Source organism: Oreochromis niloticus, linkage group LG4 (genome assembly GCF_001858045.2).
Source record: "Oreochromis niloticus isolate F11D_XX linkage group LG4, O_niloticus_UMD_NMBU, whole genome shotgun sequence".
Taxonomy (NCBI): Eukaryota; Metazoa; Chordata; class Actinopteri; order Cichliformes; family Cichlidae; genus Oreochromis; species Oreochromis niloticus.
The window spans coordinates 20,688,577-20,976,934 of record NC_031969.2 but is presented as its reverse complement, the minus strand read 5'-3'; the positions used below and the strand labels follow the sequence as shown (position 1 = coordinate 20,976,934).

The window sequence follows — 288,358 nt, the reverse complement described above, 5'->3', positions numbered from 1 at the left end:
AGGGAGAGGATGAGCGCAGGAGGAGAAGCAGGTGATAACCTGGGATGCCCTCCAGCCCCCGCAGATATCACATAGCAGTTTCCTAACTGCAAGATAACCAAGGTCAGTCCAGTTTGTGGAAGACAAATTGTTCAAGTGTTTGTTGAAGCAAAATGAGTAACTTCAAATAAGCATTAAATAGGGACAAATTTTAAAAACTATAGCTTGTATATAGAAGATGAACTCAATGTCATGCTTTGATTTTGGACTTTTTAAAGCCTGAAAGTGAACATATTTGGTGATAATACGGCTAAAATGTCTCCAAAAACCATAACAAGCATATTCAGAGGTACAGTTCAGTATCTCCACTCAGCATGGTTGCAACTCCCTATGCCATAAATTAGCTTCAAAACCTCAAGTGTGTCATAAAAGCACTCACTGTAAGCACTCACTGTAAACATATTTGTTTCTACTTTAAAATCACACCCTAACCTTCAGTTCAAAGAAGACGGGCTTGCAAATCTCAAGTAGTCATTTAGTCTTAACTGGATGTTACCTGCTCTTCCTCCTGATCCACAGCTGCCCCTGTTTAGCCGTTTTGTTAAAACAAGTTGGATTCACAGTCAAGAACTGAACAGTTTCTCATTTTAAGAACATTTAGACACATCGGTAAAGTTTTTTCAAATCTTTTGGGTCAAACTGAGGTCTCTAAGTCAGGCTTACTTTGTCAGACCTTGACACCAGAGCAAAGTCTGGCCAACCGTATAAATCTCTGACATACATTATGCAGATGATGTCTAGAATAACATTAATAAATCTGGTAATGGGCAGGATGGAAGGGAAGGAGGAGGCTTGGGGGGGTTAAAAGTGAAACAAAACTCAAATAAGTATTTCATTTCCTTTTGAACTTGTGGAGAAGCCTCAGCTTGGCCCTGCTTTACATCACTGTGTGATGACTTTACCACACAGCCTTCATCCCCCTTTAGAATCATCCATCTCTAAGTTTTTAGTGCAGATAAGCAGCCAATGAGGTATCAGAGTTCACGCCAGAGCGGTGTTTAGCATACCGGCTGTATGTATATTAATCTATAATAGAGAGAGAAGGGCAGAGATGGATGCAGCGTCTTCATGTGTGCGTATGTCAGCCATAACATTCTTTGCTGATATTCTGTTGACCTATTTCAAATAAATATGTCATTTGTCTTCTTGGTTCAGAGGAGCTCTTAGAGATTTACGCTTCTCCTTACTTATACCCCTTAATCTATGATAACAATTTATCTCTAGATTTCTTATCGCCGACATGACTCATTCCTCCCAGCAGATTACATAAACCAACTAATATGAAAACAAACAAGTGGTTCTTATATATCTGTTTGATGGAGTAGCGATCTGGCCAGAGTGCACCCTGGCTCTCAAATAGATGGATGGTTGTGGGATCCTGATGTGATCAAGAAAAAAATGATGTGGCTGTTTAATTAATATCTTCTTTCAAGGCTCATTTCTAGCCTTAAACAATTAGGACACATGTTCCAAATAGGAACAATATTTTCAAATATTATTTACACCTACAGTAAATGACTGAGCTGATGTAGTAGAGCCAAATGTATGCCTCATTTAAATGTTCAAGCCCGCATATCGAGCAATAATAATACACTGGCTCCTCTACAGTGTAACTTGCGCTCAAGCATCCTGGACAGCACTGCTTTGTGCCCAGCATTGTAAACACAGTGTTATTCCAAACTGATGGCTCACAGTCTAATAAACATGCTTCTAGTAACAATCAGAGCTTTTTGCCGAGTAATCACCGGAGAAGTGGAAAGCTTGTTGATACTAATGGTGTACGGCAGGGCCCTCCAAGCCGCTGCTGATAGACTGTTTGCTTGAACAGCGCTCCTGCGATTGAGAGGCGATGATGGCCAAAAGGAAGTTGTCAGTCAGAGTCGGCCATTGCTGCCGGTGCCAACAGGTGTGAGTCCATGTCTTTTACTGCATCGTGGAAATGCACAACTTTAACAGCTGCATGGAGACGATGTGTGTTTGTATTTATACCGATGCTTGGATGGTGGATTAATCGCAAAGGGAGGAAGCCTTGTATCCAATACTCCCTCCTTTCAAAGCTGTGACCCTTGCGGGTTTCAGTGCACCCATAGATTGAACCAGGTCAGATAAATTTTACCCCTGAAGGTGAAAACATGCAATCAGAGATTTGCGAGAGGAAACGGTTTGTGTTTGCACATCAGAATATGTTGAGGAAGTATTTGTACCCTACGTTTTGCATATTTTTCACATTTAAATTTTATTGTTAGAGTAAGATAAAACAAGAAAACACAAAATGCCATTTTTAAATGATGAGTTAATTAAGTTAATAAAGTAACTGGTTGTGCCACACTTGGCAGTAAGCAGTGCAAACATTTACGATATCTGGCAACAAGTCTTTCACATTGCTGCGGAGGAATTTTGGTACCCTCTTCTTTGCAGAATTGTTTTAATTCAGCCACATTGGAAGGTTTTCAAGCCTTAGCGACCTGTTTAAAGTCATACCGAAGCATCTCACTTTGATATAAGTCCAGACTTTGACTAGACCACATTTTGTTTTTTTGACCCTGTTTTGGATTCTTGTCCTGCTACAAAACCCAAGTGCACTTGAGATTCTTGAGCAGCAAAGCAGTTCCAGAACATCACCCTACCACCACCATGTTTGAATGCTGGTATGATGTTCTTTTTGTGAAATGCTTATTTATGCAGGCACAAAGTGGTTTGCTTGAGGGGTTTTTCAGTTAATACATTAACTAATCTTTTAAAAACTAAATTTAGTATTTACTGGGGTTATCTTTGTCTAACACTCAAATTCTAACATCCAAATTTTTCTGATGATTTAAACATGTAAGTGTGAAAAATATGCAAAAAACAAAAACCCCCACCAAAAACAAAATGAAGATATAAAAAATAAAAAATACAACTCTGTATGTGAAAAATCTGCCTCTAAAAGTCCATTTGTGTTGCTGCTGTTAGGCAAGCCAACTCCACTTCCTACATGCCTGCCATAACATCTTGGTTTACAGCAGACTGTTGTATTATGGCTGAAGCTTGTGGTTTTGGAGTGGGCAGCTTTAATATGTCCTGGCAAAACTCATAGACATTAACTTGAGCCTAGGTAGCACATTGTGTCCACTGTTGTATCAAAGTAAAGCGGTATGTATGACTGTGTTCAGTGACTAAAACTCTGAATTTAAAGGTCAACCAATAAGTAAATGTTATTTATACGATGTCTTAGTGTAGTTCAGAATGAAGAAAACTCTGAGACTAATGTACACAAGAAACAAAGGTGCTACCTCAACATTAAGCCTAGTTTGAGCAGCCATACAATATTTCCCACATTGCACATCATTGTATCACTGGATCTAGTGTGGACGACACAGTAAAACTTACTTTCCTGTTATAGCAGTTCAACCCTATTTGGCATGGAAGTTTCCACTTTTTTTTAATTCACCCATTGGTCTCCGGTGTGATTTTGGATGCCTGTCTGATCCTGGAGACGTCAACCTTTATATAACCTTTATATTTAAAAAAAAAGGGCTATGAGATGATGGCATACCTACTAACCCTGTATGTGACAACATGAGCTAATCTGTACTTTGGGAGCCTCCCTGCGCTCTGTCCTTTATGGTTTGGCAAGAACTAGTTGTAGGCAGTGTCACAGAATGACCTTGGGCCTTTGAAAAAAAAGTTCTGTAACCACTAAGCCAAGCTCTACCGCTTTGTCGACAAATTTTGGTTTTCTCTTTATGTAGATTGCTCATTTGTTTTTTGCCAGGTTTGTTCAAATTGAAGCATTACACACATTCACAGCCAAGTTTAAGCAACGAAAGCTATATACTTTTATTTGCTCAAAATAAGTATGTTTGACAGATGAAGACATTTGTCTTGTTTCATAACATATCGACTTGCCAAAAGCTTGATCACTAAATTGCATGGTGGATAGATTTACGCTCTAAGCTCCCTAAAGACAAGATCCAATCCTTTCCCCACAGCATTACCCGTTGTTTTCTGTCTATTGAATAAGACGCAGGTAGTCACACAGGAAAGCCCTATCTCATGTTTTGATCTTAATTTGCTATGGTCCTTGAAATTCCAAAGACTTTCAGAAAGTCTTCCATTCCTTTGCTCACACATCTGTTAAGATTTACCTTGTAAAAGTATTGGCTGCAAATTTAGCCATTGTTATTCCACTTTACTAAGGTTGACATAATGATCTTGACAAGCAAACACCGCATGGCTAGAAAAAAACTGTATTGTGAAAGTACCACTCCAGCACAACTTTTTCTTATATGGGATATTATTTTGTATTGTTCATTTTAGAGGAATATATGAAACGGAGAAAGGAAAACAGGAGAAGTCAAACACTCATTTCTTTCTTAATTTCAAAGTTTCTTTGTAACACAAAAAGTGCTTTACTGAAGGTACAAGAAGAGGTAAGGGGAAAAAAAGTTGAGCGTTCTCTCTTGCAGTACCTTTGCTGATCTAGTGGTGGCAATCTGGCTCCATTCACATAGATGGACTCGAGTTACTTGACAGGTTTTTTTAAAATGAGCTTCTGTCCCAGTATGTTCAGACCATGAAAATGATTGTTACAAAAAGTTACTGAGATGGATTGATGAGCTCTGCCTCTATTCTACAGACAGGGCAAATTATAATAAACATGTGAATGCATTAATACGCACGTGTGAGCATATATTTTTATGTCAAGCTTGCTTGCAAGCTTTACTCATGCATACTTAACTGAGCCACCAAAATGACATGGAGACAATTGCAAATATCTGATTTATGATAAAACTTTGGTACTGAATTGTTGCACATTGTGATGAGTAACAAACTTAGCGTCTAGTTTAAGTGAAATGGTTTTCCTAGGGAATGCTGGGAACATTTAATAATGAATAACAGAGCTAAACATAGATAAACACACAATACCTCATTCCTGCTCAGGGAATACCATTATTATTACAATACAAACAAAAATATAAACATTTTTAATAAAATGTAACCAAAAGAAATGTCAGTAACATGCAATTCAACATAAAGAAACTGTATACTGTAGCCTTAAAAAATACAGTAACTAAGTTTCTAATTTCCATTGCTAGATATTGAAATAAATGTTCATAATTTAGTTTTTCTCAGATAACTATCATCCCCCCCCCCACCACCACCACCACCACACATGGTCAACTTTAAACCCTGACATAGTGTGTGACTGACAGCAGTGTGAGAGTAAAGGTTATCTGCAGGTGCCCTCTCTCTAAGATGATGTCACTGATAGACTAAGAAATAGAGTGAAATCCCTTCAAAAATAAACACAAGCTGAATGCAAATATCTCTGCTATTTCACACATTTCATTTTTTCTCACGCTGGTTATCCACAGCTTCTTGGGTTATGTTCACTGCGCATGATGCCCACTAAATGTTTGTTCTCAGATAACCTATACCGTCTCAGTTTGGGTGAAATCCCAATAAAGACATGTAATCCTGTCATAAATGTGGCAGAAAATTGGAAACACACAGACTGTCAGTGGATTTCTGCACATTGTTAAGTGAACACAGACTGTGTGTGCAGCTGTATACAGCTGTCTATAGTAAATAAAACTAGACTTTAAATGCATTACTGCCTAACAGTTTTGAATGTGAAACACCACCAGAAAATCCTACAGCCATTGCAGTCATGTGTTGAATTGACTGTGTGACTGGCCGGTATTTTAAGAGTAACAAAGTAGCCTGATATTATTTAATATAATTCAATACAAGTTATTTCTCCTGTCAAAGGAACACATTAACGCCAATTCACAAATTTTTATTAATGACTTCCTTTGGATTACTCAACATCTTTGTGGACTTACTTAAATCTAGAGAGGGAACAAAAAACAGCTACTGTAAACATATTATAAGATCTATTCATGTGCGTGAACACAATGTTCAGGACACTCAGCAGGGCGCCTTTTTATTGCTCATAATATGGACTAAAATCATTTGTTCAAGTAGTTGAAAACCTCCTTAGTTTCTAGCAGGCAGGAGGGGGCTGCGACTTGGCCAGTGTTAAAACAGCAATGTGGGCCCAAGGTGCCATTAGTGGCTGTGGAGCAGCTGGAAGTGATTCCAAAAACATGGTGAGGGGAGGCAGTTTAAAACCGCATGGTTTCAACTGGGTTTTAACACTGTTCTTGAGTTTACAACTAATGGCTTCGCCCAGCCTCGGTGTGACTTTGTTTGTATTTAATAAGAAAGGCAACAATGGTCACTGCATCAAAGATGTTCAACGGTGGTTTGACGAACACTGTGCAACCATGGCTACTGTACCGTAGGTGTTAATGGGCTTATAGAGAGTATATGATCCCACATGGAGGGTGAAGGAAGGCCATCTGCTTCCTGTCTCTGACCCAGAGAGTTTGTTTTGGGTGTCCAGTGCGCTGCCTTGATTTTGTTGCAGTTTAAGTTCAAACCAGATGTTTGTTGTTCTTCTTTTTAATTTTTTTTTTATTTGAGTGCTATGTTTATGTGTAATACTCACATAAAATTAATGAAAGCTTGCAAAGCACTAATTTTTTTGCTAGTAGAGTTTATTCAGAGTTCTGGGAGAGCCAATATTTCCTAAAAGGATTCTTGTGCATAATCTTGTAGTCTTGTATCAGTGGAAAACACCTAAACCATCTCTCACTTTGCGGCTTTTGTGCTTGGCTGTCTGTCATACAGTAGAGACGGTAGACAGTCATGTTTAAAAAGGCCACCTGAATAAACTTCCTGTGCTATCTGCTCTAATTATGGGATCATCCCTCAGGAATTCCTTTGAATGCTCAAACACGTGGGAATACACACGCAGTCACCAAAGAACAGGCGAATGCAGTATAGATACACACTTTTGTCAGTCTTGTACAGGATTTCAATAAAGCAACAGTAATACACAGTCTAAAGTTTAAGACCACTTGAAAAATGGCAGAAAATCATATTTTGCATGGTTGGATCTTAACAAGGTTCCAAGTAGAGCGTCAACATGCAACAAGGAGGAAGGAACGGAGGTGAGACAAAAACATTTTTTGAACATGCAATTTATTGAAAACAATGCTTAAACTGAAACAGGCTGTTTTATAGCTGATCAAAAGTTTAGGGCCACATGCTTTTAAAAGGCCAAATCTGTGCAAAAATGTGGATTCATTGTCATTTTCTGTCAGGTAGTCACACTGTCATGGCGTTCTGATGGCAAAGGCCAAAAAAACTTTCCCCTTTTGAACTTGGTCGGGTTGTTGAACTGCATAAGCAGGGGGGGCTTGCAGCATGCCATCGCTGCTGAGTTGGGATGCAGTAAGACAGTATTTTGGAATTTTTTAAATGATCCTGAGGGTTTTAGAACAAAGAGGTCAAGTGGAAAACCCCCCAAAATTTAACCAACACTGAGCTGGAGGATCAAATTGGCTGTCTGTAAAGACACTAGATGATCCTCGACCCAAATTAAGGCAGTTACTGGTGCCGAGTGAAGCCCCTTAACGACCACATGGTATCTGATGGACTTTGCAAGAGAGCACCAAACATGGGACATTGAAAGGTGGAAGAAAGTTTTATTCTTTGATGAGAACAAATGTAACCTTAATGGTTTCCAACGTTACTGGCATGAGAAGCAGATCCCACCTGAGATGTTTTCTATGCACCACAGTGGAGGGGGAACCATAATGGTCTGGGGTGCTTTTTCCTTCAGTGGAACAATGGAGCTTCAGGAGGCGCAGAGGCGTCAAATGGCCGCTGGCCGTCCAGCTGTCCAGATGTTGCAGAGAGCATCCTTCATGACTGAGGGCCCTTGTCTGTGTGCTAACGACTGGGTTTTTTAACAGGACAACACTACAGTACACAATACCTGCAGGACAAGGGACTTCTTCCTGGAGAGTAACATCACTCTTTTGGACCATCCTGGGTGTTCCCCTGATCTAAATCCAATTGAAAACCTTTGGGGATGGATGGCAAGTGAAGTTCACAAAAATGGACAACAGTTCCAGACAGTAGATGCCCTTCGTGCAGATGTCTTCACCACTTGGAGAAATGTTCCTACTCACCTCACGGAAACGCTTGCATCAAGCACGCCGCAGCGAATTTTTGAAGTGATCAACAATAACAGCGAAGCTACTCATTACTGAGTTCATGTTTGGAACTTTGATTTCTGGGAAGGTTTACAGGTTTTTTGGGAGGTGTGGTCTTAAACTTTTGATCAGCTATAAAACAGCCTGTTTCAGTTTAAGCATTGTTTTCAATAAATTGCATGTTCAAAAAATGTTTTTGTCTCACCTCCATTCCTTCCTCCTTGTTGCATGTTGAAGCTCTATTTGGAACCTTCTTAAGATCCAAACATGCAAAATATGATTTTTAGCCATTTTTCAATTGGTCTTAAACTTTTGATCGGGACTGTACTATCAGTGGTTCTAAAATAGCATATAGGTGCATGGGAATTTGTTTTGGCATACATATTCAGACAGCATATTTTTTAAAACAATGGAAAATCTGTGAAATACTCAGTGTATGCAATGCAAAAATGCTTTGATTTTTTCCTTTTAAAACACTATGCACAGCCTTTGAATGCACCCTAAACAGCTGGTCAAAATAAATGACCATTATTCAGTGTTAAATTCACCAGATCTAATAAGCAGTGAGTGAGATTGAATTTATCAGATTTGCAATGTTATTATCCAATCTAAAGCAAGAATATTTTCCTCTCAGCTTGGCTTAACACACTGCCTCTTACTGTAGATTGAAATGGGGCAGTGTGATGTCAACCTAATCAGCATGTTGTTTCCATCTCTCTGAACATAAATGGCCTTAATAACACATAAACGTAGCCTGTTTTGTTAATAGCTGAACTGGCTATTTCATCCACTGATCTGCAAATTTGTTCAGTATCTCTGTGATGTGTATCTTGAATGTTTGCAGTCCATTTGCACAGAGTTACAGTGGTTGGCGATTCGGAGCTGTTAAACTTTGTTCTGTGTAACTGGAGCTCAAAGCTTGCCAGCAATTGTGTCATGAACTGTTTCTATCAAATCTTAGATTCCAAATACTTCAGTGATTTCAACTCAGGCCATTAGGCCTTTAAATCCACAATGGAATCAAGTCAACATATGCAAACATATATACAATATTGTTCTGTGGGCTGCACGAATAATAGCGTTTCTATAGACTTCTGAAAAGAGGCAATAAAGAAAGTATATTTATTTACTCGGTGTATGAATGGATACCTGAGTGCACAGACACATCCACAGAAGTGTATGTGCACACACACACAAGCACGCATAAGATTTCTGGTTCATTTCATTCGGTCACAGGTCCACTGTGAACAGTTTTGTTTCTCCTCTGAGTATTTTGAGCATTAAAGATGATTGTGGTACAGTGCTTCATGGGTGTCTCACATGAGAGTTAGGAACCAATGAGCTTCTGTAAGAAAGCACTTTAAAAGTCATTTACCGTAGGGACCCAAAAAGCTGAAAAGTTCCAGTTGAAATGATTTAAAACCAGATTTCGCTCGAATTATATCAGGGCCTCGTCTCTCGTGGATTAGTGGACTGCCCGCAACACATGACTACTTCGCTCTTGCATCATCTTGCAGGGTGCTTCTACAGTAAAGCTGATCCTCAGAGGCCCGCGCTACAACTGGACCATATATTTCTTTCTCAGAAAAACCATGTTGATTTACATTTATGGACCATGGCAGCCTCACTGCATAGAGTCCCACTGCATCAGTAAAAAAAAGACTTGTGCAAATGTAAATGTTTGTATCTCTGGCTTCAGTCTTTTTATTGTCCTCCTTTCAGCACATGGGGAAAAAAATGTGGGAATATACCTCAGAAGCAATTGTTCTGTTTTAAAGGTTTGTGTTTAGTGGTTTTCTTTTCATTGCACTAAAAAGGCTAAATCATCAGATAGCTGATGAGCTACCAGATTAAGGTTATTATAGTACATTTATAAACTTCATACCATCAGACAGGAAATAAACAGTCCAATTTCATATGTCCAATTCAGTTATTTATTTATTTTTTGTTAACAACGTCTCCTAATTCAATCTATCTCTTGATTAAATGAATTCATCGAAAGCAACCGCCCAGTCCAGATTTCTTATTCAAGAAATCTGTCATGTCTGAATGACTGATGAGGCATCTGTTGTATTAGTTATACTAGGGTGAAGGAAGGGTTATAGTTTATAGACTCTGAGTTGCATCTCTGTAACATGAGGATCATAGAGTATTTACAGAACCTATAAGGATGATGGGGTGAAATTTGAGGGCTGGGCAAAGAAGCCTTACTCCTTTTTCTGACATGCATGTGCAGAACTGGCTGAAATTTTAAAACATGATGTGTTTGAAGGGATGTATAAACATCCAAATATTTTTCTAACAAATTTGCTGTCAGTAGCTTTCTCCAAATTAAGCATCTGGATGAAGAGGTCGTGGATGAATAGGCCCATTTAGTGTACGGTAGTCCTGACCAGCATGAACTTCACACACACGCACTTAAGAAACTAAAGCTTTAATAGAAAAAAGTCATATCTGACTAACAGTACAGACTTTCAGAAACTTAGGGAAAAAAAAAAACTTTTCACTGATTTATTCAGTCACATATTTTGTTTACAGCAATACACGTGGGTTGTAAAGATGACAATCACTTAAAATTGTTTTATGAGCATGTGAAGAGAAAGAGCCAGAGAGGGAGGTATATTTCATTTTAATTTCCTCCATAGACAGCGGTGGCCAGCAGAGCAAGTTATACTCAAGATAAGGAAAATAGTGAGAGTCTCTTGGCAGAGAGGGGTTGGTTTATGAAATTTATAAGCTGCTGAAAGTGACACTTTAACAGATATTTAAGTTTGTAACATCATATCCCAGAAATTGCTGATTTTTATCATGTACTGTAAAAATTGAACTCCTAGTGCAGTATTTTTTCTGTGATTCTCCCCCAAAATACTAAAAAAACCCACTTATAGACTTTTTAACTCACACTGTTAGTTTAACAAAACTGTAAATGTGTCTCATTCTTGCTGACATTTTCAGAGGATGGCTTTGAAAGTTGCTGATATTTTGGGTCTTTCTGTATTTAAAACTATTAATGAAACTTTGTGCAACCATGTCTTGGTTTCAGGAGGGATAAATCCAAGAAGAATATTCAGCCTCCTTAGATGACTAGACCAAATTTTATTTGTCATTATTTGCCTGTGAAATCATGAAATCAAACTATGATACACAAAATCTCTGTTTGTCTGCAAACTCTTCCTACACAATCAGGAGCTGAGCAACCAAAACTTGATACTCAGATACATTTGAACCCTCTGATGGTTCTTATCTATATCAGACATTATAACATTGTCATGCTGCTTAGCAACCACCTACCAACAGACTAAAAAGACCCATTTTCAGTATTTATGCACCTATAAAAGTATAATACATACAATTTATTTCATGCAAACAAAAATTCAATATTATCATATAGACCATATAACACATTTATTAGACCATCACCTAATAACAGGTTTATGCCAAAGCTGCTGTACATTCACAGTATTGATAACTGTCAAAATCATTTTTCGTATGTGTTTCTGTAATGATTAATTTACCAGTATTTTTATTGCTAAAATACAATTGTTATTATTGTTAACCTTGAATTTTGAAAACAAAACAAAAAATTTCTTTTGATTTTTTGATGCTAAATTACTTCCTGAACGGAAACTATATATTTTCAGTGGTTAAATATTATGCATGAATAATTTCTGACTGCTCAGGGAAGTCCAGTGTGCTTTGGTAGAAAAACATGAACTCTGTTATTTACCTTCTTTATTTATAGTCCACAGTGTAAGTTTTAGTATAAAACAAGATTTTAAGAGACGTCTATAATTGTTTATTTTGATGTTTTTGTGGCAACTAAATTTGTTCAACACTGTATATATTACATTATGATGCGATCATGTTGCCTCCCAACCATCTAACAACTGACTAAAATTACATTTATTTGGTAGTGCAGGATCTGAGCAATGCAGGGAACATAAAAAGTGGACAAAACGTTATAATTTGCCTCACATATGCTAGGCAGGTCACACTACAATGCTTAGAAAAAGGAAAGTTTATGCAACAGCATTCAACATGCCATGTTGGATAAAAAAAAAAATAGGAACAGTAAATCAAAAAACAAAAGAAAATCTTATTTACTGTCTCTATATTTTTTACGTTTCCCAGTGTCACCAAACCATACTGTAGCATGGGCATGTACTGGTATATTTTCCAAATTACGGTAATTAGCATTTAGCTTTTTTGCTCTCATGCATTAAAAACAAACAAGCCATTGTATTTTCCCTTGGGAGGTGAAAAAAAAACAGCATTACTAATTGATTCTGTTTAGCTAAAATAGCTGCATTTTCCTTTTTTTTTTTATATAGGTGTTGCTGCACTGGAAAAACAAAAACACATCTCTTGTTGTTAACTTTCACAAAGTGCTATACTCCTAGTTTAAACCAGGGTCACTCATGTTGCTAGAGGATTATTAGCCAGGCCACTGTGTAGTAAATGTAGCAATTAACACCCACTGGAATGGTGTTGTCAACGTTATAAGGTGAGTGACACGAGGCAGACCATGACTATAACAGGTGGAAGCAAAGGTCAGGAGGGAGCAGGTTTCTGGAAAAGGCTATTATCAAAAAATGTAAAGCAGGAAAGGAAGTTTAATTTCCCCCTCGGCCGCTGTTAAACTCAGATAGCTACTTACACGGTAGCTGAGTACTATTACCAGGCTACCACAGTATATTAGTGTGACGGACCTCCACTAACACATATTATGATATTTTTCAAAGTTTTTTGAAGTAAACTGCTGCTTTACTTAAAAACCCTTCGACCACTTTACTCCCTCATCAGCGGCAAAACCAGAGAACAGCAAAGAAGTCTAAAATGTTGGATTTGTCCTTGCAGTTCTCCAGAGACTTGTATGACTCTTTTGTCCACTATGTGAGCTGTGGTCCAGCCCTGCATGTCTAGACAGAGGAAAAGGGAGAAATATCTGCCAGCGTATTCGGTAAAAGGACTCATTTTCAGGGGAGGGAGTTTAATTACTTTTTCCTTTCAGATAACCTGTTATTAACAGCGACATTTACTCTTACCAAACAAACATTTAAACAGAAGACACACGTTAAAAATGGAAAAAATTGGGTGAACAAGTATTGTGTAAGGCCGGTCTTGTGACTTAGGCATATGTCGACAAGCTGGAAATTCCCATTTGAAAAATACGTTGTATTACTGTTAGATTTCATCCATTTTTGGCTGATTGAAAGTCAATTTCTTCAAGAACGGCACCTCTGCTTTCCTTTTCATTTGGAAACACAATAAAAACATTTCACTACTCATGCAGTGAATCAAAAAGTATTTAATGGTGATACTTTGTGGCACCCGCAACGATTTATCCAACTGTGTGGTCTGAAAATAGTGAAGGGCCACAAAATGAAGCTGTAATTTAGAAACACTAATAATAGCTGATACAGTAAATCAGAACTAATGTGATCTGAATGTGTCAGTGTTTTCTTCATCCCTGTGCAGCAAGCTCAGCCAACCCAGACAGATTAACTTTCAGTCATTACAGCATTTTAGATGACTGACAGATTGAGCGGACCTTGTCCTGTGTCCTCTCTCCATCTCTCTGGCTACTGAGCATCTACTGTCACCAGGCGTTGCGGGTGTTAAACCACCGGCTCAGGCGATATGTCATGACTGGCAGTGGAGAAAAAATAAACAGCTCTGGATTATGATAATTGGTTGGTTAGCTTCGGCCCGAGTGGGGCGGTAAGACATGCTCAATTAATCAACTGTTCTACTGAAACCTTTTATAAGAAGCAAAACAATAACCTTTTAACAGATGGGAATCATTTTCCTTAATTAAAAGCAGAAATAAATACTGCCCTATCACAACAAAACCACTCGGGTTTTTACACACACTTCAGCCATCTATAGTCAAGAATTTTCTGGCTAAGCCAGAAGCAATCAAGTCAATTGCAAAGTGTCTGTTTTCTATATATACATATAGAAATTGGGTTATCTGAATTCCACCTCAAAACTGAAAAATCTGACAAATTACAACAATGTGACGGTGCATTTTGGTATAAATGTGTACTGTAGTCCATATTTGATTAATAAAAAGTGTCAATGTGCGATAACAGATTTCAATAAACTATTTACAGTAATATTTTCAAGTCTTATCTAAAATTATATATACAGTCGCATTTGTTAATGTAGTCTCTTAGCATAGCTATGTTAACAGAAACTATTAAATCCATGACTTTATATTAAATTAAGTTGTCACTGTGCACAGTAACAGTAAAAACAAATACAGTTTAACATCTGACAGATGAAACAGCAATATTAAATGACATATTTATTGTAAAGTTATAGTTGTAGCCAAATACGTAAACGAAAAGGTTGTGGTTAATTCATATTTAAACTATGAAATCAGAGTGCAGAGTTGCAAAAGTCAAAAAAAAGAAAAAAAAAAGGATCTTTAATCCGACTCTTTGGGTGGAGCTTTCTGTGCACATTCCTGCACATCAAAACAATGATCTGACCGTGTCTAAAAGCTGCATCAAGCTTTGAGTGGGATTAGTAGTGGAAACTACCTTTCACCTGCATAGCTGAGCAAATCCACACTTGACAAAAGCCAATGAGCCGTGATAAATGAAAGACACCCCAAAGATGTACCAGTCGATCACGTTGCAAGGGCTGTGCTAAAGGCAAGTAAAGTCAGGCGTGTTAACCAGGGCAGGGCCTTACACCACCTCACAGCTCACCATTGTACTGTAGGTTACATTCCTACCTCTGTATGATGTAGCTCATCCTTTGCCTTTACTGGTATGCAACAGCACCATCAGGTCAAAACTTTGCATTCTTTTGTGAAACCGGTGTTTCCAAATTCCTACTAAACTATCAAAAAATTGCATTCTGCAAGCAGAATGAAAGATTAAAAGAAAGATAACAAGACAAATGAAAGACAATAACCAAACCATAAAAGGCAACATCACATATATGTCATGAAATAATAGCAATTATTAGCAATAAAAGGAATAAAAATGTATTGTAAGGTGTTTAAATGAGGTTACTGATTACTGGTCATAGCTTTATAAGTCATCTATAAAATCTTAAAATCAACTCTAATAATACTGGCAGGAGAGAGAGGCCAAGGATGGGGCCATGTAATGCCAGGCTGTTAGCACTACAGTCAGTGTGGTAATTAAAATGCTAATGATGGTGCTAACAGACTGTATAGATATATGGTAGTGCTAACAGAATATAACTCAAATCTGCCAGTGACAGATCTGACAGATCCGTCAAATATTCATTGAGATCTGGTGCTGGTTTTGCTCTGGTTTTTGAGGTGGTGTTGCCTGGCACATTGTCCTGCCTTTGCCAAAGGAGGATATGCTTGGTCTGCAACAATGCTTAGGTTGGTGGTTCATTTCTAACTAACATCCACAGGACTCAAGTTTGTAAAATGACAATCACTGTGGTTCACTGTTGTGGTTTGGACTATGGCCACTCAGAGCTGTCAGTGTTGGGATAAATGGGAAGGATATATCTACGGGCAATGTCTCCTTGTAACACCCAGAACATAAAGCTATACCACATACCAGACTACAACAAAGCGATGGGAGGATGTCGATGGTAAGCAGGGGAATTCTGCCAGTCTTCTTCATCTTCTTCATCTTATATGGTGAACATGAGGATCATAAAGGCACAAAAACTCGCAGTGTCATAGTCAACAATGAATAAAACAGTCTTCAAGATCTGTGAGGTCAGGTTAATAACAGTCCACTAATACTCTGCCCTATATAGGACTGATTAGATCTTGTACACATTCTGATAGCTTGTTTTTTATGTCACATTTCCTTTTTCTACTTTTCTGCCTCATATGCATTTACCCTGTATCTCCTCCCTTTCCCCCTTCTCCTCTCTCAATCAACCAAACTCCGTACTGCGGTACAATAAAAAAGAAAAAAGCCACTGTGTTGCTCAAACCACACTCAGACAGACTGGGGAGCTCGTTTGAAAGAGCCTCTCTCAGTGACTCTATTTCTCTTCAGAGTGACCTGAACTGCTGGCGCTGGGCTAGTTTAGAGCGGACTTTGGGAGGAGACAGACTGTAATCTCGGCCATAATCCATTTTAATCAACAATAACACACTACATCCAGTCCCAGGGCGAGGCCGCAGATTTACATCTCTGTGAGGCAATGCTGAAATATGGCTTTGATTTATTCAGGTTTTATTTGGCACAAATTGTCCAAGGTACAGATCGCATAGCTCAGCCCTTTCCCCTCCGGCATTAATAGAAAGCGCTCTGAGTTGTGCTTAATTGCAAAAGAAGTCTGATGTCACGTGGACGTTTTAGCTGTTATAAACTTCCTCGCTGACTGCTCTCTTTTTCTAAAATCACCAATAAATTACTTCAAGAATTTTGTACAATCACAACATTTTCATCAGCTTTTACGACTGCTATATACTAAAATACTGTGACATACTGGCATTAAAAAAACAACAACAACACAAAAGCTAAAGTGAAAAAATATTTGATAGGCTCAAAACTGATTTTTTACCCTTTTAACTATGATGCCCAACACAGCGTGACTCTCTCAACAGTACATGGAGTTAATTACACTTGCTGAAGTTGTATCCTTCTACATTGCACCCCTATTACACCTTTGGACCTCTGACAAGTGGCCTCTTTGTTCAGTGGGTCTCCTTCGAGTGACAGGATGTGTTAATATCACTTGGTTGATTGGATGCGATAAATCTTGCGCGCTGCTGATTTTTTTCCCTGAGGTATTCCAGCCTAGTGTCCTGCAGAAAGCTCTGCCTGCATCTAAACCTTGTGGCCGACTTTGAATTGGCTTCTTTGTCTTCCCCCGCGGATCCAAATCATCAAGGCCAGAGCCATGCGCCTGTCGCCATGGGAACGAGGACCGTGGCTGCCAGTAGTTTGCTGTTTGCTTTGGCAAGGAATCAAAGCATGAGTGGAGGTGGGGATGGACAGGGTAGAGTAGGAGGTGATGTGGCTTCGTGGGATGGCAAGAGGTGATACAGCATCTTAAGGTACACTGCAGCTTTGTCCCCAACCTGGGAGCCAGAGTGCACCGGTCCACCCAGAGGGAAATGATCCGTTTTCCTGACCACCTCTGCCTTGTCGTCAACCCAAACGTTTCTCCTGATTCTGACAAGATCTGCATGTGTCACAGTCTCCAACGTGATCCCACCCCCTGCAAAAACCCAGCACGCTCCCCTGAGTCATTTTGTTTACTCTGGCGCACATGGGTGGACTTGAAAACAGATATGGTGAGGTATTCTAAATGTGACAATATCAACAACTTTTCAAAAATCAATAAAGCTGCTGTTCACAGCCTCTGAGTGCAACAGATCATGTGACATAGCTGTAGCTGATTCTGCTGAGAGTGACAGGCAGTCTTTTGTTGTCATGGTGAAGGCGAATCGCATGCAAAGTAACTAAAAGCAGTACCTGAAAGTACACTGTTGCTCTTTATTTCCCTAAAGGAATACATTTTTTTACACAGATCACCTAAGTGTCAGTTCATAAGTTATCACATTTGAATTTTTATTCGTCATCAGTTATGTTGTACAAATAAAGCTGTCTTGGGTTGTAATTTTTGTGGGTGTAAATTCATATTCGATGGACGAGGCCATTTATCACTGTCAGAGTCGCAACTGACTTGAAGCCCCTTCACCAAAAGAAATCCCTGTTTTGACAGGCGATGCAGAAGCAGGCACTGGGACAGTCACTGTAGGGGGTCTTCTGGTTTGCAAGGCTTATATCCCCAGGTCCTCTCACATTCAGGTGTAAAACCCCTCAGCCAGCACACCAAGGCTAACATTGCTCTGGACTTGCAGCGCCACAGTGTCTGCTGCAGCCCCCGAGCCTCCCCGCCTGTTACTAAAATAGAGGCAACCTCACACCAAGACATGGCTTCACAGTTAGCTTAGAAAAATCTAAACGTTCAAAGCACTCAAAACAAATCCATCTTTTATCATAATGAAATATACCTGAACTGACTTCTTGAGTTGTGTGATGAATCGACTCTACTGGGTAGTCAAACTCATTAATGTTATACATAATTTATATTTAAAAGGTCCGTGACCTTGATGGTGAGACCTCTCTGCAGCTGCAAGAATGAACCATTTAGCTGCTTGCCTGCTTTCACAGTTGAAATCTTGAAATCTTCTGTGGCAAAAAACAAGGAAAACACCCAAAAAAACACACACAAAAATGTTTTGGTGTTTTTTCCACACGTTGTAAAAATGATTTTCTATGGAGTGCAGGTGTTGCCCTTTCTGGCACGGTATCCCAGATGATCAGCAGATGACTCCCTGTGCCACTCACCTCTGCTTCCTGTTTAGCAGCACAGCGGATATCAAAACCACACATGTTCCTCCAGCTCTCTAGATCACTGCCTGGGAATGGCCCCCTAAGGGTCAAACTTTAGCTTCTTCCTGCATTTTTGCAGGTCAAAGGTGACACCCTGTTACTGAGGTGTTTCCCACCGCTGCTATTCTGGATTCACACTGAAACCTGCGTTAGGGAAGAAGAGACTTTGTGCATCAGAAAACCACACGGATACAATCTTTTGAGCTTGTTAAAATAAGTTGGGCAAAAAAATTATAGTTGTCAGGTGACTCCATAAGCAAGTGTGCAGATGAAAGATGGCAAATGATGAGATCGTGAGGACTGATTCATTGAGCATTATGAGATTTCCCAGCATGTGACAGGAAAGATATGGCAGATTATTTTGAATTAATAATATACAGTACTGTGCTTTGAATAGAACTTGTTCTCTCAATAGATTACTTGACAGATGAAATCAATCTGAAATAAAAGCCCCTTTGAGTATTATGAATTAGGAGAACTTGACTGGATCTCACAGCATTTTTCTTCGGCCTCATTAGTGTCATGACTGATTTCCCCTCCAATACTGAGCTTGGGTCTCCTTGAGAGATCTCGGTACCATGGTAGCGGATCTGTCGAGTTGAGTGATGATGATGGGAGCCTCTTGACACATGTGTACTTTTACAGTGAGAGGGCATGCATAATGCATGCAGCCTTAACCAAACATCCACGGCCTGACTCTACTGGGGTGTTATCTGGTGTGTGACTCGACTCTCTTCCTGAGTGGGATGTGTATCGCTTTCCTGGAGGCCTCACTTCCTCCTGTGTATGCATGTAAATATTCACAGACTGCAAATATCAAATAGGTGCATGCCAATACACACACATTGGTAAAACCTTCAAACCAAAAAAAGAAAAAAAAAAGCATTTATTTTAACTAGTAGGACACAATCTCGGATTTACAATAGAACAAGTGGAACAACTAGTGCAACTAGTTATTCATTAACAATTAGGTAGTTGCTCTGAAATATACCAGCTGATATGAAGTATATATATTGTCGTTTATCTATAGATGAAAGGAAGAGGAGCAGCTGTTACACAGGCATGTCTGGGTTCTCCCCAGAGCCCCAGTGGAGGCTGCGTGGGCTAACTCCAAGACATCTGGCATGATAGAGAATATCTTGACTGCCAGGTTAGCTTATAAATGAGACAAATACACATATATAAGCTCAGTGAAAAACAAACGTTTCCAATAAAATTCACTGTTCATTTAAAGTATGAGATTCCATTTAAAAACAAACCTGATAAGCAGATAAAATCTATAGATTATGTACTGTATGGATTAGTGATAAGTAGTGCTTGGATTTTCATAATTACACAACATAACAGCTAATATTTGAATGTCTGTGGAGGTCTTCTTTGTCTGTAGAAGTGAGAAAAGAATTCAGAGTTTAATTCCAGCACATTAAAATTTAATCATTATAAAATTGTCAAACAATGAAGAACAACATCCCAGTCATCCCAGACTATAAAGTTTAGTTTTGAATTTGAAATCAACACTTTTAGCTGCTGGCAGATATTTAGTTAAAATAGATACATTTAAAAAATGGCATAAAAAAGACAGAGGTTTTATTTTTTTATTATATTTTTATTGAAAAAGGACTTGTTACAATAAAGTGCATTGATATTATTTAGTAAAAAAAAGACTTTTTCTTAGTCCTTTTGTTTTACATTCAGATAACAAAAAGTGAACTCGGTGGCTTGACAGTGTATACATAATGCAGCGTGTTTAACTTATTTACATAAAGTACATTCAGTACATATTATGAAGTAGAGGGTCGACCTGATATTATACAATACATGGGAGATACACCAATTCAGGGCTGATGTTACCTAAATTCAGGGCGGAGGGGGGACATAAAGTTAATCCATTTATTCCATATTTTGTAGGATTTATCTTTTCAAATTTTTAAGGAGAATGACAATTTTTCCATTTTAAATATTTCAAAAACCACATTAAACCAATCCTCAGATGGAGGTTTTAAATAGTGGAAACATGCTTGACATTTAGACCGATAAAAGACTATTAAGTGTCTTAGAGATAAGTAAAATGATGTGATAATGAGACTGATGGGCAATCACTGTAAGAATGTTGAACTAAATTTCATATATTTTATTCTTGAGTTGTTTTTAAAGTATACCAGATGGGAGAGCACTGCAGTAGTCTGGTACAACCAGTCGTTCTGTGTGTGAGAGAAACGGCGATTGCAGTATTTTTTAATTAGTAACATACCTCTCAGGTATAAGACATTACTGTGATTTTGGCTTGCTGTGTTGGGGTAAGTCCTAGTGAACTTTGTGGCCATTTGCTCTGTCTGAGCCTTTGGACATATAACTGAAATTTCAGTTGCACTGCGGGCATTTATCACGGAGCAATCGACTTGAAGTGTTGATTACACAGCTTTTAAGAGTGCGGTCACACAAACTCACCGTGAGTAGCTAAAGGTCTGTCATCAGGACCTCTTATAAAACCCGCAGCCAGTCTGATTACCAGAGAGTGAAAGAGTTTTTTAAGCTTCAGCTGAAAGGGAATCATACCCAGGGTGCCTTCTAGGGCTGATTTGTCTGGCTTTTATGCTCTTTGTGCATTATATGACCGATTTGTGGTTTCGGCCAACTACGGGCCTTGCCTGAAAGTGAACTCCTGACTGCAAGGAGCTGAGTTATATCTGTGTGTTTATGTCTGTCAAAAAAATGGTTAGTCTCAGCAGTGTAACCGAGGCTCCTTTGGTGATGTTAAAATTTAGATACTTCCCTGAAATTTGCCAGCAGCTTCCCCTGTTAAATATCAGGGGTCTATTGATCTCAAGGTTTGTGGAGCTTAATAATCACTACATTACAATAATGCTTTGGTTCCTGGTTTGTAGGAACTCTGGCTTTAGGTAAACTACATAAGAAATGATGTAATTGATTTTTGGTTTATTTTAATATGTTTTTATTTACAGTTTAGTTAAAGTTGTCTAGCACTCATCTTTTTTTAATATGGGCAGTGTTTTTGACACATTTTGGTGAAATTATGCTTAAAATTCTGCAAAACTGCATTGCTTTGATACTAATGCAATACCAACCTAATAATAATAAAGGAAAACCTGACTATATCAAGCATTTAGCTTTTTGCCTTTCTGACTATTAATTTGTAATATTTAATAATTGAACAAATGCATTCAAGGATGTGAAACCCCTTGAAAAGAGCCATTAGTAGCATTTGATTTACATATACAGAGAGACTTTACCTGGCTTTGTGTAACACAGTAAGTGTGTCCGGCTGTTTGTATGTGAAGTGCTGAGGTTGGAGCAGCTTCCCCTCTCAATTACAGTAGATTGTGTGAGAATATGCAGAGCACAGGTCCAGGCCTACAGTTGCTTATTTATTATGGAGCAGCCACAGCAAGCAGACAGAAGTGAGAGCAGCAGCAGCCAGGGGGTGTCCTCCAGGGGCCTACCCCGGAGGCCAACACAGTGTCTGTCTAAAGCATAAACATCGGGGACCTCCAAGCCCACAGGGCCGCACCGCTGCCAAACACCACCTACCGTACTCACCACCACCATCACACACATGACATTCACTACTGTTCAGAAACCTCACTTTCCCACCAACAGTTTGTTTTCAAAACACACATTTTGGGCTGCCACAACCTGACATAGTGTGTGTTATGATTTTGTAGTCATGTACTAATTAAGCATAACAGGAAGTGTTGGCCCTGAAATGCTGAGGATGATGCTCAGATGAGGGCAAGGGTTAGTGCGTCCATGCGTTTTTGGGGTGTTATTTTTTTTATTGTTTTTTATCTATGCAGGAAACACACTTTTATACATTCTGCATAAATACTAATGTATACTAGCGAGTTCGGAGATTCACTGCTGTACTCCTGCTTTTCATGTTTTTTACTTTATACACTGAATTCTGCACATTTGAATAACATCTGACCTCAAGTCACTGAAAATGAATGACTGCAGCAATCTGAAGTGTTCCCGAGAACTGTTTATTCAGATACGTTAACAGTCTTACTGAGGAAGGCAGGGGGACAAGAGGCGTCTTATCGCTTATTGACTGTCATTGGTGCAGCCTGTACCACCATGTGTGGGTGGACAACCAGAAACCTGCAACTTATCTTTATTTAGTACATTTGGTGTTATCCAGAATTGAGCCCTGCACTAGCTCAGACTGCATTTCAACGCCAGTGACTCTGTCTCTGCTCCAGGCCAGCAACCTCCACCCACTTCTTCCTCAGTGACTTCCAGAAAAAGAAAGAGAGATGTCTCAGCTGGATGGAGATCAAAATAAGGGGAAAAAAGAAGCGGAAGAAGCTTAGTCAGAATTAGTCACTGAATTACTCCAGTGGAGTCACTTCAAAGGAACACCAACAAAGATAACTGCAAAAGGCATTGGTAAAGTCTCAAAAGGCATCGGCAGTTTTCTACTTCAGAGTGTTTTTTAAAGTGTTTTCATGACAGAGCATCTTCAGACATTTCACCTTTTTATTGACAAATGCTTACCTCTGTAGCTACTAAAGCTTTGCGACTCACACTACATTTCTTCTCCGTTCCTCTGGCGTCAGCTCACTCTCCAAGTTTGTGTTAAACAACGTGAGCCCACAGCCCTCTCTTCTAGACATCTTTATACCTCCACATATATGTCTTCTCTCTCTTCATGCATGCCCTCATGCCCTCCACTAACTTTCCTCCACTTGTCCCTCCTTGGCTTTCATTTTCTAAATTTACCAGCTCCTCAAAGTGCTCCACTATTAACTTGTTAGTTCAGTTCTCTATCTTTAATCACCCTGAGCTGCTCTACATACTTTCCAGCTTGATCTTCTATTATATTGATCGCCAATCGATACAACACATGGTACATTTACTGTCTTTTAATGAATTCCAGTCTTTTCCCTTTCCTTAATGTCCAGCTTCACGTGCAACTCACTAAAAACCTTTTCTTTGACCTTTGCCACCTCAATCTTTGTTGTAGCACTAACCACCCAGTACTCATCTCCCTAACTATCCCACTTTTTCTTCTTCCTCTTCCTCACTGAATATTTCTTATATAATCCAACCAATGTTTGTAAATCAAAGAATGGCACAGTTATTATCGTTATAATTTTATCCATATCAACCAACTAGAAATCTACCCATGCCAATCAATACAAACTGACAAAAAGATCTTGCCAATGTCCTCTGTCAAAATTGCCACGCCCCCTCAGTTCTCCCTGGTTGACCTCACCAGGGTTTGTTTCCTGTTTTTTGCTGTTGGTGTTCATGGGCGGGAACCATTTAGTGTGTGTGCCTCTGAAGCTACACACCTGTGGTGATCAATACACCTGCCTGCATTGATCTCATCTGTGGCCATTACTCGAGGTAGTGGCTGGCATTCTTGACTAGAATGTTGAACTATGAAGTTAGTAAAGGCCCAAATATTAACCTCGTTTCTTTTCCCTGCGGCAAGTCTCATTGTGTTTCTTCCTTTGTACATACCATCCCTGGATTCCACACCTTGGAGTGTTTGGTGAGCCTGCCTAAGCCGAGCGAGTATGGAGTGTTTTGGGATATTTGGTCCCCCTTTTCCCTGGATCCCTGGAGCCCTGTCCCCCCGCTACTGTATATATCACATTTGTGTTTTCAGTGTAAATAAACACACTTAACGTGTCCTCCCAGAATCTTCCTCAAAAGTATAGCTTTTGAGAGATTCCCTCTTGTCACTTGTATTCTGATGTTTGCATTATACCTTTCCTACTGCGGTAGCTTCGTCATGCTTTAACAAAGACTGAGGGCTGATTTCAAGACACACAAACGTATGTGGTGGAATGTGTCTCATATTGTCCAGGGTTTCCTAACAAACTGGAGGTGTGACATTATTTAATTACTTACAGCTTACAGCTCATGCCTGCCTTCGCATTCATCTGGTTTAATCTGGTTAGTTTTGCAGAGCAAATATGAATATGAGCTTTTGTTTGCATAACTTTAATTGGGCCTTAATGAATATTGTCATTTCAAGACCAGGCCTCAAATCAAACTGGCAAATTAAGACGACAGTGTATGTGAAATACGGCTCAGTTTCAACGTAAACTTAAGTGAGACACCATGGACAGAGAGGGAGAAATACCCTCATTAAGTAAACAAAATGAAATGGATCCTAACCTTGTGCTCGGTATTGCTTACATGACAAGACAACATCTGTTTTTGCAGGGCCTCCAGGTTCAGGCTGCAAATTATGTTTTATTAAGGAGCTAATATTTCCTCTTTAGTGGTGTTCAAGACGAAAAAAGGTTTTGTATCTCACAAATTAAAAGTCTTGCTTCTTGAATTTCAGAGTTACCTGGGTGATGGCCTTGTCTTTGGCACGATAGGATTTAGTGAAAACTAAAACCGTTTCCCACCCGGGTGGGGTGGCGGGGGGCATTATTTGCTTATTGGAGAACTCACACACTACTTTTGTTTCTTTACAATTAGCCACTCTCCAACTAAAAAGACAGGATATGTACACATGTATTGTGTACTGGGGTGGGAAAGAAAGACTCCAGTAAATGTCAAGTGTGTAAAGAACTCGTGCGCTCAGCTTTTGACCCACGGCGTCTCACTGCCACCTCCCATTCTCATTTCCAGACACACAAAACCAGAAGTACTCTCCAGGGCTGAGTGAACACCACATGAAGGCTGTCTTTGTCCTCTGTGACTGTGGTACCGTAGCTTGCTAACGGTGCAGTCCTGGCCTACAAACAGCACTATGTCACCCAGGAGGTGTTGGTCCAAGTGTACTGGTAACTCTGATATAAGAGAGTTTTTTTTTCTGACAATGTGTTTATTTCCATGCTTTTTAGGTTGTGTAGCTTATTCTTGGGCTTCTTATAGCAGCTGGTTCTACCTCTCTGCTCAGTGTAGCATGGGAGTCACATACTGGCTCAAAGTCAGCTCCCATCAGAAAGGTGTGGAAGTGTATTATTAGAGATGTCCGCATGTACTCCAAGTCGTAGAAGCAAAGAATCTGCTTTCTCTAATCTAAGCAGCTGCATTTATATGGACTTGTGCATCTCCATGCAAACTCTAACACAGTGAGATATATTCCCTAACACATACAAACAAACTAGCCATACTTGTTCTGATCATTAATTTCCTTTTTTTGTGTGTAGTTTTTGCATTTTTATGGTTTCAGTTCTGCTCATGTCATGGTTCAATAAAGCTGTCAGGTTACTGTATCAGATCAGGCTAACTGCCACATTGCAGGGTCATAAAAGAGTTATGTTTGTGCTGTGTTTCTTTTTAGTCTCACAATCTACTGTTTGTTAACTATTAACCAAATATGGTGGATATGCTCCAGCCCCTCCACGACCTTAAACTGGATAAGCAAATGAGGATGGATGGATGGATGGATGGATGGATGGATGGATGGTGTCAAATCATGGCTGGATTATAGTTGTTAAGAAGGAAGTTCATGGTTCTGTGCAGCAGAATAACTATTTATATAGTTACACAATGCTTAACTGAAAGTAATGAGAATGAATTATTAGGTTTTGCAGAAATTTATGGAGTTCAAAGCAGCTTGAGCACATGCTGTCAGTAAAGCCAAAGGTAACTTTTCACTACTTTTTAAGCTGATTTTTTTGGGATTAAAGATTTTGTGTTTAACTTTAGTGCAGAATAGAAGTTTTGGTGTCAGATTTTTGACTCTCCTACATAACAGCATACCCGTCTACTGTCTATTGTCTGCAAAGGTCTAAAATTACCGATGTTTTGTAGGAAGAGCTTGTAATAGACACAGACTGCACCACATACTATCGCTCATGTTTGGCATGTCGACACAAAGCTGGTGGGAACCACTTTTCCCAGAAGTCACATGACATGTTTCCAGTCTGCTGGCAATGCCAAACCAAACGGCCAACCTGCAAAGAGTCCACTCAGTACATGCAGCTGGGGTTGCTCCAAAACATTTTGGGAATGGATCCACCAGAGGTGGTGTGTGTGTGTGTGTGTGTGTCTGCCTGTGTGTGGTTTTGCCTCCGTGGATGTGTGCGTGCTCACCATAATGAATATGTATGTAGCATGCCAGCTTCCAATACCTACACCCACATATTCAGCAAGCTGTAGTACAGTGCAAGTCTCGTCTAAGCCAAATAGCCTCTTGCCTCTTACCATGGTTGCAGTAGACAGCAGACAGGCACGCTCCAAAAACAGAGGCAAGGCACCACAGTACACCTTGCTCACAGTGTATGCCTTTGTGCCACAATTTACCACAGTGTTTTGGACGCTTTATCAGAGGGCTTTAGCCATTTGGTGGAAGGTTTTATTTAAAAAGCAAGAATAACAGATGTTATTTTTTTTCAGTACATTTTTTTCACCAGGGGCAGACCAGATGAAAACTGAACCTCTCTCTGTATGAGTGTGTCTTTGTAATACTGATTATTTTATATACCAAAGTCACATTTTTATCTTTGTTCTTCAAATTTCAATGTTGTCGTAACTGAAGGGTGAAAATATGCTACAGAGCATGTAGTGCTGCTCTTCAACAGTACTGCACATCCAAAAGCCTATAGCTGCAGGAGAACTGGAGAAAAGAAATGATGCATTCATTGCATTTTGTCTTCCATTGGCACGTTTTCTGGGCATGTTCAGGAAACTACTTCAAGTGTCACTAAACCAGTAGCATGCAGTCAAAGTGGGAACTGGTATTTCCCAATTAATAGAGGTGCACAGGCCACTGCTGACCTTTACAATGAGGTCACCATACACCTGACCTTCTCACAGCATTCAGTGAGAGTTCAGATTGTAAGGATTTATGAGCGAAGGTGAGAGGCTCTGGCAGCAGCTCTGGCCCACGATTGACCCTCAAGGGTCCCGCGTTCCCTTGTGTGCTGACAGTGTTACTGCACACGAGAACCCCTGAAACATTAGGTGCGCCTTTCTCCCAATTGTTCTGACCCCTGTAAAGTGTGGCCTGGCTACCAATAGCCTTTTCCACTTGGAATATCTCACCCTTAAATAGAGCTCTCAGGTATTGGGGCCTCTCAACGTGTCACTCCAATGGGCTACAGGAGCCCCAAGACTGGGTTCATTAACTCTGCATTGATTGCTTAGGCTTTGAAAGCGTGCAGCAATGCTAGGGATAATATGACTCTATTAAAAAGCATTGCAAGTCCCTGAAGACTAATTATAGCACAGACAAGTAGGTTTGTAAAGGTTTAATGTGCTTTGTATAGAAAGCACATTTCTCCAATATGAGTTATGAGAAATCCTGTTTGAGTAACGATTGCTATTAACCTCCATATCACGATAATGGGAAGGTCTTTATTTTGTAACAGTAACTTTCCTTCATTGTACAAAGAAATAAAAAAGTTCCATTGATTTTGCAGGAAATGAAGAACTTTACTTATCTGTAATTTTCACTTAACAAAGAAAGTGTCAAATATTACAGTTAAATGCTTGCTTTTCTCTTTACTAGTGTACTGTATGCAATAGCTATTTACTGCTTTTACATTTGGATTATCCATGCCTGAATACATTTGATTTAAGGTTGTTATACTTTGAGAGCGATTCTCTGTCTAAGGTTGTGGCAGGCCTGCCCAAACTATATAGCTTGTGGAAACTGGCCTAGATGTGATTGATGAAGGCCCCGGTGTGGTGGGCCCTCCCAGCAGAGGAGGCCTTCAGAAGTGCAGTGTGTCAGGGTGCTGTGAGATAACATTGAAGCTGTCCTCCCTGCCACCATCCTGCTAGGAGCCTCATTCATCATGAAAATAGGATACTGCTCACTTCACCGCATGGCTCAAGTATAAATCGACCTCTTTCCAAAGGCTCTATAAAGGAAACACAAAAATAGCACAACATGATGCATTTATCGGAGGAGCATTCATGGTTTTTTGGGGTTTTTTTTTTTTTCGCGTAACAAGGATTCAGGAACATCTACTTCTTAAAAAAAGAATGACATATATAATACATATATAATACATATAATCTCATTAAAAAATGTACACACAGACAAGTGGAGACTTGTCTGCAGGGAGTGTATCACAGGCTAACAAAGTTAAGCTGAGGTGAGCAAAGTGCTGCCAAGGTCCAACTTGCCATCCCACTTTTCATTCCCCAAAGCTTTTTTAGAGGGAGAAAGACGTCCAGTTTCCAGGTACTGATGGGCTTGCTGGCAGACTGGACCAAAACTCCTACTGAACACCGCTGTTCCAAACAGCTCGTGTCGAGGCAAAACTTTTCTCCTTCCACCTGATTAGTGTGGTAAATGCTGACCAGGGAAGGCATTTCCAGAAAAAACAGTTTTCACCATACCTCAAATATGGTTACTGTATATTATCAGTTCAGTATGTATCCATACACATACAGCTCATACACAACTGTTAAAATATTTCAAAAACAAATTAGTGCAAAAACATATTAAAGATATAGCATCAAACAGTTGCTGCAGATTTGTTGGTTGCACATCCATGATGTAACTCCCTTTCCATCACATCCTCTATTAGACTGAGATCTGGTGAGGGTGGAGGTCATTCGAGTACAAGTTTGAGATTAAATGAGCTTTGTGACACAATGAGAAGATGGTACACTGTGATGATGAAGGGATGAACATGGGCAGCAACAATTCTGGTGCTTAAAAAAACCTAATTTTATAATAAGGGGGGGAAAGTGTATGAAGAATACTCGGTGTGATCTTCTGTTGTGTAACCAGTCTGCTTCAAGGGTCCATGTGGTGTGAATTCAGAGATGCTCTTCTGTGTATTGTGGTTGTTAGTTCTGGTTTTGTGAGATACTGTTATCCTGTTATCAGCCCACAGCAGTCTCCTTTGACATCTGACCTCTGGCTTCAACATGTAAGTAAATAAGTAAGTGAAACTTTGTTTATATAGAACCTTTCAAGATATAAAATCACAAAGTGCTTCACAAGAGCTAACAATGCATTAAAAATATAACAAAACAAGAGGAAGTAATAAAAAGCAGATTTAAAGAGATATGTTTTGAACCGGCTTTTAAAAGAGACCATCGATCTAAAGTCCAAAGAACGAGAGTTCCAGAGTCTGGGGACCACTGGACAGAAGGTTCTGTCTCCTTTTGTTTTCAGCTCCACCATCACCACCTGGTCCAGAACCTCAGGGACCTACCAGGGACATATAGGTCCAGAAGCCCTCTGATATAACCTGGTGCCTGTCTATGAAGAGCTCTCCAAGTCAGTAAAAGAGTCTTAAAATACACTCTGAAATAAGCCAGTGTAGCTGCATCAAGATTGGAGTCGCGTGTGATAAGGATTTTGTCAGAAGCCTGGCAGCAGCATTTTGAACAACTTGCAACCGTTTTAGGGTTGTTGTTTTTTTTGCTGAGACGTGTATATGGTAAATTGCAGTAATCCAATTGTGATAAAACAAAAGCATTTTCTCTCAGAGAACTGACACCCACTGAATGCCTTGTATTTTCAGACCTTTCTCTGTAAACCCTACACATGGTTGTGTGGGAAAATCTCAGCAGATCAGCAGTTTCTAAAATACTTAGACCATGACCATCAACTTGACAAAATCTGCACATTTAAATTGAGCTGCTGACTGCTGATTAAATATTTGCCTTATTGAGAAGTAATATCTCATTCATATTTCTGGTTAATAACATCTAAAGGTCTGTTGTGTGCACAAAATTAACCTTTCTTCATATCGTTATTGCTTGTTGAAATCCATGCTGATTTTGATGATGCATTTGGTTTAGACCTTCGTAAGCACAGGAGAAAGGTTTCATATTCATCCCCTTTAATTGGGACAACCTGGAAAAACTGACCACACTGCATGTTTTTTTGGTGAGGGCCTGTGGAAAGGTGTGTGGTTTGCCTGAAGAATTAATGCATGCATGGCATCGCTCTACCTTCAAGATTTATAACCAAGTATGTTGGAGACACCGCAGTGGTTACAATTTTGAAAGTCATGTAAAGCAAGTCTAAATTTCTGGCAGTTGGTTAGTGAACCACCAGTTACCACCAGTGAACAAACATGCTCCTTTACTTTAACTATGCGAAGTTCTTCAAAATGCACAAAAATACTCTCTGTTATAAATGAGGCAGTGATATCTCCAGATGTGTGCTTCTTTCATTAGAAGGGATTTATTCATATGATCCAAGTAAGTGGATTCCTCTGTTACCAGTTTAGTATCGCTGTAGATAAAATAAGTAACTGAGTATCAGATTATATTTGCAAACATTTGCTCAGAAAGATACAAAACTTGAGCACACCCCTGGTTCATGGTGATGAGCAATCTTTTGTCAGTTTTACACTTTTTCCAAACTATGAAATGTTTTCAGCTGGTTTCAGCTAAAATGTATAGAAAATGGTGCTCATACTTGGCCTTTGTCTCTTCAGCATGAGGCAGAATGTTAACTTTTAACCTCTTGTCTGTGCTAACCCTTCTTTTTTATCCTTCAAGAATTGTTTTCAAAATAATCACAATTGCTTCCAGAAAAAACTTCAATAGCCAAACGCTGTCTGCAACCTTTATTAGAAGCATGTCCGGCTTGCTGAATAGATGTGCACCTACATGACTCCAGAAGGAAGAAGATATTGGTTAAAACCCCCCAAAAACAGTTTGGTAAATTGTTTTTGACTCTCAGTAGAAACCACTAAGTTCATAGTTCATCATTTCTTATCATATGATAACGGGATGTCACATAGCCAGCTCTATAAGCCATGAAAATATGAAGCGACATATGGATTTTCTTAAAAAGAGACAGTGTAAGAGAGCATTTGGCTAAGCGCAAATGTTTATTTTAAAAGTGATGTTTGAACATTGCTTTATTTCCATATACTTGTAGACTTAGCTCAGCGGGTCAGCCTGTCTCATAGACATGTTTAAATCCAGGAGCCTGGATTCAATTCGTGTACTGTAGGAATCTATACCAGGGAAATGTGATTAAAAGGAGAACCACGATAAGAGAATCTGTGTCACAGTATCCAAGTAAAATAAGCGAAAGGCTGGCATACTTTATTTGTGAACATGAGCATAGAATATGAGGCCTGCAAAGTGGAAAAATACCACAGGTAAAAAGAAACACTAATTCAGTACTTTTCGAGGCTTTGGAAAATTTCAGTTAAGTACTTTTTATTATTTTTAAACTTTTCATGTGCAATAAAACACATTTGAAAATGTAAAGATGGAAAATTGGACAAAAAAAAACTGCTAATGCTCATCATTTGTGGGACAGAGTGATGCTGTCTTATAATAAAATGTCTTTAAATATCCCCATTAAGTTTGTCTTTTTAAGAAAAAAAGCATTGCCATATCACATTAATAGAGATGAATGGAGAATCGTGGCAATTATAGTTGACACATATTAAAATAATACAGCTCTACAACAGCTGAATCAGTCAGGTAAAGCCTACAAGTGTGACTAAGGTAAGTTATAAGAGGAGTCTTGTCTCTGTGTCCTGTGAGAGGGATTTTTTTTTAATTCCACCTTAAGTAAATACTACATATGCAGTGGGAATTAGGCTCCATCACAATCCCTGGTTATTTGGCAGGCTGTAGCTAATGGAAGCATGGAGTTGAGTGGACGTCACAAGCACATGGTTGAACAAAGAGCTCCTTTCTGTGGACCAGAAGGTGCTGAAAGGCAGGGTGAGGGTGGCAGGCCTGTATATTGAGCAGCACTATCATGCTGGGCGTCATATACCAAATCTTATAGACAAAGGTGAGGCAAACCACTGCTTTAGACCTCTCCTGTGGGGTCACATCGGTTAATAACTATTGAGTATGTTGTTCAAAGATGAGGAGGTGAAGTACTTTTCAAGCACTCACACAAAGGAAAACAATAATTAGCAGCGATTATGTGCATCATCATCACATATGAACTATTTCACAACACATCTGCAGTCAAAAGCAGGAAGTAGTGTGTGCCGAAGAAGGAAGTGGCGGTGCTGGATTGAATGATGAGGCCCAAAAGAAGATATGACAGAGCTTCATACCTCGGTGATTCTCTGTGCCACAATGTTTTTGCATCGTATAACATAATTCACACCAGGTGTTGCCCACATGCCCTCGATAATATGACATGAATGTTTGCGACAGTTAATAAGGAACATAAAACATAATCCTTAGTAGGACAAAAGTAACTAAATGTGTGTTTGTGTGTTACTGCTTTGCATATAAAACACATCTACAATAAATGGAGTGCAACTTCCAAATAATTGTCATTACTTTTACATTACCTGGTTATCTTCTTTCGAATTACTGTTTATAGCTGTTCCAAATAAATCAATAAGTAGATTAGAAGTGGGGAATTATAGAACATAGGATGGATCTGAAGCTGTAAACAGGCACTGCTGAGCGTGCTAACCAAAAGAAAGCTTCAGGGCCACGCGTCAGGACCGGTGGAGCCACACAAGTGATCTCCTTACTACCACATATGCTCTCTGCTTCTTACCTCCTTGTGTGTGCACAAAGGGGAACTTATCTGAGTGCCCTACCCTCTCTATTTCAACCCTCTATTCCCTACTCCCTCCGTAGCCCTTCATAATGAGGAGTCAGGTCCTGCCACTGCATAATAAAAACCTGCTCCCATTGCCAAACAACCACAGCAGGGCGGGAAGGAGAAATCACCTAAAATCAATCCAGCGGAGGATGCGAGATTTGATATTGTTGGCTGAAAGAAAGCAAAGTTTAGTACAAAGAAGGAGACTTTCTAGACCTCTCATATAGTGTTGGAGAAGCCTGAGCTGCACATGGATCTGCTCATTATTAAAAGGAATGTTAAACTTCTGGTTGGGCAGAAGTTTTGCATTATACAGTGCACGTTTGTATTGCATATATGAATAATACAATGTGACATTTTAAAATAATAATCAGATATCAGTTACGCTCAATTTTTTAGCAGAATTTAGTCGTTAACAGGCATGTTTTGCCATGTAAACATGTTACACACTGCGGTTAACAGAGAGTTCATCAATAGGTTCCCCTACAGCCAAGACATCTGGTTGGCTCTGTAGTCCCAAACATGCAGCCGCATAAAGTCTGAAATCCATCTTTCTCATTGTGTCTGTGTCTGACGTTTGCATGATCTGTCACCAGAAGAGAGTACTGTAAAATGTTACGTTTCCTCTGGCACGGCTTTTACAACATAGAAGCTCGGAGGCCACACACAGCTTATGAGATCCAGCGATGAGAGTAAATAAACCATGCTTGAGCCATCCCTTACACCATGTGTGGATATGTACAGTGTAGACTGTTAGGAAAACAAAGTTGGGTCAAGCATGATTACCATCTCACCTTTTCTTAGGTTGTGTGTGGAGGGCTCAAGATCAGATTACTTCTGTGTGACTGAACCGAACTTAAGAATATACATTATTGAGAATTTTCTGTTATATTCTAAATATTCAGGTACATGGAAATTAGCCCTGGATTTTGACATTTTTGGCTATCTCAAGCCCTGATTGGGTATTTGGAGCATGAAGTCACCATAGTTAGGGGGCAGGGTGGGTCTGGAGAAAAGGAGGTAGATCTGAGGTCTCAGTCAAACTAACCTAGAGACTGGTCCATGTTTTTCACAGCCCCATATGCTTCTTTGCAACCAATTTCATCTACCGACAGAAAGCACCTTCCAGCAACCACTGACCCACCGGTTAGCAAAAAGATATTTTTTCTTAAATAGTAATTTTATTAACACCTGCAATTAGAAATAACCAAGATTTGTATCAGTCACTTTAGATTAGCTTTCCTTTTTCAGACCCTTTGTCACTGCTGAGTTGAAGATCAATCAAACAGGAAGTTAAACATTATACAGCTGTTTACAGTAGATGATGTCTTACTATAGGTTTGGAGGTTCTCATAGGGTTAAGACCCCTATTTAAAACATTTCTCTGTTGGGACAGTTATTACAGTTTAATAAGTAGATTTCCATTGCTGAGATGAATGTACAGGACTTTTTCAGTGATGTCTGGCCTGTTATCTGTTTGTTTAGGAGCAACAACTGTCAAGCCCTGAGACTTAGGGCATGTGCTACATATTCCTCAAACTTCAAAATGACTTATGGTATTCAGTATGTATGTGAATTTGAGAGACAGTCGATAATGCATTTCCACAACCAATGCCAAACTGGCAATGTGGAGACTACTTTTTGCTCTTGTTTGAGCTGGATCTGCTTAAGTGTAGATCTACCAAAACGTAGCTGATTGGAGCTTAAGATCACTCTTTTCCTGATACATATATGACTTGGTTAATGTTTTCTATATCACAACTATTTCAAATATCTAAATTAATTAAGTCTGTAATAGGACAGAAGACACAACAAGTGTGAAATATTGCTAGATTTATGTTGGAAATTAGGAAAAGGATTTAATGTACTGTATTTAGAAAGCTTTGGACTAGCTAGAATGAACCATTTTACAGTTAATTCTAGCTAATTTGCTGACTGTGCAGCTTTAAACACTCTTCTCCATCACCTCTAAGTCACATGTTTAGGAAGCACTCATGTAAGTGCCAATCAAGACAGATTGTTTATATCCATGAATGGCCTGCAAACCCGCAGCCAGGTTCATTGCATCTGCAGGTTCTCCGTATATGTCAAAAAGTGCCCCAGAGCATTTGCCTTACAGTAATCCAGAGCAAAACAAGCTATCATCACTAGGATTGAGAGTGACAATACTGACATTTCAACAGTTATACAATCCCTAATCTATATTCCTAAACAGGATTTGCCACCAAATTGCTTCATTGCCTGTGGTCCTTCTGTTTGTTGTCGCCCGTTGCCGTGCATAGACTTAAATAAACACAGCTTTGATAAGCTAGGGGCCAGAGAGTAACCTCTGACCCAAAGCAGTTCCGATCAGAGTCCCGGGGCATGAAGTTCACCAGATGACATAAGCACAGCTCTAAATTAGCTGCCCTTTTCGACACAGGGAGGTTTATAAACTCTGCGAGTGGATGAGGGAGTGTAAGTAGGAAAATGACTTTGTCCAAAATTTGTTGACCAGGAAGAGAGCAGAGGTTAAGAGGCAAGATTGATTTTCCGCAAGTTAGTATACATTATGCTAGTCTCTAAACAGTCAGTCCTGACAGATATTTGGTGCAAGTTCCATGTCTTATACATAATATAGTGAACTTGTGATTCATAGCAGTGATTTTTCTTCTGTTAAATTATTATTTTAACAAAGTCATTTGTCTGGTTTAGAGGCTTAAATCCAAGCATAAACTAAGAGGGAAAAAAATTATGTAAATATTTCCTTCTACAGAATAAGGGTCCTTGGCTTATTTGTAGTGGATCTGGCCATAGGTGGAGCCAGCCAGTAGTAGTCTGAACCCTCTTTGTAGGCAGTCGAACATACACCAAACCACAAATTATCATTGGAGCAGGACAGGCCTCCTGCACCATAACCAGGACTACCCCTGCCTCCCCAAAACCTCCGGATTTATGGCACACGTCCAGATAAACATGTTTGAATGTTGTTGAGAAGGATTGCGAGTGAGTGTGAATTTGAAAAGGTCACATCTCACACCTGCATGTGTGCTGTTGCTAAGACAACATACTTTCCCCAGTAAATCTAAAAATCTAAAATAAATAAATATCTTATCTATTTGGGACACCTCTGTCTCTCTGTTTGTGTTTTTACAGCCACCTCAATTTCCTTTGTTTTTTCCCCCCAACCTCCAGTTTGCTATCTTTTCTTAATTTTGTCAAACGTATTAATGGTAAATGAGGTGTGCCTTAGAATAAACATTGCTTAACTATATTTACTTTTGTCCTTGTGTAATTTCGGGTCTGTACAGTAGTCACTTATACAGGTAGAGTAGAGAGTGGAAAACTTTCCTGTGGTTCTCTGACGTTTGTAACCATCTACCAGGGTGGGATGGCTTATTTTAATATTTCCTTACCCAAACTTTGGGCCATTTCTGCTCCTACTGGTGCGTTTGCATGCTTTTACTGACTATTAACAACAGGATGCCAGAGGGCCTCCCTGCATTAATTTGCGCAGTTAATGAAACAGACCAGCAGTTTTGGATGTTATTATTTTGCTAAAGAGTTGTCTTTGAGGATACATAAAAAAAATAAACCAAAAAAATATTTGCCTGTTGTAAACCAAAGCATAAAAGCCAAGACGTCCATCTGCCGTCCAAGTCTCGAAAGCTGTTTTCATATATGGGTTACGGTCCTTAAATTTTATAGACATAACTCAACTGAGGTGCATATAAGGATGCAAATGTCTCATTTGTTCCGAGTGGACAGTAAATGGTCTTTACCCTGTTAGCTCTCAGGTGGAGTCACAACAGGCTAGTGGGTATCGTGTGATCTGCTTCTCTATCAAGGCAGCACCACGCCTAAACCGAACTGAGTAACCTTTTTGTAATTCCTGTATGAAAACAGCTATATTGTCTTCTCTGTTGTGATTTATCCTTTTTCATGAAACTATTGTTCCCATAACACGCTTTTAAACCCTGTCTGCAGGGTTGCTGGCACCAAGCAAGGCCAAATTGCTTGAATCTGATTTATTGGAAAAGGTAACATATTCCAGTTACCGAATATGTGCTTGTTTAGCTAGTGGCTAAAGTGCAACCAAGTCCTGGTACTGTGTACTGTTCTACACGAATAGATTTAATAGTTGGTAAGCATACCTTTGGTCCTATATCTTTCAATGGTTTTAAGCGTTAAGTTGGTTAACCTTGTAAAGCATCTACTAGACTTTGAGAGTTGTTTCTCAAATGTGCTGCCATGTTTGCACTTTTTTCTTTACCACACTGGTAGATGAAGGTTTAGTTTTACTGGTGTGCTGTAGGCACGTATGTTAGCCTATAAGTCAGTGTGCACCGGCCAACACTAAGATTCTGCTTTTGGCCTGCTGTGTTGATGACATCAGTAATTTGTCACTCTGCAGACACACCGTGATTTATGGGTTTTCCCATGCAGTGAAACATGCCATTGGTGTTTCTTTATTACACTTAAAACCTATTACTGTAAAAAGGAGAGATTACAGCATAATACATGCTTGGAAAAACGCCGCGGGTTGAGCAAATGTGGTGTGTTTTGTACTTATAAAGTAGCTGAATTCAGAGTAAATGTTTATATTATTTTACAGCTCGCCTTGAGGAGGGGAAAGATTTCCATTAATAACCAGAGTGATGAATGTGAGTAATTACCTTGTGTTGTAGATACTTCACCCCCTAAAGCTTCACATTCCTGTTCTTTTGGATGTCTCCGTCGCAATTATAAAAATGTGTGTTTTTTAATGACGTTTTTTACCTCAGTGGTTTAACTGTTTTCTCGATAGATTTTTTTTAATAGGTATATTGATTTGAAATTTGACGTATAACAGGTGTGTGTAAGCCATTTTTATATACCTGACTATTAGGGATTAACATGCCTCTCCCTTCCTTTTGATTAATGCTGCTTTCTGATGGGAGACGAACATAAAAAAAAGGGCATCGTTTTGGAGTGAAATACAGCTTTTAGTCTCAGTAATTACTTCCACTGGCACCTAGGGATCTAAAGCAATGATGGACAACCTGCTTGCCAGGCAGTAAGGCAGTTTTTGTATATTTGCCCGGTGAGTGATCTGCAGAAAGACATTCTTGTAAAGGCCACCGGCATTGCTCTCTCAGGGCACCCTGGGTGCTGACATGCGGTGTCTATCAACTCCTGCATAGAGCATTTTTGCTAATCAGTTCATTCCTACCACTTGTTCATATTGTACAGTATCAGCAGAGAGGACCAAGAGACAGGGACCAAGGGAAAAGATTTATTTTAGGCATTTAGACATTTTAGCTTTGTCTATTTTATTGTAGACAAAGATTTATTTTTGCTGATGCTGGCACACGTGCAGTGTGACTGCATTTAAGGAAAGTGGTGAAGGATCGTCATCATCAGGTGTGCAAATCAAATAAACACGGGCGCATGTGCATCCTGCTTTAGGATGTTTTTTGTGTGGATACCAAGTATTTATATGTTAACATGTTCCCATATTGAGATAAGGATGCCCTGTTAGTTTATAATAAAAGGGAAATGGTCTGTAAGGGTCAGGTCATACAAATAACATTCAGCAAACAGGCCAATAAATGGCTGATAGTGAAAATGACTGTACAGTTGTCAGCACTGGAGTGATGAGAGACTAGGGACCTGCAGTGTTGTTGGTAAAGGGGTTAACGTCAGCTCTGAGAGCAGGAGGCTGTCTTCACTGGGAGTCCCATCACAATGGTCAGTCTGGCAACTGTTAAAGGTGTTCATTAATCATAGTTCTAATTTGTTTTCACACTGTTGTGCTGACATAAAATAGACTGAATATTATGACAGTGGGAAAAAGGAGGGAATCTCAGTGGCTGCGACTTTCATTGCTGCACATACTAAAGGATCCACTGAGACTGCCCCACTGTTAGACATAAAGGAGTTGCTTTAGCTCACTTATGATAATATTTAAAATTCAATTTAGCTGAATATTTTTGGTGCATTTTTAAAGTGGAACTAATATGCTCTCTACTCTCTGTTCCAGCTCAGTATTTTCACATTTGGGCTCTCCTAGCTAGCTTTGCATGAGTCATTTTCCTAATGGATCTCGGTACGGTGCCTCAGTTCACCCACTGTCTTAAACTGTCTGTTTTATTGTGTCTCCCTTTAAGGACACCCACATGTTAAGCCAGGTTTTCTTTAATTGCCTGGCCCAAGCGAACCATATCAAGAACCATATTAAGGACAGCCACTCTCACTGACATTTCCAGATTCATAGGTAGAAATTTTAGCAATATCTAATATGAGTAACTATGGTAACAGTGTAAGAGAAAATAACTAAAACAATATAATGTTCCATTTAAGTTTCACATATTTACAGTCTACATCCATAATAAAATGTTTACCTTACATCATGTAACAAAAAGTCATTCCCTCAAATCATCTCACTAAAGACTGTCAACTCCTATTTTATTGTTTTGTTTTAAAAAGTAAATAAATATAGTAGCTGGACTATACGCTTTAAGATCTAATTAGTTCCCAAAACTTAAGAAAAAACATGCAAACTTGTTCCCTTAGAAAAACTAAGTAAAGCTTACTCAAGATGACTTACTCCCGCTGGAGTTTTTAAGCAAAGAAATTGAAGATGATTTCTCAAACACGCTGAACTCTAATTCTGTTGGATTTCATGTGTAATAATTTTTTTAGATGCACAAGAGAACAACTAAAAAATAAGCATGTTGTAAATTTTTTATGTGCCCCTATTGATCAGATCCTTAAACCAGCAGTAAACCTACATAATGGGCACAAGAGTTATCAGTTATCATAGACTACATATAATATATGTTTATGTTTGGATAAAGTCTTGCAAACGAAATATGCATAAATCTTAACAGATGCCAATGTGGATGTTTGTCAATATATTAATACAAAATCACTATAAAACACTAAATCATTCATGAACCACAGGAGTAAATGTATCCACACATATAAAAAAATTGTCTGATTTTTATACTCAAACAGTATTTTCATCTTTTCAGGTATATGCAACCATCTAACTGTGTCAAATGGTCTCATGAATAGGCTTTCCATTTAAAGTTGTTCTTTCTGAAAAGTTGAAAAAGTGAAAGACTTCATTGTTACTCCTTCAGCAGTAGCAGATAAGGCTAAAGGTTGCTATGGAAACTCAGCCACCTGGAGCCAGAGTCCAATTTAAGAAAACCACAAAGTCAACATGAGCGCGTGCTACGGTTGGGAGGGAATTTAAAAACATTGTGATTGTGTAGGCCATAATCAGAAGTCAAAATATATAAACTAAAAGGCCCTTGGATACAGTGACACATCACCATTAATTTCCATCAGTTCAGGTAAACTATCATGATGACACATTTAAAGTATACATAATGTGAGACTGTCACTTCTGCAGAAACCGTATCCTTTTATTTAACTAAGGCAAGGCCAAATGTTGCAGTGGTCATGAGCTTCCTCTAAATGTTTTAAATCAACCACATCTTTTTTGAGTGGAGACATTATTCTAATATCATCCCACCAATGTCTGACATGAAAACCAAGAGGCAGTGTAAGTCTGGCAGGATATAAGACTGTGGAAACAGAAAAGAAAAACATGGTTTTTAGACTTGTGTCTGAGAAACCGTTGCCAAAATATGACCTCATGCAATATCCACAATGAACTTTCATTCATTCATATATTAATGTAGCTAACACTGAGAAGAGAAGATGCATTAGCTTAAAAGGTAGGCGTTTTAACAACGGATCTATTATACTAAATTCTAACTCAAATATATTCTCATCTAAGCGATAATAAACATGTTTTTGTAAGTTAGACACCTTTAAAGGTGTGTTTCTTTTAACTTGAAATAATTTTTCTAAATCTGGTGACTGTGGTCAGGTTAGCGCGCCCAAACCAGCCAAGCTACAGTGGCTCCTTTTGAGTGATCTATAACTGCACCACACAGAAAAATAGTCTATCAGAACTATTAGCAAAGTCTCTCATGTATGCTCAATCAACCAGGTAAGGAAAAGTTGATTCTGTTAATCTGGACAAAATGAATCAACTTTTTGATATTAGCAAAGTCACAAACACTAACATCTTTTTTAAAAAAGCATTACAGTTTACTGATGCTGGAAAGCCTTTAAAATGAATCTTCAGTGCTCATAAATACTTCTTGACGTGTAACTTAACACAGATTTTGTCAAAATAATGCTGATATCTAAATTTACAAACTGAGAGATTAATGTGAAGCTTGATACCAAAAAAGTAGAAGACCAAAAAAGTAATTGGAACATAATATTCTTTACAAATTGAGATTTATCTTCAGCCTCTAGCACATCTGGAGAAGAGACTGAGGTTGGATAAGCAACCATTCAAAGAGAGAAACAACTGAAAGGCTACAAATGCTGAGTGGTTCCAGGGACCATTCATTTATCTTCACTGATTTTGGCACTTTGATTACTTATAAATGGGTTACTTGCACAACCAAAACACAATATCAACTAAGGTGGCCCTGCATTATTAGCTAATTATTTGGCCCTGTCTTCTGGAGGGGCCCTGGGTCAAGACCAAGGAGCACATTCAATTCAATCAAATTCAATTTTATTAAATTACTCCAAGTGGAGACAAATGAAGTATTAATTCAGCATAGCGCTGGTTGAAGAACTGAACAGAAACTTGAAGGTGGCAAGAAAAAGGGGGCTGAGCACAAGGGCTCTTTAACAAGAATCTGGTCACGGAGGAGCATGGAGGCATGGAGGGAACAGGGTGGAGATGTTCAGCTCTGTTAAAGGCAGGCCTGCATTGTGGTAGAGTGGGTTGTCTACTAAGTGGAAGGCTGGTGGATTGATTCCTGACTCTTACACTCCTCATGCATGAATGTGAGTGTGATGCAGCAGTGTACTTTGGTTTATCAACTGTGAAGAAAGCACACAGTGAACATGAAGAAATATCATTGCAGTTCACTCTTCAATGAGAAAACCCCCCCAACCTATTTATAGTATGTCTGACAATACAAAATATTTCATGCATATTGCTCTTCTCTACATCCACCCTAGAGAGCAAGTTCAAGCAAACAAAGTCATGGAGCATACCACAATCAGGATGGGAATGTCATTATCAGCACACATGTACCGGGAAGGGAGGAGGAGAAAAATAGCTCTATAAACTATAAGGGCAATGCACTAGGAAAAAAAATAGAAACAAGGTAATGTTCTTCGATGCAGTGCTCATTTATTAAGTGACCTGATCCAAACCTTTGTCAGTCTTACCCACAGGTCGTCTGTGGATGGACTGCAACTTCCTCAATATAGCTGTAAAGCAAATCACAGAATACAACAGTGATTCACTTCAGTTATTCCAGAGCTTCATCAAACAACATGTGGCAAAAGCTATGATTTGTAGTTGCGTATAAATCTGGAAACTTGATAAATGAACTCAAGCACATTGATAGCAAAGTGGTCTTTTTCCCCCACATCAGTCTGGAGAAAAGTACTTTAGTCTGCCAGGTTTAGCACGGGTGACTCTAGCCACTGGTGTGGTACCTGTCCAAGAACAACTTGTCTGAGGTCGCTGCAGAGCCGGAGTCTGACACAGTGATTATAGGTGGTGCTCATGGGTGAGGAAAGCTGTGGTTTCGAGCTGAATATCTGAGAAATCCATTGTGAGCTTCACCTCTTCTGAGGTAGCACTTGACTGAATTATTTGCTATCGGGAGGAAGCGAGTGAGTCCCCAGTCTATTACTAGGAGCAATATCTCAGCTACACTGCAGCGTGGATGGACCTGGCTGTTATATAGTCACATATGTGTTATTCATTTTCAAAGTGTCTTAATTTGTTTGAATAGAGAAAATTGGAATAACTGTGGAACAAACACATTAGGTTTGTTTAAACTGATCATTTTCCATAAAGACTTACATAAAGGAGAGAATGGGACGTTTGAGGTGAATGACACTTTCCATTTTGTGATCTTGAAAGGGGAAAAAAATCCATTGGAGCCATTGTGAGTGGCAGCCCTTACCTCATGTATACCAGAAGAGGCCTTTCATGCAAATCTTCATGACTGAGGGATTGAGATGTGGGGAGCTCCTTTGGGTTTGGAAAAACTAGATCTTTCTATTTGACGAGCTGTGATGTCAGGCATGTTACAGTCCATCAGTTGGATGCCTGCCACAAATAACTTCTACCAAGTGGACCCCAGGGAGTCTCTTTTTAGACAGAACTGTCTAGAAGCTGGCTCACACTTTTCGGTGCATATGTGGCGGGTGAGAGGGTGGACCGTGATACGTGCAGAATGCCTAGATACGCGGGGAGAAAACAGTAATCATGATGCATGCATGGTTTGTCGTGACGTGCTTCATGCTGCTCTAGACACATTGTAAATTCTATCAGTCATCCAATAAATCCTGCTGGAGGGAAAACACAACACAAGATATATGACTGTGTTAATGAACATGAGCCAAAGGTGTAGTAGTCTGGACTGAACCTGAATGGGGTGCATGGATTCAGTGCGAGCGGGGTGTAATCCACGGGGACTTGGAGGTTGGAACGTACCTAGCAACATGGGGGCAGACACAAGGCCTTAGTCACAAGGGGTTAATTGTAGGTGTTTAAAGAGCACATGTTGTTAAAGAGCTGGTGGGTGGAAAGAGTTCTATTTATACATGGCAGAGGTAATGAGGTGAAATTATTCTGTCCGACAGAGATGGGATGTGACCACAGCGGGCTTGCGGAGACTCCCCTGCCCCTGGCTTAGACTCCTGAGACTGTTTTCAGTCCAAATACGGGTGCTGAAACGTAAGCTTGTTAATTAATTCCCATTTACATATGGCCAGCTGTGGTTTCCATTGCGCCCTAAAGCCCAGGCGCCCTGTCACTGCAACAGGCGATTGATTGACTAATTAATGATTCCCCAGATGGAACGGTTAAATTGAAATTAGCTCAACAGGCCTCAGACGGTATTAGCTACAGTAATGTTTTCATTACTCGTGTTTACATGACAAAACATATAAACATTTGGCTTGCACATGGGAAATCGGAAGAATAATTTGAAGGCTCTGAGAGGATTAAGCCTCCGATTCTGGAGCCCTTCTCAGTTTAAAGTGCTCTTCTCTTTTATAATAAAGAAAGCTCACTTCTTTTCTGTGCTATCCTTAACCCAAAAGTGTGTTTTTATGATACTTTATGATATAAGAAAAAAAACATCTTTAGTTACTGAAAAAATGTTCCTTGCTCCACTAGAGGGAGCAACTTGATAGGGATCTTACAGGAAAGAATCACTTGATTTTGTCAGATACTGCAGTAGAGATTCACTCCCACTCTGAGAATGCAAAGAATGATGTCGTTTAATCCGTCTTACTTTGTTTTCATTTTTAATCCCGAGAACTCGTTACTCAGCATCGCAAGCATAATGCGTGTGAAAAAGCACAGAACAAATTTTGAAATCCGTAAAGAAAGAGAAAAAAATATTTTTTCCGGCTCCTGCCGTATTTAGTCTGCGTATGTATTTATTTTTCTCGCTAAAATTACAATTAGTGTTATTTTGTAGATTTTATTGGTCTGTGAGGTGTTTTTCCCTGAACAGATAGATGTCTGACTCTCTGCCGTAGGATGGAATATAGCCTGAGGATGTTCAGAGGGAAGAGTTTGTGGTTGCCAGATTCTGATCACAGGAAAGACCCATGTAATTGAAGTAAAGAAGAAAACAGCAACCTGAACAACCTGCCAAGATCATCATGCAATTTCTGGACCCCTCTAAAATGCTAAGGAGGGAATTTGAATCTGCTACTCAGCTGCCTTTAAATCCCCTGAAATGATCATTTCTTCCAATAAATGTTTGTACATTTCGATAGATGAAAAAAGAAAACATGTATTTAAAAAAAGTGATACCTTTCAAAGTTTATTATTAATAGCTGGAGTAATGAAAATAACACAATTAAATGTTTATAATTGATGGTGCTTTTCCCTCTGGCGCTCAGGTTACATGGACTGAAACAGCGTTTATCCGCGTTAGTGAAAGCCCAGGTTTTACCCTTCCTGTCTGCCTGCTGGTAAAGGAGGGAGGCCAGAGCGCTATGGCATGACGGTCAGTGGCACCCACCCTGCATTTCCATCGGCGCCTGCTGTCCGAGCCAAGGCTGAAAAAGGTGAAATGGCTGATATATAAACTCTCTCACACAAGGCCATCAAAAGTAAGTGAAAGGCCACTTCAGTCTGGGTTGCTATACTTTTGAAAAGCAAACTGCATCCATTCTTATGAGCGGCAACCATAGATCCATACTGGCTTCAAGAGGAGCCTAGACTGGAAGTATGTTTTGGTCAATAGCTCTTGTTTGTTTTGCTTCAGTGGGACTGAGTAGGAGTGATTCACAGTAATCATACGGCCTGCTTTACTCACTTAATTCATTCATTTCATTGGAAAATCGTAGAGTGGTAAAATGACTCTTACTTACATACCTTTCATGTTAAAACTTCTCAGTGAAAGGTTACGTTCTTGGCACACACGTGAGGCTGACTAAAGTCAGCAGATATTATGTGATTGTGTGAGCTTGTCTAAAAGCTGTGTAGTCTTAGCTAAATTATTGTGTCACTCTCTTGAAATACCTTTACCCGAAACATTAAATTCTTACAGCAGACTCAGTCTCTGTTCAGGATGTTCATTTACTTTGAAGTGAAGGCCAGCACAAACATTTAGGCATTAAACACGATTAGGAGACTGAAACACAAGTTGTTTGATAAGGTAAAGAAAATACAGCAGAGATTTGGCACACTTTAATAACAGTATACAGACTTTTACTGTGGGTTGTATCCTGATTGCTGTGAAGATTTTTGAGTGTCTTGATTTCTTTTCTTCTTCAAAGAAAATCAAAAGAACAAACAAACAAAGAAAAAAGAGAAACAGGGAAGAGCATCATGTAAGATTTTTTTAAAATCAAATGACAGCATTTGAATATGTCACAAGTTTTGATATAGCAAATTTTTATCTTAAAATTAAATTTACCCAGGTGAGAGTTAAGTTATCAACATGTGCTAAATTGTAGTGTGAGTACTTCCTGCTGTATTATTAGTGCAAATTAGCTGTAGCTTGAATTCTGCATTTTTAACTTGATATTTTGTCCAAAAGCATCACACTCAGCATTAAATCCAAGGTGTCTAATATGCAGAGCTAGCCCCTTTAAGCACAAAAACTCATCAGTTTATCCTCAATTAAGTCACATTAACACAGTTTCCAGAAGGAGTGACTGAACTCTGTTTGCTCTTTTTTTTTTTTTTGGAAACCCAACAGTGGCCTTTTGATGGGAATCCCAGGTCTGTCCTCGTTAGGCATCTGCTGGAGGGATCATCATCTATGTTTGCATGGCACCCGCTGAGAGGCCTGCACTCCATGGGCTAAGCTCTTTTAGATAATTTCCATAAATATGAATAATGTGCACCTTTTCCACTTTAGCGAATGTCTCAGGGGGAGGACGTGGGGATGAATGTGTATGCTATAACATCCACAGACTAATAAGTTATCTGCAAATGTGTTTCTGGGTTTACACTGATTTGTTTATTGCTGTTTAGCAGAAAAGACGAATATTTTGCGAAGGCATAACTTGACTTTCTTGTTGAAAAAAAACCCCATGCTTGATAATGTTGGCGATTATAAGGCAGGAGCAGGCGTTTGGAGTTTTGCTGGTGAGTATCTGGGGACTTTTTGCATGACGTTCATTTTCAAAGGGTCTCAAAAATCAAACAAACCATGAAACGCATGAAGCGTGCAGCATTAAATGATGCATTCTAATGTCTTTTAAACATATTTTCTTCTTAGGCTTAAATTTCACATGATCTGCCATTTATTTCTACTGTTACCTGTGAGTTTTATAAGAACCCATAAAACCCAAGGCTGCGGCCAGTGTTGTCATAAGCAAGTGAAGGAGAAGAATGATGAACTTTTTTATCATTTTATGGACAGACAGGCAGGAAAAGAGCACAAAATAGTGAAAACAGACTTATTCTCTCTGTGATTAAATTATGTTTTTGGCTTACTGTTTTACATGCAACGTGTTTCTTATAGAGCCGTAACTTATACAATAAGGTGAGCGTTGTGTGGAAGAAAATACCTCCTTCTTCTCTCTTTTATTTAACCGAAACCTAAATAGCAGTTTCTTCTCAAGTTTTAGACTCCAAGTACTCCGGGTTCTTGTCTGGTTTGTTTGAAAAACAAGGTTTTTGGTCTCTGTGAGCTCTTATTTTCTGCCTTCTATTTCTCTTCATCCCAAGTGGGTCATACCATGGCTGCACCTCTCTGAGCATGGTATCTTTCTGTTAAAAAGGAATTTTTCCCTCCACACTTTTGCTAAATACTTGCTTATAAGGTTGTTGGGTCACAGGGGTTCTCTTTCTTTATATTGTAGGGTTTTACATACAATACAAAGGAACTTCAGATGACAGTGGTTGTGAACTGGCAACTGCCTGTATTAGGTGTGGTAGATAGAAAGCATGCAAACACACATGATGATGATAGTATGATGCTATATTACATTATATTCTGACACATCATTCCTATCTATATCTCTCAGTTCTGTGTTATGATGTATTATAAAATTCCATTTTGTGCTCAACTGAACTGTCACATATATAAATATATACAATTGTGGGGTTTGTATGAATTACTTGTATACGCCATATAAGTCCTGGCACTCACAGTGCACCAGGCAGTGTTTATACAAAGTTTCATCTGTATTGGTTCTCTCATCTTCACCCATCCTACAAACATATAAATATATGATGACAACCAATATAAGAAGGAGGAGTATTTATTGATAATATTAAGGTAATTTAACTTAAACTAAATGGTAATTTTGTAGTTATTGAGTTTAAGAAATATATATAAACTATGCAGCTTTATATGTTTCAATAGGTCAGTCAGCTCCATTGTGGTCACATTCTGCCTCCTGTGGGGTAACACGGTCAAAGGGCGCGACCTCCATTTTTTAATTCAACTTGACTCGACCGATAATAATAATATTTGAATTTATTTCTGCTGTTGTTCTTTTAAATATAATTTGTAGTTTTGGGCTCAACCCCTCTTCAGACATTCCCTATACCTCCCCTCTATTGCCTACACACACACACACACACACTGTAGGTTAAACTGTGCTCGAGACAGTAAATCAAACTCCTCTGAGGAAACCATTTTTAAAAGCCTGACATCCAGCTTCCTTTTTCTGATTGCTGATTACACCTCAGAGTTTTTGAATGCAGCTTTGCTAGTCACCTCAGGACCAGCACAGGACAAGGTTAAGAAACCTCCAAGCTGTAAATTAAGCACATACATTATCTACGGCCCCAAATTTGATCCGCTGATCACCGTCTCCTCTTTGCAGCAGGCGACCTGAGGCCTCCCATCCTGGAAATGATGAAAGAGAAGAGAAAGCTCTAATGGCTTTACCATCGCTCTGAATCCCTGCTTTGTCTAATATTAAATCACCGCTCATATTTCTTAAAGCTTGCCTTGAATGGCAACTTTGAAAGCATTTGCAAACCTGTGCTTAACATATTTACAGATTGTATATAAAATACTAAGAGGATAAAGTTTGGACCCATTAATAAAAAGTAATATTTTTACACAAACTTGGCACAATTGACAGGAATCCCCAAAACGTAACCATATATCTGGGGTAAACTTTTATTTGTAGCATGAAAAAAACAAAACACAACAGTTCACAAGCTTTTTAAAAAATTGCATTAGGAGATGAAAAGTATGGATGGCAGCATAAATCATACTGACTGAATTTTAAAAAATCCATCTCCCCCCTCAAGTTGTCCTTGTGTAAGCAGCTGCTGAACATTCCTGAGACTGAAGAAAATACTATAAGAATTATGAGCACTCGGCTGTTTAATATTTGTTTTATAACGTGTTATTTAGCAGTCAGAGTTGTGCTCATGTGGTCTATCCACAAATATCTCTGTTTTTTAATATCTGCACAATTAAAATGCTGTGATTATACCACTTGTTTGAATTGCAGTGACTGAGTTTCTATTATTTCAATAGTTTGGTTGAGTGATTTTTAAATCAGTCGCGTATGTTTAAATTCTAAGAATTTGTTATAAAACGTAACAATTTTTTTGTCATTGTGGAATTTTCTGCTTCTATTTTTTTCATTTTTGAGCTAATAATTTCGCTACATCAACTCATAAATTCCCTATGTAAAATCCTTTTGTGCTGGCCGTTATTTCTTGAAGCACAGTTTAATTGTTATTTTACTAACTTTTTTTTCCAACAGCTTCAGCAGACGAGTGACGCCAGTCATGGTCTGCTGTCTTATGACTTCTTAGGAGCTAGCTCTGTTTTCAAGCACACTTCCCAAACAGATGTCCTAACTCTGAAGGTGTTGTTAGAAAAAAAAAAAGGTAAAAGGCTCCTTTCATCAGTAATTGATAGGTGCTTGTTTTGGTTCATTGGCCTTGTGGTCACTCTTGCCACTATACGTTATGAATATATCAGAGCTAGAGTAGTGTGTAAAGCTTGGGAGAAGCTGGAAACAAGTGTGTCATGACCAGAGAGGGTGGCACATATGCCATGCTTGTCAGGATGACTAATTGCCTGGGGCAACAGGTCTCACTGTGGGGTGTTAACAATCAGCCAGGCCTCAAGTTGTAGCCTGACAGCCAGCCACATGACTTGGATATGAGCTGGTCACCTGCATTTTGTGTTGCTTAACAGAGGTTTTGTCTCAGTGAGCTTTATTCGAACAGCTTCGCCGTTTCGCACTATTAAAGAACATTGACCCCTTTGTTAGAAATGATTTACACGACACCCAAGCTTCTTTAATATTACTACTTATAACTTGGGGGTAAATTTAGATTCTTGGTGACTAAAAATAACTTTGAATTACTTGTGACACAAAACAAAAGACATTTCCAGACATCAGATCATATTACTTAGGTCATTTAGTCCCTTCGCTCTAACTGAGAGTCTTTATTTGACAAGTCAGCTCAGAAAGCTGTTCATCAGTTCAAAGTGACATTTACACTCCCACTCACCCATAAGCAACCTGCCTGCTCAGCAACGAGCACAACAGTATTCCTTTTACATTTTCATTCTCTGCAAATAGTGGACAGAACGTTCTGATCCATGATTTTATTTACGTATTTATTAAGAAGCTATGCATTCAGACGTGTATGCCAACATATTATTGTTACACTAAGATTTAATGAAAAATACAATTTTTAAATCATCTGAAAAAAGTGCATGAAGTTTGTGAGAGTTAGATCCTGTTTATAATGCTCAAAAAATGTACTTATGAGTCATAATTTTGTAATATTTGAGATTGTGAAACAATAAACTGCAGACACCGAGTGGTCGGACCACTTCGTTTGACGCCTTGGTGAAAACAAAGAAGGCAGTCTGTTGGACAGCTTCCTACAAGGGTTTCAGTAAATGTGACATAACCTTTCCTCCTAGAACTTGTTCTGTCACAATTTATAAGAAGACAGACATTCTGAGAGCAAAACACCGTCACTACTACCTTGTATGCGTCATTGTCCAAAAATTAATCATGGAAAAGAAATTGTATTTAGCTGTGTTTCGCTTCGTTTCTTTTCTTAAGCTCACAGCATTCAAATATTTGGAGGAAAGCCCACAGGTAGACTAGATGCACGTACACTGGAAGAAAACACCTCAGCGCTGTGCTTGGCAGCACTCAGGAGACCTGTTTTCATGCATGTTTAGCAGTACGCGCTGCTATTTACACAGTACATGTGATATTATACACAGCTCCATCTGATACAGCTCTTGCTGTTCCCAGTTTACACTGGGAGTCGTGTCTTTGTTGACACAAAAAATGTATTTTTTAAATCTCCAGCAAATTTGTGTTATAGCTAAAAAATAGTCCAAATTTAAGCACTTTCTCTGTTTATTTTTGATCTCACTGGGAAATCATTTATAACATGTGACTGTAAAGTGTTTTAACTGTATGCGAACGTGCTGTAAAGTGAACAATCCATAAACAGATATTTGTTGTTTTTAGGACAGAGCAATGCTGATCATAGTGAGGTCATACATAATATCAGTTTAGCACTGCTCCATATTCAAACACTAATAACGTCTCTTTCCATTGTGCCTTTTCATTTGCACATCAATGAACACTTGAGCTTAAGTTTATTAAAACAGTGTTAACAGCCAATTAGCTGTGAGCAGAGGTGACAGATTTTTTTTCCCCCTTGCCTTGGAAGACAAATCCTTGCCAAGAGCATTTTATTTTCCAGGTGTGTTAAGCTATTTTTATATGGTGTGGGCACACAGCCTTGCCCACCCTGTAAACAGCAATGGAGAACATGTCAGAACAATAAAAGAAAGACCACCCGAAATTTGTTTGTTGCTTTAATTGGCTCATTAGAAAATCAGCTTGGTGAGTGCTGATCAGCCACTTAATGTAGCCTGTCCTTGTGTTTTTATTGTAAAAATTTAATCTGAACACAGCATAAAATGTTGCAGTTTTTGTGCTTCTATGTAGCACAAGTAAATTTGCTTTTTTAGCTGAGACAGCATCATCTTATATGTATATAAGACTAGCCTAAAACATAACACGCTGAGGCTTGTTTTACCTGTTCATCAAGGACGAGAGCCTTCAGATAACCACCTAAAATAAATATTTTTTCTAACATTATCGTACGACAGAAAAAGCGAGTGAAGGAAAAGCCACACACTTGAAATATTGCTGAATTCTTATGTTGGCTGAGGAGGTAAAGATGCCAGATTAAAACTTTGGCAGGTAAAAAGCTCTTATCCATGTGAAATAATTGAAAAAAACCAAAAAAACCCACATTAAATATAAATGTGATTTCCTTACTTTCACATTGTTTCTGTTCTTTTAAGCATTCTATCATCTTTTACCGTCTTCTTCTGCTCAGTTCAACAGTTCAGGGTCAATCAGCTGGAGCACTGGCATCATCAACTCTTTATCCAAATCTTCCCAACACCTACTAATTATTCTGACCACGTGTGTGTGGATTTAAACATACACAGATTCTGTTGTGATGGATGAAAGAATAACAGAAATGTACAGCAACAAAAAAGTGTAATCCAAATCTACCAAAATACCAAACACATGCTTTATTGGAGCCCCTTCTCACTTTCGGTGAAGAACTCAAACAACAATATTTATACATTAGAGGCTTGTTCACTTCAGTGTCATTTTTTTTTCCACAGTTTTGACTCTTAATTGTGTACAGGTATTTTACATGGAAGTAATATCCCTGATTGTGTTGTTTTTAACACTTGTCATAAGGCGACTTATGTTTGACTAAAAATTGGCATACGGGTAGTGTTATGTTAAAATCTAAATGATATGTGTATCGTATTTCTCTCAAGGTAGTTGTTCTTGTGAGTCATGCAGTAATCTGAGGGGGATATTTTTCCTCCAATGCAGAGATGTGGCTGCCTGAGGTCTTGGCAAAGTCCTGTACAGTCCGGGAAAAACTCCACTGAGCACTTGTGATTAAGTGTCTCTGTTTAAGCCCATGAACTCAAATGAGCAATCAGAGCCAAACCAAGGCTCCAAAGTTCCTAAAAATTGTGTTGCTGGAAGCACTGACTGGATATCATACTTCCCTTCATGTCAGCTGGTCCTGAACGTTATAGTTTGGCTGCTAGATTGACAAAAACTCTGCTACTAAACAAGATATTGGCCATAATATATTTTTTTTTCTGGAAATTACGTAATACTAAAACATAAAATATATGACCCTTACATACAGGACTACGTGATATTATGTTATTGTTAATGCTGACAAAGGGATTATTCATAATCATGGCATGATCTTGTTCTAGTATATTGTCCTTTAAACTGACAGATCTAGGACGTTATGTCTCTAGGCCTTGACCCAGACATCTTCCGTGCCCTCATTTCTTTGTTCTTCTGTGCAATCGTAGCTGTGAGTCTGCGTATACATAATATTTTATGCATGCATACAGCTTAAAATGATTCCACCGTGCTATAAATTCTTTGCAAGCCCTTTTTTAAACTTGATGTTTAGAAATGAAACAACTGTCAAGTTCAAAAAGTAATTAGAACAGGTGAGACGACTCGACATGTCTGCAAGATAAAGCATGTTTTGTTTTCTGTGGTTTTTTTGTTTTTTTTTATGAATGAGTTTGTGTCGCAGACTGTGTGCAGGCAGGCCTGTCCTGTCTCCACCTGTCTGATGGTGAAATTCCCACATTTTCCCTGTCTTGTTCTCATTACTCGCCTGATGGGCAGATAATCTGAATGATATGCCAGTGTTTTGGGGTTTTTTGCAGTTTTTATTACATTGCTGTGACATATCATGTGATAAAAAATAAATAATTACAATGTGCATACCATGTTCATTCATTTTATATGTTCACATTATTTAAACAACTTAAATGTGCCTCAAGCTGTAAATTATGTTTTTTATACCATTTGAGAACGTTTGACAACATCTTCTTGGATGTGTGTTGAAGCGCGCTCTATTTTTTGGTCCATTTAAAGGATGGATTAGAAATTGGTGGGTTTAACAACACCCACATCGGGCTTATTCAGTGGCATAGACTTGTGAGAACCAGAATTTTCATGATGTGTGGGCCCGCACAGGTTTGTGTAGACTGTTCAGCAGAATTAAGTAATAATGCAAATGTAATAATAACAATAGTCATAAGAATAAAACACCCCCACCCCATCCCCACAAAGTAAAAATCCATAGAATAATACAAAGTTAAAAATGCTGAAATTTTCTGGAAAAAAATATTACAACTTTATTTTTTTTGGATTTTATTGATATTTCACATATTTAAAAATAAATGGAAAATTGTGTTAAATTAGTAGAAAAATTGGTTTAATTCGATTTTTTTTTTTTTACAGTACCATGATAGATCAACAGTAAAAAGGAACAGCATTAAAACGTATTTCAAATACTGGAGAAAACACATTAGATACAAAATATTCTAGACAGTGAAAACAAGTACAAATATAATAACATTTCTTGCATTTCTGGGTTTTAAAATCATGTTTCAAAGACATAAAAATTAGTAAATTAATCAATCTATTAATATTTTATGCATAATGATACGCAGTCTTCAGTACACAAAACTTTCTTTTGCATACAGAGTTGCTCATGTTTGTCAAAGCACGAGTTATTGCCCCAGAAGTTTAATTTATAACTAATGAATATATGTCTTTGGCAATGCCTTTTTCTGCATTTAACCAAATGACTGATCTTGTTGAAGACAAAATGGTATATTTGTCAAATCAAAATCAAAAAATAAGATGGGTAAGCTAATACAGGCGTGAGATGTAGAACAAATGAAAAGATGCTGCTCGACTGTTTGCCAGGCTGAACCGCCACGTAAAGCTGCGTGCACGTATGTGTGCGTCTGCGTCCCACCTGCCTTCGATTTCTGTGAAAGAGAGTGTGTCACGGCAGGTTCAGATGGCCACACACTAACGCGTTTAACTCACTTGGCGCCTATGCCACTGATGGGGGCCCTGTACTGATCCCGGTTGGTCCAGCCCCTAAATTAAGCTCCTGTGCCACAGCAGCGGTTGGGACCCAAACCAAGCCTCCATTCAACTCATCGGCCTCGCTGTTTATTTTCAGAGGCATTAGAGGAAACACTCGACGGGGCTTATCAGATCCAAACAGTCGCACGTCTTTGTTATTTTACACACAGGCCTCCTCTCAACTCAGCCTCATTTTCAGTAATTGTTTTCTTTCTTGCTTGGTAGAATAACACAGGGGGCTGCATTTAACACAAGTGGTAAGTGAATCCGTCAGTGTAAACAAGGGAGATACAATACACACAGGGATTTTATCTGAGCCTTTTCTGTTATTCTGTGTTTCTTGAGGGCAGGGCCGGAGCAAATATTGGAGAGTAAGTTAAAGTGAAATTGGTGAAATGAAGCACAGGCCATGCGACACGAAGACTTAAACCTCCCATAGAGACCTGTTTTTCTCCAAGTCAGCTTCAGGTATCAGATCTCTGGAAATACTGGATTTACAAGTTACAGCTCTTTCCTTAAATCTTAACATTAAAATTACATGATTTTCTTTTTAAACAGCCAACTGTGTGTGTTTTTTACTTTGCATGTAATGCTGTGGTGAAACATGTATTATGATGCATGTTATGACACTGTAGTACATGTGGTCAACATGGTGGCAGTGTTGCACTGTCTTCGGGACAACTAAAGCCCTCTGTGCTACAAACTGCCAAGATGTTAGAGACAACACTGTGGATTATGCAGCAGCTATGTGCCTCGACAAGCCGATTTCACCATGTTGCCATGTATAGTGTACATGTTAGCTCAAAATCAGCAGTAGTGAAACTGTTAAAGCATGTGAGATCTAAGAGCTGTTTTCCTTATCAGAAGAGACAGCTTAGTTATAGAAATCAGACTTTTAGGCAAGAAGGAAATAATTGCAATCACTCATGACTGACAACACAACCTCTGTTCAGCCATGAGGCCTTCAGACAAGCCAGCATTACGAGCTGAATATCAAGGCAAACATCGTCCAAATCCCCCCGTCCACCTCCCCGTGCTTTCAGCAGGAGCGCTCATAGATGGGCCAAGCTTGACTCTGCCAACAGCGCCATAAAATAAACACACAGTAAATCCAGCATGATTAGCATTAATCATGATCACGTCACTGCTAATGCACTGACTGAGAGCCACACAGTGAAATCACACTGTGCTAGACGCTCCTGAGGAGGAGGTGGGTCAGCACAGACAGAGTGACCTTCACGAGCTGCGCTATGATAAAATTCATTAAGAGTGCTCTGGCGAGGCGTAGCGATTTTCGGACTTGCGGATGACGTGACCCCCAAAGGCGCAAATCAACATAGGTGTTGGACACGGTAAACTTGACTTTATTTGTGCGACCCCTGTATCTGGAATGAGAGGCGCTTTGAAAATATGCAACTTTTGGGAAAGACATTTATTTAAAAGGCTCTTTTCAACTGTGCCAGTGCCAGACACAGTTTGACTAAAAGGTCCCACAAGGCTTGTAAGTTATTGTCAGGGATTGGATTTCAGCTAAAATTAACCATCAGACCCAATTTATTACTCTGATTGAGGACTGAAAATGCCAGCAATGGGCTCCCATTATAAAAGCTAAGCCTTGAGTTGAAGATATAATGTTGCAATTTAATTCAACCCACAACACTTGCGAGGCAAAATGTGTAAAAGTGGTGGTAATAGTGGCTTAGGTTTCCCCAATGTATTGAACGGGCCAGAGTCTTGGAAAAACAGGCCAAAATCCCCCACCAATTTTATGGAGGTGGCAAAACCTGTGTCTTTCCCTAGGTGACTTGACTTATTAAACACACCAGAGGCGGAGAGTTGTGAAACAGACCAAACTCGAACTGGCACATTGTAGCTCGGATTGGTTTTACAACAAAACGCACCACAGTTTCAGAGCTGCAAAAAGGATCTGCTAACAATTAAAGAAGTTTAATGCTTCTGTCACATTATATACGATCCTAATTCAAAATAATCCCATCCTAATATAGTGAATTTATCTGTAATATGTTTAAGCTGGACAGAAGTATATTACGCCGTAGCACAACCTTTCAAAACTAAATGCTTCTGTTTATGATACCTGTCACATCAGTTTGCCACTGTAAATCATTTGAATAACTGCTAAATAGAGTTTGCAGTTCCCTGTTCTGCAAGCTGAGCCTCTTTTACATATATGATCTACCGTGGGCTTTTTTATGTCTTATTGTACTCATCTGCTTTTGAGTGGCGACAACACGGGTTTGCGTACAACCTCATTTGAACACAAATGTTCTTTTGATTGAGAGAGCATGTTCTCCTCACTGTTCAAACACAGGTGTTGTGTCTGGTAAGGAATATACTGGTGCTGCCACCCAGTCTGCATGTGCTATTTTAAATTTAAAGAGTTCTAAGTACACAAGTCAGACTTACAGGAACTCCAGGAGTTAATAGGGATTATTTGAGCACCACATCCTCCTGCACCCAACACCATTGCAGTTAGTTTTGGGGTGGGGTGTGTGTACCGTTTGCAGTCTCTACACGCAAACAAGCAGCTGAAGATTTCAGCAGGTTTACAGCTTGAAAGGGCCCGCTATTGCCGTTGCCAGGTAACGTGGTGCCCCGCCCTCATGCAGCAGTAGACATGCAGAAAGCACAGCCCTGGCTCTGGACACAAACAAAGAACCTTGGCCAGAAACTCCCTTCTCTTAATGTGATGTACCTCTGCAAAGTTGGATGTGCGTCACTTTTAAGTCAGTACGTTTAAGAGAAATCCTGCTGTTTTAGCCTCCCATATCCTTGCACATGATGACAAGAAGCAATTTAAAAGCTTTCTGTGCTGCTTTCTACATGATTAGATGGTGTGAATAAGATTTCACTACCTAGGGTGCAATATTGTCTCTGGTCACAGATTCTGGCCGGTGACACTGGCATCCAACCAGTACCACGCTGCGCACTCTTCACCACTGGCATCCTCCACTCAAACCAGAGACTGTAAACACAAGCCGACCGGACCACACACACTTCAAATTTCTAAGAGAGCTGCTTAGTGAACAACAAAGGAATACTTAAAAGGACAGATTAGTAATTTTTCAGTTTTCTGACCAGTTCAAGTATTTTAGTGAAAGCAGGGAAACCAAGCGTATGATGTAATTTTAAAATAAAGTTTATCAACCAGAAAAAACTAATTACATTTAAAAAAAATCATAATAAATCATAGAAACTGCGTGTACAAACGAACAAACAGACAAATAAAACCAAACAGATAAACAGAGACTTGCATGTGTCTAGATTTAGTTACATAACATCCTAAACAGCACCGGGCGAGGTGAGCTGTAGGAAGAGGTTTGTTTGTACTGCACAACAATGTGTACTTTGTGAGTCTCTGCGGGTTGGAGTTTGTATGTATATTTTGGCCACGTTGTAGAGTTGCTGACCACTCGATGATAGATGCCAGTTGACAGACAGGGCCACTACACCTTTTACATTTGGACACCCGGCGGTTACAGCCTGATTTTTCATGAACTCTTATACAAACTGAAACAAACGTTTCAGTTCAGTTTTAACTTTCAGTGAGATTACAGTAAAAAAAAAAAAAGGTGTTTGGCAGTTTCTGTCAAACTATGAAAACAAATCTTTTCAGTGTACTGCTCTTTTTTTAGTCACCTCATCAAGTGTTTGAAGCACCTAGTTAGCTGAAGGTTGAAGGCACCAATATGCCACTGAAACAGTCTCGCTTTGCAACTTAAAAGTCATGTAGCTGTTCACTGAAGCAGATGCTGTAACCTTGAGAGATCTGTAACTTCAGGCAATGCTGGCAGATACGAGTTTCCACTGTTTGAAACAACCAACTGAAGATTTCCTTGCATGACCATCTACTTTAAAGGAAGAAAATAGTTCAAATTAAGGGGGAACTCTGGTAGTTTCATAAAGACAACTTTTGACCAGTAGGCTTCACTTTCACCCACTACCTGTTCTTTATTCTCCCTTTGCTTGGTTGAGGTTAATGACTTCAATAACTTAGACATTTCAGTTTTCTCGAATAACCAGAGCAGCAACAATGCACATTTTATATGCAGCAGCATAAAGTCAAATAAAATTAAGACAGAAGTAATTGTAAAATGTAGTGGGTGAAGATAGCCTCTGGAGAGGCGACACCATTCTACACAGGAGATCTTGAAAATAAATTATTTAATAAAAAACATTCTTTCATTTTTTTACTGTCAGTAGTGGATACTACTGAAAAAAATCCCCTGTAGTTTCCTCCCTGTTCTTAATTTGAGGGGCGAGGATAACGAATCTGAGAAACAGAACTCTGCTTAAGTAATCTTGTCAGCTGACATTCAGTGGGCCAACAGCTGTCATCGTGACCTCCAGATGACTCTACTCATTTATTCTGCATTGTCAGTGATTGGACTGGTTTTACTCTTGTGGCTGCTGCAGTGCCCTTGGCACAAAAGTCATACATGGAGCATACAGTAAAAAGATTCATCAGCCCTTCTCGAGACTGGAGAAGAAACGAGAAAGTAGCAGTCTCCAATACAACAAGGTTGTGGCTCCAAAAAGGCCTATCACATGGGCTAAGCCTCTGTTTGCATCCATGGCTCAGAGGGATTTGCCAGGCTGTGTGTGTTCACCTAAATAAAAAAGCCCAGTTCGAAATTTGGTGAACAGGAAAAGTAGGCTGATGAAGGAAATTAAAAGCTAATGCCACATTATAAACACTCTACTGAGGATAACATAAGACATTTACAATAGAACTAAAAACACTGTTACTTAAGTAGAAGTACAGATACTTGTACTGTGTTAGAAAAATACTCAATTAGGAGTTGAAGTACTGATTCAACTTTTTAACTCAAGCAAAAGTGAAAAGTACAGGCTCTGAAATGTAGTCAAAGTAAACATTTAAAAAGTATTTATTTCAAGGACATGCCTAGCACTTTACGCTATGTTCATGTAATAGTAAAATAATGTTGGTACATAGAAGGAAAATTGTTTTTCAACACAAATTCCAATTTTAATGAATGTGCTCAGTTTGAACACAGACTGTATGTAGAACCAAGCAAAGAAAAAGGAAGAGAATTAAAAAATTAGCTCTATTTCCCGTCGACTACATTGTAGGTGGGTGACTTTGGCTCCACACCTAAACAGAAAAATGAATGTAGTCGGGGCTTAAAGTGAGATTTGGCAGGTGGGAGAACCCTAAGATTTTTTGCAGTAGCTACTCACAATAATTTCTATTGTGAACTGCAGTAGATTTTCTTTGTGGCTGTGATCAGCTGACCTGCTGCTGATGCTTTGAGGTTTACTGCTCTGTATGGATTTACATAACTGAATCCAACAAATTATAAGCAGATGCTTCATAAGCTGTCGTGGCTGATTCCTGTACCCTTCACTGGCTACACAGTTTATACTGTCTTTATACCAGACAGTAAATGCTCGGTAAAAAGGTGGAATTCAGGTTAAATTCAGATTCTGTTATCCTTGATGTAACATAACACTGACCACAAACACAGCTGGTCTCCAACAGTTCATCGTAGTGCTTTACTGTAAATTCTGTTAATCTGTTTATCCTTAAACTTAATACACTTTGGTTTGTTTTTTACGACGTTCATAATATGAAAACAAACAAACAAATTTCACATCGTATACAGATCCCATATCTGATTTTAAAAAATAAAAGTATTACATGTAAGCTTTAAATTTCTAGTTTATCAAATGTCACTGAGCAGTCCTTTTGCTTCAGTTATCACCTCTTTTCTTCCTCTCTCCTTCTCCTGTCCTTCTAACATCTTTCTCTCCCTGCAAAATACAGTAGATTTAACCTTAGATAGCAGACACACTGTGTGACAAACCCAACAGAAAGCGAGCTGTTAGAAACTTTGCATTTGAAATTACCTGTCATTTAAAAAACTGTTCCCTTTATGCACCCTTTCTCCTTGTCTGTAACACTTTGGCCCAAAAACACCATTCTGGCTCACTTTAGCGCCTCATAAATGATGCATAAATTATATGGTTTTGGCACATTCATCTCCTTGTATGTGATAAAAAGTGGTGACTCATAGACTAATAGGACTGTGTTTTTTTGTTGCCTTGTTTTCACCATGTAGGCTCAAATTTGTTGGTTGCTTGAAGGCATTAAAACTAAAGTAACAAGCCTGTTTTGAATATGTAAGTAAAGCCGTCAAGTATAGTACAGATACCTGAAAATTATACTTAAATACAGTAATGAAGTCTTTTTTCCGTTTAAGGTCTTGTTGTTGAACCAGACTGATTTTCCCCTCATCTGTCAAAGCAGCATTTACTTAATTAACCACAGAGCGACATTTAGATCAACATTAATACAAAACCACTCCGATGAGATCAAAGCAGCAAGTTAACCGTTATCTTCATGATCTGTTGACACTGGAAACAAGTGAGATGAGTGCATGCTAAAAGTATACACATAAGAATAAAGTGGTTATATTGCAGATATCATCATGGCATAACAGCTGTGATCATGTTAATAATTTTACATGTGCAGAAAAATAGCCCTTTCTGTAAAAGATGAAACACGTGAAATGCTGGATGAAGCGACGGCATTCCTGATTCCTTGAAGCTTACCTGGGCTCAGGTGGGAGGTGGTGCAAACCTACGTCTTCGTGACATTAAGGTCAAAAGATGAATTCCAGCATGAGGTTTAAATCTTTTTATCTCATTATTTTCATCTTTAATTTTTTTTTTCTTATTTTGGTTTTAAATTTTTTATTATTATATTATCACAGTTCCTTCTGCTGACTAACTGACATGTCTAATCATCTCTAGTGATCTTGGTGATAACATTTGGTTATTTAAATGTTTTTTTAAATGTTAATTTTTTATGAGAATAAGAGATCATTTTTGAGGAAATCTGAGACACAAATTGTCAGACAATTAATATAATTGATAAATATAATTATGAAAAAGAAAATAAGAAAAATGTGGCTACATTCGAGGGGTATTGATCTTAAAAAAAATTATTTAAACTCCATATAACCTGAGGAACAAACTTTTTATGCCATTTTGATTATTATTTTACATTAAAAGCATTTTTCTAATTTATATATTTTAACTTTCGACTTTTTATTTGAATTGAATGACTCAGTCTCTGAGACTTGTGCTTAAGTGCTTAAGCACCATAGAAAGCAAAGAGAAATCAAGTCTAATCAATCATACTGTGATGAAGGTGAAAAACAAAAAAAAACAAGACAATATTACAAAAGAAATGCATATTTAAAAAATCCACAATGATGTCAGAGACCAGAGGTTGCAAAACCTTGAGGCTTTCATTGTCCCAGGGGAAGGTTGCATGGTTCTAAGGATGAATGAGGAGGTGTACTCCCCTTCAGTGCCAGATAGGTATCAGGTTTCTTTTCCTGGAACTGTTTTTAATGTTGACTTCCCCCTCAGAGCCTGTTTCCTGCTCTCTTGGGCCTACTTATCATGTACAAGAAAAATGACTGATCTCAAAATCGGCTTTGAGAGCTAATGCAGCAGCCAGGTCGGTGCAGATAATACGTTAAAGTGTGAACAAATGCAAGCGTCAAAACTTGTTTTCCCTGATCTCTTCAGTGTGTCAGCGAGACTATATGGTGAAAACAGGTGCATAACTTGCTTATCACCCATGTTTATTTATGTAAATAAAGGTCTGCTTGGCGCTCCATGTACGTTTTCTCCTCTTTTTCCATCAACAAGGAAAATCATGGAGACTGTTAATCTTTAAACCTTTACGTCTAATCATTCATTGGTGTTTATCAAAGAATTAATTATTTTCTTTCTTCTTTAAATTTGAAATGAACAAACCTCATTTTTGTATGACTTACTTTACATTAATATTCATTTACAATTGTCACAAATGACTTTTTTTTTTTCAGAGATAGCTTTTCAGTGTTTGAAACAAGGAAACACATGATGTGAAAAGAGCCAGTGTAAACACAGATAACATCCCTATTTAATTTATAGCTAAGCAAATATGTTACAGTGGTTAACTCTGACTTTCAGTTCAGGAGATGAATATGTTGATTTAGAGTTTATAGTTTAACAAAACAGACACTGACAGACACCGTGGACGGTCAATAGGCAAGTCTTTGCACATGTGGTTTGATTACTGTGGTGTTTAAATTGAACATTTTTTTGGTGTGATTAGCACAGGAAGTCAACATATGGAGCACACTTTATATATATATACATATGTATATATATATATATATATATATATATATATATATATATATATATATACATATGTATATATATATATTTGTTTCATTGTTTAATTTTTACCCCTTTTATTTCTGTAACTCTAAAAATATTGAAAGACACAAATAAAATCCAGCAAATACTCCAAGTCGCCAAAATAAGTGAGCAGATAAGCACAAGAAGGATACACACAGTGGTTAAATAGGCTCCACTTATTTTTTTAAAAAGCATCACATTACCATCAAGGTCTGAGAAGGAAATTCATGAGCACAAGTTCACAACAACAAAAAACATTCACTCGAAAACAACCTCAACACAAACGCACATGAACAACCACAGTAATTAAAGCAGATCACAAGTCTCTCCGTGTCTTTTACTTGAAACTATGCTGCAGCTAATTTCAGTGGTGTCATAAAACACCTTTGTTATGGCCCAGACTTCGTATCAGGGACTTTTAAAGTGCGACTTTGTTATAAGTGGTTCTAAATTCAGCTAAAGAAGGTAGATATCTCTAAAGATCAGACAGAAAGGTCTTTTAAATACACACACAAGCCTAGTTGCTGTGGATCATAGTGTGGATAGTGGCTGTAGCATGAAGATACCAGAAACCCTGGTAAAAAATATAAGTATGAACTTTTTGTTTTCCCCAATCTGCCAACTTTTTATTGATGTATTAGAGAGACTTTTATCAGATATTGAGTGGTTTATCTGGTTATTTTTCTTTAGTTCTTTGAACATTTTTCTTATGTGACATATACATGGAAATTTCTTCCTTTTTTGCCAGTTTTCTGGAAATTATGTAAAGTTTATTTTAACTTTATTTTGTTTATTCTTGAACATAATTAAAAGCTGGGAATATCTGGGAGAAGCAGGTGGATGAACTCCAGAGGCAGGTGAGTGGTCAGAGAGCGTGTCTGTAGACAAGTCTGGTTAAACAGGAATGTGTCTCTTTGATCCCTAGATTTTGGTTTGATCTGTTGGGTTGGGCTGATCCGCTCTTCTCTCATCCAAGGGGCCTCTCAGATCTTATTGATATATAGGTCTAACCTGGCTGTCAAGATGATCAAATAATATAATCTGCATGGATCCCCAAACAAACCCAAATTCATAATCCTATACTAACTCTGAATGATATTTACCCTAAATCCTTTGCAAACAGCTTTCCAAACTGAAAACAAACAACATTTGGTCTTTGTCCTTTCATAGGGGGGTTTATGTTTTACTTCTTTACTGAATTGGTGAAGAACTAATTTTACGATGTATCTTGAGTTTGATTGACTAATTCTTTAGCTTTGAATAGCTGAAATAAGTACAAAACTAATTTCGGCTAAAGGTTATAATTTTTAATAGAATATAACTTAAAATCGGGCACATATTTCATCTCTAAAAAATAACCTTATAATCCTACCATAAGCCTACCACTATTTTACTGAACAATCGCTGCTGTAAAGTGCTGCATCTTGTGGCAAAATCAGAATGCTTTATTAATCTCTAAGGAAATTATGTGGCAAAACTAAGCAATCTTTGATGCTTTTCATGAGCCTTGTTTCTTTTTTTCAGTCTGTCGACGTCAAAAAGACAGACCCTGCTGTGAACTCTGCACTGAAGATACCCATCAGGGGTGAATCTACAGGGGGGCAAGAAGGGGCAACTGCCCCCCCTGCTGTAGACCCTTGCTGCTCCCCCCAAGTTTTATGTTCTTAAAAAACGTTTTTGCCAGTGCACGATTGCTTTTGTTTAGCTATCGAGTACTGCAGGGTGTGAGCAAAGTTCTTCTGCCTTAAACCTTGAAAAAAATCACCTTGTCTTTTTTTTTCTCAGAAGGGATGATGATACAACAAATAGTTTTAAAGTGTTTTTGTGTAAATTATTTGACTCCATTTACATATAGGGGATTTTCACATTCTTCACTGAAAAGGTATGTGCCACCCCACATAGACATCTTACCCCTGCTTTGCCACCCTGTGTAAAATTTATTAGATCTGCCACTGATACCCATCATTAATAGATTGCCGACTCTGATCTTCCATTAGTTCCACTTTACAGAAACCTCATGTAAGATCATGCTATCATGCATTTTAGTTACAACATGTGATACAAGAGTGATGATCCCTCTTAGCAAGAAGAAAGAGGGTTGCACTCTCAGTGTGGTCAAGCTTCTGTTATGCTGTTATCTATATTAGATTAGAAAAACATGGACTCCTAACTTAGATAGAATGCAGTTATTGCTGAATCATATTTGAGTTATTTGCATATAAATATTTGCATCTTGATGCAAGTTAAGCCAATGTTATACTATGCATCAAGGAAACTGCTGGTAAAAATTGTCATGAAAGCAGACGACTAACAACTGTGTACATTGTTTTGTCATTCATGTCATACATATTCCTGCATGTGGGAAAATGTTAGGTTGCATCAGACATCCTTTGGTGCACCGATTCTGATAAACCACGTCTTTGCAGGAACTTCAAACACTGTTCAGTCTCAGCTGTCACAGATGAAATGGCTCTTGCATTCCTGGATTAGGTGTGTCAGATAAAAAAAACACCAAAAACAGGAAGGAAAGATATATAGATTCTTCAATCTTAAAATCATGTACACACGCTGCACGGCTACAGTGGCTGCTTATAGGGAGACATACCAATCTAAGTCTGGGAATTTCTAATCTGTTTTATTTGATCGAGAATCTTTTTCAATGAGCTATGCAGTGATATATGCTTTCTTGTGTGTTATGTACTATTTAATAAAAACATACGATAGATTTTAATCTATTTCAGGTCAAACTGCACATTTCCTAGAAACAGTGCTGTCAGCTGATCAGCTACACATTTTTCTTTTTGGCACTTTACATTAGTCTTCTAAACATTTTTTACTTTGGTGCTTTATTTTTTTGCAGAGCTGGGCATTTGTGTGAAATTGCATTTAATCTCCGTGTTACTTCTTTTTGTTATATAAACTTTTTAAAAGCCCTGTCATTCATAGATCTTCAATAACATGGAGATCTGTTGTCAAGCTGAAGGTACTATAAATGCAGCACTAAACATTATTCATAGTACATTATCAAATTACCTAAAAATACGACCTTTTACCATTCAATAAGTAAAAAAAATGTGCAGATTTATTCATTTTACTGCTGCCTCATGTCTCTTAGTAGAAATAAATGTTGACTTGGAAGTCTGTGAATCGACTTTCCTGCTGAGCGTCACTCAGGCTCTCTCCACATTTGGTGCCAACACAAGTTTTGTTTTCCTTTCAGTATAATTAACATGTCAGCACAAGAGCTAAGCAATAAATCTACTCTCTTAGGGCAGTAACTTTACGAAAATAATTTACAATGTGATGTATATAAATATATATTAATTAAATGGAAAATCTGTGATTGTAAATGTAAATGTATATGGAACAGATAACTAGGTTCCAGAAAAAAGGGGAATTATACAAATTATAAATTATCTTTTAGATTAAAAACTAACATTTTTTAAGCTACTTACTTGTGTTATTACCTATAATATATATATAGTAAAACACTAAATCTGTTAAATATTCAGTTCAGTATAAACTGTAAATTGTAGAGTACTCCCAACACAAAGTATACCTTCTTTGACCCCACCACAGCTTAAAGACAATAATTACAGGCTTTTCGTCTTCATGTGTTTTACATTTCCCCTTTTAAATGACAGTGCAATGAAGCATTCCTCCACAAGTCCCGCAAAGTTTATCCAAGTGTGGACTCTAAGCTTATTATATGAGTATGTATTCTTTAGGAAATAGAAAAAACAAGGAGATGGGTCTCAAGATTAAAAACTTTAAGCCCAGCCAGTTCATGTCACTGAAACATCTCACAAAAAATAAACAAAAATGCTGATAATTTAAGTATTTGACATTTTCAGCTGATAGATAGGTAATACACCATGACTCTCATAACTCAGTCAGCTTTGTCTGCAGAAATATAACATTGCTTATAACATGGGTGTGCTGAGGATATACTGTGGCTTCCTCTGTGGCAACACGTCTGATTTGGACCCATGTTTGAGGGAAAAATAAAATTCACCTTATTAGTGCACTGACAGTTTCCTGCCACAAATTCTTCCTGCCACACATCAGACTTCATGTCAAAAACACTGTTAATTTTCCCGTAGACCAGTCTGAATAGTGATACTGTTACGCAGACGCTATAATTAAACTTGGTTTCATCTTGAAAGTAAGTGTGTGAGATTAGATCCCTGGCCAGTCACGTATGATTAGTTTGTAAAAACAACATCTTTCATTTGGGAAAGCAGCATCTGTAATACACATTTAGCTTTTTCATTCTTCTCCATTTTTCATAAATATTTGGAAATCAAGCTGTATCATGAAAATAACTAGGCTGGAGATCTGTTTTTTCTTTTTATGGAAATTAAAATGTAAATTTAAAAAAATAAAGGTTTTGAAGATTACGTATGGATACAGAGTCATCAAATATTGATCTTTTATTGTTTCCTGATGCATTTTCTTGATGCTTCTAGTTCAGTGGGAACAGGGCCAACAATCTCAGACAGACAGTAGGATGCTGTCTCAGCTAATACTCAGATGATACAGTTTCCAGACGGCCATGAGTGATTCATTATGGCGCTGCACCCTTTAGTCTATGCATCAGATTCATGCATACTCAATGCACAAAACTACAGTGAACCAGGCCTTAAAAACAAGTATCATGTATAAAATCATTTCCAAAGATAATGAGATTTTTTAAAATCGTACAACTTGACAGGAAGGTTACACTATTTGCCACAAAGCATGGCAAACAGTGTAACGCTGAAAGACACCTGACCAGACAAACAAACTGGTTACATAGTATCTGAAGGAACTTGCTGCACAATCTAATCAGTGTAGGGAGGCCAAAACAACTGATAACATTAATAAAAAATTCAGTTCTTATATATTTGTATCCATTAGTATGTACTATATTGATACTCTAATGGGTAAAAAATGACACAGCAGATTAAGTAGAATTATGCTCTGCATTGCAATCCAGTTAGTGCAGAACCACACATTATTTTTTTGTGTGTTTTTGCCTTTGTGCAGCAGCTGATGGAATCAGGTCACCAGTGTTTATTAATGGTGTGGCTGCTGCTAGAAGTGCGGGATGAATTCTGAAGTGTACAGGACTATAGTCTATTCAGATATAACCAAATGCTGCAAAACTGACAGTGCTTCAAAGTGCAAATAGACCCAAAGCAAAAAGCAAATACAACCCAAGGGTTTCTTTTTCAGTAGCTAAGTCAGTCACCTGATCAAAACCCAGTTGAGCATGTTTTCAGTTATTAAATACAAAACTGGATGCAGAGAGACCCATAAACGTGCAGTTAATAAAGGGGCTGCAAGGCCTAACAGAGTAAAAAGAGCAAAAGAGGAATCACAGTATGTGGTGGTGGTCTGTTGGTTCAGGCAGTCGCTTACAAAAAATGCACATTCACTTATTAAAAACACTTATCTTAGCCTGTCCAGTGTCATTTAACCACCTGAAACTTGGGCATTCTGTATAAAAATGTCTGTAAATTTTTTAACTTAAACCTCTTGAACTATATCTGAAAGTCTATATTTCATTCACATATTGTCTGCTTGATGAAAATGCACTTTGACACTGTACAGAGCCAAACTTCTCAATGTCCATATACTTACAATCTAATTGTATTACCAAAGCATAACATATTAAGAAAATAAGCTACTAATTCATTTCTCTGTTAACTAATGATTGCAACAACTGTGGTACCAACATTATGACTTATAACAACCTTATTTTATTGCTTTTCTCAGAGGGAGGGCATTTTTTCCATCTAACCTTGAAACGCATCTACTTCCCTTTTGGCCTCACACACACAAAGTACCCTCCTACTCATTTGACCTCTGACAACTGGGGCCCCCTGTACCACAGACTATTGATTCCATGGCATTGAACTTGAATCTTGGGGCTACAATCAAAGAGGCATTGTCTCTCTCAAAGACAGATTGCAGACCAAACAATACTTGTTAACTTTCCCTCATTTTTCCATTCAGAGAAAGAACCACTTATCCTCAGCTGTCCTGGGCTTTTTAACCATTCAGTTCATGCAGAATGTATGCATTTCCTGTGCATAGAAGACGTCGTATTTACCCTGATTGATCACCGGATGATAACAATCTTCATACACCCTTTGGTGTAACCCAACCAGTGTTGGTGGCAGGAAGTCTGAGAGGTCCCATTGAACCAGCTTAGAAAGATAGAACAAGTAATCACACTAGTTAACATCTACATCCTAGCACAATATGAAAAACATTCAATATCCACTCTTATTTCACCAGTTTAATTTCGACTTAGTATTAATCTGTATATTTCCTCTGACTGCATTAGGTTGCACTAATTTCTTCATCAGTAGCACGGTGACAGTAAGAGTAAATGGCATAAATGGGCATTTTTTTCCCACTATAATTACAGGAAAAAGTAATAATGACCCAGTGAAACCAATGGCTGGAAAAATATTGTTTACTTTATAGTGAGCGCTGTTGAAACAAATTAAAAAGCCATTTTCTGGCTTTGGCTGATGTAAACATCACAGTGACAAATAAGATCAACGGCAGTCTGAAGAAGACTGGTGGATGCATGCTTCATTAAAAAGCCATGTTGTTGTAAGTGGCTAATTAACATGGGGCACCTTAATGGTTTGCCTAATGTAAATATACAAATGAATTAACATGTGTCCTGATTAATGTGGAGTTGTCCCAGAAACCACTTTCGGTGCAGATACTGTGCAAAGACTTGGGGAAAAAAACTTTACGAAACATGAAAAATTAAATACTGATAACAGACATTTTGAACAGTAATTATGAACAAGCATTCTTGAAATGAGTCAAATTGATGGAAACATTTGCAGTATTCAGGCTTTTCTCTATTTCGTTTTTTTGACATCATGGAAATATTGTTTCACTTTCCTGGTGATTCTGTGTCACTTCCTTGACCTTCCAAATGGTAACAGCAAGGGTGCTACTTTCAATTTCAAAAAAGCTGCTCAAGTTCAAGAACCCTGCTTATGACCAGAGATGGGCAGTAACGCGTTACTGGTAACGCGTTACTGTAATCTGATTACTTTTTTCAAGTAACGAGTAATGTAAGGGATTACTATTGCAAAAACGGCAATTAGCTTACCGTTACTTTCAAGTAGGAACGCTGTTACTGCGTTACTAAAACCGTGATTTTTTGCGAGAATGTCTAATGACAGTGACGTAAGCGAGTGCGACGTTCGTGACAACAGCTGTGTGCAGATCAACAATGGATAATATATGAGTGCGGGAGAGAGTATGAGCGTGCAGCGTTTAAAGCGTGGAAGTACTGACCTTATTTTGAGTTTGATTCCATAAAAAGTGACAAAAACATTAGCGTCTGTTGTGCGCGGGAAGAAAACTTCTTTTTACAGCGAAAAAACCCCCTAAACTTCCAAGCAAGCACCGAGTGCGCTATGACATAATGTGAAATTCACAGAGAAACTCGCGGAGTCTTCAACTGACCGCTGCGGCACACCTGCACCAGGGTAAACCTCCGCCTAACCCGCTTCTGCTTTACAGGTGAAAATAGAGCAACATGACCGCTAGTCTTTGATTTTATTTATTTTCTGCTGTGTTTTACTTGCATCTATTTGAAAGACTGAGTGTAAACACAAAAAAATATTTTATTTTATGTGCTGGAATGTGCAGAAAATAGGTTTAAATGTTAAACAAATTTCTTCCAGTTAGAGAATGTTGCATATAATTAAATTTTTGCTCGATGCATAAAGATAAAAGATTTAAAGTTTAAAGTTTTAAAAAGAGACGTTTCCATTTGATTACATTTTGTATGATGGATTATGCAGAAAAAGTAGAATTGGGCTGAAAGATCTATTGCTTTATCTATTCAGGTTGTAAATCGTGTTTTTAAAAAGTAACTAAGTAATTAATTACTTTTGAAAATAAGTAATCGGTAAAGTAACGGGATTACTTTTTGGGGGAAGTAATCAGTAATTAGTTACTGATTACTTTTTTCAAGTAACTTGACCAACACTGCTTATGACAGTTTAAAATAGAAAGAGCAGAAAAACTTGCTACTGATTTAAAGGTTTGCAAAAGAACAGAGCTCCATGGAGTAAATTTTGTTGATAAAAAAGACTGTGCAATCCACAAAACAAAAGTTAATAGTGTTGAACTGGTTCTTCCTTGTGATTGGCAAACTGAGCTCTGACATTTTCCCTAACAACTGAGTCACGTCCACTGTAGGTGGCATACCATCTGCCCTGGTGCTGGTGTCTAGTTAAACAGAAAGAAAATACTGAGAATGACATCCACTTTGGAGAAATTGATTATCTTTCTTACATTATTTTACACTTTATACTCAGAACACTTTATCATCCAACCTAACTCTGCCATTTATTGTCACTTGAAACCATATCAATAGTATTCCAACGCAAATTGAGGTAATCTGTCTCTTTGTCCCAGATTATATACGTTTAATTTGACTGGTGTCAGTTTTGTTATTCTATTTCCTCCTTTTATCAATTAAGGGACCTCACAGAGTGGTTGTCAGTCCCTTTATAGTGTTGTTTCACATGTGTCTCTCCAACAATGACGCTAAATGAGTGAATATAGCACTCTTCATTTGTCCTTTCTCCACCTTACTACTTTATGTTCGGTGCCTTGAGATGATGTTTTATGAGTTGGTGCTTTAGGAACAAAACTGAAGTGACCCTGGGAAATCTTAATTCAATATATCCTGGTAACAAGATCACATTCATAAGCTCCAAAGATTTCTACATTCCATCCCCTGCAACAAGAAAAACTAGCCTTTCAGGTAGAGATTTTGCAGCACTATTGTCTTCCATGTGGTTCACGAAAACATGACCAAGCACACAACCTAAGTATGTGGATGAACTTGAACAATGGCAAGCATTCCTAACACAGAAAAATCTCAGGAGGGACTGCAACTGCGTAATTGTTTCCATCATACAGATTAGACAGTGCTTACTCAGCAGGCTCATAGTTACGTTGTCTAATTCTGCAAAATCAAACATAATGCTCTCTGCAAAAAACAAGGGCTCTCAGGGTGTGGACATTTTTGCTCTCTCTTTGTGTCATCAAGGTCTGGACTATTGTTTCCTGGTGTGACGAGGCAACTGCCTAGTTGAAGTATCTTAGGATTTTTAGCCAGCCAGAGTCTGGGCATGGGCATGGCATGGGAAACTAAATGGCAAGAGTTATGCCATTCAATTCATATTTAGTTAGCCTCAGATCCTGTAGATTATATTTAATGAATGTTTATTGTAGTTTTTAAATGTCAGGACATAATTTAAAAAATCTAGTCCTTACCAGGTCTTAGAATTTGACAACTACCACAAAGAAAAAACCCTGACATATTACACTGTGTCATTATTTAATTAATAAGAATTAAGCTGGAATGCAGAAGCACTGTGTGAAAAAGTTAGTACACCCTTACAGAGGGTAAGAGCACCTAGTTCCTGATAATCACTTGACCCGAACACGACAGTAAGGTCAACTTATAATTAGGTGAATAACACAATGCCAAGGAAAAGAGGCAAATGCAATGATCTTACAGATGTAACTGTTGGTGCCCAACAGCAACAAAAGATATTCACAAGAAGATTTGGAATTTCAGGCAAAGGTCAGACCATGCAATGCTCAGAAAAAAAATCCACGTGGTACATCTTAGACTCCATGAACCTCAGCATGTTAAATGAATTAGAACTTTAACATTTGCATTAAAAGACTGAACAACTATGCTTGTAAAGGTTGCCAGAAGGAAGCTTCTTCTATCTAAAAGGAACATGGAGGTATGGCTAAGTTTTAAAGCAAGTTTCATCTGAACAAACTGCAAGACTTCAAGAGGAATGTTCTTTGGTGTGAATAAACCAAAGTATAGATGTCAATAATGCAAAGAGCCACGTTTGGTGAAATCATCACAAACACTTAACACCAACTATCAAGCACAGTGGTGGATTTGGGTTTGGACTGCTGCCACGGGACCTCGGCATTTTGCGGAACTTAAGTGTACACCAAAATTTTCTGGGGTCAAATCTGGCCAACAGTGAAAGCTTGGTCCAAACTGCACTCGTGCAACAGGACGAGGATTTCAAAAACAGCAGGGAATCTAGAACAAAATGAATCAGAATACTTTATTAATCCCTGAGGAAATTATGTGTTTACACTTGGTCCAAGAATGAAAGACAGAAAGAACAGAACAGAACGTTATTGCAGCTAAAAGGGATTCTGCTATGTGTTGAATCATTGTGTTTCACAAATAAATAGGACCACAGTTTAAAATGTTATGTGTTGTTGTCTGTCTCTGGTCCTATTTACCAAATTTCAAGACCTGGCAAGAAGGTCATTTTTTTCTTAGGGCTATTATGCTAAACTGTTGAACTGACAGCAATCTGGAAGAGAATAGGTCAGGTTTGTTGTCCTCAACTTCAAGCTAAATAAGTCAGATTCATCTATCCCCTACATTTGCCATACTATAAAACTGCTCTTACAGAGCAATTGTTGTCATTTTCAGAATGTATTTACACAAACTGCTCCCGAATATATGTGGTTTGTTGACTGACACTTATTAGACAAAAAACTCTGGGAAAGCTGAGATGAAGTCATTATGTCAAAAGTGATAAATCATGCACCAGACTTAATAGTTAAAACATTCATACCAGGCCCATTTCCAGGCCTTCAGTAGCATAGATCATATCAAAATGTCATAATAATTCTTGATAGAAACAAAGATTAATATTGAATTTATGAGTGCTGATTAAAAAAAAAAAGGTTACCACAGAAATATTGGATTTCATGTAGCTTATGGATTGTGTTTTTTTCCCTTAGTGTTTCTCTCCACAGTGTGAAATAGGGGCGCGACAGTGATTCAATCTCTCGCACGTCAACCTTTTGCACACTTCCCTGTCCAAATAGCCAATCAGGATTCATTTAAGCAGCAGTTGTCTGGAACAGGATCTGACAGGCCTGGCAGAGGTGTTCTGCACCACATGTGAGTCATGGAAGTCCTCAGCAGTCCAGGTCTGAAATCCATACTGTGGTGTGCACAGACATTGCTGATTACCACACTGCTGTTGCAGACGTGTAGGACAAGGTTGTCATGCCTAATCGTCTAATGAACAAAGAGTGAAGTCACACCAATAATAAAAAAAATCTTGCGTTTTTTCTCTTTTTGTTTTCAAGTATATATTGTTACTGTCTTATTTTTTTTTATGTTTACAGCACTTATATTTGATCTGTTGAATGATTTACTTGTTTATTTCTTTCTTTCAAGGCTTAATTTAGAAATGTTCGAAAAGTTTTCTACTTAAAATAAAAAAAATGGTAACGCACACGCGTGATAAATTCATAATGAAAAAAAAGAAAAAGAAATAAAAAATCTCTCATGACTGAACAAGATAAATGCATGGTTATTTGGCACTCAGCACTGTTATTTTGTTCTTCATTATTTTTATTTATTCTATGTAAACTTCAGTACTTAGACTGTGGTTCTGCTGCCAGATCACCTTTCAGGAGGCCTGCAATTTCAGTGTCCTGCCTCCACGCTTGGATTAATTTGGTTTAAACAAACTGGCTCTGGGCTTTGTGAAGCCATTCAGAGCACAATCATTGTTGAGAACCCAATCACACACCAAGGCAAGTTTTTCTTGCCTCAGTGTTTTACACTTCTGTAGACATTTGAAGTATCTTTTTACATGAAACAATGCAATTCATAATATCATATTTGTCATAATTAGACTCATCCTGCAACAACATCACAAGAAGCAGTGATAGATTTTATCTCAATATTCATCTCTATATAATTTTATGTGATCATATGTTTCATTAATTCATTTATTGTTCTATTGTTGTTATTAATGTTCTGTTTAATAGTGTTATTACACAGTATCACACAGTGCCAAAGACATCAGCTCAACCTGACTGGATTAGATTTGACATGATTTCATGTTTTGAACCCTTTCCATACTGCCACATTAAGCAGCCTAAAATCTAAATCATGTCTGCTCAGAGTTTCTAAATATCATGGATAGCAATGAAAATATTTCTATGGGGGAAAAACTGGCTAACGTTTAGCTTGTTCTCAATCCAATGCACAATCCCATAAAAAAGGTTATCTGTTTACATTCCATTCAGCATCGCATCAGGAAATTTCCAGACATGTTGGATTTGTGCGCCGAATGTTTGAAAAAGCACTTTAAATTTGAGGGTATTATATGCCTCGCACAAGTTTTCTCATTAGTTGAAACGGGAGGCTTAGCTTTATTTGACATCTGAAAAATGAATTTCCAAAAGGTAATTTGGCAAAAAGGCAGGGTCAAGAATTTGTCAGGACTATCCTCCAGGAACGAAGCTGTTTATTAAAACTGAGAGTTTGACTGTTCTTGCAAACTAACCACACACTATATATTATGATACAAAGGTGTTAAGACAGACTGTGTTCAATGATGCACGATCGTCACCAGTGTTCGGGTCGCTACTGGATGTATCCAATATTTCTTATTACTTTTGTAAAATCTAATACATCACTTCACTTATTTACTTCATGAAGAAGAATATTTGATTCAATATATTTTACGTTACTTTTAAGTTGCTCCACAAAATCAGCTGAAATGTTTTGACATATGTTTGTTAGTTAACAACATAACTTCAACCTTAACTACGCCTACATCTCAACATAAACTCCTTTCCTGATGATCACAGTAAAGATAACACTGGTTATTATATACTGCGGCCTTTTGTCAAATGTGATGTTTACCAACATGGAAACTTAATGCTTCGTGTTGTGGTACAAGAAGGGATCATGTGGAATCAAAAGCCCTGTAGCCAACGTGACTTTTTTCAAATGCAGGACTTCTTAAGTTGTGCTTTATTGCAAAGACTTTGGCTCTAGCTCTAATTAACAAGAGCAATTTAATGAGGTTCAGCGAAGTTGACCTACATCTGTGTTCCCTGTTCGCAATATACAAAACAACTTTATGAATGGTCTTTATCTGAGAGAAGTAATCGCTGAAGGAGCTTCCAACTTTGTCTGAAACTCACAAAGACTGATGGAAAGCAGGACAAACACAATGTACCGGACAAAGATTTCACACTGCAGATTCTGTTTATGACTGTGAAAGCGCTTTTCTTTTTTTCCATGCCCAAGCTTCCCACATACTTTATAAATCAAACCATCAGTGTGAGGACAGGTTGATGACGTCATTCACGGTCGATTTCCAGCAGCCGGCAGGGCTTTGATTAGAGCAGTAAATCTCCTCCTGTTTGACTGTCCTCCTGAGTGAAAGGGCATTTTAATGGTCACTCCTCCATATGTTTTGGGATTTTATTTGTTTTGAGCTATGCTTTGTAGGTCAAACTCGCATTTGTCATCATTGGGATGTTATTTTTATTTTCATTTAATTTACCTTTGTTGATGAAAAAGAATTTAGTTCAAGTTTGAATCCCTATAATCCTGATTCCTAATTTATTGTCTTATGCACCACAAAGCTATGCATACTTACTGAAACTACTTTTGATGGCTTTGACAAAAATGACCTTTTACACAGTGAGACTGTGCTATCTAATGCAATACAGGTTCCTTCACAATTGTTACCAAGCAACAAAATCAACACCAAAACATACACAATGGCTTCCTACACGTAAATGTAAAAAATCCCCTTCTCTTTGCATATAAGGTTAAACTGTTTCCTCATTAGGTATATACAGAACAAAAACCATTGATGAGCACTGCTGAGAAGATGCTGGAGGAACATTTCCCCACTTTCTCTGGCAACTACTGGACTCACTTCAGTGGGAAAGAGGAGAAAACAGACCAATTAAATCAAATATTTAAAATAATTACAACTTGCATTGCAATATGTATGATATATCTACACTGATATATTGCCTATATCATGGTGGCTTATCATAGACACCAAAAATGATTTGCCCTCAAAGTTTCAGGTGTTATTCCACAGAGTCATTAGTGATGGGAGACCACTATTGCCTGATTTCTTATCAGTTCTGTGCACCACTTAAAGAGATTCCTGTTATGGCCTAAGAGTCTAAAGACCAGCAGAAAGAGCAAAGTCCAACATCAGGATTATATCACCAAGCACCAAAGGAGAAGGGAGGATACTATTAATATAAAACCAACTTCCAGCACTATGTCAGATAAGCTAGGTATTGCATTAGTTTCATGCATCTTGCTTGACTGATGAGGTGAGCAGTGTTGGGTGTAATAGTTCTAAATCTAGTTGTTCTAAATTTAGTAATCACTTTGCAGTTACAATTATGTCATTAAATCTTGCGTTACAAAGGTTCTTAAGTTATCTGCATGATCGGCAGGTAGAACAAAAGAAAGCATTAAATGTGTTGTTTTCTTTAGGCGCACTTGCAGTTTGTGAATAGCGGAGACATGGGCATTACTTTTATTTTTATTGACCCAAAGAACAACAGCGCAATGGTAGAGTGCAAAAACTGCGTCCAGGACAGAAACAACTACATCATACTGCTAACATAATATCAGTGCTTTGTAAACATTTGCACAGACAACAGAGAAGAACTCGGAGTTCATGCCGTCCCAGCTGATCTTCGATGTGAAATAAAGGCAGTGATGAGCTGTCAGGCTTTTACCATTGTTGCCTCCAATTCTACCTGCACATGTTCCTACAGCACAGTCTGTTTGGGCTGGTTTTCAACTTTGCTTTTTATTGTAGGTTTTGTGTTAATACCTAAAAACTAAAGAAAAGTCTCACTCTCAGATGAGTAATTATGTAATGTACTTTGATACTTTTAAGAAAAGTAAAATTAATTCAATTCAATTCAATTTTTTAGTAACAACGAGAACACGGCACATGCTATACCGCGAAAGTCAAAATTCGCCCCACGCCACAGACTATAATGGACATCCTGGGTGAACACTGAGAGTAACGCTGCATCTCAACATGCATTTCACTGTTCAAGTTGTCATTGCTCCGTGAGCCTGTCAGTGTAAGTGCTCAGCTGGTAAACAAATCAGAGTTTATTAAATACACACTTGTCACTCTCCACTAGCCAAGCGTGGAAAAATTTATTTTGACAAACGTTGCCCCACAAGACCTAAGTGTCCCTCGCTGACGCCAACAGATAAATACCTCTGAATTAGGAGATGGATTTCAGCAAATGTATGCTTTTAAAACATGAATTTCACGCTGTCCCTGCAGCTTATCTAAGGTCAATAAACAGCCTTTAAGTGACACACACAATTACTTAATCTAATTGTCTTCCTCAGGTTTAAATATCTGACTACTGTACACTAGGGCAAAGTGGTTAGCTAGAAAAAAACAGTCACAATACATGCATCCACAGAAGTATTAATTAATGTGGAACAGTCTGAATCAATTATTTTCTGTCTGAAAAACAAAAAAAGACATTTCTGAGCTTGAGCGTGTTTATTGTACCACATACTTTTGCACACTGGTGTGGACAGAAGTGCTGGAGTTGATGGTAAGCTGCTTGTTTCATGTCCTATAACTGAAGTTTTGAAACTAAATATAAATAATTCAGCATTTTATATAGCCGTGGTTATATAGTTAGTTTATGTATTTATTTATTTTTTAGGGGACATGCGCAACCCTCAGTCTAATCATTGCAAGTTAGACAACTGAGCTGTCAAACCTACATGCCAGCAGTGTGCAATTTGGCTCTATAACAACTTTTTTTTCCAGTTGTCTGTGAAGGACTCAACTAGCAGACAATCCTTGGTTATTCTGTTTGGACTGTATTGCTTAAACTGCTAGATAGCTTGTCTAAAGAGGTCTGATTCTCTTGCTCTTCAGCATTGCTGAATACAACGGTTAGGCTACAGACTGTGGGGAACTGCAATGAGAGCTTCCAGACCTGAAGGAGACCCTCAAATATGCACGCACACACACATCGCGTGAAGTGCCAATGCAATCATGGTATTTGACGCTATATGAAAACACCCTGGAAAGGTGGGAATGATAATAATAGCCGCTGTGCATTTCTTTACTTTGTACAATTCTGGCTGACGCTAACCTTTTCAGGACTTTTTACAATTTCTGTGCTTTAATCGCACATGCTGGACTCTGTTACAAAGCTATGAAATGTAAGAAAATAAAATACAGTTATGTTTCCATTCTCCTCTTTTTTTTTTCTACTGGTAATGTTTAGCTCTCAGTAGGGAAAAGGTCATCACAGCCTGTCATGTATCTTTGCTACTTGGTTTGTATTTAGACAACTTTTCTCTAGATCTCTTAGCTAGTGCTATCTGATACTTTCCACATATGCCACTGTTGCATTCCTTCTACAAATGTCTGCTCTACCCTCTTTCCTCTACTCTCTTTCCATGTACCTTTCTCAATATGTCCACCTGAGCCACTTGTTGCTCATCTCCATATTGTTTGAACTTTCTCCATGCTCTTCTTTTCCGTTATCACTTTCTCTCATCTTTACCAGGTTAAGGGAGATAGCCACTCTCCACGAGCATGATTCTGCTGGGATCTCCTGTCTCCAAGTCAAAGGGAAACACTGAATAAATTATTATTATTATTATTTCAATTAATAATTTTCTTGTGTAGTTAAACTCTACATATATAAACCACACAGGAGGCTTGCACAACACAAAAGATCAGGGAATCCTGGACAACTACATAATGTATTCAAATTAAATTATATTTACCCTTAAACAAGCCCAGCCAGTCCTCATGTAAGTTAAACAAGACAGGGTTGTTTGCATTCCATCTGGGACTATGGCTGTGTGTATGTGCGTGCATGTGAGGGTTAATGCTAGTGTGCTAGCTCTTTTGTTTGGAAAGACTGACTTGACTTTCTGAGAGGAACTCAATAATTAATTAAGAATTCTTTTATATTTTGTCCTCTCTTTGTTTCCTATTGGTTTTCTCTCTTTCAATTTTGTCTGCAATCAACTTTTAACATCTCTCCTTTTTCTTCATCCCTTGTGGGCTGAAACATTACCATAACAACAGTCAGGCACAAAAGCCCTGTGGGCATGTGACAGACTTGTGGGACGGGGACACATGGACTGCAAAAGCAAGAGAGAGAGACAGAGAGAGAGACAGAGAGAGAGAGAAAGAGAGAGAGGGGGAGACAAAGGCAGGGAGAGAGAGGCTGCCCATGCTAATATCTGCAGCTGGGCCTTTGGTTTTGTTCTCTATGCAGCTGGGCTGGATGAGAGAGCCTGGATTCCAACACACCCCCGTCGGCATAAATCTTGCCATGCTTGAGGCTGCACACACTGCAACAATGCCACTGAGTCATTCTATGCCAAGTCGCCTGGCCCTGCACATACACACACAAATGCACACAGACGCACACATGCTCACAGATAATTTGTTGTTGTGTGGTCATGTTTATAGCTACCAGGACTTTTTTTTTGTCTTTTAGGTTGAATATATTAAGCATTTATCATCTGTTCAGACTGAGGGTAAATGAAATCCCAGACGATGCTAATTATTCCTTTCAGCCTCATTTGCATTGTCTACAGAACAAGACCAGACAAGATTGTGTCATGTGCAGGGGTCAAGTCCAAGATTAATTTTGTCAATCTCTTGTCAGTAAAGGTCTGGAATAATTGCAAGATATCCCTGCAGTTGTTGATGTAAGGTTGGATGAATACTTCTGTATCGAGGCAGATTCCGGACTTTAGACACAGTGTGACAATTTGATGTGCTTCCTAACGGCTTAAAAATTCAACACCCACAATATTGCTCCTCCATACCACTAAAATGCATCCTTATGAGGGCATCATGCATTAAAACAAAGCAAAACCCACACACAGTAGCAAACTTGTTTCCAAAACATTTGTCTGCAGCTTTCAGCCTATCATTAATAACCCCATAAAGAGGTCTTTATGTCTGAGTGGACAGTGTCACATTTTGGAGTCAACTTTGACGAGATGAATGTGCATGGTGAGCTTGAATGCTTCGCAGCTGGGTGTGAGCAGGGTGCTGGTGACAGCGGGTACCAGGGCACAAATCCCATGGCAGAAAGGGCATCTTTGTTTGGCCCAGGTGCTCTCTCGATGCACTGCCCTCACATCCTGTTCAGGCTTATTCATTATGCATGAGCCGTACATTTAAAATCATGAGCTTCCTGTCAAAAGCCAGAAAGGGCCAGCTTGGCCAAGTGTGCTTTCTGTGGCTTCAGAGGGAGAATAGAAGCGTAACATTTTCAAGGCTCTGAAAAGGCCAAAAAACGAAGGCCATTGTGGCATGGGGAAGCCTTATAAAACACATTATAGCTCTTTCTGAGATACAACAAGGTCTCATAAACCAGTCAAAGCCTTCAGCTCTGTTGACATGGACTTTCATAGTTGTCTGCCGCCTCAGGCAGCTCTGTATGGACCACATAAATATGCATGATTTTAGTGACATGCAATGAATTTTGTGCAGCTTCTTGGGAAACTTTTACTTGTATCAGTTTGTCATCATCATTGGCTGCCATAATGAATAAAAATGCAAAGTCCACTCCCCTTGTGTGCCCCACTGCTCCCATGAGAAGATGTGGCTCAGTAATTACTGGTGGATTACAATAATCTACGTTTAGAAGCGTAACCTCCCCCTAGCCTTTGTGGCTCAGCACGAGATGAATCCAGTACAATTAAGCCATTTTGTTTCACTGCATGACTGTTAATTAGCATTATCTACACCACTGGCTTCAACTCTCAGACTGGGTTTCCCTAAGGTTCTCATCATTTCGTCAGTTCCCTTGGTTACAGCTAGATCTCCCAGGGTCTGGGGTCACGGGGGTCACCACCTAATGACGTGATCAGAATACAAGAGTTTTGCCTACAAGTGTTAAAACTATCTTAGAGACTTCTCTCTTGTATGTCATAGCCTGTTGTACTCATTATGTATGTCGTCACAATACGCTTGCTTAAAATACTAATGCGGCTGACTGTATTCTATAGTCAGTACATAAGAGTCTATGCTTTGCAGTTCACAGTGGGTTAACCTCAGAGCAGTGGGTTACCACACCTCTGGTAAAAGGTGTCACATCCCCAAGTAAATGCCATAGCCTGGAGGAACTCTCCCCAGTTGCCACCAATCAATATAACCAGGATCTGAGCAACAGTCAGGAGCACCACAGGTGGAGACATTAACCATTAAGAAGACATGTCTACTGAGTGTCTGGGGATAAAGTGGACCCTGTGGCCTCACTGCTTGAAGTGATCTTCAGGGCAAGTTAGCACAGTTTGGCTTAAACAGGATTTGGGGAGTGAAAACCCCTTTTTCATGGCTTACAAGGATGAAACCGTAGAGCTACTTAAAGAGATCCCCAAGTTCTGATCCTGCTGAGAGGTGCTCTCTTAAAAGTGGAGACATAATAAAATAATAGTCTGTTATATGATTATGTGGGTCAAACTACCAAGTAGAAACAAAGATTTGCAGTCGTGCTGAGTAATAGTTGAAAAATATCACTGTGGACCCTTGAATATATTGAATCTCTTATTTCATTTCACATATAGACAAAAATTAACTCAAGCTACAGAAAGAAAAAAGCAATAATAGGCCTTCATTTTCAACCACTTTAGGTGGCTTCATTCCAATTCCTTGTACAAACTTGTGATTAACTTTAATATGAGTCAGTCATTTCTTAATTTAGGCCAAACCTGAGGTCACCTGGCCCACTGTTACAGCTTTAATCATGAACTGTTCATATGACAAGCAAAAGCTCAAGAATGTTTTACGCTTTTAAAATGTATTGCACATTGTTTCATTCGACGGCTATTCCAAATAAATGTAATATAGGAATGTAGGAATGTAATATATGCACACCCAGACACACACACAGAACAAAATCATACAAAAAATGCCTTTTAGCTCATAGCAGGGTGTGTCGATATTTAGTTTGAGCTTCCAAGTTTGACTTTCATTTGCAGTTCTTACAAGCTGTCATATTAAATATGTTACTGGTATAAACTGAGATCACCCATTAGTGAAATGGAAAAATTAATTTGGCTGCGAAGTAGATTCCACAGTGAAGTCAGTGTCTGACGGCTATAATCTGCATTGCTCGCAGCCTGCTGTGGGTCTGTCTGTCCCATGTCAAGCCTGCCACAGGCAAGATATCCAGTCATAAGATCCAAAAAGAATGGCATCAGTCACACTTTAATGGATCCTGGATTATTGGGCCTTCATTCCTCCACCCCTACGGGGCCCAAGGGTGGGTGGCTGGCTCCGCCACAGTCTCCAGAAGCAACCTACATCTTCCCTTGTGACCCTTTCATCTGCCTGTGGGCAAACTCAGCATGATTGCTGCTAACCACAGGGTCAGAGCCTGCTGTGTCATGCTGCTCGCTGGTCTCAATTTTGTCAAATTAGTAACCAATCTGAACTCTTGTTCATTGAAAGTACTTAAAGTCACACTGGGAGCACTGAGGGATCGGTTTTTCCCACTGCAGGTGGACAGACAGAAACAAAAGCACTCCCCCTCATCCTGCTGATAACATTCTTTCAGGTTAAAACTGGGAGGAAGCCACTCAGGATGTTTTTTTACATTTATATCTGAAAACCATATTGTCTAAAAACTCGCTCTTTCATCGGCACAGAAACAAGAGAAAAGATATCACTTCAAATAAAATAACAATCATTAATATTTATGAATCATCACCGAGATTTGCCTCAAATGCACATTTTTCCCATCAGCAGTGGTGTGCAAATAAAGGGGAAAACAGACAGACATAAAAGATCATTAAGGATTCAGTCAAACTCTATATTTGAAATTATTTACATTTAAACTTATACTTGGTCTCACTTTCATCACATTTTACAATGGTGGCTTTCAAAGGAATGTGCATTATTGTGACTTATTTAGCCTAATACAGTGCAATTGTATCAGCCTTACAAATCAATTTAATTTTACAATTTTTTGAAGTAAGAACAATTAACCTCTGTACCGGCAGCCTCTCAAACCAAGGGGCTGCTATCTGATCATTGGTACCACTTAGTGCAGACCTGCTGAGACCTCTGTTTATGCATTAACTGGGCAGCAATAATGAGCACTGGTCTCTCACAGTGCACGAGTCAAATTAAATTCCCTTGCCAATTAAAGAGAGATTTTCACAAGGCCCTGTAGCACTGACGCTAATCTACTTGGGTGATCTACAGTGTCCCTACACTAAAACACCCTCTTATATTCTCGTGGACCACTGGTGCTAGCCCTCGTGCTGGGATTTGTTCCTGTTTTCATATGTTTCTGCAGGACTGGGAGGATGGAGCCAGTCTGTGTGTGAGCATCCTGCTTGTGGAACAAACTTGGTAAATGGCCTACTCAGGACATTTGACCCTGTGGATTTTTGATTCTTCGGTGTGGGTATTTTGGAGCTAAGACTTTTCCTCTAGCAAGGGCTAAAAGGCTCAAAAGGGTGGAAAGCAAAATATTTTTATAAGTCCTGGACGCCTGGTTGCATAAAAGGTTCCACAGGCGTTTGCATCAAACCTGGGCTGAACTGTTGAGAATACTGATTCTGTTTTACACACACACACACACACACACACACACACACACACACACATGTATATATATATATATATATATATATATATACAAAACCCCGTGATTCAGAATCGTGTAGAAACACTCTTAGCAGCACTAACTTAAAGTAACTGTTTTATGTATACTCATCAGTCTCTCCCTCAATAGAGGAATCTTAGCCCACTGTTCTTTACAATGTTGCTTCAGTTCATTGAGGGTTGCAAGGATTTATTTTTGCACGACCTTCTTAAGGTCCTCCCCAAAGCATTTTATTTGAGCTCTGGACCTTGATTGAGCCTAACACTAACACCTTGGTTCTTTTTTCAGCCATTTGTTATAGATTTACGAGTGTCTTAGTCCTCTTGCACAACCAAATGCAGTCCGTGATCTGCGGCTGTAAAACAAGCCCAAATCACCACGCCTCCACCGCCGTACTAGACAGCTGATATGAGCTGTTTGTGTTGATATGCTGCGTCTGGTTTTCACCAAATGTGTCACTATGTGTTATGGCTAAACATGTCCACTTTGTTCCTGTCTATTCAAAGTACATTATTCCGGAATTTGTTTGTTGCAACCCTTCTAACCAAGAAGGGTTGTTCAGTTGTTCAGTCTTATTCAATTTTTCTTTTCAAACTGCTGCCATGAACTTTAATATGTAACCTTCTAGCTGTGGCCTGCAGAGTCTAACATGTAACTCTTGGGTTTTTTTGGACATCCTCCAGTTGTGATAACGTAGCAGTTATGATAACTGCCATAGTAACAGCTTTGTAACAGAGGTGCTAAATTAATTTGTCTAGGGAACACAAAAGGAAACCCCTAAGAATCTGGAGACCTCCCTTGTTTACTAATACCTTGTGCAATTCTCCTTTGGTCTTATAGGGTAATGGACAAATGGGATATATGTGTGTGTGTTTGTGTGTCTCTGTGTGTGTGTGTGTTGGGGGGTGTTCCTCTGTCGGCTGTTCCATCTTCCTACTTTGCCTGATACTGGTGATTATAAGCTAGTTTGCTGAGGTTGTCTGGTCACAGTAATTGCAGGTTAGTTGTCAGTCACTCTATGGTCTGTTAGTGGTGAAGAGAAAGGTCAACGCAGAGCGCTGGGAAGTATAGGATCCGTTTAATTTTAATCAGAGGGGGAAAGCAGACTCTATTGCATGGGGACTCTTCACAATGATGTGAATTCAAATAACTATAATATTGAAACGGGACTGATGCATCTTAAATGTATCATATATGATATTTTATACAGAACATGCAATATATTTATTGTACATCCTTATATTTAACAGTGTTAGCATAAATAATGTGATTTTACTCCCTTTTTTAAAGGTTATTGGAGAGAACAGTTTAGCCATCAATCAGTGCATTAATGAGGCTCACTGGTTACCCAAAAGTTAAAAAAAGAAAACAAAAATGTTCCAGTGATATTTGAGGGTGTGAAGTTATATAAGGCTGTTTATAACTTACAGCTTTATTCACTGCCTGGGCTTTCAGAGGTGGCTGTGCTGCCACCTGGGAGCTGCCTGGGTTGGAAAAGCTATGAATAACGTTTTACCACATTCCCAGCCTTAAAGAGAAAAGCCACAATATGGATATAAACTTGGATTCTGGGAGTGAACTGAAAATCTACAGGTATGAACACAGGTATATGTTTACATAACAAGAAGATTCTAGGAATAAGGAGGTGCTCTGTACCCGTCGTGTATTATCAAGGTTATCGAGTCTTCAATATAAGTTATAGGCTTCCTCGTGCATTGTCACTGCCTTCATTTTGTGTTTTCAGCGTAAGACTTGCTTTCATGACTTTATCAGCGACTGGGATTAAGTATATTTGCTCAGGAACAAGAATGCAATTAGCACGGTCACACTCACTGATCAATGCTGGCCTATCGGTAACAGCTCATGAGCAAACACAATTTTTTTTTTACTTTAAAGAGATAGGAAAGGAATGTCAAATACAATTAAAACTCCAAATAGTTGACTGCAAGTGTTCGACTGATGTTATGTAAGAGAAAAATACAATTTCCCATGTAGTCTGGCTACAATGGCCACAAACCTTTGTGAAGTCGCCTGTCTAATGTGTGCTCACAAAACCAGGGAGTCTATTTGTCACCCCTCCCCAGTTCTCATCCCTGTGTTTCAGGTAAACAATAGATATGGGACCCCCAGCTGCTGTGCCAGGTGACCTCATCACAGTTTCGCCAATCAGCCCTCGCTCACGCAAACAAAGGTCAGCCCAGTGAAAATGCCAGTGTCGGTTCTCACAGTCACCCCGATAATATCTCCGTCCTTCCAGCCACACACTCATTGACATGGAGCAACCACACAGATAGGGTTGCAAATGGGCACTTCTATGAGTCAAAGCAGGGGTGGGTGGGACACTGGACATCCCCCCAGCGGATACCTTGTTCTCCCATTAATTGATCGCTACTTGATCTTGGATGGTGATTCAGGGGTACTCTCTAGGGCAGGCCACCAGTCTCGGTGATATGTGTGGGAACTGTTCGGAGGCCACGAAGGTGCACCTGTTAAATGGCCGTTTCGACCTATTCCCCCGGCACTCTGCCCATTGTTGGGGATTTATATTCAGTTTCCTTCTCAGATGGACACACAGTAGAGGACCGGTGGAGTGGAGTACTCTCTTTTCAGAAAATGGGCTGCTTAAAAGGCAGACCTGCTATGGTAGGGAGTAGTGAAAGAGTGACATAGATCTTTATGATTACTTTATGTTCCACAGATCTGATCTTTTCATATATTTCTCTATCAGTCATTTATAATTTGATTCTGATGGAAATGTAATGAAACAATATTGTCATAAAGACCAAACAGAGTCTTTTGTGGGACAGAGGATGATCACAAGCAAGCAATTAGCCTTAATGACAGCCTGATGTCCCGTGGCCTGCTTGTTGACCTATAACCTTCAGTTTAATGAAGGCCGTAATAAGTGGCATTACTCTGTCAGCGTGGCATCTCGGTCAAAGGTGAATAGCTAGATGACAGGTAGCCGCTGTAGTGAGGACTGCAGGTGGGATGACAGTTTAAACAGACAATGAGAAGCAGGTGCAGTAATGATATCTAACAGACAAAATGTGACAGTTGCCAAAGTGGGAGGTGTCCATGCCAAAATGTATTTGCTATGTACAGTATGCACATTATAATAGATACAAATTTGTCACCGTTTAGAATGTTTTGCCCACTTTTTTAAAAAAGTGCTGTTTTACCTCTTCGGTATCCACAGTATAATGAGCAAAATAGGTCAAATTAAACATTTGGAGAGAAAATAAAACCCTGTACATCCTGAGATAATTATCTCAGTACATTTCTCTGTTAAACTGACTTTAGTTTTATTGTTGCGCGCCTTTCAGCGCTCTCTGTGTGTGAATTAAACCGTAATCCCTTCCACGCAAGCATATCATCGCCGTGTCATTCTCACATGTCCACGCTAAGCTGAAGCTGCTACCCACTGACACACCACTGCTGTGATCTTCAGAGAGAAGATAGAAAGGCAAAGGAGTGGTGGAGCGGTGGGAGTGGAGTGTTGTGGGGGGTGGGGAGGGGTAGAGAAGGAGCCGGAATTACCAGATTTAAATAAAGTCAACTTTCCGGCCATCTGGCCAGTGTTTGGGATAGAGGGCAAAGCCTTGAAGGCTTCTGGAGCCTGACTGAGAAAGCTGTATTTTTAATACTCCCGATCCAAACCTCTTAGCAAAACAAAATGCATGGTAGGTCTACCTTACAATATAAAGCACCTTAAGGCAACTGTTGTTGTGATTTGGTGCTGTATAAATAAAACCGAATTGAATAAATTAAACTTGCTTTTGTCCTTATCACAATACACCAGTTACATAAATATGTCTTCCAGTAGCATTTATGATGGCGGACATATTTGCCTAAGATCAGATACAAACAACTGTGATACTGATAATGAGGTTTAGTTATCAGTATCAACTGAGGGAATTTTAGATTGATGAGTCAGTCACAGCACACCCTGGAGTCAGTGTAAGTGGATCTTGAGACACGCATCATGGTCCAAGAAAAGTGGCACATGGGCTGGTGAGAGGAAATCAGGAGAGGGTGAGCAGGAGGACATATCCCTAAACCAAGCACTCTAAAATTAAAGACAAAACAATGTGTCAGGGCATGATTGATCAGTCTGTAGTGTTTTGTCAAAATTCAGCCGTCTTTGCAGCCCCACCCCCAGGCACTTCCTATAATCAAAGGCCATGCCCACCCATGGTTAATTAGACATTAAGCAAACGTCAAGAGGGTCTGATTTAAAGCAGCCATCCTAGACCTGAGCAAAACAAAGGGAGCAGAGTGGGGAAATGGGAAAGATCCAGATCAATACTGAGCGGCACTTTTGTTTGCTGAAATGCCATAGAGGCTGAAATAAATCAGATAGAGGAGGGAGAGAAGGCCCAGCGATTGCGTTCTCACGGCTCCCCGGGCACTGCACTGAGAACAGGCACACCTGGCCTAACAAAGCCCAGAAAAAGGGGAGGGATGAGCATGCAGGCAGGCATGCATCCACAGAACCACACACTCACAGACGCTATCTGACTTCAACTAAATCATTTAAACAAGAGGGGATTTAAAAAGATTTCCTATTGACGCCATCAGACATATAGCGTGAAGTCTCAGTAGAAGTAATACTAAAAATAAGAGGACAACAAGAGCATTCACGATAATCACAACTTTTATATGTATGTATATTAATTATTGTCATCATCATTGCCAATACAACTTCACCATAAAAACACTCTGGTTCTGAATAAAGCGAAAGGAGAACAGCCATGATAATTTGATAATTTGATAAATTGAAAAATAAATTAGAAAATTGATTAAAGGGCTTCAAAAGATATAGGTGGCATTTTAATTGGCATTTCATTTCATGTGATGATGCCCGGTGGTTTCCTGTTAATGCAGATTTAAGTAGTAATAGAGGCACCACCTCTTGGTGTTCACAATGATGGCATCAAAATGAGCTGAGTTTAATTCAGCTTTGGGTTTTCCCTGATCAGTGATCACTCCAGAGTTTTCTGATATAAAACGCCTCACTTCACCCCTCCTTCCCCCTTTCTGCAGCATCTGTGGCAGGGCTCCCCCCTGTAAATCATACTGTCACTTCTCACACTCGGCACCTCTGGAGCGTGAGCACCCGAGCTGGTTTCAATTTGTGCCTTGAGCAAAGTTAATAAGTTTGAGATAAATTTAGCTGGCCTGGCTGGAGCTGATTTGGCACGGTGTACGCTTTCACCCCCATGATTAGCCGTGGTCCTAAACTTCACTGGTAAAGCACAAAGAGAGAGTCTGTTTCACCCTAATGCAGTGTGACCCCATGCAGAGAAGCCTGTTATCACTGCTTTTTAGTGAGTTCAGGTTACAGGTGAGCCAGGTACTAAAAAGATAATACTGACATAGCGTATGCTGCTTATGTGGCCGGGGGGGTTCAGTTAGGAGGAAGTAGTAAGAACATCCACAGAACGTTCTCTAGCAAAGAAGAAATTCAAGCAAGTTAATTCGCCGAGGAAAGATGAAGGAGGAAGCTGTCTCAGAAGAGAAACTGAGAAGTAGCACAAGTCAGGATTATACAATGACTGAAATTGTTCACAGTCAACAAGAGCCACTCACCAGAGCTGGGTTTAAGGGCCACTGCCATTTAGGTACATTTACTTTACATCAAGCTAATACTCATCTATGCTAACCTTCAGCAACTGGCGAGATGTTAGTAAGCAGTCACTTGGCTATTAACCAGCTGGAAGTGACTAGAGTCCTTTTTGCCTACAACCACATGATTGGGGGCTACCCCCAGTAACCTAATGCAGGGACCAATTATACATAATTTAAGACTTAAGCAATTTCGACAGATTTCTGGAAATTACTGTAGAGCTCTTGCTGCTGTTGCTGAAGAGAAATGACAGTGGGATATTTTGACAGGTTTTTACTACAAACCAGTTCTCAGATACACAAAAGTAGGGGTACATGGCGGCTAATATCCATGTGTTGATTGGGGCTAAAGTCAGGGGGTTAAGTAAGGTCTAGTTAGCTGGGTTCTGAATTACCACAGAGAAGGTTAAGCAAAACAACAGGCCTTCATCCCACCTGTCTACAAATTACTGCTACATAAACACGATGGCCGGTCGGCTGCATGCACACGCATAAGATAAATTTACCTAGGTGGTCGAACGTCATGTAACACAGCTGACAACTGGAGACGGGCTCAAAGATCGTGAGTTTGAGCCTAATGCTAAAAAAACGGCGAGCTGTGCCAATCTTTGTGTGTTTTGGAGAGGCTACTATTAGTAATTTTATTCACCACAACTGTATTCCATGGTTAAATGGTTAAGTCATTGACATTACAGAAAGAGAAGCGTGAAACTGGAACAAAGGTTTTCTATCATAGTGTAAAAATACAGTTCAGCCCGAGACCTATAACATGCACATATCCCCATTAGGAGCTGATCCTGTCTCCCCTGCTGTTTTTGGCCATGTGATTTGGCACTGTTAACAGGTGGATGCCCCTATGTTTACTACCCGTCTCTCTGTGTTTGCTGATGGTCAGACAGGAAGCTGGCCAGACTGTGGTCAGCCTGAGTCAGTACTGGAAAAAAAAAGAAGAAAACTTTCAGATAGGTGTGAGGAAGACTTGGTGACATCACTGTTATGGGATAGCCTTCTGAAGGTGGAGGCAACTTAGGTATTTCTGGCTCTGCTTATATACACACTATCCTAAACATGAAACGTTGAAGTATTCTCAAAATATCTGAGCAATGACATAATTTTGGATTGGAGCGGTATCTGCCTCCGTGTAAGCGTCATGATTAGGGGAACCTTAGTATGTGTCAGGGACTTCTGTGGACATTAAATATCCCAAATTAGTCATGTCTAATCCCTATAACTGTGAGTGTACTGTATACGTAATGGTATTTGTGTGAATGTGTGTGTGTGTGTGTGTGAAAGCATGTAATTGCGGTGTGTGGTCCTATTCACATCACACATAGGTGTCAGCTCCCCACTGCTGGGCCGCTACCACTTCACCTAGAGACACAATTAAAAGCCCCGGCCGGAAAGCGGGGCTGAGCGGGTGGATGCTGAGATGAGACAGGCTTACTGAGCAGTTCCTTTCCCTCCTCGTCTCTGAAGGCTACTTGGCAAGACGCAGACGGCCCGACATGTCAGTTCCAAACAAAAGTCCAATCTGTCTCAACACAGTTGGCTGACTGCAGGACCTGAAGCAAGCCCAACACGTAGCATCTCTGTGCTTGCTTTGCACTGAGCCATGCATGCTCACACAAAAGGAAACAGGAAGGCCTGATCAGGTCAGCATTTCACAGCTATTCAGGTGGTCTGCATGTAGAGCTGCAGAACTCAAGGGACACAGCCACTGATAATTTTCTCTGACATATGCCGACTTTTCTTTAGAGGCAGTGAGAAAAGTGTTCTTTCTCATCAAGGCCACTGCTACATGGTCAGTAATTACCAACAGATGTTTGCCCTTTATTTGTATATGTCTTTATTTCTATGTTAATATCAGGCATTAGTCAAATACAATCAATCTAATAACTGAGATTTTAAAAGAAATTTTTAGATCTAAATAACATTTTGAGGATATAAATCCACTGTTCTCTGTCAGGAAACTGAGACACATCACCTCATAAATTTCTATTCCTGGGATCCAGTGGCAATCCTATAAAATCCCACATATAGAACGCTGTCTTGTATTGCCTCTAGCAGGACGTTAACCTTCGACCTTAAACTTACATTTAGGACATCTGGTTTGTGTACTGGGATCAGTGATCATTCACCTGTCATACAGTCTTAATGCACTCATATTAAGAAGGCTAACAAGACTAAAAGAGCTTCTCCAAATAGATGAAATCAAATGAGGGGAAGATTTGTTTTCGAGCCTCGGACGTGTACTCGGAACAAACAAACAGATTTACTACTCAGACAAGTAAGTGCTAAGTGAAAGTGTTGCATTTTGTTAGGTAATCAAGAGAGTAATCATCAAACCTTTAAGCTTCTCTCATATCAAGTGTTTTTTTTACTCTTTTTCACCCTTTGATGTAACGACACAGATTTGCTTCCTTTATCAGTTATGGTCACCCTGCTTATAGCTTTCCAAAGATTCCATTCATAGATTTTTTTCCCTCTATAAAAAGATGATTCCCAGAGTTTACAGGGGAATACTCCCATTTCCTAATTTCTATCTAATTGGTTTTTGGCACTTCACACCCAGGTAACAGGTGTTTTTATATTATTTCCCTTCCTGAAACCTACAGTGGGTTTATTTAGGTTTTCACACTCACACTATATCCACCACCCAACTCCCGCTTTTCCCCATATAACAGGAGAAAAGCATCGCTTGCGTGACTCACATTTCTATCTGGAGCAGCCCAGCCAGTCTGTTACACAGCTGAGGTCTTGGATGCAACTTAGCCGTGCGCCTCTATAACACAAGCTGTAAAATGACACAACTCCTCAAGTAGCTCCTCAGCAGCTATCAAACCCCAAGTGCCTGTTAAAGCTCACTGACTCCCCCTCACCTCTACCATTCCACCCTTGTCTTATAAAACCAGGAGCCATAAAAGTGCCCCAGGGATCACTCTTTTTTTCTCCACGTGTTCTCAGTGTTGTGACAAATAGACAATTCATACATAAACATGCCGTGGCAATATTTTGGACATGATTCTTTCAATTGGGGATTAATAAGAGCTGATTTATTTGCTGAAGATCAGAGGTCAGACCACAGATGGAGAAAAATAACCACAGTGGATGCTTTGTTTCAACGTGAGTAATTTCCAGTATAAGCAGGAAAAGCAGTGATTGTTCACTAGTGGGGGTCAGAATCAAGCTTGCCTGATCTGCAGTTACTTGATCTGAGTATGAAAAATATCCCAGTAATAAAGCAATAAGTCAACAGACAATTTTATGACCAGTGTCCGTGTGGACATGAAGAAAATATTACAAGCCTAAATAGGGCTGAGGACCTGGAATGTCAGCTCCAGCAGCCCCTCCCAGCCACTGCACCACCCCTCCTACCCAGTGATTCCACCCTTTTCCTTTTGCCACTCCTTTCCCTCCCAAACTTTTCCACAGGATTGCCAAGAAAATTCAAGTTTTAGCAGCTGCTGGGATTATTTTTAAAAGAAAAGCAAAACTATTGATCAACTGATTAAAACGTTGTTATGAGATGAAATAAAAATTGGACAAGTAATTTAACCACAAACCAGGTGCAAAATCTGCTGTTTTTCCTTCCAAGATAGATTTTTATACCAAACAGTCCTACTACAGGTCTTTTAAATTGCAACCTTTGCAATATTGCTTTAATTTGCATATGTTTGCAGACACTTGCAAAGAAAAAGCTGCTGAGTTCTTATAGCGCAACATGGAAATGATTACCTCCTGGCAAATGCAGATTTGTTGGCAGATTTCTGCTTGAGTATGTGTGTCTGTGCACATTCAAGTGTGTAGATACACTTGAGCACAAAGAGACTAATTGCCACTTAAACATCACTAGGTTTCATTTGACAAGTGTGCTGTGCATCAGCCAAAGCAACATCTGGACTCAAACAGAGAAATGAGATGACTGCCAAGCACATGCATTACAGCTCAAACCTCAGCGCATGAGAATGCCTGCAAGGCTGAAAATTAGCTGAGAAAGTGTAAAGGCTGCACAGCAGAAATGTCTTTCTGTCTCTCTTTCCGTGCTGATTCTGCAAAATGCATTCGAATAAGGAGTTGAAAACAATATGGCAAACGTTTTTTAAAGTATATGACTGTTAGATGATTTTCAAGAAAGCTGGTGATAAAACCTCCACAAATACAAATAAAAACTACCCTAAAATAAAGGTAAAGGTTATAGTCACCCTGAGGAAGCATAAAAAAACCCCTTTAAAATAAAGTCATCTAATTCACAAAGATCTAATAAATATTCATTTCACTAGTTTTAAGGGATACATTTATTTCACAAGTGGCTTTTACGACCAAATCGATGTACTCCTTACAGAGTGGTGTTCTCTGTTTTTGTGTGTGTCTGTGTTTGCAAGGGTTCAAGCATGGCTAAAGTTTGTGGTAATGACAAAATATAGTTACCATTAGTAGGTTAAAAGTGGAAGACGATATAACAGATAGAACAGCTTTGGAATGGCTGTGGAAATATCATAAAAATCTTCTCCAAATGAAATATTTTCAGGAACATTTGCCTTTAAATATTAACAGTAGCTAACGTGACAATTTTGACATGTACTTAAATACAAGGCTGCAAGCATTTCCTTTGCTTGTCTTCTGTAAAATAAATTGTTACTAATTATTGTAAATATGCCATACAATTAAAAACCATAGCATTATTTGCTTGAGGCGAATCATACATTGTGTTATAGTAATGAAAATGGAGGTGCTATAGCCAGACTCTAGGGTTTAAAGATTCGGGCTGGAACACCTCGTGCCCTTCAGGGAGCAAGGCAGAGAGGACCGTTCAGCTGTGTGGAAGACGCTGGATATCCTCCCACCTTAAACCAAATTCAAGGGTAAACTCTCACAACTCAACAACATCAGCAAAAACAAGCAGTTTTTGATCACAAACCTCCCTCTGAAAAAAAGTTGCAGTTGTTACTTGGTTTCCATAATGCTGCACACTCATCAATTCCCTACAAGAGTACGAACTGTAATAGAAACATTAAAGCAATGCTGATCGTTGTTTTGACTTCAAATACTGCTGTTACCTAATCTGCTAATGGTTTCATGATTAAAAACTTTATCATCAGACTACTCATGTTTCCTGTCCAGTGATGTTATCATAACCACAAAAACTAATGTTGTGAGCTGCACAGAAAAAAAAGTGATAAACTGTTGTTGGACCCTAACTATCAACATTGGTTTCTTGCTGTTAAATTTTTGTATGCATACCATAATTTTCATGTGCAATATTAATACGGCAACAGAGCTACATCTGAAAATGCAGGTTAATCGCTACAGCTGGGCACCGGCATGCAACTCCTAATGCCACCGAGTGACTAATCAGCTTATTGATGCATTTTTTCAAACATAAATGCATGCTGTTTTGGCAGCTGTCCTGCTCATTTGTCCTGTGGTAACTTTGTTGGCCTTTCTCTTTCAGGCAGGCGGTGCTCACACATCTGTTGTTGGTTTCACCGTATTCTACCTTTTCATATGCAATAGGTAACATTTTGCAGAGCATAAGCAATAATTGGTGAGACAACTGTTAAATGGTGATCAGGCTCTGAGTGTTGCAGAAATCTTATGACAGAACGTAAGGCATATCTGGCCTCCATTAGTCTGTCTGAGTGAATGGCTGTGAGGTTTAGTAATCTGGATTTTTTATTGAAGGCTAAAGTAGGGAGATTTTTTATTTTTTTGTTTTTTGGGAGAGGAGTAGAGGAAGAACAGGGAAGAGACGGTTTAGAGAATTGCAGGCAAGGGCATTCCTTTATGGTTTTGATTTGGGAGTGACACTTCATCATTTGTATAGTAATGCTGCCTGAGTGGAAAAAAAAAAAACAACTTAATCCCACTGAGCATGGAAGTGAAGTGAGGAATCCAGCAATGCTGATGCTTTTTTTCCCAAGTAATGTGACTTTTTAGGCTGCCTCAATAATCAAACAGTGGATTTTATAGATAGTGATGATAATAATGATGACAACATTTATGTGACAGAATGTTTTACTGAAAAAGATACATTAATAATTCTGCTGTTCGTAGTAAAAAACTGATCCAAATAATACAGATGGAGGCGAAACTCTGTCAGAAATGTGTCTACCCATTAAGCAATTTACATTATAGAAATGCTAATCCTCTCTAGTCTCCACTACAGATGGATGAGAACATTATTATGCAATTGGCTCCACCATTATAGTTTCACTGAAACTGTAATGGTAGTGCAGAGCACTGAGATCCACCGTATTTGAGACAACCACCCTGCCAACCTTCAGGCAAACAGCACCTCACTGGCTAATTAAGACCAGAAGTGCTCCAAAAACAAAAAAAAGAAAAAGAAAGAAAAGAATAGAAAGAAAATCTGCCTCCTAATGTTAAGGGTAATGGTAGACTGCTTTAAGAAGAAACCCAGAGGATTTTCTTTAATTCCATACACAGGAATCCAGGTTTCACTCAGCACACACCCAGATGCAGGTTAAGTACAACAAATGGATTACTTTAACCTTCAGCTGCTAAATATTCATAAGCAAAACAGTATCCATAACAAATATATCACCAACATTCAGTCACCAAAGATCTATCTTACATAAACGCTGATGCACGGCACAGTTCAACAATGGAATGCCTTAATGCAATGGATGAAAGCAAAACAAGCTATGCAAACAAAAACGAAACAGAATAGTATCAACAGACTAGAAAATCTATTTTACTCTGCTAGATTTGCTTAATGATGGGTTAAGTAGTAGAGTAAGTAGAAGTAATAACTTCTTCATGATCAAGCCAAAAGATGGTAGATTTTGGACCGGGCTAATAAAGAAATACCTGATTTCAATCATGCCAGTGAGAAATGTATGCAGAACCCCAGAGAGCGAAGAAGTTGGGGAAGCGGAGACAGTTTTCAACACAGATAAAAATCAGCTGGCGCCTGCTGAGGAGGCGTCCGAGTACGGTATGTCCTGTCACCGCCAAAGACAAGACTCTTCCTAGTCATGCCTAAAAAGAGGATTTACATCTCAATTTTCACCTTTAGCTTTTGGTTCGTACTAATATGAAAGTGGCCAAATGTGTGCCATGCAATATGAATGAAGGATTTCACAGCTGTTTCTTAAAGTAATTGTATATGTATATGCTTTCTGTTTTCTCTCCTATATCGTTAAGTCTAAGCCAGATGGCAAAATTCATAAACAAAATTCTTATATAAACTAAACTAAAACTGTCAAGTAACATTGCGTTCTTTCCCTTTCACCTCATATGCTGTTAGCCAGCACTAAAAACTGCCTATTTTACCCCCTGTGGGACTGCACGCAGTCTCTGTTGCAAGCTCTGCCTCCCTTGCACTTGTGATCTTTGGGCTGGTGGGAAACGTGCGGAGGTATTCCATTTTCTCCCTGCTCCATGCACGACTTTAAGCGCCATCCCAAGAGACGTGGATTGGGTTTACCGTCCAAACCTTCCACTCCCCACATGCTCATCAACACTGTATACATCCACTGGTTTTCATCAGCTCCTTCTCAGGGTCTGCCACCTGCATGTTCTTCTACATAGATACTATTGTTAAAAAAAAAGAGTTAAGCTTCAGTGAACAACTTCAACCAAACTAAAGTGCGCTGGAGCCACAGTTTCAGGTCACAGGAGTGCGCTGAGGTGTAGGTGCTGCGTAACTCTAGATGGTTAATTACAGTGTGTGCGTGGCAGTGAAATAAGAGGGTCATAGCTGATACTCTTTTTCATGATTCAAATGTTCCTCTTCTCTGTCCAGATGGAGTGTTATCTCTCAACTTCTTCTAAAATCAAAGCAAGAGTCACCATCTGCTTGCTTCTCTTGTTTTGGGTTTCATTCATTCAGTAATTTAAAAAAAAGCTCGTTTGTAGCTAAATTTAATGATGCTTGCTTGCCTGCATGTCCCATCATTAGAGTCATCTGATCTGCTCCTCTGCTGCACCCACCTCACTTCACCATCTCTTGTTTGCAAGAGTTTCTTTGAAGCTTTGCCACAGTGGATTATATTTACCTCTTGGTTTGTTTTTTACTTCATCTAATATATAGAACATATTTATGCATTTGACTATTGCCTCCTTGTTTTCACTTTTACCTGCATGCTTGCAGTTTCCCAAACTGAAACATTCAGACACTCATCTAAAGGTTAAAGCTAAATGATCCAATTCTGCTATAGTTAATTATTCGTGAGCAGGAGCAGTGCTTTACTTTGTGGTCCAATAGCTATCATCCACAAGATGCAATGCTGTTTGAAAAACAACTTTTTTGGCATGACTGGCTAATAGTGTAAGCTCCTATTTAAAATAAAAGGCCCTTAATCAGATAGCCCAGAAACTGATGCCCGGACACAGCAAGCTACAGCAAACAAGATGGTACTCAACTGTGCAGCAAATCCAGTAAATCAGTTAGAGTTTTCTTACTCCTACTAAGAAAGGTAACCAAACTGCTCAAATATTGGATATCAGGAAATAGTGGAAAACAATTTCCTTTCAGAGTAACATTAGAATGCATGAGCCTGGCTCCCGGAGGTTCAGGGCCAGCACCGCTGGGCTGCTCCAATTAGATGGCGCTTCCCTGCTGTGTCTGACCCAGCCAGAACACAGAAGCACCCAAAGGGAGCTGGAAGGAAGAAATAGAGGAATGAGAGGAGGGAGACATACATACACACAGGCGTGAGAGCTGTGTTATGTTTGGCACGTATCACCTAATGTCTCTCACAGTCTACATACGCTGCGGGTCATGCTGTAAAGTGATCATTAGACAACTCAGAAAAGTTTAGCAAAATAAAAAGATGAAAACTCAGAAGACTAATGTGAGGAGAAAGCCTCTCATATTTAAGAACAGTTTTCATGCTTTTTGTGTATGAAATTATTGGACTGCACGGTGTAGGAATAGTAAAGAAAATAGTAAAGGTGATATCGATTGCTCTTTTTTTAACCCAATTAGGTAATTTGTAACTTACTGAGCTTTAAAACGTTGTATTATTACACTTAACCCACTATGTAAACCATTAATAACAAGTTTTAACAATGTTTTAAAAGGTATTTCTTTTCCACTGCACATAAATGATAACGGTAAAAGCATCATATTTTGTGGAACTAATCCAAACTGTCTGGAGTCAGAAACTCGCTGTCAGTTGTCAAAATTCAAATTTAACCCCGTCTCCACAGGTTACAGTCACTAAAAGCAATTTGTTCACCTTCTCTTTTTCCTTTTCTCTGAAATAAGTTTTAACAAGAATAGACTTGGCCTCCACCCCCACCCCGCTGTAATAAGACACTGTTTTAAAGCCCTTGAAGTATGTCATTGTTCATTTCACCTCTGCCCTTTCTGAATGTAATAATCTTATTGCCACGGTCTAATGCTGAAATCCCTGAACACCTAAGAGGACTAGTTTTTTTCTGACCACACAAGATATTCCTGCTTCTCCTGCAACAAGTGGTATCAAAGGCACATGGTGAGCAGCTAAGAGGAAGTGCATCTGTAGAGCATCCGTTTGCGAGATTTCTGCAAAGGTTGGGGCACTGGCTCTGATGCAGGTGCTATGCTCTGGAAGGTGATTAGATATCATCACTCTTTCATTAACTTGGTATTTCTAGTATCTCCATGACCGTGTGGAAAGAATGGCCCCTTTTCATCAGTGCACCCAGAAAATGAGCCGTGCTGAAAGAGCCAGGTTAACTTGGGAGGATAATGAAACAAGAGAAAAGGGGGGAGAAAGCTGACAGAGGAGTAAAAAGGTGCAGTGTGGGTAATTTCTACTTAGTATTTAAACCCACGTGTATAACAGTGTAAACACTCTAATGTCAGTGAGAATAAGCAAATATCAGCCAGCACATAAACAAACGCCGTACTGAGAAATAAACAAATGGGGATCTAAACAGACGCCGGTGATGTAGACAAGAAGGGGAAGTAGAGGAAATACATTAGAGTTTATTTTTAGGTTGCGACAGTTCGGGCGACAACAAAAGTCTCCTTTTCACCTGATCGCTGAAACAGGTGGGGGGGGGAGAGGGTATAATATTCCATTTCGTAGACCAGACCCAGGCGCATACAGGTTCTACGTGAAAAGCGTCTCTGTGGGTAGGCGCTGGTCTGACATCACCCAGAGTCGTGGATGGGAGCTTTTATGTGTAGTGGTGCCAGGAAGCTGCTAGCACTGTCAGCCAGTCTGAGTCAGCGCTACGCTCTAGACACAAACGTGGAAAAATCCAGGACAGAGACGAGTTTCACAACTCTGCTTGCATTCTGCTCAAAATAACCTAAACAAGAAGGCCCGGCCCTTGGGGGGTAAAGTATTTCACTGGCAACAAAAAAAAAAAACTGCAATTTATTAGTGTTTGTTATGCAAATTGTCACTGTGACATTTTTATCTTGGCGATGAGGCTTTTTATGGTTGTTTGACTGTATAAGAGTACAGTTTATTGAGTGTGATTTTCAACTTTCTACTTTCCTTATATAGTCTTTCAAAAATTATCTACTGTGTTTCTTTAAAAAATAAAACTCTCGAAGTCCACAGAAAAGCAGCAGCTCATTAATGTTGTTTTGAGTAATGCTTTGTGACTGTCACCTGCTCTCGTTCCAGAGGTCCCCTGTTGAGAGTGCAATCACCTTAGCGACCTCTGCAAAGACTCGGGTAATGTCATAACATTTTGTCAACACCTTCCGAATGAGCTATTGTCATTCAGACATAATTACAGGTCAGGCCCTGTCATTGGAAATAGAGGCCAGTGACCTACAGATATCACACTCTGCTTTCATTAGCATTTCATTGTCATTCAAACTGAGTCTGAGGCCACTTCACCTGCAGGCATGAAAGGAACCTGAAAGTCACTCAGCTGAGTTCAATACTGGATTTTCTTTTCAGGAGTGCTTCCAGGACGGAAATCATTAAAAATAATTTTTAAAAACTGATGCTTGGCAGTTGCACCTATCCAAACAGCTTATGTTTACCAAGTACCATTGGTTCCACTGTCTTCCCAAATCAGAGTGTGTTTCCTTCCTTACAGATACACTATCAATAGGTACCTTCAATGTTTCAGTTTACTAGAAGCCAAGAGCAGATAAGACTGAGATTACTGCTGCACTATCTCCAGGGGAGGTCAAAGAAAGAAGAAAATATGCAAGAAAGTGTACAGCAGTGACTAGTACACACAGCTGAACCTGTACAGGGGTGAAGGCCAGAATACATCTGTTTCTCAGTTGGAAGGTATTTCCTTAGTGACATATATAAGCTATAATCTGTTATCTGATTTGACCTCATGAGTGAGGTGACTACATGGCGCACTTTAGTATAATTTGAAATCAGCTTTTTAAAAATTATGTTGATTATAAATCAGAATTTTCCTGAAATATTGACCTCTAAATGTATCTGCAGTGTTTTGGGCGGAAAGCCGTTCGGCTCTGTTTTTGTCTCCTCTGTCTTTCTGATGAAGTGGAGCTGTTGTGGTTCTGTATGGGATATCAGGGAGGTGCAAGAGAGTCAGAGCAGGGAGTAAAAGGCTGGCAAAGTCTTAAAAAGTCCCTCTTAAATTTTACTCACCGCAAAATGCCAAAGCAGTGCCGAAGCACTGACCGGGAATGGCAAACACTGAGGAAGCCCATCCCTATGAGAATGCCATTGACAGTGGGTACTGCAAGCAGTGTGGTCTGGTTCAGACATAACTTGTTTAAGAATCAGTTACAGAGAAACTGAGGAAGTACCCGGAAGGACACTTGATTTGTTTTGCCAAAAAGGATTTTGTTAGTTTTCCTTCTTGTGGTCTTTTGGATTTCTAGCGAATTATGTGCTAGTTGTGGTACATCTCAAACAGATGTGATGTCAGTTGTGAGTGCTTGAAGCCACTTCTGGGGGGATTTTTTGTTTTTATTTATTTATTTTATTTTAGATGTTTGGATAAAATCTTTAAAAAAAAAAAAGAACAAGAATTTGGAAAACAAAAGAATGTCATGCCAAATGCCAATACCAATTCTCATTATAAAAACTATAATTTCTTTCACACACTTCAATAGGAACACCACAAGATTTGCACACCCACTAAACTAACACATCCACACACAAATGAAAGGGGAAAAAAAGAAGGAAAAAAACGAGGGGCGGTCTGTTCAGACGGTTGCAGTGGAATCTGAGAGCGACAGGAGAGGTGGAAGACATGATTTGGCAGTTTACCCCCAGTGTTTGCCTCAACATTTTGACGCCATGGCTCGAAGTCAAGCTGAGAAGTTTCCCAAGACCTGCTCAGCCTGCAGGTGGGTGTTTCCGCGTAAGCGCTGAGCCTGGCCCCTGAGGATGTGTGTCCCCTTGATCGAGCGTACGCCACTGTGCAGGGCACGTCAAACTCTTAGCAGTCAGCACTGTGAGGGTGCGAACATGTCCCACTCCTCTGATGCCTCTGTGTTAGCCATCACAGGGTTTACTCCTCAGTGTGTCGAGACCAGTTGCTTCGCAAACTGAAAAGGCAGCAGCTCTTGTTGCACTTCCCATGTCTGTTTAAAAGCTGAAAATTCTGTAAATTAGATCAAATATTCAGCTTCTAATAATATTCAAGTATGTTTGTACTGGAAAAGACTTTTGATGCAAGGGCACATAGTATCAGTGGCTCTCAGGGGCACATCACAAATTTTACATTACTAACTCAAGGTTTACAGCCCAAATACAGAGAACCTGATTTCTCTGTATTATAGGCTGTACTAAAGGAAAAACAACAAACCTCTACTATGTTCCTCTACTGCCTGTATTTCTCTCCAACAGCCTTTTTTACATTTGAATCTATGTCATCTAGTTATATGAAAGGAAGCTGTAAGGGCCGTCTGCCATAACATCTGGTCGACCAAGAGGGCAAGGAACACAATGAGAAGGGAGTTAAAATAAATGTAATGAAAATCATGGGAACAAGACAGGAAACAATAGACCTTTACCTTTGAAAGAGAACACTTAAATGGGGGGAAAGGAGTTCTTTAAAATATTTAGAGATTAATTAACATGTGTAAAATAGTTTATGTACATGTTTGCAACACATACCATGACAAATATTCTCTATTTAAGCAACATTAAAGCTATATCAAAATGTATTAACAGGAAAGATTTTGGGACTTCTCACAGTGGCATTTGTATATGTTCACTAATAGAAATCCAAATCATAAAGTTGTGATAAAAATAGGAAGCTTTCAGTCCCTTTCTGTGGCTCCATGTGATCTCATAACTTACAGTTGGATTTCATTTCTAAAATTGAATACATGGATTAGAGGGACTGAACTCTGAACAAAGTGTCCTTTGTCCACAGGAAAACAAGTGTTGGAGGAAATCCAGAAAAGTAGATTTTGCCATTGTGACATGTTTTTCATGCACTCCTTTTATAAAAATAAGTTGCCCTCACTTTGACTGTGTGAAATGTATTAACAAACTCAATCAATGTTTTCATGCATTCTGATTATTTTTTAAAGACAGTACATCTACTACTAGTAGAAGTTAGTGTCTAAATATTTAGAGAGTGACAAAACCTTTTTAAAAAAAAATATAACCTGCGTGTAAGTTCTTAAGAAAAATCACCCGTCCAGTTATAAATCCAAAGCTAACCTACCTCTCTCAAATAATACTGAAAGTCTGTCTAAATGACGTTAGAAATAACCACCAGTGATGTCACTTGCTGAGTTTGTTTAGGGGAAAACATGAGGGTGAGCGGTCAACCTGTTTGGACCACTAATTGTCCACAGATAGGAAGCTGCAATTTTGAACTGGCGATTTAAATTACTAAAAAAGAAGAAGAAGAAAAATTAAATACCCTCCTGATTTGTTTTAATCAATGCAGCACAGCCACAAATCCACGGCTTCCTCTCAAGTTTCTGGACTGTTGTCTCCCCCTGTTGGTCAATGTTGTCACTGTGCAGGGAGCTGAGATGACTGAAGGCTGCCGCTCCGGAGCAGCTCTGCAGAGACTCACTGGCAGAGCTGTCTCTGTGCAGCACTAGTTTTTGACAATAACTACCTGCCTGTATTCAAAGACCTATAAACATCAGTTGTACTCTTCATCGGTTCATCAGCTCTGATCTAACGTAAATGACCTTGTATTTATAAAAGAAATAAAGAAATAAAATGTTCTACTTACTTCCTGTAAATTACTCCCACAGCTGAATGTTTATCATAGAAAAATAGCAGAAACACAAGGATAAACTTAGTTGGTAAAGCAAAGGATTAAAACTGCAACATCCCAAATCTACATTCCACCAACAAATGTATTAAAATAAATCTAAGAACAAGACGTTAAAGAAAAGTTGAAGATTAGTAAGTATGACTTCAGTAAAGAAACAAAAACAAACTTTTATAATCAAGTTTAAAAAAAAGAAAAATACAAGAGTTTTAATGAGAATCATGCCTATATTAAAGATAGGGCGGGTTTTGTGCCTGTTACCATAAAAAGGAAGTTCACTTTATCTGATTTTAATGTACGAGTAACTAAATCAGTTTGCATCATAAGCATGAACTTTTAAAAGTTACAAAGTTACAAAGTTGAAATGAAATGAAAGACAATAAGGGAAAAAACACGTTTTCCTAACTTGAGCTGAGTTTTCAGTTGTTGACTGCAAGACTCTGGAGCAGAGTCAAATTACGTCCCCGCCTACTAAAAAGTTTCCCCCAATCATTTCCTTGCCGTTAAAACATAAATCCAGCCATCGCCTCCCGTGTCTATAGACTCTTCAGCAATCCTGCAACAGCAGTTCTCTCACGTTTGTCTTCAAAGTCACAGTTTCGAAGCTAAGTATTCGAAAGCGATCACTTACAGATGGTTTTCTTCTCTGCGAAATTGTGAGCATTCAGCGGAACAGAAATATTTCCATATTTACTTATTTTTTCTTATTTTTTTGTTTATTTTTATTTTTTCATTTTAAAGTTTGCCCCCGGCAAGCTGACACTGCAGCTTTGGGGCATATCACCTGGATATAGAAAGAAGGATTTTTCCTCCTATTTTTTTTTTTATTATTATTATTCAACTGCGAGAAGCTGTTCTTTAATTTTTTCGCATGAATCTCCTCGACCCTTACCTGAAGATGACAGAAGAACAGGAGAAGTGTCACTCTGACGCTCCCAGCCCAAGCATGTCTGAGGACTCCGCGGGCTCGCCTTGTCCGTCCGGGTCGGGTTCGGACACTGAAAACACTCGTCCGTCCGACAACCACCTCCTCATGGGTCAAGACTATAAGAAGGAAACCGAAGAGGAAAAGTTTCCCGTGTGTATCAGAGACGCGGTGTCTCAGGTGTTGAAGGGTTACGACTGGACGCTCGTGCCTATGCCGGTGCGCGTCAACGGCTCGAGTAAAAGCAAACCCCACGTCAAAAGACCCATGAACGCGTTCATGGTGTGGGCTCAAGCTGCACGGAGAAAGCTGGCCGATCAATACCCACACCTGCACAACGCAGAACTCAGCAAAACCCTGGGCAAACTTTGGAGGTAGGCTCGCTTTAGTTTATCGTTCACTTTTACAATGCGCTTTTACGCGCCGCTGTGCGCGGCGCAGTATTTATTAACGTGCAGATTCCTGCTCTTTCAAGTTTAGCTTCGCAGTATTTTGGCTTGAATGCTTTTACTCACCTATGCTTTTGATTTTATGAGTATTTTAAGTTTATTGTTATGCATACAATGACTTCTAAAGAATTACGATGCTAACTTTTTTCTTTTTTGTAATGATCAATGCTAATTACCAAGTGCACAGATTGAATCAGTGTGCTTAGCTTCTGCAACTGTTTACAAAGCGCAGTTTAACAAGTTTGTACAATTCCGTGTTATTTTCAGATTGCTCAATGAGGTAGAGAAGCGCCCATTTGTGGAGGAGGCTGAGCGTTTGCGAGTGCAACATAAGAAGGATCACCCCGATTACAAATATCAGCCAAGGCGGAGAAAGTCTGTCAAGAACGGGCAAAGCGAACCGGAGGACAACGACCAAACTCATATCTCTCCAAATGCCATTTTCAAGGCGCTGCAGCAGGCCGACTCTCCGGCTTCAAGTATGGGCGAGGTGCACTCTCCGGGAGAGCATTCAGGTGAGGGAAGAAGAAATAAAAAGCAAATATATTTTCTGTAATGTTTATGTTTCTTTCAAAAGTTTCAGTTTGACTTAAAAAGATAATTTTTAGAAGCCCTCAGGGCCTTAACTGGAGAACTGTTAATGATTAGTAGTTAATGATTATTAGGTTTTACAAGCCATCATGCAAATACACCTGTCAGTAGTTACAATAAACCTCTCCTGGAGGTATCTACAGTTAAGCTTTTATATCTCATGTGGGAAACATGTTCTTAAATGCAAATTTTTTTTTTTAAATGTTATGTTAAATAAATGTCTAACTTTGCCTTTGTCTCACTAGGTCAGTCACAGGGTCCACCAACACCCCCAACCACCCCAAAGACAGACCTTCCCTCCAGCAAAGCTGATCTGAAACGTGAGGGGCGGCCCATGCAGGAGGGCACTAGCCGCCAGCTCAACATTGATTTTGGAGCTGTGGACATTGGTGAGCTGAGCACTGATGTCATCTCCAATATAGGAAGCTTCGATGTTGATGAGTTTGATCAGTACCTGCCACCACACAGCCATGCTGGGGTGAATGGCGCAGCGCAGGCTGGCTACAGCAGCGGCTACCCTATCAACAGCTCCTCTGTCGGCCAGCCAGCCAGTGTTGGAGCCCACGCCTGGATGTCCAAGCAGCAGCAGCAGCAGCAGCAGCAGCAACAGCAGCTCTCTCTGACCACTCTGGGTGGAGGAGGAGAGCAAAGCCAGCAGGGTCAACAGAGAACCACCCAGATTAAGACGGAGCAGCTGAGCCCCAGCCACTACAGCGAGCAGCAGGGCTCCCCACAGCATGTCACCTATGGGTCTTTCAACCTCCAGCACTACAGCACCAATTCTTACCCCTCCATCACCAGATCACAATATGACTATTCAGACCACCAAAGTGGTGCCAACTCCTACTACAGTCATGCAGGTGGCCAAGGCTCAAGCTTGTACTCCACCTTTAGCTACATGAGCCCCAACCAGAGGCCGATGTACACCCCAATTGCTGACACCACCGGGGTGCCCTCTGTGCCGCAGACCCACAGTCCGCAGCACTGGGAGCAGCCCATTTACACACAACTTTCCAGGCCCTGAGGAGGCAGTCTGAGCACTGACTATATAACACATATATCCCAGACTTCTTTCTGCTCGGTGGCCTTTGCACCGTTACGTCACACACCTTTCATTGCCAACAGAAAAACATGACAAGAACTTTTTTTTTTAAGGTTCTGAAAAAATATATCTTTGGATTGGCTCACAACAGTGCCTTTTGTATTGGTTTGAATTGTGATTATATTTTTTTAGATATAATGTTTTAAAAAAAGTTAAATCCTCTGTGAGGACATACTGGCTATAAATATATTAGTATGTACTGTGTATGTGTTCTGCTCTTGTCATTACTATCATATTCAGTGTCATCAGCACCCTCGTCGTCACGATTTGAAGGTTTAACACACGTAACAGAGCAGGAATGCCGGGTAAAAACACCCTTCAGTGGCCTTACTTCTGACTAATGTATTTTTGTACAGGAAGTAAGAAACCGTTTACTGACACTGCCGTCTCATAATAGCCTATATTCTGCTTTGAACTTTTGTACTGTACATATTTTAATGTAATTCCAATGAGATGCAAGGATTGAGCGACGCACGTTTGAAATAGATTAGAATTTTTGGCCATGATATGACCGTGTCATCAGTGAATTAGTCAAATATTCTACTTCTTGTTTGCTTTAGCTCAAATTTATTGTGTTGGAAACGCTATAGCAGGTGCCATGTAACTCTCCTAAGGGCCTTACTGTGTTGCTAGATGTAACAGCAATGCTTGCTTTGTTTTGTTTTGTTGTTTTGCCTTGAAACCATTGGTGCCTCAAGAGCTACGGTAGTGAGGCTTCGTCCACTTTGAATTGCAGTGTGAAAACTACAGCATAGTTCTGACTTCCTGCTTGATGAGATACAAGAAGTGACCTTTGACCCCATTATTCTCAGCAACCATCAAGTCTGAGTCCGGTGTGTTTCTATCAAGCCTTCTGCCTCAACTTTTTTTTTTTTCCTAACCCTTGTCTTAATTTATTCTTTAGCATTAATTTTATTTGAAAATAACTATTTGCAATTGTCGTTTTAATTCAGCAGCAGCTAGCTGAGGAGAAATAGGTTGCTGTCATATGTGGTACAAATTTGTTTATTTATCATTTGTAAATGTTTTCCTCATAAAAGTTTCTTTTATTCATGATCTAGTTATGTACAGAATACTTATAATTACACGAGTAAGTAAAAAGAAAAACTGGAAGTCTTTCCTTTTGTCTCTCTATTTCTAACAAATGTCTAAATGAATATAAAAGCAGCCGTTTTGTAAAGAATTTGCTGGAATCAACATGGTTTGTTTGTTTGTTTATCAAAAACATTGTGTTCCCCATTTTATATTCTGTCTCATTAGTTCCCATTTTGTCATCTTCTTAATGCAGTTTCCCTAGGTAAACATGGCATTTTCTTAAAAGCTTATCTTTTGTATTATATTTGTTTGCAATAAAAGCAAAACAGAGAAATATGTGGCCGTCTTGTCTCGTCCTGTGTTTTGTACAGCACTGCTTGTGGTTTCCATCTGTCAGCATTTATCATCAGCACATCTGAGAGTTTCAGGGGCTCTCTGGCAGTACGGGTACCTTAATACGGTGTGTAATAAGTAGTTACGGAAAAAGGCATCTAGTCATCACTGGAGATGGAGAACAACAATTGGTGGCATTTTTAAAAAATGATTTAGTTCAGTTGATGTGAGGAGAGACATCCCCATCAAACCAGTTACAAAAAGGTGCTTTGCTGACATGAGATCAGCAGATTGGCAATGCCACTGGATGAGTCTGAATTACCTTGGAACAGAAACAGGGGAGGGGCAACACAGATAATTTAATTTCCGCATTACTTGGAACCAGCTCGTCGTCCACCAACAGCGGTAGTTTAGTAAAACTGCGCATCGACACTTCTGCCTTCTCAGACCGTGAGGTCACAGGTCCATTATTACCATGGACTACTGCCAAGATGTATGTCCACCCCCAGCCCCCCTCGCCTGTATACTCAACGGCTTAAAGAAACAAACTAAACACTGAATATTTTTTAGTCATTACTGGCCTCGTAACGTTGGAGCACGGCTGACCTTAATAAATCAGTGACAGTGTAAACACAATCAGGTACTATAGCTTTGTGTTGAAATTTGAGGCACATTCACAGATGACGTCTCTTTCCTCACATCAACTGGACTAAAATCTTTTTTTTCTTTTTCCTGCCATCCACTGCTGCACTTCATTTGACTGTGATGACTGGACATTTTTTTTTTTACCTTGTTCTGTAGCTACTTATAACACATCACACTAAGGTACACAAAACCTGTATTATAGATAGAGAGCCAGATATATTAACTAGATCCATCAAGCATTTCAACACCTCATTGTAATGCAGACTGGAATCGTCTGAGTGACTTTCTCCCGAAGTTTTTTATGTGTTTTTCTTTCTTTTCTTTTTTTTTTTTTTACCATATATTGCACTCTTATGTAAAGAGGAGAAAGGAGACATTGATTCTCTAATAATATGTCCATCAGACTAATTTATTTATTGGATAATCTAAACTGTTTGCTATTCTGAGTGAAAAATGTCTAGTGGCTGTTTAACATTTAGTTTTATGATCAGAGTAATAAAAAATATAAAAGTAATGCTTTGTGACATCATAACACCAGCTTTACTTCATTCATGTGATTTTGGATTTTCTGTGGCTTCTGGTAAAGCGTTCAGAAACTGATATGCGGTCACTTAAGGTTTATTGTGTTGAGGACACAACACTGTCCTAAGGTTTGACTTTGGTGTCTCTGGTTAAATACACTTCTCCTCTAACGGTGAGGAGCATGCGGGGCATGTGAGGCCCTGAACCTACCTCCCACAGAGAGCCCCTGAGGCACATCCATCACTGAACCTCCAGTGGCTCAAACGTGGAGCTAGGCAACAGGGCAGCAGGGCCTCAGGGCTTAGCAGGGCAAAAGGAAGGCAGTTACCGCTGATTCAGAGCAGGGCAGAACGGTGATGTGGGCGTTCACAAGAAAAGGACAGAAGAACATTAAAGAAAAGTCCCCCTTTTGTCATTAAAAGCACGGATTGTCAGAAAATCACAGAAAAAAAATCCATCAAGAGTTGTTAAGCACGAGTTCTTAATGAAAATAAAATGTTACCTGACTTAAAATGTCTTGATGCTGCCCGAGCTTGCTCCAGCAGGCGTGACTCGGTGCTAAGGACATGATTGGCTCCTCGTGAAAACTGCTGCCTGAAAGTTAAACTGGGGCCAACATTTCTGTTCAGTAAACAAAGAAAAAAGTCAACTTTAGTAAACACAGGTTCGCTAGTTATAGGAAATGACCCAAACATTTTTGCTAAATTGTTTCACTCTCAGGTTGTTGGCAGTGTTAGTGCATGGGAAAATGTGAAGTGTTTACACTTGCAAGTCCAGCTCCCCAAAAAATCAATCCAGATCAATTCAGAACACATAAGGTGATCATATTAACACTTCTGGTAAAATATTAGCCCGCCTTTTTTGCTTTAATATTTCTAAAAAGTATATTTTTGATAACTTCTTCTAATTGATTGATTGATTCTCTGAGTATAGTTTCTGTTGTTCCTTCTATGGGAGTTAAACTCACTTGATTGATTCAGGGTGAACCCAGTGAGTCTAAGTCACTCTCTTAAAAAGGAAAGGTGTTTGAATGTTTATGTTTTATTATTCCCAGAAAGTCTGGATAGGACGTGCTTGAATACACCCTCTGACTTCAGTAGAAAAAAGAAAAAACAGATAACGTGGACAATAGAGAACATGATGATAGCGACTTTCATCGTATTTCATCAGAATGATGTGTCATGTAGTGTTGTCAAATGGTAGCACCACGCCAGGAAATGACATCAGTATTGAGGTTTTCCCTGTGTGAGACCAAAGTGATTCATTTCTCAGGCTTTTCTGCAGGCACAGGCGGTCTTGGCCAGAGGCGAGTCAAAAGTAATGTTAAATTTAATGTAATTCATCCCAAAAAATTGCCACAAGAAATGATAATAACGTTTTCCCTGATTATAACTTCTGTTAACAATTCAAAGCAACTGCACAACATCAGATATTCAGGAAACGGCATATACAGTCCCAGGCTATCATTACTGGGGATCTGTATTAAAAACAAATCTGGGCACAGCAAAAAAAAGAAAAAAGAAAAAAGAAAAGCATCTTTCTAAACCAAGCGTCCCAGCCTGCCGAGCTAGTGAGTGGATTGGGGCTGAAATGGGGCTGCCCACCAAACAGCAGGAGTGCCCTGATGAATGTTTCCGAGAAGGATCGGAAACAAGACCAAATTTTTCTTTCTTTCTTTCTTTTTTTTTTTCAGACAGGCCTTTCCATGGGCAATTTTCCCAGGACGACTCCATTATTATTCCGCAGAGACGTCTGCCCCCTCCGAACCCTATGGGTGGTCTTTCTGAAGGCAAAAGGAAGAGGAAAAGAAAAGGAAAGCTGAAAAAAATCTGGTGATACGCCCACGGTGAGTGGATGACAATAATATACACAATAAAGTAAAACGAAACAAACCAAAAGTCGATCTCAACAACATACTGGAAGCACACCGTACGCTGATAGACTTTGTGGGTGCGCTTGTCTTTTGCTTGGAACATCAATTTTAAAAAACAAATACTGCAGATGTTCAACGAAACCAAAAATTATGGATAATATTTAGTTTAATGATGAAAGGATTGTTTCAATGAACTGTATAAAGAATTTAAATTGCTCATCCAGTCCATAAAGTTGCTTCTGAAACTATTAAGACACATCCAGATGAACTACGCTAAATCACACGGCAAGACAAGCTGACTACAAGACTGTTTCCATGGAGGCTACACCCTCAGCCGAAGAACTACTGTGGGAGTAAATGGGGAGCAAATAAAGGGCACATTTCCTCCGTCCTGAACCGCATTAAGTGGTGTATAGCCGAAATCGCAATGTGATTACATGAGCAACAATAGAGTCTTCTTGCTATTGTGAGATTATATTTACAATAAAATTTCACAACCGTCACTGCTCAGTTTTGCTTTGTTACTGTTGGAGCAGACTTAGGAAGTAAGACTTTGCCCCAAAGCCATCCATCTTCCACAGGCCCTAGGAGGAGAGCGGCCTGTGCCAAGAGGCCGAGCCGGGCCAGCCTGCTAGAACCCTTGGTGAGTTTTGTGCCTTTGTCTGAGGATGTGGAAGAAACCTGGCACCAGCCCGAGGTCAGCGTCACAAAATTATATTACCATAATCCCATTAAGTGTGTCTGAGGCCTCATGAGCCCCAGCTCAGTCTGGGAGGAAGGTAGGTGAGGTCTGGCAGTGGGTGGTTTGTGCTAAAGTGCACAGCCAATGAATAATATGAGACTGGCAGTTTAGGTATTTATATATATTTTTTATTTTTTTATTTTAAGAAGTCAAAGATAAATAAATTACGAAAACCTTGGTGTCAGTCAAAAACATGCCTAAAGCATGTGTTTTATTTCAGTATGTGGTACGTAAAATGTAAAAAAGAACAAATACAAACAAAAAGCAGTGTATTACAGAAAAAAACATGTATTAGCAAGACAGTCTTCCATAATTGAATCCAGGGGCCTAAACAAGAACATGGATCAACTGGGTTTGTCTATAAGCTTTATTTAATCAAGGTTTCTCATCCTTATCTCTATTATCCCTCATTGTTCAAAGAAGGATTCTCTCCAGTAATAGAGATGAGATTTTCCATCCATGTTTCCATTTGTTTCCAGTTAAGACACTTAACGTTTTGTTGACGAACCGGCCACAGATATAGTAATTTGTCTCTTACTGCCTCTCTGTACCTGGCAAGTCTTGACAGAACATATCATTTAACTGTCCATATTTGCTTATTCGGGACATATTGTTTGAGGAAAGTCAAACTGACATGTCAGTAAAACTGATGCCATTCTCGCAGGGCATGAGAACTTGAAATAAGCCAAGCTCTGCTAGCTGATCCTTGAGACAAAGCCGAAGCTGTCATGTACACGGAGAAACTATGTGGCATGTAAGTCAGGCATGAAACCTAGTTCCTGTTTTGTTTCAGTGTCAAACCACACCTATTTATAAAATAAACATAGTGGAATTACTATTGCATTCATCTTTTTAATAAGACTTTTTAGCCCATAAATTATAAACAGGAGAAATATTATGTTGCTTGTTTTCTTAGATCATAATTGTCCATTTCTGTTATTGCATAACTATCGAGTTATCTAATTCTCTTCCTGGAGAAGAGACCGGGAGAAATTTTACATGGGATGGGAGTGCACTGTTTGTGTTTCTTATATGTTTGTTGGTTGTCTGCAAAGCCACTGCAGTGACACAAGCTGCAGAGCATTATTAGCCGTTCAGCAGCCTGTTCTTTACTTACAGACCCCGGTATCTCAAACATACCTCCCCTATGTTTGTCCATTCCATCTACGGGACAACCAGTGAGCCTTAATCCCTTGTCTAAATAAGTTAATACCTCAACCAACATGTAAAAGTAAAGTTCATGGCCAAATGCAGATTCCAGAGAAACAGCCAGTACCTAACCTGGCAGTAAACCAATTAATCAAATACAGAGAGACTCTTTGTCACAGCAACAGAAAGTGACAACCAAACCAGCAGCCAGTTGGTACTAAAGGAAGAAATGAAAGAAATTTTGCATGCTCATGTGTATTTATTTGTTTTTAGCATTTATATGTGTCCTACTTTTTTCCTTCTGTACAGCTCTTTCTTTTGCTGAACCCAGTGGCCTGCATGTGTTAAGATATGAGCTGTCTCTTTTCCTTTGAGAGTGGAGCTTTTGAATATGAGCAGAAGGCCAGGGGTATTACTAACTAGAGCCAACAGCATATTTACCATCAGAACTTGCTTAAACCACTTTTATCATTATCATTTCACTGTGACCAAAAGAATCAGTTGCCTGGTTTTAGTTTAGAAGCTTGTCTCTGACTTGTGTCTTGTGATTTGGTGCTCATTGTTTGCTGACAGATTATAGCTGCAGGAAATCTGACTTTTTACAAAACTGGCTGACAACAGGGTGTAAGAACGGTCTACAGACAAAAGCAGAGCTCTGGTAATTATAACATTTTATCATATAATTTTATAGGTCTGTCAAAGAAAAATAATGTATCCATGCAGGCAGCCTCTTAAGAGCATTAATTGGTAGCAGTACTGGGATGGCGATCGGAAAGGGCTTGGTATGATTCAGCTGTGTGCCTCTATTATTTTCTCCACAGGTAGTTTAATGCTTTCCAACTACCTCTGAAGGATCAGCAATTTTAGCGTCATTGTGAGCAGAAGGGAATACTTTAAAACAAGGTGCAGGAGAGCACGCTGATGTTAGCTGCTCTGCAGCTCCGAATTTTTTGTTTTACAGATACTTAGATGGCCCCCTCCCTTTGCTGGTGATTGTCTGGCACAATCGCACCCTATAATTTAAAACTCTTCATTATGTGTCAAATGTATTTCCAAGAAAAGAAAATGTTTCTAAAAACCATTTCTAGTGTTATTTCCCACAAGAGACTTGGAAAACATGCAATTCGGATGTCCCAGAGTGCAATGAAGCTGCAGCAGCTGCAGGGAACAGGTGTCTGTAGTGAGCACAGGGTGAAGGGTAATGAGGTCTGCAGCAAGTTAGATGCATAAAACACAAAAAAGCAACTAAACAGTGCAATAGTGAAAGAGAAAGAAAAATATAAATTAACCTCAACGGGAGCCATGTTTTTGTGTCTCTGTCAGATTATAAGAGTTGAAGAAAGTAGCCAGTACATCTGGAAAAAACAGACAGTGGGAAAAGAATTAAAACTAGAAGAGTCTGGGTGTTTCTTCTTTTTTTCTTCTTTTTTTCTTTTGACGTGGGCTAGATGAAGGAGAAATTTGAATCGCTCGCTTTATAGCAGGATCACAGAGTGGGATTTCAATAAATGGGTGAGTGCTGTGCCCAGGTACAGAGCCAAAAGTGCCAGACAGTACATCCAGCTCTCTCTTTCTTTCTCTGCCCTTCTCACTTTCTGTAACTTGCTGTGAAATTCCAAGTAGACGTCAGGAAGTAAAGAATCAGTAGGGACACATTTGTTTTTCAAGAACAGAAAAGAAAAAAAAAATGCATGAATTGAACGAATAGTTTTAATTTTTTGTTGTTTAACGCCTGGCATTGAAACTACGCTACAGAACACTGTTTCTTCTGACGCTCTTATAATTTGCTTCTGTGGTAACGCAGCCCGGTGTCACTGACCACCAGAGAGTGACATGAAGCCCTGGGAAAAATCATGCCCTTTCCTGATTTATGATACCTGTGAACACTTCGAATTTCTCTCCCAGACGTGTCAACAAACATCACAGCACAGGTCTAGTTATGCGTGTGCTTATGTGCGCAGATCCAACGTGCCTGTTTAACACCTTGTCAAGGTTTTCCTCTTCTTCCTGGCGCATTCTCTACCTCTGCACATCCATGCTCAGTGTGACCCTTTGATCTTTGGTCACTGACCTCAAAGCCCTGAAGTCCACTTAAAGGAGCCTCCTAACAATCTTGGAACATTTGGCTTCCAGATTTTTTTTGTTTTTGTTTTGTTTTTCCTGAACCTTAATCTAAAACTGTTCTTTATTATGTTTGACAATGGTTTTGCTGGACATGTTTTTACAGCTATGAGCCTAACAATGATCCATATCAAACACAGCCTCATCAGCATAAACTATAAAAGTGGGAAACAAACTTGTTTCTCTACAACTTTAAATCGAATTTGATTGGAAATAATTATATGAAAATATAAATAACATGTATATGTATGTATTATATGTGGTGGATATGTGGTTAAGAAAATGAACAGATGGATAGATGTATATAGAAGCTATATAAATATTTGTATGAGTGTGTCCAATTTTACAAATAGAAATTGATGGGTCTGCTGCAGGCTATATGTATATGATAACACGGACCCAGGAACCTGCTTCCATGTGTCTAACCAGCCAAACTACACCACAAAACCCATGAGAACAGACTCTCCTGTAAGATCCAAGAATGCACTGTTGCATATAAATGACCCACAACAACACAGAAAGACAGAGAGAGAGAGAGACAGAGTGAGAGTGCAGGAGAGAGAATGAGAGACGGAGGGAGAGACAACAAAATACAGAGGAGAAAAGGGCCCCTTCCTTACTGAGGCACACACACAAGCACGCCACAGACACACACAGGCAGGCAAGTCTGTGAAATATGACAGCCCCATGGTGAAGAAGGTGGGGGTGAGGGAAGCCATATTGTAACAATCTGATTCTGTGGTCATTAATCGTATCCTGCTGTTCCAGTCTCCCCGACCGTGTGCGCTGAGCGTATGTCAAACACATTTCCCCTCTCGCGGTGGGCGCACTCCCAGCCTGCTCTAATGCTGCACAAAGACACAAACCCCGAGAGCTCCTGAAGGCAGACAGGCCAGATAATCTCCCCCTCGGACTCCAGCGCCAAGTCCAAAGCCAACCATAAAGACACAGAGAGACACGGGCATACAGGGAATGTCCTTTGGCCTGGCTGCCTCCGAAGCTGCTATTCTATTGTCACACCAAATGCTATGACAGATAATATCATGAATGAAAAGGATATATTTCAGCAAACTCCTTTAGCTATGTCCCTACTGGCCTCATAACTAAGAGCTACTGTTTAAATATACACTGTCTCTGTTTCTTTCCACGTGGCTTTCCAAATAAGTCTAACCCTTACAGTACCAGTGGCGTGTTTCAAGTATCTGTCCTAAGACGTCTATTCGATGAGATCAAAGGGATACTTAAATGTCAAACTAAGCTGGAAACAAAAGCAAAAGCAATCATTTAAGAAAAACTTCCTTTATGTAACTGATTATAGTTTTATAGGTCTAGTATTCCAGAGCAATCCTAAAATCTATTCCTTGATAAACATAGACAATCTCTGGGCAACCGTTGGTATTTGGCAACTATAAAGTGACCTATCTTCCTTTTATCCATCTCTCCCTCCATACTGCTTGTCTTGCTCCATCTTTTCCCCTCCTGCTGTGAGCTCCCTCATTAGGGAAGTGATGATGTAACCCCTCTGTTTCATCAAACGCTGTCATTTGTCATTATGACTGATAAGTGCCGAGCTGGGCCAGCTAGGAGGAGGAAAGGTCTCCCTCTGACCTCCTAGCTGTGTCACTAGCTTCGCCTATCAATACAAAGTTCTATCACTTATTTGCGTCAGTGCCCATCTCAATGCCGAAGTGCACAATGACAGAAGAAATGAAAACGCTAAGATGCCTCCAATACTGTTTCCTGGCATCAGTGCCAATGCTGTCAAATGTAAAAATATGACAAATATTGTCATCATCTCTCAATCTTTGCATTCCCATATTTTAAACTAGGTCTGAAAACGTCTCTGAAACTGCAACAGATTACTGTTGCCAGGAACCTGAGAAGCTTCTTGACATACAGAGTCTCCAGAGCAATGGAAAATCTGCCTGAAACCTCATCAATCACAGAAAAGGAGATTGGATGAAAAAAGTGCTTTTCATCAACTACTTTAAGATCCTGACAAGATAATACGTTGTGAAGTTGTCACAAATACTTGACTGAGGATACATATTGAATGCAAGCCTAAGATTTTCCAGACTGCAGCTACTGTAAATGCTGCTATTAAGAGAAAATCTCTTTTATGGCTTTCATTACAGTCGTGGAAATTGTCAACTTTGTAGGCTGAAGAATGCCACATTTATCTGAGTACATAGTCGTTTCCTGGATTTTCCACATGTGACTCTGATTCAGTTGCTTTAGGAAAATGAACCACGTCAGAAACAAAGAGTGATACATCAGTAAGTCTGGATTAAAAAAGGACAAGAAAAGGACAATCATTGCAAGACTTGAGTATCTACATAAGCCGGCAGTAAGTAAATGAACAATGAACACTTGATGTATGAAGACACACTTAAAGTGATCAGATTAATTTGCCTCTGGTCAAGGGATGAGTGTAAGGAACTGGAGATGTCTTGACAGAACCCTTGACCTGTGGGTCTCAGTTTGGGTGGGTGCCCGTCAGTAGGGACAGAAGAGTGGGGTGATTGATTGAGTTTGTGTTTGTGGGCTCAGCTGGACATCCTGAAGAAATTTCCCCATCCATCAGATCGTCCAGAGTTGGGAAGGTCTGTTTCCAGATGGGCATCATTGTTCCTGGGCCACCCTGACAGACATTTGAAGGACCCTGCAAGAGCCAAAATGTTGTTGACAGCAGCCACAGACAACCCACAACATCGGCAACTGCGCCTGTCTGTCAACAACCTTCAAAAGTTGTGGCTTACACCACCCTAATCGATAACATGCACCAGATAGGACATGCAGAAACAATAAGTGTCTTTACAATTACAAGCCATAACTCAGTAATCATGCACAGAACGGAGATAAGAGGTAGCAGCAATGGTGCCCTGGCAATGATCGCTGTGTCTAGTGACCAGTGAGGCGTAACATAGAGACTTAATTGTGGTGCGAGGCCTAATTGCATGGTCAGGATAGGGGGTAATGAGTTAATCCCAAGCCAGTCATCCATGATGAGAAGAAACAGGTCCCTTGCACAGTAATTACACGGATGGTCATTAACCTCTATGCTTCAGGACATGAGAGAGGAGGATGTCTTTTGGTAATCTTTTTTGCAGTCCAACCTGTAAGCATTTGGACAAGTATACAGCCTTTTGTACTTGATCTTGAGTATATTTGAGTCAGTTTAATTGCATCTAACATATAATCTAGGGAGGATAGATGTTCATTCGGGGATGTAGAAGTACTCTTGTCAGTTTGCAAGTCATGTTGACATATTGAAAGAGCTATTCAAGAAAAAGGACCAGGTAGATATTTAGGGGAAATGATGGGGATGGACAGCATGTGATCTCACAGTTCCATTTCAAAAGGCATAACATTACAGTCTATTGGGTGATTTCCTCCATGTGGATCCAGGAATAGTTTGTCTGTGTTTATATGAGCTGATCCCCAAAATGTGTCCAGAGACTTGTCTTCTATCACTGCAACCGGCCAAAGGCAACTGGCAAATCAGGGCACCCTAATGAAGATCCATTAAGGCAGTCTTCACAGTGACACCAAGCAGACCAAGAAACACCCATGCACTTTGATCCACCCACTTAAACACGTAAAGCACTATGAAAGATTCCCCGTTTCATATTTACATAATTGTTGGAGGCTACTTAAGTCAAAGCCAAGTCAACAAATTTTACCTGGCAACGTATGAAGAGAGCCATTTGTGTGGAAAAGTATATCAAAATTTTTTCTTCAGTGTTTGCTTTATAACACTGAAGAAAATATGAAGGTGTCACATTCAGGTGGTAGAATATGAGCTTCAGTGTCAGAAAGTGTCAGTTCACGTTAACAAGGTGTCACCATAAAGTCTCCTAAGTTCTGCTGCCAAACTAAATTCTGGTGTGGAAATTAGACCTGGTACGACTGACTGAATTACTTACAACTTCCTGTTAAAAAATGAGTAAACTCTGAGCAGTAAGTACTTTTGGGGAATTTAGTGTTGGACACGAAATAAGGTACGTTAAACTGCTTGAGGGATTTGTATTAAAACTACTTGAGGGATCTCACAGTCACAGAAAAAGTCTGCAATTTGGACAACCTTCAGTTATCACGCCTCCTCTGTCTTCCTGATAGCGGTGCCTTAATTTATTGGAGATTATGTATGGGAATTTCAGGAGCGGGACCACTCCTCCAAACACGCTCCTTCCAGTTGTCATCTATATAGGTTCCCCCAGTTCTGCAAGCTGTTCAGTCTCGTTTACATGCCCCACCCTCCCTCCCTCCTTGTTCCCAATTCTTTAACTTATTCACTCCTATTTAGTACACGGGGATCTGCCAGGCCCGGGAGCCGTCGCCAGTCCCCTTTGAGGCCTTCCCCAAACCGCAGCTCAGTTCATGTCCAAGCATTCACCTTTACCTACTAAAATGCTGTCAAGCCTAAAATGAGGACATGGGCCCTGCAAGTGACATCATTTCACGATCAGCTTAAAAACCACTCCGTGGATGTTTTGAGAATGGGGTCTCTCTATAGTCTACTTAAATAACCACTTCTTCAGTAATGAAAAGAGATCAGCTGGAGGATCTACTACACTGATATCTCCTTTTCTACTGGGGCACCTCTGTTAGTGTCCCATCGTTTCTGTTTTCAGAGGCTAGACAGGATGGGATGTCATGGCAGAAAACTGCCCATTCCCTGTTGACTCAGAGCTGGAAATGAGTAAGCTGAACTCAGACCAAGTCTCACTAGGGACCAGCCGCACCTCACTTCAGACATCCAACCCATGACATTCTTAAAAAGTCTTTGGTTATTAAGGAAAACAAACAAGGACATCAGACACACACCTCTCTGTGTTATACTGCCCTGGGTTAATCACAACAATCAAGTGAAGCTATGATAATTTTTAATGTTCAGAAATGGTGACCACCATATAGTCTATGAAGGAATGTGAATTTGATGCCAAATAATATTTGGAGTAAATGAAATGTGTCTATTTCACATGGAGGCTTTGCAGTTGCTACCCCAGAAGGAGACACCATGTGCAACCTCACAAATATTTGCCTCGGTGCAAGGGGCTGCATGGTGGGATGTGATTCTCATTCCATAGGAGGGAGCTCTTTCACCCCTTCAACCTACCCCCACATCCTAAGCTCCTATTCTGCTTCCTTCCCTCCCTCCCATCTTGCCACACATCATTGCCCCACTAAACGCTGACAATTGGTGACAAATGGACTGCACTGCACACTGCGCGTCAGTTGCCCCAGGAGACAGTGGCAGACTCAGGGTAGCGAAGAAGTGCAGAGGAGGAGGAAAGGAGCAGGGAGCCCTCGCAGCAGCAGGGCGCCTGGCACAGGTGGCTGAAAATCAATACAGATCCGGCCACTGATTGGGCATGACAGCACAAGAGCAGTGGAGTGTGGGAATCCACTGAGTACCACACACAGCAGATCTGGATGATGGAGGGGAAGAGAGCAAAGAAGAGCCAAGGGGAGAGGGAGGGGAAAAGAAACATTATTCCACATTATTGCAACTAGGGCAGTCCCATTTAAAACATACTCGTTCCAAACTGTGTCTTGCAGCATGAGTGAATGATTGAAGTCATTAGCAGCAGGGAGAATGGGTTATGTCAGCAAAATACACAACTGATTTGGAATGACAGCATTTCAATGATGCATTTCAATGCAATGATTCAGCAGCATCAGCCTTGAACTGCAATCCAGATATATGACATTATCAAGATTGATATCACACACATAGGATAGCATTTAACAACAATGGCTGAAGTGAGCCTAAGGAGCAGAGCTAACACGCACATATGTGCACGGCATTGCTGTTCTGAAAAAGCCAGCTTTGAGGACACAGTTACTCTCAGGGGTTTGAATGCATGTGTCTGTTGCTGCTATTAAGCAACCAGCATTTGGAGCAGAGCTAATGCTAACCAAGCAAGCCACCCATTTTCTAAGAAGCTTATGCAACCACAGAATCTAGCTGCTGCAGGACAAGAGGCAAAGTACTGCTCAACAGTCCATCACACAAAGACACACAACTGCGTGCATACATTCTATAGCCAACTTTGAATTGCCATTTACCCTAACATGATTAACTAATGTGGTACAAATATGTCACTCAACTTCACCCAGGAGGTCCAAATCAGGAACTTCCTAACTGCGAGGCAACAGTGCCAACGACCGTATCACCCCATGACAAACTGAAGGAAACTCCTTTTCTCTGACATAACCTTTGAGGTGATAAATACATGGTGGGAGAGATGATTGTTATTAAAGAACATCACACGTCAAGCGCTAATACCTTTTCCTACATTCAATCTCAGTTTAAAATAAACTTTAGTGAGTAAATGAGCTCCGAAAGTTTCCTGCCGAGGTGCAAATTTGTGTGTTGGCTGAATGGGATGGAGATGGTTGTGGTCACAGTAGTAAATTTTGAAACCTGGAGTAAAATTTGTCAGCCCTCATGGTCTACTAACAACTTAGGGTGTCACAAATTTACCTCTTTGGCTGCAAGTCTGACTGTTATGAAATTATAATGGAAAATAACCTTTAACCAAAATATGAGGACGGCATTTTCAAACAACTTTATGACTGACAGTCCACTTCAGCAAGTTCCTGTTATCCACTTGCCAAGTGTGAAGCAAACAGTAAACCATAGAAAAGAGAGACCTTGCCGCACATACACTCATACAGAGAATCCCTCATTTGTTAAATAGATTACAGTTTGACAGGGCGATAAGGTGTGCTTAATAAAGAAGGATGCAGTTGGCATTTGAGCAATTCAAGTTTTGCATATTTCTATAGCTTATGTAAATAAATTACACTCCCAAAGTAATCACACTGCTCAAGTTAACAATGCAGCTGCTGATATGTTGAGCATATGTTCCGGTTCAGTGCAAATAACAAGGATTCATGTATTCATACATACAAAACCTTAATGACTTGCTTTCTGTCAAACAAACTCTTGTCAGGCATTCCACAAATTTCACTCAAAGCTGAGTGCATGAAAAACTGTGTCACGTTAACCACTTTACTGCTGCTTGGCATAATCATGTGACCAGATGGTTCTGCAGGCCAAGAGAGATGCAGGTCACTGAAAGAAGAGATGCAACAGCAACAAGTCTTTAAAAACTACAAATAAACATTATCTATCATAAGCAGACAAAATAATGCATCATCGTATATTCACAGAATTATCAGAAATGATGTGATTGAGTCATTTCAGCAACTTAAAGAACTTAATATACTTCATCCCCAATGGGAAAAATTTTGCACTTTCAGAAAAGATTTAAACTAAGTTTCTAACCTTACCTTAACAGTTTTCAAAGCTTAATTAATGTTACTAACACATTATAAGCTGGTTAAGAACATTTAGTTTAGTCAAGCTAGAGGTTCATGTTATTTATTACCAGTAAGTTTCTAAGTGTACAGTGCAATTGAAGTTTACCCTGTAAAATATCCCATTATTTTTCCAGTGGTTTGAACAGCTTTTACTGAATGATTGAATTACTCCAATATTAAAACTCATTGTGTAACATAGAGTAATAGAGTAGTATCTATTTGAACTGAACTTTCCCTTCTTCAGCTTAAAAATCACGAGGTAAAATATTTTCAAGGATATAAATTTCTATTTAATTTTGATGAATTTAATGAGTCCGATTCACTGGCAAACTTAAACTTGACATAAAAGAACTTAAAGTTGGGTGAGTGGCATTCCCACCCTCGTAACCCCTGGTGAAGGACCCCTCCCACATATGACAGTACAAATTAATCACGATCCCAGACAAACCCTCACCCATCATGCAACAAAAGATTTTCCCTGGCACTGTATATCCCCCTCCAGGCAATAAATTACATGTGTGAGTGTACGTGCACATATGAATGAAACATTCAACAACGGCATCGCATGTCGTAAATTTTTATTCATGCATTAAATGTTTCATTTCATTTATTTAAAAGGGACAATGCAATTTAACATAGATCCAATATGAAGCATGAAACTGATGTGCTGCACGCAGAGTTTATAGCTGTTGCTAATTTTCAGCTCTTGCTGTTCCTTGTTGGGCTTTACATTCACAAAAGACTCAATTACATAAAACCATTATACACTAAGAATATAAAACTATAAGACTTACACATGAGCAAATATCTGTGTCACACCAGCAATGTATGTAGAGTGCATGTGAGCATTGGTTTTGTAAACGCATGTGTGTGTTGACACATGCATGTGGAGGAAAATTTTTTTGTGCAAGTGTTGTGAGTGGGGATGGGGGGGCGGTGTCGCAGCAGGGGGCCGCGATCAGCTGTGTGCAGGTTGCCGTCTTTGAGCTGTGGCTGGGTGGGGGTGTGTGGACATGTCGGCCCTGTGTGTGGGAACCCTGCGCTCCTCACTTCTCATACATTGTTCTCCCGTTCCTACAAACCGTTAATGCCACAAAAGATGCTCAGCCTATTGTGGCCCGGGACAGCTGAGGGAGGGGGGAGGCCAATGGAGCGAAGGCAGGCGAGGGAAGAGAGGTCTAGCCAGACCTGAGCATGGTATAGATGTTTTGGTTACCGGCCCACCTTTTCTCTCCTCCCATCTACACTCCTGCCCTCCTCAACTATCCTCTCTGCTTCCATGCTCTCTCCTCTCCTGTTCTCTCTCCTCTTTGCTCCCCTGTGCTCCCCACTCCTCTTCTCTTCTTTCCTCTTCTCTCTTCACTCATCCTTGCCACTTAGACCCTCTCGAGAGGATTTGGCTGGGCCGGATTTGAAGGGGGGGGGTGCTTATCATACAAAAGAATTAAACCAACTCAAGGTCCAAGCTTTCTCTTCCAGTCTGCAATGGCTAATCTGAGAATCTGTGAAGGAGGGCTTAGGTGATGTTATATTTTCATTAGACTAGATGGCAAACAGGCCACTAATGGTAAGAGCTGTCGGTACCATTGTGATGCAAATGCTGATTATTTCTTTAATTAAAGCACTGGAGGGGGCAAGAGGAGAGAAGGGGTGGAGTTGACACTGATAGAACTGCATGTACTTACCCCTACTAGACAAGAATTCTCACGTCCGGCCCAGACTGGATATCTGGGGCTTGGGGGCGGGGGGGATTTAGCTGGTTTGTGAAGTGCTGGGGATTGAGGCTGAGACTTTCAGTCTGTGACCCAGTGTTTTCATATATATTTATAATGCCTGGAGGCATACATTTTTCTGAACCTCAAACAAGATCTTTGACTCATAAGAAAAGCTGACTAACTACACATCCAACAATACGTAGAATGCATAACCTGCACTGGCAATGCCTATCGTTCATTTACGGTTGAGGTAATATCTTACTAATTATTTTTCATATCCTGTCCGTACACGTGTGTGTATATTATTTTTATTAATACCATTCTATGCATTTCCAAAGGGGGATTGCTTTGAGCTGAACTGGAGCTGTTCATGAAAACAAATAAATAAAAACAACTGATTGTTGCAATGCTTGTGCGGTTGGAAATTAAGAGACAGTTGCTGATGGCTTATACCCATTCAGATAATGTGCATTACAAAGGAAGAAGGTAGAAAAACATTCACTGTTGTGTAGAGGAGCCATCCACCCTAAGGATCTGTACTGTTTGTCCTTACCACGGTTCTGGTATTCATGGGAAGTCTCGAAGGCTGTAGACCAGATGTGGTCCTAAAGTGACTGCGGAGCATGACAGGAACAACTGTAGGCACTGGAGACAGAGGGAGGGAGACAGAACGAGAGCGGTGGGTCAAATGGGTGCAAGAAACCTCCCAAAACACCTCAGATGGTGGGTGAAAACTGTGTGTATGTATCATGATTGGTGGTGAGTGAGCTCTGCTGCTGCTCATGACTGTTGAAGGTGAATATTTGGAGGTGGTTGAGGGCGGGATAGGAAGGGGTGTGTGAGGAAACCCTGAGAACTTTTTTTTTCTCTCTTGGCATAGCTGTGCTGCTCTCCAGGACCACGAAGTGTTGCACCCCTGCAGCTTAAGCCTCTGTCTCTTTTTGTCCTCAGCACAACAGCCTGTGGCATTCCATGGCAGCAAATCTGGCTGTGCTGTCACATGGGGGAGATTAGCCAAACTAAGACCTCAATAGAATGCTCACTTTACTCACCCATTCCAGTAGTGGCTGCCCCCTCCGCTACACCCCCACTTTCCAGGGCCCGAACACCCTCACACACCCAATTTAACCGTTCCTCGTCTAGACAGAGTGCAAAGCGATTATTATTGTCATTATTAAGACTTATAAGCAATGCCCTTTTTGGTCATTGTCACATTCCCAGCAGTACACATGAGCTGCCAAGCAATGAGCCCTATTTCCCACTGGGAAGGAAACTTCCTCCATGGTTGGGCCGGTGCAGCAGACCACCCGGCCAACCTTCAGCTTCTGGGAGTAGATGCAAATATCTTGCAGTGGATTTACATCTATTTCCTATCTATTTTCTTCTCTAACTGTGGCTTCTCATGCCTTCTGGCTCCTCCGGTCCACCTCCCTTTTATAATGTAGTTTTTTTGGGCTTGGTCACAGATATTTCACAGGATTATTCTTGCAACACCGCCACTACCCACACTATCCTCATCTGGCTGGGGACACTGGGAGGAGGATCTTCTGGGAAACAAGGCTCAAGCAAGCAAGAGAGGTTTGTGGCTGCTTGAAGGGACCCGGGCTGAGCAGAACTCTCTCCTAGGGGGTACTGCAAGAACAAAGCCATCTGACTATATTTACAGACAAAGAGAGAAACACATGTGGTTCATGTTTGTAGCATGTAGGACTTACACCATTTTCCCTTTCTGTACAACCCCTTCAGGCTCATTTGCATATGCATTCATGCCCAAATGAGAATTATTAGATTAAGATTTACGAGATTCTCTCTGATTTTCTTTTTTTGACAAACATCTTGCATCAGATTGGAGTCAATACACTGAAAGAGGACACTTCACATATTATTATAGTAGACAGAATCTGATTATGGTTATGATTTGAGAGTTAAGCGCATTGGTACAGTTATTGGCTAAGTGAATCACTCTTTCTTTTTTGGGTTAGTTTTACAGAGCTGGGGAAGGCTGAGCTTCATTAGGCCCTGGAGCTGAGGCCAGAGCACGAGTCTAAGTTTGCAGCTGGGGATTGGGGGCCACAGTTACAGCAGCTCAGAAAATAATTAGGTTTACTTTCACATAATGGTCTACTGGTCAGATCAGCACCATTGCTAAGCACAGGCAAAAAGCAATTTTATCGCTTCTACATAAAAGGATCTAGCTCACCGCCTCCTAAAATGGATGTCATTAATAGACCAGGTCTGGCTAAAAAGGGGTGAGGGCAGGGACATTGCAGGCAGGGTGATAGCCAATAGATTAGCAAATGATATATGGGCAAGAGCTGCACCTTTCAAACTGGGGAGCCACCTAGGCTGTGCCTCAGTGGCACCTGTTTTGCATTACAGGCAGGGCAAAAGAAATGGTAAACCTCAGGCCATATGGTATATCTAAAGTCATACATACCTAAGTTGATATATGCATAAGAATATAGAAAATCAATGCTGCAACTGAGGATAGTGAACATTTTTACTACCTATCTAATCTCCCTTTCCTTCCAGTACCAGTTCAATGCATGCACTTTCTCTGAAGAGTTTAGCTATGGGCACGTAATTCACTAACATTGTACACCACAAATAACAGCTCACTGGTTACTTTCGCCAATATGTGTACATTAATTTCTTATAACATCACCATATTTTAGATTCAACTTTAAACACATCATGCAGGCTGACTTTGTTTATCCTCATCTTTCGGTCTGCTGCCTGCTATAGTCAGAGATGTCTGCCAGCTGCAGCCAGCTGTAGCCAGCTCAGCGCACTGCAGCCCAGCAAAGTCCCGGCCAAGCCTATGCAGGCGTGTTGCACCAGTGGGGCTGCTGGCATTAACTGGACAGATTAAGTCATGCTTTTACACTTGGGAGATATTGCGAGTCCCAACAAGCATTTGTGCCACTGATGATCTAACACACCCAATGAAAGATAGCACCAGCCACTCATTTAAGTAATTCCCATAATATCTCCAACTAATGGCCAAAAATGACTCGTATCAACTTCAATCACAGAGCTAGGCTTGGCTGTGATTATGAGCCAGATTTTTCAGTATCTTTTTTGGATTAAAATGCTGTATTGTAAAAAAAAAAATTATGTAAAACTGATAGGGCTAATATGACATTAATAGCTCTGGCTCACTGCAGTGCTGGGGGTTATGGGTGCGTAAATGATCAGAGTTACGGTGCTCTCTGTCACTGAATGCATATGGCTTTTTGGGTGTGCGCCTTCATCTTTCACCTCCATGAAAAATAAGGCGCCAGAGTTAAGTTTACCTCTCTTTGTCAGGCTTTGGGTTCCTGTCAAACAGACAAACCCTAATCACCTCCTCTTGGCAGTTGACCCAGTTAGGCTGGCTTTGCAACATGGAAGCCTTGGGCATATCCAGCACATCCATTATGAATTAATCCCAACTCATTACATCCCCAGGGTCATAGGATTACTTAAAAAAAATCAAAGGAAACAAGGAGCAGATTATTTATGGGGAGACCAGGGAATGTGTTTGTCAGAGATGACCTCTTGTAGCTCTTGTGACGCACACAGGAGCACGAGTGAAGTAAGCGCTTGGCAAAATGAGCTAGTCTAGCTCGTGTGGGTACCTGAGATGAAGGTTCCTGGCTCTCTGAGTTTTAGCTGTTTGTGCTCCTTTCCATGTTTCCATCCTTCCCATTTTCCATTCACACACAGCAGTGTCTTGCCAGTGGGGTCACCGTTTCACACGACAGCTTCACACTGCTGTATTTTCTGTAACATGCCAATTTTGGTGGTAAAACGAAATGATTTCGACAAAATTGACAGGTTTGTGATGTTGCTGTAGCAACAATTAGCCATTGTTTGACAGTCCTAGTATCAGGCTGTCCAACTGGCTTGTGTGGTACCCTTTAGCCTTATAGCATCATAACTGGTGTACAAAAAAAACATCCTACACTTCTGTTTGCTTTCTCGGTGTTCGATACTTACCGTGAATTTGGATCCCTAGAACACTAACTTACACAAGTTTCACTAGTACTTCTTGTTTGTGACTGTGCGCATGTGTGCCTGCTCACAGTTGTTATGTACGAATGCACAGGATCATGTTTGCTTTATTTGCATGTGAGATTCCTCGCAAAAGCTGCAATCTAAGAAGTGATTCTGGAATTTCCGAAACAACATTTGACCTTTGATGTTTAATTAAGTTTTCTTGTACTTTACAGGAAAGCTTATGCTGCTGCCTTTCAGTTCTGTTCTTGTCAAAATCCTGACCTTTTTCATGCAGACACACAAACATTAACTTTAAATTGAGGCAAGCGGGAATTTTTAACCCTTGGTGTGGTCTGGAATTCATTCAGCCACAGTGGCATGTAGGATATGGGAACAAGGGAGTAAACATGCTGAGGCACAAATTGTGAATCCCCATTTTCAGGAGGAGCTGGGAATGTGTGAAATATGTACAACCCATGACAAAGGGGATGCACCTCTGAAGACCACAGGGCACTCCCAACCAGCTCCAGAGAAAAGAGAAGCACAAGCCACAGAGGTTCTATTAGAATACTACTTAGAAAGAAATTGTCATGCATGTTACGTCACTGTGCAGTGGAAATGAAAAATGAAAAGTGCATTTAGGCACAGTGAGAGACTCAGAACTTCCCCTCTTGAGCTGGGTGAAAAATAAAAAGTGCTTGAATCATATCAGTAATTTCAGACAGGCATGAGAAAGTAAAGAGAAGTGAAAGAGCATAATGTCTGTGTTCAGCCCACAGTGATGATGTCAAAGCATCTCATGAAGATCAAACATCTGATCACTCTGACATTGTCTCCACCATGTGAAACATGACTTGGGGGAAAAAAACAACAACTTCTGAGCTTAAATATGATTCAGCCAAATTAAATTATTACCATCTGACTTTGATTTAAAAGAGACGCACGGCTATTAGTTTCAAAGAGGAAGTTAAATGATGAACATGACTTTTGAATGACAGTCTGCAGTAAAACCAAGTTCTTTAAGTGTTTTGTGTGTATTTGTTAATATCTAACTCACAGAGTTATCAGGTGTTTCATTCTCTTTTTTAAGTGCATATTTTGGTAACTTTAAGAAGGATATGGGTACAGTTCTGCTATTTTAATATTCATAGGATCCTTCATAAATAGCTTTTAGAGGAAGTGAAATATTCTTTCCTCAGCTATACTCTTGGATAAGGTTGGTTGGTCTGTTTGTCTGAGTCTGTCTTGGCTACTAAGTAAACCTTGTACATGCTGTTGTCCTTGATTTACCTTGTATGTTCAGGTACCGCTGCTCAAAACAACAAATTGCCAATGGAACAATTGAAGTAGTTGCAGCCATAATATTGTACAATGATTTTTTTTGGTCTTTTTTAGCACTTTTTCCTGAGTGCAGTGGAACTAAAGTCTCATACTGGGTATCAGTTTCCACTTTCCAGCTCCCTATAACTGAACAAATTGCTTTGAATCAGATTTACTGGCATGGTCTGTTCTTTGTTATATTGGTTCAGTGTGATTACAGGATCAAGACTAGGCTTTGCATCAAATGATGACAGACTACATGGATTCTCCTAGTAATGTGTTCTCCTCTAGCCAGCCATATGTTGCTAAATTCTTGGCCTGTTGCTGTTTGAAGAGCTCCGCTGACTTCGGATCATAAAGGAAAGATTAGAAAGCTTGTATGATTGAATAAAAAGCATAATAATCAAAAGCATTATCCCATTCAGGTACTGGCTGCACTTGAATTGAGTGCAAAATGTTTTTCATTATAAAATCATTCGGAAAGTGTTTTTCAGCCAAGTTGTTAAGTTATTAATATGCCACTTGCTGCTAGTTACTAACCAAGCCACTATAAATCCCAAAGTAGATTATTTGACAAATGCATGTTACCCTTCATCTGAACCCAGACGCACACCCTTTATAGATACCTTAAAACATATGCAAGTAGTGATACATGCAGTTGCACAGAAAGACACAAATGTACAGATAACCTCACTGGAAGATGACATTTTATTTATTGCAAACTTATAATTACAAATGTTGTCAGCTATGTCAAATTTGCTCTTCATGGCAAAAGAAGAAAAAGTTCAACTTCACATATGAAAGGTACTTTCATCTACTCCATTATTTTCCAAGAAGTCATCACAGCAGTAGATCTGCCCTGCAGGTTTGATTTGGCACAGATATTACACCGGATGCTCTTCCTGATGTAACCCTCCCAATTATCCTGGCTTGGGACAGGAACCAAGAGTACACTGACTTTGACCTCCTGAGGTTGTATTTTCGTCTCCTCCGGGAATCACACTGTAAGCCAGTTTCAAATGACAGGCAAATGTGTTATTCACTAACCATGGAAAAGCCATATTTTACAATACCTTACTTTATTATTATTATATTAATATACATTAACATAATCCAAGCATAGACACAAAGAAAAAACAATAACTGGGAGGATATTGAGATGTAAGAGCTGCTGACATCTAAATATCAGTGCCTGAGGAAGGAAGCCGGCACCAAAAATAAAAGCAAAGATCGTGGCAATGCAGTTCTACAAATCCCGCAAATAATCTTCATCAATCCATTTTTTAAAAAGCTATGAAAACTCCTCTTTTCCCATAAGCAAATCGCTTCACACCATGTACTCCATACACAATAATACTATACAATCCTACAAGTGCCTGACGTTTCTATTTGACAGACATTCCCATGGTATCAGCTGTCCTAGGTGCTTGCCAGGATGTTGCTGTCCCACACAGCTATTTCCTCTCAGGGCCAGGTGATTGACAAAGACACAACAGACCACAGAGCCAAAACGACCCACTGCTTTACTGCCAAGCACTCTGGGTTACAGGACTATTCCCATACTGAACAAAAGCATTGAGCAACTGAGCACAGAGAGCCATATCAATTTCAGCTTTAATGAGCACCTTCTGTAGTCAAGCCTAACAAGCAGCGTCACCAGCTATCATCTCTGTGTATACTTACGGGAACATGAAAAAACACATTTTATGATTGCGGCTGTTACTCTAAGACTAACGCACAGTCACCCAGTGGCAGATTTATGCTGCGATAATGATAATATAGTTTATATGGAAGTGAGTAAAACATGTTTTTCAGCTATCGTACTCATCTCATCACAGCACAAAACGCGATTGTGAAGCAACATCCGTCGGAAATGAAGGAAAAAGTGCAGATGTGACAGAAGACCTATCTCTGGGTTTGGGGGCTGCCTTGTTAACAGCTGCATGTCATCCAGCTTAGAGCAATGAGACGTGACCAAGCCTCCCCTCCCTGCTGCACATCTCCCAGGACCTCTTCAAGGTGAGATACCATCAGAGTGATAACATCACATGCAGGCCCCAAACATCCCTCCGTGAACAATATCACTGATTTTTTTTTTTTCATTTTATCTCTCTCACTTCTCCTGAGTTCCACTGAACGTACGTAAGCTTTTGTTTTGTCAAGCGGAGACAGTGAGACAAATTTTCTGTCAAAGCTCTTTTCCTTCAGGGCCCTTTCATGAACAGTTTGATGTCCGCATCAACTGCGCCGACGACTCCCCTCATCTGTGAGCACATTAAACATAAGCCCGTGCATTTCCACAGAAGTTGTTGAGCTCATCAAATTCACAGGACAGGCTTTCTTTGACAGGTGTCCTTAATGTTTGAGTATCCGTGCACGGGAACGCTTACGCACTCACAGTTGCCTATGATTAAAGAAAACAGTCTGCCGTCACCATAGCGATGGCAGCGCTCTGAGATGGCTGCTGGGAGCGCTGAGAGCCCCTTGTCAGAGCAGAGTTTCCACTCGGCCATTTAGGATCACACCATCTCTTCACCTCTACTCTACATTCTGTTAAATAACTGAATGTTTCTGTAATATTACTTTTTTCTCCCTTTCCTTCCACTCATTTTCCTCTTTCCATAAAGCTTCTTATTGGCAGTAAGTCTATTCGCCAACACGCTTACACTCTCTAAGACACACCTCTATTAGTTTTTAGCTTAACAGACAGACAGCACAAGAAGGAAGGATGTTGGCTGTCCAAGTTCTCCCACCTTGGACAACCATAATATCCTCTTAAGGCCTCATTATGTGTCATTATACACCCAGGGTTTTTTTTGCATATCAAACACAGTTTTCATCCTCAGTGAACTACAAATGTTTTTTTAGATTATATAATTTATTCAGATAAAATAAAGCATGTTCCTAGCTGGCAAGTACACCCCACAATAAACACCGTCGCTCACTTTAACGTCAAGGCAAATGATTCGGTCTAAAAATATGTGAGTGTGAGTATAGCATAAAGCAACAAATACCCGTTCATGTGTTTCACCCACCAAGCACAGTTGACTGGGCACAAGCTGTCAGCTTATGTGTTCTGCATGACTCAGATTTTCTGATTAGTGGCCTGTTTGCATAGATACTGAGCAACAAGAAACAAACGTGGCTGAAGAAAAAAATATTCAATAAAGGAAAACATTTGGGCAACTGAAGGTTCAGTTTACCTTTGGCTTTTGACTCTTAAACTGACCTGGTTTAATTGGTTACGTGTGAAAAATGCTGCAGATGTTCACAATAAAACATGCATTAGCCTAAGATCTTACGTATTCTACAGTTTGCATCCTTGCTAAAGTGAGGTCACTTCCTGAATATTGTGTATGCTCATCTTTGAATGCATAATAACAAATGTGTCAGTCAGTCCTTTCCAACTCTTTCCAACAGGATGTCAGACAAAAAAGACAGTGATCTGTGTATCCAAATTCTTCACAATTGCATGCTCTAATTTTCACTCTCATATGAAATGAAATATGCTGCGGAGAGCAGCAGCAGCACTCAAGAGAGAGGTGGAGAAACACACAGCAAAAAGGCTGGATTTTATAGGCTATGATAGGCTGTAACTATCAGATCAAGGGTAAGTAATAAGATATTTTGTGGTATGCATGTTTAATATGTTCTTTTAATGTTTATGCATTGTTTTCTCAATAGTGCACAATATATATGCTACACTTCCCAAGAGATAAATTATTTCTCTATACCTTATTGTTCATGTCTTACAAGACATTGGATAAAGTTCGTGCATCAATTATGAAGCAGGTTATAACCTGGACAGAGCACCATGCTGTCACTGACACAAAGAAACAGGCAACAACCTACATTCATATACACACCAACTTCAAGATTTGGGTCACCTGTCCAACCTGGAGAATATTCAAGCCAGTAAGGGAGAAACATCTAAACACCTTCTATCTATACAGCACTGCTGCTTTAAAATTGTTTGCAATTTATTAAAATGCTTTAAAAAGATTTTTCAGACATACCCCATCTCATCCGTGTAACCTGTTTAGCTTTGCTTTGTTTCTCTTTTAATGTGTTCTGGCAATCCAGCATATTTCCAGGTCACGGTCCTGCAAGCGAGCCTCTGAGAGGCTGGTCATAGTGCAGCTACATGACTTAAGAATAATTTTCCACTAATGTGTAATCATCACCAGTGTGCTTTTACAAGCCGGATAATACTGTAAAACTTTGGCACCCCTAGCCAAGTTCTTTCATCTCGTTCTCTTCACCCTTAATGTTGCTCTTAATTTTTAAGGCAGCGGGATAATAAAATGGCTAGTAAGAACTGGAATGGCTGCAATCTGATGACAGAACTTCGGAAGAAGCTTTTTATGTGATGCACAATAAAATAATCACATTTCAAAGAATGAGGGAGCGCTATAAAACCTGCTGGATCCAATCTGTTAACACAAACAGCTGTCAATATATGCCGAGTACAGAAGGGTACACATCGTGCTGTACAAATACATGAGCGTTGGGACAGCGTGACGATGAAGATAATACACAAACACACTTTATTTCTCTTAATCACCTTTGCACAGTCATGCAGTTCTAAAAACTGCATGCCAATTTGTGCAAGTGTGCAAACTCATACACACCCTGCACAAAGCCACTGGATATAGAGCTACTGACACTTCCTCTGGGTTGATACTCTTGAGCTACAATGACAGGCAAAACAAGTCTTAGCAGAGTATATTCATACGCTTTTTAATAACCCTTGGCCTAAGGCCTTCGGCATACTAGGCAGGCAGTGAAGGGTGTGGCTAACGTACTTATTAGTCTTGGACCAGACCTGGCAAGACAGCAAAATATTCACACTTCTGGTGAGCAAACAGTAGTCCTTCAATTCAACATAACTTCCCACTGATAATAAAAGCAAAGGATCTCTTTTTGATTAAATGAAATAAAAGTTTGTTTTGTTTGAAATGCCTGAATGTCAAGTCTTCTTAAAACCTTTGTGAAATTCGAGACAAAATATAATTGCTTAAGTTCCTGGGAAAACTTTGTATAACTGCTGCAAACTGCTGACTATTCCCATACATGTCATCCCATAATTTGAGTTCCGTCTTATTCTCTAGCGGTTGTGTATCACAGAGACAACATCAACAGTAAGCCTGTCCTCCAAGTGAACTGAGCTCTGTGCCCTGACGAAGCGAAGGGGAACAACAGCCCTTATGGCTATGGGACAGGTAAATTGCACGGGGAGACAAGGGGCTGTTTGTGTGAGACAGTAACATGACACTTTCTAACGCAGGAAGTGATTTTTTTTTTTCTCCCACTGTAAAATAAAGAATCAGACCCTGAAAGGAGGGAGCGTTATAGAAACAATACTGGCACCTTTGTGTCTGTTAAGGTGTTAGAACAAGGTGATGTATGACTGACAAGCAATATGTTCCCAAGCCATGCGTGTCTCATCGTGTATAAAAGTTCACCGCAGTTTGAGCAGCAGTGGGGATATTACCATTCAACATGGTATGGTACAAGAAAATTGCCCTTGGAGCTTGCCCAGGCAGTAACTGAGCTGTGGAAGTGTAACAGACTTCTGTGTACAAGTCGCTGCAAAGGAGACCTGAAAGGAAATTTAAAGTTCTCTTCTTTCCTGTTTATAATTGCTTGTAGCATCAGATAACACTGTCCAACTAAAGCTACAGATCTGAATCCAGCATGCATTGTAATTTGCATTCAGGTATATTATTGTGCATGGTTGCGACTCATCAGCTTCCCTCCTTTCCTTCCCTGGAAGAAATCTCTTTTTGATCACTGAAAATAAACACCAGCACCGTCCCAATGATTAAATCTCCGTCTTAATGTCTGAGCTTTATGTCCAGTTTAGCAAGGCAGTCATGTAGAGAGATGAGGGATATGGTGCATTCTTAGAGGTTTGGCTCGAGACTTGATAGGCCTCTGTGGCATGTAACTGTACCCAAACATAAAAAGCTCCTCTGCCTTACCATATAGCCACCTTGGCAGTGCTGGTGTTATGCTAACATATCACGTCATAGCACCATGTAATGCCAAGAAGCAGACACACTAATGATTTCTGCTGTGTGAAGATGGATGTGATCTTGATGAGTAAAATGACCATGATACAGATAACATATGTTCTGTTGCTTCTTCCCCAGATCAGGAGGTTGAAGGATGATGAAGTGTTAAGATGCCGGATCCCTGAAAGAAAGCCGGGTGATAGTGGAGAGAAAGAAGTGGGAGCAGAGGGAGAAGAAAAGGGAATGGGAGGTATGGGATTCAAAACAGTTCTCATGCAACATGCCAAGTATTAGGCTGGGGCACGCAGTCTATGACCTCACAGCGAGGTAGAGCCGCTCAACGGTCTCACTGCATCAGCCCCTCCACTTTTGTGGTTTTGTTTGGGACGGATCAAGAAAGCCGAAATTGAGCACAGAACATGGAGGTGGGATGGCAGCCCGAAAATTAACTGAAGTCGGCCAAGCGCTTGTGGTCGTCTAGTCAGGTCAACAGTGGTCAAGGCAGAACATTGCCCCATCCATCCAGTAAAGCAGGCTTACCCTTGTTTTCTGGCATGACTGCGTCACAAAGAGAAGCCCCTGTTTCTGACCCAGAGCCTTTGTCTTTGAAACCCTTTTGGACAAAGCTGCCATGCTGCAGTAGTGGTGCAGACCCTGGACCTGGAACAAGAATCACAGCCAACAGCTTTTGAGGTGGAACCACTGCTCAAGCCCCGCACTAATGTGAAAAGTAAGGCTGGATGTGAGAGCAAGTAGAAGGACCATTTGGGGATTAAGGAACAGTACTCTTAGTGGATAAAGTGAGGCAACCTCACATCATGCTGAGGCAAAAATGGGAAAATGATTACAAAAAAAAAAACGCTACGTAAGTTGAATATACAGTTTATTTTAACCTAAATCTCATTCCACTGACAGAGAGACTGGAGGGTTTTTTTTTTTTTTCACAATTGCTGTCTCATTTTTTGATTCACAACTGAGAAATACATGACTGTCAGTTACTGTTTGTGTTCTCATCAAATATTGTGTATCTTCTCTTGTATTATTTGTAGGGCAGGGCAACACACAAACAATGTGCACTGGGCCTGTGTGACGCAACTGCAAAGTGCACTCTGAACATGATGCTTGGTAAGTGAGACATTAGACTGTGCATGTGTGAATTGAGAACATTTGGCGTCAATCCTGTTATGCTTACATCAGAGATCTCCTTCTGTCTTTGTAGATTTTGCTCCTCTCCCACAGAGCTGAAATTTATCCAGCAGCAATGTCTAGCTCTAGCCAGGATGCTAAACAGTCCCAGGTGCTGTCAGAGCTAAGCTAACACAATAGGCTCACCTAAACTGTAAGGCCTTTGGTTTCACCTCAAGCTGCAGGCAGCTCTCGCTTAAGCATCCAAACTATAACATGAAAGTAATGGGGTAAGTAATTGAGCTAACCTTTGTGCACTCATACCCTGTCATGCATAACATCTATATTTCAACCACTATGAATCTCAGTTACATTTCTATGTTTTATGGGCAGGGACTGTTTTGTTTCGTTAAGTCCTCTGTAAGTTTGTTCAATGGAGGTGCTCAGTGCTTGCTGCCAATCATTTGGGCAGGTTTAATATAACTAAAGGATGCCAAACCCAAAACCACTCTAGATAAATTTGTTGGCTTTTGTAAATCCTGCTCTTGTTTAACCAGTAAGGTTAAGGCATTTTGTTGAACTTCCTACATTACACACAATACTTCCTGTTTCTGTTTTAGAAGTACTATATGTGTCTGCGTGATAAAAGAAGCAGAACAAACTTGACTTTTTGTTTGAGTTTCTGCTCTGAATTTGATACACACTTTTAATCTTCAGCAACTGAGCGCTGTGCAAAATCAGAGCAGTGCAGCTGCTACTTTGCTGCTTGTAATCCTCGTGTTTGTCAGGTGTGGGTAGCATTGGAGTCAGTATGGTATCTACACCGCTTAAATGGCTATTTGCCAGCAGTATGTGAGGGCAGTGCGACTGCAGACATAAGCAGGTGAAGGGAGGGGTGCAGTGACTACGTGCTTGCAGAGTGGTTTTACAGAGGCCAGGTTAAGGGGACAGAGGAAGAGAAAGAGCAGAGGATAGATCATGATAAACTACGCTCTGCCGCCATGCTCTGACTATAGACATGCCATGCACATTATGCACAAATGCATACCAAGAATGAAGTAAACAATATACTATACTTCGCACCATCAGAGCCCTTCTTATATTCCTAAAGTCATAGAAACTCTCCACCTCTGCACCTACAACCTTTTAACCACCCTTTTAGCCCTTATCTTTCCTTCCTTTTCCCTTTTTTTCTTTTAGTTCTCGGAGACCAGCGGTTCTAGATAGCAGCCAAAATCCCTCGATGACATCATTGTTTCCACTGCTACTATCACCACATTACCCTAAAAATCTTTTCAACTGTGTTGTTATCTCCTCTGGCACCAGGCCAATCATTTGTTGATGGTGCTCCTTGTCACTCCATCCCCTAGTAGGAAACATAAGCATCCTTATACAGTGTATACACACACACATGCATACTCGCTGCCACCTTTGCCGTGGAGAATGAGCCAATGTCTGCAGTAAGCAGACTTTGTGAAAACATGTCAGCACATATCCACTTTCTCGGAGGCCATTTTAGCTCGTTTAACTTGTCTAAAACGGAACACAAAGAAACTGAACGCAAACAAAGCTGCTCTGAACCTGTCTTCCAGTGCAGCTGAAATCTTTTTCATATCGTTTTACATCAGCAGCACCACGCAAAGAAATGGGCTGGGAATAGTACACATCTCTCTGACTTAAGCTTTAACACAGAAAGCACGTCACCATGCCAAGTGGATCCCACCCCACAGCTGCAACACTGCAGCTTTTGGCCTGCATTGGAAGCACAGACACAAATCACTAATGTAAACCCTCAAAGACAGCCAGAGAAATAAACCCAAGCAACAGCAAAAAAAAATAAAAAAGAGAGAAAGAAAGAAAAAAAATGAATCATCGCAAGAGATACAACCCTATTCCAACATAATGAGGTCATTTACTTCATCCTTTCTCTTCTAAACAGAGCTCTATCACTTCCTCTTACATGTCTGATAAAACCAGTGTTTTTTTTCTTCGTTTTTTTTATCTCTCCAAACGTTTGTTGCAGCATTGCCGGGTCAGCCACAGGCCAACTGATGTCATCCGATTGTGCGCTCTGATTTGTTGTAGTGTCTCTATCAATAGTCATCTTATTCAGCTACTGTTTGTTTTTCAACCCACACAGAAGCTAGACGCTTGTCAGCGCTCACACATGACATAATGAGCGAGAGGTGGCTCATTAGTGTGTCAGTTACTCGGAAGATACGACCATCTTGTGTCAGACAGAGAAGCACAGAGACAGAATGGAAGAATTGGGGAGAAATACAGAGCACACAGTAGGCAATGAGTTATGAGGAAATGAAACATAAGCTCCCTTTAAAACAGTGCCATGTGGAGAGAAGCCCTACAGAGAGTAAGGTAGAGGCCTGTAGTTCCCTCTGTCATCTCTTTCACAAAAAAAGGATCCTATCCTTAACCCTTAACAAACAGAAGGATCTATCTAATTGTTCAAACTGTGTTAAAAGGCTGCGGCACTACCGTTCAATGCAAAACTAACATTAAAGAAGTGTTTTTAGATGCAGGTAGATAGATTTGGAAATCATCACTGATGCACAGGGTAGGTAAGTAGGAAGGGTGATTTTTTTTTAGTTAAGTTAAATGTTACAGATAAACCAGTAAAGTGGTGCAAATAAATAAATTAGCTAATTAATTGAATTAATTAATGCTTCCGCATCTACAATTAAAACGAGACAAGAAATATAGGTGCTCAGACTTTATCTTCACATGTCAGTCTTACATTATGTCTCTTTCCAGATGCTATTTGAGTTGATTAGTGAGTGATGAGTGAGTGAGTGTGTGTGGATGAGTAACTAAAATGGCCTTAAGACAGAACACGAAAAACAAGTATTGTTTCCTGTCTGTCACTGGGAGCCATACATAATAAAGAGCAATAAAGCTCAACTGTTCAACCTGCAATTACAAGACATTTGTTATGAATTCATTTGTTAATATGTTATTAATTAATCTATTTCACAGATCATTTGTTCGGTGAGTAGTTTAGTCTTTATGGTCTTCCTCAGGAGAAATTTGGCTTGGACAAATGTGACTATGAGAGTGAGAGAAAGAGGAACACGGCTCTAAATTCACTGCTGCTAAAGTGTACTCAACATGTTGAGTACTGACAACGAAACCACGGTGCATGTGTGCGTGTGGGTGACCTGCCTGGTGTCATGTTAGAAGGGATGGAAGAAAGGAGGTGAGTTATGGGCAGTATGGTGTTGCATTGCAAGCAGGCAGTGGGTGGTAGAGGTGGAAGTGCAGTGGAGATAATCCCCGGCTTTTGCCCTAAGTCCTGTGCATGCTGGGCAGATCAGCTGCGAGGGAGGGAGGAGTGGTGCTACCCTGTGATAGTCACCCAGCCTCAAGCCTTCCACCTGACCAGCCTGGCAGCCCTGCGTCCCGCAGGCCTGGAAATTGAGCCTTCAGCTCCAATCAGGAGCTGCTCAACAGTTCCTGCTAAGTCTAGCTGCACAGACTTTGAGCTTGCAGTTGGTGCGTCTGTGTCCTAAACTGCCCCGTCCACTAACGATGCTATGATCTTTTGCTCACATGCAAGGGGACCATTTAGTCTTCAACCTATTATTCATCATATCTCACTATTTGCAAATCAGTGTGTATAAAAGCCATTGCTGCTACTGAGTGAAAATGGAGTGTACTAAGGAGCACAGAGGGGGTCAGTGGGTTAATGTGTTCAGTATGGCTATGGGTTTGACCCTGGGGAGAGATGAAGCTGATAGGTTAACCCAGGGGCCGAAAGGTCAGCTAACCCCATAGCACTCTTCGAGGCTGAGCCCCGATTCAGCTGGAAATCCTGAAGAGAGACCCTTTCAACCCACACATCACCCTGCATGCAGTTGTGAGGGCCAGCTGTTATGAAGAGAATGGAAGGAGGGAGAAAAGAAGAGGAAGTTCAGCTGACAGGATGTGCTCCAGTCCCAAGACGCTCGATCACTCCCATCCATCCCACACTATTTGTTATCAATCATACCAAGCATTTCAAGCTATTCCCCCTCATAAAAGCTGAGTTGTAATATTTTTTTAGTGTCACAGCTATAAATAATGCATTTAATTGGGATACCAGTTTCTGAAAAGGTTCTGGTGTTAAAAACAAATAAATACAATGCACTCCTCCCGGTGGCAATAAACCCTGTCTCCTCCTCAGCCCATCATAACCTCTTGGTAACCTCACCACCATCACCACTGTCATTATGGCCATCACACTAATCACGCTTGGCCCCAGCTGTAAAGCCACAGTTTAACTCCCATGTCCGTTGCTAAATAACTCCAACATGCCCCGGTTGTAAACACTTAAACACTTAGCACACTGCTATACTGGAGGGATTTTTCAGATTGCTAAGCTGACTTTTTTCCCCCTACACCATAAGGTCATTGTTACTTCCCTCTGTTTACTGATTAAGTTCATCTCTTGCTTTCCCTCTCTGGGGAGTTCCCAGGTGCTTCAAAGGAATAGTGTGAAGTGTGAACAGACTGTATCAAAACAGGAAAAGAAGTAGTTTGACATCACTGTGGGGAATTTAATGCTGTAATTCTTATTATATGTCAAGCAAAAGCTCAGCAGCAGGATCAGACTGAATTTGCATTTGGTGTCTTAGATGTTAAGAGATAGATCAGATGGTAGCGTAACTGTGTGAAAAAAGGTTGAATCACTAGTTAGCGTGCTGCTTTCTCACAGCCAAAAAGCAATTAATGAAAGGAGTTCAGTCAGAGTAGTAAATTCTAGAAGTTATTTGCATTACACTGTATGCCATGAGAAACTGGGCCTAATCCAAACAGGTGCCAAATAACAATCACCTGCAGAGATGACAGTGTCATTCAAGCTGCTCCTGGTGGAGATGGGACTGTTTTCTAAAAGCCATTCTCAGGAGGATTCAACATGGGAATGCTTTCTATCCCTCCCATGAGTACAATGAAGCTTCACAAAAAGGGCTGAATCATTCAATGCTGGAAATTAGATTACAAGCACGTGACAGAATCACATAAACAAACAAGCTCATGCACAGATACAACCTGTTACACTCTCTCCATCTGAGAAATAAACAAAATGAACAGTGAGTGTAGGTAGGTAGTTTTATGGCGCAAGTCTTGCAACCGTCATTTTACACTGGGAGGCAAATCCACCTCCCCTACAGAAACACATTCCTGAAGAGAGGGCATACGGAGCCAACTGCTGGAAAAATTACCCAACCAACCTAAAAGCCTGCTCACTGTCAGACACTGATGTATGTTCCTGGAAACCTCAGGAAAAAAGTGTCTCAGTATCTGAACATATCACACAAAACATCAATATTAAGAGGATCTCACTTTTTTAGCGAAAAAAATGGGTTTTAGTATTTAACTTTTCCCCGATCAGATTGTTTTAAGTGTTGTGTGTTGTCACTGACTTCTACTCCTGCTGCATTTCACCCAGAACTAACTGACTGGAAGAGGGCCAGCACGACGCGTTTCTCCATCCAAATAAATTTCCCTTAAATGTGTGAAATCATGCTTGATTCTGCACACAGGGGAAGTAAACTGTGGGAGTGGCTCAGCTAAGTAAACGCATGTTGTAAAGTGAATTGCTCAGTCATGGACAGACATTTTACAGATGTTTAGAAAATGTAGATTCATGATTTGATAGGTTGTGAAATTCAATGGTTTTTTAATTGGGGAGGGAGGGGGCAGGCATGATTGCGCTATTATTCACTGTATTATTTAACAAGAAAAAAAAAACGTCTTGTTCAAGGTGCAGAATGAAATGCAGTGACACTGCATTAAAAGTGAAAAACAAATAAGAATTTCAAATTGTTTGGAATTCAGAGTTTTCAGAGACGTGGGAAGCTTTTTGAATTTCTAATAAGAAAAGGGACGTTTTGGCCTTCTCTGATAAGATCACATAACATCAACTTTCTGGGCTACATTTCAAGCAGGATGAATAGCAAGAGAAAGCTGCCTTTGAAATACAATCACAAGGGAAGAAAAGCCCTGAGTCTGCAGTAATTTTACATCCTCTGTTTCAAGATAAAAGCGAGTCTAAGTTTGTGTCAGATTCCTATTTCTGCACACGCAGAGTGCATCGTGGCTTTAACCTTTAACATTTTTGGTATTATTTACCCATAATTACCAGAATGTAAAGCCTTAATGGGGACATTGGTGTGTGTTGCAATATTTATTTTAGCATATCTCTTGCTTTTCAGCACATTGTAAGAGCACAGGAGTCACTAAGCGTTCCACATTGAATGCAGGACGGGATTGGCACAAGTTCATGGTTTGATTTTCCCAAGCTGTGATTTTTTTTCCTTGCATAGTGTAAACGTGGCTGTATGATGGTGACCTTGGTGTACATGAATGTGAAATGGTGTGTAGCAGCTGAATCAAAAGTGTGTGTTGGTACTGAGGGCCTCACTCGTGTGTGTAGACTGTGTAAACAAGGGCTGGGTAGCTCCAGACCTGATGGCTATCGACCAGTCCAGGTACAGGAGTGACAGGTCTTATCTGGCAACGCGATTGGCTGTGTGCGGTACGTCTCTGTGTGTACAGCAACTCACAGTGTGTTTAGGATTTTTCTCTGCAGATCTGTCAAAGAGCAAGCTTAAGAAATAAATAAGAAAGCAAACTGCACACGCTGGCACCACCACCATCACCACCACCATATTTGTGCTATCATTGTGACAGATCACTACTTGAATTCTCGCTGCTCCGCGCCCCTCTGTTAGCTTGACACATCAGGAAATGAAATTCAAGTGCTGTGTGTAAAAAGGAACTTTGGGTGTGTGTGTCACAGGGTCACTCTTTTTCCCTGACCAAAGAGGACTCCTTTGGTGGGCGTGTGTGGGAGGCAGAAAACGGTCACACTGGTTTTTACAACGAAATGAGATCCCACTATATTTTGTAATTACGCAACTAAAAATGGTAAATGTACTTTTTTTTCAGGAAGAAATTAGCCTCCTTCTTGTTTACACAGAAAATTCAGTCTTAAAGGTTGATTATAAAGACTTCAAGAACCACCTTTAATGATGAGGAACACGAACCTGTTTTTGTTTCTTGATGAGTCAAGAAACGTCATAGAAATTTCTAACATAAAAGCAAACAAACAAAAAAAGGTGTTTTACCCGGGATTCAAACGTGATGTTTCTTCCATTTAAAAAGGAAGTGATCTTTTTTTTCTCTCAAGCATTTATAAAACGTTATAAAAAAAAACCTGTAAATAAACAACACGTGACTACATGTGCTTTTAGGGGAATTTTGCCTTTACCCTAACTTACCACATACCTCTAAGGAGAAGTTTGACCACAGTGCCTTTTTTTTCCTGAGCATTCTCACCATATTTTACGATACCTCTTTCTGACAGCTTCACATTAAGACATCATTTATCCTTGGAGCTGACAGGTTGACACCATCCTTCTAAATTCATCAGAGGCGTAATGAAACATCTCTAGCTGACAATGTTTCTTTTGGTAAAGTCCAGAGTATCACCAGACTTTCTAACGAAGAAGACAAGTGCTGACCCGACCTTTGACTTGACCTTTTCTCCGCAGATAAAAGGAATGAGCAACACTGTTTGAGAGAACTGACGTCCAAAAATTTTAGTCTCTTCCATTTAAATTTGATTCTTCCTCTTTATAAGTCATTAAAGGTCACTCAGAGCTGATGCGGTGAATCTCCCTCTGCTGGAAAATTTTCAGATTTTCTGTGTAAAATAAGGGAAGGGAATGAAAAAAAACAAAACAATCATTTGTCATAATTTCCTTAGCCGAACAGATTCGGCTCTGCCAGCTGGCCAAAGTTCAAACGTGGTGTTCAGTGGGCTGGGAGTGACGTTCTCACCATGCGGTGACAAGCCCAGAGTGTTTGAGGTGGTCTCTCAGCCTGAATTCTGAATCCAGGAGTGAAATGGCCTGTCAGAGTGATATATGATGTAGGAGGGAAAGAGGGTTGGCATCCTGGACTTGAGAACTTCTACCATGCTCCTTCACTTTACACTGGCTCATATGCGTCCATGCAACCTTTTTCTTTCTAAAACATCAATTAAAAAAATAATGTACATACAAAAAACTTTCAGATTACAGATGTGCCCTTAGGAGGAAGTTGAGAGCATTTTTTTAAATTGAATAATAGTTTTATTTAAGTCTAAGTAAACTAAATAATCTCCACTGACAGTAATTGAATAAAAGCACTGACCCAGACCAAAAACAAAATGACAAGTGACTTAATCAGAGAAATAAAATGTCTGTCACAGATAGTCATAAATATATTCTGGTAATCACTTTTCCAGAAAACTATAGGGAAATGTTGCCTTGAATCAACATGTGCTTTCTCATAACATGAAGCTCACGTCATATTTACCATAATTGAAAGTAAACCCACAATTCTTTCTAATTCACCGCCTCTTCTCATTTTCACTCTTGGATCTGCACCATTATTTCTATCCTTGACCGACCCTCCCCCAACCCCTTCCTTCTCCCCAATCCCACCCCCAAAACTCTCCCACACCCCTTGCCCCCACCCCTTGCCTTGCCACTGCCTCTTTGCATTGATGCTGATAATTACCACTGAATGGATCTGCAGATTCCCATGGATGTCAGTGGAGCCTTTGGCCTGCTCTGTCACTCCCCTCCTCCTCATCCTCTCCTGCTTACCGAGTCTCTCCTTCCCCTACTCAATGAGGATTAGGAGAGAGTAAGAGAGGCAAGTGATGGAGAGGATGATAAACGGTGCTTGCCCAGACCGAAGGATGGTTTGCCATGCAACCACCTTATCTAAGTCACCCTTCCAGTCCAGTCAAGGCTGTCACAGTGAATAAGTTGTGCAATATGAATTACCTTAATGTCACTCTCACTTTGAAGTTGTTTTATTGATGAAGTTCTTACTTGGGAAAATACAGCCAAAATACACTCAAGGTAAATTCCATGACACGTGAAAACCTGTTGGAAAATAGGTTCTCTCCATAAAAGAACAATTGTGGAAAATAAGGAGAAAGGGCAGGGTATAGCAGATTCCCACCATTTCTTTTTTGCAAGCAAAGCTGAGTGGATCGACGTCATGGACATTGGGAGCCCACGCATCCTCGGCATGCCAGAGGTAACCGATACCCAGTCGGTGTTCAACCAAGCTCAAAAACCCACTAAAGCTGCTTTCGTCCAACAAAGTCCAAAAAGGGGCCAACCCTGTGCACCACAGTTAATCACATCACACCACAGGGAAGACGAAAGGCAAAGTATGAAAACTAGAGAGAGCAGCACTTTAAAATGGGTAAGAGACTTTACATGATGGGCACGATAAAGACAAAAACCTGCATGGAAAGACGGATAAAAATTACCTTATATTGACTATTTAAACCAATACGTACCAGCAGAGGCACATGCGTCACACGACTCTTTAGTGCAATATGTAATGTTCAACATGAAGCATGGACTCTCTCCAAGACCAAGCGGTAATTGTGTCATTTTTTCTTGGGATACAGCACCAATTTGAGGAAATGGTTTGGAGCGTGCTGAAAGGCATCAGTGCTGCAGGAGAGTTTGGAACCAACAAGGCTTGGCTCAGAGCTGTATGTCAACCACCTTCAAATTATCCTCATTAATGACAATTCCAAGGGGAAATGGTCATTTGTATGTGTGTGATAGTCTGGTATACAGGGGCTGTAATATTTCTGGATGCATACCAGTATGAAAAGTGGCATTTATTAGTTAGGGACACAGGTTTTACAGAGCTGAGCCATAGGCAGCCAGCAGATTTTCTGGCTCTGATTCTGTGTGAGAACCTAGGATGTGTTATTTGATGTCATAGACCAGTGGAATGACAAATACCACCACTGTCCACAGCTTTAGAAAAGAGTGTCATATTCTGTCAAATTCGAAATACATATACTGACATTATTTTTTTTTAAAGGCAACAAGTACAAAGTATAGCTTTGAAAAATCTTGCATTTCAATCCTCACGCATTTTTACAGGATAAAAATCAGTAATTAATAAAAGCAAATTAGCCATGCCTTGTGGGCAAATGCTCTCTCCTTGAACTTGAATATAAATGGAGACAGTAAACCTTATACCAGAACCATGTGGAGGCTTCAAGTTGTAAGAGTTCACTAGTTGACAGGAATCTTCACATCAAAGGTTTGTGACTTGACACTTCTTGTTGAAATACTTCCTGACGCTGATAGCTACATAAATACTCCATGTAGAGGAGAGGTTGAATGAAAAGGCAACCTATCATTATCCCATCCCTTCTTCCCGTCTCCCCCGTATCATTTCCCAAGACTGTTTACCACAAACACAACAGCAACGCTGCCTGAGCTTATTATGGACAGCCAAGCTGCAATACGTTGCCAAGTCCTGCCCCATGGCCTGGGCCTAGCTCTGTTGTCTTGGTAACCCAGCATCCAAGAACAGAGGGTGGTGGTGGTGGGGGGGGTTGTGTGATAGTGCTGGAGGTGGTGGTAGAGTGTTTGAGGGGGAGGCTTGCATGATGTCATCTTGTGGCATGGAGGGGGCCAATCAAACCCTGAGAAAATTATGTCACCTTTTGTTGAGCCGGTCCATTCAAGGCTATAGAAGTGCAGTGAATTGAGAGCTGCCGAGAGGTCATTTTTCCCCCCCGAGTTGTGTAAATGTGTATGTGTGTGAGAAAAGAGAGGAGAGAAAAAAAGGGGGGAGGCAGACAAGCAGAGAAGTGCATTGTGGACATGCTAATGTTGTTGAACATAAGCAGGGCCATAAAGATGTCACAAAGCTCAACTTCCAAAACATCACCACCGGGGCCTTTATCCCGCTTGTCGTTTTTTTTTTTTTTTTTTTTCCAGACGGCTATGACCTCGTCCACCTCAAATTTGAGTCTTAATATAATTCCTATGATGCTCAAGACAAGTTGTCAAGCACTAGAATAAAAGCCCGAACAAACTGTAATGGAACTTGCCCAGTCAGCTTTGTTTTATCACTGAGGCAAGGACAACAATAAGTAACCCCTTGAGGAATAATTACACCCTTAGCAACTATACACTCCTTCACCTATGTGCCATTCCCTCTCCCCACATGGCCCTTAGCTCCCACCCACCCTGAAGCAGACTTTATTGAATCGTAACTGAAATGACAGTGAAAGACAGTTGAATGGGAAGTCACTGCTGAAATGCTGAAGTCACTCAGACTAAATGAAAACAATGCATGCATTAGCGACGTATGTTGAATATTTTTGGGACAAGACGAGGGACCTGTGGGGATTTCTTCCACAGTACGGTTGAAAACTCCCTGCATTTTGACACATGTTGACCTATAACGTGACATTAAGCACTTCTCCATCAACATCATACGTGACACGTTTGTAGAGTGTAAACTCAGCAAAATGATGTCATCTCTTTACTGTTACTTCTACAAATTCCTTGTGATTATAATAAGTGATGCGTTTACACATTAGATTGTAACATCAACTAAAAATACACACTCAGTGTGTTGCGATTGTCAGTAAAACTATTAAAAAATCACTGTTTCAGTTTAAATGTAACATATTAAAATTTTACTGTAAAGTTCACCTTTACCTTGTCTTCCTTTGAAGAAAAAAAAAAAAAGATAACGCCCCATTTATCCCTCAAATGCCAGACTAGCACATACTGGCCTAACTAGTAAGGAAGCCAGCATGAATAACCGTAACAACGAACACCACTGAAACATCCAACCATTTATCTCATGTATCTGGAATGACACAACAAACAGGCAGCAGCTTGGATACACCTTTTAATTTCTGCTAACAGGGCTTAACAAAAACAACAAAAGCTATGGAGTCATAAATCATAATGAGAATAAACTGCTTAAAAGGATTATTAACTGAAATTAGCAGACGCTGCCAATGTGTCACAATAAAATGCAGCGTCAGAAGGAGAAATCATGGTTTTACATTAATGACAATGGCTTCTTTGTCGCTGCAGTAAGAAGATGAAAATCACATATCCACTGACTGAGTGATTCCTCTGATCAATCTCAATCACATGTGCATCAAGTCTTTTTACACAGTAGGAGACATTTTTTGTGCTCCTCCCTGGATAAACTTTCTTCTGCAGTTTTATAAGAGCCACTTTGAAAACAGTCACATGAACAAAAATGACAAAAATCACACAGTAAATGCTGAAGTTACTGAATGAGCGACACTGTAATTAAAATCTGAAAAACAAGAGAAGATACATAGATGGAGGGAAATGATCATTTCTATTAAAATCAATTAGAAAAATAAAGTCAAACAACATGCTGTATCCATCAAAGTAACTATGGCAAATATATGACTCTTCTATAGAGCACTTCTCCAGATGGGGCTGACTGATCTGTTCCATGATGTCTGAGCAGCAAAACGCGATTCACCGTCCTGCTGCGTTTATGTCATAGCTTCTCCAAGCTCACGCTGCTCACTGAATCCTGAGAGCTAGATTGCCAGTGTTGGAGCTCATGTTGTCGGCAGCCGTGCCAGGAGCAAACATCTGCTTCAGAGGATGCTGGTCCAACAGTCCAAACCGGGATTTAGTATGATCCTGGAAACATAATACAGAAACTAATGACTGACTGGAGCCCAAAACCACTTACTTGAATATTGAGACATACCCGCGCTTAAGAAAAAAAAGATAAGTATAGGATCCTTTATAACAATGTTTTGCTTAAAATGTTGAGTCAAGGCTTTATAAAGTTACGTCAAATAATTATTAAATTAATAAAACATCAAAACTGATCAACTTCTGCGCAGCTGATTACTTTAGCAGAACAGAACTGGCTCTTTTCAAAAAACTGCTGACAAAAGAAATGGGCCTGAGAAGAGGAATTACCCACAGCCTCATTCGCTGCTGAAATTATCACATTATGGTGTGTTGGCTAACTCCAGATGCCTTTGTTGGATACAGCGTAACAGGCCAGCTAATCATGCAAATGAGGCTAACTATTTTTCATAAAAGAAAAGAAAGATAAGTCCATCTTTAAGACTAAAGATAGAAATATAAGCAAATTGCTCAATAAGCAGCTGAACAGCTGAATTATTTTCTGAATTCTCATCGTTAATCTAGCTTCAACATCTGCTTTTAAGATGACGTAATACACAGAGGTGCTCTCCTGACAACCCAGGCTTTGCTTTACCCTCCACAAAATGACATTACGTTGTCCACCACCCACTCAACCCTGCATGTTTTATGGCAGAAAAGTGGCAGGACGGCCTGCCCTGCTTGTTCTTTGCCCGGGGAAGGAACATGTCAGAGGATAGACAGTCCTCTATCAATGTTTCCTATCTTCTTTCTGCTTGTCTGCACCTCTGAGTTGGTTTACCTGTGAGTAGTCACGTTCCATCAGCGTACAGTATAGCCTCATTCTTGTACTCTTTCTTCATGCGCCTATTCCCTCTCCCACTTTTTGTTACCACTAGATATTCTTAGCTACCCTTCTTTTTTTTAATTGTGGTTTTAGCTTTGAAAATCAGGAAAAGGAGGACAGAATTCCTTTACCTGACTTTGTGCATCTCTTCTGGCCTCCATTCTGGATTTTCCCTTCCCACGTTTCTCTCACATGCCTCACCTTGGAGCACAGCCAAGCAGAGAAACATCAGCATACAGCACCAGGTTTCAACCTGCCTCTGAGTCTACGCCTGCCTGTGTATGTCTCTCTCTGCCCAAGGCTGCAACTGAGGCCTGCCCCTATCACCATCCCTCATCAGCACATCTACTGTACCTGTCTGCTGGCACCCTGCCATCCATACACAGTTCTCCTCCATTTGGTGAGAGAACAAGATGGAAGGGAAGAAAAAAGAAGATAAGCCAAGCCAAAAAAATCCACAGAAAATGACTACTTGAGGTCAAGCAGATCTGACCTCCAATGAGAACACCCAGGAGTATCCTGAGAGGCACAAATACAGTGCCACTCATTCAGCTGGCTGGGTGCACTGTGCAGTCCCATCAACAGGTTTCTTTGAAAGCCACCGACTCTGTGGTGGGCCATCAAAGCATATCTTCATTCAGTTCCACTGAAAGGATCTGAGGCTCCTGAGAGAAGTTGTGTTTGAAGTGATATCTCTGTGTCCCTGCATTCTTTACTGTGCTGTCATGACTTGGGTTACACAATAAAAAAAAACAGCAAGAACACGGGCATGAATCCAGTGGCACCACCCTGATCACATCTCTCATATATGTGAACTACCACTTCTTCCTCTGTTTATTTAGTCAACATACCATACTGTGGTTGTTTATAGCAACGGTCGCTGCTCCTCATAAGATGACACTGTGTGTAATCACGTACTCCTAGGCTTTAAGATCAAACAAAAGACAGAATCTTACCTGTTGAATCTCTTGAGGTCATGTTTCCATTACTCAGCCCCTTCTTGGTGCTCACCTGAGATCATCTGAAAAAGATAAAGAATGGCGAAATAAAGTGATTCAGAGAGAGGTGCACCTAAAAGACAAAAGAAAAAAAAAACTGGAGTCAAATTTTATCTCGACCAACACTGCCCAAACTTGTATTAAGAAACTTTGATAACTGTACATGAGTAATACCAAATGTTCCCTTGATTTACAGATGCCACAAGATTAACTCGCAGTGTTGTATAATCTCTGAGTCTTGTTGGGTGTTAAAATGAAATCATTTAGTACACTTGCTTGAACTGATTTGGATTATTTTAATGTTCCTATAATTAATTATGTGGTTTCCCATTTTCTAAACATTATAACAAGAAAACAGAGAGAAGGAAACAACAGTACAATAAGGATTACAGAACATGTGAACTTTATCTTTTTAAAATAAATGAATAGTACATAAGACAACTTGCTTCCTCTCCAGTGTCTGTAAAAACAACAGGTCTCTCACAGACATACAGATCATAAGTGACTTGACTCATTTAAGGAAAGTCCCACTTACTCATCCAAAATTATATTTCAAATTAGAGCCAAAAAAGCTGCAGTATGTAGAAATCTTTTTTTTAAAACGGCATGTTCAGGGTTTAGCAGCTGGCATAGGCAGCTAAAGGCAGTACCGGTTTTCTATTCTTTACCTCTGCTAATTCACTGAATGGGAGAAATAATATCCTGCTATGAGTTGGTAAAATCTGTGCACAAAGCTTTGCTCCACTTTCTGTGAGTGAAACCCCAGTACACTTCTGATATCTCTGTCTGTGAAATGGACCCATACAACTGACAGATGTAGCTTTCTAACCAAGCTTGCTAGCATTAGCTGATAACTAATAGCTCATAATTACTCTCTGGCCTAAACATAGCCACTTTAAGCTCAAGAAATTTAACATGGTAAGCCAAAGCCTCTTTTATATAGAGTCTATGGGCACTATTGTTTGTTAGCTCTAATAACTGAAATTTGTGAGCATGTTGTACATGTAGAAGTTAACCATATGAAAAAGAACAAAAGCAGAAAATGACTCATATCTGTATGACTGTATGTAAAAATAAGTGAAAGCAGTACTTTCGCAGAAACTAAAAAAAAGTCAAATCCGGTTTAGAAACTGAGATCTACGTTTCATCTTTGCTTAATGTAAATCTAAGCTTTCAGGGGAGCTCTGCAAAACCTGGCAGCCCAGGAAAATTTAAGTAGTCAAAGTAGCTTTTCCATTGTAACATTTAAAATTTATTTGGTGTGCTGGTTTTATTTTATGAGGTCAACAGGTTCAGGTAGATACTGAATCAAGACTCTTGCAGGTTTCTACAGCACATGCAAACACGTTAAGAGTCTGGACCAAAGACAGCTTCGGTCACTCTTCGCCCATTCCAAGACAAAGGTGCTCTCTGCTTCTGAGTTTCATTGTCCCAGAACTGTTGCCTTGGCAACAAAGGCACTGTTTCCGAGTGACACAAAGCCTAAACTAAAAAAACTCTCCTTTTCAGGTTGAAGGCTCCAAGAGTTGAGGGGAAAACAGCAATAACAGGACGGTGGGGAGAGAAACTGAATACCGGCAAATTGCTTCCCAGAGTTTCTGGAGGACATGGTAAAATGATTCTTTCTTTCCTCTGCCTTTTAAAATACCTTTCCCTGGCACTAGGCACCATAGGTAGTTGTGTGCTGGTCCCATTTCTTTTATATCCTTTCTTATATTTCCGTTTTTTTCTAGCTATCATACTGTGCTAAGTGAGTTATCATGTACACCAGCAGACTGGAGCTGCATGTGGCTAGGCTAAGCCTCCAGATGAGGTAATGTTTAGAGAGTTGGTGAGCCAGCAGAAGGGTTGGTCAGGTCTTGATTAGCTCAGGGGTAGGGGCTCTCTTTAATATTGGACACCCCTTTGTCTGGTCAGATTACTACCTTATGAAAAACTACTCCTGCTGACACGCCTATTGGGATCAGAGCTTCCTGCTCGCTACATCATCCTGCTTATGAGTTCTCCACACACAGGAAAACACTTTCAAGCAACAACACTTTCACACACACTTGCAACTCTCACAAACTCTCAGAAGCACAAATACTGAGAAACTCACAAGACCTGTGCATGCATTTACACGCCACTCCCAGGAGCACTCACAGATATCACCTCCTAGGGCCTCCTCTCTTCCATTTGTGTATGCCATGACCAGAGTTGACGACCTCGAGATGGAAAACAACCTGCAGTTATTAACAAGGCCAGATGACACACAAACACACACTCATGCACGCTCACTTGTTTTTATTGTGGTCGTCTCCTCCGGCCACTCTCCAATGAAAATCACATGATGGACCTCTTCCAGCTCAAAAGAAAAAAAAATAAAAATAAATCATCTGAGAATCTCGACCACAAAAACATCAATAAACTTTTTTTTTCTATTTATAAAAAAAAAAAAAAAAAAAAAAACCCAGCAGATTCATAGGGGAAGCTTTAAGGGGATTTTAATCCTAGCAGTCTCCTAAAAAGGGCTCAGGCTATAGGATGATTTCAATTATTTGATATAATTTCTGATGGTCCATTAGTTCAAAATAAAGCTCTGATTATAAGAGATGTGTAAACAGAAAGCTGCAAACAAAACCTTCATCCGTGTCTGTAGCAGAGCTTTGCTTTTTTCCAGATGTGTAATTGACTGTTAATTAGTGGTGGCTTTATTTCTGCAAATAAACCATGTTTAAACCGAAGAACAACGGAATAAAAGCAGCACTCTGGTGTGTTCGACCACATTGCAAACTTCAACACCTCTTTTTCTAGTGGAGACAAGCCTATAGTAGCAAATGCTCATATGTCTGCATTGCACTTTGTGAAAACAAATTATTACTTGTAGGTGTATACACACAAGTATTGAAGTACATATATCCATACACACACACACACACACACACACAAATCAGTCAGGGACACTGGCACAACCTTGCGCCAGCGGTCCTTTAAACCAGTCATGTGAAACGACCCGTTCCTTTCTGCAAATCAGATTACATCGCCAAGCTGAGCTAAGGTCTGCAAGTCCACACACACATTCAAAGTTTGGTGGCTATACTCAGACACAAACACACAAAAACGCCCACACACGCACGCACTCAGTTAATCAGATTTTTCCCCACAAAACTTCCTGTCTTTGTGAATGTACAAAAAAAATTGACAGCATCGGACATTGGCCAAAATAACCATTAAAAAAATGCAATATCCAGTAAAATTATCACAGATTCCTTTGATTCCACATTCCTTTAAAAAGAAATATATATATTTTCATAGAAGGCTGAGATAAGCCTTCTTTCAGCAGCCTTCGACTGCTGTTTGGCAGATCAGCTATGGAATGAACACATGTGGAAACATGTTTATAGCGTATTTGGCAGGAATGCAAATGATAGATGATTCACAAATGATTCAAATCCTATTCAAGTTACCATGCACTAGAGAATTAAGCCAGGAAAATAACAGTTTATCAAGCTTAAGTAAGTGTCAATTTGGCTTTGGTCAATGATTTTACTTTAAACAAGCCTCATTATTCTATGGAGTAATGAAGTTTGGGTTAGCACATAAATAAGCATGGTGTGGCAAAGTTATTATGCACAAGTTCAGTGTGCATATCCTTAATGACTGCTTGGTTCTATGATATGCTGCTGAACACATCTAACATCTCTGTGCATTTTAACTTCAGTGGTCAGATTTGTAACTATTTGCAGTTTTTTTTTTAAGTTACAGTGTTAAAGAGGCTGCTTGGCTTTATGCTGGTGGGCTGTTTGGCTTAATCAAATCCAGACAGCTGGAGGAAGTATAATCTCTACACAATCTATGTTAAGTCTCCCCTCTTTTAGTCTACTCTCCGTCTAGTACCATTATCCGTATACGTCTTTAAAAATGTTTTAAGAAATTCTAAATTACTTTTGAGTCTGGAAGAAGAATCAATACTTTTCAGTGTCCATTATAAAAACAAAGAAAATTCTTCATGGATCTACTGCATAGCTGAATGCCTTTGCCTGTTTTGCCCTCGGTGCCACAAAGGTCAGAAGGTGGGAAGTTGTGGGTGGCAGGAAGTTGAGACAGGGTGCCTACAATGGGGTGTCAGGACTCTGTCAGTCAGTCCAACTCAAGTGGGTCATTCTCTCTTCACAGTGACATTTGAGAAAACCAGCAATGGGGACCGGCTGCACAGGGAATGGAGGAACAGAGGCACCGCACCCAGGTTTAGGTTGCACTGGATGCTCAGATAAGACAACAGGAAGGGGAAGATTTGAGCAGGGCAACATGGGGAGCAAATCATGGCTACCATTACTCAGGAAGAATTCACTCATCCCTCAGATCACTTGCCACACCTGTGGAGGCCAGTGTCTAAATCACACAGTGCCACCAGTCAGAAGTTTAGAATTGGTCACCAAAGCCTCAGATTAGAGTCAATGTAAATTGATATAGCACAATGCGCACAAAAAGCTATTGAACTGGAAGCTCTGGTTGCTTTGCCCAAAAAATAAAAATAAACGATACAAATATTTAATATATGACACAAATGTTATTAGCTTCAACAATCCAAATCATGTCAATCAAGTAATAGTAATAGTAATTTATCAAAAAAGCTGATTTATCCTTGTATCTAAGGCTTAACAAGGTAAAAACACAAGAAGTTATTCTCTACAACCATATGCCTTATTTTTGTTATAACAGAACAAATGAAGGTAAAGGGTATCTAGTATCTGCTATGTAAAAGGTCCAGTGTGCAAGACATGGATCAAAACAGTCTTAGCCACTGAGTTGCCGGTTGAATTTCTCATGTCTTACGGTTTTATCTGTAATATTTAGAATAAGAAAACGAGCAGTGTTCCACGTTATAACTTGTGATGATAGCTGTCATTATTTTTGATATTTAGGATATTAGCAAATATTTGATAAAGTCATTGACCAATAGATCAACAAAAAAACTGTTATGATCCTACAATTAGAATAAGTTGGTGGAAATGGAGATGCTGCGTGCTGTGCAACTCAAAAGACAGTCCTACAGTTCACTTACATTACAGTATGTGCACACCCACACACACAAGCAAAATAAACCACAATGTAGTGTCTTCATCTGGAGTTTATTTCCTGCCCTCCAGCGTGACATATGGTTACTTGTTTCTGTTTTACACCTCTGAATCTTTCTGTCGAAGTTTTCTGGCAGCACATAAACTACTCATCACCGGAACTGGGACAGAACTTTGGTGACATGGGTCATGACCTTAGCTTTAGGTTAATGAAAATGTCCACATGGTGGATTAGGCTGGTGTTTAGATATAGTTTTTATCTCACTAAGAAGCAAGAAAGTACAAAAATCTGGGTTATATTGGTGTTACTGGCCCACATGGAAACTTAGGAGGATAATGAAGTTCAGGTGGTTGTAAAATAAGACATATTCAGTTCTAAGGGTGTGCAAAAACCCCTTTTTTGGAGGTTTGAGTGGGAACTCGTGTACTTGCTGTGCCATTAATTAACCATCATACATTGCACTTGAAGAATGTTAGACAAAGATAGAAACCGAGGCCTACGACTGGGAAAGTGTGAATCAAGCAAACGTGCTGCACCACTCACTCATTCAAATGTACCTTATGTCACTTTGTTTTCCAAACCTGGCCTTGAACTCTTCCCTTTATCCATGCATACTTGGACAAAAATGTGTGTCAAGTTTTACAAGGTGTGAAGTGAGGAAACATTTTTATTCAGAAGCAGCAGCGGTAAAGATTCATCTAGTCTCAAATAAAAACGTCACCTTCTACGACCCTTTTAAACCAGAAGGTGCAGTGACCAAGAATTGTCACAAGATCCATGAAATGTTAGTTTTGGAGCAAAGGTAAACAGCTTCTCCCATGGTGGGCCTGTACCCTACACAGAGTAAGCACATGTTTCCCATTGTGGTTGAAAGGAAAGGGGATTAAAGTGTAGCACAGCCGGAGCCACTGCTATACACCCCATGGTGGGATCAGAGTACTCTCAGGTCTTTGAGTATTGCTGATACAGCCTGTTAAAAGTGACTGGTGTGTAGGGAGAATGCATGGTCAGATCTAGCACTCTGCCTCTAGAGTCCAACATTGAGGCCTTTTTTGGCGTCTAAGGGGGCAGACACGTTACCATGTTGACAGCACGGCCTAACTATGGCCAATGGAGACACACACACACACACACAAAAAAGACCCCAGAATAGTTCAGGGTTATGGGAAGGCGTTGAAACAGAGCGGATTTTATTTTCAGTGACCCAATGCTGTTTCGATGAAAAAGAGATCACCATTAAAACTCACACTGAAAGCAGAAACAGAGGGAAAGAGGAGAGATGAGGGAAAAAACTGTAAGTAGCAGATGGTTAAAGCTTGCAAATACAAGGTTGTCACCCCGAGGCCTCGAGGTCAAACAGGCCACATTTAGGTTCCACAGGGGAGAGTTAAAGCAGGAGACTGTGACTGTGCAGCCAATTAAAGGACACTTTAAAAAAAAGCAAATAGTGGTAGGGACATTAAGGAAGATATGCATAGTGAAGCATATCTGCACATACCAAAAACTGCCAATTAACCAACACCCCATGAAGCTCAGCTGTGACTGCTTCAGCTGAAGAGCTTACATGTGCAGCAAGTAAAGAGACTTTTCTGTGGTGGGTCAGAAGGGATGCTGAAGGAGGGTTGAACATTCATTTTGTCAGTCACACCGAATATTAGCATCTCTATCAAAATGTCTGAGGGATTTTTAATCTTTGAGACTTTACTAAATTTCAGAGGAGGTGACTCACTATAGACTTGATGGCTCTAAAATACAACTCGCTTAAAACAAGACTTTAAACAGAAACGTCAAGAGCTCAGTAAAGACAAATCACACACTAACATTTTTTTGAAAACCTTATACATTTATATAACCTTATATAATTATCTTCTTATATTATAAGAAGAGAATTTAGCCCTGGCTATATAGAACTATCATAACATCCTTAAATGTGAGATTATTTCCCTGAAAATTACCTAAAAAGACAAAAGTAATAAAAAAAGAGTAATAATGTACTTAGAAACTAATGAAGTCTGACTGGCCTTAAACAGCCAGAAAGCAGCAGTTTTAACATAAATCTAGTGACTTACTGTACTCCTCCGCCCTGTGATATCAGATTCTCACCCAAGTTGACTACTCCAAAGAATTTCAAACCATCATTCTTAAACTTTTGACCTCAAAATTCACACTCGTACGCATAGATACAAACTTCCTATATGTCTGCCCATCTTGCAGCAGTGGTGCATGCTTCTGTGCATGTTTGTGGGGGAATTTGAGGAGCGTGAATTATGTGCTGGGCGTTTGTGCAGATTCGCAGGACTTTCTCACCCACAAAAACACTGTTTGGGTGAAGCAGTACGGCATGTTAATGAGCATGTGCGTGGTTGTGTTTTGAAACTGGAAACAGATTTATGTAGTGTTTGGGATCAGCTCTGTAAAGGTCATACTAAACAAGCTAGCTCATTTCAGTAAACCCTATTTCCTCTCTGATCCAGGTGACTTTCGGCCAGTAGTTTCATGACACAGAACTGGCCAATCGCCATTCTGACCACTTTCTCCATCTTCATGACATCAGTAATTTCCGATTCCAGTGACGCCGCACTGACATTCAGCTTCTTTGATTAATTGTTTCCTACAGGGCTCTTGCGAGTGTTTCCGTTTAAAAAAATAAATGACAAAAAATATTTTCTGGAGCCCTAAATTGCTAGATCCAAACACTCCTTCAGCTCCAAGCACTGACCACAAAGCAAGATGACCTGGTATGGGATAAAATATCAGCCACAGCAATAGTTTTCCTACTGACCCTGATCCCTGCAATAAAGAGGAAGGAGTTAGAGGGGATATCAGTCAAACTCTTGATTGCAAACATCCTTCAGCGATACATGTGAAATAGCATTTACTTAAACACACATTCGCGCATCAGTGCACAAGCCTAAAAGCATGTCTATGCATGCGCATGTTGTCAGTGCAGGCATTACCAAAACATGCAAAATGTAAATGTCCCTGAATGCCAAAGTGGAAAAAGGTAGGATGAGAAACACCTAATCTGGCTAATCCAGCCAAAGATTAGGAGCAGGCAAATATTGCCAATAATAAACAAATGACTAACATTCTCAGTCTGTGTGGTTACAAGCCCAAGGGCTCCAGCTATAACCCAGCAGGGTCTGGATCCAATCCGTGCTGTTTATCAGTGCAAGCAGAAGTGGCCACTTGTGAAAGCTCTATGATAAACACTTGGGGGACAAACCGAGAATGGCTAACAGATCAGTATGACCAAATCACTCCTCTCAGTTTGATTTACAGATCTGACTTGAAGGACCAAAGCATGACATTCTCACCATATTATCACCACTTCATTACTCACTCTGACACTACCTTCATGATAGCCATACTCTGTGGGGATATGATTTAGCCTTAACCACCTCTAGTGACGGTCACATATTTAGACACTTAAATGACAAGTTTGTCATGGCATTATGGCACGATTAAATAACCCCCCCCCCCCAAGTCGTGTACTAGTTAAATAGGTAACTGCGACCACATGGAGTTCAACATCACAAGCGGTGGTTCAGAAGAGCGACTGAACTAGTTTCCAAGTTTCTTAAATACGAGCATGTTTGTTTTTCTTTGTTAAAATATAACAAGAATAAATATAGTTGGAAGTAGAAGACATTTTTGATGCAAAAAAAAGCTGAGCACCGTATTTTGTTCAGGATGATTGACACAAAACCGTTCGCATGTCGAGGTGTCACCATGGAGGTTATTGCAAAATCATGTCTGATAGATACTGTGACTGACCATAAATTCCTTTAAGTAGTAACAGAGCTGAGTATATATATAGTACCCGTGTGATGAAACATGAGATCAAAGGTAAAGCAGTGAAAGTACTGAATCCCTCCTTCATGCAGTGTACATGTGTGTTTTTTGTGGGTGTGGTGAGAAGTAAAAGTTTCCCTTCGCTCGAAACCAACTATTTTCCTTTGGTTCAGTGTTAAGATTCAAGACGGAAAAGTGCAGAGCAGGCGGCGCTTTCATTGTCTCGGCCACAGTGCTTTACCTGCTGTGCCCAGGGACTCCACGGGCCTAAAGGACTCTGTCACTTTAACCTTGTCCCCAAGTATGTCCCTGGCCAGCACAAAAGCCATCTGGGGTGCGGCTGAAAGCTTAAGTAACAAAATAACTCTTTCAATCTGCACACTGCATGGTTCTGACTGCAGGGTGCTAAGGTTGCCAATACCAAGACACTGGACCTATTCCTCCTCCTTCTCCTCCACCCTTCTAATTCTGGCCTACATGACTAACTCCAACTGAAAGCCCCACACGCCAGAGGTGGGAGCCAGAAGCACTGTAAGATTCAAAAAAAGACCACCTGCTCATCAAACTAAATTGTACTCACTGAAGGCAAGAACAGAGAGAATGAAAAGGAGTTGAGCGAGGGGGAAAAAATGAAATGAAAGACAAGTCACCAATCTCCCTCTGTGATCTTGGCAGACAAAAGAACAAATTGTGTTTCTGCATCACGGCACCAAGCGTCAAAATTGATATAGGGTCCCACTCAGGGCTGTTTGTATTTGAGCATACTGATATAGGCTCCATCAGTTCCCACAAGAGAGCCAGAGAGGTGCATGGACCTACCTACCAGCCTTTCATCTAGGTTTCTTTTGTATTATGCCCACTTGTGTCTGTTGTTTCTCTTGAGTAGAATTGACTGTTATTATTCCAAACAGCATTATCTTTATTAATGCCACAGGTCTCAGGACTGTGCACTCCGTAGGAGTCGGGTCTGGACAGAGCTGCAAGCAATCTCCCTAGATAAAAGCTCAGTAGAGAGCTGTATGCAAGCCAGACAGCCGGACGGGCCTTTACCCTCCCTCCTCATTCTCTGAGAGAAGTGTAGGCCCTACAAAGACTGAGATTTGACTTTAATCTTAGCTCTTTCATAAGGCATCTCAGCTGAGGGCAGGGCTCTAGAAGCCTATCAGAGTCACTTTGTGTTAGCCACGAGTCAGAACAAACAAGTGTAATATTAGTAAAGAAAAATAAAAAACTTTCTATAATAATTCACAGAAAGTAAAATATACACGATCAAAAAGTTTTGAGAACTTGGAAGACTGAAATCACGATATACAGATACACGGTTTATAATGTTGCCCTCCATTAATACTGTGGCTCTACTGTTGGTGGCTCATATGTGCTCAGAATTGAGGCCATTTTCCAAAGGCAGCCATGCATGATGAGTTATTTTAGAGGTGGTGTGGAGAGCTGACGTGTGGCCAGGTCAGGGCAGGGCAGGGGCTGGGGTCTCGGTTTAGTGCCTAAAGCTGCTTGCTCCAGTGAGGAACACAGCATCAGCTCCCGGCCAAACCCTGGACACTGATTTATGGGACATGCGGATTACCATCAAATCAGCCATAAGGACCACCCAGATAGTGGCACAGGACAACAGCCACACAGACTCACAAAAGGCACACAGCTATTCGAATATACTTGCAGGCTAATAGTGACTAATATGGACATTGTTCAACAGACATCCACAAAACACCGAACCATTACTCAATGACACTTTAAATGCAAACACATATGCTGTTTAAGATGCAGTAAATATTGTAGATTAAGACTTTCTGGGACTAAATGAAAAGCTGCACATGCCATGGGTAATGGCTGGTTAACCACTCAAGTGCAGTGGGAGAAATGAGTTTGCTGAGCCTTCCTCACAACCACAAAGCGAGAGAGCCAGCTTCTCTCAGAGTTCATCTGCATCTACGGGATGTGCCTGGAGGATAATGGCTGATTTTTCACACTGACATTCATTATCTTAATGGCGATGTGGACTCCTCTCACTCATATGCCATCCTTAATACTTTTCCACCAAGTCACACAATCCAACAACAAGTCCTGAACCAAAGAGGAAAAAACACAAAAAAAGTACATATTTCTCACTTGAAAGGGCACAACGCAACTCAGCTATAAGGGACCAGTTGGATGAGCTAAACAATATGTGTCATGACAAATCGGACATGGTATATTCCTTAGGCAAACACTGATCTCATATGGGGAGACTGCTAGGCAAACACTCACCTGCCCTAAGCTAATAACGTGTGGGGGCAAACACACACTTAAGCTTGTCAATACGCTGAGACAATGATGGGAATTAGATTGCACAATGACTAAATGAAAATAGCATCAGAATTTTCTTTTAAAGGACCATCTCAGGGATAGTCACATGTAACATTTTTAATGACAAACTCACCGTATCATGAAAGAATGCAAGATTTGTATCAAGAGATCAAAGATAAATGGTGTTAACTTAGACCATCACAATGCCTTTGATAAGAGGAAATGCACAGTGTACATTTTATTGTGCAAGAATATAAAAAAATATCTGCATGCTTTGTGTGTCAGGAAATCCTACTAAACAAATGGCACTTATTTGTCTCTAAGGCCTTTCTAACCTAGTTCAGCCAAGCTCCAGAGACAGCACCACGCTACACAGTGGGCACCCTTGACACTTCCTGACCATGTGACTCTCTCCAGCTGCCTTTCGATTGGTTGCTCTGAGACCGAGGGATTGAAGAGAAGAGGAAGCGGTAGTGGCAAAGGGTGGCGGGTAACTGCCTGGCAGCACACACATGAGAAAAAAAAAAGAAATTCCTGCCCCATTGCTATGGAGATGAGTCAACAGCAGGTCGAGGGCGAGCAGAGAGGGCTGGGGGGCTGCGGGGCACTGGCTGACCTGCTGTAGTTAACAATTCATCCCCGTATCCGGCTCGCAAATGATTGGGCAAACATGGAGTGCCCTGGAGGCAAAAGGGCCCCAAGGGGCTGAGAGAGGGGCATTACCCCGGGGTGACACACTGACAGGCAGACAGAGGGTGGACCAGCTGAAAGAGGGAGTAAGGGATAGGGGCTACCAGTGTGGGGTGGGGGGTTGAAGAGGCCTAATTGGAAGGGGGATAGTGGCGAGGCACACCGAGTACTGGAGGCTACAGTACAGTCACAAACGGTACTGATGGTTGTGCCCTTTTAAAGTAGCGTAATTAAATGACTTGTGTTAAGATGCCATTTTGAGGATGAGAACAATCTTTTAAGTACACCACAACAAACATCGCCCTGGAAATTCGGTTTCTATTCGTCATTCTAAGCTAAATGGTTAACAGCACTTGGCTACTTTTACTGTTGTGCCAACAGTAAAAGCAGGAGTTACGTCAGTTTTATAAGCCTAAACCACAGTAACACCATAAGTCTTTGGCATGTATCCTCTTTGCTGCAGAAGATTTTGCCACAAATGCGGCAAATAAAACACTCCTGCACACTTTAAGTTCACGGAAGGTTGATTTGCAATGGTTTAGAGGAGAAGACTCTAAAACTAAAACATCCCAAGCTCATCAAAAAAGTCTGCAGTGACTTTGGAAACATAAACTCACCAGAAGATCACTAGGATGCAATTAAAGGTTGAACTCTCATCTCGAGAATTTGGATTCCTTCACTGTAAAGACAAATCAGAAGAGGAAATATGTCAGTTCACACCCTGATAATATGCGGTACAATTACATTGCTTACACTTCGCTCTCCTTAACAGTGACAGAGTATCTACTACTCAACAGTGAAAATGGCGAGGGCCAGGTTTCAAACACCACCCACTCTGCAGTGGCGCAGACTCACATCCATAATGGATCAGAGAAAAAAATAACAGATGAGCGATGGGTGGATCTCATCAATGTCACATCATACAGACAAACCACAAGACTTCAATGCTGCACCTATTTTGGGCTAGACTTTACGTAGTGTTGGGTTCTGTCTCACTCAGCAGAAGTTCTCATATGTAACTTTATGCACTGTCACAACTTGGTCTGTTCCCCAGAATGGCAAACCAAATTTCATTATCCAATTGGCCGTCTTTGACTTTGAAGGATTGAAATGCCACTATTACAACAGGCCTTTCACTGGGCAGTGGTGTATAGAGGGTGTGTTAACAGAGCAGACCTTTTACTGGTCCTTCACTTCTACTAACGTCAGAGCACAGTGTTTTCAAAAACACAGCTGAAGCATGCCCTTCCTTTAGAATCCTCTCAGTAGTAACTTAGCCAACAAATCTAATAAATGAAAAACAGAGCAACACTTACTGTGTCTGTGAGAAGAAAAAAAAGAGAGAATAGAATGGAAGGAAAACAAGAGGAAAAAGTGTAATTATGATAAACATAGCAGATGTTAAGAGTCACTTCTCGAAAGGTGTGTCATTCAGGGAGTTTGGGACAAACTTTTGGCTGCGGCTGAGCTCTAAATTTAGCATATTTGCTAAAATAAAAAGTGAGTTCAGTCGCTGGCACTGAGAGTTTGTCCTGCCCATTCATGACCTCAGTGGTGCAGCCGGCGTCACTCATGACGAAACACAAACCATATAAAACAACAAAAAAAGACCTCCTCAAATACTCAGTACATAAGGAAACAGGCACACTTCAGTGTTTCCTGTAAATTATCCTGTTATATAAGGCAAGCCAAAAAACAACAAAAAATATAGCTTCCTGCTTTCTATATTTAGAACAAAGTAAAAGTACAAATGTGCCTTTTACATAACTTTACAGAGAAGGATATTATAAAAAAAAGAGAATCATCTGTCTTCAGTTTCTGTGCATATTTGTTTTGTGTATATAACGTGAATAGGAGATTGAGGATACATGAGTTTGCTGTATACATTCTGGAGATGAGCCTGTGTGTGTGTCAGAGCTGCAGAGGATGCCCTCGGGGATAAGATGAGGAGTAAATGAAGCAGAAGTCCCATCTAAGCTCAAAAGCATGTGTGTATCAAGGCTGTAACTAAAACACAAGCATAAACACAAGCGATGTTAGGGATTACACCCTGCAACACCACCGCAGGAAATCACTGACAGCACAGGTGTAACCATCATCGCGGACGCATTCTTCCCCGTCTCCACTCTGCCAGTGGAGGTCTGATTGGCAGCTCATCCTCCACGTTCGTTGGCTGCGTGAAACCTGTGTAAACATCTTGTGGGCATTTGTGTGTGGGACATACAGGTGAGGAGAACACACACACAGAAGGATTACCGTGGCCTAACGTCACGTCAAAGATGCCTTGCAGCACAATACCACACAGTCTCTCAAAGACTTATTATTTCCCCCGAAATCCTTTCCTTCCTTTGCCTTTAGAGTGGAGTCCGATCTGAAACATACAATACGTAAAATATCCACTAAATGTGGGTTGTTGTATCTATTTCAATGTTCTTTACACTGGTCGGATAAGTTTAAGACTTCACATTTAGAAAGCAGGAGGAACAGAATTTAGTGTGACCTGCAGGAAAGGAAAAAAGGGAGGAAAGCACATTTCCTCAGCAAACAGCACCCTCTAGAGTGACACAATTCATTCAATCCTGCATCTCACTCCTGGTCTCTGCATGACGTGCAGAAAACGTTGCTCAAGCACGGGATTAATCAGCAACATTTGCTTTACTTAAAATGCAGATAATTCCGTTTAAAACGTCAGGCTTGTGGTTATTTCTTTGTTTTTCTTTGAGACACTAACTAAGCAGGTTGCCTTGTTCTCTGGATTATTTGTGAGCCACGTTATAGAGGCAAGGGTGAACCTTTCGTTTTCCCAATGCGAGCTGATAATGAGACAGGCCATTATTAAGATGTTTGCTTTAATCGTGTGCAGGGTTATTAGGTGCAGTTTACAGTACACAAGAGAGATTAAGTTAGGCCACGCATGATGGAAAGAGCTGAGGAGCCCCACGATAAGCCAGCTACCCCACAACTGTGAAGTGGGCTGAGAAATATGAGCGCACAGCAGGACATGAAACGCAGCAAGACAAACCATTTTCCCTCCTCTCTCTCTTTCTCCCTCTCTCTCTCGCCTTCTTTCTATCTCATTTTCTCTCTCCTTTTGCCCCAAATCATGTTACACAACTGCCAAGGAATGCCTGCTATATCAAAGAAAGACTTAAAACAAGCACAAAAGAAAAGAACAGTAAAGAGAGGATCGCAGAGGCAACTATGGAAGCAGTAGGTGTTTGATTCTTTTATGTTTGTAGAAAAGAAAAACATGGCAGGGAGCTTGGCATTAGTGTAACAGTGACACACAAGTCCGGACACATACACGCCTGACTGCTTAACACATGCTTGTATAAACTAAATCAGACTGAGACACACAGCACGGAGCACCAAGCAGGGAGCCCTACATGTTTCCTATATATTTTTTTTCCATGCCATTAATAAAAAAACACATTGGGCTGTTTCATTACATTTTGTTGGAATAAAGGGAGTGCTTAAAAATCCATCATTTTATGAGTGCTCAAACTTTCCCACAGAATTCCCACCATTTTCCGTGCGTTTGACCCAAACGCATTAATGTAGCACTCAATTAGGCTGGCACACGGAGCCAAACCGGGGCGTTCGTTTGCTGCTTAATCATGACACACAGCAGCCACCAACGGAGATTGCGAGACCTGTTGTGAATGAATAGAAACAATTCCCTGCGTGAAGACAATGGGGAATCTAAAAAATTGAATCAATAATATGTTTTAATGTTTAGAGAGACTGTAAGGATTCAGCTAAAGTTAAGAATGAGTAGGACTGTCCTGAAAAATCAGGTGGGTCACACTCATATCCTTTAGCAAAAGGTAAAAAGCTGTGTGTGTGTGTGTGTGTGTGTGTGTGTGTGTGTGTGTGTGTGTGTGTGTATGTGTGTGACTGCATGTTTGTCTGTGTCTATGTCAAGTTAGCAGAAGGTCGGAGTGGTGAAGTATTAGAGCACTGTTTGCTCTCTTCCATTCTTCCATGTACTCTTGGGGATCAGTCTGTTTGAGAATTTGAACAGTGACGTGTGAAACCCGTAAAAACAGGACATAGCGCCGCACTATTTGCTCAAGAACACCCAGAGAATGGACTGCCATTACAAAACAAATCCCTCAGCCCGCATTCCTCCTGTCCATCAAAACCTACCTGTTGAACAACATTTGACATGGAGCGGAAAAGGTAGCTTGCAGAAGATCTATTTCAGGACTTCAATTTATTAAAAGTTTTTGACACTTCGGGGGGGAAAGGCAAGCATATGCAGCTCACTCCTCCTCCACGTACCCGTCAATGCACACATCCACAAAGTGTAATAGGAACACAGTATCTGCTCTGGACAATGAATGAAACTTGCTGTACTTCTTCTATAACATTTAACCCCTGTGTGGACTTGTTTTACACAAAGAGGATAAATTGAATGTCACTGAAATCTGATACGTCAGTGGCTATTTTATAATGTTGATTTTTTTATCTCTTCTGTCTGCTATGTTAAACATCTTATCAATGTTTTCAGCATACGAGCCCAAAGTGCTATTACTGCTATTAGTATTTTTATTATGCGACTTTAAAAGGGGATGATTACTCAACTCCATTATGCAATTTTGATTCTTAACAAAACTACAGGTGACTGTGCCGAACACTGTTACTGTAACAGAGTGCATATTACTCATCTCTTCACTGGTTGCTACTAATTTTAGAGGATGCTGGAATTCTTCTCGTTTCATTATGTCACATGAAATCAGTTGATTTGTCTAAAAACCTGCTAAATAATATTTAGCATTAACTTTATTTATTTGTTTGCTTGTTTTTTTTTTCTTTTTTATTGCGAAACAATGCCTAACAAATGTGTGACATGTCACAAACTTTACATAACTTTTTGGTTGATGGAATTAACCAACTGGAACAGAATAAGTGGAAAGAGGCAGAACTAGATTCCAGTCCCTTCCCCTTTCTTTCCTGCCATCACCCTCATATTAGAGGAGCCACTGGGAGAACTGGATGTGATTTGTATGTGTGTTTTTGAAGAGGGGTGCTCATAAACAGCCATGAAAGGGGCCCCTCTATTCAGCCGGCCAGGCGAGATGCGCTTCACTGGGCCAGCCTTTTGTTTTCCCCTGGTTCACAAAACCTTAGACATGGAAAAAAAAGGGGTTGATTCTCTTGATGTGTGCAGGCCCAAATGATGCCATTAGATTGGTGCCCGCTTTGGGTGAAAAAGGCTTCAGTAGCGCTTGAAGTGATTTAAAAGATGCAGGAGAGAGCGGCCCACAAATCCTGTTTGATAATAACGGCGGAGGAGAATGGGGAGGCAAAATGCCAAGCTAGTGATCATTCTATAGTATGTAAAATTGCTCTCAACCCTATGAGTGCCATGGATGTTAAAACAAAAGATGAGGAACATTCCTTTATCACGTGATGAGGGTCAATGTGCTGTGGTGGTGTGTGGGGTCAGGAAGTTCAACAAACTTCCCACGCTGCCTTTCACCACAAGACCATGGTTAAAGCCTGTGACACTTCATTATAGGCAGGGGAATTTTGTTTCCCAAAGGGGCAGTGCCTAAGTGCCCATACAAGGATGAGCCATCAGGAAAAAGAAGGAACAAAAAGCAACAATTAAAAAACAAAAAAACAACACTAAATACTAAACTTCCTCATCCGCGTGGCAGGACTAACACATCAATTACACAAAAGAACGACTGGGAAAACATTCCCACACTGTCCATCACATGGAGTCTAGAGAAAATATCAAGGTACTCTCTTTTAGTGTCACAAGAAAAAAAATAACAATCTGTTTAACATGTGTTTCTGTAATGCGACAAAGATGACATTTTCTTGAACATCTAAAAATTATTCCGGCTATTATTCCGGTTAAGTCGATGGTAAAACAGTGGCACTGTCGTTGTGGAGATCATGTCACCACAGTCCTGTCTGTCAACAGCAATCAAATAAGTATGAGAACCTGACAGTGTCAACAACGGGGCAGTGCCAAACAAAACCACTTGTTGTGGGAATAACGAGCTCCTGATCAAGTCCGGTTCCACTACACTCCTCTCAGCCTCATTTCCAGTCACATACCAACTTTTGGAATGTAACTGGAAGCTTTTGTGGTTACTTTTTCTTTCACAATTTAAGTGCTAATTTTGGAAGTTACCTGCATTCAGATGGCCTTTTTATGGTCTCTGTCTTTAAAAAAAAATATTATTATGTATATCTAATGCCAGAATCACAATGTTGTTGGAGCCTGATAAACTCAGTCTCTGCTTTCTTATTACATTTTCTGTAGGAGAAAAAAAAATGTAAGAATTTTATTAGGGGAGACTATTGACATGGATTAAAATATTCTGAAAAAAAATGTTGAAAGTGAAAATTTAACTCAAATGTGCTTCAGGTTGTTGGGTTTTTCCCCACTTGGCATGATTATCAGGTGTCTGTCCTGCTGAGTAATATTACCTAGACTGAGGAATGGCCCAAATACCTCTCTTATCAGTGCGCATTAGAAGCACAGTTTCTAAAAAAAAGTTCGAGATAAAGTTTCTGCTGTAGATAACAGTCACTTCTTGGATATATAGACAGTGTATCCACATGAAGATACTGTTTCCTACATCATGTCTATCAGCTTATTCTCAAGGTTTGTGCTTTACGGAGGAGGATACAGAACGTACGTAATTATCTTATTACCTTTACTTTTAGGAATAGATCTGGTGGCATGGCACCACTGTGGCTGTTTCTCAAAAGCTTGAGAGCATTATGTTTCCCACACTTGTTTATGAAAATGATATGGAGATATTTTTTTCTTTCCAGGAATCCAACCACAGCTGTCAGATTAAATATCTGTAGTCCATATTGATGGGGAAAAAGCTGTGTTTTCATTTATACTCTGAATTGTTCTTAAAATGAATCCAGTCTCTCGTTCATTTGAAAATACAAAACAAGAAGTTAATTTATTTTAGAATTTTATTATCAAAGGTGAACTTGAATATATTCTATATTTCAAGTGTTTTGTGTATTATTTTGGATGATTATAGCTTATAGCTCACAGAAATCTGAAATTGTGCATCTCAAATTCTTAGAATATTCCATTTCAAGTTTGAGGAAATTACTATTCAAAGTATAAAGACTGTATCTCTTGGTCTAGTTCAGAACACCCAACTACAGTCATGGTTGCTGACTTGACAGTTGTCTAGATGACAACCATCAACAATCTCCACAAGAAGGGTAAGCATAGGTCAACGTTGCATGACTACAAACTTAAATCAATTTAATTTACAATTCTCTTAACAACTTGGGGGAGTTTCTTAAGAAATGGAGCCTGGTGTAGGTGCATCAAGAGCCACCATGCACAGATATTGTCTGTTGCTCACTGGTCCAAAGTCCTCTTTTTATATGAAATTATATTTTGCATTCTATTTGGAAATTAAGATCCTAGCTTCTGAAGAAATTTGGAAAGAAACAGATACCAAGGTACTCCGTTTTATCAAGTCCAAAATCAATGTAGATGTATGCCAGAGGATTTTAAAGCACTTCATGCTTCCATCTGCTAGAAAGTTTTATGGAGATGCCAATTTCCTTTAAAACTCTAACATCTGCCCACAGAACCAAAACTACAACCAAGTGGTTTGCTAACTATATTATTACTGTGTTTGGCTGACTACACAACGTGCTTGACCTGAACCCCATAGAGAATGTATGCAGTATTGTCAAGAGCAAGATGAGAAACACCCAATCCAAAACTACAGAAGCCCGCTATCAAAGCAACCTGGGTTTCAATAACACCTCAGTAGAGCCATAAGCTGACGGCCTCCATGCCACACTGCATTGATGCAGTAATGTGTACTAAAGGAGCTCCAACCAAGCAGTCTACAAACAAATAGACTTTATTTGATCTCAGGAAATATTGTAATAATGTAAAATACTGGAAAGGATGGAAAACTGGACAAATGGACATACAACCCCAAAGCACAATGCCTCCAGGGTAACGGAGTAAAACAATGATTTTTGTTGTGTTTAATCTAAATGCAAAAATTCTCATGACACCCCTACATTTACAATCCCTGCCCTTGATCATGCAAAACAACACGTTCTCATTGTCTTAACATTTCTTTGCAAAACCAAGTAGCCCACCTAAGCCCATGATGTCAGTGGAAGTGTTTTCCAGGATGCTTATGGATCCTGTGGGCTCCTGCCGATAAGACTGAGAGAAAGTCAGAAGGAGACCCTCAGCAAACTCAATGTTAGCTAACAATAATGCCTTAGTTCCAGATATCAGGCCATCTCACCACAGACCACATGTGGGATAGCCGGACACAGGTAATCAGGGCTGTCAGAATAGGACCAGTTCCTCTTGCAAAAACTATAAACCGCCAGCTACACCCTACTAAACTATTTCAACTGTATACACAAGATAGAAAATTGTAAAAAGAAAAAAAAGGAAAAAAAGAAAGAAAGAAAGAAAACACATTATACGATTATCATTTTAAAGTGGTGACAGCTCAATTCCCATTTCCTAGAAATCTTTAAACAGGCTCACTTTGTGCCACAGTCAGTAATATAAAGCAAACATTTCCCTCTTCTCCTCTCAAGTGACACTCCTTTTACAAGTTTTGCTACAGACTCTCTGTCGAACCGGTTGGTGGTGAAATATCTGTCCATTGTGAAGCCTGTTGTCATAGATACACCCAGGTGTAGCTCGTGGGCCAAAGCTGAAGAATCAGAAAGCCAAGGCACTCGCTAATCCTTCGCCATACCACAGTGTGTCAATAATCAGGAATGCACTGCTTAAACTGAAGCATTGTTCCTCTGCCAACAAAATCACAAATATAAGCACTGATACTGCCTTTGGGCACTGCCGTCTTTGGGCCGGGAGAAGAGATGGATTGAAGAGAAACAATGAGAAGTCAATGATGGCAAAAGGAAGCTTTGATATCTTTCCAGGGAGCTTAATGCTGTCTACAGCATAAAACTTTCTACTGCGGTATGTGGGGGATGTGTACAGTTGTGAATGACAAAGCAATCGCTTCTTTATACAGTAGGACAAAGTCGGAGCTCCAGAGAAGACCAGCTGCCGTCAACAGTTGGATTACTTTGAAGTAGCTCTGTGCCGTAAGACAGCAGGAAATATCCTCTTGATGTCTTTGAACCCATTAGACTCTGATTCATAATAGAAAGTTTAATGAAAAAAATAATCTCACAAGCACTTATACACATGCACCTGACAAAGGGGGTCTGATCTTGGTGGACAAAAGCCCTCTGAAACAAACTAGTGATTCCCCGGAGTTTATCTGTCTGACTGTATTATTTTTACGACTTTACTCTTGAGGATGGAATGTGGAAAGCTGCCATTTTGAGGATGACTCGGGAGGTGTCTAAAATCATTTTTCACTCGTGTCATTATCTTTACGTCTCCCACTTTCAATAAACTAAATGGTAGCTGACGCGTTGAAGAGTCATCTTGGCAAACACCACTAGGAACTAAACCGTCTTAAACCACAGACATGCAGACATGAGCAGCTCTGAGCCTATCCTATGTACGACAAGACAATAGCTCGCCTGTTGTCTCTGCTTATCCTCTTTCTCTTCTTCCTGTGTGTTTGCGAGCGCATATGTGTGTTTTCACATATTGCGACATCACAGATTAAAGATGCGCAGAATGGGGCAAACGGATGCGGCCAAAGTGGTGAGACCATTGTGGAACGCCGTGGGGCTGAAAAGGTCCTCCTGAGAGCTTTATTGTGTGATGGGACTTGCCGCAGCCAGTTCTATTTCCCCAAGATGCAAGGCCTTGGTGCAAAGCCGCAACAATGAGCATCTTTGTCAAGCAGCACTATTATCTTTATACATTACTGTAAATGACAGGAGAGTGTACTACAGTGCATATTACATTTAATGAGCTCCAGGTATGTGCCTGTTATTTTAAAAAAAACTAATTTAAACATCTGCAGATCTTAGCTCAGTGTTTAAGAGGAAGTACTGTGTTGATCAGAAAGCTTATACTAAAGAAAATGAGTGCATTACACAGTCCACGCAGTCTGTTCAGTTATCCGACTACCATTATTTGTAAAAGCACCTGTGCAGAAGATGCGGAATTAAAACTCTTCATCTCGGGTGACGTAATAGATAAGTAGATATGGTGCAAACCCCACGAGCACAACAGCCGCAATGAGCTTCTTGTGCAATTCAGTGCTTCCTCCATCAATCTCTCTCATACTATGATCCTATAAATACAAGTTTGTGTTTTTTTAGACATAGTTTTGCCTTTGAATATTTGAAGACTTAATATATGGATTTATGTTGGTCACTCTTCATTTTGAAACCAAATAAACAACAAAAAACCCCTGTAGCTTTCACTCTTACCTGCACACACTATAGACTAGATACACGATTAAAGCACATTTGGTGCACATGAAATCTATGCAAATATTCTCAACTGAACAAAACAAACTTATATGTTCATACGCACGCACTTTACACTCTTTACTCGGTATAAATGCTTAAAAATTAAAAACATGGATCAACTTGTTAAGTCAACGGGTCAAAGACCATCAGACAGGAAGCACTTGACTCTCTCAGCTAAATTGCACCTCAACCTGAACTTGACCTCTCAGTCACCTGATTTAAGCACCTGCATATCAGACAGAGCTGCTTGGTTGAGGATTATCTGACCCCAAACTGAAGAACTTGGCCCTCCTCACTTGGCAAGTGCTTACTCGTCCTGATGTCATGCATCTAATTGCTTGCACTGCGTGGGATATGAAGTCTGATATAAGGTACATTGTTGTGTGCACAGGCTTGTGTGTGTGTGTGTGTGTGTGTGTGTGTGTATGAGTTTGTCATCAAGCTAACACTTGCCTGCAGCAAGATACACATATACACTCATGTCTTCACCTGCCACAACCTATCATTACCACTGTCACGTAGCCACCTCCGCAGAAGGCCTCACAAGCCCTAACAACCACCGGCACACACACCTGGAGGGCCAAACACTTAGTTCCCAGCCCTTGCCTTCATAAAAACAGCCTTTTAACACACACATACATAAACAGACATACACACACACCTATTCATATCCTGCAGCCTCAGCTTCTGCCCTGCACCTCCCATTTGCTGTAAAATCTGTCTCACTTTTCTATCTCCCAAACCGCAAATGTTTTAGTACTATTTAATTTATTTCCTTCGTTATCATTTCCCCACAAGGTGAGTGAACCAGCACACAACCTGCAGAGCCCAGTTGGCAGCCACATCCAGGCAGCTCCTGTGACTAGACAAACAACAGGCCACAGTATGTACTCTAAAGCAAACAGTTTGGAGAAATGGAATCTGATAAGTTGAACAGTCCAACTCAACGGAAGAAATGAACTCTCTCATACAGTTTCAATAGCAAATTATGACTCCTTGAAACTGATATTTTAAATGCGATGTCTTCCTCGTGTAGGTTTCTTCATCCATGTTGGCCATGGTTATTTGAGAGTGTACACAGGTGAAAGAACATATAAACCCACTAAGTAAACGTGGATAACAATACACACAGTACACACAGCTCAGCTCACCTGGTACCCATATACCACCTTAAAAAAAACAGAAAAGAAAAAAAAAAGGCAAATATCTGAAGATCACAGCCTGCTGTTTAATGGGTTCTCTCTGCAAACACATCATCTAATCAGGGTTAATCAGAGGATCAATCAAAGAAGGCTGCTGGGACGCGCTACCCCAACAAAATCTTTCAAAGGACACGGATCACTGTAATGTTTGCCCCCCTTTATCTTCTGTCACGTTAACAGACTTGTCTTAGGCCCTCGCTCGCTCTGCACTATGTCCTAGTCAGAGACGGCTTAGTGTGTAGCAACCTGTTCTGATAGGTGTGTGAAAGCTGAAACTCACATGCTTTACAGGCAAACTGTGCAGAAGGAAAATCAAGAAAAACAGCATGTCACACCTTACCAGTTTCTAATCCCAGAAACCAAAAGCAAATGATCTCCAGTGCCAATGTTCTTAAGACTCACAGAACTTTCTGTAGGAAATTGTAGCATACTGTTTAGTCATATATTATAGATATTGGAGGTTTGTATAAAGTACAAATTGGCTAAAAGTAGAAATTTGCTGTTGCACATTGAAGATTAAAGAGTCTTATGTTTTCTCTTGCCTGTCTTAAAGGACAACCAATTTTGCACCTCTTTGCAGACAGAAGCAATGGTCTTCAGCAAGGTTAGGCTTTCTTCTGTCTGCCTTCATTATATCTTGGCATAAGCATGCTGCTTATGCACATGTATATAGAACACTATGTGTTATAAATGACCTCATCAAACCCCAGAATACACAGCAAAGGGATCTGGGTAACATCAGTTGCAAATTTTGGCCCTTAGAGCTTCAATAAGCGTTCTCTGCTTCATTTACATACAACAGTATACAGGTCCACTGTCCACTCTCACTAACACTTACACAACCAATTCACGGCATGCTAAACTTAATGTTAGTCAGAGCATAATTGCACAAATATGTATGTGTGTGCATGTTTCTTTGTAACAGGCCAAAGCATGACGTGGCGAAGTGGTTTTGTTGCTCACAAATCAATAACGCTCCACCTTTTTGAATGTCTTTATAGCTTTTGGGCAGACCTTTGTAAATATACTCCACTTCTCCAAAGGTGGAGGCACAGGAGGTGACTGCTGTGAGAAATATGCAGAGCTGTCTCCATTTAGAGGAATGAGAAAAGATCCAGCCTCAGGATACGAGTATGTGTCTGTATATATGTGTATGTGTGAGTGTGTGTGTGTGTGTGTGTACATGCAGAGGGCTCAGGCATGATCAAACAAAGCACACCCAGGTACAGTATGCCATCTGCACTTCCCCCATCCCCCCCCAAAATGTACTCTCCTCCGCCCTCTGCATCTCCAAGTGGAGTCTTTGCACTACATGGCGTATCAGAATGAAAGAGGCCTTGTCTAAGAGGCTAATCCTTGGGCGATTAGTCAACGCGTCTCGATTAAAAGCTAGCAGAGCTGCCACACCACACCCCCATCCTTCAACCCCCCTCAATGGAAATGGCAGTCCACAGGTGTCCCTACAATGCCTGTCTCATTAGGAAAAAATGGGAGATGGGAGGTTGGTCAGGGCTGACTTTCACATGAGACAGAGGAGTGGAACGCGGCAGGGGCAAGGCCCGAACACTCTCTCACAGACCAGGAGTAGCAGGAATGCCAACGCAGCAGCTCTGCAAGAATATGATTTTTCTTTTAATGCAACAACAATAACAACAAAAAAGATTTTGTTTCCATTAATTTTGCTTTTGCATGCATTGATTAAATTGAGCTTTTTTTTCTTTCTTGAAGTAGGGCAACAGAAGTCAGTGAGAGAGAGAAAGAGTGAGGCAAACAATGAAGGAGTGCACACTGTGCAGTATATTTTTGACAGATTATCCCCTCATCAGCCAATGTTTTCAGTAAACAGTCGCTTGAATTGGAAGGATTGAGAGAAAAGACGGGTGTTTCGAGTAATCAGCCCCATACACCCTCACTTTCCATCAACATAAACACCTCACTTCAGGAGTATTCCCATGCCCGAGCATGTCGCCATGACTAAAATATTGTGATTGATGACAATGTACACAATCTGAATGCTTAGAAAAAAGCTTCAATGAAGACACAGTCCACAGCAAAAATACAGTATGTTTGTGCTGAAATACACGACTGAATCCAAGACCTTTATACTGAGCTTGAAAGTGGGATTTTTATATTGTGTTCTTCAGCGTGTAAAGGCATACAGTAGGTGCTTATTACATGAGAGGTGTGTCAGAAGTTGCTACGTGCATCCTAAAAATCTCTCCACTTTACAACTGACATTTTTTTCCACCTGTCAAATACAAGCCAACAAAATGATCAATTTATGTGATTACAAATAAATTGTACGTAATTATCAGGGCTTTACTTCCTCCATTGTCATTGTGAGTCTGAGTCATTTTTCTTAATCTGCTCCTAGTTAACCCGCGGCAGCAGGAAATGACCTTTGGGCCGGGTGACAGACTACTGTACTTCCCCAATCACATCCATCGTGTGCCTAACCTTGAATGAAAGCTTAAAAGGGGAGGGGCTTTTCTTTGGAGTCTGGACACAGGGAGGAATCACTTACCACTTTCCCCAAGAGACCCCAGTGGAGCTAAACAGAGAGGGGATTCAAATAACAATAGTGGAAGGGGGAGGGGCTGAATGCTTCCTGAGATCACATGTTGTTAGAAAGACCACATCACTTGCCAGCCGGGCAGCCAGGCTGGCTGTATGCGGAGGTCCACGGGGTGAGAACACACATGGTTTCAGTTTGGCCTCGTGTAGTACCGGGAGGAAAGAAGGGGCCTGGTAGCAGGAACCCTCCAATTCTCACTTCCTGCTTCTGCTGGAAAGATGATCTGCGCGCCTGCCATCACCATCAACACAGAGCACAGTGTTCACGCAACAGCCGAGGGGATGGCATGTTCATGCGCAGGGCAACCCATCACACCAAATCAGCCTGTCAGCACCCTGAAATCCGGGCTGGTGTATTTCCCCTAACGAGATGGCGGAACAGAGCAAAGACAATCCCATTCAATCATGCCGCCAAGTCTCCTGTGACACACAGGAGCCTGTTAGCTGTGTCATTTATGCAGGAAGTAGCTTTCAAACAAATTAAAACACATCAAGTTAAACTGATATATACATATATACATATATATATATATATATATATATATATATATTTTTTTTTTCCATTGGTTGGCTGTCTTTTTTAATTAGTATTATTATTTTCTGAACTACATGTGACACGTAGCAATTGCCGTGGGTATGACAAAAGGGCTATATATTGACAAAATGGAGAGAAGGCATAATGATAGGCTTGTGCAACCGTGTCAATTAACTTTACTACCTGAAAGCCAGATCAGTGTCACTCAAACAGCGTCTGAATGAAAGAACTCCAGGTGACCTCTCGGTCCCTCCTCGGCAGCGGAAGATGACTAACCTCCGCAAATCACGGGTTGCATTTGAGTAAAATAAACACAGGGCACTAATAAAAACCACTGGAGCGAGATGTTTGTATGCATGCAGCGTTGACCCAAATCTGAAGTAAAGATTTTAAAAATCAGAAAGAAAAAAAAACAGCTGCAGTGAACCGCTGCACAATTTGTGGAAATAAACACCTTTTGGGTACTGACAATGTATGATGTGTGCGGTAACGTGTGCGCTTTCATGTGTGCTGCTAAAGCCTTAGCAGCATTGTTTATACTCTGCTGTGTCTGGGTCAGCAGGGTCCTTGACTGAATTCTTGCCTCAGCATGCAGACAGTTTTAACAGTGTTGTTGCAGGAGGAGGAATGATTACATTATAAAAAAATATGCCACACCATATGTCCTTGTAAGAGCCCAAACCACACGCAATAAAATCCAGCAGGCCTTCTAAAGCGGCTTCTGCACTTCACAAGCTGACACAGCCTCGCTTTGGGCATTTCACCAGAAGTTTGTTTTTTTTTAAAGAAAAAAAGAAGTTTTCAAAAGGGAAAATTTGTGCTTTAAAAAGTGTTCATTCACTCTATTTGTGATTTCAGAATCTCCCAACCTAAGAACTACATACCAAAACTTGTGCCACTCCTGACATGTTGCCAGATACTGCAGTGGGCTTGTGTAGTGTGTAGGCTTGATGGCAGTAGTCAAGTGTGTGAGGTGGTGCGAGAAATGGCGTAGAAGAACAAATGCAAATCTTTGGCCGGATCCTTAGTCCAACTTCACACACACATACATAAAAATGGCACAACCAACTCAGACGTTTTTATTCAAAGTTGCCTCTTCTGTGTGAACATTTGAAAAATCCTGACTGGAAGCCAGCTTATTACTTCCATCAGAACCTCACCCTCTATGTTCCCCATCTCTGTTTCACTCTCTCTGTGCTCTCCTTGTGTCTCACAACAAGACACAGCATGCTCACTGTAAACCTCTCGGGGGGGGTGAAAGGGATTGGGAGATTAAATTTATTTTGAATTCCTTTTCCTTAATGTGCCAATTACCCCCACCCTTCCCTCTCCTTCACCTCTTCTCTCCACCCCAAGCAGCACAGCGCAGAGTCTGTGCTCAAAGCACATCTCATTTATGTTTTGTACACAGAAAACATTTCTTTCACCCCCAGCTGCATCTCAAACTTCACAGCTGTAATGGCATGCAAATCGCTGAAAAAAAAAAAAAAAAAGAGGCCGCATTAGATATGTTTGCACGGCTAAAAAGTGTGGGATAAGTGTGGGATAATAAGAAAAAAGGTTTGCTAGTTGTCAGTTTAGAACATGAGTAACTTTAAAAAAAATGTTTTATAGTTTTTTAATTACAGGTATATCTAATTCTTAAGGTTAGCAGTTGTAGCTTGAAGTTTATGGGAACTCACGGCTTCTACTAATCAAACCAGTCTTGTGCAATATGTTTTCCTGAATTAGACAAAAGTAGATAGTCTTGAGCTCTAAAACCGTATTAAACCATAATATGCTACAGCGTCATAATCCCGGTCATTTGTGTCTAATCTTAGTAAGCAGATCAGAAACCATGCATGTACATGTGCTTTTGCTTTGAAAGACATTGCCGGGCAATTTTTTTTTTTCCTGCATCAAAGGTCAGGAATGCTAAGGTCAATGTAATGCTACAGTTATAAAAGTGCTTGATAATGACGCCTGAAATTCCCGATCTAACCCACTTGTGTAACAAAACGAGCTTAGGATGTGAGATTTCTCGACTCCGTTTTTGTTCCACTATTCAGAAGTTTGTTTCTTAGCTCTCAGAGGCAACAAAGACTATGCTTTAGTAAATGAACCCTGGCAAAAAGCTCAATTTCCCTCTTTTCTTTGGTTGGAGGACCAGTCACAACCCCCCTTTTCACTACATTTTCACACATTCCATGCATCCAAAATGGTCTTGTTTTCTATCAACTAAGTCCCTTAATTGACCGTTTTATCCAAGGAGGGATTAGCTGATAAGAGGGGGTAAAGAAGAGAGTGAAAGCAAAACAAAAAGAGGAAGTAGACGGACAGTTGGGGGTGGCAACACACCAAAGGATTACCCCTGTCATCTGTGCTCTGATAAAAATACATCTTTAGATGTGTGAAGGGGCGGCGGAAGGACTTTGTTAGGCATCCAAGAAAAACCTGCGCTATCAGGCACTTTGGGGGCACCTTCTCTCCAGGAAAGAACAGAGGAAGGCCCCTGCAGCGAGGATTCAGTATTTCCTCCACCAGCAGCTACAGTTAAGACACTCCGAGGACCCAAACGTCTTTCCAAAAGCCTGTCTCCGATGTTCTCCCACAATGCTTGGCCCCACTTTCTGTTTCTCTATGTCATTTTACACAGCTGCAGGGCCCATTCTTGCACTAAACATTTTGCCGTCACATTATGCTGTAACGTTTCAATCTGTTCTTTCCATTGTTTGCCGAGGTGCCAGCGTGGTTCATGATCTTCAGTACAAACAAGGAAAGTAGAGTTGTAAAAGGTGGTTTCGTGCTGTTGCGAGATCTCCAAACTCTTTAGAGCAAATCTGTAGAATGACTAAGTACAACAGGGACTGATATAGTACATAACCTGTGAGCACACACACACACACACACACACACACACACACACACACACACACACACACACACACACAAGGTAGCCAAGTGCTAGCCACACTGCTGACGTAGGTGGAGTCCGAGCATCAAGCCAAAACAGGCTTTTATAATTGTGCTAGATTTATAGGTGTGGTGCCTTGTGTTCTATATTTAATTACAGATTTTACAATGAGAGAATGTTAAGTGAAATGTAAGACAAGAACATTAGAACTATTGCCTTGGCGTAGACGTAGCAGCCTATGCAGCCTTACCTTGTAATTTCACCATGTAAGGTTTCTGCATAAAATGCTAATATATGCTTCATCATTAAAGGTGTGCAGGTAATATCAATAACAAAAAGTTAGAAAAGAAGTCTGTGTCTCCATCTTTGCCTCTCCTCTGCTTTTTATCTATATTTATACTCTTTTTTTGTCGTTTTTTTGCACATTTCTTTTATCTTGTATTTGAGAAAAATGAAGCTGTTAAGTGGCATGCCTTCTCAGATTATTTAATTAGGTTAAAACAAGTAAAAATAGCCTGTGCTGACTCCAGGGAAATTCCACCTGGGGGATGACAAGGGCTGTAAGAGGAGTGGGAGGGGTCGGGTGAGGGCGATTTGGGGAGGGGGGGTGAAAGTCAAGCCCCATCTCTTTTTGACAGATTGGTACAGACACGGGAAACTTTACACGCTGTTTATTTGAGCACGCTTTCTGTATGCACATATCATATAAAAAACCACAAATGTCATGAGAAGAGTCAGAAGAACGCGCCTTTCCTCCCTTTAACATTACCCGAGCTGCTCCGGCTGATTTATGCAGCACAAAGGTCACGTGAAGAGAAAAAAAATACACACTTTCATGTGTCAGTCACCAAGCCCCTCTCTGTCTCTCTGCTTCCACTAATGATTGACAGTGACACATCGAAGCTGTTGTGTACACAAATACACATGAGCACACGGGCATATGCGCACATATACGCACACTTTTCTAGAGCATCTGTCGGTTAGTGCTAGAAACTTCAATGTGACACCTGGCGATCAGCAAACAATTATAAAGCAATCAAGCGTGAAAAGCTGAAACCAGCTAAAGGTAAAAGATGTTGGGTGTTTTAAAGCGCTGTAAACAGAAAAATAAATAAAGTTGCTGAAACAAATTATCAGGATATTACAAAGAAGACAAATGCCGTGTGCTACTTTTGGACAAACTGAAAGTAGCAGGCTTTCTAATAAAATTCTGAGCAATAAAAATGTGTTAGACTGTAATTCTCAGCACTATTAAACATCATAATACATCAAACTGTGCTTTAGCTAAGCTCTGAAGAACAGGCTCCATGTCCCCCAACATTTGCAAAGCAGATGTCTTGATTAGTGCATACCAAGAAAATCTGTCATTCCCTCCAACAAGACAAGGACCATAAAAAGTTAATAAAACTACGAAATGTTCTGCATTAAGCAGTTCTGCTTTTTAACAGTGAAGAAAAAAGCGACTTTACACGCAGCTACCTGAATACACAGGACACCATAGTGCGCAGTGCATGCATTAAAAACACTGGGATTCTTTCCAAGATGATTAGTGAAGAAAAGTGAAGCCCACCCATGTTTGCTCAAACAAAAACCCTGGCTATCCAATCACATTTTGTGGATCAGACTATTTATGAGAGTACCTGTAAAGACCAGAGGCAAAGGCTCGGGCACATGTTTTACTGCTCTGTTTGAATAATCAGGTACAAGTAAAACAAACAGCTACAGAAGGGATGTTTAGCAAGTCGCTCAGGATCCAACTCAGGGCAATAAGTGTTCATTAGTTTTAATAGCCTGGCTCCCGGAGCAAATGAAATGAAGACCAGGAGACCACATCCAGCTAATGTAAATAAACCAAATAAACCAAAAAAACCTCATCAACTGTCTGTTGTGAGAGAATTTTGAAAAATTACTTAAAAATCATCCTGACTTTTATAAGCAGTTTGCATAAGAGTAGAGCAAGAATGGGAGGAAGTAGCCTATTTCTAAAATTAAAGCTTGTTTTATCATGTAATTGATGAAAAAGCATTTAACAGAATGAGTTAATTCACTGTAGGATGACGATCATAAAATACTAAAAGTGGGAGGGAGTACTCAAGGAAAACTTGAAAGTTTCATCTCAAAAGCCCAACTATGTCTTTAGCCTGTGTTAGTCTGTTATGCTGGCGGCACATCTTGATTCCACCTGAGCTCAGAGAAAGGTGGTGATACACTCCCAGTGGTCCAGATGGTCCCCCCCAACACTGGCCCGAACATAAACATGGCTTGGGTCTGGTTGAGGAGAGGGAGACCCCGTTTATTTATGGACATGTCTGGGTCTGGGACACAAATATAGAAAGATAGATCGACGAGATGAGGGACAAAGGAAAAGAGCAGGGAAGCGGTGCGCTCAGACTTGTGGACGTCTTCCAGTATGGTCAGATGGTGTGATCTGGCCCACCTACACAGGAGCTGAATATTCATGTGTCTATGTGCAAGTGTTTACAAGGTTAAAAGTGCATATTCCCATATGCCGCTTCTCTTATCTACAGATTCAGTCCAATGTACAAACTATAAAGCAAAATATCTTTTTAACCTGAAGAGCTAATTACACCCTCCGTGACGTCAAACGTGCCACAAACGAGCACATGTAGCCAGCGGTATTGGCTGCCGGGCGGCAAAAGTAGAGCGAGGGTGTGAGGCCGGGGAATTCAAAGAATTTTCCTGTGTGCTTACCGGCACAAACCAAGCCCACTGTACATCTATGAAAGTATGGCTGAGCAAGCCCCTTTTCATCTTTGCAGCGCTCTCCTTAAATAAATCGGTTCAATCTCGATTTTTACAATAGGGTTTTACAGCTTAATAACCCGGCTACAGAAACCCAGACATCGTAAGGTGTTTTTATGGCTCTTGTAGTTCCTTTATGACCTGGCCAAATGTCATTGCTTGACTGTACACCAAAAGGGGCAGATACTTCTCTAGAAAACAAGACAGTTATGATGTTTTGGAACTTTGTTTAGGATAAGGAAGCGTTGATGAGGAGAGGATTGGTCCTCCTACACAGAAAGGTACCATTTGCTCTCACAGACTTCTACTTGCGTTCCACTAGAACACAATGCTGCACAAAGAAATCCATTTCATGCATTTTTGGTGCTGTTTTTTCACACACACACACACACACACAACCTATCTATGCTTAAAACCAACTTGCATAATCACACTGGACCTATCCTTATGGAAGACATTTTGAGATCGCGTAATCATGATGCTGATACAAAGCAAGATGACGTACATTGGTGCTACAACAGCAGCTGTTTTTCGTTGCTATAAGTCATTAAAATCGCTATTCGTCCATCGATCTTCTGTCTCCGTGTGAGGGTTCTCTGCTTGTCTCGCTTCGGCATCGTTACAACATCGCACAGGGCAATAAAACTAAGGTTAGGTGATTAGCACTGTGGCCTGACACAGCATGCACTCACTGAAATATAAACACTACACAATCACACCAAACATATGAGCAGCTTCAGCTAATTAAGACCACGCTGCTTTTTAATGCCTGTTTATATCTGACTCCTAAATGAATGCTACCCCTGGAGCTCCCTCCAAAACAGGTCAGCCAAAGAGAAGAGGACAGGGGAGGAACGGAGGCAGGTTGGAAATTACAGGCAAACCAATCTGACCTGCGGTGCCCGAAACTAAAAGCTTTACTAAAAGAAATGAAATAAATGCGGTGAAAATGAAAAGTCCTAGCATGAACCTTGATTATTTTCATAAATCTCTCGGAAATCTGATGATTAAAGAAGTTTACACAAAAGCATTTGAAGTAAGCAACCATTTTCAACTTAAAAATGACCAAATGTGCTGGACATATCTGAATTTCTTTGATCATAAAGATTTAGGAAATGTGAGCTTTAATACTTCTCAATCAGTACCATGTGGAGCTTTATTGGTGTACTGCTGCCATTCTTATTGCCTTGGCAGGCATGAAGGACACAGAAACCCAGGAGACAGGGGGACTGACCATCGCTCTCTAACATCGTTAAAAGCGATAAGCTGGCAACTGGCAGAAGCTAAGCTTGCCATCTGTAGCCGCTAGGTCCCTGGCCACCTTACTCAAACTTTCCAAAATGTTTTCACAATCTAAACTCTGCCTCTCCTCCCCGGGTGTACACGACTCAGCTCTCAAGAGCTCAGTGAAGTTGATCTTTTACATGGCGCCACAGTTCTGGGAGAGGGCCAGCCTCACCTGAATGACCTCGGCCTTGTCTTCAAAGCCATTAAGATTGTCTGCTGTGACCACGATCAATACTTCCACAGACCTCCCCTTGCTTTACGAGACAAAGAGAGCACACTATCTACATACAATAGAGCACAGCATTGTCACATTTGTAATTATATTTGAAGGCGTATTACCTGTTTTTATATGCGCACATTGTGGTGCACGGGGGTTGGATTTCAAGTTGCAGCTTGTTGAAACTTGGGGATTTACTGAGAAGGTGGGAAGGCATGTGAATGTGTGTGTGACAGGGAGAGCGAGCGAGAGCGAGAGAGAGAGACAGATGTCTGGAAGAAGCTAGGCTGGCAGAGTTTACAGTGAAGGAGGACTGGCTTTGTAAGCAAATGAAGGAACACACACAAACGTGCGCTAACCTCACACCAACTTTTCTCCTTACACCACACTGAATGCCAAGCTCACAACAGCCATGCACCAGTGCTAACCTGGTGTCTGCATGCATGGGCTGGTGTTTTGTGTGCATGTACATGTCTGCCTCTAGTTCACCTATGCTACCTGTTGGGCATTAGACTCTCGCTCTGTTAATAGTGTTACGTGCTTTTACAGAAGCCATTAAGAGCATTAGCAGATGGGCAAGATGTAGTACTTTACTGTGGTAGGATTTCCCCTGGTTTTAAACTGAGGTATTGCCAGTGTTATACTAGGGAGGGCTTGTGTGGAGGTGACCTGCTGGAAAGTTTAACAAATAAAAAAAGAAGCTATGTACACCAAAAAAGACCAGTCAAGGAGCTGCTGCTCTTAACACCCCCTGTTAAAATCAACTGTAGGGAGCCACAGCACAGAGCAATAATAAATAGCTACAGAGAAATGTAATTCTTTACTGCCCAGCTGCAAAATGTGGTTAAGTCAAAAGCCAGCCTTCTGAGGTTTGAAATCTCAAAAATGCAGCTAATGAACAAATGTTTTCCTAAAGTCTTGGCCTCTTACAAAGTACAGAAAGATGGTGAACTCCAGCATCAATGATTAACTTGAACAGTAGACTGAGGTTTACCTGAGCCATTGACTAGACAGGCACATAAAAATACACTACAGACTTCCTCCTTCATATCGCTACCAAAGCTCCACCCTAACTTGCTCATTTTGCAGCTCTGCCATGCCTCAACAAACTGTCTGCAGTAAACAGCTTGGGGAAAAACACTGATCTTTACCGTAAAGGCAAGTGAGCTCCTAAGATTCCTGCCTGACAGTTTCGAACACGCCGGGTCAGGTTCTCAGCTCTGCTAGCCTGCAGTAGCTGTTATCAAAAGCTGCTGAAGGATTTCAGTGATCGATTATTATGAAGAGATGAGTAATTCTGGAGAGCTTAGAAGAGATGGAAAGATAAGCAGCTGAAAGCAGTGTTGCAATCATTTGCTTATGTTGTATACAGCAATTGTCTGAGAATGAATGAGTTTTAATTCAGGTGCGATTGTCAGCGAGCTTTCCACAAAGACCTGAAAATAAAATATGGGCAGTACAAGTTCGCACTTTCACTGAGAATAAACAGAAAGTATATGGAAAATACAACAAGAACAGATATGAATGGTCAACAGCTTTGATAAGCCTGCGGGTTGGAAATGTATTTAGGCTTTGGTGAGAAAGAAATGAGGCGATAAGAGGGATCTACAGTACATGAAATATGACTAAAGTTAAGAAGGCTTTGCATATCTCAGTGTGTGTTCAACTTTTTTTTTTAAAGTGTCAAAGGTCCAAGTTCCATGACTGACATACTCAAAAGGAGAAATCTGATAAGCTGTAGATTATGGATTACTTGATATAGTGCATTTGTGCATGACTTGCAGCTTTGCATTTAAAGTGCACACACTTTACATATACACAAATGCATGCAACAGTAAATGTCTAATTGCACATGTGCACACATTGCATTCAGTATGAATGCACAGACTGTTTGAATTCTGAGACACTTCATGTCAAAGACGCTACAGGGGCAAAAGGTGACATAAAAGTTCTCCTGTGATTAAAACCTGTTCCCATGACACTGTTTCCTGTCTCTGATCTCAAACTCAGACATAAACCTGAAAAGCTGCATAGTTTCAAACCTGTTTTGTTTAAGCAAATTGGTCAACATACAACAATGTGGTGTACACAATAAGAGGACATGGAAAACTTCAACTTTACAAATAAGCAAAAGCTGCAAGACCAAATTAGGACTTTGGCCTACGCATAATTTGCACAGACACATGCATATGGGACACCCGTGGGAATGGAAACTACTTGCATTGTACTAATGACTGTGCTGTCACTTTGTCACAAGTTGCCCCACCTGTTCCTGAAGTATGCCACTTTTATCTCCGCTTCATTCATTCTCTGTTCGTTAATGTCTGAAGTTTATAGCAGAGCTGAAGAACATGAATGAATTGCTCAGCAGTTGTTAAATCTAAAGGACAGAGTGCGCGTTGAAGGCTGTTTTTGATTTTTTCAGCACTTCTGTATTTCTTGCTGACCCCAAATGATCAGGTATTTAAAACTTTGTTGAAATGATTCAGATTATCTTGATAGCAATAATCAAAAATGCTGCATATCTGAGTCTCCTGTAATTTGACAGCAACTTGCAAGGCTGGAAAAGGGTCATGGGAGACAGATGTACAAAGTGAAGTTTATTGAAGTTCACTCTGATTTTATCGGTGTCGGTACACACAGAGGCACACGGTCACTTTGATCTTCAAAGGGAGATGAGCTAGAATGAGGGGCAATAAGAAGATAATAACGCCAATCTATATCCATTACTCCATAGATCACAGGTTCACTGCAACATGCAGCTTTTCTAGCTTTTATTTTCCAGACAGAGAGCCACATTTCATGTTACCACATTGCCACCTAGTGGTCACATGTACCTGGGCCGGTAATGGAAACCTACTGCAAATCTATCCATGCATTCAGTTTCTTAACAGCAAACCTAAACCTTCTCCATCTTAGGTTAGGTCAGGTGGATGCAGACTCGAGCCCAGAGCAAACTGCAGGGTACACCCTGGAGAAGTTTTCAGTCAATTCCAGGGCTAAAACAGAGAGACACACTACCATAAACGCTTCCATTCACACACACAGCCAATATCAAATCACCAGCAAGTCACTGGACTGTGTGAGGAAACCAGAGCACCAAGAGAAAAGCCATACAGCCACAGGGAGAACACGTAAACCCACAATGAAAGGCCCAGCCAACCAGGGGAGTTAAGACCAGAAGCTTCCAGCACTGCATTCTACAAATACTGCAAAAAATTGAAAAGTGAAGGATGTGAATGAATTCTATTCAAAGCATTTGTATGTATAAAAAAATATTAAAAACACTTTTAGTAATAAAAAATTCAACCTCTAGCAGTAGAGGACACACTAAGGAAAGAATGAAGCTGTGCTGTGATTTACATTTAAACCGAGGGCAGAAGAGTCAGCAAGGTGTAATAACTGTATATTAAACATGATTATCTACTGTGACAGGTGATATATGTAATCTAATTACACTTAATAATACAATAATACACAAATAGAAAGTGGGGCCTTGAAAAACCCCACAGAAAAGATCCAATTGTGACCTCTAGTGGTGAAGTCAAGGAAGTGTGTTGGGGACGTCACAAGGCACAGACAAAAAAGAGCAAGCGAATGTGTCCCCAAAATGATATTTTTAAATTTATTTTAACTATTTTATTATGTTTTATCAAATTTATCAGACTCTATTTATATTTTGCCTCTGTCAGTGCGCCCTAGGGCAGCTGTGGCTACAATGTAGCTTGCCATCACCAGTGTGTGAATGGGTGGATGACTGAATGTAGTGTAAAGCGCTTTGGGGTCCATAGGGACTAAGTAAAGTGCTATACAAATACAGGCCATTTCCCATAGCTTGTGACATAAAATGAAATATCCAATGCTTAACAAATATAAGTTTTACAAGTTATTTCTGACTTCTCTCATTTGCTTAATAAAAACACTTTTGACAGATTTCCTTTTTTTATGGCAGACTGTCTAATAAATTTGTGAGTGTACAAATTTGTTAGTGACTAGTGAGTGTACATTACAATGGGAGATCATCATAACAGTGTGAAAAGTAGAATATATTATAGATGAATGCACAATCTGCAAATGCCCCTTTTTCAGTGCAGGCTGCACATTTAAATATATATGTGGTGGTGGGTGATTAATCACATGCTGTACAAACAGCACAAAGTGCCCGAGGGGGCACGCAAATCATAAGGTCCACAAAGCATCAGTAACACCTGGACCCCAGTGTCCCATCTGACAGCAGCAGCTCAACATGTACTCCTCTACTTTGCTTTATTCTGGAACCCTCAGCACACAGCGTGGTCAAAGAGGGTAAAAGGGTAGGAGGATATCCTCAAAGAGTCTCAAGTTGTTAGCCACTAGAAAATATTTATCAAGTTTAATTTCTAAGTGTTGTTTGTTAGCACGCTAACTCATAGTAAGCCAAAGTTGTCTGAACAAAAAGGGGTGATCTCTCCAGCTGTAGTTTGGAGAGCCAGGATTACTGGAAGTTTTAATCAGTTAAGGTGACAATGCCATTTTAACTCAGATTCAATAGCATAGTTGAGATTTTCATAACTCCTGAAAGTCACCTGAAAAATCACAGACATGTGTGAAATGCTTTGAATGCCTTAAAAAAACATTTAACTAGTAATTATGATGATTTTGTCATTGATTTTTAATGTCTCTTTGATTTCAAACCCCAATTTTCTTTCTTCAAAATAAATGAAGATATTGTGACCATAATTTGACAGATAAAAGGTACTAAGAAAATCACCACAAAGCTGTTAAAGCTTAAAAAAAAAACAAACCCCTAATGAAAACTAATTTCCCGAGGGATGAACCTTCCTTCTTTCACAGGGATGCAGACAGATCTGCATGTTTGATGTGTCATAGATTTTTCACTGGATTTACTGGATCCATCCCTGACACAACCCTTCCACTTCTGCTGGCTGCCAGAGGTAGGAGTAAAGTTTCAAATTAGCACCACACATTTTAAGTGGCCACAGAAAGAAATGCAGGCCAGAAAGCCAAGATTATGTTGTTGCACACATTGCCCACAAGAGTGCAGCAGAATCTAAGGCATGCATCAAGGTAATCCCAAAGCTTGACTACAGATGGCACTACAGCACAGCAATTCTCTCAGTGTTAGTTTACATGGACTACTAACATCACACCTTATGAAGCCCAGATTTCACAAAATAAATCAGCATCAGTCCCCTGGGAAACATGAGTGGCTCTGCTTATTTGACTGAAGCCTTCTGATGACAGCCCAAGTAGAGGACAACTTCCAGTCAATTTAACTCAGATTACAGTACTTTGGTAAGTAAGTCTGAGCCCTGACAGACAGGGAAGAATTTGCTTGCCAGTGTCACTGAACAGAGTCACAAAGTAATAGTTTGACAGCACAACACACTGGCCTGCTCAGCATCTGCCCTCGTACTTATCAGGCCTAAAATTTTAATTTGACATGAGCCTCTATGCATCAAGAAAACCAAAGGTATCAGACAATCAACCTTAAGCATTTTATGTGGAGACGACTGCGAGTTGACGACATTCAATCTCTTTTAAAGAAACTAAAAGCTTTCACAATCGCACGGATCTCCAACACGAGCACATGACTTAACACACACATAAACAGTGGTCTGAGGAGCCTGGTGGTCTGCTGTGTCCCAGGGAGGTCACACAGGAAATTTCACGCTCCTCTTCACACTGAAAATGTCTCCTTTATCCTCCCGACTGGAGACAAAATAAAAGAAAAGAGGAATGAAAGACTGAACTGGAAAAAAAAAAAAAGGAAACCCACTCTGGCTTACTTGTGTAGGTGTGACTCGCTGAAACACAGCCATGGCAACCCACACCCAGCAAAGTAAAGGAGGAACGTGGTCACAGGTTTGGTGGAATGTGACATTTATGAGAGCAAAACACAAAGGGAGGAATTTTCCCTCCAAAACAGGAGCAAGAAAACTTAAGGAGAAATGTCAGGAATTTAAAGTATTTCTAACTCTTGATCAGATTTTTTTCCCATACAAGGACAGTCAAGAATGCACCTGAAAGTCCACTTCAAGTGTGCTTTAAAAGAAATGCATTTTAAACTAATGTTATCATCGTTACACTGCAAACTATCAGAGCGGGCTGTTTGTATTCTAGTTTTACTATTAAAGCAAGAGTCTTTATTTAGCATCGTTCCTCTTTGGGACAAGTTTGAGGTACGTAGAGCATCCTGTGAGAATGGAGAGCTGTCTGCCCGTGCTGACAGAGGTGTCCCTGTACTGTGGTGCGCTGAGCATTTTCACTATTTGCTCTCTGGTCTTAACACTTGGGCTGACACTTTCTATCTTCTATACTCCTGCAGAGGTCAGTGTGGTTTTTCTCATGCATACAAGGTAAAAAGCCCATGGGATAGTAGGATCACAATTACAGTTCCAGGAAACATACCATTTTTATCACATAACAGGAAGTGACAGGCTTAATGACAGCAATGTAACTTGAAAAGGTGTAAACACAAAGTGCACTGGGAATTTTTAACCAAAGAAGTCAGGTTTCGTGTCACAGCTCCAGGCATTGCTCCAGTAAACCCCTCCAGCCAGGTTTGCTACTTCCTCTAAAACAGCCTTCTTCACTCTCACCTAAGCACAGGCTGGATGCCTCTCTCAGCCTCACACTTCCTGGTAACTCCCACACCAGGATAACACCACCCTGAGGCAAATATACACACACGAGCCACCTTCTAAGTCGTGGTTTCCCTTTAGGAAATCAGCAATCTGCTGCCATTACCCACCAGCATTTACACCTCCTCTCTGCACCCTTTAATTTTTCTTTACCCCAATGTTTAAAATAAACAACTTCTCTCCCTTATGAGAGATCATTACAGGAAGAAAGCACCACACAGACTGTTAAAAGACGCCAAGAGCAGCTAATAAATCTAAGGTGGTGATCTGGTGTCAGAGCATCAGGGTGTTATCAGTGTTATTAGCAAAAGCTATGTACACATTTTGATGTGACTGCTGCTGAAGGATGTTTCGTGATTTCTGATCTTCAGAATATTCTGCGAATTTGAAACTGTGAGCAAGACGAGAGGACAGTTCAGAAAAACATGACACGATATTGGACCATTTAGCCGCTGTATCAGTTCAGTTTGCGCTCCCTTCCTTACCTTCAGCTTAACCGTGTGAGAATCACAAAATTTTAAATACGAGACAGCACATATGGAACACAATTGCCAAAAGCCCTGAGAAGAAAAACACTTTATAAAGCGCTCCAGCTTTTCAAAAGCTCTCTCCTTCTCCCTTTCACACACACACACATAAACACATAGACACAAACACATACACCTCGAAACAAAGGTGCCATTTTACTCAGGAAGGGTCAGCAGTTCTCTCCATCAGACAGGGGCTTGTTCTTGGTCAGAGGCTGCTGCCCAATCTCAGGCCACCCTCCCCTGGCTCCACTGCCCCCCCTCCGGCCCCCACCACCCCGGAGACAAGCTCCCCATTGTTCCAGCACTACTAATAAATGACAGTTCTCCTGTTCAGACAAACTTTAGGGCCCATTCAAACACACACACACACACACACACACACACACACACACACACACAAACGTGTAAATGGTGCTCTATATAAAAAGATACCAGGAGCATTTTCTTTAATGGCTGGTATTTCTGGAGCTCATTAAGTCATTATCTGACACTAATGATGTAAGGATGTCTTCCTGCGTCTTAAGCTTTGAACCTGAGGACAGGATGAGATAATCCTGAGGGCCGTTTGTGTAATAATGAATAATAAATGTTCCTATTGCCTTCCATTTCTCTTCGGTGGTCAAAAGCGGTCATGACATTGAGTCATAGTTCACCAGGAGGTCATGCTGCTCAGTCCGTGTTGTCACCCTGTGAGCTCAATCGGGGGCCAGGGAGCCGAGGTAGGCCTTGAGTTTAGACATGATAAATCACCACTCAGCTTAAGCTCATAAACACACCATTAACACGCTCGACCACATGAACTCTACCCGTTTACCTTAACCACATGGTGCTTGGGACTATCTGCCTGTGTTAGCACTCATAGGGGTCTGATGCACATGGCTGTCACATCATCTGCACCTTACTAAATAGAAACAAGATTAGCTTATATTCCTGACAACACAAATCAACTTGAAGCTGAAACTCAATTGCCAGTGATGACACGGTCCTCCTGAAATGTTGATTGGAGTAAATACAGGGTTGTTAAGTCTTGCCCCGGTGTGTGTATATGGTTCTCTGCTGTGGTTCACCACAAACATATCATATGACAGCACAGCCAGCTGAAAACTGAGAGAAAGCAAATTCCTGCTATTTTTAGCTATGACAAACATAAACAAAAGAATCAGAAAAAGAAATACACTTGCTGAAGCGTCATGGCTGCTTTGATGTCTATCGGATCACTCGTGGGCTTCCATGGAAGCATCTGTATTTTTTGATGGGCTTAAACAGCAAAAGGGGTGATGTTGGCCATGCGCAGGTCAGATGCTGGGCAACCGGGGTCAGATATTGCTCCCGCTTTGCCGTTTAAATTACAAAAGGAGGAGGAGGAGGAAGAAGAGGCAGAAGTTGTGAGAAGAGGAGTAAGGGGGAAAAAAAAGCCCCAGTGTTTAGTCAAGGCCTGCTCACTGACACAAAGTCTGTCTTTGTCTGCCTCCCAGGGTGCCAGATAAAGGAATTCTTGTGTGTCGGGGGCTCTGACCGAGTTTATTTGACACTTCAGCTCCTTTTGTGAAGCAAGTGTCCCACCGTCAATGCTGGCCATGAGAGTCACTTGGCATTAGACAGAGGGTCGCTCTTCAGTGGAGAAAGGGGGTCTTGTTTGGAGAAGATTTTTAATAGAGGTGGTGTGTGTGTGTGTGTGTGTGTGTGTGTGTGTGTGTGTGTGTGTGGACAGAGTGGTGCTCAGTCGGTGCTCTAAGCTGTATACGGACATATAGTGGGGCTCTGTGCCCTCCCGCAACCACAACAGAAGAAATTCTTCATTGCTACAGAAGTGCGTGGGATTGAGAGGACTGGGTACTGAAAAATGAAGACAGGTGAAAGTGGAGGCTTCAGCAAATGAAGGAATACATAGACACACACACACACACACACACACACACAACACCTATTATGAATGCAATGCCGTTAAGTCACACCAGGCTTGTAAAAGATGGACATGCCAACTTGCAAAGCAGGTTATCTCACGCGATTTTGAGTATGTTTATCAGTTGGGGTGATCACATGGACCTGTAGGTTCAACTGAAAGGAAGCATATGATATATATGTATATATATGTATATATGATTGACAGGTGTTCCAGTACCACTGAGGTCAAAGTTATAGTGCTCAAAGCACTTTCCTCTCACCTTGAATGGAGTTACTGTATGAGCGGTGGGAGGGCATGCTCCTTTTTATGAACACTGTATCCACACTGTGGATTTATTTCAGCTGCACCTGGTCTTTAACAACTTATAACAGGTCATTGCACTCTAGGCTGTGAACACCCGGCAGTGCAGGTGCATAGCCAGTGGCTGTGCTCAACCCATGCATGTGAAATATTAAACTGAGCCATTTTTCCATACAGTTACAGATGCATATGTAATGATGTTAGAGAATAATGAAGAGAAGTTTTCACCTACTGAACAGGTGAACTTAATGAGAGTTTGGCTTTCTTTGTCAAAATACACAGCTCCCTACTGACAATGAGCAGAAACACACCTTCTGTGTTGGTATCCATAAGTATGTTCCTAATGAGTCCACTTCCAAAAGAATTTAAGTATAATTGTAATTTGGTAGAGAAGATATGGGCACCCATGTGGGTGTGTTGAGAAGATAAGAACAGAACCTTTGGCCAAAGTAGACAGTGCTGAATGCATTGTCACGTCTCGAATATATAACATAAATAAAAACCTCCATAAGTTAAGCATACTTATATTTTTTGCTGACACAAAGGTTTTTATATTGACGTTGTCCACATACCTGCGGAATCAGGAGATGCGCACATATTATCCAAATCACTGGACATCCACTGGAGCACAGCTTCCAAAATATAATCCAAGATATCCAACTGTGCAAAAATAAAAATCCACCAAATACAGATTTCATTTTCGAAATCAGCATATAACATTAACCATCTATGAAAATGTCAGCACTTGACCACGCGTGTATCCCAAATATCCCAAGAGACTTGTCCAGCAGCTGAATCTGTGGCAGGAGTAGAAACTCATCCCAGACTGAAGTCACCATTTCCTTATAACACGCGAAAAGATCCATAGCTGGAGTTTTCAATCCATCAGCTGCTGTCATCGTGATCACGTTTAAACAAAAAAACAAAACAATAATAATAATAACAACTTCTCCACGTTTGTCAATGTCGCCATTAATCCCGTTAATGCGTCCAAAGAGCCCCAGCATTAAACGATTTACGCCCAGGCAAATCCAGCAAATCGATCAGAACGATTATTTCCGAAGATGCTGATTCCTCCTCAAGGTCCAGCGCAATGATGGTCTCTGCGGCAGCTGCAGCCAGAGTCTCTGCTGACACGACGCGCTCCCGTCAAGAGCCGCAGCTTCACTGAGCCATAGTTTGTGCGGAGAGCCTCAGCACATGCTGTTTTCACCAAACGTAGTTGCGCAATGCATGACGGTAAGTGGAGTTAACTGGAATAGGAAAACAGCAGCAAGTTTAAACCTTAAAAACAAATTTTAAAGACAAAAAAAGAAAGAAAGAAAACACGGAACGCAATGAAATGATTTCACAGGTTAACCTTAAAATAATGAAAGTAAAGTAAAGGTGAAATAACTTTTAAAAATTGTTACCTGCATTAGAAATTAGATCATTTTATCATTATTATTATTAGTAGTACTACTATTTGTATTATTATTCTCTAAATATCAGTAAAGCTGTCATGGATATCAGCTGTTACAATCTCTGTTGCAATCGTTCATCACCTGTCAGTTTCATTCCAGGTTGCGTGTGAGCAGTGTGTGTGAGTAATAATGATCATCTGTAGCTGTGCAGAGATACAGAGATGTCGGTGGCTTGAATCACCTTCCCATGAATGAATCTCTTGTCTTTCTTACCTCACTTTCATGTCCTAACCACCTCCAGGCTTGCTTGTATTGCCGGGATCACGCTCTCAAGCTTCAAAACAAGGCCTGGATTCTCGGGAATGGAGCACAGATCAAAATCAGAACAGAACCCACTTACTTACAATAAGCTGAAGCTAAGTAAAGTTGGACATTTCTTCTCACTCACTGTGGACTGTGGATTCAAAGCTTGCATACATGTTTGCTATTATTTGTGATTTTGTTGTGTATTAGACTGGTTTTTTTTTTAACTTCATCATATTTAAGAAGTACTCTGATGAAGCGTTTAAGACTAAAACACAGCAGAGGAGATATAAGTGACAACAAAGCTGGGATAAGGGAGTAAAGGTGATAAACTCTGACCTAAACCAAAGAAAAAAAAACATGAATAAATAAAAAAGTATATTCACATAGAAGTTATATCAGTCTTTATTATACTTTCCTTCCTCATACATTACTCCCTGTTCACACAGGACCTGGCACCGTTCCATTCCACTTTTTACTTCGCCCTTTTGGCTGCGATCCAGTCCAGTCCAGGAGTACCTGAATTGCACGCGATTCTGTCAATTGCAGGTACTTGATGGCTTTCTTGTGTGCAGGGGTTGAAAAGTTGCTGGAGGTTTGCGCACACAGCATTGCGTGACTAGCGCTGGGGACGAAAACACAAAGACATTGTTTTCAGTGATCAAACCCCCTTTATAGTAACTCAACAGCATTCCTGTCTCACATTCCTAAGCCACCGCTGCTGTGTGAAGGGTTTTTTTCTTTCCTTTAAAAAAAGGAAGAAAGGAAAAAAGAAAGAAAAGGAGGCTTGCACTTTTTTAATCTGGTTTCTTCCACAAGTTTTCTCGTAGCTCATTAATCATTAATCAAGACTGAATTAAAGTATTAGTTGAGGCAATTATCTGGCATGGGGTAATTAAGAGGTGTTTATCCCTTATCCAAAACAATGTGATGAATGTAAACACAGTGTGCCAGCTTTCATGTTAAGCCAGCAGCCAGCTGAACAGCAGTATAAAATCAAATGAAAATGCATTGCTTCTCAGTGTATCCCCTTAAAACATGCGCGGGTGGGATTTCCAGGTTGTTTGTGCAACTGCCTGCAAATGTGTTTATGCTCACTTGTGTGCATCCTCCTACACCGTGTCTCCACTCACGCCAGCATGCGTCTGTAGGTATGTGCTAATGTGCACACAAATGTTTTCCAGATTGGTGTGACAAGGATAATCATATCCAGGGAGCACAAACCCATGCTGAATGCTTCTCACACAGATGGGAGGAAAAAGGAGGAATGCATTAAAAAATCCCGGGGAAATGAGACTGACTGAGTGTAGAACCACAGACAGTCGTGCAAGTGTAAAACTTATGATATGTGGAAATCTACTGGCAAAGGAGCCAAGCGAGGCCGCCATCACCTGGAGTGGGTGAAACAAATCTAATATTTACTGAAAGCGATGACCCTCATGACCTTCTGCTTTCAACATAGAAAACATAGAGACGAGGACAATTGAGTCAGTCATATCTCCAGTGTGTGCTCTGAGAGTGATTAAGACTAGAGCACATTCATTACTGGCCCAGCTCAGACAGAGAGGGGCTTCAGAGCAGAGCCCTTGTGTTGGACTGTTTGGATGTCCTATCCCCTTGTATCTCTTTGACTACTTCCAACACAAGGCTCTATTCAACCAGACTGGGAACAAATGTTTCCTTATGTGACCCTGAGTACCCGAACTTCGGCAGGATATAGAGAAGAGCCTATGAGACTGAAAGAGAGACATTACTGAAGGCCGTACCTCTGCTCTTATAGAGAGATATAAGCTGGATCGCAGGTGGGGACAGGGGGAAGGATGGTAATGACCTTACAGAAATAACAGGGTGGATGACACAATGACACATGTTTCCCAATAACTATATGCTGTTTCTTTGGTATGGCCCCAACCACAAAATTGCTAGCCTGCTTAGGTTTCCGTTCTTTATTTTCTCACTTTCCCACTTCTCATGAGTGTTATTACTTCTACATCCGCCTGGGAATTAATTGGGTAAATATCAGCCAGGAAACATGAGGTTAGATTCCATGTTGGCAGCTCATGTAATTTCACATACAGCCAACGTGCAGATTTCCGTCTGTTTTTTTGGCACGCCTGTGGGAATGGGCAAAGTGTAGCAAAACAGAGGTCAAGGCAAGGTTTCACACTGAAGTGGGTGAAAATTTCTCATGTGAAACTAAAAATGGCTTTCACCAGTTTTACATAATGAGACATAATGTGGCGTGTACCTCTTTTCTATAGAATCACCCAGGATAAAGAGCTAATCCTCTTGTGCTATGAGACTGATAGAGCTGGAGTCTTTCCAGCACCTTAGGGAGTCAGATCTATGGAAGAGAGAGCCTTTCAAAGAAAACCATGTAATCAATGGCACAATCCCCCTCAAACCCCCTCATTCGATTGATGCTAACCGTAAAGATTTTGGTAAATCAGTTCGCTCAAGCCTTTCCCATCTCATCCTGCATTAAGATGTCAAACTGTAACTGGAGTTCCAGTGTTTACCCAACCAGGTTTTCTCACTTGAGGAGAAATTAAATGAACTTTTGGCCCGGACTAGGCGTACAGAACCACTGACATGCAGCCTATATGACTCATTCAGTCTTACACTGGGCAGAGGGGGAATTTATTCGGAGAAACACACCCTTGCTGGCGTGTAGCATAGTTTGATCATTGCAGGTGTCTTGGTTTATTGGGTTTCTATGTCAAAGAGCAAACCTTAGTCTATAAAAACCTCAATTTAAAGCTCTAATTATGAAAACACTAAGCACCAATGAGCATGCAGCTGCATACCTACGAGTGCATTTCAAGGAGCACGAGTTCTGTCTTGGTGACTCTACAAAGAGCCCACATGAAGTTTAAAATTTTAAACAGGAAAAAATGAAGGTAAGGCTAAAATTGTTCAAATAGGGGAAATACTATGAGTAAGTTTATACCTCTAGTTGGAGAATAAGCATATGAAGCCTTTTTTAAATTTTTCCTCTGGATGCTTTTCTAAATGTGTGTGTGTGTGGGGAGGGGTCGGGGGGGGGGGGCTAGATTTTGGTGGCAAGCAGTGTGTAGGCAGCTGGGAGTGTGGCAGGGCTATGCGTGACTAGGAGAAATACACCTGTCTCTGTGCTCAGGTATGGAGGGGGAGTCGGCAAGCAGGGGCCTGCCAGGTGAACAATGCTCCCTATTGTACCTTGCGCTCTGACTGCTGATACTCGCAGGAGAGGAAGCCCTGATCCCAGTGTGTGCGTAGCTCGCTTGCCCGTCTCTCCCTCCCAGCTCACACAATCACACAAGATACACAGCCAAATTATTTATAGTACACATATTGCGCTGACCGCAGGCGCCCTGGGCTAAATCCCAACAACTCTGCCTTTTACACGCAAGTTGCCAATCAGAGCAGTGACTGACAGATTTTTTCATATCCAAAAAGTTGAAATGTTGGATGTAAAAGTTATAATTGTGTTGAGGATATTTTGTATGAGCAGTATTATGAAGCGGAATATACAACAAGCTATCATAATAATATAAATGGAAAACCATGTCTTAATAGGTGTGAATGTTATTCGTACAGAGATTATTCAGAGGTGTCACTTTAAGGGTCTATAATTGAGAGCACACAATGTAAACACATGACGTGACTGTTGATAGTAATCTATTATCAGTTCTACCCCAACCCATGTTTTCCAGCCTTTTTATTCTCGTTGCAGATAAGGCAATTTTGAGATGGAGAGTCATGCAGATACTGTAGATTGCAGATAGAAGAGACCCCCAAAGAAAGTAAAAGGGAGGTCGCCCATTGGTGAATTACTGACACTCTCTGTGCTTTCAGCAACAAAAGCTGTCTCTCATTTTGTTGTGATTTGTTGGGCAATTATAGAGAAAAAAAATGAACAGGGTAACTATGGGGAGGGTCTGGAATGTGTGGGAATGCTAAACATCTGCTTTGAGAAGTTTTAGTTCTGGGTTGAGCTTGGACAGTCGCAAGTAAATATCTCTGCCAAACAGAAACTCCAGCTGTTCCACAGATGGCATCAGTTATTTTGTCCCATTTGGTGTTAAAAAAAAAACATTTTTGCCTTAAAATGATGTAAGTTCCTTTGATCTTCCTTAACCTTTTCCATTGTGTGACAAAGAGAGCTGCAGTGTGAATGCCACCACTTATCTATTCCTGTTAAATTCCTTGACTTGTGTCGGTGTGTGCTTGTAGGCATGTATAACACCAACGCTATCTCATGTGAGTGTGTGTGTGCTCACTGACTAATGAAATACAGTCTTCATAAAGGTAGTATTGTTAAGTTGCGTGCGAAGCTCATGCTTTAGGCTTTGGGTCCCCGCCCACCCCTGTAAACCACGGCCTTTTTTTCCTCTCCTTTTTTGCCTTCTACACCTTCCCCTTTCTCTTTGTTACAGGTAAACATTTGATGTCCGCACGCAATCCCCGGAGAGTCTCCTCCCCTTGTTCTTTCCTCAGCTCCAAGGCTTACTCACACTCTCTTTTACACACACTTACCACACACCTCTCATTCTCGGTCTCTCGCTCATGCACTCTCTGACACGCTACCTTTCCCTCCCCATTCTTCTGAAATTCCTCTCCTCACTGACTCAGCACCTGTTTCCTATAGAGGACATGAAGTTTCTTTCTGTTGCTCGAGAAACTGGTTGAATATCTGATTGACTCTAAACATTCAGTTTCACAAACACTTTGCACACACGTTTTCTGTTACTGAACGTTAGTCTCCTTTGTCTGTGTTGCTCCTTCCTGTTTGTTGTATTCGGTTTTTTTAACCCGTTTGTCCTGCAGTATTGTGTTACATTACATGAAGTTTGTTTTCCTCTTTTTTATTTCTATGTGGCTGTATTTTTTTAACATGTTCAAAATAAAGATTCAATTCAATTCAAAGTTATGGACAAAACCAACAAGACTTATTTCAGTAAATTTGCTTTTTTAATTCAAGTTAATGTTGCCAGAATCAAAACTAGAATTCCTCCTGGAATCACACTGACCACAACAAAGTCTCAGATACCGGAGACCGATAAACACAGGGTTGGTGTGTTGAAGTTTCCTTGGGCAAGACACCAAACCCCAAGATCCTCCTGAGAGTAGGCTAGGTTCTTAGATGGTTCTGCCTGCAGCTTTCAAGAATTTAAGGATAGATAGTAATATACAAGCACTTAATATTTAATATTTCATTGCCAACTACATGCATGTCACATCCCATGACTGCATCCCTTAGAGTTGGCACCATATGCTAAAGCTTGCCTGCCAGATTACGCAAAACTGCCTTTCTGCTAGTTTCCACGATAGTCGGTGCTCCAAGAACCACATTTTGTCACAGACTCATAAGATGAAAACATGCCTGCTCTGCTGTCACTTCTAGTAATATCGATACCAACAAAATTACCTTTGGCACACTAGAAAATAATCTGCATTGGTGGGGGTACACCCTGGATACGTTTCCAGCCCATCATAGGGATAAAAGAGAGACAGAAAACCACATCTATTGACAGTTTAGATTAACCTAAAAAGTGTGTACGGTCAGTGAGGGGAAAATGAAAACACAGCCCAGAGCCTGCTTTCTGTGAGGTGACAATGCTACTGAGCACCACCATCGTGATATGATCCGACAATCCAAAATATGAGAAAAGGAAAAAAATGGATTCCTCACTGATTTAAATCAGAAAAGAATTTACTGTTTTAACCACATTCAACTTGTGTAAACTTCAATTTTCTGTTTCAGGTGTTGTACATGGTTTTGGTACAGCTTTTACTGAGATACAAAAATATGTGTGAATAACTTCCAAAATATTTATTGGTGTGTGTGTGAATGATTATGATCTAACACTTAAACTCCTGGGGAAGGTAATAAAACAAGTCCAAATCTGGTCTGCAGACTCAAGCTCTAGTACCACTGCCAACCTCAGTCACGCACTTCCTTTGAGCTGCACTTCACCACAAACTGTGAAGCTATGAAAAGTCCTGTCAGGTTCCGATACACGAGGATCCATGATTAATGACCGTCATGGCTAAGCGGGGGAAACCCAAAACCTCTGTGCCAATGTTAGCAGCATCAAATAGAGCTGAAATCACTGAAAATGAATGCAAGAGTAAAGGAGAATCGTTTAATCATGTCAAGGACACACACACACACACACAATGCAAAACCCACACAAACGTGCATGTCTGTACACATACTCACATGCTGCGTAGTAACAAACCCGAAAGTGCTTGCAAAGTTCGCACATGAGAGATAACTGCATATACATATCGCTGTTCTCCAGTATGCTTAGATCATATATGAACAAAGATTTAGGTTACTTGATAAATAAATGTAATAAATGAGTCCTGCCTCCATCTATCAGTTTTTTTCTCCTCATTCAATTCAGCATTGCAGCATTTTACTGCTGTCACAGCAGTAAAAGGTGGGGTGCACCCTGGAACACACAACCAATCACACTGACACCTACGCTCAATTTAGAATGACCAGTTAAATAACCCCATGCATGGCTGCGGACTGTGAGAGGAAGCAAACATATCCAGAAAAAACCCACAAGCTTCACACAGAACAGCCACAGCCAACTGGTGAATTTGATCCCAGGACCTTCATGCTGTGAGGCAACAGCACTAACCACTGCACCACCTTACTGCCCGGTGAGTCCCTCTCTGCTCTTTTCTATTTGGGAAAGTCAGACTGTCAGAGAGGAAAAGACAGTCTCAAGCAGCCACAAAAGAAATTATTTCAATCCCTTCATTGTTGTCTCCTGTGATCATTGTGCCTGCTGCTCTCTTTCATCAAGGGCTTTTGGCTCCCTCCAACCAGCCCAATTAGTAGCCCTGCAGAGGTGAAGTGTATTATGCAAATACAAACAGTTACTGTACCAGCTTGAGCAGCCCCCACGGGTAGCGTACAACAAGGCTATGTTAAATGAATATTAGATTTGTTGTGCCTACAACAAGTTACCTATTGTTGTTGTGGCCTTTCTGCTGCTCTGGAAAAGCCATTCAAACAAGATAATCTGTCTGCATCTCGTCAATGCAGCTCACTGTTTCACTGTGCTTGGACGAAACACTGACACAAAGGGGCTGTTTGATAGGGGATATGAAGCAATTGGTGCAGGGGACTAAATAGATATTTCTTACAGCCACTGCTGCTTGTCACTGGACCACTGAATACGGCACAAACACTCTAAATGAAAATATCAGAATTTCCCACACATTTTTACAATGCATCACCTTTCCCGTAACTTAAACTGTGTAATATTTTTTGCCATTTGAGTCCATTGTTTCATATTGAGTTCATTTCTGTCTCTCTCTCTCTGCTTTCATTGCAAACAATTGCTTTTGTCCCCGTCCTGGATAGGTGTGATGGTTGGGTCAGAGCTGTGAAAGGGCTGTATTGTCCTTCTTCACACCCCAAGGTGTGCTTGGAGAGAGACCAACAAAGTGGTAACTAAACAGTGAAACAAGTTTTCTCTGTAAATTTGTACCACATGGCTCCTCAAGGAACCATTGTTCCCTTTCATTACCCACATCATGTGGGAAATATTTCAGTATGTATCCATAAAATTAGCCAATAATACAAACTGTGCTTTTTTGAGAAGTTAGAAGGCTAATGTAATTTTGACAGAAAGTCACGCAAATGAAGGCTGCTATCACAGTTCTCCCTTTTTTTGTTAAATTTGGTGACTGCGTCACTTCTACTTTTTACACACTGTAATATTTTATTAATAGAGAAAGCTGTCACAAAGGCAAATTTCAGGGTGTTCTGTAGCTGTCTTGTTTGTCTGTGTCACTTTCTCTCTGGTCACGTCAGGCAGCTGTTTGCAAACAGTCTTTCCCACAAGCCAGTCATTTAATAACAGGGTTGAGTTGGACTATAATGACTGCTTTCTGGCACGCTCCAGCAGAAGAAAAGAAGCGCACTGGCAAAGCACCTTTGAATACAAAAAAATAATCAAAAATAAAAAGCAAAACGTGAGTTGTGATTGTCATCATTGGTGCATATTTTAAGAAAAAAAAATTCCAACTACCAAAAATCAGAAAGCCATATTTCATTTATGTTATGACATAATCACCACTTTCTTATACTGTATTTCACATTACTGATTTAAAAGGAACATGGCCTCTTGCTCTGAATCGTAAATATATCTTAACAACCACTTCAAAATAAAAGCAAACATTTACTATGATTTACAGTATCAGTATAATTAGCTTTAGCTCTTATTTTGTCACCCTTGTCCCCATTTGGTTCCTGAAAACTGAATGACCTCAGAACATTTTGTTTACATTTTCTTTCCCGACAGGTTCTTTTGAATCCTGTGCACACCGTGCCGCGGAGGCTCAGCGTATGGAGTCACTTTAGCATGCGCCTTTGATGTGTGAGAATGGTATGCCGAGGTCCAATTTCACTTGCTGACGCTGACTCACACAACTGTAAGCTAGCGTGACAGCAGAGGCAGGTTAATGTGTTCTCCCTCCAGGCAAATGCAGGGAAATATGAGTGACTGACTGTTGCCTTTAGCCAGAAGAGATGAAACACAGAGAGAAGGAAGTTCTGTTTGAACAATTTGAAGGTTTTTATTTGCAAGCACACCTTTCAAGAAATAATTACATAGGGTTTGTGTTATCTTTGCATTTAAGAAGTCAAGCAGCAATCATTTGTGTGATGTAACACGCTTATTGTATACGACTCAGTGCACACATGAGGATCATCACAATCCACGAGTAAAAGCACACTCTCCCTCCCCCTGGGTAGATACAGTGTCCCCTGAGCTCTGTTTAAACCATTATGTGCCTCTAACACGTATGTCCCTTAAATCTATATTCAGAACCCCAACAGAGAAAGAGTCCATGGCAGCTTTCAACATGCCTGAAATTGATTTTGTGCTCTAGTCGTTCTTGAAATAAGTGTCTTTTAGCACAAGTCCAGAGAGAGTTTAAAAAGAATGAATTAATCCACCGATGCATGTCAAATTTAAATGCAACAAAAGAACAAAGCGACACATCGGACTCATAAGATAACAGACCCAGTCTACATCAACCTTAGCGATGTTGTGCATCTGTATATAAAATAAATGTTGTTATGAACTCTAAACTTATAAAATCCTGTCTTTCAGATGGCTATCAAAGTGTTAGAGAAAAAGACGCTTTAAGAGAAACATAATACCAGCGCCAAAGCACAACTAAAACATATCTGTGGCAGCATTGTATATATTTCCCACAACCTGAAATACACCCTCAGCACTTAACTGCACAACCATATTGAGATAATGTGGGTTTGAGGGGAAAATAGATCTAAGGGCAAAGAGAAGTGGGCAAGTTAAGTAGTATGTGGTGGTGGGTTGTAAAGGTTGGATGATATATTCTAAGAAGTAAAGTATGCGTGTGTTTTGGTGTGTGTGTGGTTTATAGGGGCTGAATGGGGCACTACTTTTTAAAGACGAGATACTGCAACACGTCCACTGCTGGTGGCCCCTTTTTTTTTTAAATGTGGAGGTCACAGTATCATCACTCACAATAATTTAGGAATCAGTGGGTGTAGGTTTAGAGGTTTGGGTTGTAATAAATTAATAAAGAAAGGTCTGATGTATTCATAAGCGAGAGTAAGCCACTGATATACAATATATATTAGACACACACACACACAGAACAAACATTAAGTGTCTCGCCTCTTTCTACTGGCTGGCATTTATAGTGCTAACAATGGACTATAAACCTCACAGTAGCTCTTTATGATGGTGAAGGATCTGCATTTTTATTAGGGGCAAGCGTTGAAATTACAACTCATTCTTCTCCCAAGCATTGCAATGCGCAATCCCCACCTGTGACACAAAGTCCAGAGTCTGCTGCCAACACACTGAGGATGACGTCAAGGATTGGTTTACCTACTGAACCCCAGTCAGCCAGGTGAACTCTGGCTCACCTCCCAGACTGGTCATCACTGGCTGAAAACTACAGAACACAAATAAGGCATACTAATTTTAATCTTAAATATAAATGCAAACAAGCGAATATGCAGAAATCAAGCGTTAAACACGAGATGTTGAATAACGCTTAATTATCATTGTAGGACTATGCTGAGAAGGATTTGCATTTTTGCATTGAGTGTTCCTTCCTGTAAACCTGTTATTATGTTATATAGGTGTGCGGAGTTTGATAACATCACGCTGAAATGTCAAAAGAAGTTGACTCATGTTCTTGGAGTAGCTATAATTATTTTCCCTTCCTGGCGGCTGAAGGTAAATTATGATTACAAGTACAGATGAGTGAAGCAAAAACAAGGACATGGATCGAACTGCATCAGCGGACAAAGTCTGCTGAAATATTTGACCGGGAAATGCGTAGAAAAAAATCATACTGATTAAAATGGACGTGGATTGAAAGACTCATGAGTGACTGTGACAAAAAGGTACGCACCTCATACGTGGCAACCTGCATGTGTATCCAGAAATATGGTTGTTAAGCTCGGTGTGAATGTTTGAGGGCACTTACAGCTGCTGTGTGGAGAAGTGTTGCCCCGAGGGCCGCGGCAGCATGAGTGTGAGCTTTGTGGTGCTCTGGAAACAAGAAAAGCGGCTCTGTTTTTGGATAGCTGTCTTGGCTTTGTATGAACGCTTCCTGGCACGCAGTCAAGATTCTGCCCCTAGTGAGGGAAGATTAATGACAGCAAGTCACGGAAAGGCAGAGAGCAGAGGAAAGCAAAGGAAAGCAATAGGGTGAGAGGGGAAAGACAGGAGGGATAGGGGGTAAAACAAAAGGTAACGGCTGTTTTGTTGGCGTGATGGTAGCAGGTATGAGTAAAAGGTGTGTGACTCTGTGAGTGTTTGTGCCTGGGTGTGCATCAGTAAGAGTACAATACTAACAGAGATTACGAGGATTAGTGGAATCCTCATAAACATTCCTGACAGTTGTACAAACACGATGAATATAATCGCTGGACAAAAGGCCATGCCCTCTTTAAATTTCATCTCTGTAAATCCAGCTAATGTCCACATACTCTGGTTATCTCACAAAACCTTAGCCTACTCCTCCAGCTGTGGTCAATCTCCATATTCGCACAACACCTTCAAATCTGACGGAGGGTGAGAGATAGCTACAGGCTTTGTTTAGCTAAGGTCTAGACATTACAACCCCTGTCCTGTAATGACACTTGAACAGACAGAGTAGTGAATCCTCATATGGCGTTCCCTCATATTGTACTCACAATAGCTTGAACATCCTAAGAAGTAAAGTAGTTGAAATGTCAAACTTGGATCAAGAGATCAAGCTTCACAAGTGGGAAAGCACAGACTTGGAAGAGAAGCAAAGAGAAAAAACAGAAAGGCATCAAGAGTTCTTCTTTTAGGTAACATGGATCACAACTAGTCTGTGATGAAAGAGCCAAGAGCTGAGTAGAGCGTGATGCTGCCAGGGCTGACCTCTCTCCCCATCTCCCAGCCCAAAACCCCCAACCAAAGTATCAGCCTCAGGACAAGCACAGGTCATGGTGAACTCACTCTCCTCATTTCCCCTTTCTTTTCTTGACCACAAAAACAATGACATCACAGACTTTGGAGTCTCTGACAAACCTAAGTCTTTGTATCAGATGAAAAATGATCCTGAGAAGGAATATTCATCAAACTAAAGGGGAAAAGAGCGTGTGATTCTGTTGGGTTTTTTTTTATTCAAAACAGTTCACTTCATTCTGGAGCTATGCCGGGTTTTCCCTATGACAGTGAAGAACAAACTGCTCCGTTTCATAGTGCCAGGACATTCGAACAATGTGAATGAAGGGAAACTGTAAAAGCCTTTTCATCCAAGGAGCATCTTCATACGATCTTTTTGTCTGAAACCGAGGTTGCACAGAGGTCACTTATTCTTGATGCCATTCTATTAAAAGCAAAGTAAACAACAGGTAACTGTTGTTAGACGGCATGTGTAATGGGCTCAGCACAGATGCAGACTGGATCGTGACTCAGAGCAGCAACAGGTGACAAATGGTCTGTTCTTTTGTCGCAGTCGATCTCTTAGGGCTTCGCCAAACTTCCAGTGAACCTGGAGCAGTGCTGCTATTGCTGTAAAAGTGCCGTTGAACAGATTTTGAAAACAAAGAACTCCATGCTTCTCTCGCCGAGCTCCACTAGCGCACCTGGAGGAAATTAATTTAGCTAAGCAAAACAGTCAAAGCCCAGTGATACCTTTCAACACATTTTTTTCCTAATGGAATATTCACACTTGTGATATATTTTAATAAGTGTTTCTAGGATTGAAACTTAGCAGTACGTAATTTGCAGATGACAGCGATGTAGCTGTCTGCATACACATTCCCATTTGGTCTCTAATACTTGAATTCTTTTGAGCCAAGTCATGCCCATACTTCCTATCCCGTGGACATGGTGTTTTACCCAAACACCTGCCACCCATTCTGCTGACTTTATCTGGGAGAGAGCAGAGTAGGTGGCGGGGAGTTAAGGAAGAAGGGAGGGGTGCTATTGTTGGCACACTCCTACGGTTCTGTAGGATGGAGAATGTGCAGAGGTGGAGAAGGGGATTAAACAGAGCAATATTATTCTTTCACAGACCTGCTTTGAATCAGAACTCAACACCACACATAAAGCTGTGAGGACTAGATGAGCTCATTGGGGGAAAAATGCCGCTGTAGTGACCCGGAAAAAAAATGGGAAAAAATGTCTAGCAGTAACAGGAAACAGAAATAAAGAGAGGAAAAAACTAGCTGGCTGAGGAATAAAACATAAGTCAACGTGTTTACCTTTCTTAGATGAAATAATAGCTTTTGGAGGCATTCCGGTTAAGGTTTCTGTGATCAATTTCCAATCCTGATTGGTCTTTGGGGGGTGTATTCCTATGGGGAAATAAGGAAATGTAATGTCAAGTTCTTTCAATCGTCTTTACATTGTGGCTGAAAACTGGTTTGATGGTTGGTCAGATGCACACCTTTTTAGCTAGCATGAGTGCAATTCAAGAATATTCTATGTACACAAATTCACAAAAATGCCCTGAAAACATTTCCTCATTTAGCAGGACAGTGATCCTAAATATGAATAAATATTTAGCCAATGCAACTACATAAACATATGAAAATGTTCATATGAAACATGCTAAATGACCATTTGCAACTTTTGTTACTTTTCAGGTAGCCTTATAATTACAGCTAAGACCTCATTAGCTGTCCTAGATTGTATACTGTCACACAGCAGTAACCACACCTGGTGGAAATCACTCTTTATGTTGAACATTTGTTGACAACTGACTCCATAAATGGCAAAGTGATTATGTTAATAGGGATGTTGATAATGCAAAAAGACCATCCACAGACTGCTATTTTAATTGAAAGAAATTCATTAACAGAAATACTACCTTGACTTTGCCAATGAGTGAAGTTGTCATTAACTTCCATATCCAGACTCATCATGTGATATATGGTTATGGGATACTTTTTTTTTTCACAATAAGGGTCTATTTTTGAGTTGTGGCCACAACTTGAGGTATGACATTTTAGAAAGGGCTGAAATTTAGGTTACAATCACCTCAACCCCTAGAATCTCAGAGTACGGGAAGGAGTGACGATGTGCAGAAGATAAGAGATATATATAGACTTCAAAGTAAGAAGGAGAATCTTAAAAATACCACAGACTTTCTGAGTATTGTTCCTCTATAACCACAGTGTACGTATCTTCTGATAACACAGCAGGTCGCAAACCTCAAAGTTGTATCTTTATAAAAACTGTGATGCTATCATGTCAGTATGGACCAAAATCTCTGAAGAATGCACCTTGTTGACTCTATGCCCTTAAACATCAACCTCAGTTTGTGTCTCCTTTACTGTACAATACCTGGAAGTTATGGCATGGCTCCATAGTTACAATGTAACATGTGGAAATACTGTTTGTTTCTCTGCTAAATTACCAGTAAACTTTAATGCAGCACTTAAAATTGCTTACACACTACATTACTTACAGTGTAATTACTTCTGTTTCTTGTAAAAACCTGACTTGCTACCCTGTTATTCTAATATATCTACTTTTAAGTATTTGTATGTACATTTTAATTTAAAATAAAAATGCTGAAATTCTATTTAATTACAGGGGAATTATGCCCCTAGCTGTGGGCTATATTATAGCATCTTAACTAAATTTTTTTTTGCTATAATTGCCTGTAGAGGCTGATAAGCTTTACTTGTTTTTAGTTGTTACTGGTCCCTGTACAGCTGTAGTGAGAGCTTGGTTTGCACCGCCAGCAAGAAGTCTGATTGGAGAGACAGTTTTGTGCTTTTCATCAATTTGTTCTTATTATCTATGGACAGAATTTATAAGCACAGCCAAAGTTTCGAGTGTGATGTTTATGGTCTCAGGATCCCATCTCTGCTGTTTGGAGAGATTTGGTCCCATGGCTTAATTGAGCAATGACCTCCCAGCTTGCACTGGTTTGCAGCTGTGTGTGAAATGAATGTGATGGAAATCAACCTCCAAATCTGAGGCTGTAGTTTTCAGCCAGAAAAGGGTGGGCACCCCACCGGGTAGAGTGCCCACTCCGGGTCACAGACAAGAGTGAGATCACAGATACAAGCGGCAGAAATGAGCTTCCTCTAAAGTGCGTCTGAGCTCTGCCTTTGAGATAGGCTGAGATGCTCGGTCATTTGGTCTGCCTTAGAGCTCCAGGTTGTTTATTTCACTTACTTTATCATGGGATCAAATCGAGGGATCAAAATGACTCTTAGCAACTTCATCATATATATATATACAGCACAAATAATATTAGCTTGAACTGACTGAAAAACAAAGTGATAACAGAATCAAACAGTGATAATGTGGAGCGCAAGTTAGATAAAAGTTGCAAGATATATGAAAGAAAATTTTGTTTTATTTAATAAATTATGCAAATTACTTGTAACAGCAATAATTTCTTTCTTTAGATGACACTAATTACATAACTAATAAGGCTTTGAGAAGAAATGTGTTTTGCTTTTGGTATTATTTTGCTCTTATGACTGCTTCTGAATTATTCTTGGGGGACCCGGGTAAGCAGGTAAATACATTAATAGGATCGTTAATAGGATCAGAGTTAAGAATTAAGTCCATTATGAAGGCAAAAGGGGGTCCATCCTGGTATTAGCAAGGTGTATTTAATGAAGTGGCCAGTGAGTGTGTGTTTGCAGCTGTATTTTAGTTAGTCTAATGTTGATTGTATAATAAGCACACCTTTATACTTCAAAATCATAGCTTGAGATTAACCAGCCTGCAGACAAAGGTGGGTAGTGAACTTGTTGAGATTTGCTGAAGTGGTTATGGGTGTGAAGTAGGAAGAGAGCAATAGTCGGTCATGGACTACAGGGTACAGAGAGGGCAGTGTGTAGAGGAGAGAGAATCTAGGATGGACAGGCACAAAGGGACCATTGGTTTGGCTGAGACGCAGCATGAATCCAGTCGGAGTTCCGTGGGAATACTGAGCTCAGTCAGACAGATCTCCCTCTCTCTCTTCTCAATGAGTTTGTGACGGAGAAGAGGAGAAGGAGACATCAAAAATCTCCCTCACAAGCAGCCCTCACTGACACACTGTGAGCATAATTTCAAACCAACACAAGATATGCAGCCTAGCAACACTTCTAACAAGGAAGTGAAACTAGAAAAGAAAGACTGTTCTGAGGAACTCTGGAATACATTATCTGTAATTATTAACACGCACATTTGATAGACTTCCTGTTCTTGTTGAACAAACAACAGAAATAATTACAGTTGTGTTTCCTCGTACATCAATACCTGGAAAAGTTTATTTCTGCCAAATCCTGGTTCAAAATACTTCTCATCCCCTACAGCCAAGTCCCCCCCCACCATTTGTATCTGTATCATGACCCACGCCAACACATGTAGCAATCCAAAGTACACACCAATTCCCATGAAATAGAATCTGATCCAAAACTACTACAGAAATCCCATTGTTCTCCATCATGCAACACTGAGCCTTCACAATCAGACTGTATTGGGAAACTGCACTCGTGTTGAACGGAGCACCAAAATACACATATGGATACAGCTTCTAGCTCTGGGGAGATGGGTGGGGGCGCTGGGCAGCACAGGAAACATTACAAGAACATGTAAACCAAAAGCTTGTCAAGTTTTAAGCTTACATATTAATTACACTATTTTAACTCCTAATTCAATAAGTTGTCACATGGTGGCTTAACTGTATTTACTTAAATTTTTAGTTTATCTGTCTTCCTCTAAAGCAGGGGTGGGCTGTTGTGGGGGGCTGCACCAGTAAGCTAAACTCAATTCTGTGCAATTTTAATTTAATCACTTCATAAGCTTATTGATGAGGCCCTCTCCAACAGCCCCAGTTTCTCATGTGGCCCCTTTGGGAAAATTAATTACCCACCCCTGCTCTAAATAGTGAGAATCACTCCTCATCAGCATCTCCTCTTACATATCTCTATGTTTCTCAGAGGGATGTGGCCCTTACACGCCGTTCCGAGTGGGGTCAGATGGTATCAGTGGCATTTTTGATGCAACTGCACAGATACTGCCCTACCACCTTTGGCATTTGGACCGGGCAATCACACAAATAACATAGTTTAAATAGAGCTAAGGCATAACGTCATCAAACTTTTACTACTCTACGTAAAGCTTTTATACTCTAGACACCATGAGGAAAAATGTCAAAATGTCATAATCACAAAGTTGCTGACTGGTATGGTTGTTTTAGACCAAATGGATCTGCATCAAGAGTCACTGCCCAAACTGAGACTTCTCTCCTTTCATTCTCTAGCAGCCTGCAGCATCTCAGACCCCCTGCAGTGTTCTAATACCCCTGTGACCTGCTGGACTCTGCCTGCCTCCTGCCCCCTGCACTTCCCCACCCTCCCGTGCCCTCCCTGGCACCTTTGCCCCAAGACCATGCCTCATTCATCTGGCCACCCCTCTCCGGCCAGGGAAGCTGAAGGCCTTCTTTGTATGTGCTCTCTGGGAGATATTAACCCCCGTCTCTATGCTCCCACCAAACAAAGGAAGCACTTACTAACCGCTAAAGCCTTAACAAACAGTGGCTTTCAAATGAACCCTGCTCCATGCGGTGCAGAAGGAGGGGAGCGCCCAGGAGAGTAAAGCCCGAAACATTTGCTTGTTTTTGGAGATTACAGAAAAACCGGGTGGTGCAGTAGTCGATCTTTTTTGCATCGATGCACTACAGGTTCATGTGGTTAAGACTGAAACAGGAGTGGAAGTAGTCCACATATACATATATATATATGCCAAAAGAGAAAGTCACAGACTTTCCAGTGACAAAGAGTGCAAATTATTTTTTCATAATTTTTTTATCTACTTCCTCATGTTTTTTCAAAAATTTGATATTTCAAATAGAAACCTTCTACATACACACATATCATTGAGGTGTTTTCATCTCACGAGTCTCTTTCAGTTTTAAAATGTGTCATCATCGCACAATGTGATCCTTGTTTTACATGCCTATCTATCATAGTTGTTGTCAAACTGATTGTGTGGTTAAGTATTATAGTAAGGTTGAGTTTGAAAAAGAATGTAGTCTAATAGATCTGCTCTGATTAAAAGACTAGAAGTAGAAATGGGCAAAAGTGTTACTTGCAACTGAACTGTGGATGAGACACATTTGCAAGCACAAGGCCTTTACAACTGTGGGCCTACTATCAGCATTAGAAGTCACAGAAATCTGGTGCATTGTGAAGTGTAATATAAAAATAAGGTAAAAACTGTATGATACAGTTAACATTAACTAAGGCTACTATATATCTGAATTTGCTACTGGAGCATAAGCTAAAGTAGCTGTAGGGATACCTAACTAATCTAATGGAAAGTTAGCAATTATACTGCGCTAGCTAAGGTTACTTTAGTCTCATTATGTTTAAATAGCAAAATGTCAAAGTGTGCTCGTCACTGGGTAAGCATTATGCTTGAGTGACATCAAGTAGAACAAACAGATTTTTATCTACAATGGTGACAAAGACAAAAGATCACTTGCTCCCGCGTTACTTCACAATATGGGCGCTAGCATGTTTTGATTGGGAGACGGAAATTGCTACGCCTTAGAAGGATATGACATGGTGCATTGCATGAGAAAACATACTACAGTGGACAAAACTAAGTAAGCCCTTCCTATTGTATGTAAACAAGTACGCCTGACAGCTTTTGTTGGCTTTGTTGATCAGGACCTATCAAGCCAGTAAAAACAGAGTCATGTGTTACTTAAATTTGTTTTGTACGTTTCTGGGAAAGAAGTAAATATCTTTGAGTTACACATTACAATCAAAAATTCCTCCCAGGTCTGAAATGAATGTGCCAATGTCCATTTATCGCTTAACAAATGTGCATGTAATATCATAACTACCACCATTACATTTTATTATATGTATTGGCAAGCTAACTGCTTTCTGGGTTAAAGCAGAAATGAGGTGAAAGGAGCCATAGGGAGAGAGACAGAAAGATAGAGCGCAAATGCAGTTTAACTGTGGGGATTATATAGTGAAAAGAAACTGGACAATCACACAGGAGTGCCTTGTTTCATGAGCATGTAGTTGGACTAAAGGTCAACAACCTCTAAATGATGACTGCATCTCCAGTCTTAGCAAACTACACTACAAATGCACACTGTGAAAACAATCTCCAATTAAAGAATTAAAACAGAATCGGTGCTTGGAATAAAAGTAACATTGAAAAATGCGCTAGATTTCGGTCATTTCTTGTATTTAATTAACCAATATTTATCATTTAGCTACTGTACCACAATTCAAATGTGAACCTATAAACCAGAGGCAGCCGCAGTAAAGCGCTTTACAACAACTCTTCTACTGATCTGATAGCTCCTGTTTTAAACTGTAAAGAGCGTACATTTGTGCCCAGGAGTGTGCTTCTGATGTTTGATTTTTTTTTGTGACTGTTTGAATTATTAGTCATCTTTGGTGGAGCTTAAAGTTTTATCCAAGGACTGGCGCTCGTTGATTTTTTCCCCTTTAGTCACACAGAAAGCAGTTAGAAAAAAAAGGGTTAAGCTGTCATCAGCAGGTTGCCGGACCTCTCAAGGTGTGCCATCACCTTTCCATCTCTGCAGCCACGCACTGACATTTGGTTAGAACATATCTCGCTGGCCAAACAGAACATTGGCAAACAAGAATGGATAAAAACTATGGATAAAAAGCTTACTGGTATGCTGCAGGAAATCCAAAGCACACACGCTTGTTGCACGCTAATAGCAAAGAATGGTTGCAAGTACATCAGCAGATAATGTAGACAATTATTTAATGCCTCCAAGATCTATGGGTCAGTGCCTTGGAAGAATCTCCTTTCCTTCTTTTTTCACTTACAAAATGTGCCTGATTTTCAGCTTGATTAAAAATATCTGATATTATTCCCTTAGATCAATAAGATGCCAGATTAACTCTGGTTTCATTATCAGCACTATCTAATGGAAAACAAATCCACTTTCTACTCTCCTCAGACAAGAATACAACATAGCGTCTGATGTACTTTTACACATGTGGTCGACCCCGCTGTTCACGGGATAACATGAGACCCTGAAGGACAAGACCGGCTTGAGTCCAAGTTACAGAAACTGTCTTCCCACATCTGAGCCTTCTGCCAATGAATAAGGCTTTGTCTGCAGACGAATGAGATCCATATCTCCCATTTGGCATTACTCATGTCATCACTAATCAAAAGCAGATGAGCAGACAAGCTGTGCTTTGCACCAACTATGTGTGTGAGTGCGAGCATGAATGTGTGGTTGACTGTGTAGAGCTTAGATGGATTTTACTGTGGACCCGCGGGACATAGGACTGAGGTTAAAAACAAAGTTTATGGAGATATCAGAACATGCTGATGTAAACCATGCACTCTGGTCAGTGTCGTGTTTTACGACCACAGTCAGCAAATTATTCACAAATTTGTGCGTGGCTTCTGCATGTCTTCATCATTTCTATTCAACATGACACAGGCTAAAACGTAAACACAGATTTACATTTGGTATATTTAAGTACTTTACTGTATGCATAGTATAAGTGGCACATAAGTGGCACCCATTAAATGGGTAAGGGAGTCTAAATGACAAGTGAGGAAGTGATAAAAACAGAGGTTGGAAAATCTAGGCAGGTCAGACCTCATGCACTTGTAAACAAGTGATGGTTTCTGGTGTCATCAAATGCAAATGCAAATAGCTAGAGCTAAACAGCAACAGTGAGAGACTGGAAGAAAGATAATCATCTGCCACCCAAAGGTCAACTAAAGAACAACTGCAAAGTCATTTTATCATCTGAAACTAATGGGAATAGTTTGAGAGAACATGGCACACAGAGATTAGCTTTCAGTCTCCTTTACAAATAATTTAATAGTAAAACTGTAACAGAGTTTACCCTTTGCTTCATGGTATTATTAGCAACTCCCGAGACATCAATGGTTCATTTGTTAAAAATGAAAACTGAGGACATGAGGAAGTAAAATGGAATTTTGAGAAAAGGTTTTATGTTTCAGCAAGTCTAATAATAACACAGAAAATACAATAGATTAGACCTAAAAAAATGTTCAATGGAAAAGTCCAGAGAAATAACTTTATGAAAGGAATTCATTTATTAGGTCCAGAGGGATATATTAACAAAACCGGGACAGGCTGCAACCAAAATCTGTCAGCCACCTGAACAGGTTGCAGTGAAGTGGTCAGAAATCATTGTGTTGCTTGAGGGCAGCTTAGCAAGGCAGACGCAGGGATAATCACGAGGTTTAAACAAAGAGTGTGCCACTGAACAATGTGTCATCTAATCGCTGTCACTGCCAGACAATTTGCTGAGCCACCACAAACATACTTTGGATTGTACTGGGAGAACCCTGACTTATATATTACTACAAACACGGACACACACATGTGCTATGACCATCATAGTATGATGTTATAATACAGTACCATTAAGATCTGACATTCAGTTTGGTGCTCAGTTGAACTGCCAAATATATATATAGATTCGCTATGATCATTATATAATGATTCAGTACTTTATTTAATTTACGTTCTGGGAAAAACAATGTGTGTGTTCTATAGAGTGAGGGACTTATGTGGCCAACCGCGAGGTCCAAAACCTAAACGTAGATGGTTTCCTACCAGTGGAGCTTTTTGAAAGCAACTTTTAGATGTTTCTCAAACCACGCTGTTCCCAAACTTCTCATGGCCACATTCATTCTGTACAAAGGATCTCTGTTCGGCCTGGCCTCTCTCAGTATCCTTTTGTGAACTAAGTCGGCAGTCCTCCTGACTGGAATGCCTATTCTTGGAGGTAAAATGCACAAAGATAGATGCACAAAGCATACTTTCCCACAACATATTTCTCGGACACACCTCACGTTAACATCACTGAAAGCAAAAGACAGGTAGCTGTAATTCCCAAAATGCAGAATGCGCCTTACTACTTGCCAACCTGTAGCTTCCATTGCCATTCACAGCTCATAAAGAACATGAAGAACATTCAGCTCAATAAAGGGATGGAGACAGAGAGTTTGAGAAGGGTGAAATATCTGAGAAAATGACAGGAGATACAGACGCGAGGAGAAGAGGCGAAAAAAAAGAGTGAGAGCTTGGGAGCTTCAGACAGCCTCTTCACCAGTAGAGACTGTATGAGGGGGATGAATGTGGTCCTTTGTACTGGGCAGACTGTGGGCTCCAATGTATGTGTATGTGAAAAAGAAAGAGAGACCTAGGCCGCCCAAACTCAGGGCCTACAGATGTCTGGAGCTGCGCCGCTCACCCCCGGCCTCCACAGGCAGCAAGCAGCTGTTGTCAGAGAGAGACAGGCCGCCCCGGAGAGACTGGGAGGGGGCCAATGGGCAGAAAACAAGAAAGAGCCTCTTTCACTGCCTGGTATGTCCTTCTGGATCCCTACACAATGTATCCTTTGAGGACCCAGAAGAATAACATTTAGATTTAAAGTTTTCTCATCCTGGGAAGTTTGGGTCAGCTCGCTCATTCCTCTCACTCTGTAAACTGTTGAAGGGTTGATGCTGAGGTTAGGGCTGGTGCTGTCATTGCAGTCAATCCAGGAACTCAAGCAGATAAAGTTAGCCTGTCCTCGGAAACATTTCAAGCACCCCTGACTAATACGGTCGAGGAAATGTCAAATGTGTTGTAAAGAATTATGGCTCTCAAGGACCACAGAGAACTGCTCCACTGATCATGGTAAATATTTTTAAATGTAACTTATTTGCCTCGAAGTTACCTAAGTGGCTAACAGACAGCACAATCTGTTTTTTAGTGCTAACCCAGTCAAACACATTCAAGTGCTGACCGGTCACAGAGTTTCATACACTCTCACTCCCAGCAGGTGTTTATGAAATGTACTCGGAGCACCTGCAGAGTCAAGGGAACCAAGTGACTCTGTGTTTCCGCAACTCAAAGAAGCACAACAACTCACTTATTGCAGTACAGAATGTGCATTCACAGCCTTGGAGGCCTGCTTTGAAATGCTTTATTAAACAGATTGACAGATTTCTCTGTAGTCTGTGCAAACAGGTTTTGTGACGAGAAAAGAAGGGGCGGGACTTTCTTCAGATAAACCGCAAAACTAAAAAAAATCAAACATGTTGTTTTAATAAATCAGCCCAAACGTGAACATTTTATAGTAACACGTACCTGGCAAAGGACGTTGACTCTTGAGTTAAAAAAAACCCTTATTATCAATAAACGCCAACAGATAACTAACACAACAGTAACTGTCAAATAAAGAGGCTGTTATGACGCAGTGATGTTGGCTTTAAAGTTCACTGAGATTATATTGTTTACTTTTATGCCACTTCTATCCAAATAAAACAAAATTTGGTTCGTCATCAAAGGCCAGTAAGTCAACAATCCCAGTTGAGCGCAAGTCAAACATAGTTATGTGTTCTTTAGTAATGTAAGTACTTTTTAAATAATAATGGTAATATTAAATGTTTTCTTTTTCTTTATCTTCAGCCATGAAAAACACATTAGAAGGCTGCCTGACAAGAACTGCCTTGCGATACTGTTTTTTTGAGTATCGTGAGCTTGGTGTCATGCTCAAAGAACAGTTTGAGATGATCTGAGCTTCATGGCATGGTGCGTTGTGCTACTCCTCATTGGTCATAAACAGATGGACTTGGTCAGCAGCAGTAATCAGGGAGATTGTGGTATGCAGATTACACTAAATTGGTATTAAGACACCCAAAACCTGTCAAGCAAATATCCCCCAGACCATTACACATCACCACCTGCCTGAACGGGCAAGATGGAGCCATCCTTTTTCGCACCAGAAACCAAGACTCATCAGTCCAGTCAATGTTTATCCATTTTTGGTGTCTAATTTTGCTGAGCCCATGTGAATTGCAAAAGAAGAAAAGGCCGGTTGGTATAACAGATAATACAAAGAAGAACACACTGCCAAGACACACAAGGGAGAACCGAGAGTCACAAAGCCTCTTGCTATATATGTCCAGGCCTGACCAAATGATTGGCATGCTGAGGCAGGAGTTAGGCCCCAAGAACTCCGTTAATCCCAATGACTAGGTTTGGCTGTAAAGGAGATGAAACTAATAAAGTCTATGATAGAGAAATCCAGGAACTGGGATAGGAATCTTAAAAACAGGATAAACTTATCTAAATCTTTGGCCAAATCTGGTCATTATAAATACTAAATATTATGACTATGAATGACTAAAGCTGGGTGAAAAATAAAACAATGTTCCCTTTGTGTAAGGCTGATGCTTTACAAGCAATATGTGTCCCTGCCACCATCCTACCATGTCTGAGTGCAGAATGAGCTCATCATCACTTCAGAGAGGATTAGGGCATAAAAACCTGGATTAAACTTGAGAATAGTCCTTTTGTAATTTATGCTGAAGTTATTTTTTATGCTAAATTGCAGAATATGTGGTTTCTGATGCAAGTTATCCAGTTTAAAAGCTGCATTCATCTCATTAGTCCCTGCACAATGGATGTATTTGTTATTATACATACACAGACATTGGTTAATATAACAACACGAGTCCCAAACTACAAAAATACCAAATGACCTATAGTTGCCTTGTGGTGTACTACACTACTTATGTGAGTATATGAAGATCTATTACTGGTAAGGTGTGAGCTCAAGAAAGTGCAATTTTCAGGGTGTGTGTATACAAAGACGTATTATGACTCAGACTACAACTGAGTCACTATTTGGCCAACTTTCAGGAAACTGAGCAGGCTGAATAATACAGATCAATCAAAGCAAATAATGTGATGTAAAATTTTAAATGTAATAATACATTTTAAGTCAGATCACATAAACTTTTGTGTTTGGGAGATTATTTCCTTGTTGTATAAATGCTTCTTGACAATAAATCTTATACTGTTGGAGAGCCTGTGTATTTCCCTTTAAATGTTGCTGCATTTATAAGAAAAATGCATTTGTGTGGATTGAGCAGCATGGTTGAGTGTTTGGGTTGCGCCCATGAAAAACTTACCACTTCTTGACCCTAATATGTGTGTGTGTGCACAACAAAGAGAGGGGGAATATGCCGCCAATGTGCACAAACATTTGACCACACAGTATACAATTAATTTGCACAAATGTAATGTCTTTGATATGCTGCTTAGCGATGATACTAACTCTCAAAGTGGAGCCAGCAAGAATCGATAAGGGAATCAGAATCCCTAAATTCTTTTCAATTCCCATCTCTACTGATAGGTTTGCTTTCGTGTGCTTGTTTTTTTTTCGCGGTGTGAGTGTTCTTCTACTTCATTTGTAAAGAAGTGTTTCACTTACCCACATTTTAAAGCTAAAAAGCAGGGACTGTATCTTTAAAGAAAATAATTTATTCCAAGTCTAAAAGCTGCAGATGACAGTAATGAAAAGACTATTAAAACTTCTAACTTCTTAACTAAACAATTTTATATCATAGAGAATAACATTGTTGAGGCAAGTTACAGACATGATGCAGGGAAGAGAAGGAGAAGACTAGGAGCGAGAAAATCTGGAAAATGTTTGAGAGAGACAACAGGAGACAGTGAAACATGGAATACTGGAATAACGCAACCACAAATAGCCTCGCAAATAGAAGGAATGTATAAACATACAGTCTAGTTTCTTGGGGAAGTCTGGGCATCCCGTGAATGGATTGTTTGTTTGTCTGCCATTAAAACGATGCGGGGAGCAACACACAAAAATAATAAATGATTAAAGCGCCACATTAGCTTATGTTCTGATTCACTTAATATGTTTCTTCTACTGACTTTAAAAGTAGAGAAGTGGCGAAAAAAGCAAAGATTGATGGATGATCTCATTTGAGAAAATTAAAGAAACGATCTTTGCCACCTTCTGCCTCCAACACTCTGACTAGGACTGGCAGCAAAGTCAGGGGAACTGTTGAAAGCTGCTGGCCACCTTTTAAACTGGTCAGTTTAGGGGTGAAGACAAGTTTGCATGTAAAACTAATGTTCCCATTAGGACTCAAACAAAGATGGAATGAAGAATGTAAACGAGAGGTGTAGGGAGGGAGGTGGAGAGAAGGGAAAGGGACCCCTATGGGCTTACCAAACAGCCCAGGAATGCAGTGGTAAAAATGAGTTGGGCTCTCTGGCACAAGATGGTCCGTGTGACTGGGTTTAGATGATGGCTGTGACAAAGACTCCTTTCTTACTGACTTTAATAAGTACAATGCACCGTGGAGCCACAAACAAGCAACCGCTTGTTGTAGAAAATATGGATACACCCCAACACGGCGATGCACCCACGCACTCACACGAGAAACTTTTTTAGAATTTCATCTATTATATGTGGACAGCTGACACTGCCTTTACAATGAAAAGGGTTTGTGTGTGTGTGTGTTCATGCGTGTGTGTATGAACCACTCCCTTTAAAAAACATCTCTGAGAAGTGCAGAGTAGACCTATCATATTTATAATAACAGCAGACTGTCATGTAAAAAAATTACAAAATGGAAAGCCATCAATAAAGCTCACGACAATATAAAAGATTCCATCTGATGCACATTTTCCTAAAGATCCCACATGTGAAAAGTCAAATAAGTCAATAGCCAATTTAAAATCTCAACATTATTTCACCATGATCATTTTAAAAGAGAAAACACGTGCCACGTGTCAGATATGCTGACTGTAAAGGTTTACACAATGAAGAAAATGCATACTGTTCATTCGCGTTTGTGAATGTTATCTCAAATTTATCAGTGAAAATGTCACTATCTGGATATACCAGAACTCACTTGACTACACAGACAAACCCTGGTAGAAATACAACATACCAAAAAACTGAAAATGTCTTCAAATGGAGCAGAGCTCTTTTTTTTTCAAGTTTGCCACTAGCTCAAGTGACATCACATCAGGCAGTTAGCCAGGTTCTGAACACAAAAGGACATTTTTTCCCAATATCTATAAAAGTTCTGAGGTGTAAAATATATGCCCAGGTCAAAACATTAGACTGTATCAATGTTTCCAACAAGTGCTTCGCCATTCATCAGTGGACTGTATGATATACGGCACTAAAGTCTCTTTCCTGAGCATGCACATTAGTTTTTAATAGAACCTCCTCAGTGTTGTGCTCACCATTCATCACCATTACAGCAAATGTGTGTGTGTAAATGTTTTTTTGGATGAATATGTCATTCCTTTGATTGCAAAATCTCTGAATTGCATTGGCGACGACATGAAATTCAAATTTTTTCAGTTAGGAACTTGTAACAACTTATAATGCAACCAAAAACATACAAAACAAAGTCGATTAATGAGCTAGTTATTAAGCAATAATGAGCTGGTCCTGATGTTTCTAAATAAGAAAAGGTTTATGAAATTGGCAGCACCAGGAAGAATTTCAGTCAGAAAAATGTTTTTACTACATGAAATATTACACAAACAAAATATTTATGCGTCTTAAAAATGGCACGCACACATTTTCGTCTTTGTAATCATCTTTATGTTTGATATTCCAACTAAATTTAACTCAGTTTTAATCATTTAGCACCAATTCACAACAACAGTTGCCTCACAGTGCTTTATATTGTAAGGTAAAGACCCTAAAATGATACAGAGAAAACCCCAACTATCACATGCCCCCCTATAAGCAAGCACTTGGCAACAGTGGAAAGGAAAAACTCCCTTTTAGCGAGAATAAACCTGCAGCAGAACACGCCCCAGGGATGGGCAGCAGTGTGGCGCAACTAGCTGGAGGTGAAGGGAGGACGACAGGACAAAAGGCATACTGTGGAAGAGAGCCAGAGATTAATAATAACTAATGATTAAATGCAAAGTGGTGTATCAACACATATTGAGTTGCAGCATAACTAAGGGAGGATTCAGGGTCAATTGATCGAGCCCTAACTATGTGCTTTGTGGAATAGACTCAATGCACAGCTTTTTGCACTTTTATTAATAATTAATACCTGAGAATAACAGTCTACTTTTTAAGTTATTAAATGACAGAAGGAACAGAAAACACTCATAACGCTGAGAGTAAATACACGAAATGTGTTGTTTTTCTGTACATGTATGCAACCCTAAACGCTGCTCCACCTCAGGCACCACCACTACATCACCATACACAACTCCTTCAACGGTTTCCCTTTTCACATCTGCACAGCGGTTTCAGTCTCTCACTTGCTCTACACACTTCCACTCACCACCCTGCATTACACACACCTTACATATGTGTGAAGAAAAAAAAATCCCCAACCCACCAAATGTTATTCCACATTGTTTTTAAAGTGAAAGATTTAAAACCCAGCTGCTGGCCACCTAATGCATTTGGGAACAAACTTGGTGTAAGGGGGTTAAAGTTTTGTATTTTTAACCAGGTCTACTCCCTAATGCATCCCATCTGGTCTGGAAATAAAGTAATACTATTCACTGCTCATAAAGTTCCCACCTGGATCCATTACAGCTGATTCTAGTGGGATATGGCTTTGAGAGGTTTTGAGGTTTGTTCTTTGAAAAATACGAACATGCTGTTATCTTTGCTCCGGTGCTCTGCAGAGGACTTGCACTCTTGAGCATGTTGAAACCTTGGCTGTTCCAATACGAGCTTTGTTCTACTAACAGTTAGTGAGGATTTACCATCACATGGTCTAAAAGGGGTGCTCTGTGTGTCTTCATCACAAGACAAAAAGTGGTGCCTTTGAATTTTAAACTACAAAAACAAACAAAAAAAGCCAAAAAAATACAATAAAATTAAGGTAAACAGAGAAAGTGCTTTTATCACACGTCTTACTACTCCTGTCTTTATCTTTCTTGCCATAAATTCTGCAAAACAAACACATGTATGCACATGTAGGCCTGCTATAGACAATGAAATATATATATATCTATATTTTTAGTGTTGACGCACTTCTGCTGTGCTTTCCGCTTAATAAAGATAGATCAAATTTTTACACGAGTTGTTCCTTGGCCAGAGATGAGCCAGTTTCCATCTCCTCCTGATCAGTTTTCACCCCTACTACCAGTTCAGGTGTTACTCTCAACAATAGTCATCTTGTCCAAGCTGTCACCCTTCACATTCCTAAACTCATGTAATCCCAGCTCCACTACATCATAGTGTTACCGCATATGACAAATATCTCTAGCAGACACAGTGTACCCTTTGTTCCTCTGATGTTTAGTTATTCTTAAAAACACAGGATAGCTGACACTGGGCACAGATGCTGGTGAACTACCATGGGGGGGATTGATTAGGCATTTGAATCCAAGGCAGGTGTAGGGCTTTGACACTGACACCCAACACCTGCTAGGAACAGCAGACAATCACTTCATCGGGTCCAGTCAAAACATTTCACGTCAATGAATGAATTCCAGTTTCTCTGAATGTAAATTAACACTCTGTCCAGCGACTGCTTTATGTGAAACCTGCACTGAGACACAGCTGCAGAAGGGCATGTGCTGAAAATCACGCCAAGAAAGAAATGTTTAAATCTGTGGATAGGAGCAACACACATTTTGACTAAATACACGGTCGAATTGGGAAGTTAGGTTTAGTCTTTGATCACAAAATAATGTGCAGCCACGCTTAATCCAGTAGGTGGCATTACTACACAGTAGACAGGGACTCACGCTCGTCTACACAAAACACACAGACAGATTTTGCAAGAGTGCCTGTACTGAAATGATAAGTCTTGTTGGTAAGTTGGGATATGCGTGCATGTGGGATAGGAAAATAAACAGCATCTGTGCAGAATTGTTGTGACTTTCAAACATTTCCCAGTGCAGGTGGATACAAACAATGAGCACAACAATATGGCCTTTGACTTGCTCATCAGTAAATCTCTGTGCTTCATCCACAATGCAGTCATCTCTCTTTAGAGTTTCCATCTTTCACAGACAGTGAAATCAATCATTCTTCAGATGTGACATCAGAGACACTCTGTGCTTGTACTGTGCTAAATAACTCCTGAATGTGTGATCTGCGGATCATCCTGTAGCATCTTGCATCACGGTACAGGAGAGATTTGACAAGTCCATTAATATTTACATGTTTTTCAATAATATACTATCTCTAAAGCTCTTGCTTACATGAACGCCGTCTTAAATTATGACACAAACCTCACAGCTACATGCTAGTTTTCTTTCTAACCTCATCATCGTCTGCAGCAACACACTCCACCTCTGCACTGACTCCAAAGATGCCTGGTAAAACACCACCACCACCGCCAGAGGCCATCTGTGCCTTTTCACAGCATACTCGCTTGCCAAGCATTAAATCACCAAATTGCTCTACAAGTTTGTCACTGCATATTTGTTCAGTTCCTGCTTAAAGACAAAATGTAACAAAACAAAAACAATGTCTAAATATGAGAACCTTAAATCTCATTTTAGTGCATAAAAAGCCGTTAGACAAAAATCCAGTGCAGGCTAAGATAGGGCGAGAGATCATCTCGCATTCGAAGGGTTTCACCAGCTCAGTGGGAGATCACAGCCGTCCATTTAGGCCTGCAAGGACATCCTACTCATCTCTGATCTGATAACAGAGCTTAAAAGCAGAGACAGGGACCAATTTGCTCATAGTCTTCTAAATCTTTTTAGAATAGGCTGTGAGTTCTGAGCCCCCAGATGGAACAAATCTCCTAGAGAGATGTATAGTACTCTACAAGAGTCGCCTGCCAGAAAAAAATAACCCTGCTGAAAAGGACTGAAAAGTGTTACTTGTAAATCTTTTACTCTTGGAATCAATACTACCATACATCTAGACGTGTCTGGGGATAATATGGTGCTTATCATAAGTTACTCCAGCTGAAAGTGGTAGTATTTATGGGGACATCTGTTGTATCTGTCACTGGTTATAACTGTTTATTTGCTGGTTTATCAAAAGCCACAGCTTGGGCACCGGATGGTGGATTATAAAGACGTGCAGATAGTGCTGTTGATGTGTGGGCCTAATCACGCACCTCTGCATGTGCAGCCAAAACACACCGATGGCCTGTGATTTCTCACATCACCAAAGTGCACTCCACAGGACAAGAGCGAAATGTCTGGAAGGCCGAACTGAAGAACACCTCTTAGATATGGAGAAGGCTGCAGGGACTCCTTGTGCCTTCACTTATTCTGATTGCATATGGTAATCTGTGAGGTCGTGGCGGGTGTTTGAAAAAGGGAGGGGGGGGGGGGGGGGGGGGGTGTATATATTAAGACATAGTTTCCATGTTGAGTCATGATTTAAACTGAACAGTCCCAATTGAAGGGAATTCTTCATTTTTAACAAGCTGTAACTGATGTAAGCTTGAGCCTTTGCATTCCTCTGACAATTGATCCAAGTATCCACCGGCCAAAACCACCATCTGTCTTTCTCTGTCTAATTCCTTTTTTCTTTCTCCTGTTTGTTTCATTGATTTCAACAATAAAGCGGGGAACACAAGGGAGCGATGTTGCTTTGTGAGGTCGCTTCTGTCGAATTACCCCACAATTCTTGGTCCATTTTGAAGGCCTCATTTTTCAACTCTTCAATTGGTTCATTGAATCACTCGCGTGCTCCAGTCATTGAGAAGGAATTTAAAAAAACAAAAAAACAGCACCTCACACACAAATTCACTAACTTAAAAACAGGCATGTGTTGTGTTCCTGCGTGGAGTGTGTTTGTTTCTATTTTCAAGCAGATTCTTGGAAAAGGCAACATGAAGTATTTGTTTATAGGCTGTCTATGAGGGGTGTACCCACTCTCTATAGCCTTCACAACCCTGTGGAGGAAAAGCAAGCACAGAAATTTACTGGGTAGTTGGTCTGCACAGCACTGTTCAGCTCAAAGCGGCTAGGAACCTAACAGGCATTCATCAACAGATGACACATCCTCGTGACTTTTAATCTAGTGCAACCAAAAGTAAACATCTGGTTTGGTGAAATAAGTGACTGACTCAGGATTAATTAAGGACTTTGCAAACCCACTAACTGTTTCTCTAGAACAACCTTTAGTTGCTTGAAATAAAATGGCATTGAAAGATGGATAAAATGTCTCTAAAAATGTTACACGCCAATTAAAATCTGGGGATGTGTGTCAGTTAAAGATACAGAAACAACTGCGGGCAAATTATGCAAAGGTTTAAAACTGCAGAAGCATATCGGCTACGCCGGCTAAAAAGACGATAGCGAGGTGAAAAGATTTAGATATGTTGCAGTGACCTGAGGGGGACTTTAAGCAGTTTTGCACCACAAGAGACAGGAATGAGTGACACAGGGACATCGTGATTGGTATTTCATTTTTAATAACCTGCCGCTGTACGGTCTCAGTGCTCCCTGTCATTTGAGTTCATAAGTAATTGCTATGCTGTCATATACCAACAAACAGCATAGATTGTCATGGGCATAGCTGAAAGTCACAGTCTTTCATTTTGTCTCCTATAATTGAATACTCTGAGTTCATTAAAACCCATCTGGATGAGCATAAATGTAAGTCCCTAAGGAATGTTACCGAAGGAGATTCATTTGTTCTTATAAAGACTGAGAGACTCACAGCCAAACTAAATGTGACAGGGATGAGACTGAGTTCATCCAATTTATACAAAATGTGTTCCAAGCTGGTTGCAGAGAAAATGGGAGAAAGCGTCCAAAGGCAACACACGACAAAAGAGCGTGGGTGGAGAACAAATAGAAACTTTAGAAAAGCAGAAAATAAAATAATGACCAGTGATGTATTCTTCTTTTACTAATAGTGTCATTTCAGCACCTTTAGAATGCTTCACTTGTCACAGCACAACAATAAAAACTTGCAGGTATTAAGAGAATGAAAGAAAATATAGCAAAAGGTTTGCATATGAAAAAGTTTGTAAGTTGATGGATTAATTTTCCATCAACAGCCACAAATCAAGCACAGAAAATAAACAGCTCCGTTTCACATCCCCTGCCCGCATGCTTCATCACCAAGTAATTATCAGTAAAGGTGGCAAACAAACAGTATACCATGAGTAGGTGAGGATCACTGGCTGGTCTCTGGAGAGCAGTGGACCAGATGATGATGTGATGAGGTTTCTTTAAGGAAACTTCTAGATTTTGTCAAGCACAGGATTGGGTCAGAAACGGCCTATAAAACTACTGCAAAGGTGATTTTATCTACAATTTATAGGAAAGAGTTTCAAATATAGTGAACTGGAAAAACAATATTTATAATATCAACAGATGTGCCCCGAGTGGCATTTGGTCCATTTTGGTTGTCAGATATGATGAATTCATTGTATTGATTAGATTTTCCTCAAGTAGCCTGTTGCTTTAGCTGCTGTTTGCCAATAAAGTGTCAGCTCTGTGAAGATCATTTTGACTCTGCTTCAGGCAATAAAACTCAGCCAAGAATTATTAGACTGTGGAAGTATACCCAGTCATGCGGGAGAGAGGAAAGCACCCAAACAAATCAACAACCACTGTGACAAGGTGTGTGTCTGGGTGCTTCTCTGCTGATTGTGATTATCTTAGACTGTCATTCGCCAGTGGCTCATTTTGTTCTTTGCACCTTTTGTGCTATGCAAAAGTCCCAACCACCCCACGTTTATTTAAATTTTGCCAGGAAAATACAAACATCAGGTTATTAAAATATGAGCAAATATAAATGGAAATACAGTATATAAGACAAAAATCTACTGTATGTTCAGTAAATATACTGAATCTTGTTACAGATTGTCTTCTTACAGAATCTCGGCACCGAAGAATATTATCATTATTAAATTATTGTACTATTTGCCCACGCAGTCTTTCAATGAGTGGGACCTCTTTTGATCATCTTATTAATTAGTCGTCTGATTAACTATTATAAAGTATTGGTTTATGTTTTATTTTTAGGATTACACAACTATCTCCATCTTATATTGTTCCCCTCCAGACTTACTTCAAACATGCTGCTGGGATCAGTTTCATAGATAAAATATAAAATATACTTTTTTAATACATACATAAAAACCTAAAATTACTATAGATTTTACACAGTGACCAAAAACCTTTGGGAAAAGCAGACTAGTTGGTCTTTCCAATTCATGTACCCGCACCGCTAGTAGCTAGCTAATGGATTAAAGAGTGAGGATTTGAAGAATCAGCATTAAAATTCATATATGAAGTAATGAGGGCGATTCCAACTGATTAAAGGTCTCAGGTCACAGAAGGACTCCATCTTTAATCATTAAAATGATCCCTGTTACTTATTGATGTAATGTCAGTGTAGGAGTGTCAACACAAAGCAATACAGAGAAGTCAACACAGGGCAAAATATGACTGCTCACTGTTAGCAAGACAAGAGTTTTTATCAAAATCTTGACTTTAAAATGTTTTGGGGTTTTTTTTACATTTGAAAGCAAATATAGCACTCTCTAAATCAGCACTGATCTACTCACATCTATTCAATGCACCGCACAGCTTTAAGTTTCCTGGACTGGTCTAATGAATGACATACGGTGAAAGACAAATGTACAACAAAATTCAGATGTCTGGCAAGGCGGACGCCGAAGAGCTTGTCCTGCAAGTGACATTAACGAGGACAAAATCATATTCAAGGAGGGGAAACAATGTGAAATGAATGTGTAATGTGAAACACTGACCTTAAGATTTAACAAAACTATTGTGATTATCATTTTTGTCATAACTGTGCAGCCTGTTTAACCTGAATTCAGCTTCACCAGAGTGAAGATGCTCCATTGTACCGTAGTTTTAAAATAAATAAATAAATGCATGTATTAACACTACATTGGAATTTTAACTCGCCCTGGCATTGTTCATCAAGTTTAGTATCTTTCACAAAGCGGATACTGCTCAATTAAAGGACATACCGACTCCAAACGAGGAGGATATGTGAGTCACTCTTGAAAAATATTGATTCCTCTCTGCTCTCTGACGATGCCTCAGCTTGCTGTCAAGCTGTCTTTCAGTTTTGGTGACTGTTAAGGAATACAGTGTGAGAACTGTGGCTGAGGATTTATTGGCTGTAAAGGAAGATTGACAGATGGATCACTGAGACTGGTTATGAAAGCAGGGGTTGCACTACAAGTAACTCTGAAGGATCTACTGAGTGTTTTCCTTTTCCTTTTGCAGAGTTCTGTTCTTAAGCTTCAGGTATACATTATGTACAGTACTGCCCTCTACAGAGCATACTGATTACAGTCATTACAGATAGACATCGTTCTTGAGGCAGATATCCCATGTGTAAAGACACACGCTAGAGATAAATATCTATGCTGTGAGAACAATAAAGCTAGATCTGTCTGTATGATATCATTCAACAATTTAATGACAATCCTCCCGAGGGTAAAGTAGATATAACAGGATATTACCAGGAAATTGCAGACCAATATCAAGCCTATTTCATTTTTAATCTTTCATCACCTGATCCTGACACCTCTTCCCCTGCTGACACCTGTTGAAAACACAACAGAGATGGATTCTCTGTGCAACCTTTGTATAATTAAGGGTTAACTGATTAAATAGTGCTGAAACAGATTTGTACAAAAGGGGGCCAAATGTGGCCGGATATAGTTATGCCAAAGGGAATGCAAACATCTACTCAGGGGAAACAGTAACATACAGTCATATGAAAAAATTAAGCTTTCACAAGAGTCTATGTAGTCCTGTGAACAACTGAGTACATTGCATGATTCAGCAGATCCACCTTTAGCAGAAATAACTTTTTACTAACTAATAACTCATTTTGGCCCCATTCTTCTTTACGACATTGCTTCAGGTCATTGAGGCTTGCAGGCATTCAATTACATACAGCTCTCTAAGGCCCTGCCATAGTATTTCAGTTGGGCTGGAATTTGGGTCAACATCATTGCATCACTTTGATTTTTTATTTTTGTTATTTATTTATTTTCAGCCACTCTGTTAAAGATTTCCTGCTGTGCTTGGCTTCACTGGTTTCATGGACTCAATTTCAGCCCAGCTTTAGCTTTCATACAGATAGCTCTCAAGTCCGATTGACTCCAGAATATTTTGGCATACAGATGAGTTAACCCTTTAAGACCTACCATAGAACCAACTTCACCAGAGCTTATCTTTATATTTTTACATGCTGTAGTGCATTTTCGGGGAGTATTTCAAGTTGCTATATATCAATACAACCATTATATCCCCAAAGTTTAATAATATGTAAGCATTAAGTCCATAAAAAGTACATAAATTGCAAAAAGTGCAATAAACTACAAAAAAATTGAAAATCATTTTTGTTTGTTTTTTTAAACATATTTCTAGTTACAGAAATTTCAGAGGTTTATCCCTCAAAACTGTAAATGCAAAAAAGCTGCATGTGCATCACAATAAACTATTTCCAACAGTGTAATTTGAGTTCTAAGCATCGCAGAAACTATACAGAAAGGCATGAACTCAAACATTAATTTTAAAAACACCAGCATATCTTAGTAAATGCCCTATAGGAAAAAACTACATTTTCTGTGAAAATGTCTTCACTTCAGGTTTGGCAGGTAATGGTGGACATCAGATCGTGCTGACATTTATTCCAACATAGGAAGTGTTATGAACAGCTGATCAGATCGGCAAAGCGTGTTTCTGGAATATTATGTTTTTGTTGCTGCAAATGCTTTTTATGCATATTTAAAAAGGAAAATGTGACCTAGGACAAGCTGAATGCATAAGATGTAAGTACAATTCCTCCGGTTTCATATCCAAAAAAACATATTGCGCCGTTGCAATTCTACCGGGCTTTAAAAATAGCTATGCAAAACAGAGCCTGCCTGCTCCGACCAGCCATAAGGGGTTAATGGTAAACTCAATCAATACAAGGAGCACATACCAAAACAAACCTAAGTCATTATCCATCTGCCACTGTGCTTTACAGTTGATATGAGGTGCTTATACTGATATGACATGTTTGGTTTTTGTCAGACTTGTGCCCAAACATCTCTAGATGTGTCGAAAAGCCTTTGTTCGAGAAATGTTGTGATTTTCTCAATTTTGCCATCCTCATTTTAGGGTTCCTGACGACACTTCCAAACAAGTCATACTTCAGTGTTTTTGTATGTGTACTGTCATGAATGTGCTTACTGAGGCGTGTAGGTGTCTTTTTACATGAGTGTATAGAAAACTTTGCATTTGCTGAGGCTAGAACTTATCAAAAGACTTACTGAATTATAAAGATTATGTTTTTAAACAAATAGAGGTCCCTCAACAAGCACTACTGAAAAAAATTACACCACCCTGTTGGTTTTGCATTCAAAATTCATATCAGTAATGCCAAATCAGATGACACGTTCAGAGCTATACATGTTCTGTTACTAATTTGAGCTTGAGTTATATTTCACTGGCATCTAGATAACATTTTATAATCAATGTGATCACACTCTGATTCATCATATATTACTGGGTAACAAACATGATCATTTGAATCAAGAGAGCACAGAAGAGCTCATCAAAATTCTGCAGAAGGACTATCACCTTTTTATAAGACTAATTCTAAGTCTTTCTGCCACCAGAGAAAATAAAGGTTGAGAAACTACAACGCTGAGAGGAGAAAACACTGTTATGTTTTTAAGTGCTTTTCATATTTTCAGCAGTAAAACTTCAAAGTATCAAATGGCTAATAAAAATGATTTAGCAGAAGCGATTGCAACATAATGAAAATGAAGAAATGAGTGCATGAAATACAATTGTAAACAAATACATAAGTGAAGTAAGTGCATGAGATAACTGAGAGATTATCAATCTTGCGTATTATTCATGCACACAGCAGGCCACAGTATGTGCTGTAGATCTATTGTAGCTAATGATATAGTGGTAAACCTTAAAGCCACAACAGAACAAAAACAAAACAAAGAAAAAGAATTTGTTGCTACGCAGATGTCAAATTATTTTCAACTAGAAAATGAAAAGCAGATTAAATGAATACAAATGAAAAAGGACATTATAACAGTTACAATAGAAATCCATGTTATCAGTGCAACTTTTACAAAGCATTATCACCTTGCAAATCACAGCCTATTGTTATACTGTTAGCTGGTCTCTCGTATATCGATTGTGTTGGACACAGCTGACTGGAAGCTCTAATGAAAGCAAATCTCCCTCAAGCCTGCTATCTGCCCTGACAAGAAACAAAGTGTTAGCTCCCAACCTTTCAGACGGAGAAAATATCCCCACTTGGCTTGCAAACAAACTTTTGGCTCGCTCACCACAAAGTTAGACTGAGCTAATGACAAGTGCTTTAATTTGAGAACTGTCCTTATGTTCTTTGATCTTAGATGTGCGACGGGCATCGGGCGCTGTTTCCCACTGCTGCGGCCGAGCCGAACACAGATGATAATTTATATCAAGTATAAAGTCAACAGGAGAACATCCAGAGACACATTTTTTTTTTCCCTGCTGATGACAGTGAATGGCTAATGAGAAATTAACTGTGGAAAACTTTCATAACATAAAAGTAATATTGCCCACATGATGCTAACATAATGTACTCTAATATAATATACATACTTATTGTTCTGCATAATGCATTAGTGTCGTAATAAACTAGACTAATGAGCAAGGTCCCATAACATGTCACATGTCTTCTTCTATAATAGGAGAAATCACTTATTCTGCAACTGTACCAAATACTGTTAAATAACCAGAATGACATGAGTGGTTATGAGAAGTAAACACTGAGCACTGAGCACTACACATGCACTTGCTATGAAACTTCAGTATGTTGTTTACATTTTGGTCAAATGTGAAAGTGTTGCTGCTAATCCACTAAAGATTCTTAGTTAGAAATAAACACCAGACCAGAAAGGGGAACAAAGAATAGTCTTTTTGCTGTCTTATCAGAATGACATTTTGACAGTTATTCCTCCCAAAGTGTGATGAGGAATGCTTTCACTGACATTTTTTTTTAAACTTTCTCCTTTCGAAATTTTCCTTTTAATCAAATTCAGTCTGGTATCTCTCTGAAAATGCGTATATGATGATGGTAAATAGGAACGATGTAGCAATATAAATAAATTCAGAGTGAAGGCTTAAGTAAATCATTTAGGTTAGACATAAGTCATCACTTATTCTTCAGTTATCCACTGACATTTTAATATTTTAGCACAGGTCTTTTACTGTGGAACATTTGCATAATTTTGAATTTTTAGATGAAAAATGAAAAAACACCACCGGTAAAATCTGCCTGTTTGATAAGTGTATACTGATTGCAAAGACTTGAAGAAACACATGCAAAATAAAAAGCTGCACAGTATTTTTAGTGAGGTCCAGTCAGACCAAAGGCCTGATGTAGGAACTCCTCACCCTCAGTTCAGTTAATGCCATCACTCCGAGACGAGTGAACAATCCAAAGACAGATGCAGCTTCTAGCGCTGAAACCTAAAGCTGATACGCAAGTGTTTAAAACCTTCATTTTTCTTAAGCTGCATCCACACAGTGGGCACTTTGCTTGTGGATCACATGCTAGGCTCTGGTTGCCTAGGTGACCCTCTAATGTAATTACCTACCTTGCCATATATCAATCGCCATCACTCACCTTGAAGGAGAGAAAGATTTATCTCAGGACCCACCCATTTCACATTTCCTCATGTTTTTTTTATTTTGTGTTTTTGGTTTTTAGGTTTTTCACCCATATTCTCTTTACATTGTCGAACGTCACTGAGTTTCTATGTTCGCTGGTCACCAGGTTGCTGTGGGTCGCTCCCTGTGTGGATGCAGCTGAATGTTCCAACTCTATGTGACAAAAAAGACCCTGCAGTAATCCCGTAATGTCACAAGTTTCTTTTGAAAGTGAAATCATATATTCACTTACGTGCACCACAGATGTTTAGCCCCCCACAGTGCAGCAATAAATGCCGAGAGGATCCCAAACCGTTCTCAGACGACTCATTTGAGATCTAAAGCTTTAAATCTTTTCACAACAGGTATGGTCTGGATGAGCCTTCTGGCTTAGATTTTCAATTAAATTAGACCCAAAGCATCCAGAGATATTGTGTTTGCTCATGCAGAGCACTGCATGAAAAATATGTTCATAAAAATAATTTATCAGGCCATTAGAATGATGGTAATGAGGACTGTAATGATCTCTGCTGAAGACCCATTTGTGTCTGAAAGTGCACTTCATTTATGAGAAAAGCACTACTTTTCACATCAAAAGTTAAAAACAAAACTATTGTTTAAAAAAAGTGAGAAAGAAAACTACTTCTTGTTTGATTGAAAACTCATCAGTAAATTGTTATAGCTGTACAAAAAAGTTAATGCCATTTTGTTCAGCTTACCCTCTGGAAGAGAATACAGAGGTTGCTGTGTGCATCAGTCTTCTGCGAAACATCACTCTAAATACAACAAGCCTCTTCGCTTCACATAGGCAATCAAAAGTATGTAAAAAGTAAAATTATCATAATGTATACAACTGTGTGTGTGCTATTCAGAGTAAAATTTTTCACCTCTGTTACTAAATAACAAAGGCCAGTCGACATCTCGTGTTTACACTTAATCACTTGTGGTATTCCCATAAGAGAAACGGTTTTCTATCAAATCAACTCACTTTATTTGTAATTAAAGTTGCTGAGCAAAGTCTGCACTTCTGGCGTTCTGTCTGCTGGACACTTGATTAACGATCCCAAACATGTTTCTCACTCCCCTGAGCCTAAACCTATTTCTTCTGATACTGTAATATATTTCAGCAAAAACACACAAACACAGATGTAGTGCACACACACACACCCACATGTATAAATAGGACAGGGCAGTGAGATTTTTCTCTCAGCAGGGGCAACCTAATTGATGATAACATGTTTGAGAGCTGTCAAGACATGCCACCAAAGAGGTCACACACAGAATTCCTTATTCTACAAGGAAAAGAGAAAGTAGAGTGTTTGCATGCAGTCTGTTAATTCCTTTAAGCACATTCCATGGTGAGACCATGGATTTTGTCATGTATCAGTTTAAAACTAATATTTGCTTAAGGTGGAAAAGCTATTTTTGTATCTTTTTTTCACTCAAATTCATGCAGCTCTAAGACATATGCTGTTTTTGTTTTCCACTGAGAGGTGGAAGCGTGCTTCTTTTCCTTTCAGCCCCATCGGTGCAGGTCAATAGGTTAATGTAAAAACTCAAGTGTTCTGACTCTTAATTAATGCTGCAATTGAGGGTCAGCATGATTGCTGATGGAGAATAAATGTATGGAGTTGCTGTTGTTGCTTTTGAAAGGAAATTGGGGTCAGTTATGATGCAAGGTCATATAAAGTGAGCTTTCACAGGCATAAATGTGATGGGAAATCAAACCGAACTCGTTTCAAACCCCCCAAAAAACACGTGGGAGGTCTTCAAGGTGCAATGGTGCAAATGTCCTTAATCTGTGGGCATCATTTACCTATAATATCTGTAGCTTGATGCTTTATATACTGGTAAGTGGTAATGGTGGTGCAGTGCATGTATTTTTATACTGACATATAGCTTGTTGTAGGTATTTTTTTTCCACGCCAATTGTTTAGTTGTGAATTTGTGTAATTTTTTATTAAATCTGTTAGGGATTTATTATAAATGGCATCTGTGTTAAACATATCTGATTTCCACAACCTTGCTATCTGAGTCAGATTCATCAAAGGCTTATAACTAACCTATAAAGCAGTAGTAAATATTTCTTAACATGGAAAAATATATAACTTAAACCAAGTTATAACGTAAAGATATTCTTATGCAATTTTCATGTATTTAAAAAAAAAATATTAAAAGCTGAAAAACCTCATTTAGATCAAAAAACAACCCGTGGCGAGCTGGTCTCAAGACCGAATACCTGGGTCGGGTTGGTTCATGAAGGACATTCAGCATTAAATTGTTTCCAAATCAAATATGAAAATCATCAAGAATGAGATTTTCATATGTGAGTGACAAGATGAGATGGGGGGAGATTATCCGCTGTGGTGATTCCTAAAGGGAGTAGCCAATAGAAGAAGAAGGTTAATACATGGATGTATGATAGGGAGACTTACTGGTCTCACCCTAAGCCCTTCACATAGGGACATCTGTTCAAGATCCCTCTGTGTTCCATTTGAATGTACTCTTTAGCCCTCAGTGTACTTTTTGTTAAAGTGGAGACTTAACATTGTGAACGCGTGTTTTATATAACCCAAACCATCATTCTATTGTAAACCTAAGCAAGTAGCTTTGCCCAAACCTCATCGAACAAAGCAAATAAAACAGAACTCTCTTTCTGAGAGCCTTATGGTTTACAAAACTGATGCCCCTCCTTCATTATTAAGCAGACTTTTTTTTTTTTCTGCCACTGAAGGAGCTGCTCAGTGCTGTCAGAGTCTCCTGCATGGGGTGGGACATGTTGTCCAACAGGGATGACAGCTTAGCCACCATTCTCCTGTCTCTCACCACCTCCACTGGGTCCAGAGGGCATCCTAGAACAGAGCCGGATCAGCCTGTTCAGTCTCTTCCTGTCCCCAGCAGAGATGCTGCCATCCCAGCAGACACACCGTAAAAGATGGCTGAGGCCACCACAGAGTAATAGAAGGTGTTCAGGAGTGGGCCCCTCACTCCAAAAGACCTGAATCTCCGCAGCAGGTACAGCCTGCTCTGCCCTTTTCTGTAGAGGGCGTCTGAATTATGAGTCCAGTCCTGTTTAAATTCATCTTTAAATTGACTGTTTAACATTATATATGCATTCATAATATATAAGTGTCATAAATGCATATAAATACATGTCCTCCATATAAGAGGAGGAGCAAACAATGGATGGAAATGACTGATGTGGCCAAATGGTGAAAAAGCAGGGCTTTAAGCAACATTTTTCAGTTTTATTAGGCCTTTGTGTGACAGGGGTAAGCTTCTTTAGTCATTTTTAAATTAAAGTGCAAAGTCATTATTTCATTATCTTATACTTTTACTTATAATTTCCAGGGAAACACCTACCTAGGTTACATCTGTGCTTATATTTGTCACTGGATTTAATGCCGTGTCTCTACTATTACACTATAATGCTGCTGCAAGCTTGTACCTTGTTTCAGAAGACTCACACTTCAAATGAGGACGTTTGTCATCAATGACAGCAGCTCCTTTTAAAAACATAGATGGCAAATGCCCTTTATTTATAAATGCTGCTGCCTACAAGCAGCAAGAATCATCAGAAATATCATTTCTGGACATATTCTTGAAATATCGTCATACAACTTTGAGACTATATCTCCCACCCCTAATGGAAAAGGAGTTGTAGCTGGAATCAAATAGACAGCATTTTTAAAGTATCAGTTGAAAGTAGTAGAGCCAGCAGTACTCCTGGATATATTTGGTTACACTTCTGACCTTGATGAAGAAAGAGCTGTGGAAATTTCATTAACAATTCATTATGCCAACGGCACAGCTTTATGCAACTACTGTCTTCAGTGACTGCGGTCTTAACGATGCCTTGCAAAGAGACACATAATATTCGAGCAAGTAAGTAGGGTCACCTGGGTGGCATTATGTTGTCCTGTTTTGAGGAAGTTTGGGGGAGGCATGGTTTCGCACCATATTGACAGTCAATATGGTGACAGTACATAAATCGGTTTAAATGCAAGTTGCAAATGTAACAAAATCACTACAAAATAAAATTTGAAAAGTAAAATTATACTGAGTACAAAAGATAAAATATCTCCCAAGTGAAAACAGATTTACCAGTCACAAAAAGAAGCAACGTTAATACATCTCCTGTTGTTTCGTATCACAGCTCTCAGTCTCACACACCACTCATCTCAACATGCTAGCCCTCTTCCCTGTAAGCCTTCAACAAAGTCCTTCAAAACTCCCTACTCAAGCAACAATTGCTCACTGAACACTGAAAGCCTTCACCACAGCAGCTCCCTAGGCAGTCAAGCAATTTCAATTGCACCTTCCAATTCCAACAGTGGGGGATGAACCTATGCCTGCTGTGACATCTACAATCCTCCAGACTTCCAATATACATTCTCCCTCTAACGGTATCACTGTGAGCACTATGTGCTGCACACAGTATGCACTCTAGGTTTTCTCAGATGCGAGGCAAATCCTTGTGATTTTGTCAGTTGTATTTTTGTTTGCAGAGCCATATGGCTTCGTCTCGGCAGCAGTCACCAGTCACTCATCTCGGTGTCACAGCTATAAACGTCTCAATTAAATAAGATTCAATCTTCAGATGAGCGGTTTCACGACTGCTTTGATCCTTTAATCTTCATGTTCATCATTTCTACACTTTAATTTGGGAAAAATGACAAGGCTGGGTTGAGATGTGCTTTTGAGCATGGTACACTAAGTCCTAAATCACACCTGCTATGATTAGGTGGCTCACGGCAGGATGGTTATTCCAATGAGTACACCAGTTCTACATATGAACCCTCTTTTAAATACAGAAAACAGACTTAGAGTGTGCACGCAGTGTTCCAACATAATATGTGAATTCATAACTACATTTGTGATGGTCTGATAAAAACTGAAGAGCATTATAGCCCCACGGCTATGCAATAAAGTATTCCTTACTGTCATATAACATCTCTGATACTCAAATGAGGATTAGTGGGGAGCTTGAAAAAGATTAAATGCAAAGAAGCAAAGATATAAATGGTTGCATGCAACAGCACTGCAGAAATACTTCTTTTTTTTCCCCGAGTCCCCAGACTTTGATATGAATCTCCTGCCTATTCAACATAAATCAGGAACAATCCAGCTGAGCTGATATTGTTGCTCAGGTTTACTGTAATCCATATATAATTAGAGTTGAGCAATCATACAAGAGATTAAATCCAGGATATGGAAACACAGAGAAACAGTTAAAGTGACCCCAACTATAATCCAGAAAACATATTAGGATGAAACACAGGACTTCAGTGAGCTTCTACTGCAGACTGTCTTGGCTTTATAAAGAAAGAACATTCATTTAAAAGGACAAAGAACTCAAAGATATCATATTTATCACGCTCTACCATGCCATAGAAGAAGAACAATGACCAAGAATGCCATGTTCTTGTCTTTAAGCTGAATAAGTGTGCTTAAGTGTGTGCGAACATGTCACAGGCACTCCCGACAGACATCAGTACACAATGTACCAACACCTTCAGCACCGCGGCAGGCCTAATGAACGCAGCAGAGACACGCCTGTTGTTTTCTTCTCTCAATTTACGCTCGTTAAGACGTATCCATTCACATCCAGCTTCCCTCAACAGAGGCAGGTCAGACCGCAAACCTGACACCTACGGCGGTGTGAACATAAACACCGAGCGCTCGATTTTTACTCTTACTCGGGTAATGTGACTTGAAGACATTCGTACTGTGTAGCATTTGGTGTGAAAAGAGTGGGCAGACTATTCTCTCGAGGATTGCTTTCAGAAGTGCAAGCTGTTGTAATATACATCCGCGGTTTGATTTGTCACTATTCGCTCACATTCATAAAGCTGTTAGTTGCATACAATATGAAGCTATTCTTATTTATCCGTTCTGTGGCGCTGCAGTGTACTTGTTCACACTATCGCCTAACAAGCAAAAGGGGAAAAAAATCTTTGGTTTGATTCCAGGAGGAGACATAAATCCCTCTGGGGTTGGGTCAGGAAGGGCGTAAAAATCTGACAAATCAAACATGCACAGCTACCCGCTCTGATGATCCCTCGTAAATAAGAGAGCAGCCGAAAATACAATTTCATATGAAAAGAAACAGCACTATAAACTGAATATTAAACCCTGTTAGCTACAGTGGCAAACAGTGTACTGTTTGCAATCTGTTGTGCTTTAATATAATTCCAGCTTGTTATTATTTCATTACTAAATCATTTATAAATCTCCTCCTCAGTTACACAGCCCAAAACCAGTGGCGGGTTCCAATAACAACAACGCTCATGGTTTGTTCAATATTAAACATTCATTAAGAGGCAGGCAACGCTTTATTGAAACATGGTTTGTTTCTGCAGCCGGAGGCGGCTAAGCTCTCCATCTCTGTCACTGCGTCTCTGGTTGTGTATAGAAACACGCTGCTGCTGCCACAGGAAAGCAGCGTTCTCACTTTGTGCTGCTCCCTGTCTCGGTTTGCCACTTGTATTTTTTTTCCTTACACAGCCATCTGTCCCTGGCCTGTGTGTTTTGTGTTCTGGGTTTCTGAACAAACATTAAGCGGGACTCACTGCTACAGATTTCGAACATCAATCCATGAGAAACACTGGGGCCTATTCACATAAACAAATTATTACCTCTTCTACTGGTAGAACAATTTTGAATAAACGTGTGAGTAAATAAATAAAAGCATTCAATCTGTTCGGGGCTGATTAACTTCCTCTTTACCGATACTGAGTTTCTGCTAGGCTTCAGTTTGTCCCAGTACTGTGACTATTACATACACAACACCGGTATTCCAGATCTCTTTCTTCTGAAAAATCGATGATGCTGGGGAAAAAAAAGAAAGGAAAAAAACACAAAAAGAGAAAAACACCAAAAAGATTTGTTTTTCTTTTAGAGAGAATCTAATCTTGTGGATTTCGTTCTGCTTTTGTGGAGCAAGAACAGCTCTGGCAAGCTTGAATAAAGCAAAATAAAATAACCCAAAACAATCTACTAGTAGCATAAGTGCCTGAAAGTGTCAGACAAACAATATGTGGTGTAACTTTTTCCTAAGCCTCTCTCACACAATCAAAATATAGCTATGGCATGTGCTCCCAGCAAAATGACTATCAAATGTCTTTTGGAGCATCCATAATCTCTCATAAAATCCATATCTCCACACCAGAAAAAGATGACCAATATTATATACTGATGGCTTGCTAAAAAAAACAAAAAAACACTGACACACAGAAACAAAACCAGGATTTGATGCAGAAAATATGCATTTTCATGCCATAATGAGAGGATTTAACAATGTGTTTAAAAGACTCAAAGCAGTTTCATTTAAGCAGGACTGACATGCACATTCATGGCACTCGATGTAATCCCTGCAGGGCAACAGGCTGCAGACTGTAAGCCAAGAATGAGTCATCTCAGACAGACAGAGATGGAAAGAGAACGTCATGAAGCAGGTTACTTTTCACCCACCTTATTAAATTGGATGTCCAAACAAGCCTTATGTCGTGGTGACCAACTCTCTCTCCACTGCCTTCCTTTTAACATGATCTGTTGGGCTTTTATGTCTCACACGTTTAATACATTGGAAATGGATGACACCAACAAGTCATTATGACCATCTGACAATGTGACTGCTGCCACGTTCTACCACCTAAGAGTTATGTGACGTGAACAGTGCGCTGATAAAATGTGACCCTGAAACAACTGTTTGAAAAACTGAATGGAATGAATGAAAGGAAAACGTTCAATATGAAATGTTGGGGGATTCAGTGAAGAAGAAAATCTAGTTTAGTAGTGGCAGTGGAAGCCCTGGTTTCATTATGTCTCCTCCAGCTGTTTTCATGACTGCAGCGGTTGAAGAACCGCAGAGAGATTTTGATTCAGTAGGTTTTATAATCGTTCTCTACTCTGTGGAAATCCAACTTTTTTTTCCCCACTCTGTGTGACTTGGAAGAAACTCCTAACTGCTGCCTCTTATGACCAACATGCAACATGAACCTCTACTGCTTACTGATGCTAATCAGGAAAAGATGAGCATCATGCTCCACTTGCAGAACTGACTGGTCAGTAAGCTGTGATTTAATACACATCGATCATTTAACCTGTTTAAGAGCAGGTTAGATCTGCACCTTAATGAGAATCGAGTAGCTCCTGAAGCTACCTTTCTAACCCCCTAGCTCTGCTTTGTAGTAAAAGTGTGGTGGTGGTCTGTGTGTAAAGTGGTGGATTTATTCAGACACATTTTAGAATTTCTTTTCTTTTTTTATTTTTCAGTAACTTATTGTAAATTTCTGGCAACATTATAATTGTAAAAAGGTCTTTATCTACACTTGATGCTTTGTTTTGTTTTAGGTATTCATGTCCTAATACACTCTTAGCATCACTTATCAATTAACTCTAAGTTTAAATTGTTAATTACAAACCATGTACATGAATTTGCTTCTCATATTTGAAGCTTGTATTTCTATTTCTTTATTTCTATTTGAATATTCTGTTTTGTTGTCCGTGTGTTTTGTATCTGATTTGATTCGTCTTGTCAATTTTTAAATGTTTGTCAATAATTCAAATAAATCTTTATATTATAAATGAGGGATACCCCCCAAGGATTTGTCCAGTCTAAATAAAATGCCTTTTAATACTACAAAAATACTAAAAAAAATCATAGCTGTGAATGGAATACACCTCTCTGTAGAAACATATATTTCCCATTCCCATCTGTAGGTACCACTTATGCTGAACAAAGTTTGTTGTTTCTTTCAGCATGATTAAATATATTGAACGCCTCTATTTATCAAATCAAAACATATAAACATAACCTTTCATAAGAAACCTTCCATTATTCCAGAAAAGCTCTGTTACCTGCTGATATCTGTTTGTGTTTTCACATGATGATGCTTGCAACACTTAGCCTTCCTCTTTGCCTTTTATATCGATGGCAAAGAAGTCACTAGAAGATTATTATGGAACATATGAAAATGATATAATAATAGATAAAAGTACATGTCCAAAGATGCTACAATATATAAGTTGTAACAAGTTTTTTGTAACATATACCTACCTAACATAGATCTGACAGAGACATGGCTAAAGAGGGAAATTTCAGACTATCCAGTGGAACAGCTAGTTTCTCACTAATTCTGGTGGCTGCAGAAAAGCAGCAGTAAAAGCAGTAAGAACGGCTTAACAGCTTTGTTTACTCAATATGCTCGGCACTGGATTGAGGCCATACTATTTACCACTGGAGTTTTTATCATTGTTCAAATTATGCCATCAGTGCTCTGCACATGTGACATCATTAATTCCACAGTCACAGGCCAATACATAGCAACCCAGTGCACTGCTCATGATAAGAGTGGAGATGGAGCCCATTTACCAGTTCTTGACAGTGCAATTAAACAACAATCTCAAGAAGCTTTCACACAGTCACTGTAACTTTTCTCAGCCATACCAGACAGAGAAAGCAGTTAGACTGCACTGCATTGTTAAACGGTCTGCACCCTGCCTGCTCTCTAGTGAAAAATTCACTTACACTGCACCTCATAGCAAACCAGAATAGTACAAATTCTGTATATAATATCAGAAAAGTGAAGCTAATGCAGAAATGCCCTAAACTTGCGTTCTTTTGAACAGCCAGCAGGTTGTATTTCATGAGGAAATTATGGTTCAGTGATAGTAGCGCGTGGGCAGCACATACGCAGCATGTGGGCAGTCGGTTGGCAGTCCATGAGGCAGATACAGACACAGTCTACCTGCAGAGAACGTTTGTTGTCAGATCGAGACAGTGTCAAAAGTATGCGGCACAACCAGTCTGTGGGTAACTCTTGCTCGTGCTGTTGCTGGTCCATCAGCCAGCTGAGGAGAAGAGACAAGTCCTTTCCTTCCCTTGTCAACCAATTACCATTCAACCGATGCACAGTGTCATCCACATCATGCACTGGGCTGCTGGGACTTTGGGAAGCTGCACAAGAGCGATGGTGGTTATTAATATTTTATAAATAATCAATTAGCATGTCATAGTACAATAAAGCAAGATATGCTTTAAGATTGGCCTACCTAGTGACAAGTTGCTATTATATGAGGATCCCTCAGTTTTATAGTCAGATCTGTGCCACACTCATGAATCATGGGTTCAAAAAGCTAAGACCCTTTGGGGAAAAAATGCTCAGCTTGGAGCAAAACTGGGACTACTGGGCCACATTGACTACTATCCATGTCCAGCTGATGTAGACATGCACAGTCTGCTGTGGTTGTTTTTCCAGTCTGCAGTGGTCAGTGTTGTATTTTCTATGGTTTGCTGGGGAGGTGGCCTTGGGTCTTATGATGCCAATAAGCTTATGACGAAGGCCAGCTCTGTGACATGGATGGAACTGGGCAGTATGTAGGCAGTGACAGAGAAAAGGATGAAAGGAAATCTGAAAGCACTCATGAACAACCCCTCTTATCCTTTGCCAAGCTGAGGAGGCTCAGGAGCACATTCACACACAGATCCAACCAGCCATGTGCCTCCAAATGCTTGGAGGATCTCTCATGCCATCGGCCATCAGACTCCACAGTTTACGTCCAACCTCAACTAACCGACACTCAAACACATGGTCTCTATAGCTATTTTCCATATATAATGCATGAATAAATGCCCATATATTTTCACAAATGATGTTCTATCTACAAACATCCAGAGCTCTGTTTCAGAGTTCCTATCTTATTATGTACTAGAATACATCAGTACGTGTTGACATGGAGTCAATCAGCTTGTGGCCCTGCGGAGGTGCTATCAAACCCCAGGCTACAATGACAGCAAGCTTTGGCTTAACTACATTTTTGGGGTATTTTTTATGTTCTATGGGGCTGGCAAGTTGTCCAGACCAATCGAGCACAGTAATAATATGACCAGAAAACCATTTGGTAGTAATTTTGGCAAACTTGCTAAGTCCCTCTGGAAAAGAAAATCAGTATTTCCAGTGTGCTCTATAGATGGCTGTGCTGGATAAACAATAGTGAACCAATACATCAACACCACATGCAGAAGTTGCAGTAAGCTGCAGTTACAGCAGAGGAAGATGCTTTAATTCAACACAACAAGAAAATAATGATAGGAAAGTTTTCAAACAGACACTGCTAACACATTTACATGTAAATACATATTAGCCACCTAGCTTCATCGTTTCTGGCAATTAAGGACCCTCATTGTACTTCAGACCTTCCTAGCTCACTAGCGACTTCTTGCCTATAAATATATTATCGCCCTCTGCTGGTACTGCAACTTCTGCACGTGCGTCCTTTTCACACTCTGGAGAGGCAAAGAGTCAAATGGACACAGTGCACTGGTGTGTCTATTACACACTTCGCCGTGATATGGGGTTGCACCAGCAGATAACATGGCACCTCAAATCATCGCAGACTGCAGAAACTATACCCTGGACTTCAAATACCTGTATTCTGTGCCTCTCCACTCTCCCTCCAGACTATAGAACCTTGGGAAACCGGAAATGTACCACAATGTGTAGATGTGTTGTACGTGAGTTCAACATCCATTTAAATGTCAAATCCAAGAGTATCCCAGCTAAATACTGCACTGCAAAGTTCTTTATTTTACCCATCAGTGTTTTTAATGTTTTCAGATCATGTTGAAAGAATCAAACTCCCAAAGAGTGGTGTGAAAAAAAGTTTAGTTTTTTACACATTATTTATGTAAAAGAAATCCAAATGTTAGCAGGTGTTTCTGTAGTCAGTTGATAAGAAGTCTGTAATATGCAGATGGCTGTGCATTCTGTTTACACTTCCTCTGAAGAACAGAGCTGCAGCCAGATATCCCAGGCCTCCCCCAGGCTGAAAGCTAATACATTAAGTGCAAGACAGCTCCCACTGATCATAGTATTCATCAAAACAAACTCAATTATGCACATGTCCACACAAAGAAAAACTAACCTACAATCTCAAGCGAAGGCTCCCCTTGTCTTCAAAAGAATATATGTAAGCTCTATGACTCAGTATTTTTAATACAGTCACTTACTGTATCTTGCTTGTGTGTACATTTATCCAACTGCTCTGTGAAAAGGCTTGAATTGAAAAGAAGAGTGATTTAAGTGATTTAAATTGTTCGTTGGAGCTCATCGGTTTGACCATTTCAGAAACTGCTGATCTACTGGGATTTTCCCACACAACCATCTCTAGAGGTTTACAGATTATGGTCTTAAAAAGAGAAAATTTCTAGTGAGCAGTAATTCTCTGGGTGAAAATGCCTTGTTGATGCAAGAGATCAGAGTAGTTCTAGCTAAAAGGAAGGCAACAGTAACTCAAATAATGACTTGTTACAACCAGGGTATGCAGAAGAGCATCTCTGAACTCACAACATGTTGGAATTGGAAGCAGATGGACTACAGCAAGGGAAGACCACACCAAGTGTCATTCCAATCAGCTAATAACAGGAAACTGAGGCTAGAGTTCTCACAGGGTCACGGAAATTTGACAGTAGGAGATTGGAAAAAGTTGCCTGATCTGACAAATCTGGCTAACATGGTGTAAAAAACATAAAAAGCCAGCTCCATCCTGACTTGTGTCAAAGGTTGGGGCTGTTGGCGGAGATGTAACAATCGCACACTGAGCATCGTTTAAACATCACAGCCAGTTGTTGCTGACCATGTGCATCTCTTTATGACTACAGCGTACCCATCTTCTGATGCCTGCTTCCTGCAGGATAATGCAGCATGTCGCACAGCTCAAATTTATCTTGGGTTTCTTGTATGTGAGAGTGAGTTCACTGAACTCAAATGGCCTCCACAGTCGCCAGCTCTCAATCCCATAGAGCACCTAATGATTCTCTAATAAAACTGGGGAACATTGCGAACCGCGGTGTAAAAGCTAATTGTCAATTTATCCGTTGTTTGCATGTGAGATTAAGATGTATTTTTTTCATAAAGTTGGCCTGAAATATCAAGCAGTTTTCAACATTAGCGATCTGGTATTTTCTAATAAATTTTCATCCTCATTAATATTTAGCTCTCGTCTCCTAAACTGTCATATCTGAGAAGAAAATAACATAATGGCAGCTATTGTTTTAGTCATGAAATTACTGTTACAGGTTATTGAGACATCTACATAATCAGTGTTATTTTTTTTTTCACTCCAAAAAAACCGAGGTGAAATTGGAGAACACATTTTTAAGCAATTTATTTTAAAATAAATGCTGGAATTACTAAATTTTGATACATGTTAGCTAATACATCCAGATAAATTAGAATTTTCTGGCAATTATTTCATGGTTTGGGATTTAAAGGGTTAAAGACTTTACTTTAGATGTCAAAAAATGGGACAGCACAGTTACACCAGAAATTTTCAACCCTTAATAGAAGCTTTGCACACCACATAATGTCCCAGGAATCAGACAGAAAATGACACCTGAAATAAAAATCAAAGCTACAATTTAAATCAAGAGGCTCTGTTTATCTGCAATAAGCACTGATGCTACGATTATAATTTTAAAGTGGGAAAGTCAGACACTGAGCAGTGCGCCACAGAAATGCAACAAAAGCAGCACTGACAGCTTATTCAGACAGAGCATACCTGAGAAATCTTATCCAACACCCGTCTCCCTCCATGAGCTATTTTATCTCTCATCTCTGGGCTCTGAAAAGTAGAGTGAAAACCAATTGGTTTCATAAGATTAGAAAGTACCACACGACGACCAGGTGCTCCACCTCTCAGCTTTTACCCTCACACACAGCTGTGAAGCAGAAAAGTGTGTCAGAAAAAAAAAAGGTTTATTAGAAGATTGCAAGGCTCAAGAGATTCATTAAACGCCTCTGTGTTTAAAATAAAACCCACAAAAGTGCAATGCTTGACTGTATAATGCTTCTAACAGTGTAACAGTTCAATTTTTCAAAAAGAAAAAAATGCTAAACTACCTGCTGAAGTTAAAAATTATATTTGATCATTTCAAAATATATTTCCTCTAGTTTTCATTTTAGCGTTTAACTCACAGCAAGTTCCTTCTGCTTCCCAAACATGTAACCACACAACCAGGCAACGCTTGAAAGAGAATATGAGTCATAAAGTTACAGCAGTGAAGGGCATAAAATTCTCTCTGAAGTCTGGTTTGAAAAGTGGAAGAAAACAATTCCAAGGACCTTCGAGAGGAAAAGAAAATACTCAGAACATGAAAAGAAAATGTGTCTATAAGCAACCTTTCAGTGCTCTATAAAGAATCCAGCCCTTATTTTGGAAAGCTAACTTTATTAGATATATTTATTCAACTGCTCGTTGACCCAAATATCTAATCAGAAAACCCGTGGCAGCAAATTACTACATTTAGCCATGTCAGCATGGTCAAAACAAACTGTTAAGTAGCATCAGAATTAAAAGAAAATTTAAGTGACTTTCAATTTTTCAATCTTTGTTGGGTTAGTCTGAGTATTTCAGAAACTGATGATTTACTTCCCACATAAGCATCTCTAGAGTTTACAGACAATGTTCTCTTGTTTAAAATGCATTGTTAATGCAGGTCAGTGTCATGGCCCTGGTTCTGTTTCCCAGCATTCTGTGTTTTTTGAACTTTTAAATATCTTCTTTTTTTAAGTAAGTTTACATTTCACACAGTCACAGTGAATAAAGAAGGTTGGAAAAACATTGTCTCAATTTCTGCTTCGACATTCAGATGATAGGGTCAGATTTGTGGTGTAAACAACTTGAAAACACGGCTCCATTCTGCTTTGTATCAACAGTTCAAGCTGCAGTCGGTGCTATAATTGTGTAGGGGATATGATTAGTGCCAACTGGGGGCCGTTTAAACACCTGCATATTTTTGCTGTCCTCTTATGATCACAGTGTGCCAATCTTCTGATGGCTACTTCCAACAGGATAATGCCTCGTATTGCAAAAGCAACAAACTGATTTCTTAAACATGACAATGAGTTCACTATATTCAAATGGCCTCTACAGTCGCCAGATCTCAGTCCAATACAGCACGGCTGAGATGTGATGGAATGGTAGATTGGCAAAACTGAAGTGTAGCCCACAAATCTGCAGCAACTGAGTGATGCTGTCATGTCAATATGGGCCCGAATCTCGGAGGGATGTTTACAGCCTCTTGTTGAATATATGCCATGAAGAATTAAAGCAGTTCTGAAAGTAAGAGGGGGTCTGGTCCTATATCAGCAAGATGTACCTAATGAAGTGACCAGTCACTGTACTTCTAAAGGTTGTGAGCTGGCTCCTCTCCTCTGTCTTTCTCCTTGTGTGCGTGTCAGTGAAATAGGGTCTACTCCTTATCTGAGGAGGGCAAGGTGTGAAAAGGAAGAGAGACAGATGTAGAAAACATTACTTGAATTAATGACGGTGACTGTGAGTGCAATAAAACCTTCTGTATTTATCACTCTAGAACCAACGATGGAAGGACACTTACATCAAACATGTGAAAGTAAGGCCAAAATATCGGATTTTTTTTTAAACAACATGAATGTGGTGACAGTGGTGCAAAGTCCCCTGCTAGTACCATCACAGCTGCCATCCTCCAAAGCAATCGACCGAAGGGAAACACTAGCAACAGCCCTCCTTCCAGATCATTGATATTGGGTATTGACAGTCTCACATGGTGTTGACTGAACAATCTGACTATGGAGAAGATTACCCTGCACAATAAACAATAGTCACAAACGTTAGCTTTAGTTCTTTTTTAGTTTTTATCATGTTACACAAATGACATCCTTAATTTTGTTTGGTATTTGTGTGCAAATGGATAAGATGGAAAATCTGTAACTCATAAGAAAGTAATTAAAGAAAATTCTGGACTGAACCTGAGAGCACTAAAACTCCAGTGGAACAGTCTCCAGCAAAGATAATCAATCGCACTTAACAGCTCTGAAACAAGCAGTTCTTTAACTCTGTTCCAACAACAGAAAAGAGAGCAGTGACTGGTTTGCATGCCAGATAACACCCTTTGACAAAGCTCTAAAAGCACATTTACAGCCGCATCAGGAACTGACCGGCTGTCAGCTGTTGCACACAAACAGCTAAGCTAGGCTGATGGCTAGGTGGACAAAATTCTGTTCTGTGTGTTCTGTTCAGAACTGTACAATAAAATAATAATATTAATAATAAAAAATGAAAGTCTGGGTATGTTTTATTCAAATTTACCTCACATTAGAGGTTTAAATCATTCCACTATCATACCTCGTACCTCTAGGATAGCATCATTTCAACTTAACCAGCTATTTCAATCACAAAAAGCATTCATAAATGAATTATACATGAGGAATTACAGAGTAATTAATTTGGATTTTACATGCATGTTTTGTCAAATGTCACTGGTACAGCTATTATGGGAAATGGCTGGCACTTAAAACGTCTGTCAAACGCAGTGATTTGCGCCGACTTTTAAATGATTCCTAATCATCCATCAACCCACACTGTTTATTCCCAGCTTGATTATAACCAGTGCTTCCTGCTACAAAGATGAAAAGTCCAGCGACATCATGCCAGCAAAATAAAAGATACCTCTGACAGCAAAATTCAAAAACACACAAAGCTGAATAGCAATCAGAGGTTTGTGTCAGGTTTTTATTAACAGTCACGACATCTAATACCAAATCTTATCTGTGTTCAATACTCTTTAACAAATGAAGATGGAGACAGTGAGATCCCACTGAAAGCACTCTGGATAAAGCTGGATAAAGCTGAAAAAGTATACTCAATATGATTGAAGCCTTCCAATGTCAACTATGAACCTTGGTGCTCAAATCCGACTACTGTGTTCTAAATGTCCCAACGGGTGTGTTTCAAGGTAACGTCTGTATTTCTTAGTGCTCAGTTTGTTGTAATAGACTATGTGGAACAACATGAAGCAGATCATTATCCTTCAGAATCACCTTAGTCACCGCAACTGTGTCTCATAGGAGTTAGAGTTTGTCACAGCGGGCAGAGTCATTTTCTGTAAATAAATCGCAGTGTGTTAAGACTACAGATAGAGCAGTTGGCACAAACAGGGCAAGGCATATGGCTGAGAGTGCCTCGGTCACAGAAAAGACTTTTAATGCCTTAAACACAAAGTCTTTGGTTTGATAAATAAATGTTTTGTTCCATACACAGTTGTGTTTTGGAAAGTTGTTCAGGAATGTCTGAGAAATTTATTTAGTCCTTTTTACTTAATGCTTTAAAATCAGTTCAAAATAATTTTAGCAGGATATAAAGGTCTTTCAAAGATCTCTTTGAGCATTGGCTGCTTTTTTATTCATTGCCAGTCTAAACCTTGTATCTGACTATTTTGGGGGGAATGTTGTTTTTTAAGCAACTTAACACTTAAAGATCCAAAACATGTAAACACAGAAACTTTGTCAAAAAAACACAAAAATTTATTTTTTTCGAAAAGCCACTGTCATGGTTTGGTGCTGCACTGCAGGCAGTGGTGTTGGGGCTCTTATTAAAATCAATGGAATTATGAACATGGAAAAACATCTTAAGATTTTGGTCCACAATGCAATATTATCTGGAAAGTGTATGATTGGCAGTGGCCTTATTTGTCAACTGGACAATGATTCACACTGCCAGTGCAGCAGAAGGATAGAAAAACACACAGTAGAACACTATCATTCATGGACTGGGCTCCCCAGAGTCCAACAAAAGGTAGCCAACATTCAAAGCAGAGCTCTGAATGTCTCCCAAGAAGGCAGGAGAACTATTCCTGAAAATGACAAGAAAACTGGTCTAAGAGAGTTCAGGCTGTGGTGAAGAATAAAGGTGGCTATACTAAATTCACTCATTAGACTCTGTTTTTGCCTTATATACTGTATTTCCATGTTTGCATGTGTTTCAATAAATTTCTGCACATATTTCCCATTTTTCTAGAAAAATATAGGAATTGTTTTTTTGTTTTTTTACAATTTGCAGCACTATAAGTGACAAAGCACCAAAGACAGGAAAAAGTACAATACAAAATATGTCAACAGTCTCTGAATGAAGCCTAATTTCTTTCATGTTTGCTAACTTATTATATAAACAGGTTCCAAAAACACCTGTTTAATTTTTGTCACTGGTGGTACAGTCATTACATAATTGCCAAAAGCATCAGTAGTATTCATTAAATATTTTACAGCTGCCTCGGGCTTCTAATTGCTTGTCAATTCACCATGGTACGATGTATAATCAATGCTTTCAGTTCAGGGCCTGGACCAGAGAGGTACTTCATCATGCCTCAGTAATTAGAAAGCAAATAAAGACCTGAACTACCCAGCAAAGCCAAGTCAGGATTTCATTCTGCACATCATTCAGTGCTATTATGTACTGCCATGCATTTTTCGCAGAGGGAATACCCGTAATAAGTGTTAGTGCCTAAAGGCCTCATGAAAAAATCTTTACCGTTACCATAACATCCCAAGACACTTGTCTGATGCCAAGGTTTCAATGACAACACAGTTTTACCTACAATATCAATGTTAAAATCATACAGAAAAGTTCATAGATCACTTTAATTTAACTATATTGCATTGTACACAAAACCAAGTTAATGGGTCATTGATTCTTTGTCGTGACAAGGTACCTACTAATAAATTACAGTTTAAATTCCCCCATGACCTTTTCCTTTTCCTTCTGTGTCTTTCTTCTGGACAGTCAACATGTGCTTGTTTCCTAGCTTTCACTAAAAAAGAACAAAAAAAACCTAATATCCAATCAATAACTGCTTAACTGCTTAATGCAGGAATAGCAGACAGGCTTTGACAATGAAGTGCACCCAGTACTAGATTTTCCCCGAACTGCTATTTATGTAAAAACAAAGTATGCTTTTAAGCCGTTAACGCACAGCCTAAATCTGAAAATAATGTTACAAACATTGCACTTCCCCAAGTTCTTTTCTTAAAGAAAAAAGTAAAACAAGGCAGACAAAGTAGATTAAGTCCAATTTTAAACCCGATGTGGTCTGACATCTTCCAGATTGGTTATTGTTTCATGTGTCATGAGTAATACAAGTAGTGTTAGGACAGAAAGTGCAGGTCTGTCAGCTTACTAGTCATGGCTTTTGTGGCAAAAAACCCACATTCATCCATTTGCAAAGAAACCTAAGTGGCACCTTAGTATTATTCTATCATATTGAATAATGCCCCAACATTTTCATGCCAGCCTGTTACTTACAGGGTATCATTTGCTCTTCTTTTGACCTCATGCAGATTACAGGACCGTACCATTTACCAGAGGGTGCACTACCATCAGTACAAGGTACAAGAGCTTAAAAACACAACTGACAAACAAAATGCTTAAAAATAAAAGTGATAAAAGTGTGTCTCTCTTTCTCTGTCACTATCAGCAAGATGGAAAAAAAATGTCTTTATAAAAGTCTCTTTAACCACTTTATACAAACTAAACATTAAATTTTTATAGACTATATAATTGCAATTAGAATATGATTTTCTGAAACATTAATATTGTGTTCTACCTGTGCAGAAGATTGAACCTCACTCATAATGCGATGGATGATTTGATTGGCTTGTGTACTGTCACCCGCAGGTTGACGAGCAGATGTTTGGGACGCTGGATTTGGATTTGTCACTCTCCCATCATGCAGAGCTGCTGAAGAACATCAAAAACAGCACTTCAAACCCAACGCTTGGGTCTCACAGATGTGAAGCGAAGCACTCTGCAACCGCCTCAGCTACATCCTGCATCGTTGAGACTACTAGATATGTATTGCGTTTACCACATGGAGGAAACATGATGAAATTAGCTTTGAATGAGTGCTGGAGGTTTCTGCAGCACCTGATTGTTTTTACAGCTCTGTGCTCACTACTGCCCCCTGAAGGGCGAAAGCTGAACTAAAGGTAAAGTATGGGCATGAACTTGCAGTACACTTTTTTTGGGCTGAAAGTAATATTTTCCTTTGTGGATGACATCTAAGTCTCACTCCAGTCACTTCATTTTTTTTTCTTTTTTGACAGTTTGACTTTCACTGTGCAATGCCTATGCCGCATTGATCAGACTGTAAAGTTTAGGTTCATTCGGCTAGCTTTAATTTCCCAAGGGCTGCCACAGCGGGTGGATCAGTATTGTTTGATTTGGCACAGATTATGGCAGATGCCCTTCCTGACGCAACCCGTCCTCTTATCTGTGCTTAAGGCACAGGTGTCGTACCATTTGTGTTATCTCCTGGTTTCGAATCGCAGAGTTTTCACGTATAAAGCGCATGCGTTAAAGGTTTCAGCTAAAGGTAAGCTCCTTTTTTTGTGCGCAATCAAAAATCTGAGTTTGTAGCTTCCGGGAAAATTTGTGACAACAGACCGTCTCCTAGCCAATCCTAGTCTGACTTTAAGGAAATGCGTTCTGACATATTTTACCCAGAAATTACATAAAATTGAAATTTAAAAAAATGTAAATCGGGTAAATAAACTAGTAAATAAGTAAATAACTTCTTTCATGAAAAAGAACTCGTCCCTCGATCCTGTAACCAAAATGTTGAAGTCATATGATAATTGGATGATAAGCTAAGCTGATATGAACTGACCTCCTTTAAGTCTTGGTGTCAACTTTATTGTCACATCCCAGAACTATATGCACAGCGGCGCAGGGCGCTCGCCACCAGAGTCGCTAAATTATAGCATGCTTCATGCAGATCAGCTCCATCTTATGTGGGATTGGCTATCTGCATCATTGGAGACGGTCTCTCTCTTCGTTCAGAGGTGAGTCTCTTCAGCACCTCCCCGGCACTGCTTAAACATCCCCGCGTCCTCCTGCCGGAGACAGTTACTGCGCGCGCCACACCACGAGGGCATCCGTCTCTTTTTCTCTTGTCGCGTAACACACAATACAGTATGGAATTAATGCAAAACGAAATTTTGCATCACCCAGTGGTTTTCCATCTCGCCCATGAGACAAACTTGGGGAATATTTGAAGATGAACCTGCCGTGGACACTGAAAACACTTGAACCCACACCGAAGCGGTGTGTTCTGTGAATGCTGAAAAAAAAAGCCCAGTTACAGGTAAGATAATAACTTCCAAGAGCAACTGATAGGGATGTGTATAAAAATGTACGAAAATAAAGGAGAAGTCAGATTTACGGATTAATGAATTAAAAACGGGAAATTGAATGTGCTTGAGCCAAAGAAATGTCTCGCCCGTTTACCGTGGACTGTGGTAATTTTGTTAACTATTTACACAGGCGCAATTTCACAACACACATAACCAAACAATATCCTATGCTGTTTGTGTACAGAGTTTCCTAATAATGTTAATGAATGACTTAACCTCACTCTTTTGCAGTTTGTCTTTTCTGAACCAGATTTGTTTCCTTGTCTTGTCTTCTGCTAAAAAATCCACGTTCCTGAAGGGTTTTAGCTACAAAATACTCTTTTTACCATCTGTGCTGGGAGCAAACTGCATTTCTGACTCCTTTCTGCCTGTGCTGGCTCTTGGCTGTATATTTTTAAAGGGAGAGAGAGAGAATACCTGTTGCTCAGTTTGCACAGTACCTCAAACACAGCATTTTTTTCCCCCACAATATACCATACACCTGCAGTGTTTAGTTGTGTGTGAATCATTTTTCATCTACACAAGTGCTTCAGGCACCATGTTAATCGTGTCTGTGCTCTGCCTCTGTAGGACTAATCACTAATCTTATTTATTCTTTGCAATGGCAATGTGCTTTTTTCAGTTTCCAAGTGATAGGTATCACAACAGTGTAAGCACCCGAATCAAATAGCGGACATTTAGATGTCACTGAGTTCAAATATCCTTTTTAGTAACGTGGTCGGCTGTTTACCAAAATACAAGACTGCAGGCAGAGTCCAACCTTTCCTGCTGCTATGGAGAAAATGATGCACTGGCATAATAAAACCACTTATCTTTTTGGCTCCAAACTAAGTTGTCAGACCACGTTTGCCTCCTGTGTACTGGCAGTGAAAAGCACTTCAGTGTGACTGCAACAAGGCTATTGGCAGTGCCGTGATTCCCCCCATTCAATTACTTAAGCTGAGATAAATTTACATCCATGCCGTCCCCCCTAATAAATTGGGTGGTGGGGGGGGAAATGTGTCAACAAAGAATCCAAGGTGGCTTGGTACAGCTGATCGTTTTGCAGCGTGTGAAATGAAAGAATTTCCCCCGGGAGAGCTTATGGCTTTAGGGCGTGTGGAGTGATTTCCCTTGGTAGCAGTAAGCCTGACCAAATAAACGCGCAAAGAAGGTCTAACCTCAGGTAGAAAGCACCGTCTAAGCTTCTGTAGGAGAAGATATTCCTCCTAAGACATGCTGTTAGTCAGGTCTGTTCTCAACAGAGATACAGATAATCATGGTGTAGACTGTTAGATTCCCTATACGAAGTGCTGGCCATACGTGTGAAAAAATACAAATTTTCTTATTGCTACATCGTATGCTCACATGTGGACAGTTTTCTGCCATACAACAGCCACTCATATCATCTGTCCGCAAGTGGATTAATGATCGTGTTCTCTGCTATTTAGTCCATCAAGGCTGAAAGAACACAATAAAGAGGTCGGTTTTCAAGATTTTCATACTTTAGCTGACATAGCTTCTCTTGTGCTTGTGTCCAGGTGGGATGTCATAATCAGTGCGACACAGAGAGACTGAGGTGTCATGGACTCGTGGATCTTCCCGTCATCCCCTCCGAACCTGTCGGAGCACCTCCTGTACGACAGCTTCGTGCAGGACAATGAGTCCATCCCCCACGGGAACTACACAGACCACAGCTTCACCAGAACCAGCACGGTGGTCATCACCTGCATGTACTTTCTGGTTTGTGCTATGGGGCTGTGTGGAAACGCTCTCGTCATCTATGTCATTCTGCGCTACGCCAAGATGAAGACAGTTACCAACATCTACATCCTCAACTTGGCGGTGGCTGACGTGCTCTTCATGCTTGGCCTGCCGTTCATTGCCATCCAGTTGGCGCTGGTCCACTGGCCTTTTGGGCCTGTGCTATGCAGGGTCGTGATGACCGTCGACTCCCTCAACCAGTTCACTTCTATCTTCTGCCTGATGGTCATGAGCATTGACCGCTACTTGGCCGTTGTGCATCCCATTAAATCCACAAAGTGGAGGAAGCCACGCATGGCCAAGACTATCAATCTGGCAGTGTGGGGGGTGTCGCTGATGGTTAACCTGCCAATTGTTATCTACAGTGGTGTAATTACAAAGCACGATGGCTGCTTCTGCACCATCGTATGGCCTGAACCTCAAGAGGCTTACTACACAGCATTCATGTTCTACACATTCATTCTAGGCTTCTTCCTGCCCCTCATGGTCATCTGCCTTTGCTACCTGTGCATCATCATCAAGGTGAAGTCCTCGGGCATCCGTGTGGGCTCCTCCAAGAGGAAGCGCTCAGAGAGGAAAGTCACCCGGATGGTGTCCATCGTGGTGGCAGTGTTTGTTTTCTGCTGGCTGCCTTTCTACGTTTTCAACGTCACATCAGTGACAGGCACCATCAGCACCACCCCGATCCTGAGAAGTACCTTTGCATTCGTGGTGGTTCTAGGATATGCCAACAGCTGCGCTAACCCAATCCTTTATGCCTTCTTATCAGAGAACTTCAAGAAGAGTTTCCAAAATGTCCTGTGTCTTAAAAATGTGGGAGGGCTGGACGAGGTCGATCGAAGTGATAGCCGGCAGGACAAATCTCGCATGATGAATGACCCGACGGAGACCCAGAGTACTCTGCTCAATGGGGACCTGCAGACAAGCATCTGAGGGGCGGCTGATTGGACTCATGTACACACTCGCAGAAACAGTCATCACTTACCAATCTCTCTAAGGTTTCATCAGGAAGAACATTATTAAATATTAAACTTATTAAGATCCAACACAGAGGAAAAATCAAAGGCATGCCAAACTGCAGTGTCCCTCTTGATGTATTATCAGGTTCTTAGCAAATCTATTATAACATAATAACACAAATTCATAAATGCTGTCTTTAGGCTGTAAATGAAATGCAAATTTAATCTCCTCAGTCCCAGGTGTATTAACTCTGAAGTAACTAAACAGATCCCAACACCCAATTGCAAATGTGCCCAATTAACCAGTGTAGTAGAGACCCAGCACTACGTACAGAGTTTATAGCAGAGAGGCTGTGCCAAGTTTACACATTTTTGTATTGGCTGAAAATAACAAGGGAACAGTGTGCTCAAGATATTGTGTAACTGCAGATTATTTGTTTCTTTTTGGGAAGTGTTTTGACAGTAAACAAAATGGAAACTGTATTTAAAGAAAGTCAGAAAATGTATATAAATATATGAATCTCTCAATCCTGTCTTGTACAAAATGAATCCTCTCTGTCAGCTGTAGAACATAACGAATGTCACTGCTGTTGTGTGTCGTTAAGTTCTGTAATATAGCTACTTTTCTTCTTATTTTTGTGAGTGATTTTCCTTGTAATACAAATGTATCTCATGTAAATGTGAATGTTCAGTAGGCCACCAAATATTTAGCCCTGTGTCACTTTCTCCCTGCATTACACTATGTACATATATAATTTATGTCCCATTAAAGGGTACTGGCTTGACAGTTTATCAAGCAAGCCTCTAACCAAAGTGCTGCTAAGATGTATAGACATTTCGTAGGGTTGTAGTACCATGGTGGTATTAAATAGAGCAATGTTACCTTCCTGTTTTACTGGATTTTTCACAACACTGCTTATTATTTAACGACGTCTACCATATAATAATCTCGCTGTCATTGTTTGCAGAAGTAACAATTACCAATTAGCTCAAATTTTGGAGAGCTGTTTCTAAATGATTAAGAATGAATCCCGAGTCTTTTTATTATGTTTTCTCCAAACCTGAAACCTGTTCAGATAATAGTTATTTTACTGCATTGTTTTCTGTCCACCGATTTCCCAGGAGCTGCAGCGCGCATCAAAGGGTACAGATCACTTGATCTATATCCTAAATCAGTTCCTGTATCTTGAGACTGAGCTTCCACATCACATATTATTAGTTAACATTTTGCATCCTTTGACTCTGACCTATCGTCCTCCGTGGCGTCTTGGGGCTACATTTCGAGTGTGGTTTCTAACACTGCGTGTCTGCGTGTTGTGAATTTGTGAAGGGCTAGAACACTTATCCTAAAGAGGCTGTGGTGTTCCTTTTTAAATCGTCACTGTGCTGCTCCAGGAGTCCACAGTTCCTTCTGACAGCCCGTGATCTTTCTGTTCCTATAGTCGGATTACTATCTTTGTGTTTATGAAACATTGATATTAGATGTGGAGGTTTCTTCAAACGCATCAAAGCTACTGATAGATTTTAATTAATTCATAAAGAATCGTGACTGGCCATGTGTTGATGTGAACATGTCAGCTAGCACTCTCTTGCAAACAAGAGGTAAAATACGTGTTACTATTGCCTTAAGCATGCCGTGTTCAATATGTACTTCTTTGTGTGAGTGTTTACATGATATGCAGAAGTGCACACACACACGCGCACTTAGTCACACCCCATCCATACCTAACCAAATTCCATATCCAGTCTGGCACTCTCTCTGCAGTATTGCTGCATATGTTAACAGGATTGTAACTTCTTATTAGTATTGAAAGACATGGAGCACCTCTAGTGTCCTATATTTCTATAGCAACAGTGACCAGTTGGTGTTGGTTGCATAGAAACATTTATAGCATGACAATAATAGAGAGATGACTCCAGGAATACATTATGACTAGATGTTGCTCAGATGACTGAAGAAGAAGAAAAAAACTCACCATCTCTGAGCTATGAAACCGAACACCTCAGTTACATGTGAAAGCTTATAGTCTGTATTAGTACATGTGAGCAAAATAAACACCTTGCATTAAGTATCATGGTAGCAGATATCAAGAGAGAGCTGTGTCACTGCTGTTTATTAATGCTGATTTCTTAAAATCCTTTTTTTAATTAAAAATATCTGAATTGATTACATTGCCTATTCTATTGGTGTTTTATTTCACTTTTCTTTATTTTGTGAATGTTACCATTCCTGTATTTTGGGATATATATGTTCCCCCAACTCCTGTTTAGTTAAATTAAAGTGAAATAGCTATCTAATGAGATGAGATTGTGTATAGACTGTGTATAGTTGTGTTGAAACTAAATAAAGAATATGTTCAAAAATCATTTGGTGCAGTCTCTTTAAACTGACCTTTGTCACAGCATGAATGAGCAGGTAAACACAGAGGTTGTTTATGAAGAGTGTGGGACTTAGATGTCAAAGGTATCCAGAGGTGTGGCTAAAGGGGAAATTTGATTGGACCCCCTCCCTAAAATCATGTGGTCATGTCAGTGCAACCGTAGGTGGAAATTAAAGGGGAGGATGAGGTATAGCACCGCTCATTGCAATCATCAAGCCATCACTTTAAATTATACCTATTTAATGTTAAATAATATTAAACCCAATGAAAGCTATTAGTTTAAATGTAGACTGGAAAATAATTTATTTTGAAAGTTGAACTCCCCCTCATGAACCTCACAGTGGCTCAGTCCACTATAGTACACTGCACAAAGCATGTGTGAGTGGTCTCAGTACCCATTAAAATTAAGCATGTTTGCTGTTGTAATAACCAGACTTTATTTTTATTAATACGCTACCTCGCTGTCGTGTTTCAATATTGTTACAAGGTGGCTACGGCTTATTTCCTAATGTGTGTTTATGGAGACGAGGGATTTGTGCACTCATTTAATTCTCAACCAATTTTCTAAGGATACAAAATGTTAAATTAAAATCCAATTTACTTTAAATTGTTTTAATTAGTGGGAAGTTATAGTAACTTAACACAAATTATCACAAAATAACTGCCATAGCAAATCATAAATATGAGACAAGTTTAACTTATGTCATAAATAATCAAGTAATTACTTCTATAATATAAAGTGAAGGGATATAGCCTCATCTTATGTGCTGTTTTAGTGCAGGATGTGGTTAAATGCCCACGACCAGGCTTGTTCTTTTTTTGTGTTGCGGTTTTGAATGTGACCACAAGGTGGAGCCATATCAGCTGTTGTGTTTCAGCGTTCAGTCTAAGTTTTGACAAAGTGAGACTCCATTTTTGTTTCTGCCTTGTTCTTCTATAACAGTACATGCACTGCAGCGCTTCACTTCTGAAAATATATTTTAATGTGCAAACAAAAACAAAAAGAAAGAAATGAGACAGACAGCATATCCATATTCCAGTTTTGTTCTGAGTTTAATCACTGAAACGAATGAAGCTCTCCTCTTCCTTTTCGTTTCAGCTGTGTCCCTGAATGTCCTTTGGGCGGTCTCAACTGCTCCACGACAGAACAAAACCACAGTGTGACCATTTCAGAAGTCTTCAATTTCACTCTTCAGAAATTCATCACTGTCTACGAGCTGAGGTTACGCAGGAGACCAAAGGATATGCATGTTGGTTTTCAATAGAGCAGCTAAACAAACAGGGGTTCTTTTTTTTCTTTTTTTAAATGTGGCATTACTTTGTGATTGGTTAGGGCCCTGGTCTTTTTTTTGTTGTTTTTTTAAATACAAGTTTCAATCCGTCAATTTTTTTAATACACACAATCAGTGACCACAAAACCCTGACACGTATGTGCGTTATCTAGTCTGAGTTGACAAACGATTTAATAGAACACTAGGTTTGCAGAGGCAAGACATACTGTAAGCCAAACTGGTCTACACCATCCACAGTTGCCATGGAGAAGATTAATACTGATGGATGCAGAGCCAGACTGCGGTCGCACAGGGCCCATATATGTGCAATGTGTTTAATCCACTATAAATCTCAAACAGCCTTCCCACCCAAAAGTACAGAAAAAAAAAATCATGACGGGCAACAAGCCTCGAGCCATTACTAAGGGCAATTTTTCACATATAAGATCATGAGAGCCCAATCGCATGCAGTGCTGTTAAAAGGGCTTCTTTTTTTTCCTTTGCACAGAAACATTCAAGGTGTTCAACTCGAAGAGAACACATCAGCCTCACATATTACAGGACCTGATCTGTAGTTTTGTGTATTGAATCTTCTTGTCATACAGTACAAAAACCCAAAGCTCACATTCAACATACACACTTTCTAAACAGCAAAAGGTGAGCCAATTAATCATCACCATCATTATACCAACAATTCCACAAGAATGAAAGTATAATACGTCAAAACAAAAAAAGAAATTTCCAGTACCAGGACAGCAAGAAACATATGAATGTACTGAAAACAACAATTAAAAAAATAAAAGACACTGAAAAGAAAACAAGTAAACAAAAATTCAACGAGTCGCTAAAAAAATAAGATATTCCCTGCCCTCAGCCAGACTTTAAAAAACAAAAATGAAACAATCAACACAGTAAATAATGAAACATGAGAACACTCAGGTCCAAATCGGTTTAGTTTCCATGGCAGCGCTTCCCCAGCTACTGGCAAAGGCAGCGTTTCCAAGCTCTCCCATTATTTCTTTGCCCATAAAAAATAGATGTATACTAGATTCATACAGTATTTCATAACTAAATTCACAAATGATAAGAATCATAACCATAAGTTTAAAAATGTCCTTGCAAAGTTCATAATACGCTGATTTATATATTTAATTTTTTTCTCCTTTTTTTTCCTTTTTTTTTGCATTCAGTCCTTTATGCATATGACAACATACTGTCCTCCATCATCACTAAGTTAAATGCTTGGTCAGCTGAAATGAGAGCACCATGGGAGAGAGATGGAGAGTGTGTGGGAGGTGGAGAGGGACAGAGGGGGTGGGGGTGGGGTCAGAATACTGTGAGAAAAAAAAAATCCAGATATGCCCAATCGGCGTGACAGTCTGTCACACTCAGACTCTGCCCCTGCAGCAGGAAGGGGAAGGGAGAGAGAGCGGCGGGGTGTGGAGCCTCTTCCCTCTGCCCAAGCCTGGAACTGGCGGCGCCTGACTCTTCCTCCTCCTCTCCTCTTTATTCAGTTTTGTCAAGTAGATGCCAAGAAGTAGCTCAGTGCTTATTTTGTTTTCTTTTGAAAGTATGTGTGATTTTACACATCTCTTTTTGTTTGTTTGTTTGTTAGTTTTCGTCCTCCAGAACTGGAGGAGCAGACTGGTAGTCAGAAAGTTTCAGGTAGCTTTGTGTGTTTCATCCTGTCGCCAGTCACATGACTGTCTCATTTAAAAGCAAGTGGTTCTTCATGGTCATTGGTCACAAAGACTACTCATACTCAAGGAACTGTTTATGGTAGAATAAGAGATACCTAGAAAGAAAAGAGAAAACAAAATGAATTACAGTATCACGCTGTATCAGATTATGTAGCACTAATGTTGTGTTTTGACTTTTACCCTTCACTATCGAGTACATCCTTAATGCTAGCCTTGGTGATTATGGCATCATCACATTTGAACCACTGATCCTTGTGCTGGCGGATGAAGCTGGTGTAGTGGCCACTCTCTAATGTGCCTTGGTGGTTGACCACAGCAAACAAGGAATACCTGAAAATAAAAAAGGAAAGAAAACTGAGTTTTTATACAGGAATATCCCATCATCGCCCCAGTAAATGAGCTCTTTCGGTTCAAAACCCAGCACCATTAAACTTTAAGGTCATTTTTCACACTATAGAGATATTAAGGAAACACATTTTCACTGTGTCCTCTTGCTTTACCCACAAGCTGTCAGTTTTATCGACACAGTATATTCCCAATAAATGTCCTGGAAAATTAAAGCTGTTGTAGCTGCAATGGATGAAGAAAACTAAGCAGCTTTTAATAGGCTTCAAATTGATTTAATTAGGGGAAGTCACAGCCGGATGGTTTGGGTCATTAGCATGTGCTACTGTGTAAGAGCTGAAATTTCTTCTTTGATGTCAGACAGCAACAACTGCTGAGAATCTAGTGATAACTATCAGCTCGATGTATATACATATCCCAAGATACTCACTTATTGTCATTGTTTAATACATCAACCGACTGTTGATACTGCCCGTTCATTCTGCTCTCTTTACTGTAAAAGACAAAGAAGACAGTTAATGTTTGAGGCAAGTGTAAACTGCCTCAAAAATCCACTAGGTGGCAGAATACTACAATCAATGAAAGCATGTGGGTTCTCTGCCTGTAACACTAATGATATTTCAGTTTATGAGTGGAGCTGAATGGATGCAACATTCAGGGGTGGGGCAAGACTGCTGCTGCATGCTCTAGTGACACCAGTGTATATTACTAGGGAGCATTTACACAAAGCATGTCATAAAATGTAATAAATGAATTGGGAAGGTGAAGGATATACGAGGACAAGTATTTTTTCCCATTTGGGTGTTAGCTGTCACATATTTACTATAACATATATATGAAAAGAAAAGCTGAGGGCGTGATCAGTAGTAAAAATGAAACATGTAGACTTCAGTGATCATCTTACCTGGACGCCATGAAGGGCGTCATGTCCAGCTCTAGGGGGAAGGAAACATACGTGGTAATCTTCCTCCGTAGTTTAGCAGAGTGCTCAAACCGCTGGAGAGGCCAGAGAGGGTTGATGAGAAGGGAGACGGGAAAAGGAGAAGGGGCAAGAGAGAGAGGCGGGGGATGGGGAAACCAATACTATATGTTTAGAATTAATAGGCATCGTATATATTAAAAAAACAAAAAAAAAAAAAAAACATGAGTGAAATGTATGTTTTCCACCCTGGCTGTCAAATATTTCCATATTTGTAATGAGATAACAAGTGAGGCTGATATCTATCTAAGACAACATTATTGCAGCCTACAAATACATTAGGTCTCCAGTATTGCAATAAATAAAACATGAAGATAATGGAGGACCGTATGAGTCATTAAAAATCATAGATGTCCTGGGACACTGCACAAAGGTGCAACACTGTAGGAGGCAACAACAGCTAAATTGAATTATGAACACACCTACGCACATGTACCAGCCAGCTAAGGCACTGCATAATGTGAACCTTGCTGACATCAGATGAAAGGCTGCATACACACAGAGCAAAATGAATCATATATTAAGGCCACTGCAATATAGAACAAGTACAGATAATTGAACAGCAGAATGCATTGGCATGAAGGCAGAAAGGAGGGAAAGTTCACGTCAAGATCAAATGCATTTGTTTTTCCTCTGGCCTGCAGTGCAGTTGCAAACTATAGGAAACACGGAGCTAGTCAACCTTATAGCTTGGCATTAATGTTTACATCCTGTCACGGGCAAGGGCAGGTTCAAGATTCCCACTGTGCAGCAAAAAAGCTACGAAATGATGGAAAGAAAAGTAGTCCCTAGATAAAACTGCTCAGATTGCTGCTCATGTTTTTAGGGGATGAGACGTTAGCATTATAAGGAAATGCTTATTAGCTCAATTACATATAAAAGCATGCAGGAATCTCATTAACGCATACACACATTTGATTTTAAGGGTGAACTTTCCTTTTAAGCCACAGAGCTCTTTTTACTATTTTGGAGTGGTGACAAAATTAGACGTGCGAATGTTAGATCCTCAGATTAGCCTTAAATAATCAAACTGTCAGACAGTGACAGACAATGTAACGAGTGATAATTGGCAGCACACGGGTGACTTACTTTGAGATGGAAACATGCTACGATGGGAAGCTTCTTCATTGTCAGCTGTTTGGTGGACTCCTGGTAACTATGGCAACCGCCACATTTTATTTTGGCACTGCTTCCTAGATGCTCAGGTCGCGTAAACCTGCAGAGTGAAGAATGCAATAAAGAGAGAGGGGAGAGATGACGTGTTAAAACGTGCAGCCAGAAAATGGATACGGAACGGAGGCATGAAACGCGAGAAGCAGGAAGAAAGATTTCTGCGTGGAGTGTTTCTGGTTGTGTTAGATGTCCACTGAATGTGGAGCACACTAAGCTGTTCTCAGCATCAGTGGAAGAACATGAAGGTCTGTATAATATGCCTGCTTGCACGGTTTTGCTGCAGCACATATGCATGTCAGTTTGCCTAACGCAAAAGCCCATGTGGTGTCGCCAACGCCTCTATCACCATGGCAATAACATCAACCAGTTCTGTAGCTTTAAGAGACTTGCTGCAGCAACTAGAGATGTGTGAGAAGCTGCAGTAAAAAAAAAAAAAAAGTCAGCAGGAGAGGAGGTGAGAAAAAGAGAGGGGGAGGATGAGACAAATGTGAGTGGTAGAGAGTGAGGGCAAACGGGAAAAGAATGAAATAAGATAAGGAGAAGAGGAAAACAAATTGAAAGAATGAAGAGGCAGTAGAGGAGATATGAGAGGTCACACTCCCTCTGTCAACCTGGTGATGGGAGAAGATGAGATTCAAGGATAACACGGCTGTTGTGCCTGAATAGAAACTATATGCAACCCCCTGTACATGTGCAGGGGTGGGGTGAATGTTTGACTGCTGCTGAAAAGACGCAGGTGGACTGATAAAAGCTTGTTTCCTTTTAAAAAATTATAAACTGATTTAATTCTATCCAGCAATGATTAAAAACTATCAGTGTTACTGTCTATCAGCGCAGATTACCATGCCTACAGTGTTTTGGTTTGCTTCTGCTTTTTGTTTATGTATTTTACATCACACTCACTGACACATCCACAAGTATTTTTAAAATCAAGAAAAAAAATGTTCTTCTTTGACTCTCAAAAAGAGAAAAAATGCCGACAGAAACATTTATTAAAAAACAAAACACAAAATAAACAAACCTTCATTTACATAAAAATGTGAAAAAACACTTTTAAAATGCAAAATGCCTGCAAAATCAGCAGGTGACAGTATAACTCTAATTCCAGCACCATGCTGCCAGTCGGCCGTGCCGCTGCCACTATAATCCATAATATCAGTTTTCCATGTCTAGACATAAACAGGGAGTATCTGCACCTTAGATGGCGTTTCCGGCAGGCCTTTTTTTTTTTTTTCCCCAGTGGCTTTAAGCAGTTTTTCAAAGTGTTAAAGTGTTGCATAAAAAAAACAAAACAAAGAAAGCACTCCTGTGGAACTTGGACTGAGCGTTATGAATGAATGAATGAATGAATGAATGAATGAATGAATATACCTGCGCAAGCAGTCTGTGAGCGTGGTGGATCCTGACAGGTGGCTTTCGCCATTAACTGTGCTTCCATCCCCTCCAGGGCTGAGGGGCCAAAAAGGCGTGGATGAGCCAGGAAGGTCCAGACTGATGTCCCAGAAAGGGTCTATCGTTGTGGAAACCCCACTACAGGGAAAAAAAAAGAAGAAGAAGGAGGGAGTCCAATTATAATGTCTAACTATTAGTGTGTGGCTTTGTGTAGTTCGGTGGCAGTATGATGACATAGATGGTAACGAGTAAGATTAAACTCCCACAGCCCCCTTGAGATTCTGATCATGTCTTTGTTTAAGGCTGATGGAAGACTGAATGTGTGCATGTGAATAATATCTACACAGTTGTTCCGGGTCCATCTGCAATTCAATGATGTGTTACGTCAGAGAAAATGGCTTTGCGTAAAGAATTTGTATTACTACAGCCCAATAAGCGTGATGGACTGCAGCCCGGGCAAAACAGAGGCCTCAAGTGCAAAATGCGTAGAGTATACATAAATATATATGCACAGGGGTGGGCTGCCAAATATTATCAATGTTGATTAGATGAGTCATGGTTTTGCAATACCCAGAGAAACCAGTGGGTGGCTAGCAAGGCAAGCAGACATGCATTTATGGCGATAGGAGATCAGCTCTGCAGTAATTTGACACCAGTATGGCACTACTTTAGTTTGAAAGCCTTTGCTGATGCATTTTATTGCTTAAGAGCTTACCCATTATATTCAAAAAGCGATTTTAACGATTATGAAGGGGCATGATTTACTGCCACAGTGATGCACTGTCATGAGCAGCTCTGCATCAGCAGTCTCTACTTTCACAGTGGAGGCAGGTAATGTCACAGTAAGCTGGGCTGGGCTTGCCTGCAAGTCTGGGTGAGGTGCTTTCCAGTTCAGTGCAGCGTGCTAGTGTTAATGTGACAGGACAGCTCTAGGGGGAAGCAGGCAATGCTTGGGTTGCGCTGCTGTCTAGACAACCTCCATTAAAGCAGCTCTGCAGGGACTGGGTCTTTGAATAAGAGCGCAAAAACCAATGGCTCCCCCACTACTAGAAGATGACAGGAATATATGGAGGATGCATGAATGAGTAAATGTTGGAGGGGAAAAAAAGACAGAAGGCGTGATGCTGCTTCAACATGAATGCTTAGTGAACATCTCGAGTGGGATTGTCTTTCAGCAGTCCCTTTCCATTGCATCATGACGGGGTTTTTATCTGAACACATGTACACACACACACACACACTTACTGGCAAACTTGACAGGTAACATCTGATTGCAGGCCCCCGGTGAAGATTTGGTCAATGATGCAGTTACAGTGGTTTGGATTGTTGGCTTTCTTGCCATTGTCGTCTGTTGACCAGAGAGAGGAGACAATATGAACACACAGAACTACACACTGCCCACCTCTTTAGCACATTTAAAAGCTTCACAGTGCCTCGCTCCCACTTCACAGCTCTTTATTCTCTCTAGCCAATCAGGGTAAGCCTTTCTGTTGTGGCTATGACTGAGTCAACCTGTCATTGCACTGCACCAGGGCCTATTGACATTCCTTACACTACTTGCTTGCTGTCCCTTTGGTACATTGTAAGTCTCCTTCAGTATGTTTCCAGTGAAGTAAGGCACTGTTGTCTGTCGGTAGATTTTAGGTATAATTCGATATGCCAGATCAGAGACAGTAGGTGGCTCTGTCTCCTAACACTCCCCTCAATCTCAGCCGACACTGCTCTTAGCTGCGTTTACTCATTTAAGTCAAACTGGAATTTCAGACTAAAGTATTTATGGGCCACAAACTCAATAAATAAATAAACCCATTAAACTAATTGTGTTTAAGGACGACTTACTGATAGTGTCTCCTTTGCAGTGCCTATGCAGTACATCCAATGCTGCAATGAGGAACTCATGGGCATCTTGCTGCTCGTAGCCTGCGAGGTGACGTGCATGAGTCCACACCAGGTGCAGCAGCCGGAATGGAATGTGGGGCGAACGGTGGCCCGAGTAGAACTGGGAGAAGGGATGAAAGATGGGACAGGTGGGTGAGGGTGAAGAAGAAAGGTGGTTAGCCTATTTTTCCAGGTGTTACTAGGTGTGTTATTTTATCCACTTCATTCCAGTCTCTTTTGGCTTTTTTGTAAGCACTTCATTCTACAGGTCTTGCCAGATATAAATGAATTCTAACAAATGTTACAAAACAGAGCCAGCTCTGATGACAGCAAATCCACAGAGAGGGAAAGTGTAAGACACAACGCAGGCAAGTCAAAGCGGATGGGTGGGGGAAAAACGGGGAGAGTGTGCAGCAAAAATATCCATCTGTTATGTGCTGGAGATCTCTGGCTTGCTGTTGAAATTGGACTGAGAATTCAGGGCAGGTCAGGATGGACAAGCAAGTGACAAAGCAAGTACTGGCAGGGTGCAAAAACAGTGCAACAAAGTTCCAACAAGAGCTCATTAACGCCAGAGAAGGATCTCATTTCCCGACGTGCGGATAATGCGCGCACGTCGCTTTATACTCCTCAGTTTTCTCTGAAGTCTGATTGAGCGGTGAAAGAAAAAAAAAAAATGCTGAGCTGACGTCTCTTTTTGAATCTTACAGACTCTTCTCCTTTTCGGCAGTCTGAAGGTGGCTGACAAACGAATTACGCGACAACGCGAAGACAAGAATAGGGGAGAGGAAGAGGAGAGAGTCGCTGATCAAAGCAGGCCGCACCTCCCCTTTTCAATCCAAAAAAGCTGCCTGAGATCACGCAGGTGCCTGCAGAGCCAGAAGATGACTTTTGATGAAGATACAGAGGGGAGCTGGATGTAACCTATGAAACAAGGCTTAGGCACCAAAAAAAGACTGCTCATGTGCCAGGGACTGTTTAAATGTAAAATCCTGAATTTCATGTCTCAAAGACACTTCATGTGAAATACAAGTGAACAGTTCAGCTAACTGAGACAGGACAGACATGTCTGTGTGTGTTGCGGAGGTGGGGGGCTGATGACTCAACTCGTTATATATTATAACACCACTTGCCAACTGTGTGCCGATATACACTGCAAATGAGAGGATGTAAGAAGGAAGTGAGACAGTGTGGGAGCAGAGCAGGCAGTCATTACGTAAGACTCTGGGTTGATGAGTTTATTAGACATAAAATGCCTATTTTCTGTTGCAAGAAGAAAAAACAGTTAAGGCTTTTTAAAGGCTATGTAATTTAAATCTGGCTGATCAGATTCAATAAAGGTGTATAATTACTGCATTCTGCTCATCCATTTGTATGTGGCACTCTACATTCCTTTCAGGCAGGATTTCTTCCCTTGTCTCTGCCTCCCTCTTTGGACTTGACAAAAGAGCACAAGAGTGACTCAGCCTTTTATGGCAGAGAAAACATTCTGTATTGCATGGTTGTTAAAAATCTCTCAAATTATAGCTGTGTACACCCAAAAAAAAAAAAAAAAAGATTATAAAAAACTAAACATTCACAAACCCATTTTCTTTGTGCCATTTACCAAACCTATCTAACAAGTTTGCACATGTCGACTGTGCATCGTACCTCCTGAAAAAGCTGCGACATCTCACACACCAGACAGGAGTTTGATTGCATCTCGCACTTGTGTCTGTCGGAGAGAAAGAAGTCTCGTAGCAGTGGTGTGTGTGTCAGAGCCTGAACGATGCAGTTCATGAAGCACGTGTTGCCCAGATTTATTAGCCCTCGTAAACCTGCGGAACAAAAAGGGAATAAAAGAAGAGGGAGAACATCATGGCGGTGAAGGTTAAACACGGCAGTGACTCCAATTCACACTGGTGGCAATGGAGAGATTTTTAAATCATATTTATCTTTGGACTAAAGTGAACTTCCTTGTTCAAAAACATTTTACAAGTCTTTTTTTTTTTAATGCTCTCTCATTTTAAAGTCTAGGTTTTCACTCAACTTAGCCAGACAGTTATCCCTAACCCAATTCAGCAATGTTTTAGCCGTTAGCTTTGGGTTACCATCATGCTTAAAGCTGTATTGCTCACCATTCATCACTCACTGAGTTGCAACGGGTTTCCCTGGGCCTGTTATTAAGAACTAATCCCATAGTATCATACTGCTACTACCATGCTCTACCATGGGGGTGTGACCAGAAGATGAGCAGTGCCTCATGTTCACTAAGAGCTCTTTCCAGAAAGTAAAATATTTATCTCAGAGTCCTTTAAATGGCATTTGGTAAACTCTGTGAGCTGTCATGTGTCTTTTACTGTGAGCGATGGTTATCCCTACAAAGGACTTTTGAAGATGACACATCAAAATTCTATGCTACTGGGAATACTCGTTGCTTTTTATGCCTTTAGCCTGAGCTGTGGTGCGACATAATTTTAATCACAGAGCTCTGGAGAGTTCATTGGATTTCACACTTTTTGTACTGGTATGTACTGTAAATTCTGAAACAAATGCACCTTGTCAGAATATAGAGTAAAGTAAAAGGTTTGAACACTTTTTTTACATTTAATAAATTGAGTTAAATTTGTTTTTTAACTCTAGATTGATATATAAAAGGCTGGTTGATTTATTTAAACATAATGAAGTTATGTATAAAAGCCACCAATGCTTTGTGATCCATTTTTGTTTGGCTGAAAAGTTAATATGGTGTTGGGTCAGGTATGCCAGCAACACTGTGTGCAACTTGGATGTGTTCCCAAAGCTTTGAATGAATTCATTTAGAGTGAGAAATGATGGCCAGAAGAACAGGTGAGACACAGCTAGATTTTGGGTCTAATCCAACTGACCACGGTTTGGTTCTTGATAAGAGCGCTCAGTGAGCGCCTAAACAATTTAGACTGGTCATGGTGGGCGCGCACACATAAAGACACAAGTTCCACTGCCCAGTCAGGTTGACCAAGCAAATTGTTTGAAGGTATAAAGAGAGTGAAGGCTGGTGGGAGACGGGGGTGGAAAAAAGGGTAAATTACTACATGTACAAAATTAGAGACACAATGAAAACAACAGGAGGGGTAAAAGCATGGCAAGAGATAACTCCGAAAAAGGAACAAAGAGAAAACAAGTTCTGGGTAGAGATAGACACACATTCTGATGTAGTGTGGACATATCTGAGAGCGAACACTGTGTCCTGCCTCTCCCAGTCCACTGCCTGTGGGGCTGCCCAGTCTGGTTGACCTTGAGTATTACACCTAAATGCATGAGTGACTCCAAGCACACTTGCGCACACACACACACGTGTACACAAACACACAAAGAGCCATGGAGAGAACCCACAGCAATCACAACTGTGATGAGAAGAAAAGCTGTGCAGATTAAGACGTGCAGAATAAACAATGCAGTCCATTGCCCACCTATGGTGCAGTTTGTAGTGATTTTCCTCCGCTTTGGATTGTGTCGTAATAATTCTAGCTCCCTCTTGGTCGGCTCCCATGTCGTGTACTTCTCCCCTATGCCTGTGGACAAATGTGACGGCGCAGAGATTACCAGGCTGCTTTAGTTTAAAAAAGAGAAAAGAAAGAAAACTGTATTAATGAAAACAGAATGCTATACCTTGCAATTTCCATGCTTTCCTCTGTTCCTCTTTGGCAATCTGCTCCATGTCTTTGTCGTAAATGTAGTCTTGACACACAAAACAATATATTCCACCATATAATAGGTCTATTGCTGTAGGAAGGAAGGAGGAGGAACGAGAGTGAGTGATAGAATGCAATCAAATTATAAGTAGATTTTTTTTTTTTACAGTAATAGACATGGGTTTTTTTTAAATTATTATTTTGCTGTCTAAAACCACTGATAAAACCAAGTGTTACCATCTTATTGCTTCCACTAGAAAAATTACAGATGTGAGGCAAGCAGTGATGGAAAAGGTGTATTTGTCTACCACCCCCACTTGTGCTTCCCATTAACACAACCCACCTTCTTCCATTTTCAAACTCCACAGCAACAATATTTCAGCTCTGTTGCTGTGACAACCTATTTTTAGATTAACCGGACATCTTTCCGTTTTTGGCGCTACTCACAATAAGAAGGTGAGCTAATGCATCATGTAGAAAAACCAACCGGTGTATATGTGCTGCTCAGTGTTTTGCAAGAGCGTGAAATAAGAAAAGACAGTAAAATATATATATAGAAATAGGATGCTCCTCTGCATACAACAGCACCCGGTTAATGAAGAAAAATTAGAATAATACAAGTGGCAGAGAGAGGAGGAAGACAAGGTCCTGCATAAGGCATGAGAAGCACTTCAGCACTTGTGCTAAAATGAGTAAAGCATAAGAGCAAAACAATGAGAGGATGAAGAGGTGGGGAAATGAGGTTGATAGAAAAAAAAAAAGCAGACAAAAAAGGCATGAGCAAAGTCCTGTGAGTGAGCCTGCTAAGAACAGGAAGTGAAAATGATGGGAACAGAGCACTGAGAAGGGAGCTTGACATCTAGCAGTGGAGCAGACAAGGGAGTTTGGATTAATTTGATTAGAGGTAGAGAGGAACAGAGTGCCAGTGTCAGGGAGGCACCTGTGGAAAGCTCAACGCTAATTAAGACCGTATCCCAGCACATGGGATGGGGTGTGTGTGTTGTGTATGTCTGTGTGTGTGTAACCAAACTGCTGAAATGGATTAAATCAATTAAAGCCATTAAGATGTGTACAAAACTGTTCTATTGTCTCTGTTGTTTCCACATTAATTTGTGCTCATCAGGGTGATGTCAAAATCTTGCTCTTTAATACCTTTGTCTTATTTAGCATAATTGGTATGTAATGTTGAAGCTACTCTTTTTGGTAGCACAAGATTAGCAAAAGTCTACCATTCCCTTGCTGAAGAAGACTCTGGTAGTTTAAATGTGACTGGCTTAGGCACTCCCACAGGAACTGTAATGCGATGCAGTGAGAGTAGGGTTTGGCTCCTTGGCTGCTCAGAGGTAGTTGAGATCAGCATCTATTTTGCCACTGGTCTTGAGAACAATTTAAATATAACCAACTAGGGTCTTAGAGTACGTGAGAGTGAGCAACTTACCTAGATTGTGTCTCTTGTTTTTTGCGTGTTCGTGGATGTGTTTCTTCGTAAAACAGCCAAAAAAGACGCAGTAGAGACAAGAGTGGAGTCGGTTCAGGTGGGCGCCACACATGTGACAGATACACGACTTGGCCTGGGAAGAAAAAGACCCAAGGGAGGAGGGGTTGGGAGAGAACAGGGGACAAAAAGAATTAAGATCAAGGCAGGAGAGGACAAGTCCATATTTTTGAGAAAATCCTCTGCAGCAGGACAGAGCTTAGAGGCCTAGTATTGGTATACAGAGCAGAGAAATAAAGTTCTATCTCAAAGTCAGTCAAACAAACAATTCTGAGGACACAAAGCTTGAATGAATCTGACAGGAGGACAGACTAAAGACTGCTGGGCCTGCTGACAAATCAAACGCAGCGACAAATTAATTTCACAGTGAATCTTTCTGTTTTAAACACGTGCAAGCCATAAAGGGTGTTGATGCTTGACAGGCACACCAGAGGATGCAGACAGTGTGCGGGTAACTCACTAACAGCAGTAGGTATGTATTGTCAGTGATTTCATTCATACCACGGCATAACTGGCAAACATGCAAAATTCCTTAAAGGAATCAATGTAGAATAATAAGCAGCAACTATAAAACTAAAATGCTAAAGAGCATGAGTGACACAGAGGATAAAGGATCTGTTCTATGAACACAATGTGTAGAACTATAGTCCTGAATAATGTGATCAGCAATAGAGTAGGACAGAACTGCTTGACATGCAGGTCAAGCATTTAAAAAGGGTGAAAGGTCAACATGAAACTACTATAAATAAATATATAAATACAGTATTATTGATCTACTTAAAATCAGAGCTTTGCCTGATTTTTGTTTGTTTGTTTTTTTAGGAATCTAAAGGACACCACAGCAGAAAGTTGTCAGCATGCCTGTTTGAAAGGAAGAAATTGAATAAGGAAGGGAGGAGAAAGAAAGCAATCTAATCAAAGCCTTTCAGGGTGCAGACCTGATGCAATGAGTCACCCACTTAGAGGGGAGATAGCACAAAAAGAGCTGTGAAGTAGGTGAAGATACAGAAAATAAAAGGAAAAAGTAATGACCGAACAGCTTTCGGTTTTACACTTTTAGGCATAGTGTGTGAAACTAACCTCACTCTCTACTTTATAACTAATGCTACTGCACATAAACTCAGCGGTCCCGCGTTATGTTGTCTGCCTATTGTTAACTTTGAATTGGGATTCAAAAGCGTAACCTGAGACACTCTGAAAAACATTAACCGCCATTGTGCCATAGAAATAAAAAAAAAAAAATGTTAAAAAGAGGTCCAGTCAGTTTTGCCTTCTTCTTCCTGGACAAACCACATATTAGTGAACATTAACAGTGTACAATGAAATGGTATTATTATACAATTATCACTAATAATGCAATCATCATCCCTAAAATAACTAAGTGTAAATATGTTCTGTAATGAAACTTCCCATGACAAAGAACTGGGCAAAGAAGTGGGAAGTTGAATTGGGCTTCTACGGGCACATTAGTTTCAGGTCTGTGTAAAGGTTTTGTGTTTCAAGAAACTAACATTATAGCTGCAAGTAACAACGCCGTTCAGCAAGGCACAGTCTCTAAAATCTCATCTCGCCGCTTGGTATGGCTATGCATTTTGTTTCCAGTGGCCCCTAAAGGTGAAATGCAACATTTTTATGCTTCCTTAAAAATTTACTTTGTCATGTGATATTTGGACAGAAAGTATATTTAGACCTCACTTCCTGAGACAAACACTTAAAAAAAATCCTTACAACTCTTGCAAATGGTGGTTTGAAGCTCATCTGCACCAATGTTCGACACAACTGGAGAAAACAAAAAATTCACAATTACCAATATGGTGAAAACACCTCAAGCTGAATTAGCCACAAGCCCACAAATTCAGCAACTCACTTTCAAAAGCCAAACACCCCTAGAGACAGTCTGCTCTATTTATATTATATATTTCCTTTAGGCATTATTATTAGATGCTGCATACATTTTCAGTACATTAAACTTGCCTTTTTGCTTATTGTTAGCTTATAGTTAACGGTAGATTAGGTGCCTCTGAACCAATAGTTATGCTGCTACAGTCTCAGATAAAGCATCTTCTCTAGCACATGCAAAGGTTTTTCAGTGGAGCTGAGGTCTGTATTCTAATGGCTAACCCATGTGTCAAAATGACTCATGCTATGTGGACCCCTCTTTCACAGGCTGAGCCCGATGAATCTTAGCATTGTCATCACAAAATAAGCTCAGGGAAGAAAAAAATTAAATGATGGAAAAACCTGGTTATTCAACATATTCAGGTAGTCAGCTGACCCATTTTCTTGTTGAACCTAGCCCTCCATTGTAATGAAAGGCTCTTTCTTACTTTACAGTATACCTGGGAATGGGGGAAAATAACCCTGATGATACAATGAATGGTTTATTCGCTGTAGCATTATCAAATGTGTAACATGTCATTTCTTAAAAATGGCAGATGAATTACCTGAGTCACCTTCTTCTCCAACACTGATTAGTTACCTTCTATTCACCTTAACCTGGCTTTATAACTAGTAATGGTGGTATTTATTAAGTAGTGATGGATGGTCAATTTGGAGGAAAAAAATCAGTTTGGACTACATAAACAATAATTTATATAAAAAAAATATTGATATCGGGTGATATTGATACCCAATACAGCTCTATTTCTATCATTTCTCTTGTCAGTTACTTGCAACAGATTTTTTTTTTAGTTAACACCACAATTTGATATGTTAACAATAACAGAAATGCCGCTGTTAATTGTACTTGAGGCATTATGTTTTTTTAGCAGGGGAAAAAACAAAAAAACAGTTGGACTGAGACCTGAATCCCTGCAGAGATGATTTATCAGTGGGAGTGGGCAGAAATGGTCACAAATTGTGTAGGAGCAAGTGGTTGCAAGATAAAAATACCATTCCTGTGCAAAATTCTACTGTTAGAAGAGAAAAGAATTCAAAATTCACTTATTTGATTTGAAAAGTATGCTAGTCAGGGTGTGATACCTCAAATGCGGACAGTACCATGCAATGACACAGAGGTAGCCAGCAGAACTCCCAATGCGGTCTATGTTTTGGATAAGCATTAGTAGGCATGGGCTAGATTGTGATGACATTGCAGTGGAGGGGATATTCAGGGTTGCAGGCACTAAGCTCTGTTTTTATTCAAATTGGTCTGTGAGGCAGCCAGCTTTGAATGCGTGTTGGGAAGAAGGGGCAGCACCAAAGAAAAGCTCTATGAACTTGGTGAGTGAATAATCTAAGGAAATGAACTAATTACGTCACTTAAGACTAACATCTACAACAAACTCTAAATCTTTAAGGTCGAGTGTAAAACATATAAAAGGTAAAATGGGAGACAGTAGTGGTATAATGATAGAGTGAAGAAGCAGTTGTGTTTATAGAGTATAAATTAAGCCCTAAATACACCAGTAAGAAAAGCTACTCACTGTACTTAATATTAATATTATGTTTTTAACTGCCTGTCCAAACCCATCCACCAGCAGTGATGTTAATCCCCATTTCTCTACTGCACCATAGCACCAAAAACAAGAAACCCTGCTAATGCCACGCCTTACCCTACTCCTCACCCTCCCCTACCTCAATACATCTGTATTGGGCAGAAAATCTATCCCTGTTCTCTCCCTCTTACAATAGTTCACAGGCTGTCTACTCCTCAGTGTCAGCAGTCCTGCATCTCTGTCTGCGCCTGGAGCTTTTAATGTTCTATTAGATCAGCTATTGATCAGCCGCTGGCTCAGATGACTGGAACAAGTGTCGAGCAGGTAGCAAGCTCATGTTCGTGCTGCGCTAGGCTGCATCTCCCACCTGGGATGCACGCTCTTTGAGGACGGTTAGGCTGTGCTCTGAGTGAAGGGAAATGATGCGCAAAGTTGCTGATTTATAGAAGAGCAGATTCAGAAAGGCACCGATTTAAATGACTATACCTCCAATCTATTATTAGCATGGGCAAAAGAGGGCATAATGCTTTGTGGAGTCCACTGAGGCTGTGTGGGGCTGCTTGCAAAAAATGACCATGATGGAATAAATATGAATCCTCCAGTGCTCTAGATCTACTTCACAAAAGTGCCATCAATACGTCACACTTACTCCAAGCATTAAGGGTAATGCATTCAGTTATTCAAACGTAGCCAGTAATGTGATGAGCTGTAACTGAGGAGGAGAGAGAATGATGACAACAATTATGATGTGGACAAAGGTCTGGCTCAACGGAGAACCTTCTTGCTGCTGTAAAGAGAGGAGCAAGGAGGGGAGGGGCAACAAAGTCAATACAGACTAGAGAGCAAAGCTATATGAGAACAGTGACTCACCATGCTGGCCTAGCACTCATAAGCCCATGCATGCTTTTCAACACACACACATACATTAACCGTAACTGACATTAACAGTGCATACTATAAATATGCCTGAAAACACACAGCAAACACAGACATTGTTAGACATTTGCTGTGGTACTTGGACACAAGTGTGTACATATACCGAGTTTTCTTTGACTCTATATTTAACATGAACAAGTCAACAAGAGACTGAGGAAGGAAACTGATGGTGATGCTCCAGAACCACACTGCTTCTGACTGACCTCATGGGGCTGTTGCCTGACGCTGTCTTGGCAGAATGATGCTGTAACCCCCCACCCCCACTATTTTCAGATAACAATGCCTGGCCCACAACATGCACTTTCAGTAAGCTGCCCTAGAGATACACAACATGAATCTATACGTTTTCACGTCAGCTCATTGCATGGTCTGTTGAAAGTGATATGAATGCTGTGTGGTCTTGGCTTGAGAATGTATTCCCACCTCATACATATGAATTTTAACTTGTAGGAGACATAGGGGATTGTTAGAGTGTGTAGTTTAGCCTCATACTGTCACATATAGTGGTATAACGACATAAAGCTAAACCCTAAGCCCCTAGTGTACAGAGTCTACTTTTTCCAGGAAAAAGAAAAAGGCAGACACACACACACATTTGAATAAACAGTGTATGAAGGAGAACTCCATACTGGGGATTTGTGCAGATTTTGTAGGCCTGCAGAACACGTGACAATCTACATAGTGAATATGTGAGAGTAATTAAGATCACTGAGTAAGGAAGTGACAGGCTGCATTCTCTATTCTTTTACTCTTTTATTTAAGACATTAAAGGATGTGGGAGAAAACAGGCAGCAGAATGCAGCAGTGAAAGATGAAATATGGCATTTAATTAGTAATACTGTATTCAGAGATCGTCTTCTGGAATATGCATATACTTGGAAACCAGCCACACTCCCTTTAAAGGTCATTGTGAATCAATGCAAAAAGCTCCATCACACAAGAGCACAAAGCCAACATTAATTCAATTCACCTCTTAAAAACAATAATAATTTATGAACAAGTTTGTTAAGCTGCACAGATGTTTAACTGTCCAAGCTAACAAATTGCTATATGGTTATTGCAGCTATCAGATGCCCACAGCCTGCTCTACCAAAATAAGACAACTATTTATTTAATCAGAAATTGAAGAGCAGCTTGTTTTGAATGGAACCCTTGGACTAATCAGCAAATTGCGTGTTTTTCCCTTCAGCACCAATAAGCCATAACCATCACTTGCAAGAAAATCTATAAGCACCACTGAACAGAGCCACAATGGAGCTATTGCAATATAGCTTCCTTAAAAGTGATATTACAGAGCAGACCCAAGTAATTGTCATCCAAGTGTCTGATGCTATTGTCTTTCTCACAAGGAGAGAGAATGTTTTGTAGACATAATATCAATCCCAAGAAAAGCTGTCACTTCAGTGAAAGGTTTTAACTATAGGGAATAACCGAGTGTCTACAAAAAAGAGATTGATTGCCTCTTGGTTGTGGGCTTGGTCAGCCGCTGGAGAGTGACTGACAGCTCATTAGCCAGATGGTGGTACTAAGGGAGGGCTGGACAGCAGCCTCATTGGCTGGCTCATGCCACGAACAGCATGCTTTGTGGCAGTGATGCCTTTCCAAAGCCTGCTGGTCAGTCAAATGAGAAGTGTAGTTGAAGGGAGGGCAATGAAAAGAAACAGTCTGTGGGAGAGGAAGAGGGAATCAGTCAAAGGGAGATGAGCCCAATGAAATTGCAAACTCATGCTCTTTTCTGCTTACAAAGACTCCCATATCTGAATATTCGGGTGTAAGGACCAATGAGGCCATTGCTTTTTTGTTTTTGTTTTTCTCTTTTTTATAACGCTCCACTCCATTGTTTATCTAAGAGTAACCTTTCATGCAAAATCCTACCCATATGCTTAACCAACACTTTACATATGTGGCTATTATTTGTCAATTTTGTACCTACTTACTTAAAATTGCTTCCAAGTGGAAGATTGTTAACGTTTGTCCTTTGGTATGTCTTACCAGAAAAGAAAAAACCCAGCATGGTATAAAATGCACCTAGGGGTACAGTACAAAGAAGTTCACAGAGTGTGTTACAGTTCCCTCAGGACACAGAGTATTTATGAGGCAAGACTTTCTATGACTAAAAAACTGGGAGGCAAACAGCATGTGAAAGGGGCACCACAAGGTGACACACCAGGTCCATGATTACTCTGGGAGGGGTTTACAGACCATTTGTTTAGTCTGACTCACTGAGCCATAGCCATGGTGCCTGACAGACCGAAACCCACATAAGAAGAAACCAAGGAGTGACAGAGAGCATACAGACATGGAAAAAACAGGCCTGGACAGGGGCCCAGAAACCAAAATCTGACATCACCAAAGCCACAGAGTGTTGCCTGCAAGCCAATCGGATGAGAGGGGAAAAAATAAATAAATAAATAACAGAAAAATAGACCATTTGATTATGCATTTCCCAGGATCCACAAAATCAAATTAATTCAGATAAAGATATAATTAGAAAAATAATAATTCAACCCATGTTTTATTTAATTCTAATAAATACAGAACTCTGCATAAGTCTTGAGTAACCCAACCATTTCTTTGTTCCATTTCGAAGTAGCCAAATTTTCTTCTAATTTTTAAAGTAGTTTTGAAAAACAGTTCTTCCCAAGGTTTTTCAGTCCTTATACCTGACCATTTTCAAAGAAATGTGATATTTTTTTGTGTGTTTGATTGTTAAACCACTTCACACTGACCTATGTATCAATCAAGCATAAAAAGGCACCCGACTCAAGGGATGAATCAGTGCTCTAACTACACATAACAATACAACCCTGCAAAGAAACATTTTTAAATTGTATACAATAGCATTTTTACACCAACAAGATGATTCCCAAAAGAAAACTATTAGCCAGAATATTTGGCGTATAGTGTCATCGTGTGCAATGTGTCCTTAAAAATTTAAGAAGTGACAACTGAAGGTTGAAAAAAAGAAGTGACAGGCTTAAAAACTATCCAGAGAAGATGGATAGTATCTAAAAGCCATGCCCTTAAGAAACGGGGGGTGAATCCCACAAAAACTTCACACAGGACCTGAGAGATGTATGTGGCCCTTATTTTGATCCATCTACTGTTCACTGAAGCCTCATCAGAAATGGTCTCAGTGGAAGAGTGACTGTCAAGAAGCCATTCTTAAGGAAGGGAAACTGGAAGAAAAAGCTGGGGTATACCAAACTACAAAAGAAACCGACTGAAAAATCAGTAATAACAGGGCATGTGGGATAATATTTTCAAATGTATAATTTTTTTGTTCAGGCTGTGTGGAAGAACAAAGATGATGATACAAAAATATTGACTTTCAACCTATTGAGAATTGTACAAATTCTATTTGTGCTTTATATACACTATATTTCCAGGGATGTATGTAGATGTTTTAAAAAAACATAGCTGCACCTAAATGAGGAGTAGCTGAAGATTTCTGCACAGTACTGTACACCAATAAAGTTAAATAAAATATGAATAATCAAAAGAGTATTTGAAACAAACTTAATGGGCTAGACTTAAGAAGAACCATGGCTGAGCAAGGTTTACAAATAAAATAAAGTCAAGGTAACGCAGGCAGCAGCGGCGTGGGCGCAGAAGAGGAAAAAAGCGTGATAAGAAGCGACTGTAGGAATAGATCCTGGCGCTACAAACGTATGCTGATGAGTCAAGGAGCAGGCCTGTGATGCGATGGAGGCAGATCTGACAAAGAGATCTCCTCATAGCACAGAAATCAGGCGCTCTCTGGGATGGGCCGTGCCTCTGTGATTTTGTGCACGTGTGCATGTCAACTGAAAGAAGAGGAGGGAGAGACGGGAGTCGTAAATGTGTCATCCTTGAAAATATATCCATTTTCTAAAATTTCCAGCAGCATCTAGCAAATGATTTATTTCTCATCTTCTCTCATCAAAAGCAGAAAAGCACAAAGGGGGGTTTGCACTTATGGGAAAGGTAGAGGAAGGCTGGGGGGCAGGGGGATATGGTTTCTCAGATCATATATGATTTATCAAAACTAGAAAATACAAGTTCAGTACTGTCAGCTCTCTAATCATTACTCTTTAATCTAAGTAACAGCACAATCTTCAAAGTAGTTATGGCTGCAAAACTTCTGCCAACCCCACCCCACTCTGCTTTCATCTTACCCCGTTTCCACTCAACCTAGGGTAATAGCTGTTGTTGCATAGACCCTCACTGTGGAGTAGTCCAGTAAAGGAAATAAGAGTCTATCTTCCTGGATTAAACAATGTCAAGATAAATAAGTATGAATAGAGGCATTACCACTTACAACCATGGCCATTCACAAACTATAAATTTTAAATACGACTGAAATAGATTAGCCTCAATCAAATGACACAAAAGCTGCTCTGACACCCTTCTGTCAAAGTCCACTTAATTGGAAATCTGGCAATTACAATGGCAATTAAGAGAAAAAAAAATGTCAGGAAACAGCAGAGAAAAGGTGCCACACAGTATACCCATTTTAATCACACGCAGAATTTAAACCACACTAGCTTAGCATATCAAAAACAGAAGGGATTTGAAAGACAGAAGGGAAAGCAAACCAAAGCAATGGTCTTTCCTTTCCAATCCTGTGGCTACCCAGTATGGCTGATGAAGATCTTTCCACTAACCAGCATCTAGGTTCTTGTTCAGGGCTAAATACAATAAACCACACACTTATTCATCTGGAATAAATCCACCCCGAAGACAAACAACACTGTATACTTGTTTATTCTTGCCATTTCATTTCATGGGGCATCTTCAAAACGCCCCTTTATTTGTATTTAATTGTTTTCTCAATGGACCGTTTGTGTCCCAATTATGAAATGATTTAGAGGCCATTTGTGATTGTGCAGAGAAGACGGTTGCTACATTTTTAGAACAAAATGACACCAGGCTTCAGGCGTGACAGAGTCAACAAAAAATAACAACATTAAACGTGGAGTTTATGGTTAATATTTCGACTGTGTGTCAGTAGCAGATTGCAGAGCATTACACAGCAGATAAGAGTACTTGCCATTCAAGATGAATGGGGAATTTGCTCTAGAACCAAAATGCAAAAAATAAATAATCCTCAAAATGTAACACACAGGATCCCAGGCCACACTGGGTCACCACATATCTCCTGCAGTGTCCTATTCCTGATGTTCAATCTACCGTGTTTTACCAGTGACGGTTTGTACATTCAGAACAGGCGACTGCGTAAATGCATCACCTGGGGACAGTCCCTTCTAAAAGAGGATGGGAAAAATGCAATACAAGATTACAAGATTATAAGGCACTTCTAAAACCAAAACCACACTCTCATCTTTCCAGAAGGTGCCTCTTAATTTACAGGGCTTCCCACTAGTGTAAGATGAATATGCAAAAGGAACTGCACAGATAAGCTTTTATCTAGTGAATGAATATGACATTCACAATATCCCTCAGTGTCAGTGTCATCTAATCAAACCATTTTGATGCAATAAGTATTAAACATAAAGTCATACTGGTATCTAATGATCTTAAGAACAAACACAAAGTGGTCTCACTTTATGAAGACATTACTTTTGTACCACTGAACCAGCACAATAGTGCTCTGCATGTTACATTAGTTAGAAGCTAAACAGGCTCAGTGACAAGTTGTAAGGCACAAATATTTCAACTAAGTAAAATGCAGAAACTGTAACTTCTCTTTTTTACCTGCTTTCAGCCGTATGTAAACATGCTATTTCAATATAATAATTAGTCATATGCTCGATGACGGAAATATAACAAGGTATAGCAAGCAAGAAACATGGATAAAGCCTGCATGACTCTAAGGCTACAGGCGCATTGTGATAATTTGACATGATAGAGAATCTAGAGGGGATACATTATAATGAAAAACTGAACTGATAACGCACATGGAAATGTGGAGCACAGAGCATGAATTAAAATGCAATCCAGTCTGGAACTGAAAATGTTAAACTGTATGGAAGCTTGCTCGTCACTACTTTCAATGCAAAACAGTCATCTATCCTTGAGCACTTAACATCTAGCAGGATTGGGCCTGGAGGACTGTTATTTATGCAGCATACTACCAAGCACAGATGGTGCAGGATTGATGGAAAAAAAATAGGAAAAGAAACATCACTATACCTCTGATAAACTGCTGTTGTGTTTGTCTCTACATTGCAGACACATGGAAAGATTTGTTAGATGTACGTCTTATGTGAAAAGCAGTGCTTGCTGCTGATTCAGAGACTCTGGAAGATATTATCTCGCAAAAAAGATGGTTGTGTGGAGCTGACAGGAATATTGCTGAGACAGAGAGCGCTGCAAAACAGATAGTGAAAGATTCCTCCGAAACGTATAGGACAAACCAGGTTAGCCACCACTAAACACAACAACAGGAGTTTAGCCATACCACTGTCCATCACTGAGAAGTGAGCAACACCTATGACAAGTCATACTTTTATGATGGACTTGAACTGCTGTTGAGCACTTTCTTGTCTGTGGTGTGCCAAAGAAACCAAACAGGTTTTTAAAATAAATTGTAGCAGTGCCCCCCATTATACAGTCATGTATACATTTTCAGATGCTCTCTTACAGTTTTGCTTTATAATTCTGCTGTCTTGGGTGGGTGAAAAAAGAATTAAGACAGACAGGGTGAGCGCTGTGCTCAAGTTAAAGCATGTCATTCTAACACTGTATAAGCAAAAAAGGGTCACTGACCATTTAGCAGTATTTGCTCTAACATACCCGCAATGTAACTGAGCCATGCTTTTGGCTGTTCTACTCATGGTCCACCCTCCCCAACAGGCATTATTTCTGGCATCACAAACGATACAAGGATGGGGCCGATTCCTCCTGCTACATTGGTTTACATCCAATATTCTGTCCACTAAATGAAGAGGCACTGAAGCGGGTGGGTAAGCGGGAGGAAAGAAAGCAAGCCAGCTCTTATTCATCTGAACTACCTGCATTATGTCAGTGAAGATGAGGAGAGGGGGGGAAAGCATCAACTCACCAGCTCTGCCCATCCTGCATCACTGTGAAGTACCTATTTTATCACAACGACATAAATATGCATCACAACATGCAGGTGAAGCATAGATGGCTTATAAGCAAGCAACATTCAAACTGTTGCTAATTCAGAGTGAAAACAAAGCCAAGCTAGTCAATGTGAAAACAGTGGCTCAAAACCAAACAAAAGAGGAAAGAAAAAGAAGAAAGAAAGGGAGTGATAGGGTGGGAATATAACAGAAACCGCAGCACGGTCCAGTGATGACATCAGTGTAGAGAGATACTCGTAGCTGTGTAGGCCAAGCAGGTGTGGGATGAGCCCAAAAAGAAACTGGGAATAAAGCAATCAGCGGAAGCCCCTGAAAGCGACATGGTCAGGGTAGAGAAGAGAGCAAAAGAAAAAAAAAGGAAACACACACACACGCACACAAAACAATGACCTAGGAAGCCCAAGAGAAACCCGCTAATAACGTGAGGACTCAGTGTGTTCGTGCGAAGACACAATAGGTCCCAGTTGGTGTGGTTACTGTTAACCCGTGGCCACAACTCCAAAAAAAGGAAAGAAAAAAAATCCAAGTTTAGACATCCAGCAAACCGCTCAGCTAATAGCCGATTTGCTCGAATTATCATTGTTTCACTTAATAAAGACAATTTCAGTGTTTCAGTTAATTCTGCTAAGGATCCTACAGTATCCGCAGTTCACCAGGCAGAGTCCTGCTAGCTAACTTACCGGTGGCTAACCGTAGTACTGGCAACATTTGCTGCTGCAAGAGTACTTTCATTAAGACCGTAATTATTTTGTGATTGTGCTTCGTGTGGGACACCATTTGCACTCCAGTTCTTTGTCTGTCTGTGCCACATTAAAAATTATTTCACTTCTGTTTGTGAGGCTAGCGTTGCAGTTCCTGTGTTTTTTTGTTTTTTGTTTTTTTACCTTGCGTCTCCTGGTCTCAGCAGTACCACTCCAAACAAAGCATTGGTATATGACTCGAAGATTTTGTTTCCAATTATCCACCTTATAACCGTTCACATGGGAGCACCCGGCCGGACTCATGACAGACAAAACATTCAGTATGGGTTTTTAGGTGACAATGAAAAGTCTCCTGGATTATTCACTTAGCTAGGCTAGCTAGCACGAACTGTCTGTCCAGAAATGGTTTCCGTTTGGAAATGGGACAATCGATGTAGTATCCAAAAATGCTCCTCGGGCATCTGACAAACACGGTCTTTGATTAACTAGGTCTAAATCTTTTCATGTAGTCATCAAACAGAATTATCACTTCACTAAAATTCTGTTCCCCTTGCTGTTTTGACAGTTGTCTTTTCGTTTAGCTCCACTTCCACTCTCACGATTAGTTAGCTTTCTTTCTCTAGTTAGCCTGCTAACACTCAACTACAGCTTCACAATGCCCGCCCAGCCTGCGCTATGATTTGCCACAAAAAAATTACGTCACTACGTTCGTGTTGGAACTCGAATGGTGTGTTTGTTTTATAGCCTAGAGTGTCCCGTAACCATTGACTTCGTCGATGACACTGGCTCGAGACAAACGCCTCCTGCCCGGGATAACGTGGAATATATAACCGATCCAAATTTTACAAGAACGTTATTCTGAATGGTGCACACTACATCCATGAGTGGAAGGGTTTGTTGCTTCTGAAATAAGCAATATTAAAAAAGAACAACCTATTTGTTGCTGTCCTGTAACATGTCCGCCTCGGTTAGAGGATGTTTTATTGAAGCGATGCCCTCTTTCTTACATAAGTCATTCTTTATTCATGTAAAAGTTTCAGTTTATGATTGCAGTGCAGTTGAGTGTGTGACATAATAGCAATAGTGTAAACTGAATTTTTGTTTATTTGAACATGTGCAAAAATCTCCAGCACATATTTGAAGGTATAGTCCTAACTATTAAACTTGTAACCCCTTTAAATTAAACAATTGAAGCCTACCACCTAGTGGATAAATTGTGCATGGGCATAAAGGATGCAAGGAAATTTGAAAATGTTTATGCCGTGATGACTGACATGAAAGTAAGAC

At 40.1% G+C, this 288,358-nt stretch overlaps 3 protein-coding genes and 1 long non-coding RNA gene across 22 annotated transcripts; 2 read left to right on the top strand and 2 right to left on the bottom strand.

The window, feature by feature from the left end:
- Positions 1–104,219: 104,219 nt before the first annotated feature.
- On the top strand, positions 104,220–108,357 carry LOC100699759 (transcription factor Sox-9). The gene is made up of 3 exons (XM_003450119.4): positions 104,220–105,218; positions 105,561–105,808; positions 106,130–108,357. Exons 1-3 carry the CDS (start codon positions 104,791–104,793, stop codon positions 106,906–106,908), a joined length of 1,455 nt encoding a protein of 484 aa, XP_003450167.1. The 5' UTR covers positions 104,220–104,790; the 3' UTR covers positions 106,909–108,357.
- A 40,260-nt stretch (positions 108,358–148,617) lies between these two features.
- On the bottom strand, positions 148,618–257,457 carry LOC102079698 (uncharacterized). 17 transcript variants are annotated; one of them, XR_003219629.1, is made up of 13 exons: positions 255,451–255,586; positions 254,389–254,522; positions 248,532–248,594; positions 208,789–208,881; positions 206,532–206,682; positions 205,862–205,991; positions 196,005–196,659; positions 194,901–195,581; positions 163,703–163,764; positions 153,519–153,585; positions 153,340–153,445; positions 151,200–151,314; positions 148,618–149,420 (listed from the first exon to the last, which is right to left on the bottom strand). It is a non-coding gene; the product is annotated as an uncharacterized LOC102079698 (long non-coding RNA). The 17 variants fall into 17 exon arrangements; XR_003219628.1 differs by lacking the exons at positions 153,340–153,445; positions 153,519–153,585 and adding an exon at positions 150,375–150,444 and having other exon boundaries at positions 151,200–151,264; XR_003219621.1 differs by lacking the exons at positions 153,340–153,445; positions 153,519–153,585; positions 255,451–255,586 and adding an exon at positions 256,193–257,457 and having other exon boundaries at positions 151,200–151,264.
- LOC100699490 (somatostatin receptor type 2) lies at positions 255,010–260,763 on the top strand. 3 transcript variants are annotated; one of them, XM_005454916.3, is made up of 2 exons: positions 255,010–255,156; positions 257,497–260,763. In XM_005454916.3, the coding sequence occupies exon 2, from the start codon at positions 257,540–257,542 to the stop codon at positions 258,650–258,652; it is 1,113 nt and encodes a 370-aa protein (XP_005454973.1). In that variant the 5' UTR covers positions 255,010–255,156; positions 257,497–257,539; the 3' UTR covers positions 258,653–260,763. The 3 variants fall into 3 exon arrangements, with proteins under 3 accessions (XP_005454973.1, XP_005454974.1, XP_005454971.1); XM_005454917.3 differs by lacking the exon at positions 255,010–255,156 and adding an exon at positions 255,496–255,625 and having other exon boundaries at positions 257,497–260,603; XM_005454914.4 differs by lacking the exon at positions 255,010–255,156 and adding an exon at positions 255,795–255,927 and having other exon boundaries at positions 257,497–260,603.
- A 1,274-nt stretch (positions 260,764–262,037) lies between these two features.
- On the bottom strand, positions 262,038–287,742 carry LOC100698953 (ubiquitin carboxyl-terminal hydrolase 22). The gene is made up of 13 exons (XM_003450116.4): positions 287,255–287,742; positions 274,889–275,021; positions 273,428–273,541; positions 273,229–273,330; positions 271,448–271,614; positions 269,759–269,918; positions 269,165–269,267; positions 267,899–268,057; positions 266,444–266,570; positions 265,280–265,371; positions 264,806–264,868; positions 264,211–264,360; positions 262,038–264,125 (listed from the first exon to the last, which is right to left on the bottom strand). Exons 1-13 carry the CDS (start codon positions 287,372–287,374, stop codon positions 264,083–264,085), a joined length of 1,533 nt encoding a protein of 510 aa, XP_003450164.1. The 5' UTR covers positions 287,375–287,742; the 3' UTR covers positions 262,038–264,082.
- Positions 287,743–288,358: the final 616 nt, after the last annotated feature.

Excerpts from the sequence above, each read along its gene's own strand:
- LOC100699759 (XM_003450119.4), top strand. The coding sequence starts at position 104,791 with ATGAATCTCCTCGACCCTTACCTGAAGATGACAGAAGAACAGGAGAAG. Across the intron at positions 105,219-105,560 it reads ACCCTGGGCAAACTTTGGAG|ATTGCTCAATGAGGTAGAGA; the intron begins GTAGGCTCGCTT and ends TGTTATTTTCAG. Across the intron at positions 105,809-106,129 it reads CTCTCCGGGAGAGCATTCAG|GTCAGTCACAGGGTCCACCA; the intron begins GTGAGGGAAGAA and ends TTGTCTCACTAG.
- LOC100699490 (XM_005454916.3), top strand. The coding sequence starts at position 257,540 with ATGGACTCGTGGATCTTCCCGTCATCCCCTCCGAACCTGTCGGAGCAC.
- LOC100698953 (XM_003450116.4), bottom strand. The coding sequence starts at position 287,374 with ATGAGTCCGGCCGGGTGCTCCCATGTGAACGGTTATAAGGTGGATAAT. Across the intron at positions 271,615-273,228 it reads CACTACAAACTGCACCATAG|GTTTACGAGGGCTAATAAAT; the intron begins GTGGGCAATGGA and ends TTTGTTCCGCAG. Across the intron at positions 264,126-264,210 it reads GATGTACTCGATAGTGAAGG|GTATCTCTTATTCTACCATA; the intron begins GTAAAAGTCAAA and ends TTTTCTTTCTAG.